At 31.6% G+C, this 260,862-nt stretch overlaps 2 protein-coding genes and 1 long non-coding RNA gene across 6 annotated transcripts; all 3 read left to right on the forward strand.

Moving 5' to 3' along the window:
- Nucleotides 1-11,935: 11,935 nt before the first annotated feature.
- On the forward strand, nt 11,936-187,133 carry LOC126738315 (LIM domain only protein 3-like). 3 transcript variants are annotated; one of them, XM_050443583.1, is made up of 5 exons: nt 37,404-37,685; nt 82,030-82,088; nt 158,299-158,684; nt 182,586-182,727; nt 186,120-187,132. In XM_050443583.1, the coding sequence occupies exons 3-5, from the start codon at nt 158,323-158,325 to the stop codon at nt 186,291-186,293; spliced, it is 678 nt and encodes a 225-aa protein (XP_050299540.1). In that variant the 5' UTR covers nt 37,404-37,685; nt 82,030-82,088; nt 158,299-158,322; the 3' UTR covers nt 186,294-187,132. The 3 variants fall into 3 exon arrangements, with proteins under 3 accessions (XP_050299538.1, XP_050299540.1, XP_050299539.1); XM_050443581.1 differs by lacking the exons at nt 37,404-37,685; nt 82,030-82,088 and adding an exon at nt 11,936-12,050 and having other exon boundaries at nt 186,120-187,133; XM_050443582.1 differs by lacking the exon at nt 82,030-82,088 and having other exon boundaries at nt 37,407-37,685; nt 186,120-187,131.
- Nucleotides 21,316-29,572, forward strand: LOC126738316 (uncharacterized). 2 transcript variants are annotated; one of them, XR_007661297.1, is made up of 3 exons: nt 21,316-21,496; nt 27,430-27,649; nt 28,576-29,572. It is a non-coding gene; the product is annotated as an uncharacterized LOC126738316 (long non-coding RNA). The 2 variants fall into 2 exon arrangements; XR_007661296.1 differs by having other exon boundaries at nt 27,430-29,572.
- A 10,880-nt stretch (nt 187,134-198,013) lies between the features above and the next one.
- LOC126738476 (uncharacterized) lies at nt 198,014-200,936 on the forward strand. The gene is made up of 6 exons (XM_050443839.1): nt 198,014-198,184; nt 198,238-198,267; nt 198,329-198,499; nt 198,562-198,808; nt 200,269-200,450; nt 200,624-200,936. The coding sequence occupies exons 1-6, from the start codon at nt 198,090-198,092 to the stop codon at nt 200,853-200,855; spliced, it is 957 nt and encodes a 318-aa protein (XP_050299796.1). The 5' UTR covers nt 198,014-198,089; the 3' UTR covers nt 200,856-200,936.
- The last annotated feature ends 59,926 nt before the right edge of the window (nt 200,937-260,862 follow it).

The following is a 260,862-nucleotide window of genomic DNA, read 5'->3' on the forward strand; positions in this document are numbered from 1 at the left end:
GCGACTATATTATGCACGCGACCTGCGGCTCAAAAATGGGTGTTTTTTGGCAAATAAAAATTCATATCTTTGGCTGTATGAATAGTGAAACGATGAAATTTGGCATGTGGTCTCTCAATATATTGAGCACGATGAAACACGAAACAAAAAATTTTTAGAACCTCCCGGAAGGGGGCGGTACTGCTCTAAAATCAAAATTTCATAAAAAATTGTGTCGAATTTGATTTTGTCGCGAGATCTCAATTTTAACGCTTTCAAATAACTTGAAATTTTTAGGCCTGAAAGTCTATACCGAATTACATATCTGTATACTTTTTGGGCCAGATCCATATACAGGGTGATTTATTATAAGCGATCAAAATTGAGTAAAAAAAAAATTCAAAATGATCCAGAGGCTAAAAGATAATTTTTATAAAAAAAGTTTTTCGGCGAAAAGACTTAGTTTTATGAGAGAAATAACATATTTAGAGGATTTTTTTCAAAAAAAAATTTTTAATGAGTTCTGGCATTTTCAGTTTTTTTGAATTTTCCGCTAAACGGTACTTATTTCGCAAAAAAAGTTTTTATGAAAAAATAGCATCATCTTTTGTCTTTCAAACGCCATATAACCGCAATTTTTGTGAATCATACAGGGCGAGCAATAAATTTTTTTTTCCATAAAGGTCCAAAAAATTGACAAAAAAAAATAACATTTTATTTAATAACTTTTTAAGGGTAGCACTTGGAGATTTGAAACTTTCAACATTTTTAATACTTTTTAAGAGCTTTTTTGTGATATACTCTACAGTCACCTACGTAGAGTAGTTTTTGCTCTACACCTTTTTTTAACTTTGAGGCTTAATACTGGCATACCTATGCAACGTAGAAAGACCATTTTTGCCTTCAGACACGCGGAATTTATCTGGCTATAATCCACTAAATACCGTTTTGTTTCAAATGTCACCATTTTTCAAGAAAATGCAATTTTCCATAAAAAGTCCAAAAAATCGGTCAGCTGAATATTGGTACCCCCCCGGTACCGGCTCTCAAGGTACAATAATTCGTGTGGTCTAGCACCCAACAAGCCCGTCACCCAGGCAATGAAACCTGCGCTTTTCGACCGTTTCCGTTCGAAAATAAGACCCTTTTTATAATCGAAATTTGACTACTAAAACCACCTGGAATCGGTCCAGAATTGATGTTAAACTGTTCCTAAGGCTTTATACTATTTTTCCATGTACAAATCATAAGGTAAAAACCTTTTTTTATACCCTAAAACATCGTCTGAAAATGGTCGATTTTGACGTCTACGGGCGATTTTAATACCGACTTTTACCGCAGTTTTGATGACATCAGTGGCATGATGTCAACGTGGATGTATCGGCTCGGACTTGCTTCTTATTTTTATTGATAAAATGCTTAAATTAGCTCAGAATTTCCCGAAATCGGTATGGAATCATTCTAGAGACTCTGGAGAATCCGATTATGTGCATATCTTTTACCAAGTCGCCTTCCCTTAGCCGTGATGATTCGACAAAGTTTTAAAGTTTTAGAATTTACCGTGTTTTCATGCGACAAAAGGACTCATACATGGCATTTTGGGTGCGGGAGTGTTGGTTTAATGTGGACTATTTATTTATTTTAACACAAAATCTAACTGTGGACTGTGGATCATTGTTATTATTTGAATTGTGAAAAAAACGCAAGCGTTAAAGGTAGGCCTTAATGTAATATGAGCTTCAATGACAACCTAACCTCTACATGTATTATGTAAATAAATAAGACCAAAAAGCAGAAAATATTGAACTTATAAGTTGGAATAAGGTCCAAAATGTGAAAGATTGGCAAATTTCCGCTTAACTAAACGCTGTAAATGTTATATTACACCTTGCATATAAGCATATAATCAGTTTTCACACAAGAGGTGTGTAACCTTGTAAGGAAATTCAAGTACAGTGTCCCTAGTCAAATATGAATAACAAATAGATATCTGTATGGTCTAACAATTAGCGTCCATGCAAGGGTATCTTAATGGTTTTGCTCATGACTGGCAGCAGGCCACTTAGTTTGAATGCTCAGGTCAGCGAGATGGCAGGCTTTAAATATCTAAGAGGATAACCGAAGTAGTTGATAGCATCCAGTTGTGGTACTAATGATGGATAGGAATGCAGATTCTGGCAGCAAGATGTTTCAAGTATTGAGTTGATGATAAGCTGGAAGATGGTGGTGAAAAGAAGCAGAAAAAGCCAGTCTAAAACTGGAGAGACTTTTTATGTTATTGTTGTTCTTTAATATTCAATATTATTTAGGTACCTACCAAAGATAGTTTCTTTACAGAGAAGTATTTATATATTATATAGTTTGGTACTTATTAAACAGCATATTAGTGATTAGGATTACTCCACAAAGAAAAATGTACATGATCATTTTACGAAGAATAAAGAACATATTATATATACAGATTTCCACAGGATACACAAGGTTAAGTGTTGGGTTTCCTTCTATGCTCCCAAACTCTATAATGCTCTCCCTGCTACCATTAAACTGTTACCTACCAAGTTTTTTACTGCAATATAAATTTACTATAAAACAATATCTATTAAAAAAATATTTTTTCTCAATACAAGAGTTTCTAAATGATGATTTCTCATATATGTAATTATAATATAAAACTTTTAGGCTTTAAATCCTTTGATTATTAATAATATTAAGAAGTGTAAAGATATTCTCTGTGACATGTGAGCCTATTTGTGTATATGGCATTAACAAATTATATTTATGTTTAAATTAGGTGTAAGAACAGCTATTTTTGTTAAATCTCTCTTTTCTATCACATAAAGTGATATGTAAGTGTAACATAAGTTCATGAAATAAAGATGATTTTACTTAATTATTTAACTGTGTTCATTATTTATTTTTCCTACCTAAAAGATTGAAATAATATAGCGGGTTGGGTTGGGTTAGAAGGGCAGAAACACCTATAAACTTACTGGGTTTTCATGTAAACATTACAGCTGTGTGGTGTTAGAGTCTGATAATGATGAGTGAACTCATTGAAATACAAACTTGGAATATTTAAGAGAATTGGGTAAGTATTCATGTTCTTTTTCTAATGAAAATAAAATTGTAAAATAGCTAATCTAACAAAAATATTATAAATGATTTAACATATTTATTTGACCGAGAGCATTATGAGAAACCAAAAGATAATTGTAAGTGTGCTACAAAGGTTAGTCCTTGGATTTTTGTTGTCCTCCTTTTCAGCTAGCATACCAATTTGACAACCAGATATGTTTGCTGTTCTGCAAGACATTGTAACTTATTATTGACCTAAGTACATATCTTAAAAGACTTTCTAAATAAATTAAAAACATTGATTTAACAAGATGTATTATAATTAAGCAAAAGAATAAACTAGTTCTTAAGTTAAGTATGTAAGAATATTCAGGTATAAATACTGTCTATGAAATATTTTGGATTAACTGTATGTACAAATTTAAACTGCTCGCCACTTATAAACAGTAGCTCTTAGAAAACTGTCCCAATAGTATCTGCTTTATATGAGAGTAATAATTGTTTGCCTAACAAGTGTAAGTTTTAATTGTATATTTTAAAATGTAAACTATTTATTATAGACATTTTTATGAAAATTAAAGATATGTATAAAATGGATAATAACTGTATGCTAATGACTGCAAAGTAATATAGAGCAAATTTGGTTTATGCCCTAAGGAATGGAATCTTGAATACAACTCAACCTTTATTATAGATCATTTTTCTCTTTAATTATTAAAAGTAAATAACTGTATGACAAAAGTTGATAAAACAATAAACAGGTTATGGAATATAAACATAAAATAAGTTTTATTTTCTACCCAACAATAGGGTTTTTAGCTCCAATTGAAAGATTCTCGTGCCTTTTTGCCTATTCAAGATTTGAAACAAATAAAGTATATATAATTACATATGTATATTTCATTCAAATAACATTAAGTTATATAAATTATAAATGCATCCAACTTCTGGTGAAAAAATCCAGTATTAAGTGAAACTTCATTGAAATATTGCTCCGTTCCACAACAAAAAAGTGGATTGTCTACAGTTTGTGTCACAGTTCAGTTGTTATATTCCTGTTTACTTCTAATTTTTATTTCCTTCCTCATATGATTGCACCTACTCCATCAAACACATTTCATGATCTCTGGGGAATTCTAACATACTTCATGTAACTTATTTATTTCTGGTTGTGTAGTCTAATCAACAGTAAAGACAGGCAGTTCTTCCTGGTTTCCCAATTTCATCAATATGGTAGAATCTCAATGATTTCTTGATGGATGTCCTTAAGTACATGGTCTGAGCCCCATCAAACACATTTCATGAACTCTGCGGAATCCTAACTAACTTCAATTAGCTTATTTATTCCTGGTTGTGTGGTATACTAATCAGTAGTTAAAACATGCAATTCCTCCTAGTTTAAACTAATGGGTCCCACAGCCCTTGAATTGTTGACCAGGATGAAAACAAATCATACTGTGTAATCATTCTAGGTACACAAAAGTTCACACAGGCAAGATATATGTAAACTTGAATGAAATTATGAGATTTTTATCAGTCTTATTTAGCAAAGTCATTCTTTTTTTCATACATATTTCCACAATACAAGCTGAGTATACATATTTATATAAAACTTACAAAATACATATAGGTATGCATCTTCATACACATAAGCTACGTCCGATCGTGTTGAGCGACCGAAATCGAGAACGCAGCATATGCCGGTTGTCAGCAACAACATTATAGTCCGCGCTCCATGTTATTTAATCAATATAATGCCTGTTTCACACGCCTTTACTCAAGCTGCGTATCGGATGCGTTTTGGTAGATCCGTTTACGCTTTGAAAGGGCGACTCTGCCGAGACGTTCAATTTTGATTTTGCTTTATTTACAAATGAGAATATTTTATTTATGTGATTGATTTATTGTTTAAAATATGTATAGACGCCGTTAATAATTATATAAATGCATTATTAGACTTTTCCCCCTATATTTTAGTCTTTTACTTATATAAATTTAATCAATTAATAAATTAACAACTTTCTCAGTCGGTGCTAAAGAAGTGGATCCAATGTTTAAATAATTAGTGGAATGGAAATGAATGGAATGGAATGGAATTGGAAAGGTAAAATCCAATTTAGGTCGTTTTGAGACAACTCATCTTCAAAAATTTTTACATTCCACAGGTCAGGTATTAGAATTTTTTGGGAATAATAACTGATAAGCTCTTAAAAATTTGTTATGAAATCAAGTTGCCCAAAGGCTTTATTGGCAAGTTCATTACTTTTTTGTTGTTCACTATTTCTTTCGTCTGGACTTTCTCTAAGAAGTGGCACTTTTTGTGTTAAATATGCAGGTAAATTTGGAAAAATTTGAGGCACTGCTGAGCAAACTAATCTTGCTTTAACTCTAGTCTTAGCGAGTGTGGCATCAGGTAAAAGATAATCATCTTCACGGATAATATCATTCTGATAAAAATGCTTGGCACACACCACAGAATATTGAGTAGGAGCCCAATTATCTCTAGGTATGGTTTTAGCCGTTTAATTTTAAGTTGTTCATCTTTGGGGAAGCCAAAAACAGAAATACTTGCCTCCCCTGCTTTTAAACTACTTTTGTAATTAGATTTATATCCAGGAACACAGCAGGGACTTGGCATGTTCAAAGGATTCTAATGAAACTTTTTTATGTAATTAACAACTTTTTTGCTATTGATCCGATTGGGATGAAATTTGGTATTTGGAGTTTATTTAGGATGCAATTAGTATACATTGACAGATATTTGACATATGTAACACATAATAACACATTTTATTGACACACAACGCGACTATATAACACATTATGGTTCTTTGAAGCATGATACCCCAACAATTGGTCCTCTCTTGGCAGATAAACGTTAGTCCCCCCGACTGACCAGACCTAAGTACACCTGATAATTTTTGTTTTTTTTTAAGAAATCCTCTAAGACCCATCACTGACAGGACTTAGAGGTTCCAAACTGGTCCCCACGGACCAAAAGTATAGAAGCGAAGCGACTATACTTGTTATAATTACGTTTAGTTTAGGCCGAGACGCGACCTTAATTATTTATATTTTGGAGGTGGATTAAATATACTTTCGTGTGTTAGCTGTTGTAGCCGTAAGATTTTGGTTGTTTGTCGTGGAAGTGTAAATCCAAAGGTTGTCAAACCTTTCTCTTTCCTGATGCTAGTTTGTTATCAATTTATTTTACATTTACATTAAATAATATTTAAGAGTAATCTGGCTATCTTTCTGAAATTAAACCCCAATTATCAGATTTTAGATAAGGATGTAAAAACAACCTAGAGTAATATTACTCATGCTACTAAATAAATATTTAGTATAATTTATATTCAATTTTTCAACACATTATATGTAAAATTTTATTGTTTATGAATAAACTTAAGAAATTGGGAATATGATCCATTAGTAATTATTGAATGTTGATATATAGCTCATGAACTTAGATAAACTTTATTTATTTTAGGTTGTCTTTTTTACTCTGCTTTTTTCATTTTTACTTTTTATCCAAATTCACTTATTCTAAAATTAGGCTCAGTTGACTGCCAAAAGCAGTATGTTGCATTTTTAATACGACTTAAGACGATTTCAATTTCGAATGTATCCTGTACACGCAGCGTAAGATTTTTTGAAATATTTTTATAGTATTCATTATTGAAATATTAGCGGAGTTTGCTTGTTTCAACATAATAGCACTCTGAGTTTGGACTCTTGATTTTTATGGTTGAGTGTTATAACTACTTTATTTTATAACACGTAATGGAGATTACAACAAAAACACTTGTTCTAAATTCTAACCAACGTAATCTAATTATACATAAAATATAAGAAAAAATCCAGGAAAGAAAGCACATTCTTTGCGTATCGGGTGACGAAAAACAGAGAAGTCGAGGGAGAGAGCTTACAGAGACTAACCATAAATGAATACTTCTTAGATAGGAAACTCTCATAAGAGCCAATAGAATACTGAGCGTCGATTGATTGTAAGGCCCTCTGAATGTCGAGAAGTAGTACGAACCGGAAAAGAAAATGGGTTTGCTTGGGACGTCATTTAAAATTTGATTATGGCGCCAAACTATTAAATTGGTTCTAATATACCGTGCGTTTAAAATTAGTGGAAAATTTGTACTTTTGAAAATTATAGTAGGCAGATTAAAAAAGTGATAAATTGAGACTATTTTTGGCCCCATGTTCAATGAAGTCCTCGATTTATAACTTTTTCTATTTGCTACTATAATTTCTGAAAGACCCATCAATTTCCTACTAGATTTGCCACAGACTTAACACAACAGTTTCTTCTTCTCACAATCCATTTCTCACTTTTGTTGTTTACATATGCAAAAAAATTGTATTGCAAAAACTACTTATGTAAATGCAATATCGCCAATGTCTATTCGATTCAATGTTTTTACTGTTTATTTCTCAGTTCTTTAACAGCAATATGATTCACTGTTTTTTTAGAAGTTTTCCTTTATCCCACGTGTTAGTACTAACGAAACCCCTGGAAATATTTTGTACGAAATATGAAAACAGATGAATTTTGTTATGATTTTTTGCAAAATTTCATTAATGAAACTTAATTTTTCGGCGGAAGTAAAAAGAAAGCGTCTGCAAGCTAGAGAACTACCAAAAATGGCCACACTTGATACGATATATGCGATACTTTTTAGTTCGTGTAGTCTCAAGGAGTAAATTTTGCTCTCTTACCGGCATCTGTATATGTCTACTGAAGGAGTAGAAGCTCTTTTAGTATTAGGTAAACCGCCCAAGCTTTCAACGCCCTGAGACTAACTATCGCGGCACACACGCCTTCCTCCTTTGTTGGGAATCCACCACTTATATGTCATTCTGTCAAACTTGACGCTGTGCTTTTAACATTCACGCGACTAAAACTCAATAATCCATCTTTTGAGGTACCTATTTATTTACAGGTTGTGCTAAGTAGCAACACGTTTTAAGCTACATATTAACTGCTTGTGCTGAGTGGAAACAAATTTTATGTATTTGTTTACTAAACATGCGGCAAAAATTTAAGGAATTATTCCTTGGACTATTTTGTCTGTTTATGATTTTGATAGGACAGTTTGTTTTGAAGATATGGAGCGAAAAAGAATTTTGACAATAACAATTATTTATTACCAAAAATTACATGTAATGTTTCTTCATTCACAAGAACTGTTTAAAATGAGTATCCCCCGCTCGGATGCAAAAATCCAATCTTCTCCTCATCGACTTCCGAACTCTTTCAAAAACACCAGGATCGTTTTTGATTGTGTTAAAGCCAGCAATTATCCGATTTCTCAAATCTTTTAGATCTTTCACTGCACTAGTATAAACTAATGACTTTAGGTGTCCCCATAGGAAATAATCCAGAGGGTTTAAGACCGAGGGATCGAGCAAATCATACGTGAGGTCCACGTTGATTAATCCAGTGATTTCCTATGTTATTGTTAAAAATTGTGGAGTCAAAATCAAGTATCTTCAAAAAAAAAGCGTCCTATGAAAGATCGTAAAAGGACAAAATTTCCTTATTAGAATAGTCAAAGAAATAATCCCTTAAATTTTTGTCGCATGTTTAGTAAACACCCTATTAAAGTATATATAGATTATTTAAATATTATAATTTAAATATTATTACGTCTATAGTGTCTCTGTATTAATAGTACATTTTTGATCGGTGAAATATTATATAATGTGACTACGAGTAGCAGCCTAATACCTCTTGTTTATCTAAAAACATTATATCAAAAAGTACTATTTCATTTTCTGTACTTCTTCATAATAAAATCTTTAAATTCTTGTAAAACCTATGACAAATTAGATACTATTAACATATTTTTATTGTTACAGTATACAGGGTGTAACATAAGTAATGACTTTAATTTTAAGAGGTGATTCCTTGTCATTTTTTAATTAAAAAAGTTCATATAAACATGAGTCCGAAGACACTTCGGTTTCGAGATACAGGGCGTTAAACTTTTTTGTTGTTTTGTTAAAAAATTGTTCGATTTCTCATTAATATCTAAAAAACACGCTTAACAAATTTGTTGACATTTTGAAAGTTTGTTAATAACTTGATAAGGTATCCTTTGGCTTATTTGGACGTTGCTTAATTTTTGTGAAAAATAATTAGAACTTGAGTTTTAAATTTCATCAAATTTTTATTAAATCAAATGCTCAAAATAAGAACCACTGACTGACAAGACTTACTTATGTAATCTTCTTTCCATCGATTGTCGCATGCGTTGGAATATTCCTGGAATATTGCGTATGACATTAGAAGAATCCACAATTCTGTTTCTTAAATCATTTTTATCCATAACTGGCGTCTCATAAACAAGCGGTTTCAGATATCCCTAAAAGAACTAGTCCAGAGGATTCAGGACTAGGGATCGTGCTGGCCATAGCTGTCCCGACTAATCCATTGCTGAAGAAAAGTGTTTTTAAGATGGTTTCGAGTGAATTCGTGGTACTTCGTCTAACAGACCTTGCAATGTCTCTTCTAGAAATTGTGTGTAAGTCATCATTCAGCCGAGGAGGAAGAAAATGCAGTAAGATGATCATCAAGTAGGAAAATTGTTAGAATCCACTTTCTTCAATGGCATGAGGATTTTTGTAGTTTCTGATGGCTTCCTGTAAAAAACTTGCCTCATATGTGAATAGAATATTAGACATAAAGTTTGGATTCTGTGCATTTCTTTGAAGAATCCACCGACAAAACTCTAATCGTGCAGGAAAATCTCTTGGCAACAGTATTTGCATCCGTTGAATCTAGTATGGATAAAGTAAATTTGAGTGCAAAACCCTCCAAACACTTTGGTGGCTAAAATCAAACTGTAAAGATAATCTTCGTGTACTACTTTTCGGATCGTCTTCCACTGCTTGCAGAATTGCTTCGTCTTGGTCTATTTTATTCTCGGTAATAATAAGTAATTTTCGGTCTATCAACGCGCACAGAATTAGCAGGTAAATATCCAGTTTCGCACAGTCAGGCATGGCATCCTATGAAAGTCCTTTCTGATGGAAATAATCTATTGGGAAAGCGTTCATAGTAAAGTCGACTTTCATTATATCGATTGCCATCTGCAAGGCCATAGATAAAATGTATTTGAGCCAATTTGACATTATTCATAGTTATAGCACACTAAAACACTTTAAATTAATAGTACCTGGTTGATGGTAAATGTTAGTGTAAAAACATCGGGACATGGTTTTCAATTATTTTCTCTAAACGAAGAGAACATGTAGAAAATTTAAGTTACAAAAATTTCCATTTAGTTGTTTTATTACCAAAAATGTTATTTTTCGGGTCATAATCTAAAAATTCGTAAAATGTTGGATACTCCTAAGAATTACTTGTGTTTTGATTTAGTGTTTACATATATCTGGATTCACATAAACTTTGTTTTAGGTGTCACAAGTTCGAATATTTCGAACTTCATGTTATGAAAATATAAAACATCGGGTATTTTTGTATAAATATTATGTTTATAATTTGTTAACTAATGTGTATTAATATATTTTATCGTATAATAATTATGTTAATGTATAAGATTAAATATAATATCTGGTCCTTAAAAATCGGACGGTTGGTGTTGGATTTTATACTTGACGGTAGCGCATAGACCTAAGGTTGGTGACAGCTAGTCGTCACTAGTATACGTCCACAAGAAATCACCAAAGATTTTCTTTCCTTTCAAAAAAATATTTTTAATAACCTTTTTTCTATAACTATAAACATGTATGTTAAAGAATGTGGAACTCCTTAATAACTCGTAAATGCGCCATTTTTATCAGAAAGTGTCCCAAATAAAATTCTAGATCTCAATCCGATCTACATTAGGGTAATTAGGAAGATAATTTTGCATATAAAGGAGGCCTTACAACAAAATTAGGGACCAAATTAAGTTGCCTTTTTTAAATAGAATGGTATATTTTTTATGCCTTTTCCTTTTCTACCAAAAAATTTAACACAAAATTAAAATATTTAAATTTTGCTTAAAATGTGGATATTAAAGAGATCTATAATTTTTATTTAAAACACTTTTTGATAAAAGGGCGCGTTCACGAATTATTACGACTTTTTAATACAGGGTACGTATCATAAATAAGGTTTGCAGCCGAGTTAGAAGATTCATTTGCTTGTACTACTGAAAAGTTCCATCTAAACGTTTTTTTGAACCTATTCAATTTTTTTTTGAATATCCGAAATACAGATTTAACATTAGTAAAAAGTTGATATTTCCCAGTAATGATATGTCTCTAGAAATATTATGGATCCCATTAGGTGATTGTTTCACTGTTTGTAATAAAAATAGGCTTATAACTCTAGACAAAAATCATAGGCGAAAGATGTCTCCTCCCTTCGGAATCCGCAAAAACCGAGGGTAACCGTTTTTCATGGGCCGAAAAGGAGGTTGTGCATCGCATTCGAATACGAAGGCCTTCTAGATCTGGCTGTGATAGATGGCACGTGCCACCGCAGAGGCTGCGGCTACTGATACCGACAGGTCACGTGGCGAAAAGCGGTGCCACTTTTGGTCCGATCGCTATTTATAATCGGATCTTTTTTATAATTAGGTTTGGGTGTGGCTAGGTAATCGAGCGGACGATGGTTTTTATGAGAGCGTTGGTCAAAAGTTAATATAATATAAAAAACTGCAAAATATTATATTAAAATTGAAACGAAATTTAGCAACACTCTTTTGTGAAACGCGCTTACTCCAGGGATACATTTTTATGTCAGGAACTTACCTTTATCGACAACGTCAAAAACTCTAACCTGACTCGCTTAGACTGTCGTTCAATTGTTTCCAAGGTAAACAACAAAACTAATTAATCTGACCAAAATGTCACGAAACGCGGTCCCTTTAAAAGATCCGTGGAATAAATTAGAAATAGTTTATATGGAGATGGATATTGTTGATGGAGACCAACAATCTCAAGAGAATAAGCACGGTGAAAGCAATCAAGTAAGTATATGAATTCTAGACAATTGAGGGATTTAAATTATCTGAATTCGGGACCTAAATAACCTAAATTCATCTTATTATTATAAGATGACTGTCATTACTAATATCCAATAAATAATTAGATTAACAAAACTTTGCATGTCACAAAATATTTTTCAATACAAAAACTCGTTTTATGAACAACTAGAAGGTACAGCTATGGGTACTTGCCTCTCTCTTTCTAGCAAAGCTCTTCAAGAACCGTGTTAAACAAAAAAATATATTCTAATACTTTCCATGATTTTAGTTAATATAATTTGATGTCTTTGCCTTGTTCGACAAAAACAAATGTAATATTAATAATTTTGTACAACTCAATAACTGTTTTCGACATCTATTAAATTTATACTATACATACTATAACTTCCATTCCTAGATACTCTTGTTATCGAAAATAATAATCAGTTAGAATTTGATATTTACAAAAAAGACACTTTTGGATACATAATTGGTGACTAACCATTGCTTTCAACTCAAAATGGCTAGCATGCATTTCCTTGTACATCGTTTGGTCTCATTTCCTTTAAGTAATAACAGATTTAACAAAGAAAAACCAACAATTTAAACAATTGCTAGGGTCATTGGTTATGACGATGAGATTATTGATAAGCTGATTAAAAGATATAGGTTTAAAATTAAAACTTAAAATCTCTACCATATTCCAAAAAAAATGAAAATAATCAAACTTTCGTTGCAATCTCATATAATCCTATCTTAACAAGAGTCTTTGATGCGGTTTTGAAAGAGCTTTGATAGGGTTTTCTTAGAAAGAATGGTATATCAAAGTTTGACCAAGGTAGGACATCTTTGAGAAAACTCCAAAAAAAAGACCAGTGAAATGTCCAGGATCGATGAGATTAATTAATAAAATAATTAATTAATTATTAAAACGACTGTACTTCTTATCGTACATAGGACAAACCAAAAGATCAATTAATGTCAGATTTAAAGACCATGTAGCTCATGTGAAATATGAAAGGTAAAAAGTCAAAGTCAAGTTTGGCTGAACATGTACTGTATACTGGTCACATTTATGGGATAGACAAATAACTTAAACCAATTAATTTAATAGAAAATTAGATCGATACGAAAATTAAGCAATATTCAAAAATCAAAAAAACATTCTCAACAGGGATAAAAGTCCCAATCCCTCATAGTCAATTGTTTAGTTTAGTTAGTATCTAAGATTTGTTCGGTCAAGCATTATTGCATTTTCGGCTCCATTAATTACATTTTCAGTATATAAGGGCACTTGCAAGTAGTTTAAATTTAGTTTTAATCTTCGTTCGAAGATGCTACCATCGTTAGAGGAACACGGCTCAAGAGTCAAATAAAGACTTTTGGTTGGTGGTAAAACTGTTTCGTAATTTAAGTCTCACACCAAAGCCTCTAACCATAGGACTGTATCATATGCCTGACTTCATTCTGTTACTTTCTAGGTGAAATCCTTGTTTGTGGACTATTTGTAAATAGTCCACGAACAAGTAATTGGGCGACGTACTCCTCAAGGGTTTAAGCCTTATGGGATCTCCCAGTAATAATGTCCAAAGGTAGACGAATCATCACCGAAGATAACTTTTTCCAGGCTTTTTCCAGTAGACTTGTGGAGAGAAGAACGATAGGAAAATAGAAATGGTGCTATACCAGTTTTCTCTGCTTATACTTTACCACTCCAATAGATTTCAAATATGCTATTACGTCATTCAACCATTTCATCAGGCTGGGGAGGGTGTAGGAGGTGTTATTGATTCCCAGCAACTGGACAACTTCTTAGAATATTCGTGGCTCCTTCCTTGGTCTTAACCAAATAGACATATCCAGTTCTGGAATAGTATTCCATATACAGTGGTGCTTTTTAGTTTGGATTAGACTTAATTTCGGGCCAGATTAAATTCATTAATAGCAACAAGAGCCTATCGATTACCGGAGCTACTTGTACAAAAAAGTCCTGCTATCTCTATGATAATTCATTTAAAGAGTGCATCAATAAGAAACTGCATTATTTTTTCTCTGGTCTGGATTCTTGAGCCCTTGCTTCACGGACATAGCTCACACTGTCGGCACTACACACACTTCAATATCTTCCTGACTGTTTAGCCAGTAAAACCGTTCTTTTACTTAATATAACTTTCCATTATGGAAAGAATATTTAACATTTCTCGAGACCTCAGTTCATAAATATCCTAAATACTGAGTCGCTTGAGAGATTATGACACCGAGATTAAAGTCGCTGCATTTTAATCTTCAGGACTATTAAAGCCTATACGGTGGTAAGTAAATATCTCTGGATGTTGTTTCGATTTCGTTTAAAGACATAGTTGACATGTTTAAAAGCGTCGGCGTTCTGGTGATTTTCGCTTTTCCTATATTCTATTGTAAAGTCATTATCTTGTAATCGTTGAAGCCACTTTGTTGTTTCTCCTTCAGGCTTTTTGAACTAAAACAGCTCTTTCAGACAAGCAAGGTCAGTCCTAAGGATAAATCGTCAACCATACAAATATTTGTAGAAATGTTTAATAGCTCTTATAACATTTTACTGAAATAAGCTATCACTTGCTTGCTGTCTTCATATTTTTATGAAAGGACGGCTCCAATTTCAACATTGCTTACACCTGTATCCAAAAAGCTTGTTCAGGAATGGAATACTTTAAAATTGGAGATGTGTGCAGTGCTCTTTCTAGCCCTTGAAATACTTCTTCATAATCTGCTGATCAAGTAAATATTCTGTCCTCCGTGACCTTAAGTAGAGGTTTTGCAAGGTTAGAGAAATTTCTTACAAATCTTCTGTAATAGCTACAAAGGCCCAAAAAGCTTCATAACAGATATTTGCTAAAGTTTAATAGCTGTCTTTCTTTGTTATTTAGTCGTCGATAGTCTACACAAAATCTGGCAGACCCGTCCTTTTTCTTTATTAGTAAAACTAGAGATGTCCAAGCACGCTGGGATGGTTCTATCACTCTTTTTGTCCTCATTTTTTGAACTTGACCTTGTTAAGCTATCGGAATCCTTCATCATGCTGGTTTTATCGCAGCATTATCTCCAGAGTTAATTCAATGCTATAGCAAATCAGTGCTTGACAGGTCATTATCGTGCAAGGAAAACGAATTTTAATTTTCTTCAATAAGACGTCACAATTTACTACACTGGTTCATGGTCAAATTGGCAGAAGATACTTCAAAGAGGCTTTCTAAACATATAGGAATAACCGCTTGAATGACGAATTTTATTAGCATTTTATATGACTGCCGCTACTTCAGATTGGCGTATGCCAATATTCTCTCCTTGTTTTAAGTGTTTATCATATCCTTTCAAGTTTGCCTTTCAAATGTTCATAGTATTTGTACTGTTTTACTAGTGTTTTGTAATTTAAGTTGATTAGTCAAATTTATTTTGGACTCTAGTTACATTTAGTATATTATTTTTACCTGTAGTGTTTAGTTTTTGTCATTTGGACCCCAATTTAGGTCATCAAGGTTATATTATTTAAAATCCTTTTCTTTTAAATTTTCTAGAATTTGTATTCTTGCTTGCTTTGACTATCAGTATTCTCTTGAAATTATTAGTCTCCAGCAAAAACAACGTAGAAAATTCTAAACATTTCATAATTGTTCCGTTATTGTTTATCTTGGAAACAATTTAACGACAGTCAACGCGAGTCTGATTAAAGTTTTAACGTTGTCAATGAAAAATGTGTTCCTGACATTAAAGAGTATTTCTGGAGTAAGTCTGTTCCAGAAAGGAATGCTCCTGGCGTTACAATATTAAAAAAATCATTTATGTTATATATGCTCTAATTTCCAAATTTTTAACAAGTCGAAACAATTGCTAAATAAGTTAGTAATCGTATTTTGTTAAAACGCAATAAGTCAGAAGTATTAAGAAAATCATGAATAAACTATAATTTAAGTTAAATCGAGATAATAGGTATAAGTAATGAAGTTAACTAACATTAAATAATGGATCCAACTTCATCATATGCCAAAACATTCATCTTCGAGAAGATGTTCATTTTGCAGCACAAAAGCGGAATAACACCGTACACGATGGTCGTGCAGTGTCGGTTTGTGTCTCACTGACAAAAAAATTGCTTTGAAAAATATCATAGTAAATAAGTTGTATGTTTTTAGTTTAAACTCCTTTTTATAGCATTATTTTAATTAAATATATGTTTCAGACATATCTGCATTGTATAATTTTAGTGCTCGGTGGTATCATGGTGATAATTACCACCTACTAATTCCTTTTTCTCCAAATGGAAAAATTATCTGGGTTATTTTTAATGTTTTTGAGATCTTATCACTTCATTTTTTCAGCTTTAAATGAAATAGCTTTAAAATTTAAAAATATGCCTTGAAAGGGTTAAATAAACCATCATAACTTACGTACAGTGACCATAGAATTTTATCATCATGAACGTTAATATTATAAATGGCAGGCGTCAATTTCCTGACTTATGTACGCCAACGAACGAAACGGCTTAATCATCGCAATCTTTAATACTATGAATTGCGACCATCATTTTTAACATTGACGTAAGGCCAAGTATCGCAAACCTCAATATACAATAATTGCTATATTAAAATCTTAGGTTTTCACGCCCTTTTTATGGATGTACCCGTTTAGTTTTTTTTAGTCAGTGAACACCTATGGTGCATACTAATGTGAACTGTTTACATTTGAATGTTTATTTGATTTGAGAATATAGATTGTGACGTCGTGGGTAGAAGTCATTATCAGAATTAAAAGTCATTTAAATAATTTAAATTTAAATATAATTTAATTTGAATTTAATATGATGTAAAATCCTAAGCTTTAGTATCCTAGCATTTTTAACCTTAAAAAATCTATTATAGAAAAAGCAAATAATTAATTTTTCTAGTTCTAAAAGTAATTTCTGGTTTTCTGGATTTCTTAAAGTAATTTAGCAAAAACCATTGTTTAGAATTCTTGAAATATTTATTTAACCTTGTAAAATTGAATATGCGCTTCGACTAGTACTGGTATATTGTGGGACATAAATATTATTACAAATATTTAAAACAAAATTTGGTGCAGGCTTAAGAACTCCACAATCCATTTAGCAAGGTTAGTAGTTTCTTTTTTCCCTCACAAGTGGGATTTTGTTTTATGCTCTTATGAGAACTGAGAAGTGTCCTCGATTGTAACAAAAAAAGTAAGAAGAGGAAACTTCTAATTTGACTCTAAAACTCTCCGTACGAAGTTTCAGATCGGATGAGTTATTTTTTTTTTAAACTAAATTCCTACATTTTTCGTGATGCACAACACTGTAACTTAAAGGTTTGTAATCTATTTTTTAAAAAACAAAAATTAATTTGCCTAATAAAATCGCGATAAAGGGACTTAATTAGAAGTCGATTAATAATGAAAAAAAAACTTATTAAAATATTTTTATTTACGGAGATAAAAACTATTTGAAAATAAAAGCAAAAAAACGAAAATCTACGAAATTAAGAGTTTGAAGTTCCTTGATTAATCCTTCCTTGATTTTCAATACATAATTGAGCTCACCTAATCTACTAGTTGCGACATCGCTACACGCATCGTGTAAGCGAGCATGTAGTTAAATTTCCTCAGAGCCAGCATGTATCCGATTTCTTAATTCTTGTTCATTGTCAGCTTCGGTTGCATACGCCATAGATTTTAGGTGAAAATAAACAAAAATAAAAGTCAAGCGGATTAAGGTCAGGTGATCGGGAAGGCCATCCAACTGGACCATCTCGGCTTATTGATCGTTCGAGCAAATCCTTGGTGGAGCACCACCGTGAAGAAACCACAAAATAAACAAAAACTTCTTAACATTAGACAGCGTTAAGAAGAACTTCTTCAAGAAGCGGTAAGTTATGTCGCACGCATTGTAAATTAAGAGCACTAGTTAGGAAAATATCCAAAATGGAAGGGCCAATACGTATTCCGTTCACAATTCCAGCCTACACATACACTGAACATCGTTGTTGAAAGTGTGTAGCAAAAACTTTGAATGCCATTGCGCGTGAAAATTGCTTCATCCGTAACTAAAATGTTCATGGAAAAATTTGGGTTTAACTGCTGCTGATGTAACAACCACTCCCAAAAGTTTACTCGAGGTGCATTATCCATACAAAGTAAGACGTTTATCAGTTGCACCTGAAATGGATACAGTAATTCATGCCTTAAAATTCGCCAAATTGTGGTTGTGATATTCCAAATTGCCTTGCAATTATTCTAGTGCTTATTTCAGGATCTTTTTTGGTGACATTTAAAATCACTTACTTCAGATTCAAAATTTGCCTAGGTCTAATGGCTCTCCCATATTGCCCTGATCTTAGCCGCAAATTATCAGTTACTCTGCCTAGCTGCCACACGTAAAAAGGTCTCATGCCTCGGATAATACCTACGGGGAAATCTTTGGATATAAAAATAAGCTGCAGCCACTGTGTTTTGTTGCAATTCCTTATAACACGTCGATAAGCCTTCATTTGAAAAACTGTGTGGCATAATTTTAACTTTATTCGCATGAAAAAAAATATGATAAGAACTGATAACAAAGTACTACTACAAATAACAAACATCATTTGGACTTGTTTACTTGTTAAAATACTTATTTACTTGTTAAAAGACTCAAAGAGACCTTATTCCTTGGCTAAACAATAAATTAACCTATCATAAATACCATTTTGTACTACCAAAAGAGTTTCTGGTCAAATGTAATTAGCATATTTAACAATTTCTTCTCTCAATTCTCTAAATTTGTTGCCCTACTAAATTCGTGTTTATAAATGGTCTCTTAGATAGCCCAAGCAATAAAATTAATTTCGGGACAAGCTTGGAGGTCTAGGAGGCCATTTAATATCGCCATACCTACTAACCAAAAAGCTAGGAAAGGTTTTATTAAAAGTTTTTTACCATAACCGCATTATGAGCAGGACTGCCGTCTTGTTAAAAACAAACTGATCTCAGGTTTAAACCTGGGGAGTTTTTTCGCATCAACTCAAAATATTTTTGGGGATATCATCAATAAAAAATGAGCCTATATTGCGGTTACGTATAAAACCAGCATAAACATTCAATTATTTCGAGGATACGATGTTCGCTTTTTTCGGGAACGATATCGGGCAACGGAAAATTGATTTGAGAATATTTAAAACTTCTACTTGATCGTATTGAATCCACATCTAAGGTACTACAAACCATTTTTTCCAGTCGTTTCTGCTCGTACCCATTTAATGAAAGATTCCTGCACTTTAGTGTGGCATTTCTGACAATCTTGATGAAAGGATATCTTAAAATTAAAATTGGTTTTTCACAAGAAGTCGGTCTATTTACAAATTTAAATGAAAACCTCTCCTTATATTGTACTGTCGAATTGCCCCTATAAAAACTATTTAATAATTCAAACTATATCAGAAGAAGTAAAGATAGCCATAATAGGTAAGTTGGGAAGAGAATAATAGCGCTCAAAAATTCATCAGTGCAGTGACACAGAAAAATAAGGCTGATGTTATTGTAATTCTATAAAAATTAAAAACAACAAACACGTAACAAATATATAAGAAAACTTATAATATATAATACGAAAACCGGAGGCGGCGGCTCATCGACAAGACGGAAGTGTTAATACTGCATGACATGCGTGCATCTGACAATGCGTAATGTCCACTTTCCCAACCTGTATATTCATTAAATTTAAATTTTCCCTAAGGGCATAAAATGTTTTGGATTTTTAGTAAAAAAGCTTTTTACTCGAATAAAAATTTAAAATTAGAAAGCCCAACGTAAATATTTTTTTCTAATTTATTAAAATTATTAAAATAAAAAAAGTTTATAAACTAAAGCTGTATTAAATATAAATCCGCAAAATAGAATATCGGTAAATAGAACTATAACAAAACAATATTGTATTAGAAATTTTACAACATGGTAATCCTTACTTCTATTAGATTTCACAGTATTTTAAGGTATTTAACATCTTTTTAAATAGAAATGGCACCGTCAAAATGACCAACATTAAAACTCTTTAATTTATTCTCGATACGTGTTTCGCTAACGATGTTAGATATCTTCGGGAGAAGATTAAACTTTAGTTTACTAAAACTACTTACAAGTGGCCTTATATACTAAAGATATAGGTGATATAACCAATACAGCAAAAAATTCAATAAAGCATGGCCAAACGAATCTTAAACACTAACTAAACTATACAACGGACAATAAGGGATTGGTCCTTTATGCTTGTTATTAACTGGCTTAAGTTGTCTATCCCTACAAAAGGACCAGTATTTAAAACATATTTAGCCAATCTTGACTTAATTCTTCCATATTTCAAATGAACTACATGTTCTTTAAATCTGACATTATTTGATCTTCTGGTTTGCTCTATGTACTTCTTATCACAATTGTTACAAGTAATCTCATAGATCCCGGATTTTTCATTGCTTTTTATTTTATATTTTGAGTTTCCTTAATGATTTCGTAACTTCATCGAACTTTCGTAGACCATTCTTAGAATTAAGACTTTAAAAACGCTATTAAAACCTTTGTCAAGATCGGATTATCTAGTATTGCAATGAAAGTTTATTTATTTTCATATTTTTTAAATGTTTAAGAGTTTTTGATATTAACTATACCCGATATCTTCTAATTAGCTAATCAATAATCCTATCGTCATAACCATTGGCTCTAGCAATTGTTCTAATTGTTGCTTTTTCTTTATTAAAACTATTAAATAAAATCTTTGCTAAAGTCAAGTACATAAATCAAGTCACAAGTACATAGTCAATATACATAAAATCAAGCCCCCAAAAACTAGAAAAGTGAGAGTTATACAATGGCACTTAAACGATAATCCGAGGGTATATTCTGTAAATCATTTAAATTTAAATTGCGCCCATTTTAATTAAAGTTAAAAAGTTTATTTTGAATTGCGCTATCCGTTTTTAATTAGAATTACCATTTTAATGCGAGTTTTACAAGGATATGTGTCGTAGCAAAGGGAGAATGGCCGTTCACGCTATTTAGTGAATTGCTTGGACAGAAATTTTATATTTTATTTGGTTTTCTTACAATTTTATGGGTTGTCTCTACAATACAAATATCAGTTAGTACATTCTACAAAGTCTTGGTTTAGAGCAGTGTAACTAGAAGAGGCTCAGAGACCTTAACTGAAGAGTGTTAGTTTAAATTAAAATATAAAATCAAGAGTGACAAAATTAGTGGTATATTGCAAGGGAAATCTTGTACAAGCCCATAGTATATTTGCTTGCTTTCTATGGACCCACAGTTTAACATGAGAGCCACGAATGGACTCAAGTTGTTTTATCGGCTGCCGTCCAGTGACTGACACTCGTTTGACTGAAACAAACATAAACAAACAAGTCCAAGCCAGGATTCGAACCTGAAACCGCACAACGGTAGATACCTCATCATGGTACTTTTTTCTATAGCCATAAAAAGGTTTATTGCGGAGCTTTTTAGAATTGACGGAAAGATTTTGAAATCTCTATCTTATTATAAGATTGAAATTTTCAGCCATTTTTTTCAGCCAAATTTTCAACATTTTTCAACTCTTAGAACACTGAAAGGCTAGAATTAGTAAACAACAACTTTGTTTAACTTCAACATATGCACAGGAGCAAGGGGGGTGTTTTGTTTGCAAACATATTCATCGATTCTCTTTTGTCAAGTTTACACGCATTTTCAAAAGAGGAAATTTTCAGCTATAATTAACACATATAAAAATGTTTTTTATATTGTTAATTAAACTTATTGATGTTAGTTTTTGGATTAAAAATAAAAAGTAGAAATAGATATACAAGGTATTCATTTGAAAACTTCCCACCACGGAATTATCGAAAACCACTATTTAAAAAAAAAACGCCGAAATACGTCAAAAGGTTTGTCAAGGGGGACATTTTTCTAACCTAAAATTAGTTCACCCCCTTTCACCCATTGCCCCCCAGGGTCATCCCCTTAAAAATTTTAAATGGCAAGGAATATCAAGTAATAGCTTGTTTAAAAGGTCTTTTATTTTGACATTTAATTTTTTTAAATCGGTCGATTCGTTTTCGAGAAAATTAGAAAAATCTTTGTTTATCTTAATTTGTTCAAATAGAAAACAAAAACATGAAAATATCAGTTTTTATTTCAATAAGTGTTCAAAATGTTGCCCGTTTTTGGCCAAACAATGATATAGGCGATGTTTAAATTCCTGACGGACATTTTCAAAAACATGTTGTGGGATATTATGGCAGCTGTCGATGATGCGTTGACGAAGTTCATCCAAACTTTCAGGTTGGGGAGAAAACACAATAGATTTCAAATGATCCCATAGAAAAAAGTCTAACGGCGTTATATCAGGAGATCTAGCAGGCCATTCTATAGGCCCCCTTCGCCCTATCCATTTATCTGGAAACTCGTCGTCTAACCATTGCCGAACGGGAAGGATATAGTGAGGAAGAGCGCCGTCTTGCTGGAAATATATTTTAGTGTCATCAAGTATAGGGTTTTCATCATCATCGATTTGGTTTTCAATGGATTCAGTGATAAGCGGATTGATGGTATTTTCCAACATATCCAAATAGGGTAATTCCAGGATAGATGGCCCAGGTTTTAAAGTGTCATGGTAACATTTCTATATGTTGAATTAGAATCACTGTTCATTTTCTTAACGAATCTTTATTAAGTTTAGAAACATGTATTAATCAATTAAATGCATTAAAAAATAAATCTAATAATTCACAAAAAAAATAAAAATAGTTTACAAAAACCATCTCCCCCACGGTGCTGAGGTGAGATGGCGCAACGAAAAAATAGGTGTTTTGGCCAAAATGTCACTTTGTTTTGCATACAACCACACCACAGTCGTGGCAAAAGTTCAGAAACTTGGAGCAGGAATCGTGAAACCATTTAGAGCAACGCAAGCAATTAACCCAGTTGTCAGATTTTGTGGTTTGGGAATATATTTCGCCACAACCGGTGCAAGCTTAGTCATCGTCGTCCATATCATCTGAAGAGTCATCCAATGTCGATGGCTCTAGATCTTCGTCTGAGGATGAGTCGCTTTTGGCAGCTTTCTCAATTTTCTTTTTGGTCACTTTTGGCTTCTTCAAAATTGGTTTTAATTTACTGGTCTTTATTTCTTTCTGTGTTTTTTTAGACGCTTTGTTCTTTTTTTTTGCCAATTCTTGTCTCTGTAGTTAAAATTTCCGCCAGCTGCTTGCTCCTTTTGCGAACCGAATTAATGTTAGCGGAAACAACTGGAACGGGTGAGATTATATCTAACATTTTTCCAGAGGTACTTTTGACGGGAGTATTTGCATTAGTTTCTGTAACCGATTCATTTTGTTTTTCTGGTACAGAATCATCTTCAGTCTGCCAACTCCAGCAAGGTTGTTGATTATCATCAGATAAAGCTTTGGTAAAACTTTGAGAAATACCATCTGGAATTTTATTTTCACCTGCATCGGGAGCCTCAAGTACGATACTATTTTCAGTCAAATAGGTGTCATCTGGGATAGCAGAAGGATTAAATGGCATAATTTCCGTAGCCTTGAATGTTGAAGTTCCATAATTTACAGTTGCAGACTTGTTCCATCCTTCAGCAAGTAACTTTCCAAATTGTAATCTAGTGAGCTTTCGTCCTGGATTATTTTTAATATATAAACTGCAAGCTAAGTAGTAGTTTAATTTTAACGATCTAAAAAAACATCTATCTAGTGGTTGTAAAAATTGCGTCGTATGACTTGGCAAGCAAAGCAGTATGATGTTGTGTTCAATACAGTATTCTAGCATCTCAACGTTATTGCAGTGTGAAGCATGACCATCAAGCAGTAACAAAACTGTCCCTATCAGCTTTATCGGAACGAACTGATCTTTGAGCCACTGAAAAAATATGTCACTGTTGACATAAGCCGATCTTTCTGACATATAAACCAAGGATCCCGGAGGCATCCCATCCTCGAACTCTTGCTTTTTGTTTTTTCCTTTCATGACGCAGGTTGGGGGAAGAAAAACGCCTTCTGCATTACAACAGGCTATAACCGTAATGGTTTCTCCCTTTTCACTGGAGCTGATACTTGCGATGTTTTTAGATCCTTTCTTAACAATAACATGCCCCGGCCTATTATTGTTGTAAACCCGTCTCATCCATATTGTAGATGTGTCCAGGTTTATTCATAAGATCATTCTCGGTCATAGTATTTTCTAGCAGCTGAAAGTAAGTCCCAACATCTTTTTTGTTCATACCCAAGGATCGATTAATGGAGATCCCTTCTGCTTTTCTCACTGACAGCCTTGAGTTTCTCTACAGAACTAACTGCAGCCACGGATAACCAGCTAATCTCAATTTCTTATTAAAATTATGTTTAATACCCAGCTGTTCGGCCAATCTAAACGCCATACTTCGCACATCAGTTCGAGTAGGAGAAAATCCATTTTTTTGAAGTTTTAGGATATGTGTGGCCAACTTTTTTTCAGCAGGTTCGCCTAACGTGGAGGTGGGTCCAAGAGGACCTTTCTTTATATTGTCTGCCAATTTTCTTCTTCGTAGAGTGGTTGCCGATACCCCAAAATTACGAGCAGCCTCATTAACTCCCATTCTATTTTCATTAACGGCTTGAATGACGTCGGCTAACTGTTGTTCAGTCCAACTAGCCCTGGAACAACTTCCAGTACGCTTGTATTTGGTGGGCATACTGAAAAGAAAAATAAATATTAATGAGCCATCTCACCTCAAAAATAAGTGAACCATCTATCCTCATTGTGAGACTAGAGATGGCGCACCTCAAAAACTAAACACGTTTTTAAATATGCGCTATTTTGAGGTTATATAACAAAACTTAAATGTTTTACTTACTTGACACGATATTGTGAATCAAATTATTGTTAAATTTAAACCTCACTAGCACAAAGAAGGAATTCTGACAAATATTTTTGCACTATACGGATCACGTAAACATTGATATTTAAGTAGACATTTAACCGATAAACATAAACGGTGTGGTGGCATGCCTGATATGAACGGAAGTACCTCAGAGCACAGCCGCTCCCCTTTAACTTTAGCGGCGGCGCTGTAAAACTACTGCGCCATCTCACCTTCTGCGCCATCTATCCTCGAATTACCCAAACGTCTCCATTTAAATTTCCGTTAATAAATAATGGCCCAATCACTTTATTTCCTAAAATGCCTACCCATACATTAATTTTTTGAGGGTACTAGAGGATGCTCTTCTACAAATGCATGAGGATTTTCATTGCTCCAATATCTACAGTTGTGCTTATTAACAAATCCATTTAGATAAAATGTGCATTCATCCCTGAAGCAGATATTCTTTACATGAATAATATTATCATTAATCGCTTCAGTCATTTTTTCACAAAACTTAACTCGCCTATCAAAATCGTCTTGGGTTAACTCTTGCAATATTTTCATTTTGAATGGATGAAATTTATGAAGTTTGGTAACTATGTGAACAGAGCCTAATGAAATACCAGTGGCAGCAACAATTTTGCGTAATGAAGTATTAGGATTTATTCCAAAATGACCCAAAACTTCAACTTGACCGGCTTCATCCAAAATTCGCCGATGATCACGTTTTTTATTTGCAACAGATCCAGTTTCAGTAAACTTAGTAACAAGTTCCAAAACATACCTATGCGTAGTTATCTTCTCCGGATGTCTGGCGTTAAACGTGACGGCAGTTTGCCGAGCACATTGATTTTGGGCACCATAAATTAGAATAGTTTAAATTCTTTCGGTTTGTGTGTAAACCATTTTGGAAGTAAAATCTTCAATTCAACAAATAAATTTTCACTATTCCAAGACTGTCACAAATGTAACTGATGGCAAAATAAATTCTTTATTTTCTTTAGCAACTATAAATAACTAAGCAGGTATAACAATAAATACAGTTCGCCCAGGATATCAGGTTGATTTTAAAAAAAATCAGGTTGTTATTTAGTTTTTTCCACGTCTAATCTTCGGGTTCTTGGTAGTTTCCGTTTTAAATTATAAACGAATTGTAGATTTGGCAAACCCTAACGGGCAACATTTTGAACACTTATTGAAATAAAAACTGATATTTTCATGTTTTTGTTTTCTATCTGAACAAATTAAGATAAACAAAGATTTTTCTAATTTTCTCGAAAACGAATCGACCGATTTAAAAAAATCAAACATCAAAATAAAAGACTTCGAAAGACCTTTTAAACAAGCTATTACTCGATACCCCTTGCCATTTAAAATTTTTAAGGTGATGACCCTGGGGGGGCAGAGGGTGAAAGGGGGTGGAGTAATTTTAGGTTAGAAAGTTGTCCCCCTTGACAAAACTTTTGACGTATTTTGGCGTTTTTTTTTAAACAGTGGTTTTCGATAAATCCGTGGTGGGAAGTTTTCAAATGAACACCCTTGTATGTTATTCTAAAAGAAAAAGTAACTAATTCAAAGCAAAAAAAATATTAACATTCTTATTCCTAAAACCACTTAGGAATAAGAATGTTAATACTAAAAAATTTGAAATGGCAACACCGCAGGCAAAAGCTGATATCGTCTTGCGAAATGTCATCTTGACAAACGGCTTTGTGTTTACATTCGGCATTTGTGAAATTCTGTTTTTTTGCTTTAGTTTTTGGTTGAAAAAAAGACGCATTTGAGTGAACTGTTACGATGGTAAAAACTTGTGCTGTTTGTGCCGCACCATGGGAATAAGGCGATTTAAGCTGATCTTTTCACAAGTAAATACCGATATTGACATAACATCATATCAAGAGCCAACCGTCGTCATAAACGTAGAATAATAAAAACTGTTTTTTGCCATTTCTACATAAGCATTTGACATTATAGCATCAGAGATGTTGCAAGCAAACAAACTGCCCATAGTTCCACGGCAATGCTAATTCTAGCTTTCAATGTTCCAAGTTGTTGCTTATTTCAATTTGCTTATTTATAAAAAAGGTTTGGTAGCAAAAGATAGTTTTAATTGTACTTTTAAAACTTGACTCCTCCTTTAGATAAACAATGAACTGTTACTGCCTTAAACTATTATGTTTTAGGAATTTAAAAAATTTTATGCAAATAAAGTTAAGTAGTATATAAATTTTAGCAATTGGGTTAATTCTAATTGTATCTCAAAAAAAGTATTATTTCTAAAAAATAAATCAATAATATTTGCAGCTTAAAAAAAAAGCTTTGTAAACGATCCGTCTTAACAATGAATCTTTGAATAATCATTATTTACGCCTAAAATTCCTAGCTTTTTAGCCAAAAAGAACAAAATATAATAAATAATTAGCGTAATTAAACTCAGTGGACTAACTTTTCCAATTTATTCCGTTTTAAACTTTCCAGAATTATGAGATGCACTTGGCCGAGCAACCGCACCTAAGCGGCAAGGGCGTCCAAATTTAATGAAAACGGAAATATGTACGCCGTTTATATGGCAAAAGGTAACCGATAATAATTAAGACGAAAGTGCCTGTGGGGACAATATGGTAATATTTTATTATTACTGCAGAAAGTCTATATTTACTTATTTATTAAAAGTATTAGTAAAGGAAATGTAGTAAAGGTATGCAGGTATTAAACATATAGCTTATTTTATTATCGCTTTAACTAAAACTTAGTTTTCCCAGCTTTTCAAATCTAAGTATAATCAGAGCTTTTGTCCTTTTCCCTCTTCGTTGCTTGGTGTTGATGTCCAGCTGTAGAACTTTCTTTCAAGCTTGTTTTTGACTATTGCTTTGAAAATTCATCCTGCAATATCGCAGAATATTTTAATTTGTTTTTTCATTTTTAATTTGTTCTTCACTGATAATTTAGCAGATTTCTCGTTTCCGTCGTGGCTTTGATGGTACCTATTTAGTTTGTTAAACTGAATAGTTGCTTCTAGGATAATTATACAGTCTCTCATTAGCTGTGAATTAACATGGTGTAAATGGATTGCAAATTCTTCGTTTCAGTGTGCCGAGAAGCGAGGCTGTAGACAGGGTTACTAAACGCTTCTTTTATGCTTTAAAATGAAGCTTATTTTATTAAATATTTTTTATTAAGTGTGTGCGATAATTTTTGTAATTTAAGGCTATTTTCTACATGATAAACATATAGGTCTCTGCTGAGAAGGTATCATACATAAACAATTTCTAACAAGTATGTACTTTACAAAAAAATTCTCTGCATAACCTATTTCTAAAAAGAGCATCTTTGCAGTACAACTGATCTTATTTTGGATCCGTATTATTATAATGTTTCCTTTAAAATCCAGCCTATTTTTGGAAAATTTATAACAGATTATTTTAAACTATAATTTAGGCACTTACATTTACTCTTTAAAGCGACAAATTTGGGCATTAGATTTTGTTCATCTTATATGTCTTTACATAAACTGTTTGTGAATTACTTGTACGTGTTTCGATCTTGGTTTTTCTTCAATTTCTTAAAATCTTTTCTTGGAGTTCTATAGTGCTTATATTGCGTTTTTATTTCATCTACTTCTAGTTCAATATCCTTAAGAAAACACTAAACGAGAATTCTACATCAATCAAAAATTTACCAATCACATTAAACCTAGCACTGGCTATAAAGTGACAGCGCAAGTACTGGAATAATTGACGCATATCGGTAATAAACAATTTTATTTCCATGACAAATATCATTGTTTCCTAATTTGAATAGAATTTCGATGCCAAATGTTTAAAACTATAAATAAACAAAATTACATTATCTTTTCTTCAACACTAACCAAATCCGGATTAACCCGAATATCAGGGTGTGGATTTAGCCACCAGTCATCGTGGGAACTCTGTTCATATTAAAAATCAGGGTGATTTTGCCACGGACCCCTGTATTATGCGCTACTCGCCACTCCATTGAAAGAACGTTACGGGGTGTTGCGTCGATCTTTTTTATATAATAGCTTAGAAATTGCCTTTTAATCTAATTAGTCGCGGACAGTGAGTGAAGCCATGGCTGCATCTACCATGTCTGATTAACATATGAATTATGGTTAAGTAACGATTTATTATCTCGGACTTGGTGAATAAGGGCCCGCTTATATCTGATGTGCTGCCGTGAGAATCTATGATTAATTTTATACATTATACCATTATGCTGGATGTAAAAAAGCTGTTTTTTTTTTGGTCCTTATAAAATTTTAAATATAAGAATTTGACCCAGATCCTAAAATTCGATAATATTGTTACGATATTGTAAACACTGAGAGACTACCTGATTTTTCGTTCTATTCCGGAATGACACAAGTGGTACACCGCAAGACGTCTCGAAGGTTAGCGAGAATGTTCTGGAATAGCGTTCTGCCGAGTATATAAGAAGCCGCATCGCCAATAATAGTCAGTTCAGTGGACTAAAATTCGAAATATTGACACGAGATTTAAATCAGATATAAATAGTTGTAAATAAATACATTGATCATAAATATGTCAAGTAGTAGTAAGTGATCGTTTTTCGTAGTGTGTAAATAAATTATTTTACTATTTTTGAATGTTTTAATTCAGTTCTAATGCCTGATGTGAGTGGCCACATCTGGGGTCCTTATTTCAGAAATAAATCTCGGTTCTGCAATTTTTTTTTTTACGTAGGATAGGGGTATTAGCCTATGTAAAAATAATTTAAAAAATTTTTAGCATCTATTTTAACATGAATCATAAAAAAAAATTCTTATCATTCATTAATATTCACCTCTGTTCTCATCAAGCTCCTCATTCATATCACATTGTTCCATCAACTGTTGTACTTGAAGCCCACTCAAAAGCTGCTGCAAAACTGTTGGAAACTGAGAGGTATTACCCTCGGTATTACCTAAAAATAATATTAAAAAGTCTTTAGTATAAAAATGAATAGGTGTGGGCTGTGATTTGGACATCAGTCAACTGGACAAAATAAATAATAGTGGACTAAAATAAATCGGTGTAAAGTGTAAAAATGCTAAACTTATTGGATTTAAAAGTTGCTGGGCTGAAAAGGGAGCTGGAGGACAGGGACTGTGATATAACAGGAAATACAAAAAAGAAAAGAAAGACTTACGAGAGTGGTTTCATAACGCATTATTTAGGGACCGGACAATTTTGTTTTTGCTGGTGCCAACGATATAAGTGAAATATTCCAGGGCTTAAAAAAACAATTCCTGGCAAACGCTTTGAAGCTGGAAGAAAGTTGAAAAAAGGAATTGCTTGAAAACTCTGCGATATTAAGAGAGTACTATGCCATATTCGAAAAAAAAATTTTAGAAAATAATGCTAATTTTAAAAGTGAGCTTGGAGAAAAGCTAAGAGATAATTCTCTCAGATTGAAAGAAAATATTTTAGTGAACAAGAAATAATTAAAGGAAGAAATTCTGAAAACTTTCATTGGAAAAGCTGATTTTAACTTTAATGGAGGAAAGAATTCAAGAATTTGAAAACAAAATTGCAAAGACCAACACTATAAGACCAAGAGGATACAGGAGAAATATTAATAAAAAAGAGTTACTCTTAGGTCAGTGACCGTAGTTGTGGTCGGTAGAGTCATACACATATTTAATGTTACAATTTATTTAAGAAAAAACTAATACAGTTACCATAGTTCGCTGCAGAGTCTTATAGCAGCTTGTAGATGCGGTTGGACGTTGGATAAAATACGAAGTAAAACGAAATGTTGACAAAAAAAAGATGAAGGAAAAGAAGTAGAAAAAACCCTTTGAGAAAAACTGTTAAGAGTTTCTACCATAGTATATTATAAAAAGAAACTTAAAATCAGGAGGGAAAAAATACAATCATCACGCCATTATGATAGTTACTTAAAATATAACATCTTATTTTAAACAATTTACATTAAAATGAATTTCCTTAGTAGTCTGCACCGGTGTTTGACAGCAGTGGCTTTAGTAAAACCATCTTAAGGTCGTCGAGAGCCCCCGACACCTTCTGTGAGGGACGACAATGACAATAAAAAAACTATATGTTATGCAAAAAAAAAGGCTGACAAAAGAACACTTACCTCTGGTATAGTTGCCTAATAAACCCCGCAATTCGGTTATCCCCAGGACTTTAAAGATACACAAGAAGCAACAGAATAAAAGTCCTGTAGAAATGTGATGAGCCGCGAGCCCTCAAAATTCCCAAAATCGGGTTACAAAAATGTCGAGGCACTGAACCATCGCCAACCAGAGTACAGGTGAGTCCTGTCATGCGGCACAAGTATGCTTGACACTTACCCCTGGCATAGCTGCCTAATAAATCCCGGAAGGCGGTTATCCACAGGACTTTAAGAAGCAACAAAATAAAAGTCCTGTGGAAATGTGGTGAGCAGTGAGCCTCAAAAATTGTCGAGGCACTGAACCACCGGCAACCAGAAGAAAAGTGAGTCCTGTCATGCGGTCTAAAAAATGCCAATGTTAAACATTATGAAAGATTCCAGTCATGTCTTACTTACAGAAATGTCAAAATAAAGCCGCATTCACAATGACTCGAGATAAACTGTTGCTAAAACAACGGAATATAACACTGCGATAAATGAAATAGAATACAAGGTAAATTAAGTTGCAGTCAATCAACACCTATACTATAAGGAATATAAACCAATGAAATAATGAAGTTAAATATCTCAATACTGATTTAGAATTAGATAATTCACATAATAACAATATTTAGAATTAAAATAATTAAGTTATATAAGTAGCTTTTCAGCCACATAGGGGACCGTTAAAGCCGGAGTTGCTTAGTTTGCTTAACAAAATTGCATGATTGATGCGGTCAAAAGCTTTATTGAAGTCCATATACACTGCATGTACATGATAACCCTCCTCAAAAGACTGGATAACACAGTCAGTAAAAGTGAGGACATTCAGCTCAGTAGACTGCCCTGATATAAAACCAAATTGTCTGTTATTAATTACAACACCAAGATGACGCACCAAAAAACCATTAACAATTCTCTCAAAAACTTTGGGATAGCACTAAGGATACTTATTGGTCTATAATTCTTGACCTGATTGCTGTCACTAGACTTTAAGATGGGCGTCAGCAAGCATGATTTCCAAAAGTCAGGGAAAACACCTGTCTTTAGGGATAAATTGGATAATATGAACAAAGGTCTTGAGATAATAAAGCTGCAATACTTTAAGAAGATAGGAGGAAACCCATCGGGGCCAGGACCCTTGCAAGCATCCAATGTACTTAGCTCAAAATAAACTTCAGAGATTGTTATGCTTAACTTAGAAATATTTAAATAATTTGTATCTTGATTTACAGATACTGAATCGTTCCAGTTAGGTGGTGCATTTCAGAAAAATACTTAGAGAACAGATTGCCTATATCAATGCCACAAGAGCATTTACTGTTTTGGTAAAATATCTCTTGAGGGACTGCACTGTCGCCTTTCTTATTGTTTACAAATTTCCAAAAATTTCGTAGATTATTCCTAAGAGATTGCTCTGTAAGAAATACATATTCACCATAGCAGTGTTCTTTTAAAATTTTACATCTTGATCGTAGAACCGAAAAAGCACGATAATCGGCATCCAGTTGTGAGTTCAAAAATCTCTTGTGTGCCCTCTTCTTTGCAACTACTCTAACTCTTTCAACTCTAGTGAAAATCAATATGGAAATTTTTTAACGGAATATTTCTTCAAAGGAACAAAGCAGTCAATACATAATTTTATAGAATACATTTAATATATCCTTCAACGCTAAATTCGTTAACAGTGTATCCCAGTAAAACTGCGATAGGAAATCCCAAAATGGTATCCCAGTCGACCGAATGAAAGTCCCTATAGGAACTACAGCCAGTCAGTTCACTTGAATTTCTGTTAATACCACACTCCACACGATAGTACACTGGAGGGTGAGCAATGCAAAATTTGCCATGAAAATTTATTCTATTATTTTTTATCTATCGATAATTTTATTGGCTACACCCCAAATGCCGCAACTTCTTAATTTTTTTAAAAGTATTGAGTGGTTACCGTGTCAAATGTTTTTGTTAGGTCTACAAATATACCTAAAATTGGTTTATTTGCATCCAATGCCTTATACAGTTCCGTTAGCTTAATAATGGCATCATCGGCTCACGTCTTCTTCCGAAACCCATATTGGTTTAAGGATAAGATCTTATTTTTTTTTTAAGTTATTTACTCTTTATTTTAAAATCATTTCAATTATCTTGGATACATTCGAAATAAGGGAAACTGGTCTAAAACTATTTACATCATCCAAAAACCCCGATTTATGAAGTAGTATAATAGTGCCCATTTTTCGAACATCCGGAAAAACACCTGACTATAATAATAAATCAGTTTATTTACAATAAAGAAAAAAATATTACAAAATGATTCATTTCAATTTACCAGTAAATAAACAATAATCACAGAAGTAGTAGTATACTACTTGTACGTGATCACTTATTACACCTATATATAATAATAACAATAATAAAACGTAGATAAAAATAGAGAATAATAATAACAATTTGTTCCCGGACTTAGGTCGTAGCTACAAGTAATTTAGATTTTGACGAGTTCAGTATTAAATGTTTTTTTTTTAGGATTTGGGTCATATTTGTATATGTCTTGTTCAGTGTTTTTTTTTTTTTTTTGTAATAATTCAATTTCCGAGATCTGCAATTTCTTAGTTTAGTTATCCTCTGTATTATTTATTAAATTATTTGATAAATTAATATTTTTGGAGAACAAAGTTGAAGATTTGTGAAATGTAATGCTTACTGTATCACTGACCAATAGTTTTTTTACTTCGGGGTACTAATGCATTCTGATTCTGAGCTCGAGTTGCATAAGAATGAACTAAATTTTCAATAGAGATGTCTCCTTTATGTAGGTTCATTAGCAATTTCTGCACATATAATTGCCGCAAATCAAATATGAAAGTATTAGCAAAAAGTTGATTGGAAGGAAACAGTTTATTTTTATCATATATAATTTTTGTTATCCATTTTTGGACAACTTCAAGAGAACGCATATGACAGTTTCTTATTCCACCCTATCCGCTAAGTCCATAGGTTAAGTGTGATTGTACTAAAGCAAAATATAATGTTTTCAAGTGTTCTAAATCTAAAAATTCTTTAAATAGTTTAAATTAAAATAATAAACTTCTTATTTTATTTGTCTCTTCAAATGCGTGTATATCCCATTTTAAGTGTCTGTCTATTGTTACGCCCATATTTCATTACTTCTGCTTCTGGTACTAAAATGTCTGTGTCTAACTTAAGTGGTCCCATTTTCGGCAAATGGCTTGCATAAGATGTAAATGTTGAGTATTTTGTTTTATATTTAAATACAGTTTGTCTATTTGAAGCCAATTCACAATGTTTGATTAACCTAATTACACATTGCTCTTTAAATTATTTTAGCTGCTCATTATTTGATTGTTGCATACATTTTTTAAAAATATAATTTTTATTATTTATTGCCTTAAATAATAAAAATCATTAAATATAAGAACTAATTAAAACCATTAAATATTAAAACTATTAAATATTTTACAACTCAACATAAGAAGTTTAAAACATATTTTTGATGAAATCCTTTTATTTATAGAAAATTTTGACCTTTCATATTATTGTGATATTTTGGTTTTTACAGAGACTTTTAATATTGAAAATACCAATTGCTATCATATTCCTAGTTACAACCTATTTTACAATGAAGGTAATTATAATATAAACTATGGTGTTGTAGTATACATAAGATCTAATATTGAGATTACTTTTTTAACACATAAATTGCCACTTTCTGGAGCGACTCTCAGCCGATTTGTTTTTTCCATTGACCGTATTACTTTTGGTCTCACTGCGGTTTATAAACTGCCCCTAATTCCAATAAATTCTTTTATTGGTGATTTAGAAAACTTCTTATCAATAAATGCAAGGGAATATTGTGAAATTTTTACTGAGGATATTGACTTAAATTTATTAATTATAAACGATAGGAAAAAAGCAATCGTATATAGGTACATCAATAAATCCTTTTGGGTTATAACAATTTATTGGTATTCCAATTAGGGTGACAAATGAGACCGAAACTTGCATTGACCATTTTTTTGCAAAATTTAAGAGTAACCTATCGGCTAAGTCATTTATCCTAAATACATACATAACAGATCACTTTCCGATCATGCTACAAATTGACTCGCAAGTGAGGCAAATTCAAAACACACAAAAAATACGCATCAAATAATAGTTTGTGACAAATTCCTTAATTTTAGACAATAACATAATATAACATTTTAGAAATTACGTGAACGATCTAATAAAAAAACCAAATTTGAATATTATAGGAACCAAATTTTGCAAGATAGTAAAAATATTTAAAAAATCTATCAAATCATAAAGGATGCGACAAACACAAAAACAGACAGGAAGATGGAAGCAAGCATAGTGAACGCCAATGGTAAGAAAATTACATCAAATAATGACATAGCCAACTATTGCAATAATTTCTTAATAAATATTGGAAATAAAATGAAAAATAAATAAAGCCACCGAAGAAAGACATTGTTATTACCGACATCCTAGAACCATCGAATAATTCAATATATTTAACACCGGTAAACACAGATGAAATAATTAATCATATTTCGACATTAAAAAGTAGTGGTATCAGTACAGCACATGCTATATATAAAGTAACATCAGAAGTCCCTAAAAACCTAAACAACGGTAAAAAATGCATAGCGGTTTTTATTGATCTTGGTAAGGCCTTTGATACTGTTTCTCACAATATACTTTTAGATATGTTAGAGCATTATGGGGTTAGAGGTCTAGCAGAAAAGGTACTCCAAAGTTACTTTGAAGAGATAGAACAATTCGTCAAACTAAATGGTACCCTCAGCGATCCAGAGATAATAAACATAGGTGTGCCACAAGCTACAATACTGGGACCAATTCTATTTGTTATATTGTATACATAAACTTTTTGCTTAAACTGAAAATGTCTGGTCAAATAGTCAGCTTTGCAGGTGACATGACGTTAATATTTAAAGGCAATACATGGGAAGAAGTAAAAAATACTTTGCGCGCGGGTTTTGGGCAGGTAAGAGATTGGTTATGTACCCAGAAACTCACGATTAACATGGGAAAAACAAATTATATAGCTTTTTTCTTATGTAATAAGAGCAGACCACTTTTTACTAGTATCACTGTTAACACTACAAAAAACGAAGTAATCACAGAAACAAACAAAACAAAATATCTTGGAATTATAATTGACCAATACTTAAAATAGAGTGATCATATTTATTATCTTTGTGGTAAATTCCGAAACCTGATACAAAAATTTTACGTTCTTCGAGAAATACTGGGCAACAAATTGTGTTTGCTTGTTTATAAATAGTATTTATAAACAAGCAAACTTTAGTGGAGTCTCTCCTTTCTTATTGCATAATAGTATGGGGTGGTACTTAGAAGTCTACTCTTTAACCGTTAAAAGTTGTCCAAAATTGCATTCTTAAAGTAATTTATAAGAAAAATAGACTTTACTCAATTGAACTACCGTACAACTCTAATATTAGCGATATAAATCATCTTTATATAGAAAAAGTATGTTCTTTTGTACATAGTACTGATATAAAAAAAACAAATCACGCATTCCCAAGGTACCAGGAGTAATATGCATAACAATTTTACTTTGCCACAGAATCTTCTAAAATTATTCATTTAAAGAACTTTAAGAAAGAGCTGAAATCCAAACATAGTAAAGATAAACAAATTTCTTTAATAGTATATTTTTATATAGGCATACACAAGTATTAACTTTACTTAGGTGCTTATTTTGTACTTTAATAAGAATTTATGTAACGAAATTTTTGGATTATAAATAAAATGAAATGAAAATGAAATTACTTCTAATATAAACTAATTTTGCTTGATAGTAAACTTTGTGTGCTACTTGAGATCTTCTAATTAAATTTAACTAATTGATTTCAATGGTTGGCTATATTTGATCTTGATCATACCAAATGTAGTCAAATAACTCTTGCACCTAAACTCGCATATTTAATGAGTACCAATTGATGTCCTGAATACCTAAAATCGCACAAAACACCCATTTAGCATTAATACCACCAGAGAGGGAAAAAGCACTCGAGCTGTCAGAAATCATGGAAAATACAAAGCTATTCCAATTAGATGGATCGGCCGTTGTCAATCAAAACCGTTTCTCTCGCTTATTAGTCGTTTGACATGGAGTGAGCGGCTCTCCTCTATTACCCCCTTCGAATGGCCATCCCACATTCGCCTCCCTCTCCCTCTTTTGAGAGGCATTTAGACACCCTGCGCTCCCGAATTCGGAAAAGCTCAACCTCGCGAAACGTTGTTGGCACTAGCGAGCGCCGAAGAGCGCATTCTGTGAGCGGCTGTCCGCTGTGAAGGTTCTCCGTTGTCAGTTGTACGCGAAAAGCTCTGCTACTGGAAATTATCGCGCTGTTTTAGACGAGCGTTTAGTATATTTGGGATAAGTTGTATTTCTTGATTGTTGTGGTGCGTTTGACTTGATGTGTTTGGACTTTTCGCTGGTTGATTAGTTTCGCGCAAAATTTCTTGTTTAATTCATCATATTGCGTTGTGACCGACTTAAGACGAACAGCCTTAAAATTAAAGCGGTAAGTTATGAGCTTAGAAATTATTTAATTTGCCAAACGTTCGTTAAATTTCAGAATTTTACATAGCGTATAACTAAAATTACAAAACACTAATAAGAAATATATTGTTACGTGATTTTCTTAGTATTTCAGAAATTAGTTTTTATTTGTTTACAGCGTAAACAAAAACAAATTTGTTAATTCTAACTATGATGTTCTTAAATAACTAAATTCAATTATAAACAATAAAAACAGGGTAAGTGAAAGACTTAATTAACTCTCTTTATACATGTATATAAAAGATAATTTCCTGATTAAAAAAGTAAATTAAGATTTATTTAGATTCCTTAATTTGTACAGGTAATATTTGCTAGTTATAATAATAGTACTAATTTTAACATTTTCGCGCCATGTTTTCTTCAATTTGATTGGTGGGTCTAATAGCAAGTCGATTCACTAAAAGATTAACAGACATAAACTATATATTTTTTTTTAAGATTTCAAAACATTTAAAGATTTTTTGAAATTTAAATATTAAAGAAGTGGGCGAAGTTTGAATATCAATATTGTGAAGTTTATTATTTGTAAGATATTAGAATAATAGTTATTAATTTTTAAATGATAAATTCCCAGTTTTCTTTTAAGTTTTTCAAATATATTACTATCTTTAGAATTATAGAAAAAGTGTTTTAAAGAATTTTGGACTTGAACTCTTTTTAACATCAAAGTTTCAATGTATTTTTTTCCTATTCGAAAATTTAAATTTCTAAAAGATACTTTATAATTTTTAAATTCACTGTTTATATTTATATAATATTTAAACAATGGCACTATTTAAAATGTGAAATTATTTTTTATTCTTAAAAATTAATTAAATATTTTTTTTTTAATTATTTAAAAAAAAACTGTACAAGAATCAACAAGTAGTATCTTGCGATTCTTAAGTTCCTGACAACAATTTTTGTGTCCCTAAGTTTTATTATGTTGATAAATTTTTTATATTATCAACTTTACTTTTTTTAATAAAATTTATCTTTTAAATAAACCATGCTATTTATTACATTGAATAGATCGCAATTTTATCGCTCATGGCTCGCGTTATGTGAAAAGTTTCATTCATATACATTTAAAACTCAATGAGTTACACAATAAATTATTTATATTAAATATTTAAAAAAACTTAATTTAATTAATTCTATACATATATTGTTTTAATATATATTTATTCAACATTTAAATGGGTCTAAAGCTCAATAGATCTGTTATGTCATTTTTATGACTACTGTTCTTAGTTATAGCTGCAGCAATATCGAAAATTTAACTCATCGACATTTAAAATTCAATGAGTCACACAATAAATTTTTTATAATATTTAATATTAAAAAAATAGCATATTTTAATTATGTTTTTTTCGAATCACATATATGGAATGATCCGTAGCTAATGGATAATAAATAAAGAAATCCAATAAAAAAATTATATAGGATTTTGCTGATAGGATTATAAAAGATTAATTTTTAATACAAATATAATTAAATGCAAAAACAAATAAATTATAAAAAGTAAAATTCCTATAGAAACCTGAACAATTTTACCAACTTAACATTTTTTTTACATACTTTATATGCAGGTTTTTAAATAAATAAATAATATATAAGTAAATAATAAAATAAACAAGTTCTGTCAATCACCTCCGCACCTTCAGCTAATCTCACTTTAATATGTCAAATGGAACCCCCATTGTGTAGTACATCATCATTTTTTTAAATAGACATTAGAATGTCTATTTAAAAAAATTGAATCGGTTGACGTATAAGCAAATAGTAAGCAAAAATGTGTAGTTATAAAAGACATTTTATTAACTTAAACTTAACACACCATTTTAAACAGCAAACAATTTTCTATATTACTTTGTCAAAAAAAAATATGCAAGAAGTTGCATATTGTGGTTTGTTTTAAAATGATAGCACATATATCAAAGACATATAGATACTTTATAGTAAACCAATTAGTATCTCAGAAAACGCTTAAGAATCTGCGTACCGATTTTGTGTCCTAAGTTTTGCGAATGCGAACATGTCTACTGTAAAGATGATAAATATCAAAGATACTAATAATTAGTTGCTAAGGTCTAAAACATTTAGGAAATTCGGTCGATTACAATATCATATTAGTTGAAACAAAAAAGAAACTCTTCCAATGCAATCCAAACCAACAGGTTATAATATATATTTCACCCATTTTTTTGTTATTATCTTCTGTTAAGTTGGTATAATATAATTTTATTATGTTTATGACTAGGTATACCTGCCTAGTGCACGCTGATTTGTTGTAGACATTTATGTTATTTAAACTTACCAGGTGAATTTATCATCAAGATCTAAAGCTTTTCTTCAACTTAAACAAGATGCAAAATAACTGACCAACTGCACTTGCATAAAAAAGTCTAATATTTATCATTATTTTTTAGTATATTTTGCATTATTTTTTTATATAAAGAGCCTCTCTTATCGAGTCATCTGCATAACTTCAGCTGTAACCGTCTGTTTTTTTTAACTCCATAAACTGTTTAATCATACCGAGAATCTATTTTTCTGCCATAGGATATAATTAGCCTTCTTCAGCTAAGATAATAAAAGTAATAAAAGGTAAACTCTTTTCCCTATTAAATCTTTAATTAAACTACGAAAACATCTCTGTCTCCTTTTCTCGTAAATGACAATAATTAAGTAGTTTATTCGAGTCTTGAAAAATAATTAACGTTTTTCTTACTAGAGCCTTGCTGACTAACTGGCATTACTGCAAATACGCAGAAATAGAGATGTTGACGGAACGACATTATGTCGATCCGTTGCATTTATGGAATAATACTTTTACCTTTTTTTAATTATTAAAAATATACTCTTATTCAGTAAGTTAATAGATTTCAAATAATATACAGGGGTTATAAATGGTTGGAAATTTGGTAACCATTAACTATGAAAGATAAAAAGCAAAAATTTACGAAATCGCAATAGTCACTTGCAAGACCCTGTATACATGAATATAGTCTGGCAGTATTTTAATTTTTGAATATTTTTTTTTGTATCTGGATAACTATGTCGATCCGAATTTCCAATAAGCCTTTCATATTTGGTGCGCTTTCTGTACTTTCTAATGGTATTTTCCAAATACCAATTATTATATTTTTAATTAAATTTGGTTCTATTGATCCAACCAAATGTCCTTTAAATTTGAATTTAAATACAAACATTTATAGTAATATGTTTTCGTATACGGTGTGCTTTTAAACTATGAATCTGGCCTTTAACCTGACGACTATTAATTTGCCATTCTTCCCTGGCCCTAGGACAAAAACAATAACGGTGAACGGAACTTTTAAAAAAGCACTTCTTATTCATACCTTTTCAGTATTACAAATACGTCCTTATTCTATCATTTATATTTATTGTATAAAACGGATAGCAATACTTACATACATCGATATACATTGAACAGCTCTACTTAGTATAGTCTGGAATTTTGTTCATTACGTTTTACCGTGAAACTAACTTGTAAACCGATACTAATTAGCGAATCTGAAGTTACAAGACTTTATATCACTGCGCCACATTCAAGCTTACACAAAGTTTCAGCTTCCAATTATGAAACTCTTATTCCAATGACAGTTGTTCCTTTAACATTTTCAATGATAGATTATTTTTAGTTAGCTCGTGTGAAAAAAGTATTCAATTATTAAAGCTATCAACTGAGCCACGAAATAATTTTGAAATTTACTTGGTGAACTTTACCAGTGTATTTTGGGCTCGGCCTTAATTTGCCGCTTGACTTCGTCGGCTCTTTATTTCCTTAAAAGAAGAGAGGCCGATTGAATGAAAAAGCCTTAAATCGATTTCTTGTTTATTCGCGCTGCGCCCCACGTTTTGCCGGAGTAACATCAAACGGTTTTATTCTTCAATAGCCAATTTAACGTTTAATTTCTTGATTTGATATCTAAATGGGTAATTTGAATGGTGTTTGGGTTGGGATCATTTAATTTAACAAACACTTAGGTTAATCAATTAGACTATTTGGGCTTTAAATGCGAAATCGAATTACGTGGTGGTCATAGTATTTGGGCTCAAACGAACATTTAAATCTTATATTAAATACTTTATTTGGAAAAACAAATATTACAAACAAGTTTATTATTTTTGAATGTTATATGGTCCTGTTATCAGGTTCTATAAATTCTGACCAAACCGATTTAGGCTTGAAAAATTTATGAACTGAAATGCAACTTGGGATATCTGGAGGACCACAATAAGTAAATATGCAAGATAACTCTAATGCCAAATATTGAAGGGACTTTGCTAGCAATCGAAAACATAATACTGCTTATACATAATTACATATTCAACCATGACGTTATCTATTGGTATATTAAAGGGTATTTCATTATAAGGTCGTATTCCGTAGATGAAATAAAGCAAAAAAGCTCCTTTGTTATTAGTCTCAGTTGTCGTCAGTATTAACCTTTTTAAAAAAGCTATATGTAAGATATAGCTAAATCAGAGGATATAGTGAGAGGATATAGCTAGTCAGATCTCAGAATAGGGCGGATCAGTCTCTGTTATAGCCTTTGTTCCCGTAAAATGTATATCATACACATAATAACTAGAGTAACTTCGACCTAAGCCTAATAACAAAAATCAGTGAAACTAGTATCGAAATTTTACGAAGATCACCACTAAAAAAGATAACAATTTCTTCTATATTTTAACAAGAATTTTATCGAAGACATCGGCATCTAACGACATCTAATTTTTCTTAAGAAGGTAGAATGTACCTTAAAAGGAATATCTCAGACATGCTAATAGAGTCTAAAGGAAATCCTAAGCAAACGATTGAAACACAAGTTGCAAAAATAACAAAAGGTTCTTGTTTTGATTAGTTCTTATATCGCCTCAGATTACGTTTTAGATGATCCTTTTTTTTTGGTTTCCACTGCATTAAGGTTTTCGTCCTTTCGTGAATAAAGAGTATTGCTATTATGTACGTACTGCTTATGCCATACCAGTATTTGATTTGATTTTATTTCTTTTTAAACTTATTCGAAGAATCCTCTTATCTTCTTATTCAATATTGCTTGCAATATATTAATCATTAAATTGCTTTTTGGAAGTCTTTGAAATTAATTTTACTATATTTTTATTATATGCCTTTTGATTGACCTATATGTTTTCTTTAACTGCTACTATTTAAAGATTAATTAGAGATCAAGGATAGAGAACGCCAATTAGAGTTCTATAGATCTTGCAAGAACTGTTGCCAATTAATTAAACGTTATTTGAAAGGTACATGAAGCAAAATAAAAACCTTATTCATGCATTAAAGGAAATCTGATCAAAGCGTACAGAACAGTGATTCTCTAGTGCTATAATAATGTAATAACTCACTTCTGTTTATAATTATTTTAAGCTACTAAGTAGCAGAAATAGAAAATAATAAAAAAACCTTGTCAAGTCTCCCCAGAGGAAAAGCCTTGTATACTTTCTTCCAATTTTCTGTTCCTTTTATTTTTTAATTAAAAAAGGGATAAAAGCAATAAGGGTTTCCTCAAATCATGCCCTATTATTAGATTTAACGCTGCCCTTAGTTAATTTAACGCATGACTTGCTGGTCGTCCCTTTAATCACTCATTGTACTATGGTCTAATTAAAGAATAATTTGGTTGGAGTAACATTTTTATTAGCAGTTGTTAGAATCTTATAGTATTTTATGTAATATGTTTTAAAAGGATAAAATTGTCAAATTCACCTATTATACTCCAAAAAAACACATTTTTGAAACAGCTTTTTTTTAAATATAATAATTGTAATAAACCACTGTTATTAATCCTCCAAATATTACAGAAATTGATAATTACATATCTTATATTTACTATATATAATTACTATATATAATGTATATAGTAATTATATATATAATATTTTGAATTTTAATTTATTTATATTAAATACTTTTTAAGTTGCTCGGTATAGAGTTAAATATGTTGATGCAATTGTACTACATAAGAGATTTTTGAATATTTCAGTTATTTGGTATAGTGAAACGATGTTTATATCTAATATTTCTACCAGAAGCTGCTGTGCGGGACAAAAATTTGGAATTTAAGATTTGGGAGACATAAAGAGTTTTAAGAAGCTTGTGAATAAAACTAGATATAAACTTTTATTTTATGACAACCTCTATTAATTACAGTTAGAATTATTATTTTAATATTTCTGAAAGTAAGATATATTGTAAATATATATCCTTTAAAGAAAAAAGTTAGTTTAACACAAGCTTCCTGTTTATGCAGGTATAATTTATAATTATATAATTTATATAATTTAAATCTTCATTGAATTATACAGCCTTTTTGTTATCATACCATGGATAATAATTACCTCATCAAAAAATTTTAATTTAATAGTAAATTGGAGTTATTATGCTAATGAAATCTCGGTTTTCAGTCAGGAAAATTGCTGTATATATATTTCTTGGCAGATTGTATTCTATAATATCAGATTTCAGACCTCTGTATAATTAAATTTAAATAGATTATATTTTTAGTATTAAAATTTTTAATAACGGAAGTTACTCATACAAGATAACTGGTATTTTAACATTAACTGTATCATAGCTTAATTATACTACCTCGCATTTCTAATAAAAATAATTAAGCGTGTATTTTAAAAAGTACATGTAGTGTCAATTTCAATTGAGAGTCGCTTGTTTTTATGCATTGACGCGCAGTTAATCCAGATGAGTTAATTATTTTTAGTTCATTTAATCTCTTGTTACTGAAGTTAGTAACAAGAGATTAAAGTCCACAAACTTTAATCAGAAAAATATTTGGAGAAAAAATGCATAATTAATGACAGAGTAATACAGAGTATAACTCTTTAGTTAATATCAAAGAAAAAGTTATATGTATATCACGGAATAGACCTTATAAAATTAAAGGAACTTTGAGACTTTGAGTAGAGGGAATAAGGAGCTAGGATTTTATCATTGTACTAAATTCATAAAATATCAGCAGAATTGGTAATCAAAAACAATATGAATTTATAGCTTTGGGTTCTATTTTTTCTTAGATTCAAAGATTTTTCATCATTTCACAGATTTTTCTTAGACTGAAAATGAAAAAGGCAAAATTTAGAAATAAATGTAAAGATAGGCGCCAGGAGAAAGAAATTAAGAAATTCTTAGATGCTACCAAGACAATTGGTAGCATCTAAATATAATAAACATTTTTTTATTTGTCAATTTATTCGATGTTAATTGGTCACTTTTACTTCACTACTTAAGTTCCTCTAAAATATAGGCAAAATTTATAGAATAGTTGCCGCCTTGAGCTGGTTGACGCGTGTCTTGCTTAATTATAATGGGAATATTCATAAACGCCGTCGCGCCAACTATACTAAACCGAATGGGGGTAAAATTTAATTAAAATGGCTTGTTACTTTAGCAGAAATACGTTAGCTGCTGGCTCGGCTTGCTGCCTGCCTGCCATAAGTGAAGTTGTATGTTTCAGGGTGTGTATAATTTATTAAAAAAGTAATTATGTACCGTCGCGGAGCAGCGATGTGTGGTATTCATAATCGAAATTTTCATTTCGCTAATTGAGCCCACAAGGTTGGAAGAAATTTAATTTATTAGACGTACGGTTATTTATTTAAGTTTCATTATGTATATAAGACTATTATGTTGGCATCCAATATAGGCATAGGTTCAATTTTCTTCTCTTGAAGATATACCTTACAGGATTACATAATCTTTTATTAAAATTAAGTGGCCCACCCAGTACAGTTCTGCAGCAACGAATCACGTAATTGGGTGCAAAACTTTTTTCCTGTCGGAGCCTAATTATTCAGTAGCAGATTTTCTACTCTCCCATTTTCCGTTATGGTTACTAACGATACTAATTAAGTAGTTTATTCCTGCCTAGAAAATAATTCTAGTTTTTTTCTTTTACGGCGATGAAAATACGCTGAAGACGGCCATAACATTAGCTCATTATCCGCTTAAAAGTTGCCTTGTTGTAAACCAATACTAATTAGCTTAAGGAGCTTACTCAAATTGGATCAATTGGGGAGTTTTTAAATTACGGAGAGAAGGAACTTCTTGATTAAGAAGTTCTTTCTTGCTTCGGTTTATTTAAAGTAAATATGCTTTCTGTTTTTTTTTTCATTCTTCAATTGTAATTTTATATATTTAACAATGAGGGTGTATGAAAATGTGTCCCAGTGATCTTAAGTCATCTAGGAAAATTGTATTTAAAGTTATTAAAAATGCATTTTATTAACATTTACAAGCTCATTAGCTTGATATTTTTAAAAACTGTAGAAATTATGACTACCAACTGATCATAAATTAAAATTATTTATTCAATTTCACAGACATGATTAGTATTACAGATGATTTTGACGATGTTGCGTTAGGTGCTGTCATCTGGATAGCAAGAAATGGCACTTGCCAATCATAGGGTTGCAAGGCTTTCTCCTTTAATCAGAAGTTTGAAATTGTGACAATCAATGAAGTCTATATGATTTCACGGACTATAAACTTATCTATCTAAGAAACCCATCTTCCTTATTGAATTGATAACTTGATACAGATATATCACCATAATAGAATGGAAACTCACAAGAATGGTATCGTCGTCAAAAAATAAAAAAAAATATACTTAATAAGCTACAATCATTCTACAGAGAAAATATACACGGTGTTTATTTGAAAACTTCCCACCACGGCTTTATAGCAAACCACTGTTTAAAAAAAAACGCCGAAATACGTCAAAAGGTTTGTCAAGAGGGACAACTTTTTAACCTAAAATTACTTTATCCCCTTTCACCCTCTGCCCCCAGGGTCATCCCCTTAAAAATTTTAAACGGCAAGGGTTATCGAGTAATAACTTGTTTAAAAGGTCTTTCAAAGTCTTTTATTTTGACGTTTGATTTTTTTAAATCGGTCGATTCGTTTTTGAGAAAATTAGAAAAATCTTTGTTTATCTTAATTTGTTCAGATAGAAAACAAAAACAAGAAAATATCAGTTTTTATTTCAATAAGTATTCAAAATGTTGTCCGTTAGAGTTTGCCAAATCTATAATTCGTTTATAATTTAAAACGGAAACTACCAACATAAACAGCAATTCCGAAGATTAGACGTGGAAAAATCTAAATAACAACCTGATTTTTTTTCCGCATTCTTTTCATCAACACAGATATACTGGGCGAACTATATTTATTGTTATACCTGCTTAGTTATTTATAGTTGCTAAGGAAAATAAATAATTTATTTTGCCGTTAGTTACATTTGTTACAGTCTTGGAATAGTGAAAATTTATTTGTTGAATTGAAGAATTTACTTCCAAAATGGTTTACACACTAGCCGAAAGAGTGGAAATTATTCTAATTTATGGTGCCCAAAATCAATGTGCTCGGCAAACTGCCGTCACGTTTAACGCCAGACATCCGGAGAAGAAAACTTCGCATACACTATCGGACAAAAGTAGAGCAACACTTCCAGAAATATTTGCAAATACCGATTTTAAAATTATAAATGCATGATAATGTATACAAATCCACTAAGTTTTAAAACTACAAAGTAGGCTATGATTATCAATGTCAACAAAAATTTTCGCAATCAAAACAAAAGATTTTATTTTGACGTTTAAGTTTAAATGCTTCATAGTAACGCGTCAAAAGTAAAGCAACATTCAAACAATTTGTTCAAAAGAAGGGTTTTAGCAAAAGTAAATGGATAAAATAGTTGTGTAAGGTGATTTTTATGTTTTTTTTTAACATTTCTGTATAAGATTAATCATGCCGAGAGGAATTCCAATTTCAAAAGGCTTGAAGCAAAGAGTTGTGAATGGATTCATGGAAGGTAACAAACAAGTCGATATTTCAAGACAGTTTGAGTTACCCCGGTACGCTGTGTCCAAAATAATATCATAGTATAATGAGAGGGGACATTTAGAGAAGTTGCCAAAATTGGGAAGGCCAAGGAAAACATCAGTAATGACTGACAGACGCATCAAAAGGATTTCCCAAAATAAACCTTGGAATTCCGCACCTCGAATTAGTGCCGAAATTCCAGAAATTACGGTTGGTATACGAACAGTACAAAGAAGGTTAGCGGAGGTTGTTTAGACTTTGCGTCTAAAGTTATTTAGTAGGCGTCCAGCTAAAAAGCCGTTAGTTTCAATAAGAAATAGAGCAGCAAGGTTGGCATTTGCACGCCGGCATTTAAACTGGACCGTCAATGACTAGAAAAAAGTTCTATTCAGTGATGAAACGCGCTACAAAATAGTCAATTCTGATGGAATGAGGCGTGTGAGGCGACCAATCAATACAAGGTTTAATCCTAAATTCGTAACACCTACAATTAAGCATGGTAAAGGTAGTGTATTTTTATGTGGTTGTTTTTCATGGAATGGGGTACGCCCTATGCACTTTATTAATGATACGATGGACCGATTTGTTTATAGGCATGCAGAATGTTATGCTTCCTTATGCAGAATGGGAAATGCCATTGCGTTTTATTTTTCAACAGGACAACGATCCCAAACATTGTTCACAAGTTGTTCAGCAGTGGTTTCGGGAAAATAATGTTCGTGTTTTACAGTGGCCAGCACAATCCCCAGAACTTAACCCCATTGAGAATCTCTGGGAAGAAGTAGAACGTCGTATTCGTACCCAAATGTTTCCAAATAAGCAATCCTTAATAAATAAAATTAGTGAAAAGTCTTCCCGAAAATGTCATTCAACAGAAGTTGATTGCTTCAATGCCGCGCCGTTGTCAGCAAGTAATTAATAATAATGGATATTCTATCAATTACTAATGTATTACTTTCAATTGTTTTTGTTGTTAAATGTGTTAAATATTTTTTGTTGAACTAAAGTAAAATAAAATACTGTTAAATACAATTTGTTGCTCTACTTTTGTCGCCCCCATTCTTATCAATTTTTATAATCATTAATATTTACCGTTTTTAAAATAATTAAAAGTACACCAAAATATACTGAAATATTACTTTCAGTGTAAGGATAGCGTGACATTAAGCTTAGCGAAAAATCACAACCCAATAATTTTTTTTATTTAAACATGAATAAAATTGAACTTTGTTGCTCTACTTTTGTCCGATAGTGTAGGTATGATTTGGACCTTGTTACTAAGTTTACTGAAACTGGATCTGTTGGAAATAAAAAACGTGATCATCGGCGAATTTTGGATGAAGCTGCTCAAGTTTTGTGTCATTTTGGAATAAATCCTAATACTTCATTACGTAAAATTGTTGCTGCCACTGGTATTTTATTAGGCTCTGTTTACACAGTTACCAAACTTCATAAATTTCATCCATTCAAAATAAAAATATTGCAAGGGTTAGCCGAAGACGATTTCGATAGGCGAGTTGAGTTTTGTGAGAAAATGCCTGACGCTATTAATAATACTATTCATGTAAAGAATATCTGCTTCAGCAATGAATGCACATTTTATCTAAATGAATTTGTTAATAAGCATAACTGTAGATATTGGAGCAATGAAAATCCTCATGCATTTGTAGAAGGGCATACCCAGTACCCTCAAAAAATTCATGTATGGGAGGGCATTTTAGGAAATAAAGTGATTGAGCCATTATTTATTAAAGGAAATTTAAATGGAGACATTTATATGGATATGCTGGAAAATACCATCAATCCGCTTATCACTGAATCCATTGAAAACCAAATCGATGATGATGGAAAATCTATACTTAATAAGGCTGAAATATATTTCCAGCAAGACGGCGCTCCTCCTCACTATGTTCTTCCCGTTCGGCAATGGCTAGACGATAAGTTTCCAGATAAATGGATAGGGCGAAGGGGGCCTATAGAATGGCCTGCTAGATCTCCTGATATAACGCCGTTAGACTTTTTTCTATGGGGTCATTTGAAATTTATTGTGTTTACTCCCCAACCTAAAAGTTTGGATGAACTTCGTCAACGCATCATCGACAGCTGCCATGATATCCTACAACATGTTTTTGAAAATGTCCGTCAGGAATTTGAACATCGCCTATATCATTGTTTAGCCAAAAACGGGCAACATTTTGAACACTTATTGAAATAAAAACTGATATTTTCATGTTTTTGTTTTCTATCTGAACAAATTAAGAGAAACAAAGATTTTTCTAATTTTCTCGAAAACGAATCGACCGATTTAAAAAAATCAAACGTCAAAATAAAAAACTTCGAAAGACCTTTTAAACAAGCTATTACTCGATACTCTTTGCCATTTAAAATTTTTAAGGGGATGGCCCTGGGGGGCAGAGGGTGAAGTAATTTTAGGTTAGAAAGTTGTCTCCCTTGACAAACCTTTTGACGTATTTCGGCGTTTTTTTTAAGCAGTGGTTTTCGATAAATCCGTGGTGGGAAGTTTTCAAATGAACACCCTGTATAATAACAGGTGCAATTGGAGATTGTATCTTCGTGCAGATCACTACGCTTTCTTTGTGGATACAAAGGAATACATATATTTTTAATATAAAAGAATTAAAAAGAGTAAGAAAGAGCTATATTTCTGTAAAGCTGATCTAGAATTTCCTGTAAGTTTTAGTCGTCACCACACATCATTTATTTTGGTCACGGGTTAAATAACCAGCTTGAACCTGACAAATAATGTAATTAGCAAGCGACAAAATAGTTGGGACTGTTAAAAATTAGAAGTTTTGACAGGTGTCTAAAATAAATTATGTGATCTTGTGGCGACTATATCAACAGACTTCTCAACGTTCTCGAACTGACCTCATTATTAGTAATGAGTAGCGCTTTTAAGATTGGTATTGCCAAAATTAATTCTCTCAAACATCTGGTGTATACTAGATTTACAAATTTAGTAATCTGATTACAAGGTTTCGAAGAATATATGAAGGTAGACAACCGATTTCTACACAAATGTATTCGTAATTTTCCGGTTGAAATTGTAAAGGAACATCTTAATGTATAGAAAATAGGAACAAATTAAATGAGAATTTAAACTGATTAAAGAGAGTGATTTTGAACGAGGTACTGGGCTCATTTAGTTTATCTATGAGAAAAATTAAGTGACATCCTTAACTTTGATAATCTTCTACCGTGTACGTACATATAAATAAGTAATAGAAGAAGTTTCTCATGTGGAAAAAATAAATAAATAAGAATTAACGAAAGCACTTAAGCTAAGAAGTTGATATCAGATCCTTGTCTCTGAGGCATGATTTGAGAAGTTAAAGAAAAATAGTATGTTATTATGAATGAAACATTGTGTGATCTATTATAAATAAGTATAATCCATCAATTCTGAAAGGTTTTGTTTGAAACAGATTTTTTAGTACAAATTAACCAAATCTTAAAGGATAAATCGGCTAAATAAAAGGCAAGAAAGTCAAGACCGTGGCACATCTAAGTTTTACACGAAACATGTAGTTTTCATGGGAAGTTAATCAGCGTAACACAGCGTCGGAACTGAACTTCACACGGACAGCGACGGACGGCTAGAACGAAACGGTCGGTGATATATATACATGAAAAGTAAATTGTATTACGTTTCCCAATCTATTTGAGAGCTGAGCCCGAGGGGTAAGCGGGCAGCCAAGGCGGGAGGAATCCTGTTCCATATACTCCATACTTTACGAAACAAAGCAATCTCATCAGGCTATACAATCGTACATTATATGACGTATTATTAGCGCATTACACTATTGGAGAAGTGATTCAATTATTGGAATGGCACCCTTTGCGGCAACAGAAACTACGTTCAAACATCGCTACAAACTCTGGCTAGATTGCGGAAAAAGATTACGGCGAAAATCCTTATTTCCTAAGTGCAAAGCCATGAAATAGTGACAATTTTGGAATCTGATTAAATTTAGTTCCTGAGATTTTGGCTTTCGTGCATCAGGTAAGTTGGCATTGGAGTACTTTTAATTACTCTTTTTAAGTACTTTTAAAAATATGGTTTAACAACCAAAAAAAGATCTTAAAAAATAGTGTTTTTGTCTAATTAGATTGGCCTCACTCAACAAATGTATGTTAAAAGAAATATCTAAATGATTATCTACCATATCATTATCTTACAAAACAGATAATGATATGGTAAGAAAAATATAAATAAAGCACTTTTTCTTCTTCATATACTTTTCTTTACATGTCAAGGCAGAAATAAAGCTCAACAGTATTAAAAAAAAATAATATCAATCCGTAGTTCCTGGAAATAGAAAAAGGTAAAGTATAAACTCTAAAAGTTTTGGTAAAAACCTAATTGTCGAAATCTTACAATAATTGTTAAATGGTGTAAAGTATTAATATAAAAATTTGTGTATTAAGGTTTTCGAAGATGAAAAAATAGGTTTGGTATTAGTTTAATTCTAATTCCGAGAGGACCCTTGCTACAAATTAGATTTTTGCGCCTAGTAAAATTCCTGTTAAAATTATTTTCTATGGAAAAAACTATTTTGAGCAAAAAACCCATACATACTAAAATAATTAATAATTCTTAAAAATTCTGTACACAGATTGGCGAATGGATCACTAAACATATAAAGTTCCTAACAAGTGAGATGTTGCAATGTCGTCGCCGCGACAGTACGCTGGTGTTCCAAGTTCGAGCTTAATTATTTTAAATTTTATTTTAGTAAGCGTCTGACGTTAGTGGGGATTGTATCTCTTGCAGCAAAATTTTAAAAAAATATTACGCAATATTGGTATATTTTTCTAATGCAGGAATTACATTTGTAAACTCCACAGAGATTCGTAATTGCAATTTTTTTATGCTGTGGATTGCATATTAAAAATTAAAGCATTGTTCTTAATTAAGTCAAATATAAACTTTATAAAAATAGAAAACATTATTACAAAAAATATTTAAACATTATTAAAAAAATAAAAAATAAAACTCTAAATATTAAACCTAAGAAAAAATTCTTAAAGTAAAATGCTCACAAAGACCTCCATTTTCAGCTAAACAACAGGTTAGCCTATTGTAGAAGCTGCTTCTTACTTCCAAAAGAGTTTCAGGTAAAATGGAATTGGCAGATTCAACAATTTTGTTTCCTAACTCCTTTAAATTCGTTGGCCTACTATTAGGATGTTTATAAATAGTCTCCTTAAGATAATCCGAATAAAAGTCATTTGGTAATAAATTGGGAGATCTTGGAGGCCATTTAATATTGCCAGTACCACTAATAAGGCAGTTGGGGAAAGTATTTGTTAACATTTATTTTACTCTAACTGCATTATGAACAGGACAGCCATCTTGTTGAAAGTAGATTGATCCTTAGTCTATATGAGGAGGAGGTTGTTATTGGGAGGAGTTAAACAGCAGGAAGAGCTTGGTTTTGTAGCAACTCAAGGTATTTTTTGGCGTTCAAAGTACCATCAATGAAAAATGACCAATAATATAGACTCCCAAAATACCAGCCCAAACAACAACTTTTGAGGATACTAAGTACGGAACTGAAAGCTTCTGTACTCGTTTTCTTCAGAGTAATAACGAACAATGGAAGGATTGTGTTTACCATGCAATGAAAAAGGACTCATCCGAAAATAAAATATTTTTGAAGAAATTTTCATTTTCATTTGCTTTTTTCATCATGGTTTCCCAAAATGCCAATCTTCGGTACTGATCTTCAGAAAACACCTTCTGAGTTTCGGAATATTTAAGACATTTGTATCCATGTTTTTTCCAAATACTCATTACAGTTTTATGGTGCATACCTAGTCCCTCTCCAACTTTCCAATTTCTGCTCGATCTTATTGAATCCAAAACTAAATCACTACAAACCATTTTTATTCATCTTTTAATAGGTGGTTCTTGATGTGACAATTTCTACATTCTTGGAGGCAAAAAGATGTCTCAACATTTCACACGACATTTAATTTAGTTTATTAATAATATATTAGTTCATTAATTATAGTTTTAACACAAGGAATAAATCCCATGAATACTAAGAATAAATCCCTGCATTGTACTGCCGAATTGTCTCCATAAAACCATTTAATTAATTGAACTTTTTTTCGGGAAGAGGTATAAACAGCCATAATGATAAATATTCAAAAAAATTTAAATAGCGCCAAAAATACCACATCAGACGCTCAGAATCGATCGCGCCGCTTATCAACCAGAAAAAGTAAGCGAGAAGCGGTATTGTCATTTATAATGCATATGTTTAGTCTTTTATTCGCTAACCTGTATATATGCAGGTTAAGGAGCTGTTTATGACGCATGACGTTCATGAAGGCAACTGTATGAAAGTTTCAGGCATTTCTAAAATATTTTTTAATGTAGGCTTTACATACAATCCAAAAATCCAACAAATCCTAAAATGTTTATTATAGTGTGTATTGAAAAATGAAAATATACGATAATACAATTAAAACTCTTTCTGGTGAAATGGAATGGAATAAAATTCGTATTTTTAAATGATCTTTTTAAGATAATCCCAAAAATAAAAGTATATATGGGACAAATCTGGAGATCAAGGAGGTCATTTAATATTCCCAGTGCCACTAAATATGAAACGTATTTGTTAAACATACCTCTACCATAATGGCATTATGACCAGGACAGCTGTCTTTTTCAAAATGGCCGGTCCCAGATCTGAATCAGGGAGGGTTTGAATGACATGAATAACTTGGTATTGCAGCAACTTAAAACATTTTTGAGCGTTAAAAGTATTATCGATAAATTTTGGCCCTATAATATAATCGGCCAGAATACCAGCCCAACATTCAACTTTTGGTGGTACTGAGTATGGAATTGAAAAATTGTGTGCTCATTTTCTCGAGACCATTATTAAACAATGGAAGAATTGTGTTTCCTGTGTAATGGAAAAGAAGATTTATCTGAAATTAGAATATTTCATAAAAAGATTCATTTTCGTTTGCTTTTCCATCCTGATTTTACAAAAACCCATTCGTCGCCACTTTGAGAAAAAACTGAGTTTTGGATTATTTGAAGCATTTGTACCCATGTTTTTTTCACATACTGATAACAGTTCATGGTTCATAACAGTCCATACCTATTAGGTTCCTGAACCTAACGCAAAATGATGTCTCAAAATTGGAAACTACATTTAAAATTATTTTTTTCGCAAGGAATCAGTCTTTTTTCAAATGTAATTGAAAACAAATCCTTACATTATTGCTGCCGAATTGCTTTCATAAAATAATTTAATAATTTGAGCTCTTTCGGAGAGAGTACAAACAGCCATAACAGGTCGAGCAAAAATAATAGCTCTTTAATATTCGACTGTGAAGCACGCTGATACTATTACTGTTATTCGCTAAAAAATATAAACAGCAAATACCTATCACTTGACTGGAGGTGACCGCTCACTCACGATGAGAGGAAGCGGTGTTGCCATTATTTTGGATAATGCATAATTTTTAATTCTCCAACCTGTATATTAGTATGTAGAAGAATTCAATTTACTAAAAGTATATAACAAATCAATGTATACTATAACATGTTAATATAGTACCTATTTAATATGTTAAAAGAGCTCTCCGTTTACCCCCATAAATTTTCATAGCCTATTATTAAATGGCGTCTTATATCAAGGGTCAAGTATTTTGGGAATTTTTAATAGTATATAGTACTTAAAACTCATATTTTGAATTGTACATTAAAACGATATAGGTATACAAAGATGAAATGAAAGTGGTGATAAGTAAGTAAGTAAATATAAGAGAAAATCTTAAAAATTGTTATTGTACATAGCAAATAGGTTTATTGTAATAAAAAAAAACTATCTAAAATCTTTATAACTGACCTTCAAATGAAAGAATGACTTGGTTAATTAAAAATAATATTACTTTTTAATGATTTTCGATCTTTTATTAGATTTACTTTACAGAAATTCATGGTCCTAATTATAAAGAATAACTACTTACTATATACTTTATATTAAATTAATTATTTTTTTTTAAATTAGATGTCTTGACAAAATTTAATCGAAAAGAGGTTAATTTTATGATTAAGTAAAGTAAATAAAAACATCACTTAAGGGTTGCAGGCAAAACATAGTCACACTTTTTCCTTCTAAAGTGCCCTAATCAAGAGATTCTTTATATAGAAGAATCAATATTTCAATAATAAATTAATTTTTTAACACTCACACAATATTTTCTTCTAATAATCACGATCATTATCTCATAATTTATACGGACATAAACCGGCTATTTTACAATATGCCCAACCCATAAATTTTTATATTAATTACTACTTCTTATTGCTATATTAATAATTTATTATAATTAAGGAATGTTGCAAAAAATATTTTCAATCTTAACGCAGGAGGCGTGACCAAATAAAGGATTATGATCGTACCTATGTAGGACAGGTTGTAAACTTTACTTATATATACTTAGTTGCTCTGTGCTTGGTAAATGTTATTAAATTTATTGGTTTTTGTAATTTGTTGACATCCTTTGGTACATATCTGCAAAAAAATTGTTCTGTTTTCTTAAGGTCTTATTTATCTTCTAAATATACAATGGTGATTCGATAATAAACTAACTTTGTAAGTGCTAAAAACATCTTAAACACAGCTGCTTAGGCCCAGCGGGTCGCCTTAAAAGATAAACAGGAATATTTAAATTGAACAAATAAGAAAAGAACAGGGTCCAAGGCAGTCTGCGGTCAATTCCTTTTTCAAACAATTCTTGTAACTGATTGACAATATCAAAAAGTAGGGTTCGAGTGCTCTTTGAGTATTTTTAGGGAAACGCCTAATCATCCTGAGTAAACAATATCCGATATACCATATTTCCTTAACATTTGGTTTAACAAGGCGATTGTCGGTTTACGCTTTTAGTTGTTATTCAATTTGTTCATCTGGCATTTGTCAAGACTTTAGCAAATCATATATTATGAGGATAAGGTTTTATCATTATTTTCTTAAATAAGGACATTGTTATTATGGAGCCGTACGAACCAAAAGTATTTAAGTGCAGTCATGTTTGTTTGGGGAATCAATGTTAAAATTAATTGATTATTGTCAAATCTGCAAAAATATTTTATAAAGGGTGGATAAAATACTTGTTTTTGATAAGGTTCAACAAATTCTTTTAATTGCTGGATTTTTGAAATAAAGTCGCTAGAGCCCTTTGGTTCAATTTTTTTATGGAAAAAAAATCTGATCAATAAAAAACTTCATCTTATTTCAACGGAAAGAAATATAGAAAACGTTAGTTATCTTCAAGGTCAGAGTAGAGATCAATATCTTTATTATTTTCTTCTTGAAAAAGGGGTGGTATATTGGTGGAATAAAAGGCAAAAGCAAGGATAAGATTCTCCCACTTAGCATAAGTGGGAGTTTTCTACAGATAAATTTGGTCTTCCGGCTTTAAGTAACGAATACTTTTCAGAATGGAAGACACAGAAATTTGGATTTCTCGTGATATGAATCGGTTTTCAATATCTTATTTTGGATTACTTTATATATTACTTACTTATTTTGGATTCTTATTTGGATAAATCATTTTGTTCTATGTTGAATCCTTATAACTTTTTGAAAGTTTTTATTATTAAATATTTCCAATGTTCTGGAATAAAAATGTTTAATGACCGTTTTTTTTTGCTTCTTCGATTTGAGCAACAGAAGGGTCGCATTCCATATGGAATGTCCTGGCTCAAAAAACTTATGGTGTACAATTTTCAATGAAGTACTTTGAATCAAAAACATAAACAATTTGGCAATGTTCTTATTTTTAGTTTTGGCCACCACATTGGTCACTGTAGCAAATCAGTTCTTCGGCAGTTGGTGGCAAATCTTGTATATAATAAAAAAACGATGTGAAGCAATGACTAGTTAAGTAATAACATAACCTTAATAAGACATGACAAATTGTTATTCCAAACTTAAATAAAATATATTCCACTATAAATTATAATAAGATTATAGACGCAGATAATATACTTTATATGTTGAAACTAGTGGAGTTGGAAGCATTTTCTGCAAATCAAAGCATACTACTCGAACTTTTTCTGGATTTTGTCTAATTTCTTCGAATCTTGTAAAATTTCGACCTTTTTTTGATGGATTTCTAATTCAGTGTTACTTTTGGTTTTAGCTTCTAAATCAACTAAAGTTTTTATTAAAGTATCAAAAAGAGATTTATGAAATTTTCATTTAAATTCTGTAAAGAAAATTTTTCTGTAATACGATTCTTTAACAGGAATCTTACTTCTATTTTTGAGTTCTTCTATTCTTCATTTATTGCACTTGATGTTTAAAACATCAAGTGCATTTTTCAAATATTTAAATCCTCTGGAAAATAACTTGTATTATTGTTCTGACTCCTCGAATAATGGCTCTTATAGCGAAGAAACATTTTTATATGGCCTCTTACATCATTTCTAATCTTTGGATTAAATTTATTTGATAATAAAGGATTTTCATTTGTCTGATTCGGTAATATCTTCAGAAGATTTTTTTTGGCACACAATTTGGAGTCTTCTATTGAATATATCAAATGTTCGAAGAAAATACTTTTTGCAGACTCTAAAACTCATGAGACGTAATACTATGGCAAATTTTTTATGTAAAACTGCCCCACTATTATGTCGCTTTAGATTTGCTTTACTCACACAAGATGTTAAATATTGCATTTGAAAATCATACGTTTGTATTTCATAAGACTCAGTAAAGGAATTCACTCTCTGTGCTTCAGAAATTTTGTTACACTCATATCTGCAATTATGGTCATTTAGTTTTAGCTCTTTTATCTTAATTTTATTTTCTTTACTAATTTAATACTTTTTACCACTTAATCTAGCCCACTTTCTTTCCTGTTTCTTATATTTACCCATGTTCTTCTTTTTTTTTCATGCTTTTTGAAGTCCCTGTAATCAAAGCCAAACACTAAAATTACTATTTTTTCTTAGCACAAAAAATAGTAATTCAGTCATAAACACTACTAGTAGAAGGCATATTTTCCATCCCACTATTTTCAGATTCAATGCTCTGTAGACCATCTGATGGGTAGTATTTACCATCCTCATCTGTTTCAAAGGAGTCGGTTTCACTATTATCTAAATCTAAGTTATAGCTTACTCTATGGCTTATTCCCTCTAAACCGTCTAAAATATTTTGTTAGGTTAGGTTTTAATTTAAACTAAAAAATTTTAATAATTATACTATTAATCTCGATTTAATGTTATTTTATAATTCGATATTTACCTGGAATAATGCTTTTTCTTGTGGTCATGCCGAAACACTAGAAAGTTATTATTACACTTCAAAAATAACGAATAACAACGAGATACACTAACAATAAGCGGTTTAAAGAATAAAAACATTTATCGTGGCATAAGGGTCTAAGTGTGCTTGGATCATTTTGCCTATCGCACTGCAGCACTATGTTAACCTGTTTTTTTAGAGCTCAAGAGAACGGTGCAGAATGTTCAAAAATGAATTGGATTTTTTATTAGTAGGAAACTTTTAGTTTTAACTATGGATATCTGCACTTAAATCATTTTTGCAAATGACACGTAGACCCTTTTGGTATATACTTCTTCATTTAAAATAGCAAACAAAATTACTAATTATCCATATGGAATAAAAGATGTAATAAAAGATTTTTTTTTTGTAATACTTTAGTATAACACTTTTTTTTTTTTTATAAAAGGTAAAAAACACGAAATCTACAGCATCACAAATACATTTAATAAAATAACGAAGGTTACATGTTTCGCTCGACTAGAGCATCATCAGACCTAAACAATAATTAAAATTATGTAACCCGAAAAAAGGAGAATTCAACAAAAACTTACCATAACATACACAAATATTAGGTGTATAATACACTCATTGTACATACTCTGCATGAACTACTGTGAATTGATACGCAGTTTTAGGATATGATTGAAATAGCCCCAATCATACATGAAAATTCAAAAGAGTTGCTGATAAAGGAAGCGGTTAATTGATAAAGGTGGACAGAAGTTATAGAGGTTTCCGTACATATACAGTTTTAGACTTACTCCTTGGATTCTGGATCCTCTCCCTAATCAACACTAAACACTTTTCTATAACTATTTTTTAAAATAATTTACAAAAAGGAAGGAATTTTGTCCCAAATCATAATTTTTGTTATGCAATGTAACATTTAGGTCCTGAAGCATATTTTGCGTTTTTGATTAATAAAAAAGTCAAACTGAGTGAAATATAGTTAATATGTTATCCCGTATATTCTAATGGATTGGTTTTGTTCAAATATTGAAGACTATCAAATTGATAAAAGTACTGCTCGATACTCCATTTGTTAGTTTTTTCAAAAACTTAAATATTATATGTATATTTGATTTCACTTAGGAAACTATCTATCAGCCTATACTACAGGTTAATAAAGAATATCCTTAAACAATTAAAATAATAGTATTCATATCGAACTTAGATAATAAGTAGTGTTAAAATAAGCAGTTTTTTCGTGCTATCATATCATTGTAAATTTGGTACTATTTTTCTGCCTGGGTATATGCAGTTGCTTCTAGCAGTTGGAATTAAATATCGAAACTAAGTTAAACATAATTAATTCCAAGCTTGTGAAGCTCTACGATTCTCTAGACAAATTTAGCCAATCTGTTCGAAGTAATAAAAAGGCAATTAAGAATGTTACTGAACGCATGGGCATTATGGAGCAGAATTTTAAGAGAAATTTTGTTTTTCTGAATGGGCGTAGCCTGATCAGTGTAGAAATCTTGATCTCCGAGTCATTCTACCTATATCGACTGCACCCTAAGAGATTTGGATTATATTTGTGTTTAATATTTATATTTGAGTATTGAAATTTTTCAAAAAATTCCTTTCCTGTCCAATCAAATGTTCCATCCAATCCATGTTTTTTTCCCTCTGTATTAAAAACGCTTTAAGCGATTTAAATGAATTTTGTAGGTTTTAAAGGATAGGTGGTGAGGCAACTTTTTGAGGAATTGCAAGTAATTTGACTTGTCCAGGGACGAACTTCCAGCAGATGCACTGTACAGCAGATGTTAAAATTTTTATAAAAAAACAGGTTTAAAAAAAATATTTTTTTTCTGAATATTTTGTTTATTTCTAACAAAACACAGCTCTTGCATTTTGCCGTCCGACATACCGTTTTGGTCAAAAAAAAAATCCATACCAGAGTTCTTTATTTTATTATTTTTATTTTATTAGTTTTTTTTTATTTCGCAAATATTGAAGGCAGTTTTTCATGGTAATTTCCATAAAATAAATAATAATAATATGGCTGTCCAGCGCGTTTCCCTCGTACTGTAAGGGCTTTCTTAGATCAGAACTACAACAACAGGTGGATTGGTAGATGTGGTCCAGTCCCTTGGCCAGCAAGGTCACCTGACCTGACACCTCTAGACTTTTTTGTCTGGGGCGCCATGGAATAGCTAATCTACGCAACACCTGTAACCAACAGAGAAGATTTAGTTGCTAGAGTTGTGGTGGCTGCGGACTTTCTAAGAAACGATCCAGGGGTCTTTGCTCGCGTACATCTTGGGTCAACAGATGCAGAAAATGTGTGAAAATTCATGGAGGACACTTGGAACATTTGGTTTGAATTCTTTGAATTGTTTTTTATTGTTTATTGCTTACATTGTTCTTTTTTAGTTGCTTTTTTATTTAAATTGTTTATTGTTTAGCTAAATTATTTATTTTTTATTGTAATATTAAAATTTTCGTTGTGACAAAAAAGCTTTGAAGGATGCTTGTAGGGATTTTATTTTTTTTCACGAAAATAGTACGTTAAAGCGCAAAAATGCAAGAGATTTGTTTTATTAAAAATTAACAAAATATTTCGAAAAGAATTTTTTTTTCAAAAAAACAGTGTTTTTTTTTAATAAAAAAATTAACAAACATATGCTGCAACAACGACCCTGGATAGGTCAAATTATCTACAATTTTTCAAAAAGTTCTCTCCCCATCATCATTTTTAACCTAAAAGTTTTATGCAAATCAGTATAAGCGTTTTTAATACAAGGGAAAAAAATCAAGAAAAATCTTTTTTTTTTTAAATTTCAACACCCTTTATTATGGAAACGGCGCTCTTTCTTCCGACCATCGGTATCCTATTTCAAGCTACTTCTTTATGGCTCCTGTATAGACTCTAGCATTTTTGACCATTTGAAAGAGGACACTCTGTATAATACTACATTATTATAGCATATTCAAGAAGTACAAGAAAAAAATTAAAAGTGTCAACTCGATAACTTATAAAGAGGTTAAAGTTCAGAATTCTTCATTAGTTCAAAGAGAAATTTATAACTGTTTAAACGTGTTTTTTAAGATTTCGTTAATAAACATATTTTTGATTTATAATTTTTTAGCTATTAGATAATTAAAGGCGCTTCAAATCTTATATAGTTTCAAGTAGTCGTAATTCTAAATAAAATTTAAAGAAATGTAGACAAAAACAAAACAAAAAATTTAAATTAATCATCAGTGTGAAAGACTTACTAAAAAAATTATATAAATAGAAAAAAATTACTAAACCCACTAACGACTGATAGAAACTGTAAGCATAATAATTTTTTCCTATTTTATATGGCATTTGTAGAAATCATAGAAGAAGAATAATTATAAAATGTTCTTGTCAAATTTCCACTTTATAAAAAAGTAATATAAATTTAGCTTTGTCTCAAATGTTATAGTACTTATAGTACTAGAAACTATCCTAGTCGAAAAACTTAATAAAATAAGAACCTTAGTCAGCAACAGTAAAGTAAATTTTCGATAAAAGTAATTTATCTGAGAGGGCCTGTTTTGTGTTGTCTGAGTTCCCAAAGAGCTCCGATCGACGCCTTAACTTATACGCTACGTTTTCCAATTTACTTAAAAGGACCCCCGGCCACTTCGTAAGCCCGATTCTTTACAAAATCGACACTTATAACTGCCGAATTATTATACTTTATCGCGTTAATGTTTTCCAAGTTATAGAGCCATAAGCGAAATTAAAAACTACCCAGATCTTGTGCTGTTCGTGATGCTATTAATAATATTTAGCAGTTAGTAGAGCCTTCGGCTTCGCGCTTATATTATTTGAAAAGTAATCGGAGATAAAAGTAATTGGAGATGAAAAAGAAAATTAATTTGTAATAATATACATCTTCTTTTAAAATTCTCCATCGCATCTCAAAGATTTTAAAACTTACTGGACTACCGTAATAATTGCAGGTCGTTTTTAATTATTACAAAACTCTTAAGTGTCATCACATTAGCATAAAAAAGTGCTGGAAATAAGACTTATTATTACAACAAAGACGTTGCAATCAAATACTGTTATTTAACAATCATATCTAGTTAATTTTTCCTTTTCTCCTCAAAGGGATAAGTCAAAAGGCTTCTTATTCAGTGAGTACAAAATATGTTGTGTAATTTAGTTAATTATGGCTAATTAAAAAATACTAATTGCTGCTCATACATTAATTTTTTCAGGATACTTTTCATTTTGCTATATTGTTTACCATTTAAAATAATGTATGCCGCTATGACCTACCAAAGTTTAAGTTGTTGATAGAATGTCTTTTACTACGGCGCGTTTTTGGTTACTCTTCGGTTATACGTCAACCGATTTTGTTTTTTCGATTTGGTTAGATAGGAGATTGTATGCCCTTTAAGATCATGTATCACACTTAGGAGAGACCTTTGAAATACAAAAGGTCACGGTCAATAAAATATCCATTATTCCCAGACATTTTTGGTCATTATTCGCTGGTATGTCATCTGATTTTATGTTTTTTGCACTGTTGAATAGATATTTTGATGCTGCTTACAATGATGTGTCACACGACGGAGGGATTTCCATTTGACATATCAAAATCAAGTTAGCTGGAGGTGAGGAGGTGATTGACAGAACTTTGTCTAATATAAAAAACGCTCTCCTGTATATTGACGTTTTTTTTTTTAAAAAGGTGTTAAAAATGGTTTGTTTTGAAATGAAAGCACTGTATGTAAGGTTTTGATTTATCTATAATCAGCGTCTGGGAAATGATTAACCAGGGATATATGGTATTGGTTAATTAAAAGTAATACCTGACACTCAAATTTCATAGATTTTTATACAAAAGAGTTTATGGTCTATAGTATCGAATTTTTCTTTTCAAAAGGTCATTGAATAAACCAATAGCATCGACCTTTTATTAAAATTTAATATAAATAGTTTTAAAGCAATTACAGATACCCGTACCAGTTAGCGTACCTTAAAATCACTGTTATCACAAGGATGTCTGCGTAACAGAGTAGACAAATTGAATGTTGAATCTAATCTGTACATAAACAAATCTAAGATTATCAACATGTGATTTAGATTGATTTTATCTTTTATTTTTAAATATTGCAGCACATTTAATTTCCTTTATAAGGTTGGGAAGTTCTTACTTCATGGCATTTTCATGGTTTTGTCTACATTCAATACTCACAACAAAATAAGAGCTTCCTATAACTCTCTCCAGCATATTAAATTTATTATCAAATATATTAAAAATTAACAAGTTATTCCTTCCTCCTCTCTTCTTAGGTAATTTTTAAATTTTAAATTTTTTATTTCCAAAAAATAAGTTAAGTAAATAGTCTTAATATAATGTTTTTTAATTCTTTTTATTTTTTATTATAAAAGATTTGGTTGATTATTTTCAATAATAATAGAATTTCGAAACTTAAATATTTTTAAACTTAAATACTTAATTAGCTTCAAAATGTTAATATCAATTTATTATATAACATGGAAACCTCTAGAAAGTAGAATAATAATTTATTTATTATTTAGATGCATTTGTTAATTGGAAACTGCGTCGAATAGTAAATAGGAAATATCTGTTTATTATAACCAAAATTGTAAAATTATATTTAAAAAAAAATTGGTAAGAACCAAATATTCTAAAAAGACCCAGATGAAATTTTTTTTTTGAAGGTTTTTAATATATTTGATTATAAATTGAGAAAAAAATTACGTTCCTGAAATAAATAACCTGATAAAAATGTATATATATATATATATATATATATATATATATATATATATATATATATATTTAATATTGTTGCTGATGCTGAGTAGAAGTACTTTTGGACATGAGGATTCAAAGTAAAATAAATAATAAATTATTACTTTAATTATAGTTTTATAATTTTTCTAATAAAGTTCAGAATTCTCAGCTATAAACAGTTTATCCAAAAATATGTATTTTTAACGACAAATACTTCGTTCAAATTAATCGACCGAATAAAGAACTTAATATACATGATTTTATTATTACATGTTATGTATACATGTTATATGTTATATCTATTTTATTAATATTTTAAAACAGGTCCTACACCCATGTAAAATCGACTCGATATCGAATGAAACATTATACATAAGAAAAAAAAATGTCCGAAATAGATTTGAGTAAAACACCCCGCTTTCTCACATGGGAATGAAATAACAATTTCCCCAATTTTATTTGATACACAATCCGAATTAAATTGAATTTAAAAACGACACACGCAGAGCCATAAACAAATTCAATTAAAAGGTTATTCTATATGGTCGAAGGACCCCTCGAACTTTTTGCCTAGTCAGGTTTGACGAAAGAAAGAATATTGGGTACGTTTATTTTATGTTAAACCGAGAGGGGTTGTTTTTACTATAAAATGCAGGACCGTAAATTGCGACAATTGTTAGAAAATAAGTGTATTGAAATTTTTAAAACGGTTTTTGTACGATATGAAATGTAAGGTTCAGCTGCATAATATTCTGCATTTCTGCCTTTTTTGGGCATATTTATGGTCTGAAGGTATGTTTAAAATATTGATTTTGAATAATTTGCCGCAGTATAAACAGTGATGTATGCGTATTTTCGATCTTTATTTTGTTTGTTCTAAATGTTAATTTATTATTTATTTGAACGGTTTTAATATAATTATTTCCTATATATTAAAAGCAATATTTAATATCTTGTAAGTAACTTTAATTATTTCCGTTTTCTATCCAGAACTGTCCACCTATTATCCGGAAAGTTACAGTTATATGTATTGAGAAGTTTATTAAATTTTTTCAAAGGACTTCCAGATATTGGGAAGTTTATTAAATTTTTTCATGTAACTTTTAGTTCTGAGGAATGTGTGCGAATAGAATTTTTTTACCTCGATATCAAATTGCAAAATATTCTTCAAATATTAAGTTCGAATGGTGTGTTTTGCAGTTTTTTACTCCCTGGAAATCCTATTTATTGTTATACAGAAAAGGTTGTTTTTTATCGACATCGATATTGTATGTTGCTTACAAAGGAAAAATACGCTTATTGAAGTGGCTATCTAAAACACGGGGAATTGTATTAAAGAACCTGGAAGACAAGCTGAAAAAAGTAGGACTCAACCAAAACGAAGGGCAGTTTTCCTATCAAAAACCCAAACTATTTTGAAAAAATCTAAATAATAATAAAACTATAGCTAGACATCATATACGCTGAAAAACAACATAATTACTTTTCCGATTGACATAACAACTATTCATAGACAGTTTTAGAAATCAACAATATTGCAGTCAGGTATAACAGCAAAAAAATTTTAATTGATATTACTCTCTATGTTACTGAAGAAGAACCGCGTTAGGAATGACCGATTTGTTGATTAAGGGAGCCTGCTTAACTCCAGAGTATAGAGACATTTATTCGTCGATGTAGACACATTATATCGATCATTCTTTTAAAACCGGTCTTAATGAATCTAATTATTATAAGTTATAACCTATTTTCAAGCTGTAGCTACAACAATTATTAAATTATATTTTTCAAGACGAACATATTTTACAGTGACATGAAGTAATTCATTCATATTGGACTACCCTTTTCTAGATCACGACGAATATTCGGTTAGTGCTGATAAAATAATACGAGCGGATTTTTTTTTTATAAACTTTAACCAGTCCTATTTAGTATAAGTCACAGAAAATGAATAACAAGTTGACTAGACAAGACTACTAACTAATAAAACAAGTAATTTTTTTTGATTTTTTTTTAATTTACATAAAGCATCTACACTTTTATTTATTAAGTCACGGATTAATATAATTGGTTCTATATATCAATTACTGCTCAATTCTAAATTGTCGTTGTTTATTTAAGAATTGCATTTACGTAAATTCTCTATTGATGATTGAAAAATACTATTGTTTTGAGTTTTTTTTTTATAAGAGTAAAGTTAAGAAATACATTTTTATTAATCTTAAGCATTTTTTTCTAATAGACACAAGAAATATTTTTTTTACTTATTTAGACTTTGAATCAAAATATTTTAGTTTATTGGTTACGCGAGGGACATGATTTATCCATTTAAGTTAAGAATGACAAAAAATCATCTAACTAAAATCAGTCATTGGGTGATAATATGGTCCTAGGCTGCCTTTAGGATATATGTTTATGCAGGTTGGGGAGTTAAAGATTACGTATTGAACGGCTGCATCCAGTCATCTAATAAGTATTTGCGGCCTGTTGCAGGAAAACTAACCATGGACCATAAAACTGTTATGTATAGTAAAAACTTTTTGGAAAAAACATAGGTACAAATGTTTCAACTACTCCCAAACTTAGGAGATATTTCTCGACGACCAGCGACGAAGAACGGAATCCTGTGAAACCATGATGGTAAAAGAAAATTAATTTTTTTTTACGAGATCTTTTATTTTCAGGTGAAAAATCTTTTTCATTGCATGAGAAACATATTTATTCCTTCTGTTGTTTGATTTTGATCAGAAGTTTTTAATTTCGCACTCAAAATTGAATGTTTGGGCTGGCATTATGCCATTTTATAGGGTTATTTTATAATAATAGTTCTTTAAACGCCCAAAAATCCCTCCTGATTTAGACTTGGGACCTGCCTATTTTCAATAAGAGAGCTGTTTTGCTCATAATGCGGTTATGCTAAAAGAATTGTTAACAAATACTTTTCTTATTTTCTTATTAGTTGTTTTGGCGATAAAGAGATGTTGTAAAAAAAAAGTTAAATGTGCCAATTCTATTTCACCACAAATTCTTTTGGAGGTACAGAATGACTTTTATGATTAAGTTTATTTTTAAGAACTTTAATTTATTATTGTTTAAATTTTTATATGCTTTTATTTAAATTTTTATGTTTTTATTAGCCTGCATTAGAAAAATATTTTAGAAACGCCTGAACTTTGGTGTAATATTTTGCGTAAATTTAAGTGCAAGTTTTATAGTTAGTCTTATGAAAGTTAACCGTTTTACTAGCGTTGTACTGAACAACAACGACGCAGGAGGCGAGTAGCAGAGAGCACGAAATGCATGGGTGTGCGTTGCCATATTTTGATGGATTCTCCAACCTGTATAAGCTTGTGGTTTTAATAACATGCTTTGATTATATACCTTAAATATTTACACTCGAGTTATGAGAACTCTCTTTGTTGTTGTATAAATTAGCAATAAAAATCCCTATTTTAGTTAATAATGGACATGACATGAAACAAATAAATACACTTTTTAAAATATGATGTACCTATTGCATATTGCTATAAGCATTTGGGGTTGAGTTAAATAAACTTCCTAATTCATAATTGCGTTGTGACTGGAAAGTTTCATATTATAATTAAACATTTTCAGTAAAAGTGGTCACCTAATAATCGGGATCTGTTGTGATTTTCATAAAAAATCAAAGATTTTCTTGGATTTAAGAATAATTTAAATAAAAAATTCTCACCTGTTAAAGAGTCCTATTTAAATCCATTGGCAAGATCTTCAAAATTTGACACAAGCCAGGATTCTGACTTGTAATAATTTTACATATTTATAGAGTGAATCTCCGATCCATTATACATTTTTATCATGTTTTCAGCTATTAATTAATAAATCAATATTTTTACAATCTTGTGTCAATAATTTAATTAAAAGAAAACGATCAATAAAAAAATAATACATTTCTTAATAATTTATTTTACAAATATTTAAATTCAAAATACTTAAATTGGTTCCCCTTTAAGAAAATTAAATTTTTTTTTAGAATAATTTAAGAAGATGCTGTACAAGGATTTAAAGGACAGCGAAAGTGGATACTTTATACCATTTACTTTATACGAAATCACATAAACATCTACCAATAAAATTTTAAAATATTATGGGTTTGTCCACCATAAGTATGGAACATAAGCCCACTTGTTCAGTATTTTGCCCCTCTGTAATGAGGTATTACAGAAGTAAGCACGCAGTAATTGGGGAATTGAATCCATCCAGTCGAGTCGCTAGAAATAGAACGTCGGTTTAAATGCGAATAATGGCAGGCTAACGGGTAATTGCGAACTTTTGTTCGTGTCTAGTTAGTTAGACAACTACTGTGCCGTAGTGCATTTGTCATACATGCGATTTTTGCGAGTCCGACGGTTACCTTACGATACTATTATTTCATTTTATTGCCGATTAGAAGGACCAAATGGCTTTTAATAATGATGTCGAAAATCTGCTATTTTTTATTTACTATAGATGGTTTATTCAGCATTTTATCTTTAATTCTGTTCTATATTTAATTTAACTTGATTAAAATTACTAGATCCTAACTTGTTTTTCGCAAGCATTCTTATGGGTCCTATTTTGAAATGACTCCAGTTTCGCTAGATTCTCAAATCCAATTCAAATCTATCAGAAGAAGACGATGGAGTTTCTGGGTATTGAGTTTTTTGACGCAAAGAAACATTAAACTCAATCAATTCAATGAAAAATACTGCACATAAACAAAAACGGACAAATAATATTTATTAGAAGAATAAAGCATATCAAAAAATATGTATTGAAAGTCGTATTTATTATTATTATTTATATCATCAAATAAGAAATGTTTTTGTCGGTTTGTTAATTTTCTAATGTTCTTGAAATAAGGGATGATAGTAGATTAATAAATATTAAAAAATTACCACTACTCTACCATAGTATAATCTTGCTTGTTGCTGTACATGGTTATATGTCATGTTTTATATTTGCAACTATACTTCAAACATTATCAAATAATATAATATTTTTTTAAAATATTTGTTACCATATTAACGTACTGGTAGGACTGATAATCTCCAAACTGAGACGTAAAAAAAAATCAATATCCACATTCGGCATCTACTCAAAGACGTATTTGAGTCAGTATTTGCCTCAAAGTCGCCGTAAATTTTTTTTCAAATTAGTAGTACTCATTTTATTTAGTTTTGCAGTGGCATGCATGTTTTTTCTTTATCAAGTACTGGTGCTAGCATTATTATGAATGAAAACCTTTTCAGTTATAACTGAATCTAGTTAAATATATACAGTGTTAGAAATGGCATAGAGTTAGTTACTTTGAAATCTAGTAATTAAATATTCTTTACATCTCAGATTGCGTAGTAATAGAGTGATAGATGCTATTTACATTCTTTCTCTAACATAAAAAAACAAATATTTAATTTGTATTGATTGTATTCACATTGTAGTGATTTTGAGCTAAAACTTAATACTTGTAAAATACTTACAAACTCAAAACAACTGCAAATATACTATAATTAATCATATGCTTGCCTACGTCGAATTCTGCAAAGGATCCTTTTTCGCAATCATAGTAAATTTAACCTTTTGTGAAAAAAAAATTGGGGGAAATAGTAGTATGCAAAATTTCAAAGAAGTTATGAAGCAAGTCTTATATTGAAACATCGATTATCCCAAATAAAAAGTTAGGGTAAACACGCGTTAATCACTTACTTTTTCTAATACAATATAGAGTAGATATTTCACAGGTATAAAAGAGAAACACCGATTGTGACACAATAAAATTGAAATTGGCAATATATACAATATACAGGGTGGCCATTTGAAAACGAAACAGAGCCTATTTTGGGTCCCTCAGAACAGTTGCGAAAAAATCCTCGGACCCGTCAATTTTTGATTCAAGGGGGAACCATTTTTTGCTAGTTTTGCCCCTGAGGGCAAAGCCCTAGCGGGGGTGACAAGGGCCCCCAAAATTTTAAATGGAACGGGGGGTCGAGTGATACCTTATTTTGAAGGTATTTTTATGTGGATTATAACTCTAAAGTTTTAAATCGTTACTATTTGCCTAGTCGATACAAGGGCTAATAAAAGTTACAAAAACATGTCAGCATTTTTTATGAAAAAAAAATGCTTGTAAATTTAGCAGTTAAATAAATACAAAAAAATGTGTTCTCCTACATTGTGAACCGTACTTTCTGTTGTTTTTTTTTAATGCCCGTAGGTATCTATGCCAATTCTGCAAGGGAACTTTTGGTTATTGTTGAGACTGTTATTATAGCAACATTTTGAAGTTTAATAGTAGTTGTCAATTACTACTGGCAGATCATAGTGTGTCAAAAAAATGGCTCTTTAAAGTTAGTTAGTTACAACATTGAGTGTGATAATGGTTTATCCACTTGCTGAAAGAGTTGAAATAATTTCTCTTTTCTTTGCGAACAATGAAAATGCTAATAGAACTGCCCAGCTCTTTAATACACTACAACACCCTTATCGACAGGTTGGGTGCAAGTACATTTTGGAATTGGTTCAAAAATTTAGGGAAACTGGATCTGTGGCTAATAAAAAGCGCGAAATGGATAATCCAGTGCTAAATGAAGCTTCAGAAGTAGCTATTTTAGGCCATTTTATGCAAGATCCTACACTGAGCACAAGGAAGTTATCCACCGTGTCTGGTATTAAGAGAAGCAGCATTCAGAAGATATTAAAAAAAAACAAGTTTTATCCGTACAAAATGCATCTCGTACAAGAACTAAACGAAGACGATTTTGATAGGCGAGTACAATTTTGTGAAACTATATCTGAACAAGCCGCCAATGAGCCACACTTTCTATTTAATGTATGTTTTTTTGACGAATGCTCCTTTTTCCTAAACGGTACTGTGAATCGTCACAACAATCGCTATTGAGCTGATTCAAATCCCAGAATATTTCGTGAGGTGCATACACAACATCCTGAAAAATTAAATGTTTGGGCTGGCATTTTTGGTAAACATATCGTAGGCCCCTTTTTTTTACCTGGCAATTTTACAGGAGAGATGTACCTGGAGTTATTAGAAAATACAATTCATCCAGCATTAGTGGAGATACTAGAAAATAACAACGAGTACTTGGAAAATCGTCTAGTATTTCAGCAAGATGGGGCGCCACCCCACTATGCTGCAAGGTTTCGTCAATATTTGGACCAAACGTTTTTAGGACAATGGATTGGAAGAAGAGGAGCTATTGAATGGCGTCCTCGTTCCCCGGACTTAAGCCCGTTAGATTTTTTTCATGGGGCCATTTAAAAACTAAAATTTATGCTAGTCAGCCAACATCGCTAGACCATTTGCGACAAAGAATAATTGATGAATGTCGTCAAATCACCCCAGAAATTTTGCAAAATGTACGGGAAAGATTTGAACAAAACCTGTATTATTGTATGGAAGTCGAAGGCCAACATTTTGAACATTTACTTGATTGATTTTATCTTTAAGCCCTTTATTTAAAATTATACTTTTTAAATTTTTTTTGTAACTTTTATTAGCCCCTGTATCGACTAGGCAAATAGTAACGATTTAAAACTTAAGGGTTATAATCCACATAAAAATACCTTCAAAATAAGGTCACTCGACCCCCCGTTCCATTTAAAATTTTGGGAGCCCTTGTCACTCCCGCTAGGGCTTTGCCCTCAGGGGGGCGAAACTAGCAAAAAAATGTTTCCCCCTTGATTCAAAAATTGACGGGTCCGAGGATTTTTTCGCAAATATTCTGAGGGAGCCAAAATAGGCTCTGTTTCGTTTTCAAATGGTCACCCTGTATAACAAACATAATAAAAAACTTGGATTATTACAATAACTCTTTTACTTACTGTGGTAAAGGAATTCTGATGCCATGCCACCGCAACTTGATTTGTAATTTTAGTAAAACTTGTCTGGTTTTACTAGTTAAGAGGAGGTAGTTAAATGCACAAAAAAAACAATACTACATAACAAATATTTATATATAAGCTTATTGCAATATAAAAGGATAGAAAACTTAAATATGACATATGAGATAAGGTATAAAAATTGTAGATGTAATGTATGTATGTATGTATATATATATATAAAAAAAATTAAAAAGTGACAACGTAGGGATAGTTTGACCTTACGAACCTTACCGATAAGTTTTGACTTAAATTTTTCAATTTTAAAACTGATGATCACTGGAAGTTAATGAGTAAATAACGGCAAAACTGGTATTGAAAGACTTGCGTTATTTTTTATTTTATTTTTAAAAACGAAAATAACCTTTCCTCATTGTTAGTTAATCAAAGCTCTTTTAGGAAAAACACAGGTTGCCACATCCAATAAATGTTTTTCGGCAAGATTATTAATTAAACGTGTTATCATGTTAAAATTATTTCAGCGATAAAATATTTATTATAAGGATCTTTGAAATTACGTGAACAAGGAAAATAAACAGTTTCAGCAGTCGAGATTTGTGTTTTTACAATATTCTAATATATGCTGCGATACGGGAAGTTCTCTAAGAAAATTGTTATTGCTATTGTAGACCATTGAATCTTTATGAGAACAGTTTCTCACAATACTTAAATCACTGAAATCCAATCTTTTAATAATACGAATCTTAAATGATTAAAAACTGTGGTGATCTAAATGTTGTTGAACATCTTTTTTATAAACTAGATCTTTATATGCTTGTAAGCATAATCTCTCGTCTAAAAAATGTGAAGCATAATCCTAAAACTCACTAAATAATGTGAAAGTGACATGTACAGAAAAAATATATGATAGAGAAACCAATGGCTAATTTTCTTATTTCAGAGAATCACCCAAACCCAAAACGCTATCATTTACCCAGTTCTCACGGACGAAAACCATACCCACCCCCCAGACAGATTTATAGCCCAAACAAACATAATTTTCCTTAGATTTGCTAGTCTTTGAATCGTAGTACTATTTATACCCGAACACATATTTTTTCCATTCGCATCTTATGTTGAATTGCTAAGAGTGACTTTGTAAACATATGTTAAGTTCTTAGATATGGGTATTTTTAAGCTGTTGAATTTATGAGATTTATATAAGTTTGAAAAAACGTAATAGTAATATCTTGTAAATGATGAATTTATTCAAGATAATTATAATAGAGTCTTGTAAATAACTAGTTGATTTTCACCTTTAATTACGTTTAAGTTATTTTTACACCCAGAAAAACTTTGCTTAAGGTTAAAAAAAAATTCGATTATCCCAATCAAAAACTTAGGGTAGATAGGCGCTAATCACATAATCTGATTTATGTAAGGAAAGTGTCCTAATTAGAGCTAACAGAATATATAAATGGATTATTATAATCGAATAAATCTATTGTAGGTATCAAATAGATTGATAACCATTAACAAAAACTTTGATTTGAGTAATCGGATGGTTCGTTTACCATAATAAATCACTTTAATAGCCATTATATAAAAAGCTATAACCATTAACAAATAGTTTGATTGTGGAAAACAAACAGTTCATTTGCTACAATAAAAAACTTAGAATATTACAAGACTCTTCGATTGTCGAATGGATGTGCCACCATAACTAAATAATTTATAAATAAAAAATATAAAAATTTTACCTACCTACTTACCTTTATACTTTAATATTATATGTAAGTAATTTTTTTTTAATAAATTTATAAACGTATTTCACTGAATAGATTTTAAGAATTGAGTGCAAATCATTTTATATTAGATATAACAATATCAAAACTGTTCTGGATTTAGTTAAAAAATTTCATAAAAAACAACGAAATTAGGTTATTACCCCTATATATTACCGTAAGATTTATTAACAATGGCTATTTGTTTAGTGAAGGGTAGGATTTGTTAAATGTTTAAAAAAAACAATAATACGTAACAAGTATAAAAGTTGACTGAAACTAATAAATTATTAGTTACTTTTTGGGAATCTTTTAAATTTGATTGTTTGTAGACTGATATGAATTGGCGGTAAGTATATTTCTAATGTTGCAGTACTTTTTACTTAGTTTGCCTCTTGTATCTACCTTCTTTATTTTTTCCATTTAATACATAAAAATTCTTAAAAAAGGAAAAAAAACTTTTATGAGGGACATAAATTATCTTAGCATAGTCAACCCTTAAGGCCAAAAACAAGAGATGCAAGATTAGTAGGCCGAGTGGCAATTTGTACTCAACATAGAAATGATACAACTCTTTAAACTATAGTGAATTTTACACCTAACGCTCCAAACGCTCCCACCTTGGCTGTGAATTTAAAACCAGAAAAGTGAGTAAAAGCTTTTATTTAAAAAAATATACGACAACCTAATTTAATTATAAAATCTTATAAAATTATTATAGAAAATAATATATTACAGAAATAGTCTAGCTGCTTACGTACCTTAGCTTCGAAAGCTTATAAATAAGATTCAAAGCTCCACGATTTCGAAATTTCTTTAGAGGAATTCATATTTTATTTCCTTAAAAGTTTCGGATGAAAATCGGCAACCTCAACTTGTCTCGAGTTCAAAGGACATTTCCTCTTCCACAAACCTCCTACTATATATAATTTATTATTATAGTATGAAATTATAATATCCTATAAGCTATGATGTTATTATACTTATGACATTACTATTAAGTATGTTGGCATAGAACGCAAACTTATATTTGCAGAAACAAAATCCTGCAGAGTAAGCACGGGACTGTAGGACTATTACCCCTTCTGCCTACCCATTGTCCACCGGTGGTGCGACTTTTTTAAATTTGTTAGCCGCCCTTAGGAGTTTTCCCAATGGACGACTAACTGTGATTACGTAAGGTAGTCACGCTAAATATTCTATACTGACAACACTGCATAGGTGCATGGGATGCGCAGAACATTTGTGGTAACAATTTAAAGCATTTGTTTTATAGTTCCAATCGAAGTACTAGGCAACGATAATTGTTTACTTCTTTTGTTATAATCAAATGCCTTTATTCGTTCATATTTTATTACCCCAATAGAATAACTTCGGTAACAGTAAACGAAATAAACTCGAAAGTACTTGATTGCACCGTTGTGTTGACAATAATTTATCATTTTCGTTACCTTAATCTGGCTGAGCAGATTGGTCTAATCCAAAAATTTTGTTGTCATAAAAGAACATGTCCAATCGGAAACTTCGATTAGACAATTTTTCTGGGTGTATATTCTTATTTTAGGAGAAAAATAAATATCTTAAGCAGGATTTATTCATATGAAAAAAATAACTTTCTTGTAATTACACTATTATTACTCTAACTTACGTAGATAAAAAGGATAAACCAAAGTCAATTTTTATATATTTTAACAGTTATTCAACTAATAATAATAATACAAATTTTAAATAATTATAAGAGGCTAATAGATTTAAACCCCACATTTCTCTAAATCCAGTAAATATAATTAATAATTTTGTAATTGAACGACTAAGATTTATTTCATGCGTTTCAGAACTATGGGATCAAACTTCTAGGGGTTGTTCAGTGCAACAGTAGAATCCATTTAAGTATAGAAACCCATGTCCGGAAATGTGTCACTAAGCCACTACGGCCCTAAGACGCGTTTAAATTTAGAAAAAATATTAATTACCTAAATAGGATCTGATCATTTATTTTTACCTATTGTATATGATACCATCACAACAATTGTTCAAAATGTCTTCCTCCAACCTCAATACACCGATTTACAAATACAACGCCGCACATGATTTCGGTCTACTACACTAAAAATTTGATCCTCGTTTTGAATGATTTCAAATGCTGCTGTTATTCATCCAATTAAGTCTAGCTCTGATTCTACTGGAGTTTCGTAGACTAAAGACTTTATATGTCCCCACAAGAAAAAATCGAGCGACGTTAAATCAAGTGACCTAGGAGGCCAAGAAACTGCTCCACCTCTGGCAATCCAACGGTGCCCAAACTGCTGAGCCAAATACTCGCGTAATTGTACAGCAAAGTGAGCCGGCGCGGCGCTTCATCATGCTGAAAGCACATTTGCTGTCTAACATTTAGTGGAACATTTTCAAGGAGTTCTGGGAGAACTTCCTCCAAGAAACGCAGATAAATAGGTCCTGTTAACCGTTCCGGTAGAAGGTATGGTCCAATTAAATAATCATCAACAATGCCTGCCCATACGTTGACAGACCAATGATTCTGATGTTTTCTTGGAAAAATTGCATAAGGATTTTCTTCGTCCCAAACATGGCTATTCCTACTATTAAGAATACCGTTTCTTGTGAAAGAGGCTTCATCGGTCCACAAAACATATCGTAAAAAATTTGGTTGTGCAATGATGTGATCCAAAAGCCATCGACAAAATTTAACTCTAGGATGATAATCGGTTGCAGTCATACCTTGAACTTTCTGGAAGTGGTAAGGATAAAGTTGTTGCTCGTGTAGTACCCGCCAGACAGAAGCGTTACTCGTATTCATATTCTTAGCGACGTCACGTGTGCTATTTGATGGTTCATCGGCAACTCGCTGAAGCACCTCTTCTTCAAATTCGACCGTTCTTACGGTTCGAGCAACACCAGTATCATGAATCTTGGTCTTAAACATGCCTGTCTCAGCGAGCCGCCGATGAACCGCAATAAACTTTTTGTATCCAGGATGCTGTCGTTCGGGATAACGTTCATGATACAACCGCGATGCTGCTCGTGCGTTGCAGTTTGTTGCTCCGTATACCAAATGCATATCGGCCTATTCTTGATTGATAAAGTTTTCCATTAGCAATAAATGTTCAAAAATTGTAAGCTATAAAATTTTTAAACATGACATTGAGAATTGACATTGATAAAGTTGATTTTAAACAATTGTTGTTGTGGTATCATGTACAAAAGGTAAAAATAAATGCAGCAGATCCTATTTAGGTAATTAATGTTTTTTATAAATTTTAAGGCGTCTTAGGGCCGTAGTGGCGTAGTGACGCATTTCCGGACATGGGTTCCTATACTCAAATGGATTCTTCTGTTGCACTGAACAACCCCCAGAAGTTTGATCCCATAGTTCTGAAACACCCTGTATAGATTCAACACTATTAACCAAAAACCAGAGACTGCACTTGCTCAAAAATTAGTATAAGTAATCATTTCTCATAAACAATTAACCCAATAAAAATTATTTTACCGCGACCCGATGAACAATTATTTAGTATACAGTTATTTAATCTTTATCTCTATAGTTATTAATTTATAGTTATTTATATCATTAGTTATTATAGTAATTACTGTAGATCAAACTACTAAAGACATTATAAGAAATTTTTGTATACGAACCTAAGCCTAAAACTTAATATATTCATAATGATTACGAGTATTACGGAATAATATGGTCAATTTATCTTTAAATAATTATTAAGCGTAGGGAGGCTGTAACATTTTAACGTGTTAAAATATATAGTCTTTGTCTGTAGACTTGACGTACAGACCTGAATTAAACCCTTTCGTTGGCATCAGCAAAATGTAAAAAGCATTTTTAAACACACTGCGTTTCGGTCTGTCCCGTAATTATAGCATCAAATTACTAATTACCTTAATGGGCTCCTGGTAAATAATACAAGGGAGCGTAATAGCATACGGCCTACACTAATTCTCACTTTAATATAAATGTCCCTATCATATGTTTTAGTGCCTTGTAGCCAGGGCAGAAATAGGAGAATTTTTAGCTATTGCATTACAATTTTTATATTTAGTTATTTGTTTTATTTCTTGAGAACCCTATTACCAAAACGTCGCTAAATAAATTTGTGTAAAATGTGTAGAGTTAAATTTTGAATATATGCATTATATTTATTTTTATAAATATACATTATTTTTATAAAATTATTAGTTCTTCATATTATTAATTAAATGAACTAATTTTAATGAATATTTCATTATCTCAAGAACATGTTTCAAAATTAGTAATTTGAATTTTCCGATTAGCAGCCTTTGTTAATCCCTTTTCTTTACTTATCAATGTAATATCTCTATTAGCACCATTTGAATAAAATTGCTCAAAATTTCTTCAAAGCTATCTTTTTATCTGAATGTCAATCCTTTTTCATCAATCAGCAAGAAACTAAAACCTTTCTTTATACTAAAATAGCAGCACTGCGTTTTCATCATTATGTTATTTTAAGTCCCTATTAACAGTAGCTTCTTCTTCTTTGTAATTTCACTTGAACTAAAATATTTACTACCAGGTAAAATATTTAATATCGTGAAAAGTCACAGCTTTGGGAAGAATATAATTCGTTAAAACAATTTGTATAAAAAAATAAAAAGTTTGTATCTGGTCCTTCTAAGACTTTCATTCTAATTCTTCATTTGTTTGCATCTACTCTTATTATTATCCACTTTAATAATTTTATATATTATTTTTGAATTCTTTTTTGATTGCTAACTACGACAACCTCGTTGAGATTTTTGACTAGATTGCGCCTTTCAGAGCGTTAGTTAAAGTTATCGACATTTTTTGCAATTCCAATGACCATTCATAGTTTCATTTAATAATTATACAATATTTTATTCACACTCTTATTAGCAGTAATGCAAAAGTATTACACATCTCAATTAAGTCTTCTTTAGATATAAGAAAATAAAATCTTCATTTAATAAAATATATGAATGTTGAATTATATAATATTAAAATGTCTTTAATGTAGTTTTTGGAAAGAGCACACAAGATGACAGTTTGATACAAAATTGGATATCATAGCATTTTAAATCGTAAACTGAATCCTTTAATCTACCAGTTTGTTCACATCATATATAAATATAATAAAATAGTTTTAATTGTATTGTGTCCTGTACCAATACAGTAAGTATTAATTATAGTAAACCAATTTACCAAACACCACATCTAAATAATTATTATCACATAAAAATATCCTTCAATTAACATTTTTGTCTAGTTAATTGGCGTATCACTTAACGAGAATGGCACTGGCAACAGCACGTAGGAGTAAATATTCCGATTTCGACTTAATAAATTATCGCTACTGCCTTCGCTGCAACAGCTGCCTAATTAGACAAGCAGGATATAAATGTTTTAATATGTATCTTACTAATGAGTAATGAAATTAAAATTAAATAGACTGGTGTTAATAAGATTTGTATGAACTTTTCTAATGAGGAAGAATACTACAACTAGAACTAGAGTGATCAATCTAAATACTTATATGATAATTTATTTGTAAGAATAACTTAGAACATTGACTGCCTAGGATAAGACTACCTAGCGGCAAGCCATAGGCGAGGTGTTTGAGTTTACCATCTCTCAGATAATGATGTCAAATCGACTTTCCAACTTTTCATACAATATATATATTTTTTAATCCACTGAATATATATTTTTAATGTATTGTATTTTGCATCAGATAAAAAATGTGCTCTTAAAATTTTCTAACCAATAATACATACTTTGAGACTAATCAACAAATTTTTCGAAATAAAAAAAGATTCTTAACAAAAAAGTTAGTGAAAAGAAAAGCAACTTGGCAACGTAAAATGCATATATATTTACAATGCAAGTATCTGATGTTGCCACTTTGTAATTTTTTCCTAAATATTTTTGGATATGTGTGAAGCCAGCGTGCGATCAATATCAAAATCGAGAACGCAGCAAATGCCTTTTGCTAGCAATCTATTTATAGTCCACGCCCGCTGTTATTTAATCGATATAACGCCCGTATCTCCTGAAATTCACAAGAAATTTTAATAATTTTTTGTCCAGATATTAACAATTAATATTTAAATCGATTTATGCTGGTTATAATTTTTTTTGTAAACATTAATTGAATAGTCTAATGTTAAAGAAGTGAAAAAAGCCTCCCGAAGGATTTGATTTAAACTTTTTTTGATAATAATCAATAAATATCTAAACGGATTTGAGATGGTTGCAAACTTCGACAAACAAAAGTTTTTTGGTAATAAAATTATTGAATTGTTATATGTTAAGAAATATGAAGAGCTATTATTCCTAACGGCTAAAAGAAAAAGTTTTATCCATATCCTTTAGCAGTTAAAGCCGTTTATATTTTTTAACATCTAACACAATAATTTCTAAGTAAAAAACCTTTCGTTTGTAGAGGTTTGTAACCGCCATAAACCGATTTAGTTACTTATTGTTAATATCTAGACAAAAACTTATTAAAACTCCTTGGAAATTCCAGGAGATACGGGCATTAAATTAATTAGATAACAGTGGACGCGGACTATAAATATGTTACTAGTGAAAGACATATGCTGTATTCCCGATTTTGGTAGCTGGGTATGGATCGGACATCACCTTCATTTTTGCACACATTATTTTTGCGGCATTTACTGATTCTAGTAGGCGAAAAATTCGCTAGATTATAATAATATACTCAATTACACATTTTAATAATATTTAAAAATTATTTCTTTATATTGAGAAAGCTTAATTTTAGTATCCAATACTCAATAGATACTAGGCAAATATGTCGTCTTTTGACACCTTACACGCATGTGAAATGTGAAAGGAATGATTTGAATTTTCTTTTTCCCAATGTATGTGACTTACTTCAGACTTGTTCATCATTTTTCAGCGAAAAGGGAGTTTTTAGTTAATTATTAGTGAAAAAACCCTCTAAAAACACTCAAAATATTTTAATACTAATGCTGTATGAAACGTGCACCATCCAAACACCAAACTATCCAAGTTTAAAATATTAATTATTATTATCGATTAGTGTAAATATAGTATCAAATAGTTTTCATTATTAAACGAATGTAACTCTTTCTTTTACTTTATAATAAAGAATGCAATTAACTTTCTGGTAATTATAATAATTTAATATATTACTTTATTTTCTTCTGTTAAAATTGCGTAGTCACTGGTTACATGGAATACTAAGCATGTTTTTGAACAAAATATCCCCTCTGTCCCCTGTGTAGATGTTGCTCTCAATCAAAAGCAGCCAATATTTACTCTATCCACTTATGTGATAGAAGCTTAACTATTGTTTTGCAGTTACATCCATTCTAGCTCATATTAAGTGGGCTGAGTCTAATTCAAATAGTTAATTCTAAATTAAAAATAAATTTTCTGCACTACTATACAAAATATCTAAAATAATTTTGTAAAAACTACTTAATAGTAGTAATTCAAGAGATCCATATTTAATAACCACAGAACGTAAAGTAAAAAAAATTAATCAAAAATAAAGGACATAGGTATGAATATGCATTCTGCTATCCCAATATGGGTAAAATATTGATAAAACCTACAGCTTAATGGTTTTTATGTATTTTTCGAATACCTTTCATAAACTTGATATTTTTATATAATAATTGTTTTTCTTTTTCTTTTCAGGTATGTGGCTGAACTAAATTCGAAATATCTTTATTTCTCACTACTTTAGTTTAATAGGGGTAAGTGTTAATACGACTTATTAAAGTTTCACGTAATAAATGTTTCAGTTATATACATTTTTGCTGTTTTTATTTATTTATTTATTTAAAAGACGTGGCTAACATATCAAATAAGCTGTGATTAAATTTTTCTGAATAGAGTGAATGGAATCATTTGTATGTTCAATTTTATCTTAGAATTACTACTGCTAACACCTCCCAGGTGTTTAAGCAAGGATTATTTATAGGATAGGATTATTTTGAACGCTTTATTATTAGATTATTGGCTATTGTAGACTAAGACATAAGGGCATATGATGAAAATTATTCATTTTTATATTAATCCTTAATGGTACATATAAATCTAGGTAATCAGCATTTCAAACGTATTGTGATTATTATATTTTGTGTTTTTTTTCTCGACGAGAAGGAAGAAAAACGAGAAAAGTGTCGAATTAAAAAAAACCTTTTAACCTTTTGCAGTACCATTATCAACGCATTTTGGTTTAATCATATCTCTTTGATTCTGATAGTACTTCATAATGGGCGTTCCCAATGAAATCTCGAGCCTGGCTCTGACCATAGCATCGTTATATAGCATCAATAACCAGGTAAAAGTCGGCATTGTTTCAAATACAAGCATTTACATTGAAAACCTAGAGGTTGATGGCACCGTTGACTTGGACCATAGTATTCGAGCTTGGTATTATTTCCTCCCGCGTCTATAGAAATCCCTTTTCACTAGCCTTTAAAATTTTTTTTCTCAATCGATAGTGGTAACTTCCTTCTGACAATTATTATTTTTGATGTTTATGTGTAATTTTATATGGTATTTCTTATTTTCTCGTCTGTTAATTATAATAAGCTGCATTTTATTTCGTTCTAATTAAAATAGACCTACAACATAAAGTATCTTTTGTAATTCATGTCATAACTTTAAAATATTTTTAAGGTCCTTTAATTAATTAAACTATAATACTAATAACAAAAACAATCTTCAGTACCTTATTATTTAAAATCAATGACGCATAAGTAATTTTATGATGAAACAAAAACCATACACACATGTATGTAATGAGGGCGATAACTCAATTAGTTATTAAAGTAATGCACGTAATAAAATTCTACTAATTGGGTTTTATAGTGAGTAAACAATATCTAAACTAGTTAATTAATTATCTATATGAGAACGAAGCCAGCGCAAGCGAGAAGAGAGAAGGCCCATTATATTTGGCCTCGTCTTCAGTAAATAAGATCACTGGTAGTACTCCCTGTTCCTGCTCCGAACCACACATTTCCAAGCTAAGCAAAAAAAAAATTTTTGTTGCTCTCCGCTCCCGTCCCCGAATATCCCATAACCAAGTCTCATTCTTTGTTTGTGTGCCGAACCGTATAAACGTTAATCGTTGGTGATAAAAATTGCTTATTCTACGTTTTTTATTTTTGTTATTTTTAACTTCTAAGTATCTAATATGCCTAAGCATCATGAAGTGCATACGAGAGATTCGAGAACCTCTTTACGAGAGGAAGTGCGCGTAATGCGAAAACAATTACGAAAATTAGAAAAGTTAGCGGAATCCACCCAAGGTGTCAGTGATACCAGGCGGTCATCGCGTTCTCGCAGGAGATCAAGAAGTCGAATTGTGCCGCGTCATCGGTATCGTAAGATAAGGCGGCTTTCGAGTTCCAGTGAGAGTGTTAGTGTTAGTTCAAATGAGGTCACAAAATCCACAAGTGACCTTGAATCAAATGAGGAAAATGATACTACAGTTGGGAGCAGTAAGTAATAAACATTTATTTGGGCCGAATTTTATAGCGACTAGGACGTTATCTTGCTTCACATGGGTGACATTGAAATATTATTTTTTGATGGTGTTTGCATTTGTTTATTTTAATTTCCTGACCGACTCGACTGTGAATAAGATTGTATTATGTCTTATGCAGCAATTAGTTCTTTTGTTTTTAAATACATTTGGCTGCTTAATAAAAACATGTTAAGTACATCATTGATGTTAGATATATACATACCGGAAACTAGAAAGAAAAGTTTGTTTATTTATTTATTTTTGAGGTTTGGTGAAGACCTCTGGATTAAATAAACTGTTTGGTGAACACAGTAATAATAGTATTAGATAATAATGTATAGTTGGCAACACATATATATATGACCTGTGGGTTGACGTCATTTTTTTTTATGCACATGGGTATAATCAATTCTGCATGTTGGGTGAACACAGCGGATAAAATAATCAAACTGTTTGGTGAACACAGTTTCAATACACCCAGAATTGCAAAACGATTTAATTTAGGCAACTGGGTTAGCACAGCACATGGTTAATCTGTTTGATGAACACAGTTTTAACAAATCACACTGTTTGGTGAATACAGTGATCTAACTGAAAGTTAGATGTACATGCTACGAGCTACATTTAATTTAGGCAACTGGGTTAGCACAGTACATGGTTAATCTGTTTGGTGAACACAGTTTTAACAAATCACACTGTTTGGTGAATACAGTGATCTAACTGAAAGTTAGATGTACATGCTACGAGCTACATTTAATTTAGGTAACTGGGTTAGCACAGCACATGGTTTATCTGTTTGGTGAACACAGTTTTAACAAATCACACTGTTTGGTGAATACAGTGATCTAACTGAAGGTTAGATGTACATGCTACGAGCTACATTTGTGCCTCAATCTTTTTTAATTTATATATTTATATAAATATAGAAAGTACACTTTTTTGGGCCTGTTTGTTTATAAGGTAATATCTTTGCTGCAGTTGAACCGGAACAAATCTAGAATCAATTTCTAGCAAGGTTTCGGGTCAATCCCTTTTTGGTTCTAATGTGCCGAATAATACAAACAAATTTGGGCCTCCATTACATAGGGAGATGGCAGAGACATGGTCAAGTATAATTAATAATGGAATTAAACAGGAAGAACGAAAAAATTTAATTTCTAAATACGGGCTTCCGGAAAATATACCTCGTTTATTGGTACCCAAGTTAAATGAAGTTGTTTTAAAAGCATCTTCAGAGTCAGTCTTATGCCGAGACTCTCGATTAGTCGATCTGCAAACTCAGATAGCTGCGAGTATTTCAGCTGTTGGAGAAGTCATAACAAAGATGTTAGTAGAAAAGGAAGGGGAGGGAAGTAAGGAATATTTACAACCCCTTTGTGATGCAGGTCGCTTATTAACGCATGTTTTGAATATGGAAACCAATTCTCGAAAACAACTAGTTTCTTACCAGTTAGACAAAAATATAAAGGATACGTTGATTTCCTCTCCATTAGACGAATGGTTTTTTGGTACGGAACTAGATAAACGAGTAGAGATATCCAGACAATTGGAAAAGTCAGCTAGAACTATCAAGATTATAGAAATTAACTTTATCAAAAAGGGTGTAGCAAACACAAAATATTTAAACTCCAGGAGTCTGCCTCGAGAAGTGCGAGTACAAGGGAGAGGTCAAGGCAGACGACAGCAATATCAAAGTCGGATTCCCAGTTTCTCGAGGAATGCACCTTTCAGGAATCAAATGAATCAGGACCGCAGTACAGAAGATCGGGCCCGTCACCAAGGTAGGACAGGGCGGTATACCATCGTTAGTGACAGAGGTTAGTAAGACGGCAGGCAGACTAAAACAATTTTATAGTAAATGGACTGAAATTACTGGTGACTGAATTTATTTTAGAATGTATTAAAGGGTTTAAGATACCATTTATCAAAATACCTAATCAAGTTATAGCTCCCCGGGCCCCCAAGTGGTCGAAAAGTGAAATTAAAGATCAGTTGATCAATTTCTGGAGATGGGTGCATTAAGCAGGGTAAATCCCTGCAAAGGCCAAAATTTTTATCAAATATCTTTTTAACCCAAAAATCAAACGGCTCTTTTAGGTTAATTTTAAATCTAAAATCCCTAAATAGATACGTTAGGGCCGAGCATTTTAAAATTGAAGACCATAATATACCGTAATAAGGCTTATCAGTGGAAATGATTTTTTGGTAACTTTAGATTTAAAGGATGCCTATACCCCTTATACCTATCCATAATTCACATAAAATTTTTTTTAGGATTTGAATTTGAGAATCAAGTCTATGAATATAACTGTCTTCCTTTTGGTTTAAACTGCGCTCCTTTTCCTTTTACAAAATTAATGAAACCTTAATAAACCTTAGTTGGTAGGTACCTTAAGATATAGGGGTTGGTTATCAATAATATTTCTTGACGACATATGGCTGATAGGAAAAACACGCGCAGAATACCATGAAAATTTGCGAAAAACAGTTATATTTTTAGAATCGTTAAGTTTTATAATAAGACTAAAGTATTATGATTCCATCACAGACATGTAAATATTTGGGGTTTGTGTATGATTCTGTAAAAATGTCTGTCTCTCTTCCGGCAGAAAAGAGGGAAAAAATTATTGGACTTAAGAATTTGTCTTACGTAAATCGTGTAAAATAGGGGATTTTGCTCGATTTATAGGCACCTTAACATCTGCGTGTCCTGCAGTTTCTTATGGTTGGCTTTACACCAAATCCTTCGAACGTAAAAAATTTTTTAGCCCTTGAAAATTCAATGGGAAATTTTGGTGCAAAGATGTTACTTTCACCAAGATTATCTATGGATTTTCAATAGTGGCTATCTAAGGTTAAAAACGCAGAAAAGTCAATAAAACCTCTTAAGTTTTGTATCGAAATTTTTTCAGATGCATTCCTGGCCGGGTGGGGAATATCTTGTGGGGGTAAAAGATCCCATGGACTTTGAAACTTGCAAGAAAGAGAATTTCATATTAACTTCCTAGAACTTTTATCAGCTTTTTTCGGACTTAAATGCTTTGCAACCAACCTTAAGAACTGCAATATTTTATGCCGTATTGTTAATACTACCGCCATAGGATATATTAATCGAATGGGTAGTGTAAAGCATCCAAAGCTCAATGCCCGGGAAATTTGGCGTTGGTGCGGAGCCCGTAATATAATTATTTTTGCTTCTTATATTAAATCTAAGGAGAATCATGAGGCGGACGAGGAGTCTAGAAAACTTGACATAGAAACTGAATGGGAAATAAATTATTTCGCCTTTGAAAAAACAAAAATGTTTTTCCCAATTCTCGAGGTCGACTTATTTGCGTCAAGAAATAATAAGAAATGCAATAAATTTGTCTGGTGGAGAAGAGATCCAGAAGCGTGGGGAGTTGATGCCTTTACTTTGAACTGGGCAGATTTTTATTTTTATGCATTTCCGTCCTTTCCGTTAATTTTACGAGTTCTTCAAAAAATTATTGCCTGCAATCGTTCTAAATTTTATTAGAACTCTCTAAAACGACAGTATTGACTTAAAAGTTTTAACACAAAAGCTTGCCACATTACTTGCCCTAGCGATGGGCCAGAGGGTGCAAACCTTGGCGAATATTGAGATCGAAAATATTATTGAATCAAGTAATATGATCAATATTAAAATTCCTAAGCGGGTGAAAACTTCGGGTCCAAACAGAACCCAACCCCGTTTTAGTATTACCATTTTTTCCAGAGAATCCCAGAGTATGCGTAGCCTCAACTATTAAGTTTTATTTAGAACAAACTCATAACTTACGAAACTCTTTCTTCAATCAGAAATCTTTTTATGGCATTTAAAAAACCCTATCGAAATGCCACTACACAATTCATAAGTAGATGGATCAAGAGTATGCTCGACAAGAGTGGCTTAGATACTTCTTTATTTAAAGCGCATAGTACTAGACACGCTACGACATCGGGAAGCGCTCGAAAAGGTGTAAGTATGGATGTAATCAGGCTATCGGCAAGGTGGACAGAGAGGTCTAAAACGTTTGCTAATTTTTATAATTGACCATTAAGAGTAGAAAATAATTTCGCAACAACTATTTTAAGCAGTCAGTAGTTATTGTATTATCCATTTAAAATGGGTTAAGGTTCTATTTTACGTGGTTATTTTATGAGGTTAAGGTGTTATTTTGTATTATTAGGTACATCATATTATATGTATAATTTTATCTGCACCCGACAACGGTTAATTTCTTTTTTATTATTTTTTGTTAGGAATAAAAGGTTATAATTCTTTTAGTATTATGGTGTATCAATTTATTGTTGCCGATTTCTTTAAACATCTACCAGTGATCTTATTTACTGAAGACGAGGCCAAATATAATTAAAAGATCAAACGAACTTACCTGGAAGTGAAGTTCGATCTTAATTATATGTAGGCCTCGTCGAAGTAAATAAGTCCCCCCCAGCCCAAGTATTCCCGAGTGCAACAATAAAGCTTTGAAGAAATGAGACTTGGTTATGGGATATTCGGGGACGGGAGCGGAGAGCAACAAAAATTTTTTTTTTGCTTAGCTTGGAAATGTGTGGTTCGGAGCAGGAACAGGGAGTACTACCAGTGATCTTATTTACTTCGACGAGGCCTACATATAATTAAGATCGAACTTCACTTCCAGGTAAGTTCGTTTGATCTTTTAATTATTATTTACTCCAATTAGCGTAATCTGAGAGGTCAGCACATCTCAGATAACTTTGCCTCGCCGAAGGTATTATATAGATTTTAATGAAATTTATCCGTTTTTTTTCGTCTGAATATCAAAAGGGTCCCATGGAAGGAATTTAAATAAAAAAATTAATGAAAACATTATAATTTTCTTTAGTAGGAATAAATGACGAACTTTTTACAGTCAGATGATTTAAGAAAAGGCACAATCACACTATATATGTATAAAAGATATTCATTGCAGAGCTTGCTGAATACGGTCCTTTATTAACCGAGAGTACTCCGGGCTTGGAACCCATAAAAGCAGTGATAACGACCTATTCAAAAAAGATTGTTCGGATTCTATCCTACCGGCTAATGATCCGATCCCAGTTAATGGACATCTTTATATGTTTTTTTATTAAGATTCTGAATACAGCAGGTTCACGATTTTGAAGTTTTTGTTTCGAATGTTAAACAAGCGGTGAGGTTGCTATAAAAAGTTTTATTTGAAGGAATAATGTTATTGAGATGCTATGCTCACAAGTAAACACGTTTAGAAGCGTTAGAGTTTAAAATAATTCAGAAATATAGTTGTTAGTTCTGTGTAAAGATTATTGTTTCTGTTTTTTTAAAATTTTTTTTTAAAGAAATATTATATTCAGATAGCACCACTTATCTAAAAGGACGAGAATTTAAACGTGAACTCTGCCCTGTATATCGTAGATTGAATCCCATATAATTATAAATCCAAGATACTACAGTGACCGCCTAAAGTTCCGCATAAATTCGATAAAAATTAGAGACATGATTTTTTGAGAAAACGCTCGGACCCGTCGATTTTTATTTTAAGTTGCGAATTATTTCACATTCATTTTTGTATACAGGGTGGAACAAAAAAAAAGATATAACGTCATCGGTCATTTTTTTAAATGGAATGCTAAATTTTTTATTGCATTTATGAAATATAGACAAAATTCCAAGCAAGTTTCGTATAACACACCTTATCTCAAAACTCAACTGTTTCAGAAATATTTACATTTAACCAACAAGAAAGCAAGTAAGTACTGCCTCTTATGGTAATCTAAGTACGTCTATTTACAAATTAAGATAAAATGGAGGATATAATGTTATAAACTGTGAAAACTCTTATTAATGTATCAAGTGTTCAAACTGATCTATATTTACTTCTTGGCAGAAAACAAGACGGTTTACAAACTTATGTAAAACACTATCAATTATTCCGGGTGATATACGTCTAATTTTATATCTAATTCTATTTTTCAAATCTTCTACGTTGTTTGACTTCTCAATATAAATTTTACTTTTCAGGTACCCCCATAGAAAATATTCGCAGGGATTTAGGTCTGGTGACCTGGCCGGCCACTTTATTGGCCCTCTTCGTCCTATCCATCTTCCTGGAAACAGTGTATCCAAGTAATTACGGACATCTCCAAAGAAATGTGGCGGTGCGCCGTCTTGCTGAAACCACAAATTATCTGTCGGGACAGCAGGGTCTTGTTCGTCTAGGTATAGGGCAGCCAAAGCAGGGATAAGATCTTCTTGAAAAAAATTCAAATAGCGTTATCTTGTTAAGTTTTCTTCGAAAAAGTATGGCCCTATTACTTAATTTTCCACGATACCAGCCCAAACATTAATAGATTTACGGTACTGTGTATAAGCCTTAGTTGCCCAGTGTTGATTTGACACTGACCAGTACCGACAATTTTGCCGATTTACGACACCGTTTAAACAAAAAGTTGCTTCATCCGAAAACAAAACTCGTAACAAAAACTGACGGTTATTATTGCAAATGTTCATCATTTGCTCGCAAAATTGGTTTCTTCGATCAGGATCGTCCTCATTTAATTCGTGTATTAGTCTAATTTTATAGGAGTGGTATTCATTTGCTTTTAAGATGCGTCTTACTGATGTTTCGGCTATATTAGTATTAACTGAAGTTTGTGAAGTTACATTGTTTGGATTTTCTTCGACGGAGAGCAAAACGTTTAATTTTGTTTCTTCAGAAATTTTTGGATAACCTGATCTTGGCAAATCCCTAACATGACCTGAAGTTATGAATTTGTGCTCTATTCTACTAACTGACTGAGAAATAGGATGGTTTGGGTATTTGGCATTAAACAGTTCACGTACTTCTTTTTGCGTGCGCACTCGATCCCTGTACCCTAGCATCATCAAAATTTCAATTCGTTGGGTTTCCGTTAAATTAGCCATAATTTATTCTGATAAAAATTATTAATTTTCGAACTGATAGTGACATTCGAAAATGGAGATTCTTTTCAAGTGCAACCATGGAAATAGAAACAACTGGCAGTGTTTATAACATTATTTTTATCTTCGATTTTACCTTAATTTGTAAATAGACGTACTTATTTGTTTTCTTGTTATTTAAATGTAAATATTTCGGAAACAGTTGAGTTTTGAGATAAAGTGTGTTATAAGCTTGCTTGAAATTTTGCCTATATTTCATAAATGCAATAAAAAATATAGCATTTCATTTAAAAATATGACCGATGACGTCATATCTTTTTTTTTTGTTCCACTCTGTATACAAAAATTTATGTGAAATAATGCGCAGCTTAAAATAAAATTCGACGGGTCCAAGCGTTGTCTCAAAAAATCATGTCTCTAATTTTTATCGAATTTATGCAGAACTTTAGGCGGTCACTGTATATATAATGTATAGTGTTTCGATATCTATATGATTCTCCAATATTAATAGTGTATATTTAATTGTCAAAAAAATTATTTTTTTTTAATAAAAGCTCTGAAAACTTATTAAACACGAAGGAAATTTTTTCGAAAACATTTTCTAAAAAGTTACAAAATGGTATTAAAAAGCAGCTTAAAACACAACGCCAACAGGAAAATGCGAAATAAGAAATATTTATTTATATTTAATTATGTTAAATTTATAACATTTACACAATCTTTAAATAACTTTAATTGATTATACAATTTATATTTTTTTATAAATTTAATTTAATGTACTACTTTTATAAGCCTAAGGTTTTAAAAAATAGTGTAACTGGACATTAGTAAGTAAGTTTAACATTTCTTAAGCATAAACGAAACGCTAACACATTTTAGATGCTTATAATAACAATTCATAATATCCTAATATCTTAGGAATAATATAAGTTATTAAAGTTATAATTAAAATAATTTTAAAACTCTAAAAGAAACCCTCTGTCTCCATCAATCTTTGTGGATTTAAGATTTTGCATTCTTTTAAATAAATTTGATTTGAAAAGTATTGAAAGTAAAAGACGTATTATAGGATCTAATTGAAAACGATCTTTAGTACTACGTAGAAAAGTGTTATGATATGAAAAAACCTCACAATAACGTATCAGCCTCTCATGAAATACCCTACATGTTAGAACTTTGTCAGATAAATATTTGGGTACTTGTAGTACTCCACTTACAAAAGAAAAAAAAATAATACAGTAGATTCATATGAATCATACGAATCCTAGTTGCAACGTTCATTGCATTTCTATGGTTATCCAAAGTTTTAACATTCCTTTTTAAAGCTGGATAAAACTGAGTTACTTAACGTATTATTTAGATTACCAGAATTTTGTATTCAATTTTTATTCTATCCAAAAACCATCAGCTAGTATGCTTGAGTCTCATTAATTCAGGTGCTTTTAGCAGATTTTGATATTAGGAAAATTAACATGAAAATTAATTTTACGGCAAGACTCCAATATTTTCTCAAAACAGAAAATAATAAATTTGCGCCAAAATATGAAAGTCAGTGTGAAAGAAAAAATAATCGATCCAGAGCATACTATTCAGAGTAAGACCGTTTTTTTTTTCTTGTAAAACTAGGTTTAGCACTACCAAGAATAATCTTATGAGTACAAAACATAAAGTAATATTCAAAAAACGACAACGCTGTCTAATTCACTCACACACAACTGAATAATTCAAGCATTTTTTTTCAATTTTAAACGACATCTAAGGTGTACTATAATAAAGGAGTATAAAACAAGTTTGCTTACTTTAATCCCAAGCTGACAAAAAATAATTGATGACTCTATATGTATGGTTGATATAATATACAAATGGTTGTTGCACTGTAATAATGTCGAAAAACAATTTTTATCACAAAAAATTGAAAGCTGGTTACATACTATCTTAAAGAGGGTGGAATGCATACTTATTGGTTCAAATTCAGAAAATTGAGAGTTATTAAATTAGATACAGATAGGGTTTGCAAACGTAATTTTTGATAAAAAAACCACACACAAAGGGTATTTATGTAAAATTCAAAAATGTAATAATATATGTTATTTTATTTAAAATTCCAAAGTTGACACCCATTACCGATACAACCGAAAGTGCCACCATCTTAAAAATATATTAGCCAAGTTCCCTCTTCTACTTTAGTATACTGTGAAATTTTAATAAAGGTTTTTCTATAGGTTTATGGTTAACTAACTACTAAAGGTTAACTATAGTTATCCCACAGGTGATGCGGTTCTTGAAGATTTATCCTGTATACATCTTTTTTATTACACTTGCTTTTTTTAAATGTTTTCTTAGCTTTCTTATAAGGAATATAATATTTTATTACTAACAATTTTTAACAAAATTAAATTTGATTTCTGATTGATTGATAAATTGAAACTTATTCTCTTTGCATTGTAATTGCATTGAGTCTCTCTGTGTAATGTAATTTATTATTACAGTTACAGTTAGTACATTTTTTAAATATTCCTTTTTTTAAACCTATTTTGGAGAAGAAAGAAACACTAGCATATAAGCCCATTACTCAATAAATAATCCTAATGGCCTCGTTGTGGAATGGTCTTTAAAGAAAAGTTTTTAGTTTTATAAAAGAAAATTGTATTTTTTTTAATATGCGCGCTATATGTATAACGCTATATTCATTAACTAGGTACTAAATTGATCTCCGCTCATGGATTACTACAAAATTCTAGGAAATTTATATTTTATTACTCTTTACCTATTCATGGTATGGTGCATGCATTTTCCATGTTTTTAAGTCTGATTATGTTTAATACATCTTTCGAATTTTAATGTCTCAGATATACTTTTACAATAATTTAAACATATGGTTTTAATATTAGATAAAGTATTAATTTAAATATTATTGGGAACTAACTAACTTTCTACCGATATTTCTCAAGTGTACGTTATATTATCTGAGTGATTACTTAAAAAAAAGTCTAGTATTATTTAAGAAATATTTGATATACTACTTTAAATAATAATTATGATTAGTATATCTGATATTGTAACTTTTGCAGGATATTCACCGATATAGTATGTATTAAAATTATGTATGTACATATATATGAATAATCTTGAATTATATATTATATTGAAGGATTATTTTTACATTTCTCTAAAAAAACTTTTAAGGAATTCTTATTTTTTATCCTCATTTTTATTCTTTTAATTCTTAATTTTCTTGGTATATTTTATTTCCACATTATCGTGAATCTCTACCTATTTACTGCAAACTCCTACTAAATTAATTTTTAAATTAATGTGTAGGAATTTCCTAGAAAATCTTTACTTTCTTAAACTTTTAAAGCTTCCAAACTTTTTAAATCTTTTATAGAAGTGCAGAAAACCTCTTAAAAATAAATTTTTATTTTACAACTTTTAACCGAATTTTTTAATACAGGGTGTTCATTTAAAAACTGACACATTTTAACTGCTTATAAGTCGAGAACGAAAAATGACAACAATGTGCGGTTTTCACAGAACTTCATCAATATTTTTAAAGTTTTTTTTGACAGTATTGCCAAGTTTCAAAATTTACTTGAAATAGGAGGAAAAAAAATTATGATTTTCAAAGGCCGATTTCTCAAAAATTTTAAATGTAACACCCTGTACTTTTTAATTTCACATTAAAGCCTGTTAAATCCCCTTTCCGAAAATGTATAAATTGTCTTAAATTCATTATTTTTTTTTATAATTAAGTTTAAACCCTACAAAATTCAAACTTTCCAAAAAATAGAAAATCGCGCCCTTAAAAAAAGATATTTAATGTGCAAAACACTACTAGATCTTTTTAGAAATGAGCCGGATACCAATTTAATAATGTCTGATGAGGCAACATTTCAGTGGTCGAGTAAATAAGCATAACTGCCGAATTTGGGGAAATGAAAATCCTCGAGTGTATAACAAATTTGAAAGAGATTCTCCTAAGCTGAACGTTTGGTGTGCAGTATCGAAATTTAAAATTTATGGGACATTTTTTTAAGAAGCAACAGTGAATGGAAACAATTACACCGATATGTTCGAAACATTTTTTTATCCTCAACTTCAGCAGGATGGAATTTTAGACACGGTCTACTTCCAGCAAGACGGTGCACCACCACACTTCTCCAGGGCCGCAAGGGATTCCTTAGATATTACTTTTGGAAACAGATGGATAGGGCGAGCAGGTCCAATCGAGTGGGCACCTTATTCTCCCGATCTAACCATTCCAGATTCTTGTATATGGGGATATGTAAAAGACGTTGCTACAATCGAACCCCAAGAAATTTGGATGAACTGCGCAACAACATAGTAAACGTTTTTAACCAAATTACACCGCGAATGCTACAAAACGCCTTCGGCAACTTATTTCTCCGTCTACATTTGTGTTCCGAGCAAAATGGGGGTCATATTCAGCAGCTAATTTATTAGTTATAAATTAAAATTAATTTCTTCAATTGTTTGTTGTTAAAATTGTTATAAATAGTTGTAATTTAATACATAGAATAAATACTTTTATAGACATGGCAATAGCGCAAATTATTTAATTATGATCATGCTAAAGCGAGGTATAGCATAGGCAATTACCAGAAAATGTTCGCCAATCGACAATCACCGAATATGTATTCTAGGAAAATTTTCAAAAAAGTGTCATTTACTAAAATTAGCTCTGTAAAAAAAAAATAAATTTAAGACAATTTATATATTTTCGGAAAGGGGATTTAACAGGCTTTAATGTGAAATTAAAAAGTACAGGGTGTTACATTTAAAATTTTTGAGAAATCGGCCTTTGAAAATCTTCAATTTTTTCCTCCTATCTCAGGTAAATTTTGAAACTTGGCAACACTGTCAAAAAAAACTTTAAAAATATTGATGAAGTTCTGTGAAAACCGCACATTGTTGTCATTTTTCGTTCTCGACTTATAAGCAGTTAAAATGTGTCAGTTTATAAATGGACACCCTGTATTATTATATAATAACGTAAGTTTCAATTTATTTATGTACGTACCTGTATCAATATTATTATCATAATGAGTTATCTCATTTGTGTTAATTCGGAGTCCATTCATTTAAATGTGTGACTTAATCATTGTTGTTAACATGGTATACTAATTTAGAGATCTACTAAAATATAGCCATTTAAATAAATGCCTAAGTAAAATATGTTGTAAAACCTAAAATGCTATAAGTACTCTTCATTGTTTTATATCATTTTACTATGTAATATAGTAAATAACTACCGATGGTCTATTTCCGTCTAATTGTGTTACTAATTCATTTTGTCTAGTATTAAAAAATACGTGTTTTTGGTCATGTAGTTCCTTAACCATATGTTTAATTTGCCATACATTATAGCCCTGTTCTAATTAAATTATTATTAATGTTTTTGAAAGGTCAAAAAAATATAAAAACACTTTTTCCTTAAAAGTAAAAAAAGGTGCATGAACACGTTGTTTCTAATCTCCTAAGTGTTGTTTTCCGGGCAAAAACGGACCATAATAAACATGCGAGATTTATTTAATTTGGAAACCAGACCCCGGCCCAACTCTAAATAATAAGAATTGGCCATTTACGATATTAGAAATAAGAATAAGACGACAACGACGGGGCAATAAGAAAATGGACTTGGCTGATGTAGTCATCAATACTGAGTCCTTTCTATCAGTAGATACTATACGGTTATCTTTAATACACTTAGAGGACTCAAATATATCAGGGAATTTTAGCCATTATACAAATTGTAGATCAAAATCGGGTGAACTACTTTGATTATTAAAAACATTAAAATAATATTACCAAATTTCGAAATGATATTTAGCAATTTAAGGATTATTACGAAGTTGTATTTCAGTGGCTTGTTCAAACTTTCAATTAAAAGCATGAGTTTTATTCCAAAAAATGCTTAGTGAAACTTTTAAGATTACTAAAAAATATATCAAATATATATGTATAAGCTATTGAAATAAAAAGGGATACATAAATAAGCAAGATATTTAAATAGTTCTTATGCCCTTAGATATATAAAATCTAGATATAACTTATGTAGGTAAATAAAAAAAAACTTTTTAAGTCCTAAAAGGTACCAATTAAGACAAATTATACTAAATTCCTAAATAATTATTTAATTGATCTTTTAAATGAAAAAAGTATGATAGGCACATATTTTTCATCCTTATTCGATGTAACTAACCTGGGACTAGCTGGTATATAGTTTTCTTTTCCCAATTTCTGGTTTTGCAATTCCAATATGGTCTTTAACACGTCAATAAAAAAATGATGTTACTTATGAATAAAGTTCTTTTAGAATTAAATGAGCATGCTAATATTTTTTTGCTGCTGCAAGCTTTTTCGAAATTTAGAACCAAAAACATGATAAAAAATTATTTAAAGGAATATAATTATATTACAATGCAATTCAATAATAAGATTTTAATATTTACACAGATTATAGAAATTGCCTGGCTTATTTACTTTCGAAATCTTAATGTACGTAAAATCGTTAAGATTTAACATTAAGATCGTAATGTAGATACGATCCAAAGCCAATGTTATCGAGAATTTTTTTAAATGTACCGGTATAGTGTTATGAGAATACAAAAAGTACTAAATTAAATACATTTTGTAACACTACAGTAATTCTGTAACATTTTGTAACAGAACAGATTTGAAGAAATAATAATGCCTACTTTTATTTAATTTTTTGATTTAAAACTACATTTGTTGATTCTCATTGATAGTTTTTTCCCAACACTTTTTGCCATTAAAAGGGAGCTACATGTTTCTAGAATTATTCTGCTTTGTGTTTTATTAGGTTAAGCTGTGAAAATGTCCATTCAGTGGCTGCACTGTTGTGCGGTAAAGATAAAATATTGATTTAAACAGCAATTAAATGTTTTGGAAAATTGGCTTATTAGCTGAATTTTTTAAAGTATTAAACTCAAGCCAAAATTCTATAAAATCTAGGTCTTTTAATGTGTTTTTTAAAATCACGGTCAAGCTAGACATTTTCATAGCTTCAATAGAAATGGCTTCTATGATACCATTTTCCAATTAGGGAAATTCATTAATTACATTAATTAAAGAAGACACGTGAATCATATTTGTGGTTTTTGTTCTACCACAAGCCAATGATTTAATAATTTTAGAATCCGCCACCGTTAATACTAACAATTTTGGAACGTGATTTATAAGAACCTGGGACATACCTGTAAATTTTTTTTCATATCTTTATTCATATAAGGCTGTGGCTGGCTTTTATTTGTTACAAATTACAAATTTATTCATTATTATATATTTTATCATATATTCAAAGGGTATTCGTAAAGTAAACTTATATTTAAATACTGGCATTTCAGAACAGTTTTATTCCTGTGGCGCCATCAAATGGTTCATTACAAAGCTATAGCAGCATTTGTTTTGGTTGTCCGTGCATGTAAACAGCAATCTCCGCGACAATCGCTGATTTTGCCACTTGTGAAATGCGTTCTGTCATAGGATTCTTAGGTGCAAAAAGAACGTCAGATGCTGAAGAACATTGAAAGTTATGCCTAGTTCCTTGATTTAAAGTTCTGAGTGTAGGAAAACTTAGAAAACTTAGAAACTTAGAGCGAAGTGATAGGCCTAGTATTCTGACCGATGATATCGTTTCGCAAATGGACCAAAAACTGCGATGTGATCCTAACTTATAAATGAAAAACGCTAACAAAATACAAATAAGATCAATAATACACGTAAAAATGGCTCAGAAAATTGCAAACGATAAAAAACAAAACGATAAACTCTTAGAAAGAAATACGTCGAAAACACCTGTGAATCCCAACCCGACCACGATTTTAACGAGTCTTGAACAAAAACCCCCTCAAATCTCAGAGGCTGTGATATGGATTGCATAATACAAACTCTATTAATTACATAATACTTATGTTGCTTATTATTGTTATCGGATTAGCCCTAATTTTTTTGTCAAATCTATTGAAAATTTACCATCTACATATACGAGTATATCTTTATTATATTTTAAAAACGTCTGAATAATGGTAAAATTATATTTTGATATAAATATTACTTGTGTCAAATTTGTACCAACGGTACTACAATAGATTGGCAATGCCGTCTAAAGACCCACAACATAATTTTTTTTTTTAATTTTCGCACAAGTGAAATTTTCATCCGCCATAGACACGCAAACCTATTATAACATAAAATAATATGTTGAAATATTATCTACAGTGTTTGTCTAATGCTGGTTTGTGCATTGAGTCAACGAAGTAGCAAAGTAAGGACTTTCATTAATTTATTTTCGTTGTGATTTTAGGTTTCTTATCATGGAACTGTGTAGCAGTTGCGATAAAGTAATAAAATCAGGAGCAATTTCCGTTAAATGCAGCTTGTGTCGTTCTTGGTTTCACAAAGGCTGCTCTAATCTTTCCAAAGCCGAATTTAGGAAAATCTATGCGACTTTTAAAAAGAAGAAGAGCCATGAGTGGAAGTGTAGTTCTTGTAGTACGGTTACCAACAGACGGTTGTCGAGTATTGATGTTCGTAATGATAATGAAAGCTCTAGTTCTATAAAGACTGTTCAGTAAAATGTAGGAACGGGCGATGTAATATCGCTACCTGAGATTTTGTCTAAAAAAATGCTTCGATTGGTGATCTGTAGCATTATTGAACTACATAAACTTATTGTTTTTCAGCAATCCACAATTAATAAACTCGTAGAGTAATTACAAAAACTTCAAAGTATAAAATGATAGAAATGATAAATCATAGAAATGAGCGCAAAGATAATATTATGATGTTTAATGTTCAGGAAAGTTATTCTCATGATATAAGTAATAGAATTAATCATGATAGTGAATTCGTACATGATGTTCTATTTAATAAGTTGGGAATAGATCATATTGAGCCCTTTAAGGTCTATAAAATTGGACGTCGTGCAGCCAATAATAGGCCTATAAAAGTGTGCTTTAATAAGACTGAGATTTTATAAAAATCGTTGAGAAAGAAGAGAATGGAAGAGAAAAGAAATTAGGTGGTCGCAATATAGTAATTAAAATGAATCCAACCAAATTACAATGTGATGAAATTCGAGAAGTTTGGCAAAAAGAAAGGAACAAGGTAAAGATGTGATAGTTAGATTTACCAATGGGGTTTCATCAATCTCTTGGAGAATTGTACGAGGTCCAAAAAACGATTAAGTAATTCATTGGTAATTATTATTTTAACGTTTGAGGTATGAGATCTAAGCTAAAGCATTTAAAGCAACCAATATCTGCATGCAGTTATTATGCAATTTCGTTCGCTGGAACATGGTTGTTTTTGAACATTTAGTCATCTGAATTGGAGTTTACAGCATATGAAGTATTTAGATGTGATTGAAGTGCCCTTACAATTGCTAAGAAAGATGGTTTACTTGCAGTGGGAGAGGAGTTAAAACCCTGAATAATTAAATACTCTTGTTCATCGTTAGAGCAAGTTTTTGTTTCTGTACAACTTAATCTTAGAAATATTGTTTTTGGTATAGTTTACCTGTCGCCAAAATGTGATATGGGTCAATACAGTGCTTTCTGTGATACGAGTGTGCTTTCGAGATTTTTGAGGCCCATCCAAATTGCTTATTTACTATTGCAGGAGACTTCAACCTACCTGGCCGCTGGTTTAATGAAAATCAAAATTTTAAAGTTACCTTTTCGGATGGGTGTTCGAATGTCGCACCAGCTTCACTGGTTGGACAAAGTTTTTGATTTTAAAAATGCTGATTTTGTATCGTTAAACAATTTCCTTGCATCTATCGACTGGTCCTTTATAAACAACACTTCTGATATAAATATTTCCCTAAATAAGTTTTATGACCTTTTGTATGAAGGAATCAGCTATTTTGTGCCTAAATTTAAGTCTATTATACTGGTAGCTTTCCTGTATGGCTTCCAAAAGAGTTAAGAAGCTTAGTTTTACGTAGGAAACTTGCTCATAAGAAGTTTAAAGAGTCTCAATTACAACGTGATTACTGGTTTTGTTACCGCGATTATATTTTTTGAAGCGAGAATAATCTATTGTTAAATCCTAGGTTATTCTGGAAATATGTAAGTAATGTGAAAAAGTCAAATACTATTCCTAAACATATGTTTTTGTATGATGAAACTAGTGATGAGGGTGAGGATACAGTTAATTTATTTGCCAAATATCTGCCAAACGTATTTTCTGATAAAGTATTTGAAATACCTGAATATTACTTTACAGGGATTGTAGATCAATTTGATGTCAAACTTTTAGATCTTCTATATCTAGTAGAGGTTTCTGATGAGATTCTTGGCTTACAGCGCAAGACTTCTGCGGGATCGGATGGCATACCCAGCTTACTACTTCATGAATGCGTATGTATTGTGTCGAAGCGTATGTGCACTTTATTCAATCTGTCTTTAAAGTCGGGAATATTTCCTTCTTCTTGGAAGAATTCGTAAAATACGCCGATATTTAAGTCTGATAATACTAGTGATGTCAGTAAATATCGATGAGTTTGCATACAGTCAACCTTGCCTAAACTTTTGGATAAAGTAAAAAAGCAATTGTCATGGCAATGTAAAAAACCTCATTATTAACAATCAACATGGTTTTCAAAATGGTCGTTCCACTGTTACTAACTTAATATGTTATGAAGATTTTGTTTAATGCTTTTGGTAAGGGTTCACAAGTTGTTACTTATACGCATTTTTCGAATGCGTTTGACATTTTAATCATGCGATTCTATTGGCAAAGCTCCAAGCTTTGGGTTTTGGATCAAATCTTATTTATTGGCTAAGGGTCTATCTTTTGGGTAGATCGCAATGTATACGGCTGAATAACTTCTTATCTAGCAACTTTTCTGTGCCATCTGGCGTTCCTTAGGGGTCGCATGTGGGTCCGTTGCTTTTTATAATTTTTGATAATAATATAGGATTATTTGCAAGAAATTGTGAATTTTTATTATTTGCTGACGATTTAAAATGGTTTTTGTCTATTGATTCAAATGTTTAATGTCAATTAATACAGGATGACTTGCATAATCTTTGTGAATAATACAAACTTAATGGTTTAGATTTTAATGTTCCGAAGTGTTATTTCAAACTTTTGGAAGGATTTGCAATCTTACATTGTTTGATTATACTATAGGTTCCACTATTTTAAAAGGGTTAGCAGAAATTAGGGATCTCGGAGTAATTTTCGATTCTAAGTTGACATTTGTGTCTCATACTGAAATGATGGGTCAGAAAGCGTATAGCAATCTAGGATTTATAACTAGATGCAGTCAAGACTTTTCATGCTCTGTCTATAAAGTTCTGTATTGTTCATTAATACATTCTAGTTTGGAGTATGCTAGTTCTGTATGGTCTATATTTTATGAATCGCTTATTAAAAATATTGAGAAAGTTTAAAATAAATTCTTAAGAAATTGTTTTTTTAAACTTAAGGTTCCATTAGCTAATGGTCATATTATTTACAAATCGATCATGTCAGTGCTCTTTGGACTTACTTGAGTTAAGGCGTAATAATTTAGACTTGTGTTTTATTTTTAAATTAATATCTGGCAGTCATGCCAGTAATTATCTTTTTAAGAGGCTGAATTTTCGGGCGCAAAAATTGACTAGACTTAGAAAACTCTTCTATGTAGATTTTGATAGTAGTTCTTATGGATAGCACAATCCTATTACTAGAATGTAACGTTCTTTTGATAGGTATAGTCTTGACTTGCACGTTTCTTTTAGCAGTTTTATGAGTTCTCTCAAATTCATTAGTGACTGGTGACTTTAACATGTTTCTTTAAATTAATTTGTAACACTGATTTATGTCTTCCTATTATCTAGCTTAAGTTAAATACTAGTATGTTTTGTGTTATTTTATTTTTGTAAAATTGGTGGATAGCGTTAATAAATAAATAAATACAGTTACCTTCTTTACCATCCAACGAGGAAAACTATTTGTGGTTTATAAATTTGGACTTATAAAGTTACCAATTCTTATATTATTTCATGTACATCGGAAATAAGTGAATACTCAGCATTTCAAAAGTTTTTTTTTTATTTAGGCCTTAGTTTTTAAAATATTTTTGCAACTCTTTCCGTAGAGTATTATTCTATACTATAATTTTCTGATTACACATTTGTTCCTAAATATATCCTTGAAATACCAAAATATCGATACCCATTGATAACGTGCCAAGAGAGTTGTACTCTTCATATATATTCCTCATATTATTAATGTGGTTTAATTGTGCTGCTATCCAGAAAGTTCTGTGGGTTTAAAAAATTATGCAGTCGTTGTTGTTTGCAGGTTGTTAGTAATCTATGAGGGAAACTGAAAAATGCAAATATGTTTACTGACCTGTAGCACCTCAATGTAATATAATAATATAACTTATAGGCGGTGTTTTTATTTTAATATATTTTATAGATAAAATATTTTTTTAACATTATAAATATATTGTGCAATCTTTTAAGACAAAACTTAAAAATAAGTTAAAAAAATCTTAAATATAGAATTTAAAATGGATTTGCTCTAGGATTATAAAAATAATTGAAATAATAATATTGCGAAAAGAACATATTACTGTTAAATAACATATAAAATATATGAACATTTACATTTGCATACATAACTAAATTAAAAACGCCGAGTTCTTGCTTTGTCAAAGTCTTATTTCAAACCACTAAATCAACTACTGTTATCATTTGAAGTGATCATCTTCAATCCTAACTGTTTTATTTATGCATGCAAATCTATTTCGTGGCCGCATTATAATTTCATCGACCTGTTTAATGACTTTTTACTTGGCTTCTCGCCAATCCTTTAAACTTGTTCGGAACTTTTGATATTCTTAGTTTTACCCTGCCCGGACTAACAATTTAGCAACCATTTATCGACCGGACTAATACAACGACGTCACCGTCGCGAGGTTTTATGCGCACTTTTCGGCCGGTTCACGCTGGGCAAAAAAGAAAAAATATTGCGTCAGTTGGCTGGATGATTTGTCAGGGACCATACGTTCTCCGTGCCCAGTCAAAACACAAAACGTGGTTTATTTTTTATGTATTTATATATTTAAATTAATATTAAGTAGTAAGTCATTCCCTTCAATATATTATGGCTTTGTGTGTTTATAAAACTGCGTTTTATTAAAAGGGAATATGAAAAACCACAAGTGAAAATACAGTCCACTAAGATTCCAAAAGGGGGAGCAATCCCCCACATTTTTTGGCCTTCGAACCGAGATAGAGTGAATTTGCGAATTGGTGAAGCTATTTTAATTGGCAGAAGCAAGTGGGTAAGTCCTGTTTATCACATCCTTTGCTTAAGTGGATTCGAAGTTGCTAATAAAGTTACTTTATTTTGTGTGTTGTAAATTGGTTTTAGTCTATTTTGTGTTTTTAAAATGGAGGAAAAACAAAAGTTTATTAAGAGTAGAAGTTCCTTTAAGGGGCAGTTAACTATTTTTAAAAAGGTTTTTGAGGGGTTTCAGGGTAAAACCTCCTTAAGTGATGTTGAACTAAGTGAGGTACAAGAAAGGCTGACTAAATTAGATATTCTTTACGATAAGTTTGAAAATGTTCAAAATGAGTTAGAGATGCTGGCTGAAGACATAGACGTAGAGCTAAAAGAAAGATCCATGTTTGAGGATGGATATTTTGCGTTAAAATCTCAAGCTAAAGTTATGTTAAAAGGTTTTACACTCGAAGTGGATGATTCTTCTAGTTTAAATGGTAGTGGTAGTCACAGGAGCAGTCACAGATCTAATAACAGTCACCGGTCAATGTCAGCTGATTTAAGGGGGGTTAAATTACCTGTAATAACATTGCCTAAGTTCTCGGGGGACTACAAAGCTTGGCTAGAGTTTCGTGATATTTTTAGTAGTCTTATACACGAAAATGAAACTTTAACATTAATTCAGAAGTTTCACTACCTACGTGCATCACTGGAGGGCGTTGCAGCACAAGTTATAAGTTCTTTAGATTTTTGTAGCACTAATTACAGCATAGCTTGGACAACTTTGTGCGACAGGTTTAATAACAACAAATTACTTGTTCATTTGCATTTAAAATCTTTATTTGATCTTGAACCGATAAATAAAGAGTCCGCAGAGAAAATACGGTTTTTAATTGACAGCGTGTCAAAAAGTTTAAATGCTTTAACCGCGTTAAAACAAGAAACAGAGCACTGGGGTACTTTAATTATGTACTTGGTTAGTACTAAGCTAGATCCAATAACAGATCGTGAGTGGGAAGAATTTAAGGGCTCTAAAGATGAAATTCTTTCGTGGGAAGATTTAAAGGGTTTTTTGAAGTCGCGTGCTGATTTATTAGAGACTTTGGAGCGAAAAGGGGGTCTAGAAGTACACAATAAAAAGGATTCGTCTAAGTTTCAGGAAAAAAGAAGGTACGGTCCTGGATCTAAAACTTTTCATGCTAATGAGGTAAAGTGTGTTTCTTGTAAGGGTAACCATTCGATTCTAAATTGCTCTGACTTCTTAAAGATGTCAGTAAATGACCGTGTTGACAAGGTAAAGCAATTAAGGTTGTGTATAAACTGTTTGAAAGGTGGGCATTACAGTAGATTTTGTCGGTTTAATGCGTGTAATAAGTGTAAATTAAAGCATAATATATTATTACATTTTGACACTCCAAAGGCTGCGGAGCCAGAGGTTAGTGCAGACCAACACCAGCAGCAGGTGTCGCTTTCTTCTTTTAATTCTGATGTGCATGTGCTTTTGTCTACAGTTTTATTGGAAATTCAGGATATTAATGGATCTTGGCATGTTGCTCGTGCACTTCTCGATTGTGGGAGTCAGTCAAACTTTATCTCTTTAGAGTTGTGTGAAAGATTGAAAATAAATAAAGAGGACATACACATCACTGTAGGAGGGTTAGGCCAGTCTTCTTCTAGGGTAAAATATAGGTGCAATGTAAGTGTTCAGTCTTTACACAATGGTTTTAGTACGAATTTGAATTGTTTAGTGTTGCCTGAGATAACTGGGTATATACCGAGTGTAAAGCTTGATGTCAGTAGTCTGGATATTCCAAAGAACATTACTTTAGCTGATCCTTCATATCATAGACCTGGAAAAGTCGATTTATTAATTGGGAATGAGTTATTTTATCAGTTGCTTTGTATTGGACAAGTAAATTTGGGTTCTAACAAGCCTATTTTGCAGAAAACTAGGTTTGGGTGGGTGATTTCAGGTCCTATAGTGGGCTTAAGTAAAAATCCCGAAGTGTTTTGCAATTTTAGTATGAATTCTTCCCAATCGAGTGTTGAGTTTGATTTACAGAGGTTCTGGGAGGTAGAGCACGATTTTTCGAGTGTTAAAAGGGTGTGGTCAGAGGAGGAGAGCGCTTGTGAGGCTCACTTTAAAGAAACATTCCAAAGGGACATCGATGGGCGTTTTATTGTTTCAATGCCTTTAAAAGGTCCAATAGATAGCTTGGGTGATTCGTGGGAAAGGGCACGCCATCGATTCCTATCTTTGGAGCGTAAGTTGCAGTCAAATGCTGATTTTAAGAGAATGTACCAGGGTTTTATGGATGAATATAGGGACCTGGGTCATATGAGTGAAGTTGTCTTAGAAGATGTGAATAAGTTTGCTTATTACATGCCACACCATGGTGTAATGAAGAAAGAGAGTTTGACAACAAAATTGCGAGTTGTTTTTGACTGTAGTATGCAAACTTCAACTGGTGTATCACTTAATGACTTACAGATGGTAGGGCCTGTAATTCAACCCGATTTGATCAGCATTTTATTAAGATTTAGGGAGTTTCAGTTTGTTGTATCTGCAGACGTAGCTAAAATGTATAGGCAGGTTTTGATAGCTCCCAACCAACGTAATCTGCAGAGAATTCTTTGGCGCGACTCGACCTCAGATCCTATTAAAATCTACAATTTGAACACCGTGACTTATGGCCAGGCATCGGCCAGTTATTTGGCAGTGCGGTGTATATCTCAGCTTGCTGATGACTGTGAAGCGGAAAGCCCAGGTGTATCTAAAGTAATCAGGAATTCATTCTACGTGGATGATTACCTCTGTTCTTTTGCTTCAGTAGAAGAAGCTATAGCTATGTCCAAGGCAGTTTCTGCAGTATTGGAAACTGGAAAGTTTCAGCTGCGAAAATGGATGTCTAATGACAAGGAAATTTTGAGTGGTATGAGTCACGATGATAAAGAGTTTAATGTGATAGAATTTGGTGAGAACGAAAACGCAAAAACCTTGGGTTTAACTTGGTCATGTGCGTCAGACTATTTGACTTATACCATAGGGAAATATGACATATGTAATAAGGTTTCTAAGAGGACAATTTTGTCTAGTATCGCTCAGGTTTTTGACCCGCTAGGGCTGCTATCACCGTGTGTGATCATTGTTAAAATTTTAATTCAAAAGCTGTGGCTGGAAAAGTTGTCGTGGGATGAAGCGTTGCCATCAAATCTCCATAATGTATGGTTGAAGTTTCGTATGGAGTTATACAGTATAAATGATCTTAAAATTCCGCGACACGCGTCGTGTCCAAAGGCTCTAGTGGTAGAATTGCATGGATTTTCTGACGCAAGCGACGATGCCTATGGGGGTGCTATTTATTTGCGCACTATAGATAGTGAGGGTACTATTACTGTGAGGCTTTTGTGCGCCAAAAGTAAAGTGAGTCCTTTAAAGCGATTAACAACGCCGCGCTTAGAAATTTGTGGAGCTCTAGTGTTAGCGCGTTTACTGGACAAAGTTTTGAAGTCATTAAATATGAAAATAAATAGATGTGTTCTCTGGACTGATTCAACGATAGTGATAGGGTGGCTTAGAACTTCTCCAAACATGCTTCAAACCTTTATTAGTAGCAGGGTGTCAGAAATTCAATCGTTGACTGCTAACCAGGAATGGAGGCATATTTCATCCAAACTTAATCCAGCGGATGTCTTATCACGCGGTGTTTCTCCAAAGCAAATCTTAAATTTGGATTTATGGTGGAATGGTCCACAATTTTTGGGAGGAGATGAAGATACTTGGCCCCAGTCTATCGTTAAGCCGGAAAATCTACCTGACTTGCGCACAAAAAAGAAAATTTTTTCTCTCATGTCTATTGAGTTTGATGAGTATATTTTTAGTAAGTTTTCTAGCTACAGTAAATTGGTTCGAGTGACGGCTTGGGTGTTGAGATTTCGTCAAAATTGTGTGGCTGAGAAAAACGGATATAATCTTCTTAAGGGTTCTCTTTCTACAAAGGAAATTAACAACGCAATATCATGCTTAGTGAGGGCTTCTCAAAAATTAAGTTTTTCTGAGGAATATAGTTGTTTAGAACAGGGAATACCTCTTGAGAACAAGAGCCGCCTTTTGTCTTTAAATCCTTTTCTAGACGGAAAAGGACTTTTACGGGTAGGAGGTCGACTGCGACATGCAGATTTTAGCTTTAACAAAAGACATCCCATGTTAATTTCTCCTAAGCATCCAATTGCCAAATTGATTTGTGATTACGAACACAAAAGGTTGATGCATGCCGGACCTCAATTATTGCTAGCATCAATAAGGAATAAGTATTGGCCAGTGTCAGGAAGAAATTTGGTAAGGGCTACAGTTAAAAAATGTCTAAGGTGTTGCCGGTTTAGCCCTCAAGCCATAAGGCCTATCATGGGTGATCTTCCTGCTGATAGATTAAATTCTCGAAGTGTTTTTGAAATTGTCGGTGTCGATTACATGGGACCTCTTCATATTAAAGATAAAAAAGGTCGAGGTGCTAAGATGTCCAAGTGCTATGTTAGTGTTTTTGTGTGCTTTTTAACTAAGGCACTGCACTTGGAAGTTGTAACCGATCTTACTAGCGATGCATTTTTATTAACGTTTAGACGATTCGTGGCTCGCCGCGGCAAACCTAGTCAGGTTTTTTCGGATAATGGTCTAAACTTTGTAGGTGCCAACCGAGAACTGAAAGAGTTGGGTTATTTTTTAAGGGAAAATGAGAAAAGGTTGGGTGATATGTTTGCGCAAGAAGGAGTGCAATGGCATTTTATACCAGCCCAATCCCCTCACTTTGGAGGATTATGGGAGGCGGGTGTAAAATCCACAAAGCATCATTTAAGGAGGGTTGCGGGAAATGCGAATTTGACATTTGAGGAAATGACAACTTTATTAGCTCAGATCGAGTCCATCTTAAACTCCCGTCCCCTTACCCCTCTCTCACCCGATCCAAACGATTATTGTCCTTTGACTCCCGCCCACTTTTTGATTGGGAAGAGCCTAGAGGAGCTGCCAGATCCAGAAGTTCTCCATATTCCTGAATCCCGGTTGACAGCCTTTCAACGGATCCAGCAGATGAAACAACACTTCTGGTCCAGGTGGAGTAAAGAATACGTCAGCGAACTTCAGCAACGTGTTAAGTGGAAGCAGACGCAGTCAGATGTGCAGCTGGGCGGTTTGGTGCTAGTCAAGGAGGATAATACTCCTGCGTTGAGGTGGCGTCTGGGGCGAATCGTTCGAGTATTTCCTGGTGCTGACAAGGTGAACCGAGTCGCGGAAATCAAAACTTCAAATGGAACTATTAAACGTTCTTTTGCTAAGATATGTCCGTTGCCCGTAGAAACTCAAAGTGACTAATTCAGTTTAGTGGGGTTGAACACAGTGCAGTGCTTCAAGGTGGGGGGCATGTTCGGAACTTTTGATATTCTTAGTTTTACCCTGCCCGGACTAACAATTTAGCAACCATTTATCGACCGGACTAATACAACGACGTCACCGTCGCGAGGTTTTATGCGCACTTTTCGGCCGGTTCACGCTGGGCAAAAAAGAAAAAATATTGCGTCAGTTGGCTGGATGATTTGTCAGGGACCATACGTTCTCCGTGCCCAGTCAAAACACAAAACGTGGTTTATTTTTTATGTATTTATATATTTAAATTAATATTAAGTAGTAAGTCATTCCCTTCAATATATTATGGCTTTGTGTGTTTATAAAACTGCGTTTTATTAAAAGGGAATATGAAAAACCACAAGTGAAAATACAGTCCACTAAGATTCCAAAAGGGGGAGCAATCCCCCACAAAACTCATTCTGTTTATTTTCCAATTAAATTCCTTCTATGGTTACTCCTTTTATAACCGAAAACTGTTCATCACAATGCATGTTAACAAGTATATTGATCGAAATTTTGAAATTATCTCTTCTATCACGAGCAATCAAGGCCTATATCCAATTAAGTGAAGACGTCGCCTCGCCTCGCCCTTCGAGCGTCTTGAATAATTTATAATAACAACTTTCGCACCTTAACCTGTTGTGACAACCCACCTAAGGATGTGACGTGAACGTTATTAACGTCTTTAAGTGCTTTGCTAAATTTTAATTACGGTAAACATCATAAGAGAACTTCAGACATTAATTAGAGTTGGCATTTAAAAATCATTAGCTGTTTTTTTGAAACTAAATTAACCACCAGTTTAAACTCCAGAGCGAGATCGCAACAGCCGCTTAAGAGAAGGTCAAAATGAGCCCCAGTAACATTCCAGCATCCCTAAGCACCAGTTTATATTGCATCGCTGGTCAGCAGGAGCGGCAGCATCGTTGCTTTGAACGTTTATGTGTATAAGCGGCGAGTGCGAGTAGTCGTGTTTACTAATAAAACATATCGTAATTAAGCGTTGCTAATTTGCTAATAAGCATCACAAATACAGAATTTAATTAACGTCAAGTGGGGCATAGAGAGAGATAGAATTACGGTTGGCAAGAGAGATATAGTGCTTAAATTAAGCTTTGCGGCAGAAATGATAGCTATATACTCTATGTGTTGTATGTGATTTTTATTGCATTAGGGTATAATTAAATTTAGATGTAAACCATATAATATAAGAACTGTGAAGCAGGAAAAACATATGAGCAAATACTATAATATCCAATGCCTTACAAATAAGATTTGTGAGATTGAGGTGATTATAGATAATATATTGAAAATAAATACACTTAATAACATGGTATATCGTATTATTTCAACTTATAATATTAAAGCTGACATAAACAGAATAAAGAGATAGAAACATTTAGGATAAATGGAAAATAAATGATGAGGTCCCAGTTGGAGAAGCATTAATTATTGTTGTAAAATATGTAGTTCAATTTTATTAAAGCTAAGGTACCAGCACTAGCCTTAAAATAATTGTATATTATAAAAATTATTATCCTAAAATACATTACAAATACCTTAGTATTTTTGTACGTTAGCCACAGTATAAGGCTGCTAAATGGAATTATATGGAATACAGAAGGTTTTATTTTTTCATTATATTTATTCTAGTGTTTAGGCATATATTTGTATAGAAAATAGCCGGATGATAACAGAAATATATATTTCGTATGAAAAACTGAAGAATAAGGTTATTCTAAAAAGATTAAATAAGCAATTTGATACTTCTTGTTAGTGTTGGTGCGGGCAGGTCTTAACAACTTCTATATAGTCTTTTAGAAAATTATTGTATGTTGATTACTCTTACTTTTGTAGAAACTAGCTTGTTCTTGCTTTTTAAAATTTTTGATTCGATAATGCTATTAGTTCCTTAAAAAAGTATTTCAGTTCTTATAATTTGCTCATATACCTTAAGAAAATATAAACGGTTTATTCCCTAATTAAAATACAATTTTTTTTTAATAAAAGTAATAAGAACTGAAAACATTTTTATAATATTTATGTAATTTGAGAATTCAAAAATAAAATTTATTAAAAATAAACCCATTTACAGTGGTAAAAAAATTATAAGACAAATAATATTTTACTAGAATAGACACGAAAACAATTTTCTATATATGGAAAATGTAATTATATTACAAAATAATGTACGTTTTAAAATTATTAATATTTAATATAACTTTCCCACAAAATCTCTAAACACAATATAAATCTAGTCTTTATATCGTGTTTAGATTTTTTTAATATAGTATAATTATTTTTTAATTCTTTAAATAAAACTATGTTTAATATATTACGGATTATTTACTTAATGTAATTTAAAAATTAATAACCAATTAGGAGAAATTTTGCTACGTTATTCAAATTCACATGGTGTTTTTGTCAAGTTTACTTTGACACTATTGTTTTTTTGCAACTAATTTTTTATATCGAATAAATAATAAGGAATGGGCATAAATATGTTTTTTTTAAGGTTATCTCTATATTTCACTTATTTAACTTATTAAATACTTTTTAGAATGATTTTAATAAGACCTAAAATGCTGCTACCTTAAGATCTTATCAAAATTACTGTTTATTTCTTGGTGCTGCTTCCAGTGTATAAAAAAATATACAATTTATTATTTATCATATTAAAATATTTAATTTTTTATAGAAATTGGTTTAGTAATAGAGAATATAAGAGTCGGGCGAAAGATGTGATTAGATGTCTCTTTTATTTTGTAAATAAAAAATAAACCAACAAGAAACTATGATACATCATTATTTACAGAGAATCTTATATTTATTATATTCTGGAAAGTATTGAATACGATGTGGATACCAGTACATCAATATTACCAGTGTTTTTTTATGAATTTTCGGGGAACATTCACCTGTGTTTTTATTTATTTAATATTTTTTAAAGCTCTTCAATTATCAATAACAAATATTTAGCATATTATATCTCTTAAAAGAACATTTGCCATAACTCTTGCAATGTGCCATTCGATTATATGAATATCATCTGACGGCAGCTCTTCGACTGGTAGGCTTATGGATTTTGTGAAGCTACATTTAAATTAAAAACTAAGGATATTAATTAAATGAAGAAAATTACTTTTAATGTAGCAGTTAAAGAGGATGCCATCAAGATTATAAATATATTAATAAGTTAATTAATAATATCCTATCATCAACTTTAAATTACGATTATGTGTAATTTATTTTGGTCTATATCAGAAAAAATTTAAATTAATTTCTGAATTGTTTTTTTTTTCGGTTATATTAATAAATGTCCAGAATTTTTAATATGCACTTTAAAAACTATCAAATTACGCAGCTTTGTCATTTAACCGATCTTAAATAATTTACGCTTCACGGAATTCCAATGGTAACCTTTAAATTTTGAACACTGTCTATCACATATTGGTGGAAATATAAAACATTTACACATTCATTTATCAAAACTAACCAGATATTAAAAATTACTTTTAAATTATATGACATGTAGTATCAAATTACATTTTAGGAACCTTTTTAAAATTGAATATATTTCTTCAAGGAACATTTTGCATATTATTCCATCATTGGTTTTACCATATTTTTTTATGTTTATTGCATTATTTTTATTATTTTTTTTAAAATACTCAAATAGGTTTGTCGAATTGTAAGGAATCCAATGTTAGATTGCTTATAATCATACTAGTGAATTGTATAACAAAGAAATCAATAATACATCATTGCTATATATACAGTTAACATGCTCATTTATCCATAAGAATAAAAATCTGCACTCACGTTTAAAACACAACCACAACGCAAGACAGATATCTAACAATTCACTTGCTCTACTTGTTACAAATAATCGAACAATTCACCTTAAGTTTCTTAGTTATGATGTAGCCCCGAAACTTGTTGTCAATTATCATAAGATCAATAAATAACTTAAAAGTGTTTAACAAAAGATCTAGAATATATGAAGGGTACAGGTTAAAAAGGGGGAATGTCAAAAATCGTTGATTTTCAGGGAATCAATTTTTAATTTTAAAACCCAATAACTTATTATTTTATTACTTTGTATTAAATGTATTAATGGATTTAGTTTGTTATGTCTATTTGGGATTGCAATTGAGAAAATATTAATGAAATTCCATTTAAAAACATTTTTAGAGCAAAAAAGAAGAAGAAAGTACAGATTGTAACGAACAAGAAGAGGGAATATTACATATTTTCACTGTAGTTTTGTGGTGTCATCAGTTTTTTTATACACAAGCAATTCTAAAGCAAAACAACAAATGTTAATTCGAATTTCTTATTTAATTGGGAAAGATACAGAAAAAAATTCATTACACTTTTTTTTGGGCACGAAGCTTTGTCTTTGACATTTCTGGTATGTTTTAATGTAGAAAAATATTTTCTAGCGGCTGGATTGCGACAGAGTTTCATTAAGCACTGCAGGTCATTGTACTTGGCTAGTGTTATTAGCAGTAGTCCTGCAAATAGATAAAACATCCTTAACATTGGAAAATAATATTATGTGTATAGTTAGGTACCTTTGTATAATTGGCCTGGTAATTCGAACAAATTGTTTGGTAAAATATTGAAAAATTTTTTCTTCGGTTCAATCAAAACAGCCGATTCCCACATACCATTCCAAGTTGATCGATGGTAGACAACCCTGGGATGATCTTTAACGACTTTTAGTTCACGTATGGCCTGGATCTTCATTGGACACTTATTTTTGTAAAGTGTAGAAAAATGTGTAGTCCAGCATTTAAAAAAATCGAAAGTGATTTCCCTAAGATCAAAAAGATTTGGTTTAACTCGTGCAGCTCTGAAAACTTCAGCCCATTCATTTGGAAGTCACACGCGACTTTTGCTGAACTAGTCCAAAATCCTTGTCGCATTCCATAAATGAATGTCCTCTAATGGGAAAACTGATCTTAATTTCATCAAACCTTTTTCGCACATGCACTAAGTGATGGAGGTAACGGATAACTGTGTAATTCTTACTCTGTCCCCCACATGAGTCGCAAAATATATCGAGGACTCAAATACTACTAGGTAGAAAGTTGTAAACAAAATGATGCAACACCGAACATACATCGTCAGAGCCTTTTCGACCGTTTGTTTCAGGATAAGTATAGAAAATACTTTGACTAGTCGACAAAATATGAATATTAAAAGAGAATACTGAGAGATAAGTGTCTCTTATAATAAACATCATTTGTGCTGATGTTGGGCATTGGCAGATTTTTAGCAAAATCCATGCATATTGCTTCTTTGTTCTCATTTACCCGACTACATAATTTTGCAGCCTTTTTTCTTGAATAAAATACTTTAGTTTTATGCTTGTGAAGTAGATTTTCCTGTTGGAGGATAGTGATTTTATCATCTAGTTGTTTTTTTTCACATTCTTCATTTTGGTTTCTACCAATCATTTTTAAAGATTTCTGGAGAATTTTAAGCTTTTTTTTTGGTTATACCATGTAAGGAAAGAAAAGCCTTAAAACAAACTGGTACTTCTGTTGTCTCACCATCCAAAGAGATTCTGACACGATAAGCAAATGAACTCTCATGTAATCTTGCGACCTCTTCTGAGTTACGTGGACGTCGCTTGTGTACAGGACAGACACTAATAAGTCCACACAAATAGATGTTTTGCTCATCCACGGATTTTAATAAATTAAACTTACTTATTATCTTTTGTCTTGCACTAAGTGGAACTTTATCAAAACACTTGAGACGTTTACATTGGCAGTCGCTTCCTGTCACGTGGCTTTGTAGGTTAAGTTTTTTAGAAACATCGGTTAGTCTTCCGTAAATTTTTCTCTTTTTTCCCTGAACTGGCATAACAACAAAGTCTTCACTGTCACTGCCACTTGGATTCATTTTATACTGTTTATTAGCACTACAATATTAAAATACGACTTGTCACTTATATTTCCACAAGTTTGATGAACAATTAATAAACACCAGAACCGGTAAACACAATCAGAAAATAAAAGTAACTGCAGTTAAGAGAGCCTTCTGACAGTTCCTGAATAACGTGCATTTGTGACGTTCCCCCTTCTTAGCATGTCGCGCGGACTCTCCTCCTTTTTAGCCAGTACAGCTTAATTTAAATTGTCGATATCTGGCGACTCTTCCCTTTTTTCGCCTGTATAGTGTTACTAGGTGATACTTCTGTCTATTAAAAGTTGAACGGACTGAACAGTTCAAAATGAGCAAAAAGTGACGTTCCCCCTTTTTAGCCTGGACCCTTCATATATCAACGCACACTTCAAGGAATTCCTTTGTTCAGGTACTTTCTTAATAATTGTCTTCTTTAAAGAATATTGTTTTAGTTTGTTAGTGTGTTTAATATGTCGGGTATCTGTCAAATCAGGACAGAAAATAAATACACTATTGCTGTTTCAAATATATACCTCAAGAGTATATATATACAGGTTCATAAGGTATCCAGGTAATCCACAAATATTTTTTGGCCTATAGGAATTGTAAACTGACTAAATTATTTTCTGTAAACATGTATATTTTTTGAATAAATTTGAATTATAGGATTGTAAGACAAAAAATGATGGTCACTCTGTATGTTATATTTATTATAAATCTAATGGTAAATAAATAATCTTAACGGTAAATAAAACTTGATCATTAAAAAATGGGTAAAATAAAAAAACCGAGTTTAAATTTCCTGTAAATTTTCTTCCATATTGGCATTCAACGGCGACACGGCATTCAACTTTTGATTACTGGAATTAGGGTGCAAACGTACACTATAAAGAAAAAGCGAAAACCCCGTTTTAATTTTGGACGAAATTGTATTCAATTTCCTGCCCGGATGATAGTCAATTTAAAGTAGGAACCCCGCGTAAATCACTTTTCGGCCATACTTGGAAAACTTTAGCCTTAACTTGTATAATAGCTGATAAATCTTTGTTTCAATTATTACTTTTTCGTATAATTTTCGCACAGTCGTTTTGGCGGATATTAAAATCATGATTTGAGTTTTCAATTTGAAATATTATTTCGTAAAAAAAATTTAACTTAATTAATAAAAAGAAAAATTTTTTTGGCATTTTCTATCTTGATAACTCTTAAAATGATTTAAGTTGATTATTGTTAGTTGTTACTGTCACAATATAAATAAATTGATTTATAAATATTCTTATATTACCAGAAATTTTAAATAAACTTCGTGGGTGCTGCTATATTTATAAGAATAATATTTTATTAATATAAAAGATGTTACTTTGCTAGAAAAAAAAAATAACATTTTACATAGACATCATACGATTATTTGTAACCTGAACATGTCTAGTGCACCAGTCGATGTATTCCAAAACAGTTTAAAAAAAACACATTATTGATGCCTATACATTTGATCTCATCTAATTGTAGAAGAAATAGATGAAACACAGTTCTTTTAGTATATAATTTTTTTTGAGTATATAATTTTAGGCGATTGGCATTGTACCAAGTTTGCATTGAACTAATATCGAGGACTTTGAAAGCTGTGTAAGAAATAAATCTGACAGCTGATGAAATTGACATATTTATTTCATGTATATTAACAAAAAAAAATCCGTCTCAACTCATTTAAATATAGCAGAAAAGCAAAAACATTAAGATAAAGTATAATTTTAAATGAAATCTGTCAATAAGCAGCTAACTATATTAGTGTTGAACACATCAAATTGCAGAACCGGGAAACTTTTGCTTATAATCTGTGATAAAGGTATTCTATCATGTATCTAATTCTATTGTGAATAGCTCGCTCTTTACTGAAATTTTGGTAAAACTATACTAGTCAACTAAGATATTGTATATACCTAACATCAACGGAAACATATTGCATGGCATCAAAGATTATATTAACTAAAATTTAAAAAAAATCAATATTTACTTAAGAACTTTTTAAAATCATAACCAACATAATCATTGAATGATGAATCGAGAACATTGCTTAAGGATTGGAGAGGAAGATATGGAGGAGACATAGTTGGAAAAGGTGTAGGGTAATGCTTTATAAGATGATGTAATCAGTTCGTTGTCATTTTCAATATACACCTTGTTATGCTCAATAAATTGGTTCCATGTAGAGTTCACCAACTTGGACGCTTGTGAGGATGCTATATCGGTAAAGTGAATACCCAATAATATTTAATAACAATAAAGCAAAGTTTATCTGTTTTAATGTTTTAGACTCTTATCAATTTTGAGGCGATAGTGAATATTTTAAATAAGCCACAAAATCTCTTAAATTATGTGGAAACATGCCGTTCTAATAATAAAGTTCTAAAAGCATTAGTTATAGAAATACATTAATATTTGTTGAAAAGTAACATAATAAAATAAAAAGCCTACAGCTTAAAATTCACTATTACAATAATAAATACTTATACATAAAACTTATATATTATAACTACTTATAATCTTTTTTATCCAATAAAATTTTGTCATTTTAAAGGTCCTTTCCAAGTCTGCTATTAAACAGAAACCTTAGGCAAATATACATACTAAAGGATAGATTCAAGGAGGTACCTTTATATTTACTGTTTACATAGACCATAGTCGCTTATGCTTTGAGTTAGTTTGCCACATAGTATGTTAATATATTCTGTCCAATCGATTACTATCTAAAGTCCAAAAAATCTGATCCCATTGTTATAATCATGGCAAACAATATAAAAAAAGCACAAATTGTATCTTTTTCATATTAGGTACCAACCTAAAAAATCAAGACCAAGATTAAACTGCTGAAGTGCACTCATTCAAACCAACACCAATGTTGCATCATTAGCATACCTAATGCTGCCAATAGTTCATTTTACTAAAATGTTGATGAAGAATAGAAAGAAGAAAGGACCCAGCATAGTATCCTAGTGTAATCCAGTTTTAACATAGGCTCGCTTCGTTCAGTTGATAGGGATCTAATATGTCTTTGATCATATCTCGAGAGATTTATTGAAATTTTGCCTCTTCTCTTTGCCAATCCCTTGCCTTCTAGCAAAAGAACTCTAGTTTATCTGCTAAGAAGTCTCTATTAACCCAGTTAGAATAGCAGTCATTGCTGTGAAAATACCCATAAATACGTTCCATTTATAAAAGTATTGTTTTATTTTAAATTAAGGTTGAAATTGCATTAGTAGCTGATTTTTTTTTAAACTTAATTATTAAAATTAACTGCTGCCCCAAAAGTATATTTTGTATTCTGGTTTTTAACCGTATAAGCTACTAATTTAATATCGTGGGTTGTTATGGCTCTAAAAAAATTGTCAGTACCTGCGGGTTTTTCGATATTATTCCTCAAAAGGGTTTGAGCATGTACACTTACTGTATCTAGTATTTTATCGGCCGATTTGTGACAGTTGTGCCTAAATTAGTAGTTCTTAAGTTCTTTGGTTCTATGCACTCTTTGTATTTCTAACTGTTTCAGGACTGGTAATATCCCACGCAGTTTTAAAATAATTATCTGATAGATTAAGCTTTTTATAATTGTGAGCTTGTTTTACATTCATAAATACATTGTTTGATTTTTCTCCCTTGAATATTTTTTCCATTCAAATGGAAAGAAAAGTGTTATTTATAATTCCTTTTACAATACTTCTTAGCCAATTGTCCATATGTGCATTCGTTAGCGTTTTCCTTGAGGTGAAACTAATATAATAGTAAACGATAGTATGATGAAATTATACGGGGTGTCCCAAAAGTATGGACACGTCCAAAAATCTTGGGAAATATCGGCGCTAGAAAAAATCTTTCAATACAAAAGTTTTGGGGAATCAATCGGTGCATCTGATGGTGACCTTAAACTTGACCTCGAGCTTGACCTTCAACGTTATTCGAAGGCAAATCGATTTTTTTAAATGGGAACCCCTATTTTTGACACTGGATTCTGAAAGAGCGGACAATTTTACGTCCGGGTATGAAGTTGAAGTAATCCCGAGAGGTCAAATAGAGGTCGTACTAAGTATATACGTATAAGGCCATACCCAATATCCCCAAAAAATTAATGTTTGGGCAGGAATTGGGAATGAAATAATCGGGCCATTTTTTTGGAAGAAAAACTGGCGAAATTTATTTAAAATTTTTAGAAAATGCAATATACCCTTTCATCATCCAATCTATGGAAAATCAAGTAGATCAACATGGTGCTATATTATTGAATGAAAATAATATACATTTTCAGCAGGATGGAGCTCCCGCGAACTACACTTTGGTAGTTCGAGAGTGGCTTGATACAAATTTTCGAGAAAACTGGATTGGCAGACGTGGTGCAATCGAATGGCCTGCGCGGTCTCCGGACTTAACCCCACTAGACTTTTTTCTTTGGGGCTACTTAAAAAGCAAAGTTTATAAAACCCCACCTGAGAGTATTGAGAATTTAAAAAATAGAATATTTCAAGAATGCAGAGAAATTAGCGGGCAGACCCTTGCCAATGTTCGTAAGGAGTTTGAAAATAGGCTTTTTTATTGTCTTGCTGATAACGGCGCGCATTTTGAACATTTAATAAAATAAATTTGTTAAACTAATTAAATTTGTTTTTCTACCCTACCGATTTACACTTTAATTGCTTCTCGGTCAATCAGTTTTTTTTTACAACCTTTGATAGCATAATGAATGCCCTTTAAAATAATGTATCACACCATGGGGTAGCCATTTGACATACCAAACTTTGGCGTAAATAAAATATTCATTATCTCTATTTAATTTGACGTGTTTTTTTTTTTTTTTTTTTTTAAGAAAGTTGTTAAGGGTGGGTCGTTTTGAAATGAAAGCACTGTATATGTTCACATTTATATATGTATATAGATAGTAATTATTATTATTATTTATTGAAGATAAGTTACACTATTTATTTTTATCCACAGACACGTGTAGCATATCGGTGTACAAGGATACTTTTTACCAAACATGCAAATATTGTTTTCTATCATATTAAATCTAATTTTATTAATTCCTCGACTGTAGATTGCTTTTTTAAAGATATTTTTTTGATACAATAAAGAAATCGATCTATAGTTTTCTTAAAACTGTTTTTTTGGTAAAACCTTTTTTTGGTATTTTTATGAAATTGGCCAATCTTAATTTTAATGTAAAGAAAACAGTGTTGATATTATTTTGTTAATATTATGAGATAAATTTAAATATTTATTAACTAAACTACATATATATTTACCTATTTTATTATTTTTATTGGCACTTCAACTATATCTGCTAAAAAAATTATTCAATAAACAGTAACAGTAATAAACAGTAAACAGTAATTATGTGCAAGTGTTCTGCAATAGTTTGGCTTAAATACTATGTAGTGTTTTACTTACATTGGTAGAAGTCCGTGATATATCGACAAAAAAATCATTTATAGGTTAATCGGGAGACCTAGGCCATAATTTATTCATGCTTTTTTTGCGAATAAAGCGATCAGTGTAAAAAACTTATTGTAAAAAGTTGCTAACCATGTTTGTATTTTGAGATACTACATTTCGTGTAAATTGATTTTTCACCGCTTAAGATTAAAAATAATTTGTTCTTTCAAAATATTAAAATTCTTCTCTTTATTCAGTTTATGAATACAAAAAGGACCGATTATTGAGTTTTCTAAATTCCCTGCCCATATGTTATCTTTTGAAGGTTCTGAGTGTTAATTCTAATATTTAAATGTTTACTTTCTAATGAGTCCCAAGACAATGAAATTGTTATGTCGAATGTCCAGGGAAAAAGATGAAGAACGTTTCATATCTGTTCGCATGCTCCATTATTTCTTCATATACTATCAGCTTCCATATGTCCTTCAAACGACTTTAGACATCTTCTTAATCACGATTGAAATCATTAAACCGTTGAAGTGTTCTTGCCATCATCAGACTCTAAAATATATTACAAACAGTTTAAAAACATTTACGAAAATTTGTTTCTGATAGATAGTAAAAATTGTAAAAAACTTACAGAGTTACTTAAAAATTATGAACAATAGCAAATAATACTTGAATGGTACATTGCACGACGTGATAATAAAAAATAAAATTACAACAACGACGAGACTGCTTTTTTATAATGTTTATATTCTGGCAAAAAAGTTCTCTTTATTATATAACTAAATCTTTGAGATCGTCGGGAAAAGTGATTCAAGCGGCTGCGCGAACAATTCACTTGAAAACACCAGATTCTTAATATTGCTGCCTTAGAAATACTAAAATTTCTTATATATAAGCACCTGAACAAATTAGGTATGAATATATATATGTATATACTTGAAAATATGCATTTACAAATATTATGCACATTAGTGAAAAATAAAACGACGAACTAAATAAAACTAAAACTGCCAGATCGATCTGAAATTTAAATAGGTTAAAGACCACACACTAAATAAGCTAATCCACGAATTTCATTCAGTTATAATAAAAATTATCGATTTTAAAAAAATATGATATTGCTAAAAAAAAATGTGTTTTTTTGTGATCACTTGTGGTGGACACTGCTATTTTTGGTTTCTTATTTTATTTTGGACCAAAATCCAACACGCTATCAAAAAATTTACTAAGTGGGTCGCAAAAACAAATTTTCAGCGCATTAACTTACCACAGCTCAGCCCACCCAACCAGTATTATAATAGCTTAAATAAGTGCCTGAAACAGTAGCAGCCACATTTAATTACAAAAAGTAGTACGTAATTTATTACATTATGCATATTTTATTTATTATGATATTATGATATTCATATCCTTCGTGGAACGTATCATTTGCACATATTATGCCGTAAGTGTTACGCGGTATGCGAGCCTCTTAAGACCGATGAATCCGCATACTGTGTGTATAATTACCATAAAAAAAGTCGTGGAAAGCGGACTTAAGTAATTACATTTATAATTAATATTTTTTTAATGGGATTTTGTGCAAAAAAGGGAAGCGAATGATGAAGGTCTGTCGTTAAGTTGAAAAGTAATAATGTGTATTTTTGTATTAAAATTAATTGCATTTCCTAATATTAAAGTTTTTCCAAGCATTAATTGTTTAAGTATATATATATATTATATAATTAAAATTCTATTATTTTCTTTTGGATATTTATTCAAAATTTCATTTGTCGTTTGTTTTGATTATTTATCCTCAGGTATCAATTTTTTTCGAAATTTATAATTCTCATAACTAGTACATGCACTACTCGGTTTTCAATTATATTTGTAGTCATGTGTTATACGTTGTGAGACGGTAACTGTGTATTTTCATGTTTTAGTCCAATAATATATTGTTGAAAACTAACAAAACTAACCACATTTTTCATATTTACTACATATAGAAAAACAGGAGTGGCCTCAAAACTAACCCTTAAAGTATTTCACTTATTTTCTTTGGCTAATACTCCAATTTAACTAAAGCCAAATTATTGAAATGCAATGTGACGTAAAAAAAAACCATAAACTTAATTGATTGAATTGAAGTTGAAAGAATCTCATAAACATAAACGGGTGAGCTCTCCTTTACCCTCATTTGCTCTTATATCGTTTGTTATAATAAGCAACTTATTGTCCTAACATTTCGAAACATTGATTAAAAAATAGTTGAAATAGAAAACTATTTTTCAATCATCTTGTCAAACGCCCGATTGAGAGTTCAGAATTTTATTATACAAGGTGTTTCATTAAACCTGGATAGGAGCTGTATCTCGGAAACTATTAATCTGATATAATTAATTTATTTTGACATCATAAAAACGTTTAAAAGAAAATGTTGAAAATTATTCATGTAAAAAGATCAAATATTATTATTACATGAATTTCTTATGAATACATGCAGGGTGTTTCACTAAGCCTGGGTCGCAGATGTATCTCGGAAACTGACAATCTGACAGCATTGGATTTTTTTTTGACAATTTAAAAGTTACTAAGAGAAAATGCTGAGAATTATTTTTAAGTTCGAAATTTGGCCGTAGTTAAAGGGTCAATATTTTAATTTCAATTTTCTTCGGAGAATGTTAGCTTAAGGTACCTTTTTTTAACTTAATTGAAAACCTTGGAATCATTTTGATCAAAAACTTATTAGCGTACCAACTTTTATAAAGTAGTTTTGAAAGGCTCATCCAATTTTGTTTAATTTGAACTTTTTAAAAGTTGAAATGTAAGTACCTTTAAATCGAGTCAGTAGTAGTATGTCAAAGTTTTTAGTAAAATTGGTAGAAGGCCTCATTTAAAGTCAAAACTTGAATGGTATGGTTTTATTTTGATAGCAGAATCGGAAAGTAGATTAAATTTACCAGGAAAAACTGCAAAACGCGGATATCTATTTTACTTTTCAAGTTACTACCGAAATAAGAATTTTTATGAGGCCTAATACGGGTATGTCACTTGAATAATTATTGGGTTTCTTTTATTTGAAATGATATAAATCATTCCTAGTTTTCTAATTATGTTAGAAAAAGGTATTTTAAGCTGACATTTTCCGGAGAAAATTATAATTGAATTCTTAATTACGCCCTCTAGTGGCCAAATTTCGAACTTAAAAATAATTCTCAATATTTGCTCTTAGTAACTTTTAAAATTTAAAAAAAATTTCAAAGAACTGACAATCTGTCAGATTGTCAGTTCCCGAGATAGATCTGCGACCCAGGCTTAGTGAAACACCTATATGTATTGAAATTACTATATGTATTCATAATAAATTCAAGTAATAATAATATTTGATCTTTTTACTTCATGAATTGCCTCAAATGGATTAAACTAAAATATCAATGCGTTTGTAATACATTTTAAAGACATTAGTTCTGCGGTATGTGATTTTTATTTTCTATTTTCTAGAATCATATTATTTATTTAAATAATAGAATATGTATTTCAAGTTAAATAAATAACTTAACTTATCCAATTAAGTTTTGTTTACCCCATCCAATTTAAGTTCTTTTAAACTGGGCAATAAATTTCGAGATTTTCCGAACGCTTCTGAAATTAATACTCGGTGATTTAAGGTCCAGGTGTTTTTATAATCGGCATTAAGTGCTTACGTATGGGATGGTTCTCCTTTTCTGTAAACGAGCTTTAAATTCCATATCCGCTTTTAACATTTTTAACTAATGGCTATTTAAGTGCTCAGACAGTGGTGTGGACCTGCGTGCGAACAAATTCAAATTCAAATACAACGTTTTATTGTCCAACAGGAAACAAATCCTAATAATAAGAAAATTATTGAAATATCGACTGATTATACAATAAATTCAGTGATGCAACAAATAACAATATCAAACTCATTAACTGGTACAATATAAAACTAATAGTGGGTGTTACCTTAAATACTTAAACAACTAACAATCTAATTATATCTGAGATAACAGATTTGAAATGACTTAAAGTCATGCCAAACATATCAACATTAATCCTTAGCTGATCATCATTGAACCAACTGCTATGTCCCCATAACCAATGTTCTACGTCATGGGCTCTTTTTTGGTCAAATTGGTGCCATAAGTGTCAAGATAAAATACATCTTCTTCTTATATGGATGTAGGGAATAGCAAAGTTCAAAGCTGTTAGGAGATCTGAAGCATCAATTTGATTGTTACATATTTTAAATAAAAACATAAAACTCGCACAAACAGCAGATTACTAAAAAGATCTGCATCAAACCGTGAAAGCAATAACTGCTGACTAAAATCCTTCTTATTAAAACTTTAAATTACCTTCTTAGATTATACACCATCCGACTTAAAACTAATATATTTGTAAAATTTTCTTTGAACTGATTCCAGCTTGTGAATATGCACTGCATAATTAGGAAGCCATACTAGAGAGCAAATAGTTCTGTTGATCTTACAATGAAGCCTAGGGTCTTTCAAGAAGATCTTATAATGGTATCTATATGAGTAAAAGTTAAAGGTAATGATTTTGTAGGTCACGAACAGAGTCACAGTTTGGGAGTGTGGTATCATTTATTACATAATAATAAGTCAATCTCATCTTTGAGCAATGAAATTGACATCTTCTTACATTTCTGAAAATTAAGAGGGAGTCTGTTAATTTCACACCTATGAATGGTGTGAAATTAACAGACTCTATCAAGATCAGCCTGAAACTGCACGCAGTCAAGACGACCCTTAACAAGAAGAAAAATCTTCATATCATCCACAAATAGTAGAAACTCACTGACAGTACATCGTGGAAATGTCTATTGATAAAAATCAAAAACAAAAATCGAACAAGATTGCTCCTCTGGAGGGGCACCACTTAAGGCAATATGAAACAATAGATGATCTAAATCCATTAAGGTTCACAAATTACGGTCTATCTACTAGGTACGAAATAAAAAAAATTATTAAATGTTCATGAAAACCCATTTTATAAAGCTTTTTCGAAAGAACTCCCTGGTCCAATCTATCGAAGGCGTTAGCAAAATCTGTGTAGATTACATCAAGTTGGTATTTGCAGTTTAGAGCCTCATATGCGTTACGCAGAAATGATGTTTAATTAGTGACTGTTAATCTACACTAAAAAAAACCATACTGATTGTTGCTTAATTTGATGAAACAGATTGCTATAAATGCAGGTCTTAAAGACTTTAGAAAAGTTGTACAAAAAAGAAATTGGGCAATAGTTCTCCACCATATTTCTGTCTCCTGACTTAAAGACGGCAAATTTTTGCTTGTTTCCAAATGTTGGAAGACGTGCTTGTACGTAGTGACAAATCGAAAAGTATACACAGAGGTTCAGCGAAAGCAGAAGCACAATTATGTAGGAGAAAAGAGGGAACGCTATCAAACCCTGCAGTCTCTTTATTTTTTAGTTTTTTTAAGGATGATAATATATCCACATGACTTAATTCATAGATATGAATATTTTAAGAAGCAGATGGCTAAAATCACCATATGGAGTGGAGCTGTTAAAGACGCTACCAAAGAAATTTGCAAAAGCATTTACAATTTGCAGGGGAGTAGATAGACAATTGTTATTGTAGTTCAAAATATTGGGCATTCTAGATGTGTTTCTTGCTTGTTGTACAAAACTCTATACGCTACATCAATATACGACTTTATGGATGCTCGCAAGGTCTTATAAGCATTATAGACAGCTAATGATTTAGTTCTTTTCCATCTACCATGCACCCTATATTTCTCCTGAGAGCTGCCACAATTTGGCCAGTATACCAGCTGAGATTGTGATACTTACTCATTCAATGTCTATAACGAGAACATTGTTGGGTCGTCTTCATATCTCTAAAATGTGTGTGTAAATACAAAGTTCTTCTTATATATTAGTTATCTTAATGACCTGTATTGTATTTAACAATGGTAATTTAAGTTTCCTGATGAAATAACCATCATTAGTAGAAGACGTATAAGAAAACCGCTATGAATGACTGTATGTCTTATGAATAAATTTAAGGGATTAGGTTAGCTGCATTTTATTACTTATTCTCACAAAATAATAAAATGGGTTAAGAAATGAGTACTTTAAAGGAGAGAATTAGCTTCAGCATCAGTTTTGGGCAATAAATTAAGCATATATAATAAAAAAGCATACACTATCCTTGCGATACATATTTAAGCTGTAGGTGCCCTATTTTTCATGAAAAAATAAATAGGAAAAATAACAAGTGTTTAATACATAAAATAACATTTAGAGTAACAATTTTGATTAGTGTATTTTTGGAGTAAGTCCTTTAAGCTTCATTTACGCAAGTATTTTTAAAATATAACCTGTTTTTTTTTAACCATCCGCATCGCACAGATGTTGACATACCATTAATGACCCATAAAAATACTTTTTTTACATGAAACAAAAAATACATAAGCCTAAACTCACAAACGATTAGGAGTACAAGACAGGATGCGACAAATAGAAATAAATTCACTTAACACCTCTTCGACCCGTCATTTTAAATTTGTGAGCGGTTTCAGTCGTCATAACAGGAAATAAGGGGTGTTTCGATAATTACTTTGACAGAAAGATAGGATGGGATATCACTTAAATAATGAGCTGATAATTTTGGGATATTTTTAGGATTTCCAGGGGTATATCAAACATTTGTTGTATTTTTTTCCATCGATAGAAAAGTATTCTTTAACCGACGCGATTGTTAAATTTACGAAGAGTTAAATAAAATTGGCATAAAACTGCTATAATCTTACCATTTAAATAAAGAAAAAAAAAAGAAATTTTCAAATCTTATATGCGCACTTATTACACTGAGAAAAAATTTAGACTAATTCATATGCTTAAAACAATTAAGAAGTAATATTTGTCATAATATTTTTTATCATTTAATTTAATTTAAATGCAGTACTTTATAAATAAATTGTATTGCTTGAAGTATAATAGATTTTTTATTACCTTCGAAGCCAAGAGCTTTTTTTCATTATATGGCAAAATTGCTTATATAGAAAGATTACTAAGGTATTTTCATATTTTGCTATAAGGATTAGAAGAAAATATAGATTAATTTATTATAAGTAGGTTCTGAATTATTTTAATGTTTCTTTGTTTAATTGAATTATTTCTCTAAGGAATGAAGTTAATATATTATTAAAATTAATCGAACAATAATGTTGTTTATTTAACTTGGAAAATACATTTACGTAACTTTGATTCCTTCACAAATATTTAAATAGTCCAATTCTGTCATTATTGTCACACATATGCAATGCATGGTGTTAGAGTTTAGATATATAAAATATGGCAAATATTATGGTAGTGTAAATTTGTTTTTATTAGCCTACAAATTTTTGTATAAATAAATTTATTATATAATAATACAAAACATCCCAAAATTTATGTCTAAATTCATTTAGAATTCAGGGGTGTGTTCGAAAAAAAAACGCTCGGACCCGTCGATTTTTATTTCAAGTTGCGCATTTTTGTACGTGAAGCTTGTATATACAGAGTTGCTTAAAAAAAAACTACGAACATCAACTTCATTTTTTCAAATGAAAGCACCTTTTTTTATTTCATCTTTGAATTTCGCGTGGCATTCTACGTATGTTTCATGCATCATGTCCTATACCTAAAGTCAACAGTTATCGAAAAAAAGACGATTCATGTAACAAATAAAAAAAAAACAAAAATTAAGTTAAATGTTCAAATGGTTGCCATTCACGGCTTGACAATATCCCAGGCGATCAATAAAGTCTCGTTGCACATTTTCAATCATTTCCGGAGTTATGGCGCGCACTTCTCTGCGAATTCTCTCTTTCAAGTCGTCTAAATTATTTGGTCTACAAATCCCTACAAAAGAAAGTCCATTGGTGTTAGATCAGGCGACCTAGCAGGCCATTTGATGGGTCCTCTCCTTCCTATCTACCGATTGGGAAAGGTTTCATTCAAAAATGTACGCACAGTGGCAGCATAGTGCAGCATAGCGCCATCTTGCTGGAAAATTAGTTCTTCGTCAGGATAGTCTGGGTTCAATGGATTTGGAAATAAAGCTAGTAATGCTGGAACTAATTCAAATTGGAGAAAATCGAGATACACTTGTTATACAAGTTTGTTCAAAGAAAAAGGGACCTATTACTCTTCCGCGCACTATCCAACATCACACATTTAGTTTTTGAGGGTACTGGGTGTTTACCTCCATCATTCAATGCGGATTTTCTGTTGCCCAATATCGACAATTTTGTCTGTTTACACTACCATTTAAACAGAACGTGGCTTCATCGGAAAAAATAATATTTGTTACTAAATTATTATTTAGATTGCACATGTTTTGTAAACGTTCACAAAACTCATTTCGCCTATCGAAATCGTCATCAAATAACTCTTGCACAGGAATAACTTTGTAGGGGTGATATTTGTGCTTTTTAACTATTCGGTGAACTATAGATTTCGCCATGTGTAAATTTGCCCCAATCTGCGACAGAGGGGTGCATGGATTTTTTTTTCAAAGAAAGCAAAACGTCAAGTTGTTCGTTTTCATCTCGAGCAGGACGACCAGATTTCGGCAGATCTCTAACATGACCGAATTCTCTAAATTTATCCTCTATTCTACTCACCACCTTTTGTCATATCGGAGGACGATCAGGATGGATTTCATCGAATAATTGAGCAGCTTTTTTTTGAGTACGTTTTGAAAATTAAACCCAACCATGCACAGAATTTCAATTTTTTCTCGTTCCATTAACTTTACCATTGTGAAAACCGCAAATTGGCTCGTACATTTCACACTTGACAATATCTGTTTGGCGTACAACTGTCATACAGTTTCTATGAAAATACAGCAGCCAACAATAAAAAACACGAATGAATGGAATTTTGCTCTGTATAAAAATTCTCAGAGATAAGGTGACTCGTAAGGTGAACTTATTACAATACTTGATACAAGTTGTCAAACTTTTTTAAAAATCGGGTTTTTCTAAATATCTTCATAAGCTTTTAGTCGATTTTATTCAAATTTAAAAAAAATATATTTTTGGATCTACCCTTAAACTTTTATTTCAATAATAAAAATTTAATAATAAATAACACCAAACTTATAATAATTGCTGAAAATGCCCTCCTTCAACCTCAATGCAAACATTAGCTCGTCTTAACATTGATTGCCGAACTCGTTGAAATATTCCCGGCATATGTCTTATCTAATCACATGAATCCCATATCCGTTGGGTTAATTCCTCTTCAGTGTTGATTGGATTTGTAAACGAGGGACTTCAAATACTCCCAAAGAAAAAAAATCTAACGGATTTAAATCCGGTGACCTGCGCGCCCGTTTCAGTTTTCTCCAAAAGTTGCATCCAAAAATTGGCGAGATACTATACTGAAGTGAGGTGGAGCCCCATCATGCATGAGCCATATTGCTCCTCTTATTTCCAGCGGGACATTTTCTAATAGTCCAGGTAAAATAAATTCCAAAAAATTACGATATTCTTGGCCATTTAATCTCGGGGGTAAAAAACGAGGTCCAATGAGATAATCATCTACAATACCAACCCAACATTCACGGAAAACTGTTGCTGAAAATTAACTTCAGTAACCGCATGGGGATTTTCTTTAACCCAGATATGTTCATAAATGAAATTCGGGAAAAACACGCTTCATCAGTAAATAATATATGGGATAGAAATCTTGGAAACGCTACCTATTATTGCAAAAGCCAAGTACAATAAATAACTCGTTGGAGAAAATCGGCAGATAATAACGCTTGAACCCGCTGTATGTAGCAAGGATACAGTTGATATTCTCTTAAAATCTGCCATACAGTAGAGTAAGAACTATTTAATTGTTTTGCAATTTTGCGTGTACTTGTATCGGGGGGATACGCTCACCTTCATGTAAAACCGCTTCCTCAATCTGCACTGTTCTTACTGTGGCAGGTCTCCCAATTACAGCAGCCAACCTTTGAAATGTGCCTGATTCGCACAGCCTTTGATGTATTCTCACAAATGTTTATCTATATTTTTTATATTTGGTATAATGCGATGAGGGTATCTTTCTTGATAAATGTGTTTGTAATGTATTTCTGTGTTTGTAAATTGAAGCATTTACCAATATTAGTAAAGTTATTAGCTTATTACTCTTCGAAACAGTTCGAATAATTGCAATCTTTAAGTATGTACTCACTGTTTTAAGTAAGTTATGTCAAAGTCAGATTCGTTTGAATAGCAATTGTTTTTCCTTCCATGGCACTTTTAATTTTTGTTACTTTTAAATCATTGCTGTTATAAATTATTACGTTATGCGATTATTTTATGTTAACTTGTCTTATCGAAATTAGTTTTAATCAGTGCGAAAACATTTAAGCGATGACTTTTGTCTAATTTTTATTTCTTAATTAGTTTGGTGGTTCTAATATTTTATTATGTTATTTTCCCGGGGACATGCAATAAAGTACTTTTAATTTTTTATCTCGCAAACAAAGAGAGATCTGTAAGAAACTCAAGAGACCAAAAAGTTTTATTTTTAGCTGATTAATTCCAAACAAATAAAAATATTGAAAAAAAGTGTGGGACGCCACTGAACATTAAAATTTTAATCTAACTGGGGCTAAATTAGCCTCTTAATGCGCTTAATATCATTGTTGAATTTGAACAAAACGACTAAAAGCTTTTTAAGATATTTAGGAAAAACCGATTTAAAAAAAAGTTTAACACCCTGTATCTTGGAAATAAAGCATTTCTCGAACTATGTTTATGTGAACTTTTAATCTTAAAATTACTCATAGAATCATCTTCTGGAATTTGACCAAGTACTTAAATAACACGCTTTATAATAAAAGAAAATAAATTTTATATATAAAATTCTTTGATTATTTAATTTTCATGAAAAAATTGAATATTTGATAATTGATATTGATAATTTCGTACCGACTATCACTATTTTTGTTTACAAAAAATTCTATTCTGCAATCACATTAAGAATAAAAAAGTTTTATCGAACTTATTATACATATAAAAAAAGACAAGCCTCAAGGAATTAAATTTATCGTAGGAGTTTTCTATACTCTCATGCTTTTTATTTTTATTATTTCTTATCTCACATAATATCTCAAATAATATTATAGTAATAATATTAATTATTTTAATAATGACAACCCTGTGTCGAACGTGGAGCCGAAATCTTTATACTGTGTATAACAGAAAAACTAAATATCTCGTATTTGCGGCTGAGGAAAATTTTAAGGAACGTTTTTCGTATCATTATTTCGTATATTATGCGACTATCCAGAAGTTTAAGTGCGCTAAAAGAAGTCTAGTAGTAAGCACTCATGTTTGTTCCAAAAAATTAAGGCCGAAAGATAAGAAAAAGGTAATAATATAGGTCTAAGGATTAAACATTCAATTTTAAACTTAAAGTAAATTGGATTTCTCCATTTGATAGAGGATAAAAAACTTAATTTAACAAAGTGCTATTTATTGTTAATTTCCGCTTCGTTTAGGTTAAAAAAAATTGGAAAATAATATTTGGGAAAACTTTTGTAAATATTATATATGTTAGTGTAAATTTGCTTTAATTTAAACAAATTTATATTTTTTGATTAAGGAAATTAAGACTCAATAATTGGGCTTTGATCTCTTTCAAATGGTAAAAGCTGAAATTGAAAATGCGACGTTATTTTATAAAATAATTATTTCAATACTTTATTTAAATAATATTTTTTACTCGCTGATCACTTTTGAATAATAAAATTTTTACTAAAAAGCTTGCTTTGCCTTAAATACATAACTTTTTATAAATATACCCTTCATATATAATAAGTCTGTCATTTAATTAGAAGAGTCATTCTAATACAAAGAAGACGATTATACTGCAAAGAAAATAAAAATAAATTACCGCAGGCGCGCATACAAAAATCTTATTTAGACTGCTGTACTCGGGTAACATTTTCCACTAACATCGGCTTTATAAATTTATAAACCAGTCCAATTAACTCGTGCTTAATAAGCGTTGTAAAAGGCTATACACTGCGTTGTTAATGTTTAATTATCAATTATTTCCCGACTATCACGAAGTCAGTTTCTATTTCAGGGGTCTCCTTATAAAGGCATTCGGCGATACGGGCGGGCTTTAGCTCTTTGAGTGTGCTCGTACGTTTTGCCGTCCCGAATTGTCTCTTTTATGGGACAGTCTTAACATATTTAAATAGGCTGAATATTAGTGCATAATGTTAAGCGAATACTGTATTTATAAATACATGCGTAAAATAAACAATTTAAATTATAAAGTAGGCACCAGATTTTCACACCATACACAAGCTTTCAGGAAGATCATTAATTAAATTTGAGTTAGTTATACTGTAACGTAGTCAGCGTACTCATCGGACCATATTTTGGTTGGCTCAAAATCCATGTTTTCGTTTCGCTGAAGGCGAGAGCGTTCATCTTCGGATACGGAGCGATTAGTTCACGGTTTTAACTCATTAACTTCAAAGGGAATCTTTTGTTGTTTTACACATTTGGATCTTTATGATTTTCATATGCTTTTGGGGTTGGGAATTGGGTTCATTGAATAATTCTTTTAATCGGTTTAATGCGAGCACACTAATCAATAGAGAGGATATAGAAATATTTTTTCAATAAGCCCTTTATCATGAAAATACTTCATATAAATTGTAATAGTAAATGAAACATGGATTATCCCAATCGGAAATTTCTGGTAAACAGGCGTCAATTACATAATTTGTCATAATGAAAATGGTTAATAATTGTTATAAAATAATTTGTTAGAGATTTTATTCGCAGTCAATAGAAATTTTTTGTTATACAATACCTATAGGTAAATAGATATATTAAATGGCTAAAATATTTTGTATATGTATACTATCTATTAAGGAAAACGTGGACTGTGGCGATCAGATAGTTAATAATAAAAACTTTAATTGTAGCAATCGAACACTTCTGCTACCATAACTAGTTGGATTAGTTTACGTGTTTGATGGAGGTAGTTAGATGCACAAAAAATAACAATATAATACAAGCATACATGTATAACTTGTTGCAATAAACATGGACAGAGGATTATATTAAAAAAAGGAAAAAGGTACAAAATATGTAGATATAATTTATATATATATTAAACTCTCGAGCTATATAGATACAGAAGAATATTTTATAACTTAACAATTATGAGTAATACAAATCAATGCTTGATTAATTATTTAAATTATCGCTTAAATAATCAAATAAGAATTGTTTATGAAAAACAATGTTGATTCAATCGAACAATTCTGCTACCATAACTAGTTGGATTAGTTTACGTGTTTGATGGAGGTAGTTAGATGCACAAAAAATAACAATATAATACAAGTATACATGTATAACTTGTTGCAATAAACATGGACAGAGGATTATATTAAAAAAAGGAAAAGGGTACAAAATATGTAGATATAATTTATATATATATTAAACTCTCGAGCTATATAGATACAGAAGAATATTTTATAACTTAACAATTATGAGTAATACAAATCAATGCTTGATTAATTATTTAAATTATCGCTTAAATAATCAAATAAGAATTGTTCATGAAAAACAATGTTGATTCAAACTTGGCCCAAATTTAACACCAGAAACGTGATACAAAATATGTTTTAATTAAAGAAATTTATTTATATGAGAAAAGGTTTCAGTAATAAGATATTAAAATTACACCTATTATGGATATAGCTTAGCTAACTTACCTTCGAAATCCTAAATATACGATTCAAAGCCCCACGATGTAAACATTTTTTTATAATTCTCCTTTTTATTTTCTCACCAAGAAACTGTCTACCCAGCATAAATATACAAAACTCGCATAATATTTTATATCTTGATATATTTCCTACCTTTACCTCTTCTAGTACCCAGCCTTGCCAGAATTTCTACTTTTTCATAGCATGGGTCGACACGCCAAAGCTTCCTTACTAGCAGTACACAGATTATTTGTGATATCAATTTAGAACAGTGATTCTATAAAGCAAAACTGCAAAACGGTTTTATTCTTAAGTCAGTATATCGTGCGCCTGATCATTCTAATGATACGCTTAATTCATTTTGATCAGACTCAATACCATCGAGAGTTATCATAAATCCTTATTCATTGACATGATGAGCAGCAATGGAGTATACCCCATCAATAATCTGATTACGCGGCTAGAGTCCGGTTCCGTAATTGATTATATTTTTACTAATCATGGTCAATATAATAAATCTATACCTTTAATTACGGGATTTTCAGATCATCTTGTTTTATCTTTAAAATGAAACTTAACCACAAATCACAAAATAGAACACACAATACAACAAACAAAATGGAAAAAATGAGCCAATTAAAATCAAACAAGAAACTATTTTATAACTACCTTTCTTGTCAGACTTTCAATAGTATATTCAGTATCCATGATTTCAGTTCTCCATATTTTACAAATTTGATCAGACTGCTTTTCAAACATCTTTCCCAGAAATAATCAAACCGAAAAGGAAATCTTCAAAAAGTTAGATAACTCCTGAAATATGAAACATATCTAGCAAACTAAAAAATCTACACTGGCTGTACCGAATTAGTAAGAATCCAATTGTTAGAATTCGATATAATGAACTTAACAAAAATTATAAAACTTAAAAAAAAAATACAAAACAGGATCACAATAACAAATTTCTTCAAAATTCACCAAATATAGTCAGAGACGTCTGGAAGATTATAAATTTAGGCATTCAGAAGCCATCCAACATTCACGAATTACATCCCCTAGATGTGAAGAACACTTTAATTCAAACGCTCCAACACATTTAACAGGCACTTCCTGTCTGTTAATGCTAGTGAAGATAAGGCCCAAGTGAATATACAGGCTTTAACTCAAGTTGTAATTACACTTTTTGTTCTAAACCCTGTGACGGGAAGTGAGGAATTCTGTAGGATTCTTCTACAATGCAGGAACATTTTAAGTGGAGCGGATGAAATCCCCTGCTTTGTCGTAAGATACGTGGCAGACATATTGTCATTAATTTGAATAGTTCATTTGAGCATGGCAAATTTCCCAACCTACTAAAGACCGCCAAAGTCATCCTAATTTTTAAAAAAGGAGACAAGTATAATCCAAATAATTAGCATCCCATCTCAAACATATCGGTTTTCTTGAAAATATTCGAAAAATGTATGTTTGCTCGTCTGAAACAATACGTTTCAAAATATAATTAACTTTCAGATTGTCAACATGGGTTCTTAAAAGGAAAATCTACACTCTTTGAAAGCGTAAATCATATTTATTACCAGCTTGATATAATAATAATAATATAAATACAAAGAAAAAACCCACCAGTATGTATTATGTCAGTCTGTAACAGTAAAGAGAAAATGAAGGTAATGTTTCAGCTACCCTTAGGAGAAGGAGCTGCTAGGACCTTGGATATTTAAATTATAATTTAGAAAAAAAATCGTAAACTGCATTATAAACCGTATAAATAGCATGTATACCTTACATCTATAACTAATCGAAAAAAAAAAAACTAAATTACCCGAATTTAGTAAATAGGAGGCAGGAGAGGAAAAACGAACGGGACAGGTATATTAACTATATTTTTGTTTTGAACTCTGATAGTAGAAAAAATATCCATACATACAAAAATTTATATTTTCAAACGCGCGTCAGGTACAATTATGCACGGAATGCTGACACAAAAGAGAGCAAAACCAGGATATGACACGGTTTACTGTTGGGATTTATTACGATCTATCCAAGGCCTTCGATCTTGTCAACAAGAGCCTTCTAGATCATAAACTTAAATATTTTGGCATTTGGGTGGCCTGATTTGAATTGTATTATATCGTATGTATCTAATAGGTGGCAATTTGTTCAAGTTACATCCAAATCAGAATCGATTCTTAATTACAAATTCAGGTCAAAAATCTAAAATGATCCATACGGAGTTCCACAAGGTGGAATGCTCTCACCTTTACTGTTATTTTATTTTGCAATGATTTAAGCGATTATCTAGAACAATTGAACCATGATAGAATTTATCAATTTGCGGACGACACCTCACTAATAATTTCCCACTTGCCTGAGATTAAACTTACAGAGATTGCGAATAGTGACTCATCTAAATTTTCCATGGTAAATAATAAAAAGTAAGTACTCTATCACTTTTTAAATTTAAAAGAATCTTTTATCCGGTATTCGTAAATTTACAAAAAAGAAGAATTTATTAAAATTGTTCTTAGAAAAATCTTTTTCAAACTAAAATAAAAATCTTACAACTCTCAATGCATGCTTATAATTGAGCCCAAAGTTCATTAAAGCAGACAAAAAATTTATAATCAAAGTTAAACATGCCAATTATTAAGTAAAGGGCGGCGGCAAAGAGGAAAGGGCAGATCAAAAGGACGATTAGGTTGCAATCAACGCTTCCAATTAAGCCTTGCCTTGCTCCCGGGGCCAGCCAGCATCGACTGCCAAATCAATCAAAAAACTAATTGAAACCTTGATATGATCCTCATAGTCCCGATTTTTTGTACAGGGAAGGACTTTATATTGCAAAGTTATACTTGTAAGTACTTAAAATAATTTTTAACTGGCATGAACAACGTCACGGGATTTATTTCGGGTTTAAATTCATGAAATAATAGTCGATGCTGAAAATTACGTTTGAATTTAAGGTAATATAGATTCAACAGGAGCTGTAATTTAAATAAGTTGACTATATAGGTTTCGTATTCAAAGACTTAATTCACTTAATAATTATTTTTAAGTAGACGTTGGAACTTGTTGGGTTGCCTTCACATCAATTATAGGATTCTGGAACCTAATTAAAGGTATGCGGAAAAATAAGAAGAGGCATGGTTTAATTTTGTCTTCAATGTAATTAATGAATGAAGTCTAAGAACAACTTTACATGCCTAAAAGTTGATAAGGATTAAGAAATAATCTTGAGAAAATCTTTACCGATCAATTCTATTTGTAAAATTTGACTACATCATAATTGATTACAATTCATTTAGTTACATCTAATTGAAACTAAAATATTTAAAGCAAATTGATTGAATACAAACGTAAAATTGGCATTTTATGTACAAAATAAGTTAATGGTACATGCTGTTAAAAAATTTAATTTATTCTCGATCCCTTTTTCTTATTTCTATCGATCTGGTAAATAAATTATCTAGCCCACTTTAATGATGAGAATTAGGCAGAATATTTTGAACACTACATGTAAAAAACTATTTAAAAAAATTATACTCAGCAGAAAAAGATTGTAATAATATTTTTTTAATCGGCTTCTATAGTTCCTGGAATCTTCTAATGTATAATACAAAAAAAGGGTTTACTATAGAAACAAACCTCATTTCCATTTCAAAATACAAAATCTACCAAAAATTCTTCAGACCAAATTTAACCGATTAAATTAAATTTACTTTAGTACAAAATAACTTAGTTTGAAATATTTGATTATTTTTAAAATATATTTTTTTAATTGTAATTTACAAAATAATTATATCAGTTTTTAAAATTTGGTACATTGGCCGAGCTTTATGAGGCAAAAACGCATGTCACAATAATAAATAACACCAGTTCATGGATGTAGAATCTGTGTTTTTTAATAACTGCTTATTTCACCTTTTTGCGCTCACTACAAATTCTTTAGACCAAACTTATATAAATATAAAGTAGATTAGTTTGCTTGATTAGTTGCAGCTTAGTTCTCAGAATTGTTAAAAAAATACTTTACTTATCGTAATAAAAACATTATCGTTCTCCAGTCAATGTATGTACTTATAGAATTAAAAGAAACCCTATAAAAGTCGATTCCACCCCTGTGCCGTAATTCGCAAGAATTTTATCCTTATTGGATTTTAAGGATACGTATAGCTCGGCTTTCCCGTTTTCACTCATTTCCTCTTTCTTTTCCCCGCAATTGATAACCTTCATTCTATGTTTTGTTTCATTAATAATTTCCCGAATTCAATTTACTGTTTGACTTCATGTGACCCGATGAATTCTATCGTTCTATTCTATTATTGGTTCTTTCTCCACAATTTTTCTTCAATTTTCCAAATCTGCCGTATTGTTTTATTGTTTTGAAGTAATTACTTTAGATTAAGGATAAAGGAGAGCCTTCATAATAACATTGTTTATACCGGCGCAAGTTGATTTTTCGGCTGTTTTCGTTCTTTATAATCTTTAAATTTATTTTTTTTACCCGCGTGTGCCAGAAATAATATTATTGAGTCGGTCGAATGAAAGATTAAATAAAGATAAATATAGCTTTTATTTTTCAAATAAATCTTCTTTCGTTTCTTGCAATGATAATATAATTAGAAAATTTTAATCAAATACAGTGAAATATCGATTACCGATGCCGAAAATACTATTTTAAAAATAATAAATAACAGCTTTTTAAAAACTATATTATCTTTATGCTAAGTGTATGGTAATAAATTGCATCTTGAAATTCAAATATTGTTAGAAAAACAAAGAACTTATTAATTTCTTCTTAGTTTCTTCATTAGTAATAATTGTCAATGTTTTAGCTGTAGTTTCTATTTGCCAAAAATGAAATTTTGGCAAATAAATAGTCAACTTTTTTTGTATCTTGTGTTCTTCCGTTAAATACTATTTTAATCTGGTTTAAGTCTTAAAAATTAATTCCTGCATTTACTTCTGACCTTCTGTCAAAATAAAAAATCCTTAAAAATTATTATTGAAGGTATGGAGAGCAGCGAATGTGGTCTTTATTCCCAAATAGGCTTAAAGGCTCATCAGTCTAACGTCTTTTTTCACAAAAGGCTTAGGCTGGATGAAGGGCAAACATTTAACTGAGCTATTTCTCAAGGCAAACCCATTCCACAGAAATTAACATGCGTAAACCAAAGGACGGTCTACTGAAACTGTTTTACATGCTACAAGTAAAAACTAGAGAGGGCCACCAATAATTTCGCCTTCGGTAAGGCGAAAACCAAGGAGATCTGCGAGGCCTTATAGGCCAGAAACATACTAACTTCATTGGTCGGTAGAGTCGGATTAGCGCTACGAGAGACGTCTGTCTTCCCAATTATGGTAGATTAGCGGGCCGAGATTGGGTTAGGTAGTAGGTTTCCGCAAGGAAGTTTTCTATCATTAAGGTCCTTTTTTTGTGTAGCGATGCTTTTACGCAGACTGGCTACAAAGTTAAAACGCATAGTCAGTACTGTGGGTCTCCGTTTGCTCATGCAAGACCAATACCCACTAAACACCGCTTTTGCCCTTCTATTATGGTGATACTAGGTACTGTCTTGACGTAGACTTAAGATCTGGTACTACCGGGCCTGTCTGTTTCTCAAAGTCGGTCTTTTCAGTCATAATTTCTTTTACGTACGTTTGAACTGTTGTCCACAGATCCTTTGACATGAACATTTTATTTACAATATTATCCGGGTTAATTTTTCCTATTATATTAGTAAGTTATTGCCTCTTCCCTTCCCATTTTGAGCAACCGAAGATGGTGTGTTCTGCTTCGTCGTTGTTATCGCAGTAAAAGCACTTCGAGCTGCCACTTCTTTTAATTCTGTGAAGGTAAGAACAGAAAGTGCCATATTCTGTGAAACACTGCGTGGTTTAGTATTTCAGCCTACCCCATTTTGTTTCTATCCAGATCTTTAGATTTTTAATAAGGCGGTAAGTCCATCATCCCTTGGTTGAGAGATTCCATTCCTCCTACCACTTAATAATGCTTTGTTGTCTTGCCATATTTTTTGTAATTACGTGACATTTACCGTTTGAGAGTTAACTGCCCTTTTCCACGCGACGAGTTGCAGGGATGGACGCGATGCGAGGAGTATAATAGCGTCCTCGCTACTGTGCAATATACACTGCATGTTCTCAGTGCCATCCGCCTTTGTTACCATTGTGGTGGACAGATGTTTTTGAACTTTGTGGCGACTGCCCAAATTGGGTCTCCATATAATATGATGCATTGAGTCGTCATTGCTAATGTCCGCCTTTTCAGCGCTGCCGTTTCTCCTAAATTTACCATATAAAATTGCTGTATACCATCTAGAATTGCTAACTTTAAATGTTTTCTTATAGGCCTTTTTAGGTGCTTTCCAAAGATTAGGGTCCAATCCGGTGTATCCGAGGTATTTGACCTTTGGTTTAAGAGTAATGTCAACATATGCTAAGTTAAAACGTATGTTCCTTTGAGGTTGGTGACAGAGTAGGATAGCCTCTGTCTTTTCCGGAGTATTTTGTAGCTTATTTCTGTCATTTCTGTTGATTTGATAATATATTGTTGGTTCTGATATGAATACCGCTAGGTCGTCAGCATAACATACCAAATTGCTATTTTCATCTCTATTTCTTTACAATAATTTTCTTTTAAATAAGATTTTTGTAGACTATGGCTATCGAATCGATTACGACATATTGGCCTATATTGACGGGCTTTATCGTTTTGGTTTTTCCAAGAGAACTAGCTTGGCCCTCTTCCAGGCCTTTCAGTTCCTGATCCTGCTGCATGTTTCTCCATTTGATATGACTAAGCTCCTAAGGCAGTTTGAGCAGGAAGAGTTCTACGCGTAAGCCTATGCAGACGAGGGACTGGTTACAGACAAATATATTAAGGTAGTGTGTGATTGCATGCAGAGCCCGTGCACGTTCTTCCAAAGTCAACATAGGCCTCCGTCCATCCTAATAAAATAGAGCTTATTTTTTTCACAAAAAGAAGAAATCTTGCAGTTCCAAGGCCGCAATTACTGTACCAAAAATTTGTATGTACAAATCAAAAAAGAGCGTAAGCGTCAGGTGTGTGCCTAACAAGCTAACTTGAAATAAATCTGTCACCGTGGCAGTCCACAAAGGAACTTCCATTTTGTAGTAAGTTCAAAGGGTGGTAGGAAATGTGGTTCATACCACAATTGGTTTGAACCTCACTAAATTTTATGTGGTTTTGCCCAATATAATTTACTGGATATATACTGCTGTGACCAGACTTAAGACTCAGACCAGTAATATACGGCTCGGTGGTCTGGTGGACGGACAAGATTGCTTAAAAACTGGCTAAACTACAACGGCTGGCCGGTCTTGGTATTACAAGTGCGCTGAGAACCACGCCATTTGCACCGCTGAAAATTCTTCTGGGCTTGCCGGATATCTCACGGTGGATTCAAAGGAAGGCCGTGGCATCCTATATAAAGATGAAGGATAGCGCTATATGGCAACACCAAACCGGTGTAGCAGGGCATAAATTCATCACCAAAATGGTAGAGAAAGAAATGCGAATTCTGCTGCCTCTCAATGCAAAGCCAGAGGACACTGTATGGCTAGAAGGTTTCTTTAAGGTTGACATAGTAAGCAGTAAGGAATGGCCTATTATAAAAGCTTCGTCTCGAATCAACTTACAGAGATAAGATTGGCCCACAGAGGGTAGTCTGGTGCTGGAGTGTATCGTGGACGCCAATCAATGACAAGTTTTCTCTCTTCAAAGATATTCGACGGGTTATAAGTGAAGCTGTTTGATTGTATTGAATTCCAGAATTCAGCGAAGTGAACAGCAATAAGCGGGCGGGAGAGTTTGCCATGCTCGGTTCATCTCTCTCTACTCGACTAAGTAAAAGACACAGTCCTCATATCCTGTACAACTTGGCGGAATAAGGAGAGCAGTTGCCAGGCCAAAGAGCTGCCATCAAATCTAACTGCAGCTAGGATAACGTGAACCCCCAGCTCAGAGGAATTTATGCAGACTTGACAAAAGTTCTAACGGATCACTGTCTACACAGCTGACATGTTCATAGCTTAGGCGTTGCACCGAGTCCGCTGTGCCCTAGTTGTGGGGTGGCGAAGGAAATAGAATATCATTTTAGAGGAGAATGCGTATAGGATAGGCTAGGATCAGGAGAGAAACCATGGGTTTCACCTTTCTGCCACGACAGAAACTAAAGAACCTTAACTGAGAGCCTGCTCTCCTTCATTAGGAGAACGGGTTGCCTACTTAGAGAATCAGATAGGGTGCAATAATGACGGAGTTTCGAGGGTTGGCGGAAAGGGACTCTGGCTTACTTGCTAATATTTCTGATCTTTGGCAATTATCTAAGTTTGCATATAATCAATGGTCACTAATCTTCTTTAGTAACCATTGTCCATTTTCCTAGCCTAAGTGATATAAAACATTATTTTGATCACCTTCACCTTGAGGTCAAGCCACCCTGTCTACAATAATAACTTAAGTTAAAAATTTGTTTGACGAAAGAATATTATATTATTCACTAAAATAAAATAGACCTGCTTATCAATAATTATATTTCAATATGTTAAAATCTTAACAATAATCTTCTACTTGTTTCTTTATTAAAGAAATTTTAGTGTTTTCATAAAAGGATTATGAAAGCTTATTTTTTTCTTTTCAATTCTTCCTGTAGTAACAATTAATCGTTTATTAAGAAACTTTTTGAAATAAATTGTTAATTGAAATTTAAGAAATTTCATTAGAAAATTTGGAAAAAGCATTTATTTTTTAACTCTTATATTCTCTTTGTTTTTTTTTCTGTTGCATTTAATTTATTTGACGCTGCAATTAAATGTATAAGGCAAAAATATTGAAACTTATTTGGTATTACTGATTAATTTCTTATTTCTGCTTTATTTGATTATAATTTGAGAGAAAATAACGATACCATTTTTATTTAGGCATTTTTAGTTTATGATCTTTTCAGTTTTAGTCAACTACTGTTCTGATATTAAATATGGTCTATTATTTTTTAATATTTTTTTTTATTTTGCCCTCCTAAAATCTTTTTTTTCTTGTCATATATAAATTTTATCTCTGTGTGATAGAAACTTTTTGACTTTTGTAGTATTTTATCCAGGAAATTTTAAGATTCTTTCAACTTAAAAATTAATGCTTTTTCTAGAGGGTTGACCAAATTTTTTCATTACTTTTAAGTCTGTAAAATTTTCTTATTTTTCGAAAATTACTTAATGCTTTATGCCTTCTAAACCTGATGAAGTGGGTTCTAACAATGGTTTCTACATTTTACATATTTCAATTATTTTTAAGAGATATAGACTTTAATATCTACTATATAATCTGACTAATAGTTTAAAATACTTTACAAGGATACTGGAACTTATTATATTAAAATATCACTCATTATAAGATACAACCTATGTATTTTATTAATTTTTTAACGTTTTATATTCAAGAATTTTAGAGGAGACAGAAAGAAAATTGTAATTGCCTTTTTATTGGAATCGGCCAATTTATTAAATATTGAATTGAATAGAGCCAATATTACCAAATATCGGCGTAAACATCGCCGTATTTCATTTGCCTTTAAGGAATAATATTTTTCATAAAGCACGAAGTTAATAAAAGAAGTTTTCCTCGAAAAGGACCGGCATACGCAAAGAAATAAATAGTATATGGGATGTTCAGTAGCGGCGACGTAGCAAAATAAAAGAATAAGAAAATATGTTGCACTTATTAATTAATTAATGAATTATTAAAAAAAAAACATGGATAAGTTGAGATCTTCAGCATATCTATCTAAGTTATTCTAGGCACGCATATGCCTTTAGAAAAATAATCTAAAAAAGTTACAAACACCTAAGGTTTGACCTCCAAGAATTATGTATTGGTTGGTTAAATATGTATTTTTATTTTATTCTATATTAAGTATCAAAAAATTTGATATTACTTTTCTTGTTGATCCCAAAATTTGCCTAGACATGCGAGTAATTAATTTTTCTTTCTAATATGTATTAATAAATAATGGATATTGAGCATTGAGTAATGCAAAGTTAAAAACAGTGTAGTTATAATCAGATTTGCAAGAAAGAAAAATCTACTAACTAACAGGAATAAACCAGAGCTGAGAATATTATTGCTGCGATAAAATTAAAAGTATGTACATATTTACTAATCCACACATTTAGAAAATATTTGAAAAATAGTCTTTAGTACTATACGGAATTTATTTTCTTATTATTAAAGTTGCCAATTTAAAATAAGATTTTGGAAATACGTTGTGATACATTAGTCCTGCTCATGTTTTATAGTACTACGCATCCTTGTTAAACTTCACATTTCTGAACCTATAAATAAAAGCGGCGAACACATAATTTCTTAGAGCTAATATGTTTAAAATTAAATTATTTTAACTTAACATTGTTAAAGAAAATTATGAACATTTTATCTAAGTATAATTTTATAAAATTCAATAAATAAAAAAAAATGTCTGAAATAATGGCGTTATCCTGTAATGTTGTGGGTGCCTTCGATTATAAAATCATTTTCCAGCTTGGCATATACAAATAACCGTGAAAAATCCGAAGGCAAAACATAATATCAAAACCCATTATAGCACGTCAATGGCAGGGAGTCCTGCATGTATCGGCCGAGCGAATACCTTGTAGAGTTTAATAAAAACGTCAGAGGAAAAGCAACTGGCAAGGCAGTCCGAGGGAATATGGGGTATTAGAACGACATGGACCGCTTTCCACTTACATTTCTCTCTACTCTAATATAATATTAATACGCAGATAACATAAAAGGGGACCCTCTGTATTTTTTCTTCTTTATTCAAATATTTGGTGCAAAAAAACAGATTGATATATTAATGGTTTGATAAATATTTAGGGTATTTTGGTTAATCGAAACAAAAAAAAACTTCTTATTAAACTCATATCCTCCTTCCAGATGCGTTATCAGTATCTTTATCGTTATTGTTAGTATTGAATTTCTAATAACTACTTTATTTTATAAGGGGTTCGTTTTATTGATTTTCTTCCAGCGGCGAATAAATGAAATATTTCAATTCTTTAATTTTACTGTCATTTTGCAAAACTACATCGAGGAAGGGAATTTTAGCTTTTTTAATTGCTCCCAATTTTTCTTTGGGGTTAAAGGGGGTAACTTTAAAATTTTAATTATATCCTAAGTAAGAAAGATTCGGGTATTAAGCGCTTAACGATTTTAAGAGACATAATTTTTTTAGGATTTTGTTGCTCATAAGTTTGTATATCAGTAAAAAGCAATTCAACCAAAAGACAGGACTTTTTTACTCTTACAAGCTAAAGCTGACCAAAAACAACTGTAATTAATAAAAAAGGTAATGGAGGAATGATTCGGCATCAATTAAAAAAACATATGGATCAATACCCTAGCATTTTTATAGAAATAGCACAAGAAGTTTAAAAAGTGGAGATCTAAAGATGCCAATTGAAAGCTTCTTTTTACCGTACCCTGGTATTAATGAATTAAGCTTTTTAATTATTTGCGAAAAGGTCTACACTGTAAGTCGTTGTTATTTCTTCTGTCGCTCATTTACTTTTTACTGCTGCCGGAGCCTTTTATTATGTATTCAAGTTTTTTTAATAAGGAAAGCGGCCCGATAACCAGCGCAGATAAGGGTAACTGCAACGCACTGCTCGAATGTATCCAAAGAATAACCCCGTTAATTAAGTTTGTCACTTAACTGGCGAACGGCGGGGCCGGCGAATTTAGGTTTTTAATTATTTTTGTTCAGCATTTCCTCAGTTAGTTCATTATATAAAATTTAATTAAGTTTCCCTTACTCGCTCCTAATTTAACGCTACTAATCAAGTATAAAGTTTTTCGTTTCACTTTTTCACTTTTGCGCGCTATTTCTTTTTTAATTGGTCAATCAGCGGCGTAACGGAAATATATGTATTTAAAAAGAAATATTCATCAAATATTAAAAGGCATCCTTTGTACTTTTTATTTATGTTTGTTTGTTTCAAATTTACTTATTATTTGCGATTCTTAAACATTTTTTATTATATAATTTTACAATTTTTTATATTTATATTTCTCAATAGGTTAGATCTCAATAGACAATAATATTTAGCTAAATATAAACATTCTGAATTCCTAGTTTGGACGTTTAAAGAAGGAAGGATTATTTAAGTGTAAATTTAAGTATGTACAGGGAGTCTAATATAAAACAGTCTACCCTAAAAATCTTGAAAAATCAAGTGTAACCAAAAATTGAAGCTGAACACGTCAATTTACTATTTGACTTTTCTGACATTTATTGACGGGAATTGCATTTCTCTGACATCATTTTCTCTTACGTCGTTTTTAAATGGAAATAGGAGTCGAATGAAACATTGAATTAAAGGCAATTTTATTTTTTTTAAAATAATATCTCTTAAATATAGTATCTCTAGAAATATGACCAAATGTGAATAAAAAAATAAACCTTTTTTTCAATTAAAAAAAAATAAAAAATTTCCTACGCCTATTTTATTAAATATTGAAAATGCTCTGCGTTGGCCTTTATGCAAAAACACAATTCTATTTCGAAAATCTTCAAGGGAGTCAGGCATTGTGGCAAAGAATTTGGTTTTTAGATGAACCCCATAAAAAAATCCAGCGAACGACCCACGTCGTTCAAAAAATGACGAACGGTAGCTGCATAGTGTGGTGGTGCCCCATCTTGTTGAAATATCAGTTTATTTTCTAGAAGACTATCATCTTCTTTAAGTATTCGGGGATTTATGCCTTCCCTCAGAAGTTCCAAGTAATTTTCAGCATCTAGATTTGTATTAGTAAAGAAAGGTCCAACAATATGATCTCCCAGGACACCAGCCTATACATTAAGTTTTTGAGATCGATACATATGTGTTCCTCGAAATAAATGAGGTCTAGTATCGCACCAGTATCGACAGACACCATGCAAATAAAAGGAGCATGTGTTGAAGATTGAACATAAGAACAGACATTGTACAGCAAATTACTCACAAAATTATACACGATGATCAAAATCATCTTCCTTTAGTTCGTATACTAGTTTGATCTAGTTTGATTTTGTACGATAATTGTGTAATTTTAAAATGTTATGATCCAATACTGCAATTTTTACCACTTCATTTCTCACTGGATGCTAAACAGAAAAATCAAAACTAAACCACTTTTGATTTTTCTGTCTTGCGCTGATCCTGTTTCTTGAAACTTCTTCATTAAATCGATTACATAAGAATGATTTAACTTTTTATCCGGATTTACCATTAAAAGCACATGCTGCTGCCCTAGCAGACTTATTGTGTTGATAATAAAGACCCTCCAACTCATTTTTTCTTGCAGCATATAAACCATTGTTATTAATACTATCAATATCACCAGGACTAGATTAAACAAATACTTTGTGCTACTGTTATTATTGCTCACTTCAACAAAACATCGATACCAAAGTAAAAACAACTAAACAAAGCGTCGAAATATGCAGGTATTTACTGCATATTTTGAAGTTTTTGTCAAAATAACTTAAATTTTTGGAATGTTTTTTTTTTCCATAGTGATATTACCCTGATAATTATAAAAAAGAAAATTTATGCAGGTAACAAAATTGCAAGATTTAAACTTTTGAAGAATGCAGCCTCGTTTATTCATATTTCTGGAGAACGAATTGATAAAAATAAAAATAGGGCTATGTAGAGCATAAAATTATCGTTAATTCAACGTATCAGTCGACTCCTAGTCCCTTTTAAAAATATTGTCATGGGGGATCTGGGGACGCAATTTCTGTCAATAAATATCCCCTTCATGTAACGTGTTTGGCCGTTTTTGGCTAAACAATTTGTTTTTCAAGATTTTCAGGGTTTTTTCTCAGACACGCAATTCATGAGTTATTCTAGGACACAAGTTAATAAAACAATAAGGAATTCGTTCATCGTTAGTTCCATATAACTATTTTCAATCCTTAGAATAAAACTACGGTAATTATTCATTCTTGTATTTTATACATCAGTTCTGAATTATAATATCGGAACATATAACATTAATTGAAATGAAAATTTCGTTTTTCCCAAATATCTCCGGAAGAGATGAAGTAACTAGCAAAATCCTTAAAAAATCATAAGATTTTAGACCTGGGGAGATTAATGGGCTACCCGTAGTAAGTCGTATTAAAAAATTTACATATATCAGAGATTTGCAAGATAATAAATAGCCCTACATATTTTTTAAGGTACAAGTTAAGATATCTGAGTAGAGACAATTAAAAAACGATTTATTATGCAAATATTTACTTAGTGCTCCGATTTTAAAAGTTAAAAAAAGTAGTACGTGTAATGTAACAGTAAGTTTAAGGTCTTAAATATTCTCTCCTTACTCTGACAGAACTGTCCATCTGCAATTACTTATTGTTTTGATTTAAAAATAAACAATATTTTGCACATTTTGAAATCAGAAACTACTTTAATACTAGAACTAGATTTTAAGCTATTCTAGATAAATTTTCGTGATTTTCATATCTTAGTCTGCAATCTTGCATTTTATTTTAATGTTATTTTAATTTGCAGTTCTTGTATTATAAAATATAATTATTTTCAACTGTTTTCAGGCTTTTTTTTACATTTTTCATTAACTAGACTTTTATTTTTCAATTTTTACTTCGCATCAATCGTAGTCATGGCTTTCCCCTCTAAATTCACACTAAAATCATCACTGGTGGAAGATTTAAGGGTTTTTGACACCTTTGCAAGACCTCTTTTCTTAAAGCCAGGTCTATTTAGTATATAGGGTGTTTCAGAACTATGGGATCAAACTTCTAGGGGTTGTTCAGTGCAACAGTAGAATCCATTTGAGTATACCTATGTCCGGAAATGTGTCACTACGCCAATACGGCCCTAAGACGCGTTTAAATTTAGAAAAAATATTAATTACCTAAATAGGATCTAATGCATTTATTTTTACCTTTTGTATACGATACCATCACAATAATTTTTCAAAATGTCTTCCTCCAACCTCAATACACCGATTTAAACGCCGCACATGATTTCGGCCGACTGCACTAAAAATTTGATCTTCGTTTTGAATGATTTCAAATGCTGCTGTTATTCGTCCAATTAAGTCTAGCTCTGATTCTACTGGAGTCTCGTAGACTAACATGTCCCCACAAGAAAGAATCGAGCGACGTTAAATCGGGTGTCCTAGGAGGCCAAGAAACTGCTCCACCTCTGGCAATCCAACGGTGCCCAAACCGCTGAGCCAAATAAGCTAGCATACTTGTACAGCAAAGTGAGCCGGCGCTCCATCATGCTGAAACCACATTTGCTGTCTAACGTTTAGTGGAACATTTTCAAGGAGTTCTGGGAGAACTTCCTCCAAGAAATGCAGATAAATAGGTCCTGTTAATCGTTCCGGTAAAAGGTATGGCCCAATTAAATAATCAACAATGCCTGCTCATACGTTGACAGACCAACGATTCTGATGTTTTCTTGGAAAAATTGCATAAGGATTTTCTTCGTCCCAAACATGGCTATTCCTACTATTAAAAATACCGTCTCTTGTGAAAGAGGCTTCATCGGTCCACAAAACATATCGTAAAAAATTTGATTATGTAATGATGTGATCCAGAAGCCATCGACAAAATTGAACTTTAGGATGATAATCGGCTGCAGTCATACCTTGATTTTTCTGGAAGTGGTAAGGATGGAGTTGTTGTTCGTGTAGTACCCGGCAGACAGAGGCGTTACTCGTATTCATATTCTTAGCGATGTCACGTGTGCTATTTGATGGTTCATCGGCAACTCGCTGAAGCACCTCTTCTTCAAATTCGACCGTTCTTACGGTTCGAGCAACACCAGTATCATGCATCTTGGTTTTAAACATGGCTGTCTCAGCGAGCGGCCGATGAACCGCAATAAACTTTTTGTATCCAGAATGCTGTTGTTCGGGATAACGTTCATGATACAACCGCGATGCTGCTCGTGTTTTGCAGTTTGTTGCTCCGTATGCCAAATGCATATCCGCCAATTCTTGATTGGTTTTCCATTTGCAATAAATGTTTAAAAATTGTAAGCTATAAAATTTTTAAACATGATATTGATAAGCGTTGATTTTAAACAATTGTTGTTATGGTATCATGTACAAAAGGTTAAAATAAATGCAGCAGATCCTATTTAGGTAACTAATGTTTTTTATAAATTTTAACGCGTCTAAGGGCCGTAGTGGCGTAGTGACGCATTTCCGGACATGGGTTCCTATACTCAAATGGATTCTTCTGTTGCACTGAACAACCCCCAGAAGTTTGATCCCATAGTTCTGAAATACCCTGTATGCATCAGTAATCTCTAAGATACTTAGTAATATCAGAATTTAGCATTTCTACAGTAGTACTTTGTAGAAACTCGCAAAAGTAATATTTACTTAATGTATTTTTTAAAGTTACTCTAAGATATTCTTCCAGTTTTTACAGTAGAAAGTTGCTTGACACTTAATGCTAGATTTATTAAAGTAATGTTCTAAATGATTACTTTCATGAGAATTTATTAACTATCCAGAACAAAACAGGTTGCACTTAAATTTGCATATTTGAATTTTAGCTCATCCTAAGTCATCCCTTTAGTCAGATCATCTATGTAATATATGAAAATAGTGTTCACTACCATCTTCATGTTCCGTAAATGTTAAATTGCATGTTTTTAGCCCGTAGTAATTATACATGTTTATTAAGTCTTACAAATAGTTTTTTAAGCACTGCTTAGCTGAACTGCTAAAAAAATTAATTACCGTTGAAAGCTACTTTTCAATTTTGTATGATAAAATTATTATATTATGAATTTTAATCATTTCCTATACAAGGAGTCCCACAATCAACGTCACAGGCTGTAACTTTTTTAATTTAAAATATAGATTTTTTTAAGAAAATGTATTTTTAATAGTTATAAGACCACTACCCAAAATAAGCATATAATTTTTTATTGAAATTGAATTAATACTTTTACTAGCATTCCAAGCATTAGAAGAAATAATGGTAGTGCTATTTGGAAAGAAGAATTGGGGCGGTTTTTAGGGGATGAATTTATCGGGGGTAGTTTTTTTAAGTAATTTTTGGGTAGTGGTCCTATAACTATTAAAAATACATTTAATTGCTTACCTTAAATTGTTAATAATAATTAAAAATAAAAAAGTTATAGTCTGTGGTGTTGATTGTGGGACACCCTGCATATACAAGTAAAAGTAAAACGATGACAAACATTTTACCCATTTCCAGACTTAGATTTTATTGACTTGGCTATTCCTGGTAATTATTAGTGTTACGATGGACTAAAACGTATATATGAAATTTTTTATCAAGAAAAATATGAAATGAAAATGTAATATAAAAGAAATGTTCTTCTCTATTAAAAATTCTTGGAATTGCTAGTAATTGCTGTCCCATGAAATTTGACCAGCTACAAAAAAACTCAGTTTATTTATTTAGTAATGATAAATTATTTTTAATTTAATATAAGAACTCGGAACTCCTCTGATTGTAAGTGCTTAAAGCGTCTCATGCGAAATGATCCGGGAGTTAATAAAAATTAATTAAAAAACATTAATTAGAAAACTGGCGACTCGGCCGTATAATGACTACGAAAACAAGTTAATATAAAAGTCCGTTAATAAAAGGACCAAGCGATGCGACATTTACAATTTTTATCAGTTGAAATTCAGCGCACGTAAAATGAGCTTGGACTAAATGAATAGACCTCGGTACCTAAGTATGAGACAGTGGCGTTTCTAAAATTAATTGATTAATAAAAACTAAACTGCTATAATATAAATTTAAGATATTCAAGAGGTAAGTAAAGATCTAGATTGAGGCTTCTTATATACAGAGTGGTATAGCGAAAATTTTCTTAAAAATTACAAAAGGCTTACACCTTACATAAATTTATATTATTAAACCCTAGGGAGCAGTAATAACTACTCTTAAAAATTTAAATAGAGATGATACCTCTTTTTAGAGTTCCTTTTATGCTGATTGTAACGATCAAATTTCAAATGTTACGCTAAATACTTTAATATGACAACTTGTTAAAATTTTAAATAAATAATAGTTTTTTAAAAACTAAACACGCTTTTATTGCTTATCGAACTAAAAAGTAGAAAATAATTTTCAATCACAAAGAGTTTTTATTACCGTAGTAAAAGGTCAGACAATTAATCATAATTAATTACTCCAAATAAAAATCATAATGAAATTTAAGCTATTAAAAAAATAATTCAACTCAAAGTAAAAAGCCTGGGTGCATTTTATCACAATGAATTCAGGCCCATTAACACCGTACCTGTCTATGAGAAGCTCCTTGAGGTTTGTGTAAAAGAGCAAATTTTTTGATTTTTGTAACCAAAATTCAATAATCGTTTCCAATAAATCGGGTTTCCGTGAGAATCACTCTTCTGACTCTGTGGTTGTCGATATTTGTGACAATTTTTTCAGAGCCATTGACAGTGATAACTATGTTTTAGCCATATTTTTAGATTTTAGAAGAGCTTTTAAAACTATTGATAGGAATATTTTAATTTAAAAATTATAAATATTAGGAATTAAGGGTAGAGTCTTAAACTGGTTTAAATCTTATCTATGTAACAGTTCAACGTTTAAGCATGTTAGTTGTCTGTCTGGTGTTCTTGATGTTATGTTTGGAGTACCGCAAGGCACAGTGTTAGGTCCATGTTTTATTTACACTATATATTAATGACATGATAAAAGTAGTCAAAAAATGTAAAATCGTATTATTTGCAGATGATACCATGATTTACACAGTTGCTAAAAATCTTAATGAACTGGTATCTAATATAAATACTGATCTTACTAACTTATTTAGCTGGCTCTGCGACAATAAACTAGGTTTAAATACCAATAAATCAAAATTCTGTGTGTTAAACAGAAAATCAAGATTAAGCCGGGTAGACATTGACGCTATGGACATTATTGTAGATTGTAGATTGTAGAAGGAAATAAAATACTTAGGGACTATTTTGGACGCAAGCCTAAACTTTCATGCGCATGCTAATTTCAAGTTTCCAAAAAATCTATCAATGCACACCAAACTAATGCTTTATAATACCATTGCTCTTCCCCATCTGCAATTATTCCACATTATTATTTAATTTACTTCATCATATAATAAAACAGTTTGAAATAATACAATATAGAGCTATGAGACTGATTCTTAAATGTAATCGTTATACCCCAGTTGTGTCTATGTGAAACGCCCTAGGTATGTTGTCTATGAACCAAAGAATTATGTTTAATGTTTATCTGTTTATTTTTAAATTAAAATATTGTCTGCTAATACTAGACTATATCTGTAATAAATTAACAATGTTTAGTGATGTTCACAATTATCATACTCGTAACCGAACAGATTTCCTAGTTGACAGATGTAATACAACTCAATTGCTCAGTCAATATTATATATGGGCTTAATAGAATTCAATAGGTTACCGGCTAGTCTTAAATCCTGTGATAGTTTAAAAGGCTCTTGAGAAAATTTGTTCTAGAGATTTAGTATTTGTCTTTTTTATCTTTATTCTGTGTTGAATTCTATATTCTGTGTTATATAATTATACGTTTTGTTTTATAGGTTTACATTATTTTATGTCATTGTAAGTTTTATATATTATTTATTTTACCTTAATTTTATTGTGCGTTTGTGTTCTGATTTTATTAAATTTTAACTCATTTTATGTTTTAAAATTTTTTATGTTTTAAAACTTATGTTTTATTATTTATTTACGTTTAGCTTAAGATTTTATTTGTATTATTTTATTTTTACATTGTATATGTTTGTTTTTCTTACCTTTTTTTTATATTCCCACTTATATGTAAAAGCATAATCTTAAACATATTTATTTGCCAACGCTATTTGTACCTTATACCAGCACTATTATTGTAATATTATCCTTATTTTGTGGTTTTGTTTTGGTTTATTAGTATTTAATATTGTATTGAATGCAATACTATGTATTTTATTTTTATGTAGCAGATTTTGCTAAATAAAGAACAATTGTCATATTTAATATATCGAGCACCCCATGCTTTTTACTTCGATTTGAATTATTCTGTTATAATAATAACTTAAATTTTATTATGATTTTTATTTAAGTTAATTAATTATGATTGGCCGACTTTCTAATGCTGTAATAATAACTCTTTGTAATTAAAAATTATTTTCTACGTTTTAGTGCGATTAGCAATAAAATCGTGTTTTTTTAGTTTTTTTTTAACTTATTATTTTAAAAGCATCCTATATGACCTAGATAATTTCAGAGGCGGCGGTATGTTTAAACTTTTCATACTCTTATTATTGAAATCGATAAAATGAATTTTAACTAAAAAGTATGCCAATTTGATATACAGAAAATACAACGAATTTACCGTACAATTAAGCAAAATTCTGCTGGCCGTGAGGCCGTCCATGCAGCTATAGATAGACCCATTTAAATGTGATTGATCCCATATTGTTTTTGAACGTTAACCAAACTTGTGTGTCAGTGTAAATAAAAAAATAATTTATTTATCCTAACAGTCCTAATAAGGATAACGGTAAAAAAACTTTCCAGAAACCAGTGAAAATTAAGCTCAAAGATTCCTTTACATACATACGGTTATAGATATAACCCGAGCTAATAAAAGCTTGTTAAAAATGTCTTTTTTCCTATGTATGACTACCCCTGTTGTTACTAAGAGCTCGAGATTTGTTTGACATACTTTTAATTAAATTGTCAATATCGTTTTGCCCAATTTATACCCTTTGCTATTATATACCGTTCATCAACTCTTCGCTTGCTTGGAACACTATTTAACACAGTTTTGTTGATTTAAATAGAAACGTCTTTTAAATAGAAAATTGCCCCTAATAATACCTGAATATTGTGATGCTCAAAGAAGTTCCTAGTGGTTTTTGTAACATACAGACGTGCATTGTCATGCACAGATACAAAATTTTTACCCAATACGTTTGACGTAAAGATTATTTTCATATAACCTATTCCTAATTGATTAGGCAGTAACATTAGTACTATGAACATTTTAAAGCTCACTTCTAAGATGGTTGGCGGTAATTACCTCGTTTTAAAATATAATAAACCTTTCCTGTATAGGTTCTGTTGCTTTTATTGGACCAATATTTCTCTCACCATATCGTTGTCGCTGACATTTATATTATCCTATATCATACCAACAGCTTGTAGCAGTCTTTTACGCAGGAGTCTTTTACGATCAATATATTCCCTTTACATAATGACTATTTGTCACACACGATTAAAACAAATTCTATATATAAAGGCGAAACTTTGTAGCCTGAACACACTCTGGAAAGTTAAAGAAGAAAAATACAGACCTAATTTTTTAACTCATATATGTTAACTTCTTTCTAACTTCGACTTCCAAACTCAAAAATTTCTTAACTCCCATCACTTACTTCGTTTACTTCCACTTATTCCGCTTTGTTCGGTCTTTCGTTCCTCCTTTTTCGCTTATTTATTCTAGATTAAACTCATTCAATTTATCATCTAATTATCTGTATCTATTTTCTCTCCCTTTTCGAGGCAGACAGATTGATTAAATCGGATTAATTGTTAATTTTCTATTATTGGTTCTTTCCGCTTTGATTGTGATTTATCGAGCTTGGTGGATAAATAAGAACATATTTTATTTTCAAATAATCCTGTCTTAATATTAAAATATTTAAGAGATTTATAAATTTAAGGCTTCTGTAAATAAAGTTGAACAATAAAAACTGGGTAAATTAGCTGAAAGATCCTATCGTATTCGAGTTTCTCTCGCCTTATTTCTGTTTAATTTAAAGCGAGCCCGCGCAAAAAATCAACTTCTTTTAGGCTTTATTTTCTCGAATACTGTAGTAAAACAAAGGATACTTTTCAAGTTTTTAATTAAAGTAAATGACTATTTCGCTTTATTACCTCAAAAATTAAAATTTCTTTTTGTGTATTTTTCGTTTATTAGCCGTTTCCCTGTCCCTCTCTCCCTACGTTATAAAGTTAATTATGTTTTCGCTTATACAATAAAAAAGTTAATTTTTGCCTTCGAGCACAAATAAATGTTATTTTGGCGGGTAATTAAATTTTTTTAAGTTGACTTTAGAATTTTTAATTAGGTTTACAAGTAGATCCCCTTTCTCGATTACAATATAAAATAGATCCGTGTTTAAAAAAATTATTTGATATTAAATTCACCTGAATTGAAACAAAGCTGTACATTTATGAATTCATGTTGAGTTGAAAGACTGCTAGAATCTCAGATGCTTAATACTATTATGGCCAAAGTTCTAGTCAGTTTTAATTCGCTTTCTCAACTTTTCAGTTCTAATACTATAATGTGTACTACGTAACAACCATTTTATTACTTTTATATTTACAGTTAAACTTTTTTGCAAACTTTTCAGCACCTACCAAAAATCTGGTCAATTATTATACCTTAAAATCAAATAAAAGAAAAATATACCTAAATGATGTAAACGTTAATCACTTATTATTTTCAGTAGCAAAAAAAAATTAAAATCTAGAGACCGTCTAAAAAACATTTATTTCATGCCCACTAATTTTTTTATATTTTGATACATTCTTTTGTAAGTTTGCAATCGAGCGGTAAATCATTTGATCTTATTTCCTTACAATAAAAATAGATTGGATTTATTAATCAGTCACTACTTTTATTCCAGCACTTTATACTTATCCCTACAAAAAAACGCCAGCTAAATTATAGTCTGGTGATCTAGCTGGCCAATTATGTTGGCTTTGGCATCCAAACTACCAATTAGCAAGTTATTTATTGAGAATATTTGAAACATCTATTCCAAAATGTCCAGCTGCCCCATCGTATTCATATTCAAGTATAATCCTTATATGTTTACTCCGTCTAAAAGGCCAGATTGACTATTCTGAATACAGGCTAAATACACAACAGCCCGTAGGCATTAAAGAAAAACACATAATAAATAAACTTTTTTTAGGCAATGCTAGACAATTACTAAAATCGTTGAGAGCTACCCATGGAGGTTTTAGTTTGTCAATATATAAGAGTTTCTAGAATAAAGAACTCCCTGCCTTGTAAATTGGGCTGCACCAGTAAATAATAACCTAAGAAGAGTTCTTCAATAATTTATTATCCAAATAGTACATGCCAGTCTTGGGCAAATGGTGCCTTTTATTAAAACTTTGTACCTTTTGCATATAGAAAATTAAGATATATATTTTTGATTGTTTTTTCGTTTTCTATACTCCTAACGGCGGTACCGATAATTGGGTGGAAATTGACCTAGTGGTAGTGAGATCTCTCCTAACCAAGATATTTGCACTTACTCCTTCAAAATGATTAACTTCCTCGCAGTACTTATATTAAAGGTTGCGGTAAAAATTTGGGACTTGGAATCTTCTCTCTAATGATTATGAAAATATTATTTTTACACGGTGCTTTAACAATTAAACATCTATTTAAAATACAAGGCCCACTTCATGTATTGTTTTATGTATTTTTTTAAGATAATACATTTTATTGGGTTGTATGTATCTTATGGTAAGTCCCTAGCAGTTTGCCAATGTTTGCTTCTTTTTCATAATTTCATTTTCTATTTCATTCAAATAAATTGCAAAAGTAACAAAATGATTTTCATTCCAGATAAAGAGTCGGCCTAACGGCCCCATGATGACGATGGACGTGTCGAAGACCGACACAGTAAAAACGGCCAATCAGAGCACGCCCCAAGAATGCGCAGGTTGCTGCAAGCCAATCACAGAGCGTTATCTACTGAAAGCACTAGACCTGTACTGGCACGAGGACTGTCTAAAGTGCGGATGCTGTGATTGTAGATTAGGCGAAGTAGGCTCCACTCTTTACACTAAAGCAAACTTAATTTTGTGCAAAAGGGACTACTTGAGGTTGTTTGGAAATACCGGCTACTGTGCGGCGTGTAGTAAAGTGATACCTGCTTTCGAGATGGTCATGAGGGCCAGGAGTAATGTGTATCATTTGGAGTGCTTCGCTTGTCAACAGTGTAATCACAGGTCAGTATGCCTAACTTATGCATTATTTGTTAATTAATTTTAGTTAATAGTTATATAGTACATTTCTGCTTGCATTACAATCATTAGGATCACAACTTCTTCTAATAGTTTTCGGGTTTAACAGGAAGTGACACTAACTATCATATTTTAAATGAGATACTTGGTTTATTATTACGTATTTCGATAGAAAAAAATATTCTAAAATTAATGATACTGTATTTGCTACTTTTTGTTTTATACTCATAGGAAAAATAATTTTTTTAAATTTTAAAATAGGGCACTATAAATGCGTTGAAGTTTTAATTTTTAATCAAGTAATCATGGAAAAATAGTTTTAATGGCATTTTATGACTTAAATCTTTTACACGTCTATTTAAAATGTCCAAACCATTCTTTTTGGAATTTGCTTTATTTTTTTAAATGGCACATTATTAGGAGCATTTACTTTTGAAATGTGGTTTCTTTTTTCCAGTAACTTAATGCGATTATTTTTTAAATCGGTTTATAAATAAACCCATAAGTCACATAAATAAACGTCACAAAAATATAACGTCATTTTACGGATACGCATGTCTCTAGCGGATGGACTAAAAGTTAAGGATAGGCCTGATAGTCTCACGTATCATGGATTCAGGCTGAGCTTCTAAACAAATATATAAAAAAAAACAAAATCTTAAATTTTTATTTGTAAAAAAACAGTATAAAACCTTTATTTTATTTGTTAAATAATTGTTGATATGGAATTTCTAATAATGATATCTATTTAAGCTTAACTCAGGAATATTAGTTGAATAGAAGTCCATATTTTGTAGGAGAATGCGTATATAAAGATTACAAATAGGGGAAGTCTTTATCTCCAAGAAAAATGCATGTAGGACACTTAGGTATTATGCATTTCGGCTGTGTAAACAGCCATCATCAGATACTAAAATAAAATAAAATACAGGTATAGTTTAGTTCAGAGATCTATTAGAATCTTTGATGTGCCGCGAATAGTCCGTGTGCCGGTGTTGCTTGTTATGTTACGTGACATGCATGTTTAAATCACAAAATTTTATATGAAAAGAGTCATAAAGTAATATTCTAAGCAATATTTAATCATTCCAATAAATAAATAAATGTTTTAAGCATTTATTTCAGAATTTATACATTTGATTCGTAAAATTTGACTACATGCGCCCACGTACTATTTTGTTAGACGTCTCACCCTGGTCACAGCCACTCAAGCGTGAAAAGTTGCACAGGTCCGGCCTTAAAATGTATTTGTATTTAAAATTTTATTATTCGGAATTCTTGGGTTTAGTTTTATTAAGTTTGAAATTGAAGATAGTACATAGCAAGGTAATATTTAATTTAACTATAAGATTTAAGTACGTAAAATGAGTTTAACCAAAAATTTTAATTTAATAAGTTTAGTTTTTAGTGCCATCAGTGGGGTGTTTATAACAAGTGATGAGAGAATATTGACATTTATTTTTACTTGGTGGTGATTATTAATGGGGATTTTGGCTGCCATAAAGATCTCTTTAAAAATACGACGAAAGTAATACAAAAACAGACCAAAAATTTATTTGGGTACGGCCCCGTAATCTTCAAAATCAGTGGGATAGAGAGAGATACAAAATCACTTGCACAACCTGAAGTAGGAATCGCCAGAACGCAGGTGTTTTATCTTTGTTTAATAGACTGGCTAAAAAGAGGTGACTGTCTGTGAGTGCTGGAAGTGTTTAAAATATTTTATAAGATGCTTGGATTTTAGTCCGCGGTCAATTTTTTGATATTATTTTCTTGTGATAATATTTTCTTTCTAAAAATGGAAATTTTCGAAAGAAAAATAAAAAATAATATAAAATATGGGGTTTTACATATATTTAAAATGATTTCATAGATAAACGATTTAAAATTTTGCCATTTAAACATGTATATCATGCGACAATAAATACGACATAGGCGCACGGACTAGTTACTGCGGCATCTGCGACACATCAAAGATTCTAATAGATCTCTGAACTGGACTTTAATGCAGGACAATTTTAAAAAAGAGCTTATTCGCTATAACAATAGATTTAGAACTTACCTGGTAAGTTCTTAGTAAGTTCTGGTAAGTTCTGGATAAAGACTTCCCCTATTTGTAATCTCAGGAATATTATACTGGGTGTTGAATGAATGAATGAATAAATCATCGCTTTATTGTCAAAAAATTTTACAATTTGTAGACAAAGCTGATAACTAAAGTAAAACACAAAAACAAACAAAACACACAAAAATAAAATAAAACTAATAAAAAAAATATACAAACTTACACAAATCAATAATTGAATGTGGTCAAAAGTATGAATAAATAAACAAATTAACAAAACACTACATAGCTACTAGCTACATGAAACAGTACATATAAAAATAATAAATCAGTCTGTGTGTGTGAAGTTAAATTAAATATTAAAAAAATTGTTTACCGAGTAAAAGGCTCTCTCCAGTAGGAATGATTTTAATGCCTTACGGAAAGTAGGAAAAGATGTGATGGACTTGATGTTCAATGGCAAATGATTGTGCATTTTTTTGCTTTGTACAATATACAGTTTTTTAGCAATTCTGAATGTGAAGTAGGCCGATATAAATCATACTCCGCGTTTCTGAGATGATAATTATGGGATGGCTTATCTGAATTTGATGAAACGTGCTTGCGAATTAGACAAACGGACTTATATATAAGTAGTGACGGCAAAGTTAGGATATTATTTTTTTTTAAGAAATCCTGTTAATGAGCTCTATAATTAGGTCTAAGTGTATAACGCAAAGCTCTCTTTTGAAGTCTGAAAATTTTGTCAAATTGAGTGACACTACACACACCCCAAAAAGGAAGGGCGTAACGAAGGTGATTCAAAGAGGGAAAAATACACTGTTATAGAGGTTGAGAGGCTAAGCTCCTTGGAAATTGATCTTAGCGCAAAACAAGCGGAGCTTAACTTTCTTGTTAAAGGGTTAATGTGCATGTCCCATTTTAACGACTTGTCAACATTAAGCCCCAAAAATGTCACTGAGTCGACTTCGTCAATGGTTGCGTTATCCAGTACAAAAGATTGCAAATTATTTTTATAGGACAAAAATTTAGATTTGGAGATGTTAAGGCAAAGAAGATTAGAGTCGCACCATGCTTTGATAGAAGTTAAGTCACTTGATATGATTTTATGAAGTTCGGCAATATCCGGATTGCTCCAGGTAAAACTAGTATCATCCGCGAATAGGCAGGTTCTTCCTTTAATATTCAGACTAGCGATATCATTGATAAATATGAGAAACAAAATAGGGCCAAGCACTAAACCTTGATGCACTCCACATTCTATTGGCTTGCAAGAAGACATCGTAGTATCAATCCTCACAAACTGACTCCCGTTAGAGTCAGTCTTGAGATATGACTTAAATCATTCCAGGGGCATACCTCTAAACCCGTAGTGTTGCAACTTTTTTATTAAGATGTCATGGTATACGCAATCAAAAGCTTTGGAAAAATCACAGAAGATTGTTGCCGTAGGATGTTGGTTGTTTAAGCTACAGTATACATTATTAAAAAGGGAAAACATAGCATCATTTGTGAATTTGTTATTTAAAAATCCAAATTGTTGTATAGTGAGTATTTTAAATTTCAGTAGAAATGATAGGAACTTTTTTTTCACTAATCTTTCAATAATTTTTGATAGTGTGGGAAGAAGAGCAATTGGGCGATAGTTGGAAGACTGATCTTTATTTCCTCCTTTATGTAGAGGGATTATTATTGCCTTCTTAAAGCAGTTGGAAAAACCTCTTTTTTGAAAAGACAGGTTGATTAAATTTGTAAGATGATTCAATGTACACTCTGGCAGGTTTAGAAACATATTCAACGTGAGTCCATCGGTTCCAGAAGAGTTCTTATTTTTGATTTCCCTAATCGTACTGCGACGCTCAGGTAATAATGTGTAAAAACTGTTAAGTTTTCATTTAATTTTCATTTAGTTTATTTAGTTCATATTAATTCATGTTCTTTTATCACTCGGTATTTTTCTTTAGTTAAATTTAATGCCTTTGGTTGACTCACCTTGTTAAGGAAGTATTTCATTTGTTTAAATAATTTATTTTTTTTTCTTGAATGTCAACTCCTCGCTTTGAGGCCTTAAACAGTGCGCGATTCATTCGAGCTCTAAGCGTCAAACAGTTTAGAGTCGCGACTCAACACCGAAAAATCGCTAGCGTGAAAGTGTAGATAATTCGCAAATCTCGGCCACCGATAATAGAAGGTAAGGTCTCACAACAGCGTTTTCCAAGTTTTTAGTTAATTTCATTAAGTGTTTACAGTCCACTAAATTACTTTTTTTTCCTTTTTTTTCATCGTGAGTTAACTAACTTTTTAATTTTATTTTTTTATTTGAACTCAGCGCAATTAATCAACAATTCTTGCGCAGTAAATTCTCATCTGCACTAGAAAGATAAGAAAGTGGATCGTGGGTAGGAGCTATGGTACTCATTAGATTTTTCGCTACATTTACAAAATAATTGTTGGGGTTCTCAGGAGAGGTAGAGATAGTATTGGACTTAGAGGGTTTATTTCTCAGATTATTAACAATCGACCATAATTCTTTAGCGACATTACCAGACTTTGCCAGTCTCCTGTTATAGTAAATGTCTTTTGCCGCTTTTAGAGTCCTTTGATAAACTTTTTTATATAGTTTTACATAGTCATGAAGGAAAGCGCTGTCCGAACATTTTCCAAGATTGAATAATGAATGCATGTTCTTAGCAGATGTAGGTAAGCCTTGGGTTTATGTTTTTTCAGTTTGAGAGGCCTTAAAGGAAAGGATTTGTGAGACAGATTAGATAGCGTTTTTATAAATCTAGAGAATTCTGAATCAACACCAGAAGAGTGGACATTCCAGTCAGTTGTTAGGCACAGGTGCTTAAAATTTAGAAAATTTCGATCTGAGAAAATACGGCCTAATTTGCGGCGAACATTTTTAGTTTTTGATATTATGGAAAAGTTTGTTAACACTGCTTCATGGTCTGAAAAGCCTGAGTTTAGGACAGTACAGTCAACGAAATCCGGATCAAAGGAAGATACGACATAGTCTATTGTACTCGAGCTGATTTTATTTATTCTGGTTGGTGATTTAATGTGCATAATTAAGCCAAAAGCCAATGTGCATACTCAAGCAAGCTTAGTAATTTTTTAAAGAATATATTTACATCCGCGTCAGGTATTCTATATATACAAATTACATGGAGATTATATTTATTACTATAGATAATGAAAAATTCAAATAGTTTTTCAGTTATTAAATTATCGAACTTGGTTACTACTGAAAAGTCGTTGCTTTTAGACATTATCAAAGTACCTCCGTGAGATACATTTGTTCTGTTCAGGAACTCTTTTGACAAACTTTACAGGGTGATTCTCTAAGAAAAAATAAGAAATTTTATATGAATGTATGTTCTAAGGATCTTACTTTTGGATCTACAGACTGTTAAAACTTTAAAAAAGAAGTTTTTTTTTAAGTAACTTTACTACTAACGTAGATCTTTTTTTATTTGCAGATATGTTTTATGCATCAGAGGGCATTTTTCGACATACACGAAAAAAATTTTTACTAGTGTCGTGCATAAAGGGCTTATTATAAATAGTTTTAAATAAAAAAAAGTACACCACTCAATTTTTCTAAAGCAAATTTAATATTTTAAATTCTTGTTTAGTTTTAAGCAAATTTGTATTCGCGAGTTTTTTTATTTATATAACATTTCCTACTTTTTCCTAGATTTCCCTGTGCATGATATTCCATTATTACACTATAAAATATTATGTACGAAAAGTTTATCGTATGCTACACAGTAGCATAAACAAGATAGCGGGAAATAGCATTAAATATTTGAGGTGTAGTAATCGAGTTTAAATCTGTAAATCCCGTGTCAATTTTTTTAAATGTTGCAATTTTATCCCTTTTGTAAACAGAATAGTATGTGATATACGTGTATTCTACAGTTAAATAATTATGCCTTGAACATTTACGGTTAATAATTATATCAAAACCAAAAATTTACTAGAAAATCGTTAAATAAACATATATTTAATGATAATAATATAAGATGTGTTGATCTCTTATTTAAGTATTCATATCAGTTCTAACAGTTTAAGATGGCTAAGATTTTGACATCAGCATTGAATCTTTAACTTTTAAATCAGTGGTATTTCAATTTATCCATCCGGCATTTAGATAAAGTTAGCCCACTTACTCATAAGACCTTAATAAGTATATTTGTTAAGTAGAAGTAAAATATTATTTAAATCCACAATTAAAAAAACACTTTTCTAAAAAATGTGATTTAATCAATTCAACAAAAAGAGTCAAGGGATAAAATATCTAAGAAAGAGAAGTCCAATAGCAATTGCCATTCTTTTATCATGTAAATTTCGAATCGATTTGTTGCGTAATGCAGCTACTCTTACTTGCATATTGATATATTGGCATATTGATTTGGGTAAAAATTATTCCTTAATCAAGAAGACAAACATTATTTATTCTATACTTCTTACACTTTATTAAACATTAATTAAATAAATTTGGCGAATTTAATACATTAATAGACAGATATCCTAATAACAATATAATGTCTTATTAATAATTTCCATTAATAATATCGCAAATTATGATATTAGAATATGATTTCCTATGTATATACAGTAACTAAGAAAATTCCAAATTCTCTCCTATAGTAGTAAGTAATAAAAAAATTAAATAGAAAACAATATTTTCTTCCATTTGCTATATTTCTACCTTAGTCCCAAGTATTACAAATGATATGTAGTACTATTTTGATGATTTTCGTATGTAAGTAGGCAATTTGTATACAAAAAAACATAGTTTTTTGCAATAAAATTAATTTATGCAATAAGAAAAATAAATCTCGATATATAAGTATATAAAATAATGAATGGCATACAATTTTTTTATATTTAGGTGCTTCAAGGTCAAAGATCTATATATGATCTTCTTTATAGAGATCCCCTTATTATAAAGTATTTGGAGCCTTATTGTTTATTATGCTCTTATTGATAACATTTTTTTCAAGGTTATTTAAATTAAGTTACTTTAATGAAATTTTAAAAATGATATAAAAGTGTGACGCGGTCAAGCACGAACATGCCAGATTAGTTTTGTTACGTGTTTAAAAACTATTATGAATAAATAATATCTATATGACTTAAACATCTGCTGTTTCTAAATGAATCGCATAAACTCTACCTGCATATTAACAGAATAAAAGTTGAAAACGGATAGGTAAATGTCTTGGCAAATGTCCCCTTCCGAAGTAATGTTTTTAAATTAAAATACATTGTCCAGACTGGAAAACGAGCGCTACTAACTGTCCACTGTCCTTGCCATCTCTCTCTTTCTATCCTTTACTGTGTTGCGTTCAGCATGCCCCTTGAAATATTGCTGCGGCCGCCAGCCATGCAAAATAATCTACTTTTATTGTTTGCAATTATTAATATATTTAACTGCATTACAACCCGTCCGTCCATACGATATATTGTCATATATATAATTGCACTTTTTGTTCCCGATGCGTGTTTTATTAGACCATTGTGCCTTTTATATTAGATTTTGTTTTTGTTTTTGTGCCGGACGTTCGTTGTCCGTTTTTCGGTTAATTTGCCTATAAAATTATCAGCGCAGCAGAATTCTTTATTTTAGTCGAAATGGATACGCGGTGAACAATGCGAATTCGATACGGTCAATCTATATTAATCTGTTTCCAATAACACTCTATTGTTTTTTGCCATTCAGTGAAGTAATGAGACTGTTCAATTGGAAAATAATTATGAAAATTGTTTTGTGCGTGCATGGGCGATCGTATCAGAATTTTCAGTGGTTTTTGATTTCATCAAGTAACAAAGAACATTTTTCTATAGATTGTTAATTTATATTCACGATAAAAATATTTTAAAAACTATATATAATATACCAATTTACGGTCTTTTGATCTGAAAACCTATTACAACACAACTTTTTTTTAAATTTCCAACTGCTAGTTAATCAATAAAAATGTCCAGATAGGAACTATAACTTTACTTAGCATATTAAGTGGTGTAATGTTATATTAAAACCGTGTTTCTTTGATCTTGTTAGACCAAAGTACCAAACTACTATCATCGATATTGGTATCAAGTGGCTCCACACATCTAACACAATTTTTGAGGCTTCTTCATACATTTAGTTTACTTCAACATGTCAATAACCGACTCGGTTTTGTATATATAATAATACTTTTAGTCTACTTGACTTTATTATATTTCACTTTTAACATGATATTACCTAAAAAGAAATGAAATATCTAAGGTATAGAAACTATAATATTATTGTCAGCAATCCTTTCTTTAAACAAGAAGCTTCTCAGTTACTATGGGAAATCTTATATTACACAAATAACATTTATATTAAAATAGATATTTTTAATATTAAAATCAAAAATCTAATTAATTAATAAGCAATTCAAAAAATTACCAGATAAGCCTTATACTCCATGGATCACCAGTAACATTAAATTAAGAGATAAAGCTCATAAGAGATATTTAAAGAATAAAACAGAAAATTGTATGAATTACTACCGTAATTTAAGAAGTTTTACTAAACATGCAATTATCCATGAAAAAATGCTTACTTTAAAAGTTTATCCTTAAGACCTCATTTATTTTTACCAGAATAATATTAACATTAACGTTATTAATAATGACCTTAGTCTTAGAATATTGGATGAATTAATTCTAGTAAAACTAATGAGTTTAATCGGTACCAACTCTGTTGGACAAGATGATCTTTCTATAAGAGATTTAACCTCCATTTTGCAAAAAACACTTATAAGCTATAATCAAGCCACTAGCTAAAGTTTCCGATCCTAAGGAGCTTAATGATTTAAGGTCTATTAGTATTCTACCGTTTTTTTCCAAAATCTTGAAAAGGCATATTTATAATCAGATAATAGAATTTTGTGACTCTCATATCATTCCAAGCTGTCAGTCCGGTTTTCGTAAACAGTTTAGTATAATTACTTGTTTTGTAAAGCTTATTAATGATATAAGACATAATGAAGAGAAGAAACTAACAACTTGCCTGTGTCTTTTAGACTTTAGTAATGCATTTGATACCCTTAATCATAAGATGTTATGGTTTTTATGCTATTTTGGTTTTTCAGAAAATTCACTAATTAAATTTATTAAAGCCTTATCTTTCTGATCGATTCCACTGTGTTGTAATTCAAAATCTACCACAAGGCTCTATTCTACGACATTTATTATTTTCCTTGTATGTATCTGATATGGAAACAAAATTGACTTATACGAAACTTCAGCAGTATGCTGATGATTCACAGATGTATAGACCGTTTTGTCTCAATTCCTTATCTCTTTCCCGAACACCAATAATTATCTGGATAAAATTTCTAAATATGCTGAAAATCAACATCTAAAACTGCAAATTCAACTCAAAGTAGCAAGGAATAACTATACTCTAAAAATCCGAAAACCAAATATAGCAGAAGTGGATGAAGCCAAAAACTTAGGACTAATTGTTAATAGCAGCTTAAGCTTCTTACCCCATATAAATTAATAATTGAGCATTGCTTCTCTGCGTCTAAAGGGTCTGCATAATCTAAAGCGTCACATTCCAGCCAAAACTAAATACTTTTTTATAATACATTAATACATTCTTTGTTTGACTATTACGATGTAGTTTATAATAATGCGACTAGTAGTGCGAACTAGTAGTGCAATTTTTAATTCTATCCAAAAACTGCAAAATTCCTGTATGACGTTTTCTTATGGAATCTCATACACAAGTCTTTTTCTTAAACTTCACTTTTATCTAAATATGGAAAATAGGCGAAAATATCATTTATAGTTTCATTTATCCCATAATCAAAGCTGGGCAACCACCATATCTAAAAAAGTTATTTAATATTTGTGATCGCACCCACAATACTAAATACTTTAATTGCTATAGATTAGACCAACATCGTACAGCGGCGTATCAGCTATCTTTCAGCTTTGGTGTTATTTAAATGTGGAAACATTTACCTTTCTTTTGCAAAAAATTACTCTTTTTATAAATTAAAAAAATATATTAAATGATTTCTTCAAGAATTTCAATCAACGTGTAATATGCATTTATAGTTCCTTGATATAAATATACTAGTATTAGATTTTTGTTTTTCAAATAAATAATAAAAGAAGTACAATTTTCATTGTGTGCGTTGTTAATATCTCTGTTTTGTCAATGATTGTAGGTAATTAAATTTAATTTAGTTTAACTTGAATTATATATCCTGAATTAGTAATATATACATTAGTTTTTTTTGCTTCTTCCTGCGCCTTTTTCTTTAATTAAATAATCAAAAATATATATTTTTTGAATTTGGATCTTATTTTGTTGGTCTATGCTTGAATGGCAGCATAGTCGAGAAAGGTCGGATCTACAAGACTCTAACTTTGTTACTGTCCTTCGTTTAACAAAAAAAAATTACTCGAAAATATAATTAAAAGATACTTGCATATAGGATTAACGAAATTTCTGTATTTTACGTTTTTTGATATTCCATCACGCTTAGGGCGTAGAGCGCTCCATATACGTAAATACCTACTTGCGCACTCGCACAAATTGTGGTAACGTTATTACATTATCCTTTATTAAACTTACTCTTTGTTCCTACGTATTTTTACAAAAACCATTATTGACTTTCGGTGCATCAATATGGGCATATTCTTATTCGACATTGATGCTTATGGTATTAGGCACTTTAATTCGCAAAAGTTTCTTAGCTATTTCATTTACCGAAAACCTCCTTTTACCAAAAAGTTAAGATTTACTGCATATCGCAATGCATTACATGTAAAAGTGGCTATTTATTAACATATTTTCATGTAGTTTTTGCTGATCAGTCAATGCTACTAACCGAGTTTTTATATTAAGTTTCAATAAAATATTGCTCGCCCCTCTACTACTCTTGAAATTCCTCTGATAAAAATGCAGACAGAGTTTTTGTACGTAATATATACAGAACCATAAAATACAAAACTAGAAATATAACATAAACACATTAATTAGAGATTTAAATAGAGGCCTTACAGGAAATAAATTAAATAGTTTCAGGAGATTAAATCTGCAAAAAACACAAAGAAGCACATTCTGCGCAATAAAATTATGCTCTTGGTTAGTTAGTCATTTTAGTTACAACCGATGACAAATAAACCCTGCATTTTAAGTAACAATAATACGGGTAAGCGATAGTCGTAATTTGCAAATCCTCTAGATCGAAAAAAATTTGGATTTAAATTTGTAACCTGGATATACACTTAAAAAAGCTTTATTTATGAAAAACTTATTTATTTAATACATCTTCTAATGTATTCAAGTATTATATCATGTAAATCTTTTACTACCTTGAAGAAAATGATCCACATAAATGCCATTAAATATGATTTTTATAAAACCATTGACAGATTTATGTTTAATCTATTCTTATCGAAAATTTTATGATCGCTTATTAATTTTCATAATTTTTTTTAATTAAATTTGCATTGAAAGTGTATTTAAAACAATTTTTCTTTAAGCTGTTTAAAAAAAATAACTCTAAATCAAATTTTGTAAATTTTGGTGCAAATAAATTAACCATTTAAAATAATCCAATGTAGTTTGAACATTCGCGAGGGTTAGTTTGTATATAATTTTTAATTAACAGAAACCGATGATTTAGAGAGCGTTTACGGCCATTCGTTCGCGTTCATTGCAACAAAAACAAATGACGATATAATCCGTGCAGCGCCGGGTTGCATGATGAAGGGCTTCCAATATGCAATTACTCAATACCTATTTTCCTCTACTGCTCCCTTATTACCTCCAATTGACCTATAGTGATTTGAATAGTGGAGTTTTTGCCTTATTTTCGTGATTTTAAAATTAGTGAGGTTCATTTGGATCCCAAAACTAAAAAAAATAAGTAAAATATTTATTTATATCAAGTTTAATGATTAAATCTTTACCAACTCAATAAAATGTCACTTTAATAAGGAATACTTTAGTTGTTAATCTTCCAATATTAATACAATTAAGTTTGAAAAAGTTTTTGAAAAAATGGTGTAGTGCAAGTGAATGTAAAAGCCAAAGCATCAAATTTATCGTCAAAAGTAATCAAAAAGCAGATCAGCTGAATATTGGTCGAATACCTTACAGTTTAATATTCAATTTAGATAATATACTATTTGCGTCAATCATATAGCCAAACTCAAGTAATATTTACAGAACAGCGATATTCAAAGCAACTTTAAAAGATATGCGTGATTTTCCAGACACGGTATTATTTCTAATATAAAGGGACCTACAAAACATGTCATTATCTTGCCAGTCATTATTTCGACTTTAAAATTTATGAAAAATTAATAACAAGAGAGTTTCGGAAAAACGAACAAATAAAGGAATTGAACGAAGATGAGGCCAATTATTTATCCATTGTCGCTGAAAACGAGATGTGACTGGTAACTGGATCTCGGCTGCCTTTTGGCAAACTTGCTATCAAAACAAAACAAAACCAACCGTAATAATTAATAAATGAATTTAGAAACTAATTGTAATCAATTTCCCGTATTTAGGCATCCAGAAAAAAATATTATTTTTTTTCCTATAGTACTTTCGTCGAAATTTACAGCCCCTATAGGATACCTACAAAAAATCATGTTTCATTAAGTACATTTTAAAATATTTAAATGTAAAATTTCATAAAAATTCAGTATGATAATTAGTAAATAAACCTGGTAGAGACATTCGGATAATTGGATTAATAGGATAATTTTGCTTTCCAAAGACGGATTACCTCTAAAAAATTCCTACCATATTATACTCCTTGTATATTAAATTAACATGGTTAAAATAAACGGTGAGAAAAAGTAATTTTTATTTAACTAGGTTTGTATTAAAAAATTATTTCTGTCATAGCACAGTATCTCTAAAACGTTTCAAGCTATGGCATGAATTTTTAAAATGATAAGTAGGTAAAGGTAAACCCGTAGTTTCAGTTAAAAAAAATGCAAACGAGTACTTGACTTGACTCCCCTGTATATTCTGATCCCATATTAAAAAGTTTTATTTACTGACATAAAATTGAGTCAAAATTAAAAATTAATTCGATCGGAAATGTATGTAAGATTTGAAATAAATTTGATAATGTGTATGTATTTAGTGCAAAGACAAATTTAAAAATATTTATACATGGCTCCATTTTAAGGAGTTCATAGTCTGAGACGCGTGATACGAACACCATTGCCACAGCATAAAGAAACCAGCAGTCTCACTCCGCTCGAAAATGTAAGCGAACTTATAGCATCCTTAGCCATGCCGCAGCCATGTTCTCCGGATGCCGAGCTCACTGTTTATCGAACTGTGTTCATAGGTGTATCGCCTAGTTCAGCTCCGTACTTAGTGACTATTTTAATAGCATTTTTACAAAGCGTAGCGTTTTTTATAAAAACTTTTGTATTAAAAGAGGGGTATGTCAAAAATTATTAATGAAGCAAAATAATTGACTTTGCCAAAGTTTTTAATAGCTGCAAATTTGGCTGTATGGCTTAAATAACATAATTAAGCATCAATTAAAGTTGCAGCAATGTAATTTTTTTTTTTTTGATTTTTAAGGACATTATTTATATTTCTGCCATTTTAACAGTGTTGCTATATTTAAAAGAGTTGCAAAATTGTATACTTTTACTTTAGTTGGTACTTAATAATATAACAAAAATTCGCAGATGTTAGAATTGTTTTGAATTGTTGCCAACTATTTATCTATATTTATTGGCCTAAGAGTTTCTATTTGTTTTGAAATATTACTTTATTTGTATAATTAGTTATCCTTAAACTACTATGTAGTCAGATGTTAATCTAAAAGCGTTACTATACAGGGTGTTAATTAAGTATGTACCATAAATTATTTAACAGGCGATTGTTTGAGTAATTTTAAGACAAAAAGTTCATATGAACATAGGTCCGCAAGTTCTCTGGCGGTGTTATTTATAACATTAAGGAGCTAATTTACCCCTAATATGATTAAATTTATTAGGTTCAGTGTAATCTCGAACGGGACCTGAAGAAATATTTGTGGCAAAAAAATTGGGGCACCTGAATTTTGTGCCATTTTTAATATGTTATTTGATTTACTCAAATACAAATACAACTTTTTCGTATCTCGCTTATTTTTCGAGAAAAAAAAAGTCCACTTAATTGCATATCCCTGGATCACACAAGGAATTTGGGGAAAAGTTTAATTTGGAATTTATTATTAACTAAGCAAGATACGAAAAAAATTTAAGAGACAAAAAAGTTTTGTTTGTATAATCCACAGAACATAATAAAAATTGCGCAAAAGTCAGTGGCATATATTTTAGTTGTTGTTAAATTTTAACACCCTGTATATTGAGAACGAAGAATTTCTGGACATATGTTTATATGAACTTTTTGTTTTAAAATTACTCAAAGAATGGTCTCTAAATTTATGGTACATACCTAATTAACTTTCTGCATGTTTTCTTCTATATCGTCGTTGTTATAGATGTAGAAATGCGATGTTTATTTTTGTTTAAATATTTTGTTAATGTATGAACTTTATTTATATTAAAAAATCAATATTTGTACTATGTAGGTATTTTTATTTTACAAGATAATAACATCTAAAAAAATGTTTAAGTCCGGCTCTAGCCAAGGCAAAAGCCGCGTGGACCGTAGCGAGTGTCAGCGGCATCCCTACCATAAGCAAAAATGCCTCGCCTGCGTTAGTACACATGCACCGAACTCGCTTATTCAAGTCAATGTATTTTTATTGAAGTGCGACTGCTGGTTTCTTTATGCTGTGCCATTGCAGTTTGGTCTATCCTCTGTTGAAGGAGAAGCCGATCTCTTCCTTAGCTTATCATCCCGCCCAACGAATCAGTTAAAATGACAACGTCGCCAAGGGATCCCTTGATCTCCTTTGGAAATGGGTAGGATGCGCCTAGAATTCTGTTACGTATTGACAAGAGAACAGAGCAATCGCTCCGTCGTCTGATCTTCATGCTTACATGCCATACATAAAGGTTTCCTGCTTAAAAATATTAAATGACATTGTTTATTTAAAATGTCTGTTATAAAATGTAGTTTCCCTTTAGTCGGATAATCACCGTTTTATCAATAATGTTGCTACTGATTAATTATTCTGCCTCTAGGCATATCCTATATATTTCTGTTTGAAAGACACTTAGAATAGTACTTAATTAACATTGTATTAATTTTGAGGTCTTTGGAGTTTACTCCACAGCCCGAATCTGTATTAGTTTTGGAATCGTTCGAATAGATATTAATAATACTGACCATCCGAGTTAAACCAATATCATTCGTTTAGCGAGTATGTACAAATCCTTAGAACATTAAAAGGCTAGAATTAGCATTGCCTTGGAACTATGGGCAGTTTGTTTGCTGGCAACATCTCTCAGCCAATGGTGCCAAATACTTATGTAGAAATGGTAAAAAAACACACTAATATCATAAAATTTTAGAGTTATACCTATTTTGACAGCCGCAAAACAATACTATTTCTCTTTAATAAAATATGAATAATTTTTTTTTCATCAAATGTACTCTATTAAGAAGTCAACATTCAAGGTTAAGTGAATGTAAATAACGTATATTAGAGAAAAAGGCAACAACATCGCAACACCGCTCGATCGCATTGTTGATTCCACTGACACAAGTAATCTTTACCAGTGACGTCAAAAAATATTTATTTTTAATAGATTATGCTTTAAATTATAAATATTTTTACCGTTTATAAACTCCTACGTACTTCATTAGAGTAAAGGTACTTATCTAATAAAAAGGATTTTTATAGAAATTAAATATTTCATAAGTATTAAAGATTTCTTAATAAGGTTTTATTATTCTACGTATGACGACAGTTGTCGCTTGATCTGATGTTATGACAATATCGGTATTTACTTGTGAAAAGATCAGCTAAAATCTTCTTTTTCCCATGGTGCAGCACACACGCCACAAGTTTTTATTATCGTAACAGTTCACAAAAACACTGAGATGACTCCACCTTTTTCCTTTTTCAACCAAAAACGAAAGAACAAACACATACTCCTTCACAAATTTGGAATGTTGATTTTGCGCTTAGAATAACATATATCTATTTCTACTTTTTAGTTTCAATCCAAAATCTAACATCAATATATAGTTGACATTTTTTATTTGAAAATGTGTGTGACAACAGAGAATCGATGAATATGTTTGTACACAAAATAGCAAAATAGCCCCCTTAGCCATGTGCACATGTTGAACCCCTAACAAAGTTCTTGTTTACTATTTCTAGCCTTTCAATGTTCTAAATACAACCATTATGTTGGTTGTATAAAATGTGTTGAAAGCAAAGACTGGCTAGGCAAGGTCAACTTAAACCTTTAGTATAGGAAGCAAGTTTTTTCTGAAAAGCTTCTTGCAGGAGGCGAGCTCTTTGCAGGCTTGTCGCACACTTATGTTCATTCTAGAAGTGCGAAAGCGCATCATTATGAGTAGGGCGACCGCGTTGACGTTATGTCTGATGCCCCTGACTTATATGCATGTGGGACAGGTATAGCTTAACTCCCAAAACCCTGGTAAGTGTGTCTCTAATTGCTTCTGTTATGTTGAGGCAAGCTATTCGTTGAGCATGGTCTAGTTTTTGACGGATTGTGGCATTTTTTGCTACTTTGTGGGCTCAGACACTACCGCCATACCTTAGTATAGTTATGTTTGCGCAGGTTATGTAGATCCACATAGATGCCTTGGGGTCTTATCCATTATGCGCCTATACTGTTTTTAAAAAATATATACTTTCTGTAATCTCTTTGTAATTCGAGAGCTTTAATTTAGTTTGTTATCTAGGATTATTTAGAGCTACTTTACTTCCAATGAATGACTCCGTGGGGTGTCTGATAGTTTGAGTCCTATAGGAAATTTAATTTTCTTCTTTTTAGTGAATAACAGCATCATAGCAGCATAGTCAGTCTTTTTGGGGTTTCTGTACACCATTTCTCTATAATTTGAAAAGCCGCGGACTAAGTTGTCTGTAAAGGTTGATTTGTGGTGATGATGTTCAGGCTGGTGTTCAGGCAATGATGGACGACCCTCCTCACCATTCGCCTAATTTTGAAGTCCTTCACGTGATATATATGATTCTTCTAGAAAGCACGTTGAAAATCTACCCGATCAGTGTCTTGTGTATTTCTAGTTTTTAGAGAACGATTTATTAAACATTTTTATTCCTAATTTCTCTCACAATCTTTTGATTTTTTAACCTCTGTTTGTTTGGACAAAAAAAATTAAAAACCCACTCGGTATCAAACCAATCCGATGACACAGTTAGAGCCAACTCGGAAAAATCTACATTTTCGCGACATTGTAAATGCTGGCGGGGAGTAGAAATAGCAGCCGTCTCAATCGAGTGTTGTCTTTTAAAGGACTTTATAAGCCATCGGGGAAATCATTCCGGCGGAGACTATTTGAATTGTGATAGATATATGTATATACGTCGCCGTATATGTGGCCTATTCTCAGCGTACCCATTTCCTGATTGTCCTGCGACGTCCCGCCAGTGATTTTCTTGCTTTATTTCGAATATTCCTGCAGCTTGGAAGGTGAACGTCAAGGAGCGAGACCGGTGTGCACTCATATCTTTTTCGGACAGTGTAAGATTAAATTTTTACGTCTTGTCTATCCGTGCTTTAAAAAGATATTGGTGTCATTTTCATTGCTTAAAAGGACTTTTATATTTTGGTATAAAACTATTTTATTTTAAGCTGAAACTTTAAATATATTTGGTCATCAAAAGATAACATGTGACTACTTATAGTAATAAATAATTAATTATTAATTTCTAATAAAATTGTAAAAGTCACAAATGAAAATAAAACAAAAATATTTTTGTTACCAATTTGCCTAATCTTTTCCCATCATCTATCGCCTAACTATAGTTAAGTAAGGTTAAAAACCACTACATCTATGACATAGCATTTATTAGCTATAAACAGCTGATGCCACATAATATTAGCAGTACCAACTATGAACTTATGATTATATGGATAGGATGTTCAGGGTTCTAATATAGTCAATAGATTAGCCACATCGTTTTTAATATTGCATAAGGGTTGGATAAACTTTTAAAATATTGAAAGGCTAGAATTAGCATGCCGTGGAACTATGGGAAGTTTGTTAGCTTGCAACATCATTGATGCAATAATGCTAAATGCTCATGTAGAAATGGAAAAAATTGCAAAAAGAAATATCAAGCATTTAAAAAATATTAATATTAAATGAATGTAGATAAAGTATATAAGAGAAAAGGGAAACATCGCACCGTCGCTCGATCGCATTATTGATGTCACCGACACAAGGGATCTTTACCAGTGAGGTCGTTCAAAAATATTTTTTGAATAATTAAATATTAATTTATGTATAATTTTGATATAATAATTCATGTTTTAAGATAGACATTTGAAAAATCTTGCAAATTTTTGGTAATACCGATTTCATCAAGATTAGGCATGAGGTAAGAAGCACACATAAATATCATACAATTGCCGGTGAAATATTTAAAAGCGCATACTTAAATTGGTTATGTGGAAAGAGCTTAGGCCCCCTTGGAACTTTGTTATAACACAGATAATTCTGACAACTTAACAATCGGTCAAATAAAGTATTTTTTTTAAGGAGGAGGGGTAATTGTAAATTTGTGTCGTAAATCGAGGTTATGGGCATCATGTCTGAATTACATTTTTTAAAAAGTAATTGGGTAATTTTTTAGAAATATTTTTGGTAAATAAAATTAAACTGTGAAGTGATTTCCTTTCCTTCATGTCCAAATACTTAACCTTGCGAAGCTTTGCAGTAACAGATCTATCGTACTACCTAACGCATAAGTTGTATTTGCCTCAAATCCCTTTCCAATAAGCATGGATGCGATAGTGCTAAGATGCTACAAAGAGTGTTCCTCAATTGAGTTGTGAATTCAAATTTCTGAATTCAGTAGTTGCTGTAATTGAAAAATAATCATTAATTAGGAAATAAAATTAATAATTGATCTGATCTCTGATCTACATCAAGCATCAACCCCAAATTTATTGCAGTCGCAAAACACTTAAGTGTTTTATTATCTATACTAACACACATCAATTCTTGACTACTTTGCTTACCTTGTACACGACTAAAAAGAAGTTTCTTGAAAACTAGATTGCTCTGGATATGAAATCGTTTAACAGTCAGCTCGAATTAACCAATTTGATATCCTCTAAATTATCTTTGACTGCGTTGGCAATATACTTAAATATCTAAGTTCTTTGGCTTCGCTTGGGGAGGAAACTTTCGGAACTGTAATTAGATACGAGCCCCTCCATGAATTTATAAGAGTGTTAGTCTTTATGCAGACGTTAACTAAATGGACTATGAGATCGTACAGGATAATACGTGGATAGCAGTATAATAATATGGACACGCCAATCCCAGCCGTTCCTATGGCTTCTGTTTTAATAATAAGAGGAGCAGAATGTACCTGCTCCATAGTTGTCAATAAAAACTATAACACGCCAATGTCCTGTTTTCTGTTTTGCAAATAGAAATGTATGTCTATGGATGATGATTCTGATGATTCCTTCCCCCTCTCCTTCCGGGTACTACTAAAGTATTAATTTATTTCATCCGCAGTAGCCAAAACTTTCCCAGACAGAAATAGAACTTTTTGAATAGACGCTAAACTCCCTCAAAAGTTTTTAGTTGATCTAGATTGAGAAAATTTTTAGATTAAAATATATGCATGAAACTCGCATAGGAATATTGTTTTAGGTGTTAATTCATTTAAGACATTATGTCTCCTAGGGTAACAATTAATTTAAGTTTTTTTAAACGATTAACACTAAACTCAGCGATTTTGAATTCGGATTAGCTCGCCAATGTTTTAGAGCAGACATCTGGTTCTTGCTATCATATATGACTCTGCATCCATAATTCATCACTGAATCACCAATGATCATGACTGTTATATTAGTAAGCAGTGACAGGTGGACACATACAAAACTATTAACCTTCTAACTTTCAGAGAGTACAAAATAAGAACTATTATTTACTGTCAACGGGGCGCATGGCAATTACGGAATACCTTCTTGATGTGTATAAACAAGACCTGACCACCCGCGCTTGTTAGGCACTTTCTGGCACAGATATTTGGGATTGAGATACCAAATATCACAGCAGTAACAGACCTGTAGAAGATAGTACTGGAAGTCAAGTATTAAGCTGAGTAAAATAAATTAATCATACTATGAACAATAAGCCTATCACAAGCAGGTGCACTCGGGATGAAAAGCTGGACAAGCCACAAGAAAAAAAAATCAATGATCTTTATCTCTTTACTCTATTTTATGAGATCAGTAAAGCCTTTAATTCGGACCTTCAAACAATTTAAAATCACATTTTTCCAATTTTTTTTAATACAAGATGGCTTTCAAAATTCAAGAAAATGATTTATTAAGCATTTTTATTTATAATTTATCATTTTTTTGGAAATAAATTAGATTTTTATTTAAAAATTTGCATTGGACGCTATAGAGCTTTAATTGCCTTGCTATTAAAAAATCCGTACTAGTTTTTCAAAGTCGTATTTTATAATCGTATAATAACATCACTACGATCCAACGAACAATTGGACAGTTTGATAGAACCCTTCTGCCAAACAAACGTTATCAATTTAAGTTGTCGTCAAAATGACGAAACATTACGCCCCATTAAACTGAGAGAATACAGTGATATAACTAGATATAATACTCGCATTCTGGCGGACAATGCGCTTTCATATATTTCCGTTTATTATCCCACGAATTTCGCGTTTATAACTGGCATTCGCAACGTCAAAATCTGCACATCGCGATAGGATAGGGCCACCGGCTATTGTTTGCTTGATTGTCGAATTTATGTTTGTACAAATTAAATCTGGGATGCAGCGGCAGCCGGCAGGACGCTATCTGCCCTATCTGGACGGTAACAAAAGTTGACAATGGCTCGTAATTTGGGGATGTATTATTGTTAACCGGCCGGTGAAAATAATTTCAAAAGATAACCGCAAAATATCGCCGTAGGTGGAGGACAGTTAATTAATTTGGATGGAAAACTAGACCCGTGTTAATATTAATATTTAAATTTGATGCGGAACTGTAAACAATGTTTTTTTGTCAACGATAATAAAATGGTTAACGTAAATATACAAATAGAAGAATACTAGAGACTTTAGAAAAATTTATTCGTAAATTTTTAAGCAGTTTAAGTCATTATAATTTGGAGTTGTGGCAGGTAAGATGCAGGAGTTCGACAGATATCCAAATTAAATTATGTTTTCCAAATTGAATTACTAAAAAAAGAACAGTGAAGTATGACAGTTGACGACATTAAAAAAATCAATTAAAGGCGACCTGGGGCCGTATTTTTAAAACCATACGAGAATCTTTGAATGCGAACATGAAATGCGAAATGAGCGGCAAAATTCGCACACGAATTAAAAAGTGCGTTTTTGAACAGCATTTGAAATTTCATTCGCATACGAACATAAAATGTAGTGGCAACGTAGCAAAATCGAGTGCTATTGGAGGCCATGTCAAACGGGATGAAGACGATAAAGATTTTTAAACCTAACCTAAAATTTAAGTTTAAAAACGTCAGGAAATTTTGAGGTTTTTTTCATGGCGTTTCTAGGGTTTTTTCGAATTGACTTTTTTGTCAAGTTGGATTCAAAGAATAAAAAATATTGCGATTTTATCTCGAGTGAGCAAAAGAAGGAACTAATTTCATTTATGGCAGAGCACCCGGAATTAAAGTCGGGCAAATTCACCCAAGATTTTTCAGCTAAAACTGCACAAGCCTTGTGACTAAAAGTAGCAAGCACATAAGAGCACATCAATTCCATCGTAATAGGCTTGCTTAATCTATATAATTTAATAAATTGAGCATCTCAATACATTTCAAATGGGTCAAGAAACGAAGAGTAAATCCTATTCGGGTCGAAAAAAGTCTTTTGGCATAAGAGAGCTGATAAGTCTGCCACAAAACTATTTTACGATGACGCTCGGCTAATACCAGCTCCGAAGATAAATTAATTCTATATTATTACAAATAATTTATTTGCTGGAAAAAATTATATTTCTAAATAGGCCCAATATGCATGTATGAGAAAAAAACACACTTTGTTTTCTCGCCGTCGCCGGTATGTAAGTTTATTCAGGATAATAAAGAGAAAGCAATACATTTAGAAGGAAATACTGCTAAATTTAAATGATTTACGAATTATTGTATTGAATATATATGTTGTGACATGCAAAGTTTCGTTAATTTAATTATTTTTCGGATTTAATAAACTATTATTCTCCAAAATTTCAATCAGCTATTCGAAAGTTTCTAGTAGAGGAATGCTTGAAAACAAGGAAGATACATTAATAGAAACAAGTATTTTAAGTAAAGATGAAATTAGAACCAGCTAACAACATTTAACAAGCTACATGCATACGAAAGATTAGCAATATTAAAAAATCAATAAATCATTCTTAATAGTCTAGTAAATCTCTTATAGTCAGTTATATAGTTTAGTATCTAACCTTTATTTAACCATGCTTTCATGTTTACTTCGCTGTTACATTATTAAGATGTAACTACTATTAGATGCTATGTAACATCTTTAAAATATAATGCTACTTGTGACTATTTTTAGTTTAGTTTTAATCTTGTTCCGATGCCAACGTCGTTAATGAAATACCTAAGCTTTGCTTAGTTGTAAAACTCTGAGAAGAAACACCAAAAACTGAGAAGAAATACTTGCGCGGCCTTAATTAAGCACAGTCTGTAATTAAAGTCCCTAAAAATTAAACACATAAATCCCTCTGACATTTTATTTGTGAATGAAAATTACTTTTGATTTGCAAGAGAACCCTAATTTTATAGAGGAAAACTACATTAAAAAAAAATAAGTTGTCTAAAAGAACTACAGACCACTTATAAAAATATACCCGAGTTCTGAAACAGTGCGTCAGTCTTCCATATAGCGTAAAAAAGGGGTTAAAATTTTTTAACCTCTTAACATTTTTTGGGACGTGATAGCGCATGTCTCAAAAATATTTTGAAATATACACAGTGCTTCAAAAAAGTGTAGCGATATGAGCGGCATTTTTTCAATATGCTTTTATTTAATTTTTAGGACCAACTTAGGCTACATACTATATGCGTTAAATATGGCTACTTTGTCATGCGCAGTTGGACTGCAATAACTTTTTTTACAAAAAAAATTAACTAGTCACTACATCATTCAATATCTCTTGACACCCGAAATGTTAATTTAATGTCAATATTAGGTTAAATTCGGATTCTAGAAAAATGGAGGATTGCTTTGATTTAAATGGTTTCTCTTTGCCATATACAGGGTATTCGTAGGTATCATTTAAATTTTCGGAATTTCAAGGAATCATTTCTTGCTTTTTTTTAATGGAACACCCTGTATATTTTTAATGAGTTTAATGAAGATATATTAAAAGAACATTTTTTATTATGTAAACATATTAGCTGTCTTTAGTTGTTCTTAAAATATCCCTGATAGTAATTAACCAATGTATAGTTCATTTCTATTTCATTTAAACATTATAGCTTTAATAAAATGTTGGACTTAACTTAAGTTGTTAGCGAGAAATTAGAAAAACGATCAGGTTTTTCAAAATTTAGGCTTCATTATAAACCATATACTCCGAATTTTATTTATTGTTAATCTTACTTTATCCTTAGTAAAATGATATTTTCATTTCAGATTCTGCGTGGGCGACAGATTTTATTTATGCGAGAACAAGATTTTATGCGAATACGACTACGAGGAACGGCTTGTCTTTGCAAATATGGCTTATAATCCTCCACCACTATCTCATTTGAAGCGGCAAACGTCTATACCGCCGGTACGTAAGTGTTTTAATTTATTATTTTTCACTTTAGGAAAAATGTACAAAAATATACTTTTAATAGAATTTGATTTTTACAAAGCTTTTATGTTATTTTCCTTTCCATATTTCCGATAAAAAATTGTTATTTTTCTGAAAAAGCTTAGTTTTGATTAGGCGATAATGGCGTTAGACGTAAATGAAGAATATAACAAATAGAAATGTTGTGATATTTTTGACTAATTTTGTGAGTGAAGAATAAGAGAATTCAACTTCTTAAGATTCCATGAGAAAACCTGATAGAGGAATCAGCAAATCAATTTGCAAATAAATCTATGATATTATTTTTCAAAAAGGACAAAAATCATGTAAAAAGTAAGATGCAAATAACTATGTAGGAGAATCAGTTAACCAGTTCAAACTGTGCACGTAATTTAGGTCTTCTGATGGATACTGATCTACGTTTTTGAGACCATCTTAATTTGAATATTAAGAAAGCATATGGTTTCCTAAGGTTGCTCTACCCACATCGACACTTTTGTGACATAGTTTATGGGCCATGTATAGATCAGAATGACCCACTCCGAATTCAATCAAAAAAGTTCAGAAATCTTATTTGCGATTCATTTATGGTATTAAAAAGGAATTATCAATATCTCATAAACTAAAGGATGCTAAATGGTTAAGCATGAAGGATAGAAGATACCTAAACTCTCTGATATTTTATCACAAAGTTATTATCACCAAAATACTGCCTTACCTTTTAAATAGAATTGGGTATAGGACAAATGTGCACAACATAAATGTAAGGTTTAGAAATTTATTAACTCCACCAGAACATACCACCGCACCGCAATATTTCAAAGGAGTTTTTCTTATAATGTCTTTCGCTTATACAATATACTTTCGCCTCATCTTAAAAGCCTTACTGTTTTTATTTTTCTCTATTTTTTTTTTCTCCTATATTTTTTTTTTCGGAAAATTTGTTTTAATTCTTTATTTTTTTGTTGCTATTGTTTATTTTATTGTTCGTGTCGTTGTACCAGTAAAACAAAAAATGTGATTAATTACTTAAAAGGCACTACTTTTCAACTATTATAATTTGTTAGGTTTTTGTTTGTTATATCTCTTTTTGAATAATTTATTGTTCCCTACACATCTTACATCTACAGGGTGTTCATTTGAAAACTTCCCACCGATTTATCGAAAACCACTGTGTAAAAAAAAATGCCGAAATACTTCAAAAGGTTTGTCAAGGGGAACAACTTTCTAACCTAAAATTACTTCATCCTTTGCCCTCCAGGGTCATCCCCTTAAAAATTTTAAATGGCAAAGGGTATCGAGTAATAGCTTGTTTAAAAGGTCTTTCGAAGTAATTTATTTTGACGTTTGATTCTTTTAAATCGGTCGATTCGTTTTTGAGAAAATTAGAAAAATCTTTGTTTATCTTAATTTGTTCAGATAGAAAACAAAAACATGAAAATATCAGTTTTTATTTCAATAAGTGTTCAAAATGTTGCCCGTTTTTGGCCAAACAATGATATAGGCGATGTTCAAATTCCTGACGGACATTTTCAAACACATGTTGTGGGATATCATGGCAGCTGTCGATGATACGTTGACGAAGTTCATCCAAACTTTCAGGTTGGGGAGTAAACACAATAGATTTCAAATGACCCCATAGAAAAAAGTCTAACGGCGTTATATCAGGAGATCTAGCAGACCATTCTATAGGCCCCCTTCGCCCTATCCATTTATCTGGAAACTCGTCGTCTGAAATATATTTCCTCCTCACTATGTTCTTCCCGTTCAGGAATTCTCAACTTTTTATTTATATGAGCTAGGAAACTTAAGATACTATCAATAATCAGTTCAAAATTTTTGTTATCATTCACTACTGGTATATTTGTATTTTTAATTTTAACAGTTTCCTTCCAGTATGCTGCTGAAGTTTCGTATAAGTCAATTTTGTTTCCAAATCAGCCATATACAAGGAAAATAAAAATGCAATTTATCAAAAAGATAAAACTTTAATAATGTAATTCTCGGAAAAAATAAAATAGTACAATTTTGTACTATAAAATAACATTCTACCAAAGTCCAGAACACATAGCATAAGCAAGTCGTTAGTTTCTTACCTTTATCACGCTTCTTAATAAAATATTTGTACTGAACTATTTAAGAAAACCGGACTAACTGCTTTCAATGATATTATGAGAATCACAAAATTCTAATATTTGATTATAAATATCTTGTTTCCAAAATTTTGGAAACAATCGAGAAAATACCAATAGACCCAGAGTCGGCAACTTTAGCTACTGGCTTGATTCCATATACTTTTTTCCACAAGCCAGAAACTGTATTTTCCTAAATACACGTATTTACAGTATTTAAAAGCAGTATTTTGCAAAAAGGTGAAGATTAATTTAAATCTCTTAATTTAAATCTCTAGAAAGATCATCTTCAACAGAATTGCTACTTTTTAAATTTATAGTTTTACTAAAGTTAATTCATCCATTAATCTAAAACTGAGAATAATGTTATTAATGTTAGAGTCCTTATTATTCTAGCAAAAATTAATAAGGCCATTTGAAGTGCCTTCAGGTAACTTATTGCAATGAGCAAAGCAATCATTAAGTATTATAGCAATATTTGAATTAGGGAAATTTCAGCATTTAAAAATTATCCTATATTTCTAATAAACTTCTAAAGTACTAACCATCTCAAAAAACCACCAACTACCAGCCACAAAATGAGAGCAAAGCCGTAGAAAAACTATAAGAATATTTATTATTTTTTGATTTTCATAATGTAATGTTTATAAAAACTATGTACAGGAAGTACCTTTTATCAGTAGCCTATACCTTTTTTTAGAACCTTTTTACAGGGTATTTAAGAAAAAGTAAGTGTACAGCGTTTCAGCTATGTGTACAACGTTCAGTAGCGGTTAAGCGATTTTCAGCATGTACAGTTGAATAGCAATAATGCTTGTAGTTTTTTAGTATGTTTAATGCATACTAAAAAACTATCAAATAATACGTAATAATATGTTTAGCTTTTCAAATTCGATTGGGATGGCCCCATTATTTACAGACAGAATTTGTTTCTATTGTGACATAATGCGCAACTAGGCACAATGCAGCACAACAAAGGATAAAAAAAAGATTGCGTGCAATAATCTAATAATTAATTGGAAAATTTTCTATATATCTTATATGACTTTTTTCTAACACGAAAAAAAATAGCGACAGACTGCAGGATTGTTTTTGCACCAATAAATAAATTTTTTAAACTTAATAGAAAGCCTATTACACATTTTAGTACATCTACTAGAACATTTTTATTTTTGAATTATGTTAATTTTTTACAATTTAAATGCTAAATTTTTATAGTACTTTTTTGTATTCTAGACCCCACTACCAAACCACATGATGAACGGCCATAGGCCACCTCTGCCTGCCACCAGCGGAGATATGAACAATAACATGTCTTCATCAGGCCAGCCTGCAGCGAACGGTAGCCAACCCTTTGCAGGCGCGACTCACATAAAAAATGGGACGATGAGCTTAGGCACCCCTAGCTGAAAATAGGAGAAACACCTTTGACTGTGATCAAAAAAAATCTGATTCTGCCTGCGTAATTCTTGTATGCATGTTTAACTATGTTTTGAAGAATGGTTGCTGTATTAAGAATATGATTTGGTTTGTAGATATACTTTTGTTTGTTTAGCATTGTTCATTAAAAATAAATAAGATGTTTTGTTTTTGTATGTAAATATAGCTTAGTTTTTTCACGCTAAATGACTGTATACATATTGTTTTTTTTTGTAAATAAAGCTGCTCACAGTAGAGTGTACACAGTTATGGATAAAATTATAAATGAATGCTCTTAATGTGCAATATTAAATAAATTTATATATATATATATTTAATTAATGTATTAAATAAATTTAAAAAAACTTAATGTAAATACGTTTAAAGATATTCTCTTTATTTTTTACGTATAATTTAATTAGCTCTGATATCTGTTCTTTAAAAAATATATGATCTCAACGTTAGGTTATATCCGTTATTAGTATTTTGATTCGAAGGTATTCCAAACTATTGTGGAAATTTGCCTACCAATGCTCCAAAGTTTTTATCATGTTCCATAATACAGAGATTTATCAAACTAATAAGGTTTTGATATGAATCTTGTAGTATGTTACTGATATTGCCTCCGGAATAAAGTTTTTTATTTTAAATTTTCATCTCACTTGTTAATTATTATCCACAGTTTTTGTTGTTGCCATTCGTATTATTAAGTGTTTTTTTATATTGTCAAAAGATATTATTAATAAGTATTTTAGTTTGTATTATTATAGTGTTGGGCATCAGACTAGCTGCTATAGATTAAATTTTAAAAAAAGTGCCAATATAATTTTCTTTTGTACAGTATAAAATTATTATTATTTTTGATTATTATCAATGTATCATCTGCATTCTATGCCAATGATTTTACCAAAGAAATAAAGTCATTAATAGAAAATCTGCAGTGTTGTTTTATTTGAATAACTTAGGACATAAGAAGTCTTAAAGCATTGATCAAGACTAACCCAAAGTATAAATATGTCATAGGCACATCCAAAGGTTTTTTCTTTTTGGAAATATAATAGTTTAACGGACATCCATTAATTTCTTTAAGAAATCCGGCCATAGAACCATTAAATGAAGTTGGCCACTGGACTAGGAATTTGCCAATTTAAAGAGATATATAAGACAGCATATCCAGTAGCCTTCTAAATAAAGCCATTTAATGGATGAGGCAAAATGTCGCAGCCATATGATACAGGGTGTTGAAAAAATTTATTTTGTATAACCAAATAATTGTAAAACAGAAAATGAATGGAGATCTTTCGGACATAACAGAAATACCTTTAAAAAGTCTTAAAGTCATGTTATTTACGACATGAATATCTTAAAGATTTTTTTTGCGATAAGATATATCATTAAGGTGTCAAAAAATATTTATTTAACAATTGATACTTTTCTGTTTATAGGTAGAAAAAAAAATGACAAACATGATTTTCGTCACTTTACTAAATATGTTAGGACATCTTTTTTACGTTTTAATACAAACTTGATATTTACCCATATCATATAACAATAATAAAGGGATATTTACACAAAACAAATAACAAAATACTACTTATAAAATGGATAATACTTTTTTTTAACTCAAATTAAATTTTTAAACTTTACTAAATAGTTAAAACAGCTTAAACTACGAGATATTTAATAAAGAGTATAATTTTATTAGCAGCTCTTCTTATCCACAACTTTATTGCTTTTAGAGCCTCAAAAAAAAACGACAACTTATATTTAGAAAAGCGTCTCCTTATAATTATTTTTGCTTACCAATATGCAAATTTACATTTCGCACAAAATTGTTTTGCTGCAGATTTACTTTAACGTTTATTCATTATAACTAATTTATTTTGAAACTCTTGCACAAAAGGCATAAAGCCTTAGGCCTTATTTTGATAACTTTAAAGACGAAAAATTATCAGATTATATGGACCCTTTGGATAAAAACTTGGATAAACAATATTCCAAATCATATTTACTGCTTTATTGATATTTATTGGATCTCCTAAGTACTTACTGCATAATTCCTTATTATCTTTAGATGTTAGAACTGATATAAAAAAATTCAAGAAACTGGAGTATAATTTTTTGCCAGTCCTTGCCTCAATTCCCTAGTTTGACTTTAATTTCCATTACTAAATATTATGAACTATATTGTTATTATTTTATTTTATGAAGGTTTTTAAATCATCATTTACAAAAAAATAGAAAGGATGTTTTCAAGCATTTATAATATGGATTTTGAATAATAAGTTTCAGGCATATCCATGAAAGCTTTCCCAGTAGAAGTATAAAAATGTATTGGACATATTACTAATAAACGTATTTTTATTAATAAAAGTCACTTTAATGATTATGCCGATAAAAATAAATACATATGCAAACAAATGTGTTTTACTTACCCAGAGAGTCTGATAAAAAGATTGCATTATTTCCATTTCATAATTAAGTTCCGGATGTGTGGAAAGTACATACATATACAAGTTTATTAGTACATGATTTTATATATTTACACTAACACATTTCGAAAATAACTCATATGCGACATCGATAATAAAATATAATTGTAAATACACTAAATGGAATTGTGAAGCTGTCAGCGTCACCTCACAAGCAACTTTACTCGACTCGTCCCTGTGATTGACCAATCAATACGCTCAATAACGCGTTGTTTGATTTTTGGCCAAAGTTGTGAGGTATTTTTGAAAATATCAATCCAAGAGTTTTTTATTTTTGTTTGTTCAATGCTGTTTTTTTAAGGAATAGGAAATTCGTAAATCTATGAAACGTCTTGTATATTCAAGAAACATTTTTCAACCAAAGATGGATATCTTATGTATCTATAAAAATATGAGCCCAATATCCACTCGACTCAAGTAAACTAATTATACTTTTCAAAGCATCTGTTGAAAGGTAATGGAATTCCATTGGGTTGTCCAAAATTATTATCTATAGGATGTCTATTATTAATAAAACCATGAATATTTTTAATTAGTTTGGATCAATATAGGACATCCATTGGAAAACTGGAGTAACAATATACCTTATTAAAAAAAACTATAAAAATTCTTGAATTTGTTCTTGTTGAAGTTCTTATATTAATTTCACTTAATCTAAAATATTTCTCTGCTGGGCTTCGAAATACCCGAACTGATCATAAAACCATCCTCATTAAAATCATTTTACCGGTGGCATTTATTGACAAAAATAAATCGGGTAATCACTGTCTAAGCATATTAATTAAAGACAATAATTTGTTTTTCATAGGAAAATTTTCGATACTTTTTATTCTCGGGAAAAAGCTAAAGTAAATAAAATATATTTTTATAGCATTACTACTGCAAGTGAATTAACTCAGGCCCGAGCGTACTGGTACATTGCCCTATACACATATACATACATGTTCTCCTCCAGTTTTCCCCCCCGCGTGTGGGTCATCCATTACTTTGTTAACATATTGTACTAAAAAAAGAATTATTTTTTTTATATCTTACAACGTAATAAGTCTGGCCATTGATACCATTATTTTCTTTAAATGTTTGGAGTTTTACGATTTTTTAATTTTCTTTTATGTATAAACGGTGGTATTAAAGATCAAACGTGTGAAGTTTCCTGCTTATAATAGTAAAAACAGAAAAAAATATTGATTTTGAAATTAAGTTTTTGGTCACAAAAATTTGGTTGTTTTTAAAGTTATCATATAAATTTATTAAACAAATTACTAACATTAATGATCAAATCCTTTTTTAATATATAAATAGTACCTTGGTCGAAGGACAAGAATCGACTATATACAGGGTGTTCTTTAAACACGTGCTAATATTTAAGTGAGGATTCCTGGACACATTTTAAGAAAAAAGGTTTCTATGAACATATATGTCATAAACGTCTTAACTTTTGAGATACAGGGTGTTAAAGTTTTGAAAAAAAAACAGTTTTTTAATAATAACTTAAACAATATTGTAGACATTTTTCCGAAATTTAATACATGTATTCTATGCATCAAGCTGCATTATTTAATGTGCAAAAAATATTTTCTATGCGAGTGGCGTCCCTACAGGTCTTCTATTGAATATTTTTAATGAAAAAAATACTACGTCTCTGTTTTTTCTTAAAATAAAAATTATTTTTAAAATCCTCAATCACTTCTTAGCAAATTTGATCTATTAGTTTTTTTCGTCCGACATATGGTTTTTGTTAAAAAAAATAAAAACAATTTTACTTCCCTAAAAATCTGATGCGGTGTGAAGATGTTTGTTCGTCGATTGCAAGCAAATTAAAGGATCAGATTTATTATGAGAAGTATGAAAAGGTAAAAAAATTAAATAATTTAAGAAATACTGAAATGTTTTTAACGCGTTTAAAAAGTAAATGGGAGTGAAAAAGTGCCGTAACGCATCTTTATTTAACGCAAATAAAATCGCCTATGCATGTTTCTTATTGCTCGTTGGCAATGGGCAATGAGCTGTGATTTTAAATGTCAAATTTTTCTTTTTCTAGTTATGCAATATCAATTGGCAATTAGTTCAGAAATATCTACCTAATTTTACTTTGAAAATAAGAGGGTTCTAAGTGCAAAAAACGAGTTTTATTTATTTTTATAAAACTAAGGTTAAATGAACGGCTCAAATGTATTTTATCTTAATTACACTGGTAACGAAAATTTTTGAAAATGGCCACCTTCACTAAGTAGGCATGCTTCCGCTCGTCTACGCATGGAATTACGTACACGTACAAATATTCCCGGCGTATTTCGTATAGTTTCACACGAGGCAACTATTCGGTCTCTTAAATCTTCTAGAGTATTTACGGAAGTTTTATAAACTAGAGTTTTAAGGTGCCCCCATAAAAAGAAATCTAAGCTAGTAAGATTGGAGGATCTTGCTGGCTATTGTTGTGGTCCTCCGCGACCGATCCATCGATTCAGATAAACGGTATTTAAATGGTTTCGGACAATTAAACTAAAATGAACAGGGGCACCATCGAGCATGTACCATATTCGATTTCTTAACAGAAGTGGCACATCTTTAAGAAACCCAGGCAGTTCTTCTTCGAGAAACTGTAAATATGACCGACCATTAAGGCGCTCTGGTAGAAAAAATGGGCCTATTAGGTAATCATCAATAATTCCTGCCCAAACATTATCCGAAAATTGGTGTTGAAAATGGGTTTCCGTTATGGCAAGGAGGTTTTCTTCTGCCCACAAATGATTGTTGTGAAAATGTTGAATAGCGTTCCGAAAAAAATTTGCTTCGTCTGTGAACAAACTCTGTGACTCGGAGTATAATATTCCTGAGAAACCACTGACAGAAGTTCACTCGCTGTGGAAAATCTCCGGGAAGTAATGCCTGTACTCTTAAAATATGGTACGAATATAATAAAAAATCAAGCAAAATGCGCCAAACAATTTGATGACAAATATGCAGAGTTCTAGCGATCTTCCTCGTACTCATCTCAGGGTTTCTGCGAATGCTTGTAGCACCGCGTTCTTAATTTCAGGGGTTCTGACAGTTCGAGGTCTACCTTTCGGAGTACTTTTCTTGAAACAACCAGTTTCCCTAAGTCCTTTCTTAAATTTTTTAACTTTCTATACTTCTTGTAATAAATCTGATCTCTTTATTTGCTTGCAAGCGACGAACAAACATTTTCACACCGCATCAGATTTTTTGGAAAGTAAAATTGTTTTTATTTTTTTAAGCAAAAACCATACGTTGGGCGAAAAAAAACTAAGAGATCAAATTTGCTAAGAAGTGATTGAGGATTTTAAAAATAATTTCTATTTAAAAAAAAAGCAGTAGCGTTGTAATTTTTTGACTAAAAATATTCAATAGAATACCTGTAGGGACGCCACTGGAATAGATTTTTTTTGCACACCAAAAAATGCGTCTTAATGCAGAGAATACATGTACCAAATTTTATAAAAATGTCTACAATATTGTTTACGTTATTATAAAAATAATTTTTTTTGAAAATTTTAACGCCCTGTATCTCAAAAGTTAAGAGCTTTAGAACATATGTTCATAGGAACTTTTTTTCTTAAAATGTGTCCAGGAATCACCCTCTTAAATATTAGCACGATTTTAAGGAACACCCTGTATCTGGACAGAGTTAAGACCTAGTCAAAAAATTTCTCTTTAAAATAATTTTTCTTTAAAATTACTGAAAAAGAAGCGACGTCTATCATTAGGAATTTAAGGAACAGCTCAGTTTTCAAAACAAAGAAATTTTTCTCTTGAAGAATAATCTATCAACTCTCAAAAAAAAATTATGAACTACGAAGAAACTTTGCAGTCAAAACCTCAGAATATTTGACCTTCTACTGGAAGATATATGCTAAAAAAATTAAATTTATTTAAAAATAAACTAAAAGTAAATGTAAATAATTTTGCAGAGTTACAAATATAGTAGTATGTACCAAACTCTCAGAGTATTGCTTTATTGTCTCTCCGATTAACTACGTATTCAACTATGAAAAACAGAATAATTTTGAAAGTTGCACTCTACCATCACTCATCACACATGTACATTAACGAGAATTTTAATATCTGATGCCACGTTTTAAATCGTGAAAAAAAGCTTTAAATACTTTGAGTGACAAAAATATGCGGGTATACGTGGGTTTGAAATTAATTTTAGAAAATTCGGTTTAATCCAAAAATGTTTTAAACCTTTTTGAATTTAATTTTTTGTGCTTTTATACTATGAAGTAATAAATATTCTTCAAAAAAAACGCAATCAGTATTAATTGCAGACGTTATATTAGATCATAATATTATTTACTTAATATTTGATACAAGAGAGACAGTAAAGAACATAAGCAATTTTGACACTTTGCTTTCATTTCAAAACAAACCACCCTTAATAAATTCTTAAAAAAAAAAGAAAACGCACACGTCAATCTAGATATAGAGAAGAACGTTTTAATTTTTATTTGACAAAGTTCTGTCAATCAGCTCCAGCTAACCCCAGTTTGATATATCAAATAAGAGCCCCCGTCGGGTAATACATCATTGTAAGCAGCATTAAAATGTATATTTAACAGTACCAACCAAATTTAAATCGGTTGACGTATCAGCGAATAGTAAGCTAAAATATCTGATAATAATGAAAATTTTATCGACGTCACACTTTAATACGTCAAATGGCTACCCTATAGTGTGGTATATCATTTGAAAGGGCATACAATTTACCACCCAACAATGTATAAAAAATGTCAGTTTATAGACCTATAAATAGTAAGGGTGTAAAGAGCTGTTTAAAAAATTAAGCAGTTCTCAGAATTTATTTTATTAAATGCTCAAAATATATCTCTTATTCGCGAGACAATAATAAGATCTGTTTTTAAATTCCTCACGAACATTACCAAGTTTTGTCTGCTAATATCTCTACATTCGTGAGTAATTCGATAGTATCCCAATACCATTTTTATCTAATTAGTTTTCCAAAAATTGGACGATTGAAGAATATATTGTATATTCGAGGAAGTCTAAGTAAATTTGTCTAGCGAAATTTTACATTACCAAGTAGGGGTCCTCGTCAATTTGTTGGCACATCAGTTGATAAAATTCAATTGTCCAATTAAAATTGACTTGTCTTAGTAGTTAAATGATTTGAATTTTGTAGGGAAAAAACCTTTTTTTTTAAATTTTGTGTACAGAACCTGTTGAAATATTAGTTAACTCTGCCACTTTGGCGTTAGATAATATTGGATCTATTGCGAATGATCCCAGCACCTTAATTTGACATGCTTCAATAATAACCCTTTCCTCAGTACACTATTTGGATAAACCATTTCACGTTTTTTTTAGTCTGTTTAATGGTCTTCATTATTATTATTTATTTACTTATTTATTTTTAATAAATATTAAACTAAAAAAGTGGTTTTAACACCGTTTACTGCTCCGTCCGACCTATTTACAAGGCTCAAAAGTGTCTTGATCTGTGGGGGCGTGGTCTGTACTTGGGCTCCGACATATACATGGGTTGGGTCGTATATAATATAGATACAGGGTGTTTCGGGAGGAAATGGACGCTATTTTGAGAACATATTTAAAAGGTCAAAATAAGATAAATTAACCCATATGTTTTAATCCGATTCTTAACCGTTTCTGAAATAATCGGCTCTAAAGTTTTTCTTGTAAATTTTCGGAATAATTACGTTCTCTGTATTTCTAAGTCATGTTGCAGGTATTTCGTGATTGTTTGTTAATACCTTTTTTAATTGACTGGTAGTCTTTAGTGATAGTCTGGTAGCTTTAACAAATGCTCAGGAAACAGAAATGTTTCCAAGCGTAAGAATTAATTCTAATTTAGAGGCGGGACTAAATGTGGAAAATGAAGATAATGTTCTGGATATGTTCTGAATATGGCTGAAGATATCTCGGGTGTTAGTAGGCGGCGGATTACAGAAAACTTCGATTAGCATCACGTGTGGACGTTTGGAAGACATTTAGGCTAAACGGTTTTTAGCCTTTCCATATTCAACTAGTTCAACATCTTCAAGAGGGTGATTATGCCTTAAGAGTTCAGTTTTGCGAATGAATCCAACAAAATCGAGGCCTACATAATTACATTTCATTTAGCGATAAAGCTCATTTTATCCGCAATGGAATTAAAAACCGACACAATGAACATCGGTGGTCAGATGAAAACCCTCATACCACCTTTGAACGAAACTTTCAACATCGATTCAGTGTTAACGCGTGGTGTAGAATGCTGAACGACCAATTGTTTGGTCCTTTTGTATTAGATGAGCGTGTTACTGGAGAAGGATATTTACGCTTTTTGGAAGACCATTTAATAGATATGTTGGATGATGTTCCTCTAATTGTTCGACACCGAATGTATTTTCAACACGATGGAGCCCCGCTTCATTTTAGTCGCCAAATGCGTAATTTCTTAGACAAGCATTTTCCTGATCATTGGATTGGCAGAGGAGGACCTCAAGTTTGGCTTCCGAGGTCACCAGACATAAATCCACTGGATTATTGCCTCTGGGGGTGGATGAAACCTCTAGTGTATGAAAAACCAGTAGGAACTGTAGAAGGACTCAACAATCAAATTTTGAATGCATCAAATATTATTAAAAATAATCCCCAAGCAATTAAACGTGCAACACGAGCGCTTAACAAACGTGCTGCAGCTTGCCTTGAAGTTGGTGGAAGTATTTTCAAAAACGTTTTAATTTAGTGGAATTTTGTTTTTTTACTAGTATTTGTTTGTGTTGCTTTTAAGATAGAAAATCTTAAAAACAAAACTTCAGAAGCGATTATTTCAGAAACGGTTGAGAATCGGATTAAAACATATGGGTTAATTTCAATTTTTTTGACCACTGAACATGTTCCCAAAGTATTTCCCTTTCCTGCCGAAACACCCTGTATAATCAGCATAACAATATTTCACACATTTTACGATTCGCATGTTCCGAGCTGCCAAAAACCTGAACCACTTGCATGCGACTCAGAATTATAAAACAAAATAGGCGCTAAGTTCAAATAAAAATAGGCGCTCAAAAGAACATCAAATTAGAAAATCGCTAAGAACAGTTCTTAGACCGGAGATAACTAGTGCAATTTTTTTTAAAAAATTTGCTCCTACTGCAAAAATTTCGCGGGCTGGCTAACCAGATAAGTGACACTGTTGTCCTTGAACGCGATTAAATAGGTCCATAGGGACTAGCTTACGATACAAGGTAGTTCTCTTGATCCGAAATTTCCTCTTATATCTCACTTTATTAATGTTGACAGGAACACGATGCGAACAGCGACAGGAACACGAAATTAGAAATTTTTCTTTTTCTAACAAAGCCTAATGGGGCAACGGTGTCGCAGGCTGGCTTATCAAACAGAGTGACCCTGCTGCCCTTAAAAAGGATAAGAAAGGTCTACGGGCTAGCTGACTATACAAGGTAGCTCTCCTGATGAAACATTTCCGTCTACACCGCTTTTAGCTTAGCTAAAGAATGCTATTTCCATTAGCCTGGGTTCTTTTCATACTTGTGAAAATCCCCGAATCATATCCGTACACATACACCTGAGACTTGGTATTCGATTGGAGCTTTGTACCTGGATACCCGAATTTACTTTTCTGACAAATGGTGGACTGGACTTGGATCCGTATTACCGTTCGACTAAATCTGGCAAGATACTTTTCCGACCGATGTATCTACCTTAGATGCCGATATGTCTCCCCGTGATGCTTAGCTACTTCGTCGATAACATGATCATCGTTACTCCGCTTGTAAAAAAGAGGTTTTTAATAAAGATAAAATTAAATAGAGAAGCCCTATTATCAATCTAACAGTATGAGTTTTATTCCGCTGTGCACTGACCCCTGCAATCACTCATAAGTGGGACATACATTTTAATGGATGAACTGATCACGTGATGTACATCGAATGCCTCAAAGTTTTCCAATTAGCAGTCTATTTCCACACATATCCAAACTCCTGTAAGATCACGCTGCCTTATGATTTAGAAATAACCATTATCACTGGACAAGAATCAACGAACCGACCAATAGATATCACTTAAAATCAGTAATCAGCATAGAGTTGAAGGCATGTGGGAACATCTCGCCCGAACAAGAAACCTAGCTATGCCGATCAGCTCCAGTAGATCAAAAGATCCGATGTTACCAATATTGCAACATTAACTTGACTAATAGGTGTGTGACCGATCTGTTGTTAACCGAACTAAGCCAATAAACTCAAGCGAAGTTACATCTCTAGTTCACGTAATCCAAATAACACTAAACTACGACAGACATTCACTAGATTAAAAAATAAAACGAGCTTGCTTAAAGCTAAATAAAACTTGGGATATTTTTTTCAAAAACTTAAAATAACAAAACATAAAAAGGGAAATTACAAGAATATATTTAATATTGGATTTGGTAGAAAAAGTAATGCACTGAAAAAGTTATTTTAAAGATAAAATATAAAATACATATTATATGTATTTTTGTGATAAGGGGTCCCTAAATAATCTAAAAAATCATAATGAGCAATTTGTTTTCCAAAGACACGCTTTTATTTCGGAGGAGGAAGTAATACAAGCCAACCCTAAATAGTTTATATTATCATATTTTTTTATAAAAATTTTGTTACATCTTCCAGGTAAGTCGATAAAAAAAAAATGAAATACTTCATATCTCGAAGACACAAGTTTTATCAATGAGTGTGTGTCACCCTTTTTTGATAGATGAGATATTATTTATTGTCCAATGACGAATCAAGTTTCTGTATAAGTTTTTTTTTTATTATCTGTTTTATATCTCATCTGTCTTATATTATTTTAGATAAAACTTAGAATGACGCTGCACCAAGAATGCTCTTGTTCATATCCGATCATGCATTAATACTTTAACACGAAAAATTAATAAAATAAGTATAACCTCAAGGCTATTTATTTTTTATGCAACCTGGTGTAAAATAAAATAAAATAAAATACAAGATTGCTTTATTATTCAATTATTATATAGCACAAATTATTTTTGAGAAAATTTACTGTAGTTACAAGTCCTTGTATGTATAAAAAAATGATTGTAAAGTCGGTAGAACTCTTTCATGTCATTAGCACTTTTAAAGTGGAATGTCTAGAAAATCAGCTCAAAGGTGTTAATGTCAAAAGATAATTGATATTACCTAGTGTACCTTTTAAAAATGTAAATTTCAATTTATTGACAATTAATTTAGTAATTTGACGTATATTTTATTATTTTAATTAAAAACCTTCAAAATTCTTGTTTTTGAAAATGTCCGATGAAGAAGCTCCAGAAGGTCAAGAAGGTCAAGAAGGTCAAGAAGGTCAAGAAGGTCAAGGCGAACCAACTCAGCCTGGATTACCAACGTAAGCTTTAAATTATTTTTAATACTGATTTTTTTAAAATTATAATATTTTAGAGATGAAGACGAACCTGCTCCACAAGCTCGGTAACTAAATCTACTTCCTTTATAATAATAAAATGATATATAGTAATTTATAACGTTAAAGGCCAACAACCACAGATCCTTTGAACACGGAGTTTCTTTACTACAGCGCAGTCTTACGAGTTTTTGGACCCACATTATCTAAGGAAGGTGATAGAAGATATATTATTCCTTGGGTGCGTAAATTATTTAGGCCTGAGTATCAAAGTTCGAAACTTAGAGAAAAGAGAAATAGGTATTTATTTTAGACATCTTAAGCATAATTAGTTTGGTTACTATTTGAATTTGTATTTATAGATACTTAGGTTATCTTATTACCTCGCTTCTTTTGGATGAGGCAATAGATATATTTAATGTACTCCCTCCAGAAGGTCCTTTACCTGATCTACATGCAGTACATCCTGCACCCGTAGCAGCTGCTACTTGGGAAACCGACAATATGTGGCAAGATACTTTGCAAAATTTACCAGAAGATTTTAATTTGCTTGATTGTTTTCTTCATGATGACCCAGAACATTGTAAAAAGGATCATCAGTTTGATAAAGTAAGTGCTGTTATACAACTTATATTGGCTGTTACATTTTGCTTTTAACAAAAATTGTGATAACAAAAAAAAGCGATTCAATATTTAAAAAAATAAATAGATTTCTGCATTTTTATGAAACTGATTTTAAGTTTTCAGTTCATTTACTTTTTGCATCAGATCTCGATCAGTGAAAGATCTTGTTATTTATAGTCGAAATATTACTTTTACACTTTATTGTTGCTCAATTTTACACTTGCATAACATAATACTAAAGATAAGACGTTGTTTGTGGTGTAATTCACCATAGCTTCTTATTATGTGGCTAAAAGCAAATCTTTTGTTTGTTTGTAAGCAAATATAATATTGGTAGCTTTATTTATAATGTAAGCACGATAGTATTTCTCAAAAGTTATTAACATTAGTCTTTTTTGAGATTTTTCGCTCGATTAGGAACTCATAGTGATTTTTTTTTAATACTTTTTTTATCTAGTAGTATAGTATGCACAAAAAGACTAGTTGTACTAAGCTGACTCGTTTAGGAGCTTCTACTGCACTTCTACTACTTCTTTTTGCTGCTACTGCATATTACTCAAAGAATTCAAAACAAAGGTTAATCCATTAATCTGTGAAATAATCGAACATGTGGGAAAAATTACAAAACTATTAATTAATCGTAAAGAAGACTTTTCCAGAATTTATCCTTTTAAATCTTTCTTATTTTCTATTTTTTTTTCTTTTAACTTGGCATGATTCTGTTTACGTGTGGTACAGTTTTCTTCCAGTTCTACCGTATTTTCTAGTAATTTAGCTTGCAGAGTAACGTAATGTTCTAGCAATTTAGCTTCCAGACAAATATTTGACCGATATCGGTCACAACAGTAAAAAGAAAGTTGCTCGGATCATCGCCGTCCTCAAGTAATGCGTTACGAAGCCGCTACTGCAAGTCCGCTTTATTTTGCGTCATATTGAAGTCTCTTTCCTCCAGCTTCCTTTTCAGCTTAGCAACTTCACACACTTCGATTCATTTTAGTCTAGTATTATTTATTTTTACAATGTGCAGTTAACTGACCTATAATTCACACCCTACATCCGATATCAATGTAGTGTTTTTCTGTTCGTTAGGTGTGGATTAAAACAATCAAAAACATTCAACTGATTTATTATACACCTATACTACGAAAACACGGTCACTCACGATTACTAGATCACTTGTGTTTATTTAAAACTATTTATGTCTGATTTAAATTTTGCGCCAATATTCCGAACTCTCCTTCACTAAAGTGATAACTGGCAATTTTTGGCGATGCGGCTCCTTATACACTCGGCATAACGGTGTTTCGGAAGATTTTCGCTAACCTTCGAGACGTCGTACGGTATGCTGTGCCATTCCAGAATGATGGAGAATCAGGTCTCTGCTGGTTTTTCATTGCTTACAATATCATTACAAGACCAAAATTATGAAGACGTTTTTACTTTAGATTTTAGATCAGGAGTTTCAGCTGTTTCTTTATATAGCGAAACCCTATGCAGCCATGATTGAAGGTGGTGCAGAGAGAACTCGGGTAGCGGCATGGTTGCAGATTCTATGTTCCATACATGGTAATCTATGTTGTTCTAAAATGAAAGCTATCAGAAACGATTATATGATGGCACTAATAGGGTAAGAACATAATAGGCCAGTCAAAAAGTAAATTAAATTTAAATTCAAAATATTAATATTTGCGTTAAAAATACCACGTTAATAATATAATTTAAGTAAATATAACTAAACACGCTTTAGCCTCACGCTCTCTTCGCGTGTGCGGCATACTGTTTTAATGTAAATATTTTCAGGTATTTACAAGATCTTAGGGCCGTTGGTCCATTTGCAGAATACCCTTCCTGGCAAACATTGAAACCCTTAGCGGAAGCAGCAAAAGCGGCTGCCGAAAATAGTCCTATAACTGACCCAACTGGATGCTATGCAAACGAGTTTCTCGCAGAGCAGCCGATGCCAGATGACGGCGCTTTCTGTTACATCGCGATTAGCGGCGATTTGGTAACTAACAACTTGACTCAGACCTAAAGTTTCAAATCTGTTACGTATAATTAGAAATCCGGTTGGGAATTTGTAATTTTGTGTCAAATAAAGTTTTGTTTGATGATGGTCGCCTCGTTCATGAATTAGGGAATAACATGCTAACGAGGAAAGCAAATGCTTGAAAAACTAAATAATTTACGTATATTTTTAAGATCATTAAGTAGTACTGAGATACATACGGTTTTTACTAAATTTTGTATTTTATTTCGATGTATTTAATTTCCAGTGATTTTTAGAAAAAATAATTTTCAATATGGTATTGACAAAAATTAGACTTTAGCCTTTAATATATTGTTATATTTTTACTAAGCTGAATTCTAAAATTAAAAAGGTGAAATACCCTATGTTTATTAACAAATGAATCACAGGATGATACAAAAGAAGATTCCAGTGAGGCCTGGGCCGTATTTTTGAAACCATTCGACTTTGATTCGCATACGAAATTAGAGGATTTCGCACGAAAAATCGATATTCGTATTTTCGACCGCTTCGTATGCGAACTTTTTCGCATGCGGTGTCTCGAATGGGTATATACCATTCGAATTTCAAAGTTCGTGTGCGATTCTGCCACTTGTCTTGTTTTGATTTTAAACCAGCTTTATTTTGTTTTTTTTTGTGAGTTGGTTAAGTATTTTCGTAGTGTTTTTTTGTTGTTTATTGAAAAAAAAAAAAAAACAATAATCAAATGGCAAGATTAAACAATCTTGTGCAAAGAAACGACGTCACAAAAACGATGCACTGGAAGAGACTGAAACTCTGGCAGATAGAAGGAATAGGATGTACTCTCCATTTCTTGACCCATTTGAAATGTATTCTGATGCTCAATTTATTAAATTATATAGATTAAGCAAGCCTTTTACGATAGAATTGATATATTTTTTATGTGCTCCGGAGACTGTGTAATCTGTCCGCTACTTTTATCCACAAGGTTTGTGCAGTTTTAGCCGATAAATTGTGGGTGAATTTGCCCGACTTTAATTTCGGGTGCTCTTCCATAAATGAAATTAGTACTTTCTTTTTCTCACTCGACACAAAACCGTAATATTTTGTTTATTTTTTGAATTCATTTAAGAAAAAGTCAATTCGCAAAATCCCAAGAAACGCCATGAAAAAACCTCAAAATTCCCTGATGTTTTTAAACTTAAATTTTAGGTTAGGTTAAAAAAATGTTTATCGTCTTCATCCCAGTTGACATGGCCTCCAATAGCACTCGACTTTGCTACGTTGCCACTACATTTCATGGTTGCATGCTACTGAAATTTGGAATGCTGTTCAAAAATGCACTTTTTAATTCGTGTGCGAATTTTGCCGCTCGACTTTGTTCGCATACGAAGATTCTCGCATGGTTTCGAAAATACGACCCCCTGGTGTATCAGGGATGTACGTGACGCTCCTTGCTAAAGAAAGTACTTTGTTTTCATAACCATTTGTGTATAACCGCATGGCGGTGCCACACACTGATTTCGTAATTAATTTTTTGAATAATAACCTCTGTCAAAATAGCTTACTTCTCTCGCCCCGGAGAGTTCCCAAGGTAAAGAAGGATAAAAGAGCAAGGTTTTATGGAAGGAACGATGTGTGATAAACGAGTAAGTGAGTAAGGAAATGTAAGGTAGGTCGTTACTACTGAAGATTAATATTATACTAAGATCGCGTATGAGCGATCTGACTAAATATTATAAGTAAATAAAATAATACTAAATTAGCAATTAAATATTTTAAACATTAAAGAAAAAATTATGGTTACCCAAATGTAGTAACCCCAAAGAATATAATAACTTAAGAACAATTAGTGTTTTTCTAAGGTTTTAGAAGAAATATTTAAGAACTAATGATTATATTGAAAATAATACAATACTCTCAGAAATGCAATTATTATTTCGAAAGGGCCAGAGCTGCTGAACAGCTTTAGCGCACATTGCCGATGACATTTTCAGGTCGACAGGTATAGGACAATTTACGGTTTTAGTCTTTCTGTACTACCCTGAGGATTTTGACACGAGCTATTTTTTACAACTCTATTTATTTAAAACACTATCTATCGGAAAGAAATCAATGTGTGAAAATTAATTGTGTACTATCTAGTTGTCTGGTCTGTCTATCAGACAAATCTATCAAAACAAATTTAAGTCTTAACAAAAAGAGCTGTAGCGTTCACTACTAGGTAGGTAATATCCAGGTATACTATTCTTTTTAAAAAAATAATGTTAATCAGTCGTACAAATATATAAACGACGATTAGACAATTTGAAATCTGCATTTCTTATGCATTACCTTTATTTGAATTTAAATATTGTGAATACAAGTATTTAAGCCAAGTGTCGTACAATCTTTGGTCACAAAAACTCATGTAAAATTAGGATTATTAGTTTAGAGGCCAGAGAAAATCTTCGCTTCATTTTTAATAATCAAATGCAATTTAATGAAAAGTGTATTAAAAAATCCTGTAATAAGGCTGAAATTATTATCCAGTAATCGAAACAATCTTTTACAGGTACTGAAAAAGAATTGTGCTAAGTAGTCTTGTGCTCTCTTTGTTTAAACATAAAATAAATTTATTTAAAAATAAATTCAAAAATAAAATCAAAAAATAAATTTGATAAAACTTCTTAAAAGTTGATTCACAAAATGGGTGGAGTCTCTATGTAAGCGAGGCAAATTTTTTAAATTCTCATTTACGGAACACCGGTTTACCATTAAGAAGAACAAAATTATTATTGCACCTTTATTAACAAGATCAATATTTCATTTAAAGGATTAATAACGCTTCTACTTCATAAAACATGTTTGGTTAAGCAAAATTTCACTTAATATAATTCAAATCTATTTAATTCTATTCCTGATCATATTAAAAGTTTATACAATCAGAAAGATTTAAATTTAGTTTAATTTATAAGAGACCATGGGTTTAAGAACATGATCCCGATGTTTGTTTGCTATTTAAAACTTAATGCACTTACTGCAATGAGAACCAGATTAGTCCAAAAATCTATCGACACTGATTTTTCCTGATCCATCAAAGCTCTATTACTGGTTAACTTCCCAGGCAACCATGATTTACTTTAGCAGCATATTATTATATTTTTATATTCGTGTATATACTTCAAAAAATTTTAAAAAATCTTGTAGTATTCATTGTATTATTAACAAACTTAACAATTAACAAATATTATTATAATTAATCATAAATCATGGGACATAAACACGGAAATGCGGGACATAAAACGGAATTGCACTTCAAATTGAGAATGTAATAGAGCGGGCCGCAGATGCAACAAAATTGAGCACAACAACGATCGCAAATATAAAGAAGTATTTAAATTTTTCCCAGTGAGTTAAAATAATTTTATACCATTATTCACAATTTTTGTTTCTGTTTTTTGTCAAAAGCTCGGTTTTGTTACGTCTACTGCTCGTGCCGAATTCTACTTTTCAAATATGTTTGAAAAGATGTAGATTTGATTTTTGCGGTCTTTTGCTTGGAAAATATATGAGCAGCGTAATCCTGATCTGATTTTATCCCATTCTTCTTTATATTTGCGATCGTTGTTGTGCTCAATTTTGTTGCACCTGCGGCTCGCTGTATCACATTCTCAATTTTAAGTGCAATTCCATTTTGGACTTGTTCCTTTTCCAGTTGAAAAAAGCCAATATATTTAAAATCATCAGCTGCGATTGTTTATTATACCTATTATATCTTTTTTTAGGCATTATCTAACACTTTTCTAAATAACTTTCAAGAACAAGTTGACAAACCAATATTTTTGATTGACAGTGACGGATATTTCACATAACCTAGTATATAAAAGATGAATAATCATCAGACAGCAATTTTTTTTTAAAGTTTGTTGCCGCTGTTTGGAATATGCTAAACAAAGATAAACAAAAATTACGTCATTACAAATGGGTATAATTTCGACTTTAAAGTGCCCTGTTTGTGACGATAAAATAATGTAATTTGCATGACAATAAAAAAAGGACTTGCATTAATGTTTCTAGAATGTCCATTTTGACGCAGGAAAGAATGTAATCACTGGTATCAAATCAGTTTTATTGTTATCAAATGATTCACTCATTAACAAATCAGTTAAAACCATATTTACATTTCTATAGGTAAGTATAGAATTTACTTGCCTTTTACCGACATGGCGTTCTGTGTTGCCAAATTAGATATTTTCTAGCTAAATGCAGTGAATTTAGTTTCAATTTAAGATATTGTGGCGTGTAGTAAAATAGTAAAAATTTTATTCAGCTCTGGAGAGATTAAGTGTATGGACAGAATGAATTATTCCTGCAAAAAAATTACTAATTAGTAATTAAACTCCATAAGTTATCAAGGTTTGAAATTATTGATAATGAAGTGTTGGCAACACTGCGCTTTTTCCGTATCGTCCATCTTAGTTATCGTCACCTGCTCTTTCGTTTGTGGATATCATTCATGATGGCCGCGGCGTCGTAGGTGCACTTGTGTGTTTGGATGAAAATTAGTGTTTTTTGATGTTTATTGCAGTATACACTTATACGGGTTAGTAGGTATAAATAATCTGATACTATTGCTTTATATCTTTCAAAAGATATTTTTCCTATATTGTGATGTTTTATAATCTATTACCACCATACTCTTACAGCATTTCCGTTTGTTAATAGATAGTTACCAGTTTGGTCTTTCTAGTTTTTAGAAATAATGCAGGACCCAATCGTAATAACCTTAATTTGATATTGGTTTATACATTTTATTATGTTTAATATTTATGCTTTGTATTGAATTTGGTACCTTTTGTATAAAAAATAGTTGGAACAAGTATTGTATTTAAATTTGTTAGAGAATTTTGGTTTTATGATTTCTTAGTTTTTTAACATGTCACCGCACTGGTCTTTAATAGCAAAACCTCTACTCATGAAGGTGTCAGTTATCTAACTGTTATTGAAATAACCATTCTATTATCAAGAAGTTAATTCATGTATGAATACTTAAAAAAGGAATAGAAAGTGTTTAGAGAGGTTTTTTGCATTTTCATTTTCAGTACCTTAATTTAAAATTAAAAAACTTCCTAACCTTCCAATTTTTTATCTTTAATTAAAGTTCTCCCGATTTAGTCACATATGAATGAAAACTAAATCATATCATAATGAAAAAGAAAATAGTTATAAATAACATTGTATTTTTCGAACTGCAGTTTTATATTTATAGGAAAAAACTATTACATTTTTATTATAAATGTAAATGACGAGTGAAGTGTAAACAATGAACGAGCAGATATACTTATTTTATCAAATTTGAGAGCTCTGTATAAAAAATTTAGGCTCTCTAGAAACGCAATTAAACATTTAAAAATATATCAGTAGAAGCGTTACTAAAATAGACATCCAATTTACGTACCCTAACTGAAGTTATTTTGGTGGGACTTATCCACGTGATTTTTTTAGTTATTATGTCATTATAGTCATTTGCTCATGTTTTTTTACAGTTTTGAGACGTTATTTGGTTGCCTAGGTTTTTAAATGATTTGTAAGCTCGTTGTGTTACTAGGTGTTCATTATACCATCAGACTTCTTAAATTGTAATCCAAACCAGTAAAAAGAATACACACCCATTCAAGCGCTTGCCAATTCTGATTTTCTTTGGCTTATGTATTATCCTTGCGTAATTTTCCTGAAATACCACTGGAGCTTTAACGAAACGCCTGACTCTGTCCAGGAGCAAAAATAATTTAAAGAAATACTTTATAGTGCCCTAGAAGTAGATTTAAAATAATTAAGTAGAAGTGTTGAAGAGGAACTGGTTATGGACCCAGTGATAGCTTAACAATAAAGGCTATATTGGTCATTGCCTGAGGCAGCAAAATTGAGGACATACTAAGTATGAAAAAAGTATATATAGGATGTCCAACTCAAGATGGATACAAGGCAATATATTGGTTGTTTATTAAGCGATCTCTTTTAGTGTCGGCAGGTTGTATGGCACAAACTACCTCTAGTACCTCCCTCTCCCGTGGATCCGCAAAATTTTTCTGGTAAATTTTTCGTTTATACAAACTAGTAATATCTACCAACATTATAGAGGACGCAGCAGTTGTCATTTGCCAGCAACTTATTTATAGTCCGCGTCTGGTGTTAGTTAATCGATATAATGCCCGTATCTCCTGAAATTTTTAAGGAATTTTATTAATTTCTTGTTACGAACCTCTACAAACGCAAGTTTTTTGGTAAAAATTTTGAGTCGTTAGATGCTAAAAAATATAAACGGCGATGACTCCAAAGGATGACCAAAGGATATGGATAAAACTTTTTTTTACTTTGGAAGCTATAGCCGTTTATATTTTTTTACATCTAACAATTTAATAATTTTTTATCAAAAAGCTTTTGTTTGTAGAGATCTGCAACAATTTCAAATTGGTTTAAATATTTATTATATATCATAAAAAGAAGTTTTAACTTTTTAAGTTTTTTAATAAAATAAAAGTTTTAATCCTTTTAATCCTAAGAGTTTATGAAGTTGTAGCCATTAAATTGTTTTTGTAAGAATTCTTCTTCCTTTTTATTTCGAGCTTGCTTCATTTTAGACGACTGCTCAGGTTCAGTCTAATAGACCTACAATTTAATTTGGGTCCGAACCACGAACCAATTTTTGTAAAGATAAACACAAACAACCATGCCCATGCCAGGATTCGAACCTGACTAAGACCACACGATCGCATCGTGAACATTTGCCCACTAATCTTCTGGGTCGGCTATCTAACAATTCAACAATTTTTTATCAAAAAACTTTCGTTTCCAAGTTTGCAATAATCTGAAATCGATTTAGATATTTATTCAATATTATAGAAAAAAGGTATTTAAATCCCTTGGAAGTTTTGGGAGTTAGAGCCTTTTTCATTTTATCAACGTTTGACTTTTTAAAATTAATTCTCACAAAAAACCTTAGTTTAAAGCTAATAAATACGAATTAAGAAGACGATAATATATCACGGTTCTGTTAAACGTTTACCCATATACTGCCCGCCACAAAACAAAAAATAAGGAAGTGATGCTGCATACAAAATGGTGCTAGCGTCATCTCTTGTGGCAACGGAAATTATTGTTAGTAACTAAACAGTTTGATGTGCCTAATTGGAACAATTAAAACGGTAGAAGACACAATTATAACGGTACAAACGGTACAATTAAAAGGCATGGCCAAGTTAAGGTGAGAAAAATAAATTTTATTATTGAAAATGACAATAACAATCAATACGTTGAAGGTGAAGTGACGTTTTAGCAGGATGGTGCGCTTCCTCAATATGCAATAGCTGTCCGCAGTTATTTTAACAAGAAGTATCCCGGTCGTTGGATTGGACGCAGATGCTCTGTTGAATGAGCCACGCGGTCGCCTGATCTATCACCTAGATTTTTTTGTGTTCAAAATCTATGCTTTCCAACCAGCTTTAATAGAAGAATTTCGAAAGGATATTATTTGAATACCATCAGATAACTTCTGATGCTACGAAATGTGTGACATCGATTTGAACAAAATCTGTATTATTGCATGGAAGTTAACGGTGGCCATTTTCAGCATTTGTTGGACTAGTGTTTATGTATGATTGTTATAAATTAATAGTTTGACAAGGAATTGCAATTATTCTTTAAAAAACCGTATTAGATGTTAAAATAGTCAATAGTTTGAGAACTGCTGAAAAAAAAAACTTTAAACGTATAGCCGTAAAGCGAATTGAAAGTTCTTTCAAACAAGGTTTAACTCGACTCACTATTCTATTTAAAATTTTTGAGGTTAGTTCCCTCCTGGCTAAGGGATGACAGATGGGGATGGTATAATACTCTGAAAAAGTTTTCCCCTGATAACCTAAATTGGCGTGTTCCAGCGTTTCCCTTTGAAAATTTGTACGAGCCCGACATGGCGGCCGTTTTATTTTCGTTAAGCCATTCTGTATATAAAATCGCCTGTTTATAAACTTAAACCAAGTTTTTGCATAAAAAGCTTACCTAGAAAAACTTTTTTTCTGAAAAGAATACTTATCAGAATAGTTTGTGATTGGTTTGTAAACAAATAAAGTTGCTTGACTGCATTGGCTGAGGCATCGTTTGACCAGTTGAGCAGACTGGCATTTTCCAAAAAGGAGGATAATAAAATGGACTCCTCACTAATGTCTACAGTGATCAGAATCTCAGCAGTTTCAGTTCCTGTCACAACTTGCAAATGTTTGTCTTGCAACAAGAAAAGTGTCCGCCTTAACATCAACAGATTTATTGGAGAATAGCTGCTAAGGGAATAAAATCTGTTTAGTAACAACTTGCTATTTTAATGGGGCGGACTAGGGGACTAATAATAGGGAATAAGCTCAGCGGAAGGATTATCAGCGTTATTCAAATTTGTTAGAGACAAGTAATCAGAACAAATTCTATAGCTCCAAGTCTTACTAAAACTTACATTACATATATCATTTCTAGTTTTCTTGTAATGAAGTCTAAAGAAAATTTAAAAAAATGTTTATTAGAACCATTTAAAATATACATATTTATTATGATGTATATTTACAGGAATTTTTTTTTTTAAATTGTGGAAAAGAAAATGAGAGGCCAGATATTTGTAGTATGTATTAATTATGATCAAGTTAAAAATTTTCTATCTGCAAGGTGAAACTTCTGGATTGAAACCAATGGAATTTGATTTTGATATAGACGAACAAATGGCAACACAAAAAAATAACAGTATTAAAATAAGTAACATCTTCTTACTGGAAACCTGCAATTGCTGCAAAACAGTAATTAATTATACTGCGTCCTTAAAACAAACCCAACCCATGCTTACTGCCTATATAAAAAAGCAAACTTAGATGATATGACAAATATGTTCCATCAGCTAATGTCAACAACGTCTGTCAATTTTGACAGAATTGACTTGGGTCAATTTTACACCAAGCGAGATAGCTGACATAATGATTCCCGCCTCACACGACTGGTATACTTGACAAGTACACCAATACTGGTATACTTGGCAAGTATCTCAGCTCAACACACCAATACACAAGCCATGGCGTTCACACGACGTGTGCATTATTTGTTGATGTTGCTGTTAAATGTTGGTGGTAGTTGATGTAGGTGTTATATAAGTGTCGGCCATCATGAATAGAGTTTGTTCTGAAAATGTCATAGCTGCTGCAGCGTTTGTGGTTATGAGTGGGTGTTATTTAAAATTAAAAAAAAAAACAAGTTAAGAAGAGAAGATGGTGGATGGTATCTTTAAATAGAAGTCGAGAAAGGTAAGTAGTTACGTAAAAGGTACCACTTTATTAAAAAAGTTTTATTTAACTGATTTGACTGCCTGACTGTTGTGAGCATATACGAGTACATATACACAGGGTGACAATTTGAAAACTTGAAATGGCCATATCTTAGGAACTAAAATAAAAAAAAAGGCTGAAAACACTTTCTGTAAAATAACCGGGGAACAAAAATAAGCATATTATCTCGTCCCTATCTACGGTACCTTAGACAGGGTGAGATACACCCCTAAAATCTTAAACAGAAAGGGGGTCGAGTGATACATCATATTAAAGGTCTTTCAATTTTCTTTCCAAAAATACCATCAAACTTCAAATCCGTCTTGCCATTCCCAAAAGAACAGCTGTTAAAAATAGCCCATTTTTAATCTTTTAGAGATCATAGAACAAAATCTGTTTAAGATAGAGCAAAATGGATATCACATTCCTATCTTAACTTTTCACGATCTATCTGGTGACGCTAATTGGACAACCTGTCAGTTGCCATTTTTTTTTTAATTGACAGGTTGTCAAATTAGCGTCACCAGATAGATATTAAGAAGTTAAGATAGGTTAAATTAACCTAAAAAAATTCTCCCTCAAAAATAAATTTGACGCGTTTTCTTTCAAATTTTTTAAATTTTATACGGGGGCTGGAAGTTTTCAAATTGACACCCTGTATGTGTATCGTTGCCAGTTAATAATATTATTGCTTTAATTTATTATGTTGCAGATATAGTGCCACAGACATGCTACAGGACCTAAAACAAGAACCTTCAGGCCTATTTCAAAATCTCTATAGAATGTCTTCTATTGATTTTGAATATCTGTTAAATAAAATAGGTCCTCTGATAAAGAAAACTGATACTAATATGAGAAAGGCAATTCCGGTTCAAGAAAGGTTTGCTGTCGCACTTCGATATTTTGCAACTGGCGGGCGATAGTTTCAAAAGTCTGTCTTTTTTATTTAAATTCTCAGCACGAACAGTGTCCGAGTGTGTTTTTGAAGTGTGCGATGCTCTAATTATTGTTCTTAAAGGTCAAATAAAGGTAAGTACTTACATAATATTTTGGAAATATTTTTATTTAAACTTAAGTAAAAATACAGGGAGTTAAAATACATCTAAGATTCAATGTCACAACGGGTAAAATGTTTATATTGTGACATAGGAAATTACATCATTGAAAATTTTATAACTGCTTAAATAGCATGAGTTTTCTCTATATGTATACTAAAAGTTTAATGGTAAATGTGTTGTTGTTATTCACATTGCATAATGTATATTCTCCTATATCCCCGAATAAAAAGGTTTACCCGGTAACTGACTACCCAACTATAAAGGTGAAAATTGCGGTACCGGAATGAAAGTACCAGATTGTCCATTCTGAGATTTAGCAGACTCCATGGTTATAATTGATGGTGATGCAGCTTGATACTGATTTTCGTACTGATTAGGGCTTGGTTGCAAGATGTTCTGCCCTGGAGATGACTGAGAGGTATATGAATTAGCAGGTGATGAATGGTTTACTGCCGAAAAAGGGTACGCATGCTGTTGATTGCCATAGAAAGGATATTGTTCAGGAGTTGTATTATTACAACGAGATAAATTGTGAGATCGCTGATCCATATGTCTCATAGCAGCACGAAATAGCAAATTATCAATCTCATTCATAGCAATCGCTCTTTCAACTTCATCCAACGCTTTTAACTTCTGAGCAACCAACTGCCCAAACAGCGACGTTTGGCTGATTGTTGGCTTTTCGCTACTTTCAGAAGTTTTTAAAATTTTATATGCTTCATCCATACGCTCTTGTACTTTTCTTTTGCGATTTTCTTTATTTGCCGGTGACTTGAATTGTTTTTTTGCGGAATAATTGCTTGGATCTTCCTCTGCATTTGCACTACCAGTATTTGTGGGAATATTGATTTCCGTACCTGCATCCCCAAATACGTCCTGAGAGGCTTCTTCTAAGATTTCATTTTTATCGTCTGCTGTTACATCCAACTCCTAAAAAAAATAATATTTTTTTACGTTTGTTGCAGATGTCAAAACTTCACAAGAATGGAAACAAATAGCAGAACAGTTTGATGCAAAATGGAATTTTCCCCACTGTCTAGGCGCTCTAGACGGAAAACATATAGTAATCCAATCCCCAATAAAAAGTGGATCAGAATACTACAATTACAAAGGCACTTTCAGTGTAGTTTTAATGGCACTGGTTGATGCTAATTATTGTCTCTCATTTGTGGATATTGGATGTCAGGGTCGTATAAGTGACGGTGGTATGTTTCGTATTACTGTTTTATTTAAGAAACTTTTTTTTTTAAAGATTCCTGAAGACGAACCACTGCCTTATTACACAGAAACATATTTTCCGTATCTTTTCGTTGCAGACGATGCCTTTGCTATAGGTCCGCATATATTAAAACCATATAAGGTCTTTATGAAAAAGGAAGTGATCAAAGAATCTTTAATTACCGTCTGTCACGTGCTCGACGCGTTGTTGAGAATGTATTCGGAATAATGGCTTCGGTCTTTCGACTTTTCAGACGACTTATGCTACTTAAATCAGAAAAAGTTTCAAAAATAGCTATGACATGTGTGTTGCTTCACAATTTTTTAAGAAGTAAGGATTCTGCTCCATTATACGTACCGGCTGGTACTTTCGATATAGAGAAAGATGGTCAAATTACACTTGGTACGTGGCGGCAAGATCAGCAAGCCATCTCATCTTTTTTACCACTTCGTAATATAACAAGGAAACCAGGACGTCAAGCAGAGGAAATAAGGAAATCATTTTGTAAATATTTTAAATCTACCGGAAAGGTTCCCTGGCAGGATGATTATTATTAAGTAATACCAATTTATAACTAATATAAATATTCAATTATTAAAATAATCATTCAAATCATACTATACCGTGTGTTCATTTAGTACTCCTTTCTTATTAGTTCGCTCCTCTATTCTCTTTAAAAATAAGCATCTTTTAGTTTCACCCTCTTGCCACCTTCTTCCCAACATAAAAAATATAGTACAAAACATACAAACTCAAATACCAATTTCCATCAGTATAACTTCATAAATGAAAAACTTTCTATATAAAATTTCATCCCCATTACACCCCCTTAATGCACCACTGCACCGCTGACGTAAAAAAAATAAAATTTTTATTTCAAATGAACTGCTTAAATATAAATTTTCTTAAGTATACCATAATATGCCACAATATGCTATTTACAAACACAGATTAGAAGTAGTACAAAACAATTTTTTAAGATATCTTAATTTTAAAGCTACAGGAACCTACAGTCGAAATGTTAGTACATCTTTTCTTCGAAAAGAATATAACTTTTTTTCATTAGAAACTCGTCGTGAACAAAACAATTTTTTTTCTGTTTAAGTTGTTAAATAATATTTTGGATTCACCGAGCATATTATCTAATGTATATCTTAATGTTAATACAAGAAATTTACGTACTCAGAATTTGTTTTTTGTTCAATACTCTAGAACAAATGTAGGTAGAAATGCTCCATTAAATAGAATTGTTAATTCCTATAATATGAAATATGCAAATATTGATATATTTACTTTGTCATTTAATGGATTTAATGTATAGATTTAACGTAATGCAAGGTCTTTGTATGAAGTTTTATAGGATACTAAAACTATATCTTATGCAACTATTTTTAGTTAGTACACTGTATATTGTATATCTTGTAGATATTTGTGGACATCTGTTTGGACCCTGGGTCTGTCGATGTTCCGTTTGTTGATTAAATAAATAAATCTCCCATCACACGCCCTTAATGCACCCCTGACAAAAAAAATTAAAACCGTAATTTTTATTTCAAATGAACTGCTTAAATACAAATTTTCATAAGTATATCTTCATAAATAAAGAACTGTATAAAAACTTTCATCCTAAATTGCACCCCCTTAATGCAGCCCTGACATAAAAAAAATTAAAACTGTATTTTTTTTTTAATGAGCTACTCAGATACCTACCAATTTTTAAGGGGAAGGAAGTGACTACTCAATATACACGCTATGTATTATCAAAACTAATTTAAACTATTTATAACATTTAAATAATAAAACGTAAATAATAAATTTATGCTTACCTCTGTGTTTTGAGTATTTCGAGGTTTACAGATTCCCTGTAAAAAACCAGCCATTTTCTCGTAAGCAAACCAAGTTGGTTTGTAAACTTCATCTGCTTCGCTACCTGTTCCTGATGTAGCTTTAACTTTATTTAATAAAGGACGGAATGTTGACATCAAAGATTCTTTTTTCTGTTTTAGCTCTTTAATTGAACATTCAACACTTATTTTGTCTTGGATTCTTTTCCAACCATCATTAACTGAATTGCGCTTTTTAGGTTCTAATTTACGTACCATATGACGGATTCGTTTTCATATAAATCCAGAAACTCTAATAATACTTCGTTTGACCATTCCATTTTCAAATGTCAAACGAAAAAAAGAACCCAGTTTCTAGACCTACAGACCTACTCCCTAGAACATTAGAATACACACTATTTAGTATGACGAGGCCGAAAGGCACAGGCACACTAGCGAGTGAGCGTAGTGAGCGCAACCACAAGTATAGAAATGCATGGACTGGTCAAGTGTACGAATAATGGTAATCCCTTTAACTGGCGATAATTTTACCGACAAACGGCGGGACTCTGACCAGTACTCACCAGTCACCAATAATTGTACAAGTAAACCACTCACACGACATGGAAAGTATTCGCCAGTGACAAATATTGGCCAAGTATACCAGTCGTGTCGAACAACCTATATACAATAAAAATTAATCGAAATATCAATCAAATCATTCTTAAATTGCTTAAATTAGAACAAACAAGAATTAGAAAGTATCTAATTTTAGATGTAGAATTGACAAAAAATAAGTTGTTAAAAAAGAAAAAATATTCAGGGGCACGTGCAGATTATCAAAGTTAATTGGCCTCATTACATTTATTTAAATTATTACTTAGTCATCAGGCATAACAGAAGAGTCAATAAACTAGTAAAACTTTTAACTCGATGGCAAAAAAAAATTTTTTTTTAATATTTAAGAACTGCTGTTTCATTTCGCAACATGATTTTAATATAAAGTGGTTTTATCTCAAAACAAAGCAATTTAAAAAAAAAAGATTTTGACATACAGGAAAAAAATTAATTTTGAATAAATTCTTGTCAGTCTCCTTGTTGCCTTCCGCTAGCTTCATTTTGGTATGTCGAGTGGCAATCTGACAATAATAGTGAACAGCTCAAATGCCTTTGCCTTTACTAAGTCAACTTTAAAATATACTTGTAACAAGGAACACCTTATACTGAATACTCGACCTACTCTTAGTTGATTGTTTTAATATCGGTAATAGCAACAATTTTTTTTTGATAGTTTTTTTTTAATTAATTTTTGATAATCATATATTTTCTAGCTTCTAAAATATTTTTAAAAATTTCAAAGTAAGTAAATGTAATAAAATTAATAATATGCAGATGAGTGACGTGTAAAATATACTGTAGTAGCATAAGTGATATTCTAAATAGAACATTACTTAGTTTTAAGACCATTATTATTATTTTTTATAATATATAAATTTTTAAAAATTTTTATAGTGTCAAATTTGTAATACTAATATTTGAAATTGATTCCTTTTAGGATTTTTTTTGGTTGTGCATTGTTTTCATTTTTGATGGACCATAACTTTAGCTCAATGTTAGTTGTGATTTTTTATTGAGGTCTTCCAAGTCAATTCGTTTGACAACATTTCTAATAAAAAATATTCTTCTATCATAAATATTGTGTTCTAAAACATAATGAATTGGAATATATTAAATTATCTTATACCTTCTTTTCATATCTCTACTATTATAACAATCCTAATAATTTAACGGAGAACACTTGTGCTCATACATAAAACTTATATATGTACCATCATAAACTTTCCTTGGCAAATAAACTGGAATTATTCCAAAGCAATGTTACAATATGGGACCTTTTCCACTTTCGCGACTATAAGTTTCTCGCTGGGCTCGCTTAAAGTTGGGGAAAATTAACCCCCAGATGGGGATGAAACAGACACACACTAAGCTCCTAATTAGCATCACAGCTATGTAGAGAGACCTTAAATAATGGCCCTGTATTAAGAAACGCTTAAATAATCTGAGAACAGCCAGGTGGGGGCGAATTTATTTCTAAATGCCTCTTAGAAACTTCACCGTCTCCCTTCGTCTCTTTTTAATCCGTGATAAGACAGACTTTCTCACTTTTCCGAGAGATTTACATAAGATTATTTTAAACTGGCGGCCCTTAACTTTAAGAAGAAGGGGTTTCCGAAACTTTTACATATTTAATTGGAGCTCTTCCTCTTATCGTCTTTTATAATTTCTTCGGATACCTCTTTGTTTAAATTATTTAGTAGATTTAATTTCAAAGAAGGTTAATTTGCAGTTATCTTACCTTGATTTGTTGTTTAAAGAAATAAAGAGGTCTGAGATAATATTTTGAAAATGAGAATACTGATCTTGTCTTTGTTTAAAAAGTGCGAAAACTACAAGGACATCATAAAAGCAATACAACTTTTCTTAAGCCAGTGAGCCCTTAATGTCACTTAATGAATTTAAAAATTCCTTATTTAAAGTAGTTGCATCTTTCCAAAGTAGATACCCAGAGACTATGTATACCATATAAATGAATAAAAAACCTCATAGAGATCAGCTAAAAAATAGTACACATTTTAGCTTCAGCATGATTTATATATAGGCAAGAAACACCTTGAAATTCCATTTTAAATCTTTTACCTCTGGATCTTCTAGGCTTACGAACTGATGAAACTAACATCAGAAATACAGAGAAGTAGACTACATAAGAAAACTGTTAATAGGTAATCGCCAAGTAAAGACCGTCAATAACATATATACTGCTATCACAGAGTAAACGTTAAGCTGTAACAGTCTAAAAGATAATTTATTACAAATGACTAATAGTGAAGACTACAATATGAGTCTTTTGGCTTTATCGCATTGCTTACGCAGACAAGAGACTTATAAGAAGTTTATAAAACTAGTTTATACTGTAGCGTTTTTCCATTCGTTAGGTGTAAAATAAAACAATCGAAAATGGTTAACTAAGTTATTTAAACACGATCACTAACGACTACTAAAGTTATTTATTTTTATTGTATTTATTTACAACTATTTAAATCTGGCGATAATATTTCGAATTTTATTTCACTTAATGGACAACTATCGGCGATGCGGCTTTTTATATACTCGGCTGAACGCTGTTTCAGACTATTCTCGCCAACCTCCTAGACGAAGTGTGGTGTGCTACTTGTCATTCCCGAATGGCGGAGAATCATTCGGTTCCTCAGTGTTTATAATATCGTTACAATATACCAGGGAATATTGGAATAAGGAATAATTGAAGATTGTGATCTTCGGTTAATACAAGTAAATGTGTTCTGTTCAAATATCAAGAAGTGCTTTAAGTGCAGTTTTTTTTTAGATAAATAGAAATATTTCACATAGATAAAAAATATCGTAGAACATATCCTGGTGCTTATATAGGAAGAACTAAAACCCAAGATATAAGACTAGAAGTTTTTGGCAAATATCTATGAAGGTGAGAATTACAATTTTTAGACCTCCCAGAGAACTTCTGACATATTTATATTACCCTATTTAAATGTTTATTTTGGTATATATCGTATGGCTTAAAAATAGTCCTGTATTTTCTCTTCTTTAATCTAATTAAAATATGTATAATATTATAACTTTACTTAGGAAAAAAATGAAGTAAAAAATAGCACATCTTGCTGAAACCCTTTTACAATTACCCTCCGGTTTTCTAATTACAGTATTCCACACCACCCTACAATTCGTTTAATTAAACCAAAAGTCAATTTCCCCGACCACCACCGACCCTGCCAGTAGCAGCAGCAGCGTTTGCAATTAATGCAAATACATCGCGCTTGTTACAAAAGCATTCGTCACGCACCCGTGGGTTAGATTAATACGAAACTAAATTCTATATTTTATCTGGACGATTTATCTAGAATTACATTAGAGAACGCAGCCAGTCCAAGGCATTCGATACATCTTACCAATGAGCTTTAAAGCAGAGTAGAAAATTTTATTAAAAACAATGGAATTTGTTAAAAGTGATAAATTCGGAAAATTTTGTCTGTTCTTATACTAATTTCTAAAGAGAATAGTCGAACATATCAAGATTCTGGAAAACAACTTCAAGGACAAGTGAAGTGAGTAAAAATACACAAAATAAAAAAATTAAGGGTAAAGAAACTTGATAAGACCTGTGCAAGGACTGTATACCTAGAAGCAATTATTTTAAAGAATTACATAAGTGAAAAGCGACCATAAAAATAAATATATTATAGAGTGGGTTAATTCTTTCATCTACACACGAATTCTAGCCGTTATTCCCGTTACCGATCCGGAGGGTTTTGCTGTTTCACTTTGGTTGCAGCATAGATTAATCACTGAATACTTGGTACTGGTAATAGAGTTAATATATCATCGAAATTTAGTTTCAAAGATAGAGTGGTTGTAGTTTTAACGAACTCGTTATTTACTATATTACTTGTCTTCGTTAAGTTTTCGGGATGGGATAATGATTTTAATTGTTGATGATCACACATACTTCTTAGTCCTTCAAAATTTACTTGAAAGACTCAGAGTAACATAAAAAGTTATATTAATTATTATGGAGTAATCTTAATCCTATTATTGAATATATCGTCTGCCTAAATGAGCAAATTACAGATTATCGAAAATTATTAAAATAAAAAAAACCTAGAATAAAAAAATTAATAATATAGATTAAATCTTAATAGCGATCATTTAAAAAAAATCGACTATCAGTATCAGTTTGCAGTTCCCTTCTCATCACTATTTGAGCTGGAGACTTTCCTAGGCTTTCTTAGATGGCCGATCAATAAGCCAGCAGGAACAATTTGAAGAAACCTATCCCAGTTTCTTTGATAGCTAGAGACTACTTTGGTCAAATATCAATTAATGGTACTACTAATGTATTCTTCCATTCCATGTGACTGAATATGTTATGCAGTACTCCTAGTTCTTTTGATTTCAAGCGTCTTACTCCATGTTCTGGAAGATTAAAATTCAAAATTTTACCCTTGATTTAAATCAAGTTCACCAAATTACACTAAATCGGTACATTTATTCTTTTACTAAAGCTTCAGCGATAGTCGAGTTTTCCTGGCTTGATAGAGAGTACGCCTCAACCCATTTGCTGAAGAATTTTATTTTAAGAATATGTAGTAGATATATGTTATAGCGGTATAAGAAAAAAAGCATATTTACAATATACGTTAAAAAGTGATCCAAAAAATGCTTGGAAAATTATATGATTGTATATAGCTATAAAAAAATCATTTCTGGATTAAAGTCTAATGCTACAGATTCTGACGAGCTTATTTAAAACTGTTTCAATATAATATTTCACACTTAACTGATATATTAACATTTATTATATAATATAGAATTTTATATGCAAAGCTGTTCAAATTACTCCATCAACTCAATCAGGCTATCGTAAGAACCATAGCACTGTTATATCTGATTATTGACAAAATTATGACTTTCGATAGAATTAATGGTGCTTGTCTTATACTGCTAGATTATATCCAGGCCATTGATACCATATACTACAGCCCGATTCTTTTGAAACTAAGTTTCTGTAGACTAGATTAAAATCCTTTAAATTTTAAGTCTTGTCTGGATAATACAAAGCAAGCGCATAGCTTACAATTCTTTTCTGTCACTAATTTCCCAGGTAAATAATTAATTTACTGCGGCTATTAATGTAAATATTCCGGCGGCCTTATATTAAATCAAAATCTGAAAGTTCTAAATAAAAGTCTTAAAGTCATAGTCTTATTTTCAATAAAGCCAAAACTCAGGTTAAAGTCTTTAGAAATCATAGACGTGATGTATTCATAATCCAGGCTTCCAAATTTTACTTTATGGAACCCCTTCTAAATCCAACTGATTGCTGCAAAAATCTTATAAATAAATGTTGTCTATTGGTAGTAATTTACCCTTTTTGCATCATGCTTTTAATCATAATCAGAAAATTAACAGCGAATTGAAACTTATTTGCATGCATTTAGATTTATTTGACATAGGAACCAAACCTCGCTTATGTGAGTCATTAATTCTTTAACAAAAATTACTGCGATGTAGTTTTCTAACGTTATTTATTTGCAATGAAATTAAGAGAGTTGTATAAAAAAAACTCCAATAACTTATTTATCAAATTTTTACCCTTAACAGTAATCGTTACACTATTCCTAAACACTTAAGAGTCTAATTCTATTTGTAAAAAAGTTACTCATATAATATAGGGCATATAGTTTCTATCCAAACATTAAAAACATATATTTGCATCTCGAATCCCAGCACGTTCGATGATTTATGTATTCTCTTACTCCTACGTATTTTTTTAATAAGATTGTTCCTAGGAAAATTGTTAAATTGTATATATCTTAAATAAAAAAATCTAGATTAATTATTCTTTTCAATGTTGTGGTTGTATAAGATCGTCACGTCACTTTAGATATACAAATTCAAAAAATGTTTAGTTTTTTTCCTGTGTTATTGTATATGAAGCCTTTATTATGAATATTAAAATTACTATTATTACATAGATATATTACCATTATATACCATTATACAACAAAATTAAATGCCTTGAAATTATTTCGAAAAAGTAAAGTTAACAAAAATTTAAAACGCTAAGCAAAACTGACATGCAATATTCGGACTTCAGTCGCTTCCCTTATTTTCTTACTTCACTAGAGTGTTGAATAATATTGCGATTTTAATTTTATTCACTTTACTTTTTTAATTTTTATGTCCTGCGCATATGGTGTATACCAGATTTATCGTATAACCAGAACTAGGCAACCACTCTACATAAAAAAGCTATTTAATACTTTTGATTACTTCTACAATACTAAATATTTTTATCGCTATAGAATAGACCAACAATGTACAGCTGTGTATCAATGATTTTTGAGTTTCTTGCTTTTTCTACATTAGTAAATATTTATTTTAGAATTTAATAATACGTAATAATATGTATTGATATTTTGTTAATAAATTGATCATAAGTGTAATAATAATAAAACATTTATCTTTAAATAAATACTCGATATTTTTGGTTTGTCGATGGTTGTAGAAGAATTTAATTGTGTCCTAAAATAATATTAGACAGACGACTTGTTTTTCGTGTAACTTACATTGGTTAATACTTTATTCATATATATACATATAGAAAAATACTAAATATTTGAGATGCAGCCACAAATAACAGAAAGATACTATTGTCCAGACATAATCTAGTATTATTATGTAGATAATTTAGTTGTTATTCCATGAAATTCAATTTTATTCACAATCTGAATGTGTTTCTTCAAGCGGTTTTAAAAGAGATTTTAAATGTTGATGTTAATACTAGTTAGCGCGAAAGCTTGACTATATCCCAGATATTCAAAATTTTACTCCTTTAGTCGGTAGTAACTAGTCTGTTGCTACTTTTTATTCATTATGAATTATGTAAATGGATATACACATATTTATTGTTTTACACTACGATAAATAAACGTAACTCAGTGTTGAATATCCTCTTTGATTTCAAGCTCGTTGAGTTATACTATGACTCTCGTCGCCCCTATTCGCATTATAATGGGACTAAACCGCGTTGTTATGCGCTGATTTCATTCTGTTATCCGATCGCATTTACCCCTGAAGAGTAAGCCGCTTTGCAGTTTCAATTTTGCTGACAAATATTGGCTGTTGGACTGACAGACTTACGTTTACTACATTAACCTGAAAGGCTCCAGTATATTTATGTAACGTTTAAAAAACATTAAATTCAAGTAATAGAAATTATAATTTATTAAAACACATAAGAACAGTTTAGAGTTGTAACATTACTTAAGAGAAAAAAAGAGTAGTGATTTTTAGAGAATTAATATAAAATATTAAAATATAGGGAGTACAAAATTAGGGAAATTTAATTATAAAAATGAACATAACATAGGCCGCTGATTCCTATCTTCTACACACTATTTTGCTTGTCACTCTCTTTACAGGAAGTAGACTGTTTTGGTTTCACTTTGACATCAAGGTATCTTAATAACTGAATTAAAAATGGTAATAGAGTCAAGATATATAATCAATATTAGGTGCTTAAAGTCCCAACGTGGCAGTTCCTTACTACAGTTCTTTTCATTTCCTCCATTCTGTTCCTCTTTTATTTTTAGGAGCGATTTTATTGTGAGCGGTGAGCAGTTAAATGTTATTGGACTATAATTTTAAACAAATCTGAAACATAAATTCTTGGACAAATAGTATCTAGTACAGAGACTGCTGATTTACGGATTTGTCAGAAAAGGTCTTAAATATTTTAAAGGGGTTGGGGTTGGGGTTGGGTTGGGTTGGGTTTACGCGAAGGTGTAAGTAAGTTGGAACAATTATGGATTGATGATTGAACATTAATGCATACTTAAGTGATTTGAATAGTTGTTTGTCTAATCTACTTCCTCAGTTTCATTGCTTAATATTTGGCTCTAAGTTTATTATTGCTTTATCCTTTAATAGCAGTGGGTTTAAAGCTGCTAAAACGGTTTTCGAGAAATATGGTTTGCACCAAATAAAGAGTCCGCTAAGGTTAACTATATTAATAAATAATTTAGATTGTGTATCTGATGCTTTGGTTTTAAAAATTAACAAAATATCGGATTAATATCTAGTTCAATATGACATAAAGTGTCATAAATAGCAGTGGCGAAGCGCGAACTTTTCTTTCGGGTAGACAAACAATAAAAATTGTTAATTAGAAAAAATGTGTATTCAATATTATTCACTTTAATGAAATAGAGAATGAAAGCGCATGAAATATTAACTCAAAGGGAAAAATATGAAGTGATATAAAAAAGAAAAAAATTATTACTACTAGCATAAAAAGATAGATAGATAAAAATAAATACTACTTACAAATAAAAACACAATTAAAATACAATTGCCAATATCAAACAGTCAATCATAAATAACCCCTAAAATATCCACTAAAAAAATCTTTTCTATACACCCAAAAATAAAAATACTAATTATTAAATTACAATAGCACGCGCCCGCACCAAATGCCAAATGCAGATTCATCAAAAAACAAAACTGAAGATGTATTGCGGCCGACCAGATCAAGCGTGTCCATAAACAATAACCCTCAAGAGCATAATAAAATAGCTGGTCGACTTCGATAGACAAAAGCTCAAATGTCTTTCCCGCGAGTAAATTTTGCATACGTAATAGGCTGAATACTGATGTGGCTAGACCTCTGTCACCTGCTTGATGCGTATATGGTTCGATTAGATGCTTCAAATTTCGGAAGACAAATATCAATGTGTCTTCCTGGGGCTCGTATATATTAATTGAGTGTCAGCCCTGCATTTTTATTTTAATTAGTGCGTCAGGCGGTGCGCGCTTTAGATATTATAGATAGATAGATATTATAGCCATTTAGATACTATTATAATAATAGTAAGGAGAGCGACTACATTCTGTGTTATTTTTTTTTAAATTTGAATTTAACAATTACATGAAATAATTACGTAATAAATTAATGAGAAATAACTGGATAATTTTGGGTAGACAGTGTCTACCTTGTCTACTCGTACGCTTCGCCACTGATAAATAGTTACTACCTATAATGTTTAAAAGATGCAGAAAAGCTTTTAATTTCTACCACTAAAATTTTGAAAACGACATATTTCAGATTAATTGGTACTCTGTTTAAAATTCTGAATGTAAATCGTATCACGTTTTTCTCTAATAATGTAAACAACCTTTTGAATATGCTTGCACCTTCTAAAACCTACCTAGTATCTAAGCCAACTACACATTGAATAACGCCTAATTTGAATTAAGGTACGGACACACTATTACCACGTGTCGTGTTAACACGTGTTATAGAAATATCTATCACGTTATTTTAAATAGAGCTGTACAGTGCTTTTTTTTATCGCAGGTCATAGGGTTTTACGTGTAATATTTTCAACCCCATGTTAGAACCTGTTCTATTTAATTGATAGGATTGAAACTTGGAACAAGTGAAGTTTAGGTTAACAGACTTTAAAAAATCCTATTATTTTGCAAAAAAATTTGCGAGATACCTATTTAAAATACGTTTTTCTGATGAAAAAGTTTGCTTTTTCTGCACCTCGTAACCTTCATTACCTTTACACTTCAAAGCAGGTAGACAAATATCTGACAGTGACACAAAATAATTTTTAAATTGCTCCATTGAAATTGTTCAAAAAATCTTTAAAACGTCGATTTACACTATGGAGGAACGTATTGAGATGGTTTCAAGCTACATTAGAGGAATGTCGGCGCAAGAAGTGGTAGATAATTTTGCCGTGTCTTATCCTAACCATCCCGTCCCATCTAGATCAACTGTACAACGGTTTCATGAAAAATTTATTACGATTGGATGCATCGCCAGTTCTCACTTAAAACGAAAAAGAACCGAAACTGTAGTACACGAAGAATTTAAAATGGAGGTATGCTTGGCCGTTAAAGAAAATCCAACAAATAGTCTTACTCAGTTTGCTGAAGTTACCGAAAAAAGTAGGAGTAGTTGCTATAAGGCAATCAGAAAAGAAAAATACAAATCTTTTAAAGTTAGAAATGTTCAAGAACTCTTGCCTAATGATTATTTTCTTAGAATGCAGTTTTGCGAACAGTGGATGGAACGAATTAACAACGACCCCACAATTGCAAACAAAATACTATTTTCAGACCTAAGTACTTTCTGTACAAATGGTACAGTCAACAAACAAAATACTCGAATATGGGCGCGAGAAAATCCTCACGTCTTCCAAGAAACGCATACCCAAACAAGACAGAAACTTAACGTGTGGGCAGGAATTCTTGGAGATCGAATAATTGGACCATTTTTCATAGAGGGTAGCCTGAATACTGCAAAATATTTAGAATTACTTCAGGTGCAGGTCATTCCCGCATTAGGAAACGCTGTTCAAAATGGCAGGATAATTTTTCAACATGATGGATTCAAGCTCATAGTGCAGCGACTGTTACCGAGTTTTTGAATGCCACGTTCCCAGGTTGAAAATATAACACGTAAAACCCTATGACCGGAGATAAAAAAAATGCACTGTAGATATTGTTATAATGTGTTGTTAAAGAAGAAGATATCTAGAGTAGCCAGATTTTCGTCAGAATGTTATTGCATCAGGTCGTATTTAGGCTGCGTATATGGATGAAAAATTAATTGAAGAAGTAGAAAGTACGTATTTTTGAACGATGTATAAAATAAGGATTATAGAGACCAGTTAAAACGACGAGAAGCTTGGGAGGAAATAAACAAAATTCTTGTATAGTTCTCGTATGGTAAAAGAGTCCAATGCATAGTTTCTTCGGATAAAATCAATAGGCCTTATTTAGCGGATTAAACTAACATCAAAAGATTTCACAGATTCAGTTGATGAAATTTCCAAGAAATTATAAGGCATAATTTCATGTTGAAACCTGTTGAAACCTGTAAATAACATGTTGTCATTATCATTTTATCCACAACTTCTGGGCTAGCTTTAACTGGTTTTCTGAAAATTCTCCATCGCGCTGCTAGGATGCCAAAAGCATTTTCTACAATGCAGCGTGCTCTTGAAAGCCTATAAAAAAATTTATCTGATTCGCCTGCTAGGTTGTTTCTACTAAAAGTTCTCATCAAATAACGTTTCAGAGGAAATGCTTCTTCACTTACTATAACAAATGGACAAAGAGGTCAGGTGGGCGTCACAGGTTATCTGTGGGAAAACCAATTGTGTTGCCTGCGGACCCTTGGCCTAATAGCGATCTTTCAAAAATACCTCCATCACTGTTTCTACCATAATTTCCGACATCTATCCATTTAAATTTGTAATATGAATCGACTAAAGCAAGAAGAATAATGTAGTGAGTGCTTTTGTAATTACAATAAGCAGTTCCGACGTTATTTGGACATTGTATTTGAACATGTTTACCATTTAGGGCACCGAGACAATGTAGGCCACTTTCCTTTAAATTGTCTAGCAATTTGTTTTCAAGGTTTTTGGTCAAGTTGGAGCATGTTTATAGGTTGTATTATGTCCCATATGGCTTGACAACATTCTTTAACAATTTGGCCCATCGTACTGAATCCAATGCGGAACTCAAATCCCATTGATTTGTAAGTTTCGTGTTGCCAAAAATCTAAAAATAAAAAAAAAATTAAATTAATTAATTTTCTAAACATTAATTTTCTGGGGCAAGATTGTAGAGATGCTTGGATAAAGCTAAAAAATGCCTATACCAACGCGTAAAAAAGAAGAAGGACGGCTTGTGGCCAGGCAGCAAAAAAAATTATCAAATGGAAATTTAAGACCAAATGTACTTTTTGTCACTCATGCAACCCAGGACATCGCAAAACAGCTTCCAGTCTCAAAATGAACCGATTGAAAAACCAAACTGAGGAGCTCTAAAAATGAGACTAATGATGATGAAACACAAGAAACTACTTTTTCTCACTCATGCAACCCAGGACATCGCAAAACAGCTTCCAGTCTCAAAATGAACCGATTGAAAAACCAAACTGAGGAGCTCCAAAAATGAGACTAATGATGATGAAACACAAGATGCTAAAAATAGCGATGAAGACCAGGCTCCGAGTACATCTTTAACTTCAGTTTCTATAGTTCCTGAAGTATTAACACAAATCATTTTGATATGCCAAATATTCGAGCAAATACCAGTTTTTTTTTAGAACAGCAATAAGCAAAAAGAGAACTAAGAAGTCAATGACTGACTTAGTCGATTTAATGAAATCTAATAACCGTATTAGAACCCAGAAAATGAGAGCTCTAGAACCACCTGTCGTCCCTGAAGATGATGTCGATTTGTTTTTTTTTGAAGTTTAGCTGAAACAGTGAAGAGACCCCAAAATGAACAAGTTCGTCTCAAAATGGACATAAGTAATTTGGTGTTTGAAGCCGAATTGAGAAACATGTCACCAGTCACATAATCCCAGGTTATAACAGCAACAATGCCGCATCCTTCCCCAGTACTATCATCCTCTGCAAATTCCCACTAAATTGAATCTCAATCTTTTATATAGTCGTCATCATCAGAGCATTATTTCCCCCACATTGACGAATATTTACAACCCATACCCCATTATTTGAAAGATGAAACCAGACTGAAGAAACCACCAATTCCAACCCACAAGAAGAATACAATTTTATTTTATTTATTATTTTCCTATTAAAAGTCTTTCCTCTGGAGATATTGCTTCTCTAAAATTTGTGTTTTGCTTCTTTATTTTAGTTTCTTATAAGTTATAAAGTACGTCAAATTCTTTCTTGATCATCCTTATGTACATTTAACACCTTTTATTGTCAATGGAGATTTCGGGCCACAGAACATGAAATTCACCAAAGCCGTGCCTACGTTGGTTTATTGGACCAGAAACCCAGTACTCTCTGAATTCGATCTGTAGCGCAAATTATGCCACAAGAACGGCTTCTATTAACTCTTCTTTATCCAAGCAATGCATCTCTTCCAGTAGATTCACCATTAGAAAATATATTTGAAAAAGTTGGCAGTGATGCTAACTTTAAACGTGAAATAACTTCGGACGGAATCATTCAACCGCGTAAAGGGTTTTTCCGAGTGTTTCAAATTGCTCCTCCGATTGAAAATGCCGCCGACTATGAGATACGCGGCCATGATACGTTTTGTTAACGCTAAAAGCCTGAAAGCAGCTGACATTCATCGTAACATTTATGGTAGTGCACATACTATTAGTGATGTACTATTAGTGATGAACGAGAAACGAAGTGAATGATTTTCACTCATTAATGATGACTTGGTGCAAAATTAGGAGTAGAGTTCTTGCCTCAACATAAAACAATAAACGTGGCATCTTATTATGAGATCTTAAGAAATTGGCTTTAAATAATTCAAAACAAAAGGCGTGACATGCTGAGAACGAGTCTCATTTTGCTTCTTGATAATGCTCGTTTTCACACAGAAATTGTCCCACAAGATCTCATCCGCTCACTCTGCTGGGAACAAGCTGATGATCAACCATAGAGCCCCGATCTATCCAGTGATTTCCATTTATTCTGGAAATTAAAAGAGCGTCCGAGAGGTTACTGCCACGACGATACTAATAATATCAAAACGATCTCGGTTTTAGCATCCTTCATACATCCAGGAACATGGTTATATATATTTAGAGTGATAATTCTAGAACTATTAAAAAAATTGTTTAGGCTCTTGAAAAGTATTGATTACATATACATGTCGTATAGTGATAAACAGATCAATGGAATATCTGCAGAATGACATAGTTGCTGAGGTGAAAGTTGTTCAATCTTAGAACATTGAAAGACTAGAATTAATAAACAACAACCCTGTTTGAGTTCATAAGTGCACAAGTACAAACACATTCATCGATTCTCTGTTGTCAACTTTACATACGTTTTCAAGAGAAAATTTTCAGCTTTATATCAACGCATATAATAATGTTAATTTAATTTATTAGTGTTAGATTTTAGATTAAAAATAAAAAATAGAGATAGATGATGCTTATTTTAAGCGCAAAAATAATATCTCCAAAGTAAAAAATAATTATTTACATTCTTATTTCTAAGACCACTTATAAAAAATTGTGGTGGCCATGGAATGGCAACACCGCAAGCAAAAACTGATGTCGTCTTGCGAAATGTCATCTTGTCAAACGGCTTTATGTTTACCTTCAGCATTTGTGAAGTTCTGTGTTTTTTCTTTAGTTTTTGTTTGAAAAAGGAAAAAGGTCTCATTTGAGTGTTTTTGTGAACTGTTAAGATGGTCAAAACTTGTGCCATTTGTGCCGCACAAACTGTCCATAGTTCCACGATATAGCCTTTTAATGTTCTAAGGATTCAATCAATGAGTAATTTTTTAAAAGTCATAGTGCTATTAATTTTTTAGCTATTATACTGACAGTCACATAATGGCGGCTAGCGTATCATAAAAAGAAAGAGTTGAAAGAGTTATTATTGAAAAAACGCAACTCCGAGTGGAACTTTTATTAGCGTGGATAGATTATCAAAATATCTATTTACCCAACATCACCAACGGTTTGTGTAATAGCCTCAGTACTTTCAAAAAGGTATGACTTGATCAACTCGAAAGGTGGGTCTGGTTATGCAATGGAAAATAAGTTTATCGGAAATCAACTGATGGTCTCCAATGGCTGATTAAATAAGAAAATTACTTATAATCCTTAATTTTGCTAGTATTATGGTAGAAAAAGATATGATAAATAAAATATGGGCAGAATAGACAAAATATTAAAAGAATAAGAAATTTATTATGCTGGTTGATGCTTTGCCTGCGATTATTGTCGAATCTCTTCGTGATTGTACAACTCGTATAAAAAGTTCTTACTCTAATCGCATTATTTTAAGCTTGCGGGTTGGTTCAGATTTACTCATGGTCCTTAGGGATGTTTATTATATAAAGTCATATTAATATTTTCTTAGATAAGCATTATTTACATTGCACGAATTGCCTATTACTACTTTTTTTACTGTTAAAGATGCTGCATATATCATGGATAGATGTTTATTAAGTTAAAACGTAGCTCTTTGTCAATTTGTTTTTAATGCTTTTGTTATATCCTTACAACAGAAACATTAACAGGAAACTCTGAAAGGAACAAAATTATCCTAACATGGATTTCAGCTAGCCAAAAAAGAAGCCTGATGGCTCCAGAACCAAACAAAGCAAAGCGCTATTGGAAAGGATTACCAGGACGCAACCATGCTAAGGCTTTCATTTAGACGCAACAAGAAAGCTAACAGATATCATAAGGGAACTTCACAGGAAGTACCTAAACGTCCTAATGGAAATGTATACCAGCCACTGCAGACTGCGCCACCACTTGAGTAGGATTGGTTTGGCGAAAATCGCCGAAAGCAGACTATGCATGGAGGAGAACAAAACTGCAGAGCACATCCTATGCAGATGTCCGGCACTAGAGAGAACCAGGCACACCATCTTCGGTACTGCCTTACCTAAGACGTAAGACAGACAAGAATGCTTCTCCCCTGCTAAGTACTTAGCAGGTCATCTAGCTATAAGGTCTGATGATGCTTTGATGATACATGTTTCGCTAATAAAACATGTCACTTGATTAATTAAAAAGACATTTTGAGACTGAGACTTAGAGTTTTCATTTTTTCTCTACCTAAGAGTGAGCCACAATAGATATAGGGTCGCAATGCAGAGGTACACGGTGCCTCACTCACAACAAACCTATATACTAATAATAAAAGCAATAAACTAAATCTTCAAATGCCATTTTTCCCATTTTTGGGTAATAATTACTTTCAATGAAAACACAAGGCTCTAACTTTTTAAAAGATATTTTACAATGTAATAATAAATTTTATAATAAATAGAATTCAGGCCATAAACTTTGCACCATAACTTATTTAAACATTCATATTTATATTTGTATTTTAATCTTATATTTTTAGAAATAAAACTCGAAGATCCGACCAGAGAAAACAATTTAATTAGCTTTTACGTTTCTTGACGTGCATTTTATTATGGCTTGTGTTGTTCCTGGTAACTGGCATCGGGCAATTAAAAAACGAACGCAAAACTCTTAACAATTTTAATTAATACACAGTAAAGTTTCAATGTAACTCTTCAAAGTTGTTTTCCTAGTTGAAATAATACCGAAATTAATTCAAAGGAATTTTCAAGTTTAATATTACCTGCTGCTCGCCTCTTCACCGCCGCTCGGTATATGAAGGGTACTTTGTTAGAGAAATTTCCAGCTTCCAGTAAACTTGAAGCGTGCTTTGTAATGAACAACTAATTAATTAATCCAGTAAAGACCCCCTTATTTATTAAAATATCTACCTTGTTTCATAGAAATTCTTGCCATCATACTAAAGGGTTAGGATACATCTCTCTAATTAAAATTTTTTTGATTTTTTAGATATTTATACTGTATTTGTTTAATAACTTCTTTAAGGTCCCTTACTCTTCATTAATATTTGTGAAAGGAATTAGAGCAAAATATTATAGAATCAAGGATAGCTTATTCTTATGAAAATATAAAGGTATTTAAATTAAGCTATTGGCACAAATTTTGGACTGCTGTGCATTTATTTATTTTAAAAATCACTAGTGTCAATTACATTACAGTTACTATTTATAGTTCTACTTACGTTTTATTCATTTGCTGTAGTTGTGAAATCTTTTCTGTAGGAGATAAAAAGATAGACAAACAAATACTTGAAAGAATTTTAATCTCATAAGGTTTCCGTACACTTACAATCTCAAACAAACTTATAGTTACAAAGTAAAAAAACGATGCTTGCTATATTAATAGCATGAAGTAACCTGACGAAAAGTAGTGCCTGTGTAAAAGCCAAGAGGAGCCAGCATCATTTCCACATCACATACCGTATTTTCTTCATCGTAAAGCCCTAACGTGAGGTACTCTTATTAGTTTAAAAAACTTGATATAAATATAGATTACTAGGAAACTTTTATCGAATTAATGAAGTCAAACCTACAAAAATTTGGTAATTTGGTAGGAGGAGATTTACAGCCCAAGAACTATTAGCAACACCAGTAACATCTTTTGATTCACTGTCAAAAAGTTAAATCTTAGTCATAATACAGATTCTGAAATTCCAAATAATTTGGTTGACTTTCAATTACTTAATAAATATTTTGCAAGCTGTAGCAACTTACTAACTGATACTACATCAAAAAAGCAGACTCTATTTTTTAATAATAGTGTTTTTTCTATATGTTTATATAATGAATTAAATGTTACATAACTTGATGAAAGTAAAAGAAGAGGAATCATTAATAAATGATTTAATTTTATGTTTACCATTTTATGTAAAACTCTGTTGAATATTATTATTTCTAGAAACAAGCTATTATTAAACATATTATTAAAAATATCTATATAGCGACTTATTGGTCTTAGACAGAATATTAGGTAAGCTTTCTATGCCTTTTTATTCGTAATTTCATTATAAATTTATTATAAAAAATGTCTTTTAGCTTGTATTCATTTCAATCTCCATTAGATTACGAGCTTTTATAAGCAGACAGCGTTAGAACGAAGCCGTTGAAAATATTTTATCTTATCATTTAGCCAATAAATTGAAATTTTTTATTTCACGGTCAATACTTTTTTCCTAATATATTATATAAGATCTCAGATTTTAAAGATTTTAAACTTAGAAAAAACCAAACAATGATAAGCAAAATGTTAAACATAAAATTTGGATTAATTTACGTAGTGGTAGTAGCAGTTACCTAAGTTAGTTTATTATATTAAAACGCGGAAACTAGCTTAATTTAGGTTTTCAATTAAACTTATTCTTTTAGAACAATTAAATTTTCTGATTACATCAATATACTAAACTAGAGGGTTATTATTTGAAAAGCATTCAATTGAAAAATGAATCATTGTCAACACCCAATTTAATTTTTTAGTTTTAGAATTTTTTAATAACATTGCTATATTGCAGCTATAAAATGTTAACGACTAAAGTTATTTAATTAACACTAAAGAAGTAGAATGATTCTAGTGATCTAAAACTTCGGTTGTTCTACACTTATATAGAACCAAAAATTATCCAATAGTACATCTAGATGTTGCCACTGTGGATGCTTTAGTGCGACGATCTTACGTCATCACATTGTATCGGTCATTTCCTCAGAATTCTTCCTCTGGCAAATTAGGAATCTGGTAACGCTCTGTAGCAGACTACACAGCGTTGCAATATTATCTCAAGCATCATTGGCACATAATATTTTTACATAAAGAAAAGGAAGTCACCACTGAAGTAGAGAATCCAGAAACAGGACTGTCTCACTGAAGACGGTCTGAACAGCCTATAAGCTTAGGCCATGGTCCACCTAAAGTGGACAAGACGAAGAACAAACAAAACATTTAAGTTATAAGAGGTTTTTACCTTATTGTACCTTAACAAAATTGTAAACACTGAGAAAGCAGCTGATTCTCTGTCCGACTCCGGAATGTCGTACAAATCGTTATACGCCGCAAGACATCTCAAAGGTTAAACGGGACTCTTCCGAAACAACATTCCGCTAAGTATATAAAAAGTTGCATCAACGATAGTAGCCAGTGCCAGTTCAAAGAAGTAAAGTTCGGAGTATTGGCGCGAGATTTAAATAGTTAAAAATAAATACAAAAAAAATATGTCCAGTAGTGGTGAGTGATTATGTTTTCTTAGTAAAGGGCCTTAAAATATAAGTTAACTATTTTTGATTATTTTAAGTCACATCTAACGACAGGAAAAACGCTACAATATTTAATGATCCAGAAGAAAAAATCAATTTATGTCTTTTAGCGAGAATTACGGAAGTCAATGTAAATGTAATCAGGTAATAAATTCTTTCATTAATAGAGGACAGAATTCAAGAAGATCAAAACAAAATTGTAATGTTAGACGCCAATACTATCGATGAGCTGCGCTGTAGAACTTCAGTAGTGGAGAATAAGAACGAAGTTTTTGGCAGTACGGGTTGGTCATCCAGGAAGAAGGCCGCTGCTCTTACATTGGCCTTAAGAGCAGATCCTCCGATCCTGCAAAGAATGTCCCCGGAAGAACAAGAAGTATAGTACCCCCCAGTGAAGCATTTGGAGATGCATTATGATTAATCACACCTGCAGCATGTTTACCAAATGCAGTTAAAATATCGGTGCCAAAAAGTCCGAAGAATTCTTGCAAGAATTTAAAGCCGATACTGCACACTGCAAATTTCTACGAAAAACACCAATAAGAGCCAGTTTCCGAAAAGTGACTTCTGGAGAAGATAACTTTGAGAAATTGATCAAACGAAGGAGAAAGGAGATTACAATATCCTGTAATTGTCAGGACCGAAAGTTATAGCGTTTGAAATGTGGTTAGGTAGGTTACAAAAGAAGACACTGTCCAGAAGGTGCAAATCTGTATTGTTGTGACGAATTCATAATGAGTTATTGATTCTATTGCATATTGAGTCACTTATAGCAAAGCTACTTTTAATTACTTTTGCTATAAATGACGTAATACGCAATAAAATATGTAACTCAGAAGGTGCTAGCTGCCACTCATGCCAATTCGTAAATCTAAAGAAAGTCGATACGAAAGGGCAATCATTGACCTGTATTCAGCAAGAAAAACAAATACAGCTCAGGTCTTCTCGTTGCATCAACATAGCAGCAATGTTTTCGTCGACGCGTATGTGATTGGAACCCTCCGCACTGTACGGCTGGATACAGGTTCAATAAAGACATTCATAACACCCAAAATAATAAAATCTGCAGCTGAGGTTCGGCAATCAAAACGCCGTCTACGAACAGCGACAGGGGATCAAGGAAATGTCTATGGAGAAACAAACAAAACGTTCACCGTACAAATTGTCACATTTGAACATTCTCTGATAGTGGATGATATTAAGGATGAGGTAATCATCGAAACGGACATAGATGTCCATTATGTCCGTTTCGATGATCACCTAATCCTTAATATCACATCCTTAATAAACGACATCTAACGGCTTTGAGTTAAGCTTTAGGTATGGAGTCTTGAAGAAAGACTATGAGTAAGTGGTTTTACATCCTGAGAGATTACAATGTTCGAGGCCTACATCCGAAGGAAACTTTGATACCAAAACGGAGCAAGATTGTTGTGGAGGGCTGCGCTGATAGACGATGAAGTAGTTCGAATCTGTAATGCAGAACAAGGCTGTTGGTCGAGTGATAGCAGTCAAAAAGACCATTGTACGTGCTGAAAGGAGTATTTCCATGTAGTTAATGAATGTCAATCATTTTCCTGTACTGTTTAGGGAAGGCACGGAGTTAGAATACTGTTAGTGGAGTTAGAGAGTACTGTTTAAGAAGGACACTGCTCTGCAGTTTAAGCAATACTTCCACAAGTTGCAGCTATGTACATCATCCGGAGACCTATTTTAAAAGAATTAGAAGAGCTGGTATCGTCGTCGGGCACCGGTCTAAGGCCGGAAAAACCAAGTAGGCTGAGGCATTTGGGAGAGAGTTGGAAAACTACCACTTGTCAAGAGACACATTTTAATAAATAATTGTCTCCTATTGTATAAATTAAAATACTAATAAATACCTATATATTTCTAAATGAGGAAGTCTCTATCTCCAAGAAAATTCTTCAATTTCTTATACATACACATTCTCCTAGAAAATATTCTATTCAACTAATGAATACTCCCTGTAAAAATAAACAGGTGCCCCTGAATTTGTTTTCATTGATGATCGCCCATACGCAGCACAGCCAAAGCGGTTGAGATTCAAGATCATATTTACTTTAATATGCCTGACTTGTAATCTATAGACGGTAGTAAAACCACTGACCAGGCTGACAGAAGAAGAACGAAAATTCCAATGATCTCAATACTGTCAGGAAGCCTTCAGTCACCTAAAAAAAATAACACTTTTTATAATCATCTAAATAACACTAAAACACAAAAAACAAGAAACATAACTAATTCGGAGGTTTATTTGTTGAGCTGTGCAGATTGCAGACGTCAAATTCACACTAAGGTATTAGAAAATTGAAGCCTACATAACCAACATAGAGACTCTGACATTACGAAAAAGAAATTAACTTTTGCTTCGAAAAAGAAATTAACCATCTTCTATGTCTAAAATGTTCTACTACCATATATGAGAATATGAAAGAAAGTATTTCATGAGTAATCTAAATGTAAAAAGTTGGCCTCAAATAATTGGGAATAACAAAAGCCAAGAAAAGTCCGTGCTAAATTATCTGAACGATATTTTTAATTTTGAACCTCACTGTAAAGCTACTGATAACAGAGAGGTACATGGTTCGATTCCTACATTCGATAAATCTTATTTAATTTTTCATATATTATCTATTTAATTGTTTGGCCTCTAAACCTAACTTCATTATGTTATGCTTATATTTATAACTAGTCTCCGTCCTATTTTATTAAATATTAATGTGTACCCTCAACTTGTAACATGTAATGTTGTTTTTCTGTTTTTTTTTTATTAGTGAATACACGATATAAGAAGTTAGTTAATATTTTCTGATTTTAGGATAAATTATGTTTAACTATTTATTATTATTTCTGCTGCAAAAAATCTGATGATTCCTAGTACAGGCGAAACATGTGTAATCCTCTGACCTTGGTAATTTTGGTAAAATTGTGAAGTGCAAGTTGATTCTGCAATAAGCGGAGCAAATTTCGGCGTATAAAGCGAAGTTGCATTTTCTTGAATGGAGCTTCACGTGACTTTCGGAATAAGTTTCGTATTTATGTAATAAAGATTACTAACTTTTCCACCTGACGCTGTGTCCTATTCCTTATATTACACCAAATATATTTCTCATATTCTGACGACAAATAGGCAGATCTAAGTTTACATTTCAATTCTTCCCATGACCTGAGATCACTGCATGAAGACCTATAACAAGGCTGTGTCCAAAAATAAACTTACTGCACAATGCAGCACTTGATTTCAAGATATTCCAAAAGCAAAACTCAACTCCTCTTTATGCTCAATAAAATTGGTAACACTACCAAAACCTACAAGTCCAATTTTCAAAATTTATGTATGATCTCTAAAAGAAATTGTTCGTGAACTGATGCTGATAGTGTTAATTGACATTAAATTAAAATTTAATTTTCAAAACGCACTTCGTATGGTACAACCTTTTAAAATTTCTTGGAGGCGAATGTTGTTGTGAAGATCTTCCGCGCTTAACAGGTTCAATAATACCGACCAGTCCTTGCGCTACAGCCATTCGAAACTGTTTCAGTGATAAGCTTTTACAGTCACATCTTTGTTGGAAAAGAACAAACGCATTCATTACGGTGGCATCGATGAAGTAAAAAAAATTCGATGCCACAATTTATGAGACTTTTATGAGAATTTGAGTGCAGCTATTCCATCTTTTGAAACACGCTAATCGGCAGCTCCACGTAACCTGTCTTTGTCTTCTTTAAGATCGGGAAAATGTTTGATTTTATCCGCTAGTAAATTTCGCTGAAGTTCGACAAAATTAAAATAATTGTCGAAAAAAATTGTATGGTTTTTGTTCACCAATTTTCGAGTGAGAGTCCTGACAACTCTATGACCCAATTTTGTTTCTGTGACTTGATCAACTTAACCAGTATAAATTTCATATTCGCACATGTATCCTGTTGAATCTGCTCGGACTCAAACTTTGTAGCCTCGCTTGATAGGCTTCACTGGCATATACTGGCGGAAGCTACTACGCCCTTTTGAACTTTATCATGCTCTCGTCCACGGCTTGAAACTCTTTAGGATTCATGGACGACATAAATGTTTCTTGAAGCTTAGAAAGTAATGGTCTTACTTTATATATTTTTTTTTGTTCACGTTTCTTTGGTTGAAGTAAATTATTATAGAGGTGAATATTACTTAGCAACCAAGCAAGTATATCTCGACTAATAGCGGAACTAATAAAAGAATCCCTCATTTCCTTATCAGAGGACCAGTAATCTTTGAAACTTGGCAGTTTTTTCAAACCCATTAGGATATTAAAAAAATGTTAATCTCCTTTTCAGGTTTGAAATTTCTTCCTTCACCATATTTCTGAAATGCATATAGGTTCGTCTGAAACACTATATGGGTGATGAAATGTTCTAGAAACAAATGTAATTTGTTTTAAATTTTAATATCAGTCAAAGTTAGTGATTATCAGGCAATACTGGACCAGTTGATTCTGTGAAAGTACCTACCTTACTGTTTGAAATTGTTACAGGATTAATTACGCTTTAGACGGGATCTGGAGAATCCTAACTTTTATTCATTTGGTTAAAATATTTAAAAATGACCTTGTTATAAATCTTTCATTCAAAACTTTATTAAGTACGATACTGCTGACTGAGACACCCACCATAATTACAATTGCCATCAACGTTATCTCCACATTAATTATTTGTTATTATTTACAATACGCTGTGCATGGAGAAGATTTCACGGCAATTGAATTGGTCAACCGGTTTACTAAAGCGGACCAGTGGCGCCGCGTGTCGAATTATTACGATTTGTCCCGTATTTGTACTTTCTACCAGGCACTCTATGGTTTTCTTATTAGTGATCTATGTATGGGTTTTGGTTGGGCCCATAGCGGCTAAACCCATAAAGTAACGAGCGAAGTTCCTCAATCTCCGGTCTTGCGCCGAGACGTCTTTTGGACTGCTACTTAAGCAGTTCCGCGACGCATCTGGGGGATCTTTCCAGCTCCTGCGTCTGTTAAAGGTGAAACGTGCTGTCCGCTGTGACGGAGAGAGATTAATCGTGTCGTGAAATAAATCTAGTATCATCTCTCTCCGCCAGCACATTTTTAGCTAAATTAATACTAGAAACTAAAATTCATTAGTGTTTCTTCATTTTCAATCAAATATTTTTTGAAGCAGGATGGTTCTTAGTGGTTCGATGCCTCTTGAAACTTCGGCTCCTTGAATATGAATTTGTAAACCGCTAGCCATGACCCAGCAGTGATGAGGATTTCGCCCTGAAGCCAAAAAGCAGATAATTTCGCCGCCCCTTAGCCCCGTCAACCCACATCATACCTTAAGCCCTATGTGGTGAGAAATAACCCATCGCGGGCTGTCGCCCCCGACAGAAGAACACCATGGAACTTGACCCGTAAGCTTACTAGTCTTTTTCTTTTCCTCTTTAATTGATCTTAAACATATTCTTTTGATTTCTTTGTCGTATGATTTAACATGAATTTATAATTTTTATCACCTTCTAATTTTAATCTTTAAAACTTAAGTTATATTTATTTTATAATTATGTAAATTAACACAATTCAATGTTATGCTTTATTATGTAATGCTTCCGAAGTAATCACTGACGAATTAAGGTACCTTTAGGTTATAAACTTTAATGCCATCATGTATATTTACTTATCATGTAGATTTTGTTTGCCTTACAACTTTAATAAACACCCTATTTAAATTAAATTAAGGTGTTTTACTACTGAGTGAGTGAGTGTGACTGAGACAACTGACCATACAGAGAACCCACGAAGCCGGCCTGATAGGTTCTTTTTTTATCATTTAAATTTAACAGGGTTTCTGGAACCTATCAGATCTAGGGAGTTGTTCAGAACTTTTAAATCAAGACTGTCGAACAAACTCAATTCCCTAGAAATAGTCCCTGTAAACCGGTTAGTCTTGTCGGACTATTATCTTTGTCATAACAAAATATCGTTAGTCCAATAATCTGGAAGGAAGACGTCGGGTAGTCTGGCGAGCAGAATGTCATCATCGCTGTCCTAGTGTAAATTGTTAGCAGCAACGTCGTTATTTTCGATAATAAGATTCATATTTTCGATGTCAAAAACTTCGTCGTTATTGCTCGGAGCATCGTTATTGCTCGTTATGTCGTTATTGCTCGGAGCAGTGATTCATCATCGCTTGGTATTTCTTCCAGAAGGTCAAAAAAACGATTCAGGTATATATAATATATATTAGAAAATATGATTTACCAAGTCTATTGTAGCACACATGACCTTGGGTAAGGAATGGCAGACGAGAAAACTCACAAAAAAAGTCTCAAAAACTATAAAATGTACACAGAACTATTATATAACCTTAAAAAACTCTATGAACGATCAATTCTGTGTTATAAATGAGAGTAAACACAAGAGTCGATTTAAACCGACCACCGAGATAAGGTTATGCATAGGCAACACAACAAACATCGTGGTCATCATGTGTTACCGGCAGGAAACTACTAGTATGAATATTAGTAGTGTAGTTTTCTTTGATAACCAGTTGTCCTCAAAGGGTTAAAGAACTGACACAATCCACTTATCAAAAGTATTTGTATTTAGTATTTGTTGCCTATTAAATTTCAAATAAACTATCTACTAATATAATATTTTTCAAAATAAAATGTTACCCTGATACCTATAAATCTTTATCATATTTACTGGCTCTAGTTAATTATTATAAATATAAACCGATTTTTAACAATATCAAAACTCCATTATAAAAGACAAACCAATAAAATGAATTTTATGTTCCAATATTGTTTATTACTATATATTCATTCCTTTTATAGTCCCTAATAGGTTGCATTTATATCCATTTATTTTCACATTGATGCAAATCTAAAAATGCAATAAATTTTGATAAAAGTTAATTTAGAAATTTTGTTTGACTAAAATAAACCGAAATAACAACTATGTTAAATTGATTTTATTTAAAGTTTGCTGAAATTTTATTCCCCATTAAACAATATTATATATACTTTTTATTAAATTCTTTTATGTAACAGAAAATTTTTATGTATGTAAAACAAAATTTTTCTGAAAGAAACTCTGATGCGAGTTGTATCAGAACTCTAAAACAATTATTGCGTCTAATCAACATCGAATTTCATTTACCTTAATATGTAAAGCATTTATTAAACTTGTCATAACTTGGACTTTGTTAGAGTTATGGTATTTATTTAAAAGTGCAGATGCTTGAATTTGACAGGCATCATAAGCCTTCTCAAAAGTTTCTAACTATATATAAACGCTTATTCAAGTTAACGTTAGGATGTTGTACTAACGTAGGATCAAATTGTCGGTATGCATGCAGTATACATTGATTATATTTTCTTTGGTTCTTATTGGTTTTCATAATGTGTGCGATATGGATAGCTCTTTCACATTTTAGTTATTATTTCTTTTCATTTATATTTAGCGCAGGCTAGCGCACTACTTTTAAAGGCTAGTAGACTTTACTATTTTTTGTAAAATTTTTTTAGTGCTTTACAGAAAAATACGGCATAGCAAACAACACTTTTTGAACGAGGCTTTGGGCTTTAACTTATTTATTATATTTCCCAAGTTAATAAGAGATATTTCGGAATTAAAAAATAAAATTTTAAACGCTATTACAGAGCAGATATACTCCCATAAATGTTTATAGTGTTACTAAAATAGAACATCACAGTCTACATTTCGAAATTGGTTTAGATACAATTTCGAAATATATAAAGTGTAAACAAAATGCATTTCATTTAACAGTCATGGACGGATACCAAGAAGGCTTCAATAATAAGCATATTGATCATTTTGTGTCAAACGGCTAGGGACAAGTGATAGCGATACATTGTCATAAATCAAAAATAAGTTAGGCGCCACTCAATTTAAATTACAATATCTTTTCATTGTTTGGAGCCACTTGAATTGAGGAACATTAACTCACTATTTAACTGTTTTTAAATACTGAAAAGGTATTTTAAATGGAACAAGACTTTTGTATCAGGTTTCAATCAGGTTCATTATAAACATTCCCAATCAAGTATGAACATAAAATATTTGAGATAACTCTTCTGATTTAAAAATAAGAAACAAATTAAAAATGCCTTGAAACCTTTTTTGTTATTTTTTCTACCGCATAATATATTGTCTCTGGCCAAAGATTAAATAGATTCTGTATTTTAATGTACACTATATATAAAGGGTGTTTTTTTTAGAGGCGGAGAACTTTAAATTAAACACAAAATATTTTATTGATATGAACGAATTTGCTTTTATATTATGATTTCGGGCATGTGACCTCCACGGCTGGCGCGTACGTGGCGTAATCTAGAGGTCCAATTTTCACACACTCTTTCCAGTACTGCAGGCTGTATTTCGGCGTCGTATGTTGGCTTCCAAGTGCTCAAGTGTTTCGGGTTTATCAGCATAGATATGCGACTTAACATAGCCCCAAAGAAAATAATCCAATGGGGTCAAGTCGCACGAACGAGCTAGCCAGTTTACAGGTCCATTCCTTGAAATTATTCGTTGCTCGAATGTCTCTTGCAGTAAATTAATTGTTTGGCACGCTGTATGGCACGTGGCACCGTCCTGCTGAAACCACATTTCTGCAACGCCTGCAACGGCTTCCAATTGAGGCACAAAAAAGTTGGTTATTATGTTTCTGTATCGCTCACCGTTTACTGTAACGTTCTGACCATCAGCATTTCTGAAGACATAAGGACCAATGATTCCACCGGCCCATAAAGCGCACCAAACGGTTAGTTTTTCTGGATGTAACGGTTTTTCGCCAATAGCTCGTGAATTCTCATCCCCTCAAATTCGGAAATTCTGCTTGTTTACATAGTCATTTTACCAAAAGTGTGCTTCATCACTGAACAAAATTTTCATATAAAATCGTGGATCAACAGCAATTTTTCCTTCCGCCCATTCAGCTAATGTACGGCGCAAAAGATGATCCTGGTGTTTCACCTCCTGGACAATTTGAATTTTATATGCTCGCAATCTCGCGAGATCTTTGCACAAAATTTTCCATAAAGTGGATGGACATAAGTTCACTTGTTGAGAACGACGACGAATTGACACATTTGGATCATTATCAACACCAAGCTGCACAGCAGCTATCGCTTGTTGCGTGCGCACTGTACGGCATCTTACGGGATGCGTATTGTCGACTAGAGTACTAAAAGTATTGCGAAAACGATCAACAGTTTCTCGAATTAATCTCTCTGAAGGACGATTATGACCACCATAAAACTCACGTAATGCCCGATGTGTTTCTCGAATAGAACCATGTCTTTCAAAATAAATTTGAACCATTTGGAAAGAAGAAGAAGTTTAAGTAATATATATAAAAATGTATGGATCAGCAGAAAAGTTTTAAATAAATAGTGTTAAGGTAATAAACATTTTAAATAAATAATGGGTAAATATTGATTTTAAATAGAATGTTAATATTATAAGAAAATGATAACTGGCCTTAAATATAATCCGACTGGAACTAGGTAATAACCAAGTGGTCACCTTAAAAAGTGCTCAAAGTGGCCGCCATTTTGTTGGATACAGAGCCTGCAGCGTAATGTTAAATTGTCGTGAATTTTCTGAATAACTTCCCCCCTATCTTTAATTTCGGTATTTGGTCTCGCACGAACTTATCGGATTCGCCGAGTGTGCATATCCGCTAACTTAATGCCACGCAAATTGCAAAGAGGGACATGATAACAAAATAACTAATAGCTTTGACGGTTGCTAGGATATTGTTGACATCAAACGAATCAAAACTTTGTTATAACGTCATCTTCCTGATTAATTAAAATAAGGTAGTTGTTCTGCCGTTGCTTTATTTTGAATGTTATGAAGCGATTTACGTGGATTGAATTGGCAGATATGCATTTAACCCTTGGTGAATCCAGAGGAAATGCTGTATTGGCTCGCGCGATTTATGCTGAACGTTTTCCCAATCAGAGAGAAGATTTTTTCTTAAGGTCGGCAGGAGTCTAGGTAAGAGAGGACAATTACAAGTAAGTACCTACTTAAAAAAAATAAAAACAAAAAAAAGAACCCAGGTATAAGAGTTCGTGCAAGACCTATTCGTGATAATGTTGAGGAGGAAATACTTCATAATATTGAAGAGGAAAAATTACTGATCACCTGAGGATAAGCCAAACGTTGGTTTGGAAAGTTTTGCATGATAACCACCTTTATCCATTTAAAAAACAAAAGGTTCAGCATCTGTTGCCCCAAGACTATGCTAATAGGTTCGCGTTTGCCACTTCAACAAGGGGTTGAACACCCAGACATTCGCCAAGCTATTTTGTTTAGTGACGAATCAACGTTTTGCCGAGAGGTACATTTCAACCCAAGAAACAATCATATCTGGGCTGACGAAACCCTCATGCTAAATTTATCCGTGGCTACCAACAAAAATTCTCTATGAATGTTTGGGCAGGTATGTAGGGGAGAACTTGATTGGTCCGTACATTTTGCCAAGACGTCTCATTGCAGGGAATTCTTTGATTTTTCTTCGAGATGTGCTTCAACATGATGGTTGTCCGGCACACTATGGTCGCGTTGTCAGGCAATATTTGAACCAAAGATATCCTGGACGTTGGATTGGGAGGGGAGGCCCAGTGGCTAGGCCAGCGCGCTCCCCCGATTTAAATCCCTGTGATTTTTATTTGTGGGGTCATTTGGACCAACTTATTTATTCTACACCTGGGCCAGATGAACATGATCTTTTGGCTCGCATTGCAGTAGCTGCAGGCGAAATTAAAGATAGGGGTGAAGTTATTCAGAAAATTCACGACAATTTAACATTACGCTGCAGGCTCTGTATTCAACAAAATGGCGGCCACTTTGAGCACCTTTTAAATTAATTTTTAATTACTATTATTTATTATTTAGTATTTTTTAACGTTATCCAATAATTTTTTTTTCCTTAGTTTTCATTAAAGTTATTTATTTTTAAATTCTGATAAAATGGTGCCTCTTGGGAAAAAGATACAGGATACCTTTTTTTCTGTTAAATAAACCAAGTATTCTTAACATTTTTGATTATCAGTGGCGTACTATGTTTTTTTATTAAAAAAATACTCTAATGTCTATCTGATCTACGCCACTGGTTGAAACTAAAATATTTACTTTTTACATTTAAAGCATCTTTATTAGGTAGTTTTATTGAGAAAATTTGACACCGATATCTTAAACAGTCAAAAAACTAAAAATTAATTTCTTAATTTTTTAAAAAACTTTAACCCCCTGTATTTTGCTTCTGAGGCATTTCCGACTCATAGTGTCTTATATTAAAAATTATATTTGAACGTCCCCTATCATCCCCCAAAAGCATGACCTTCTTATAAAAATCACCCTGTAGTTAATAGGTAAAGTTTTTGATTTGTCCGACACAAGTTCTTCTTCAATAAATGTGCTTGTTTGTGCTATAAACGATATATATTATCGTGAATGATTATGGCTTACGAGTATTACAGTTGGTTGTGTTAAGAATTTAAGGTAATTGTTATTTTTATATTATTGTTAGATTTTTTCCTTTTGTTTTGATTATTTCGGATAAGCCTAATTATCAAACATTGTTTTATTTAACAGGTAACCAATTTCTTCTTATTGGGCAAGTTGTCAGTTAATAAATCAATAAATCAAAAATAAAATCAAATGTATTACGTCAGTAATGATGATTGCAGATTTATGACTACATTCTAATATATAGAAGAAATAGTTTTCATAAAACACCTAGATGACAAAACATCTTTAAGCTATATATAATATTTATTGTTATACGAAAAAAACCTATGTATTTACTTAAATAAAGTTTTTGACGTAAGTGATGGAATTATTTACTTTCATGCGTATGAACAATCCGTGTATGTATAAACCATGAAGTAATTACAGTTCTGGAATAAATTTAATGCATGCACTTTTTGAACGAGTTGCTTCCCAATGTAGACATTTATTTTACAATTTAGAATAATTATAAAAAATGATACTTATATAATCTCTCGATACTGTTTTAGAAAAAAAGCTTCATTTACTTTCCTATTTTAACACTTTATTAACTTACTAAACAGATGGAATATGATTACGAGTCTTCTACACGTATTTTAAAAATAATTATCTAGCTAAAAGCATGTACACGATAAAACCATGTGGTACAGTTTGGGCTTTTTAAACGTAAATATATTTTATCTATATATTACATTTAAAATTTTAACTTAGCCTAATGGCTTGTATTTAAGCACATCACTGAATACCCTAAAATATTTTATAGGAGCCCATGCATAATAAGTAAGTTTAAATTCAGCAGATGTAGCAGAGAACAGCTAAAATACTTATTGCAAATTTAATATATTCAAAGTCTAATTTCAAAGTCTTATACTATATAGGGTATTAAATATAGTGTTCTACATACTAAAATTAAATCATCAGGTATTTACATCTTCTTTTTAAAATCAAAAACTAATTAAATATAAAGTAGCAGTATATTGTTTTTGGATATTTTAAGAAACTAATCAACTTTGTAAGTTACCAACCAATAATTTGGGATAAGTAAAAAATGCTTCAAATAAAAAAAATATATTTATATATTTTTAATAATTATAACTATAAATCTTATATAATTATTAAACACTACCAACTTTTATTATTTAAGAGGTATTTTTAAGATTGTTGCTTAAAAATACCTTGCTACTAATACTGTACTGTAGTGTTTCAAAGTTCCAAAAGGACTTTAATAAATCAACGTTATACCGTTTTAAGGAAAAGATGAATCACTTCAAAAGTAATTTATTGGAAGAATATTTAGTAGACTTATCACACTGCTACCTGTATTTTGAAAGATATTTATCTCTTTCATTTGCTCCAAATCAGTCTTTAAAAGTGGGAAGACATTTTTTGAATACCTTAAGCATTTTCTTATATCACTAGTTTGGGTTCAGAGTCAGATTACTTACAATACATAGGAGATTATTCCATAATTTTAAATTAAATAATGGTCCCAAAAAAAATATATTATTTTCAAATCATTAAATTCTTTCCACCTCTTTCATCCCAATCAACCCTCTATCATTAAAAACTCACTTCTGAAACAAGAAGAAATGAAAATTGTGAAAAATCTTAAATCCAGAAAGCCATCTATATCTAAAGAAACAAAATCTAAAAATTATCACTCTATCCAGATCCCCATGAGGTTCAAATTCCTTAATTTAGCTTTGATCTCGATCTTTATCTAGAGATAAAAACAACTTTCGTGAAGAGAAGTAGATAATCGCAATATACTTACAGTTCAATATTAAGTACTTGGACTTCAAAATACTGCTGCAAGAAACAAATTTAATTAAAATTAACTTTGATAGTGACCCTGAATTATTCTATAATCCACCCATAAACTTTAAAGAACTAGAATTTGCAATAAAATATAGTAAGCAATGCTCAGCTAGTCCAGATGAAATTTTATTTCTAGTGATTGCAAATTTCTCCAGTGAAGTATACAAATCATTGAAATATTATAATTAAATCTCGTCCACAAACTCTTTTCTTTATTTATGATGACTTAAAAAAATTAACCTAAATAAATTTGGTTTTCGCAAGAAAGAATCTACTTTTGATCATCTTATAGGTTTTACTGTAGATTTATATGAAAACTCTATACAGGAAAATCACTTGTTGCTGCCTTCTTTGAATTAGTTTATCCTGCATTCCATTCTACATTAAAATATAATATTATTAGGATTCTTTTTCCTTGGGAAATAATTCTTAAAAATAATAAAAAGACTGCCCTGCTGATATAATCTAACACAAATGTTAGCGAACACAAAATGGGAAAATTGCATAAAAGTGCCTCATAAAAATATACATAGTATGTTTGTATATTTATGTATATACATATACATAAATATTTTATATGTCTGCGAGAAAATCATATATGTATAAATCCAATAAATTCAATACAAAGTCTTAGAACGCAGCTACAATAAACTATCATTCATTCTACTTGCAGCAGTCGTACGAGACGGTCGTGTTTTCGGTCGTTGGCTCTGTTAGTATTGAATGTTTGTTTTGTTTTGATTTGACCGCGTGTTTTAAAAAAAAACTTTTTTGTTTAAAAATTACAACGGTGTGTTTTTCGCTATACATACGCTTCCTGATAAATTCTAGTTCCAATTATACTGTTTACGTTCCGCTAGTATAAACTTCTCCGGTGTAACTTAACGTGACCTTGTATAGCTACCAATGACTTTTTCGATATTTATTGAACTTTTAATATTGAACATTAACTGCTGTGCGTGCTTTTTAAATAAAAAGCATTTCCCGCTAACTATTTAGTTCCCGTGTAACTCTGTCTATTGAACTATTTTTGAGTTTTTCCTGTATAAACATCTACCGTCCACTTGAGAATAATGGCTGAATTCAAGTGTGATTCCTGCCAAAAAATCGTCTCGGATAAGGAGAAATACAAACTTCATTGCAGTGGGGAATGCCGCCGTAATTTCTGTATGGGCTGCACAGGTCTGGACAAGGTAACTACAAAGGTCCTTCATCAGCAAAAATACAACAACATTAGATTTTTCTGCAGTGCTTGCGATTCACCAACATTAAAATATCTTCATGATAAAGTTTCGCAGCTGCAAAACTCTCCTGTCTAAAGAAGAATAATGACCTTTTTCCACTGTTCTCAGAGATTTTACGACATTTTAAATTCTCAAACAGGAAAAACAGGAAACAGGAAATTTTCAACCTGTCATCAATTCTTTTAGAAAATCATGGTGAGACCGTAAAGGTACAGGTCCATGATTCTTCCAATGAAGAGTTAAAAAGTGAAGTAGAGAATCTGAGGAAAGATGCTAAACAAATGGCTTGCACCATAGAACAATTAGCTAAAGAAAATATCTAATGTTAAAAGTTACCAACCTGTAACTAAAAGGACAATAGCCTGCCAGACTGATCATACAGAAAAACCAGACCCGGAGGTTCCGATGTCACCGAAGGACAACACAATGAACAAAGATGAATGACATGACGTGGTTGTATCAAATATCTCACCTCCGTATACCGGAAATTAGCTTGCACACTTCATCAAAGAAAAACTGGGAACGACGGACTTTATCCGATGTTTCTCAATACTAAAAACTAAGGATATTTGCATATTCCGACTTCAAAATTGGTGTGCAGAACTTAAATCACTTAAAGCGGCTGAAGGATATTAGTATGTGGCTACCGGGCACTCTCATAAATTCATGTTTGGAAATCTCTAAAGCGCCAGTCTAATATAAAATCTAAGTCTAATAATAAATAGTACCACCTCGCCCAAATCTAAGCCTTCCCAGTCTAAGTCTAAGCCTCACTCTCCAGACAGCCATAACCTGCCACATCGCTCAGTTCCATCAACATCTGCTACAATATCCAGAAAGGTTCAATCTTTGAAAATTAGTTCTGATAGGGAGACCATTGCTGCCTCTAAATCCCTTGCAACAGAATTATTAGAGGTTGATTTTGTCATAATAATTCAGTGGCGAATAGAGCAGCAAATATAGACCCGTTGACTTCACCAATAGTGCGACTATCAAGAGACTCAGATGCGATTGATGGTCGCTATTTATTGGCCAGACTGAGAGACCCTTCTATCTTAAAACCTCTTAGGCTATTCTTTGCCTATCTGCATGATCAACCCTCCAGTGTGTGTTTTGAAGGACATACCAACACCAGCATCCGATTGGCACTTGCATCAGAGTGACTTCCTGGTGACGTGGACTCTTTGCGGAGGCTCTATTTTCGGTACCATGATGCCTATGGTATTGGTCCAACTGAAGCAGATCTGTCGTCCTTCAGGTCCTTCTTCTCATCAGAAAAGATGCTACGCCTTCAAAAAATCAGAGAGAGTCATAGCAATTATTATTCTGGTGGATCTCCCGCCAGGAATAAAATTTTTTAAATGACTTGACGCGAACATAGGATCAAGCACCCTCTGAAATACTGGACAATGGCAAGCTTAGTATTTTCTCTCTAAATATTCAGTCCTTAAGACATAAAACTAATGATTTATTTCTTTTACTAGAAGAGCTTCATTTTTCAGAAATCGTGGCCATAACTGAACATTGGTTTCATGTTGGTGAGCCTGTGATGGTGGATAATTACACTACAGTTGCCAGATTTGATAGAACAAATCTAACTCATGGAGGTACTGTGATATTATCTACTAGCAACGACTTTTCAATGGTAACCAAGTTCGATCATTTCATTTCTGGAAAAATATTTGAAGTTTCCATTGTCTACAATAATAATTTTGATCTTTACGTTGTTTGTATTTACAGAACACCTGATGCTGAAGTAAATGTTTTTTCCAAAAATTACTAAGCTTGCTTGAGTCTCTGCCGTTAAAAAGCAAACTCATTTTATGTGGCGACCTAAACATTAATTTTTCCAGTGTGTATGCTGCTCAAGAATCTCTCCAGTCCATTTTCGACTCTTTTGGCCTAATCATGCACATTAAATCACCTACCAGAATAACTAAAACCAGCTCTAGTACAATAGATTATGTCGTATCTTCCTTTGAGCCAGATTTCGTCGATTGTACTGTCTTAAGCTCAGGTTTCTCAGACCATGAAGCAGTGTTAACAAAGTTTTCCATAACTAAATCTAAAAGTAAAAATATTCCACGCAAATTAGGCCGTATTTTCTCGGATAAAAATTTTTTACATTTTAGGCACCTTTGTCAATCAACTGACTGGAATATTCTCTCTGACGACGTTGATTCAGAATTCTCTAGATTTGTAAAAACGCTATCTAGTGTTTCTCACAAATCCTTTCCTTTGAGACCTCTTAAAAAGAAGCAACATAACCCCTGGTCTACCCAAGGCTTGCGTACATCTGCTAAGAACATGCGCTTATTATCTCATCTTAAGAAATTTTCAGATAGCGCTTTTTTTCATGAATACGTAAGACTTTAGAAAAAGATTTTTCAGAGAACTTTAAAAGCTATATACTATATAGAACTTTAAAAGATATTTACTATAATAGGAGACTGGCTAAATCTAAAAATGTGGCTTAGGAAACATGGTCGATTGTTAATGCTTTGAGAAATAATCCTTCTTTGTCGAATACTAACTCCACTTCATCTGAGAACCTTAATGATTATTTTGTAAATGTGGCAAATAATTTAATGAGTACTATAATTCCTTCCTATGATCCACTTCCATATCTTCTCATTGCAAATGAGAATTTCCACAGTTTTTTCTTTACGCCCGTAGTGTTACCAGAGCTTTGCAGTTCAATTAGGGAAATCAAACACAAAGGCTCTTCTGGAATTGATGGACTTACTCTCAAAATGTTTTCAAATCTGCCCGAATGTACATTATGTCATCTTATTACTCTAATTAATCAGTCTTTTCAAAAAGGTGTTTTTCCTAACTGCCTTAAGTTGGCGATAATAATTCCACTACATAAAGGAGGAGACAAAGATCAGTCTTCCAATTATCGCCATATCGCTTTTCTTCCCACACTTTCAAAAATTATTGAAAGATTGGTTAAAAAAAGACTTCTATCATTTTTGCTAAAATATAAAATACTTACTTCCCATCACTTTGGATTTTTAAATAACAAATGCACAAATGATGCTATGTTTTCTCTTTTTAATAATGAATACTCTAGCTTAAACAACCAACACCCTACAGCAACAATTTTCTGTGATTTTTATAAAGCCTTTGATTGTGTTTAAAAAAGTTGCAATATTACGGGTTCAGAGGAGCGCCTTTTGAATGGCTTAAGTCGTATCTCAATAACAGAAGTCAAGCTGTGAGAATTGATTCGACTATGTCTTCTTACAAGCCAATGCAAAGTGGAGTGCCTCAAGGTTCCGGCCTTGGCCCTATTTTGTTTCTTATCTTCATCAAGGACATTGCTAATCTAAATATTGACGGTGAAACTAGTTTTATCTGGGGTAATCCGGATATTTCTACACTTCATAGAACCGTATCAAGTGATTTAACTACTATCAAATCATGGTGCAACTCTAATCTCCTTTGTCTCAACATTTCCAAAACTAAAATGTTGTCCTATAAAAATACCTTGCAATCTTTTGTACTTGGTAACGCAACAATTGACGAAGTTGATTCTGTAAAGTTTTTAGGGCTAACTGTTGACAACTCGTTAAAATGGGATACACATATTGACTCTTTATTAAGAAAATTAGGTTCCGCTTGTTTTGCGTTAAGATCAATTTCTAAGGAGCTTATCCTGTCTACTTCTAGAACAGTTTATTTTGCCCTTTTTGAATCGCACCTTCGATACGCCCTTCCATTCTGGGGTACATGTAGTGCAACTCAATTTGATCGTATTTTTAGACTACAAAAGAGAGCTTTGCCTTATACACTAGGACTTAAAAACAGAAGTCATTGCCAGCATTTCTTCAAAAAATTTCAAATATTAACTCTTCCATCTTTATTCATATTTGAGTCCGTTTGTCTAATACGCAAACACGGTTCAGCATCTGATAGGCCTTCCCATAGTTATCCACTTAGAAACACGGAACATGATCTATACCTGCCTACCCCGCATTCAGAGTTGGTCAAAAGTTCCATATTATATAATGCAAAAAAATGCACAATCATCTGCCATTGGAAATTAAATCCGTCACATCTTTTTTTGCATTTCGTAAAGCATTAAAAGCATTCTTACTGGAGAGAGCTTTTTACACAGTTAACGATTTTTGTTGTAATCTTGTAATCATTGATTCGAAATTTCGCACTAGCTGATTATCTATTTTTACTACCTGTACATGTTTAGGTATACTGTGTGTGTAGGTATTTTAGGATTTTTTATAATTTTTTACTTTTTTAAACATTTTTTACATTTTTTTTTTTTTGGGACATTGTATATATATTAAATTGTATATTTTATAATAATGTTGGTTTTTTATTCGTGTCTAGGTCCATTCTTAGCAATACAGATGAAATAAATCGACCCGATTAATATGTAAGCACTGATTTAATTCACAAATAAATTCGGCGGTAGATATTGTACAAAACCTTGAACTGGACAGTTCTGTTTACAACTTAATTTAGGTGCAAAACGGCGCAAACAAACTAATTTTAAGAGCAACCCCGTCTGGATTCACTTAAAATACTCTTTAAGAAAAACAAACCCCGTCTGGGTTCGCGTTTTCACGTCTTTTCCGGCTTTTCATCGTTTTTTACGTCGTGTCGTCGTACTCGTTTCTTAAACGATTATTTATAGACCGGCCCCAGATTCGAGACTAACTCAACTTCCTCTTTTCTCTTTTCTTTCGGCCGCGCCCGTCTAATCGCGCGCATGAGCCTTTTCGTCAGAACTGTGGCGCTGTTGATTTAACAGTGTTGTCGCGTTGTAAATATTAAGTCAAATATGCCAAACCAAATTATGATTGCACTTAAAACTAAAAGAAACATTTAAACTAAAAATAAATGATACCCACAATAATATTTTTGACTACTTACAATTTCTAAATTGTATTAATCTGTATATATTGTAGATATTCTATTCTATTTATTTATTTATTTATTTTTTAAATTTTGTTTTGTTTTTCTTTTCTTTAATTGTGTTTTGTTTGCATTTTTGGATCTCTTTTGTTTTACGGCTTTGTCTACAAATTGTAACAATTTCTTGACAATAAAGCATTGATTGATTAAAAATCACCTTTGTTGACATTAGATGCACATCACTACTTTTAAAATATTCAACTACATTATGGTGCGATTTAAAGAGTTTTTTCAATTACAAAATCCAAAATATTCACATTCACTCGAAGAAACTAAATTTTATATTATTAAAATCAACTAAATTCTATAATATAAAACTCCTTGAACTAATCCTTTATCCCAACTATAACTATCTACTATGGAGACACATTAATGTAGATATAAATATTAATATGACTAAATTTGAAAGTTTATTTGGAAAACATTGGGAATAAATACATCCAAGTTTATTTAAAAAAGACTGTTGTTTTATGCTTTTTAAGACTGTTAGTTACTTCATTATTTTATTTTAAAAAGTCCTTATTTATAAATGATCATTCCTGTTGTTAATAACAGCTAAACATATGTTTTATATGCTCTAGTTAAATTGTTAAGATTGTTTTGCTAATTTTTTAGCCATTGTTCTTGCATCGAGTTCAGCAACTCTTTCATTCTCTGAAACACTATTCCTTGATCAACAACATTTTAACACCCTTTTCTGTTTTTCTTTTCCCTAATATGGTCGATAAGAACTCAAAAGAATACAGGTACTGAATTTTCCTGAAGAATTACTTAATAGGATAAACGTAATAAGATAAGTTCTACGGAATATCCAATAAATAATAATTTATCTTGAAAAAAATTTTTTCGTTTAAAAATAAGACTGCTTTTCCTTGCCCCTATGCCATTTTGTTATGTGTATCGCCGACCATTTTTTTATTTATTTTTAGCTGAATTATTCTAATGAGCAATTTCAACCAAAGTCTGTTAAATGCAGATCACTAAAAAACATTAATCTAAGATCATTTTTTCACAATCTTTTAATATTTTGTGTTTTTGGGAAAATATTTTTTGCAAAAAACACATTGACAAAAAACTAAACTATTAAAAATACGCCCCAATTAAGTATTTTCGGACAAATAATAAATACAAATTCCAGAGATAACTGGCGAAATTAAATTTCTGAAGAACTAAGCAATGCTATAGGACAGTATGAAAACGTAACAACCCGCAGATTACTGGAATTACACCACTTTAAGAAATGTTAAGTAAGCTATCATGTATTATTTGTTTGTGAACTATAAGTAGTTGAGGCAGCAGATAGATGTAAATAAAATTGATTAATATATTAAAAGTAAAGCCGTTAGCGATCATCAAATTAACTTAATTTCGGTTCTACTACATTGTCTTTATATTATTACTCATATTATCAATACTTCCTTAAAGCTTACTTGTTACTTTTTGCACTATTTGAAATATATTTACGTAATTTATTTGCCTAAAGTCAATAAAGCCTATAGATAAGAGTCACCTTCGTTTTCTAAGCATTCTTTCTGCATTTTCTTGGAAAATGTAATTAAGAAGCAAATTAAGACCCTTATTGTTAGATTCCAAGATTTATGTTGTATAAAATCAAATACATTCAGTAGAAACCAATATCTTGTTTATAACATCAATATTACCATATCAATATAAAATGCATATCAATGTTACAATATAAGAAAAACATGCCTTAAAATAATTTTTGAAATCAATGAAAATATTAATTTAAGTAGGCTGTAATGGAGTCATATCCATTGTATACACTAAGATATGCATTAAAATTAAATTGTTTAAAAAATATACAATATCTTATTAACAATATCGTATACGTTTTTCTATTTTTCTCATTCTAGGAAGTATTCGTTTTTACTTTTTTCTTTAAGTCAAGTACATTATTTATTAGAGACTGAGAAGTGTCTTTTTTTCTATTTATGTAAACTGTTTTTGTCCTGACGGTTCATTTTTATATCTTCTAATATTGTTTCCAAATGACATAATTTTTCGGTTTCACGAATATATGTTTTTCTCGAAAATATGGATCAAATAAATACAAAAAAAGAAATTCTTACATTGGTCTTCAGCACTTAAACAAACCTTATCAAGTATGTTTTCAAGCTTCCAATTCCAAAACGTATGCAAATTCAAAACAAAAGAACTATTAATTGAAATCGTACTTAGCATATTTGAAATAAATATATATGATGAATTAAATGAAACAATTTTGGGATTTACATTATCGATCATCCGATATCTCTTCAAAATTTAGGTTGAATACAAAAAGGTAAAGAGATATATCAGTTCTTTGTCGATTTTGTTATTCCATATTAATTTCTTGTTATTGGTCTATCAAGTTGGGGCTGAATAACTGTGCTTGCTTTAGTTTTAATAGAACTTCACTCATTAAATTTTGGCAAGTACTTAATTAATTTTATATTATGAAGCATAATTTTTGGTTAAGCAACAATAGAAACAAGATATTCTATGCTTTAATATTTTAGTTCCGCTGACCATAGCAGTTTTTAATATTTATATTTAAATTTATAAAATTGACTCCAACATAGTCTCCATTTAATCAAAGAGAACCTATGAAGTTTTTATGTGATCAGAAAACTCCATCCAGTTAATTGTCCCTTTGACATGTCCAGGTTTCTCCAGAATTGTTCGCCCTAAAAATCCATTTAGGACCGTTAAATATTAAAATACCTCATTTCTTTTTTATTTTAACCATATTCCCTACTCAGGCTGAATTGAAAAGTAAAGTACAAGAATATTAGCTTACATTTGTGTAGAAACAGCAAAGATATTTTAAGAAAATTAGTCAAAATAATTCTAATAATTTAAAATACATTTTTTTAAAATAAATCTTTATTCGATTCGAAGTAATAAAAAAATCACAGTCAAAAATAGATACTTTATAAGTGAACCAATTACTGACGCATTTGCTAAAAAGTTTTTTAGAACCCTGAATTTTCAATTGAAAAGTCAAAATCTAATTATTCAATTCAAATTCAAAATGGTTTATTTGTCAAAATTTACAGTTTTATAGGTTAATAAAAATTACAAGGAAAAAAAAATTACATTGACAAATAGGACTATTCTCTCGATTATAAAACCTTTAAATTTTTTTAACTCAGCCCAAACTAACTCAAATGGGTTTAGATCTGGATGATATGGTGGTAATCGTGACATGACCTTTTGCGTTAAAGAGTTTATCTATTTCATGAAATTTATATTTTGGTTTGCGAAGCTTTATTAAAATACATAATTGGGGATTTAACATAGATTCATCATATATGCAATTCCTCTAAGTCATTTTCAATTTCCGCTTTCCTTTACAAAATTGTTAGTACTTTTTTAGTTTCTTAAATTTGAAATCAGATTCCTCGTGACTATTTTTATAATTTTTGTAGTTTATGACATGATAGTCGCCACTTGTAATATATATCATCTATATCACTCTTACATATGCGTTAGGAGGAATATTGACTTCTCCAGTCACTGCTTCAGTTTCCATAAAATTTAATAAATTGCTAAATATTTTACGACTTAAACCGATTAATAATTTATTTGTTATTTTATTTTCAAAAGACATTTAAAATTAACAAGTTTCAAAAATGCACAATAGCACTCGGCTATAATATTGCGATGTAAACCAACAGGCCTCTACAACCGCAGCTCTTTAAATGAACTGCGGTATTCGTCAAAGGGTTTTGCTACTGCGCATCTAAATTTCATCGGCCTCTTGGATATGGTTGAGTAGTACTTTTTGCAGGTGGTATAGATAAAGCAGTTGCTCTTGAAAAATTCTATTTTCTGTACATTTTAAAACTTGAAATTCTCGAGCTACATTTATTACTACATTTTCTTTAAGTTCAGCTGTATGTACAGTTCTGTGTTCTTTCACAAGTCGGGTCTTTTCTTACAAACTCGTTATTGCAGTGTTGCCAAAACTGACAAACAAGTAAGTCTGGTTGACAGTCTAATTCTCTGTCATTACCCATTCAGTATTTATGATACCATTAATGCCGAAAAAGAAATTTTAATTTGGATATCCTTTTCTGTTTTGATTCTCGGTGATTCAGGTGTCTTTAAATGCATCGAGTACCGCTTTGTTTCAACATCGTATTGAAAAGTCCACGTGTTGTCACAAGTAATAATGTTTTCAATCAGTACGGTATTTTTTTCTAACCTTTCAAGAAAATTTGAGCAGATCTGTTGTATGTGTAATTCCTTGCGTGAAATTATTCTAACCTTTTCTTTATTAGCGTTTACAGCTTAGACAATCATCGGAATGATCAATCGACCATCTGTACGCATCATTTTGTTGATTATGATCACTGTTTACAGAGTTGAAACAGCGACAGGGCGACCTGGGGGCGGGTCATCTTCAGCGCGCTCTCGGCCTTCACTGAACTACATGAATAGAGAAGATTTCTAGCTATCCAAGGCACTACTCGTTTATTCTCTTTCCTCTAGGGCGCTCTCTAGGAGCGCAGTCTAGTTATTTAATAGCCATACCCTGTATTATTGTTGCCTAGATAAATGACGCTATCAAATACTGACATAGTTAATTATTTATTTTATTGTATATTTCATCTTGTAGCTATATAATTAAGTTTGTACTAGTAATGTCTATCTAGGGCTAAAATTAATTAATTATGTTCATGTGAAAATGATTTCAACAAAAGAAATTGATTTACGAAACCGCCCTTATTTAATGATTAATGCAATAATGCAACATATTATTATATTAAAACTTTGGTAAGCTGATTTTAAGCACTTTTAAACACCAATTTCGTGGATCCCTTATAAATGTCGAGATGTTTCCCACGGAAAAAGAGAAGAATATAAGGGGGTTGGTCGCAGCCATCAACTCTGCTCGACTTTATAGCCGGTGCCTTTTCATGGAAATAACTGTCATCTGTTTTAGCGATAAGATCGTAATTGAATTCATCTGACAGCCGATTTGCACATAGCCGGCTCTCCGCCACTCTGCGTGTGTTGTATCCTATTATTTTGGATATAGCCAGAAATATGGCGATGTGATTTCACCCTCCTGTTGTTTACCTTGGGTTGAAGAGAATGAGTTTTTACTATAGGGTGGTTTCGAGATTATCTAAATAAAGAGTTTCGGTTTCGTAAATATAATCGTAGGTATATAATGACATTATTATAGCCACTGTTTATAATTTAAAAAGAGTTTTACTTTCAAATAATAGTTCTTTTTAAAAATAAGGTCACTTTTATTAAACATTTATATAACTAGTAAATTTTTGTCAATATAAGGCATATTTATAATAAAAACAGATTTGAATAAAGTGTTCTTTAAAATTAAGGGCAATCAATTATTAAACTACTAAGTGTATTAATTATTCATGAAATGCACAATTAATAAACAATCCCAAAATTGCGTAATACTAACCTACTCCAAAAAAATACAGTATTTTAAATATTGCTGTGCAGCATAGCATATCCCACAATGCTTTTAACAGTGTAAACTTTGTTATTTCTAGAGATAGAGATAAAAAAAAGCTCCAATTGCGTGTTTTTATGTTCCCATACCAGTTATTTTTCCATAAGTTCCCATAACATAATTTTTGTAAAATTAACAATTGATGCATTATATGCATGTGCCGAAATGCAAAATACATTAGTCTAAAGATGTTTTGCATTTTATTGTGGGGAGTTCTATAACCTTGCCTAATCATTAAATTTATAGTTATAAAAAATGGGTAGCTTTTTGAGCGTGGATTAGGCAGGTGTAGTTTTGAAAATAATTTGAAATATATTGTGTCTCTCATGAAAAATTCTATACGAAATTTTTTTTTTATTTTCAGAAATGTAAAAATTATACGATGTTAAATGAATTTTGGGACATTCTTTATATTCCATATAACCGTTGATTGAGAGTATGAAGAATATATTATTATTTCAACGAAATAACCTAATATCTCAGTGGAGTGGCCCGTTCATATACACGTTTCTGTCCCGATTTTCAATATTCGGGTGATACTGTTTTACACTAGAAGATCTGACTTCTAAATGCGGATTTATCCGCAACTCTTATAGAGTAGAATGAGTTTTAAAAACTGCCAATTTTCTCTGATTTGCTTAGTTTATTTGTGTTATTCTTAGGGTAATAAAAACAAGATATATAATTCCTAGAGTTATTCTATTTAATATAACTTAAATGAACAGAACGATTTGCTTTGTTTGTAATTATTAAAACATTTAATGTGCAAATCCGATTCTGCAGTCCATTTCCGAATACTATACACATTTTTGTATTTTACACCTTAATATAATTTTAGTTCAGCTCAGTATAGTATAAGGAGGAAACTTCTTCCTTATAGTATACCTATCGGAGCAATTAGACGCAAAAAAAATATCAAATTAAAGACTTTGACCATAACAATAAGTAAGCAGGTATTCAATCATTTTTATATTGCAGACTTACTCGTCGTAATTATCTAAATTTTTCTACTGCTCTTTCTTCGCTTAGGCTTGACCTGTTTTGATTTTATCGATATATTTGACACTAGAAAGAATACAGAGAAAGTTATTATAAAAAGAAAAGTCAAAAAAGCCGGAAAACAACAAAATTGCGAACAACTGCTATTCTCTTCATTTTAACAGGATCTGAAATCATCTCGGTAATTAGTCCAAGTTGCTAACTTAAAGGGACAAAATCTTATTCTTAATTAGCATGAGTGTACCTTATTCTATTTAAACCATTTGTTTGTGCTATTTTGCTAGCTACTGTAATATACGTATGTAATCATTTTTTTATATTTTCTGGAAAATGCGAAATCCTGGTGGATACGTAAAATAAGTTGCACCTGCTTAAACGATTTAGAGATATGTCACATCACAAAATAGTTTTACCATTAAAGAAAACTCTTTATTTTACTCTCGATATTTGTGCGCCAATGAGGTTGATATCTTCAGCAGAAGATTAAAAAATTAAAAGTTTTTCCAAAAGTGCCGAGTAGTGAAATAAACATTTTTGGTCAGGGGTATAATATGATTTAGGTGTTACATCAAAGTTCATCCAACCACAAAACACACTAATTTAAACCATATATACAGATATATGATTAAGATTAGGATCTGAGAAGGTTGTAAGCAGCTCCAGGGTAAGAAAATGCTCAAAAGTAAGTCTTCGGAATCGGTACTTTAGAAATAAAAAAATCTATAATCAAGTGCTGCCTTTGAGCTAAGACATTTAGAATGAACATAAACCACCCATATAATAAATAAGACATGCGTCCTATCTATTAGCTTGTACAAATACGTATTACCTTTAACGAAGTTGGTTCAGCAGTTAAAATATAATTTAAAATGCAACCTCGTCATGCCATAGAACGACCTAAAGACGGTAAAAAATGTCCGTATAAATGTCCAAAATTAATTTTAAAAGAAGTGCGTCTGTAGCCTTACAAGTATTGGTTGACAAAACTATGCTTCATAGGCTTACGTCATTTTCCACATATCAGTGGTAAGAAGCCCACAAAAATTCTATTCTACACTATTTTTAATTTTTTTTTACTTGAAAAAACCGAAATTTTAAAAGATTGCCCGCAGGGTGTAAATCCTATCTCTTTCTAAAAAGTGGTAGGTTTTTGTCTCGATAAGACATGACAGCTATGTAACATGTTCCTAACAACCAAGGAAAACAAACTAACAAAATAAAAAATAGGTGATGTGAATAAGAATAGGTGATGCTTCAATTCAAAAAGTAACATATGTAAAATATAGAA

The sequence above is a fragment of the Anthonomus grandis genome, chromosome 7, assembly GCF_022605725.1.
Source record: "Anthonomus grandis grandis chromosome 7, icAntGran1.3, whole genome shotgun sequence".
In the NCBI taxonomy this organism is placed as follows: Eukaryota; Metazoa; Arthropoda; class Insecta; order Coleoptera; family Curculionidae; genus Anthonomus; species Anthonomus grandis.

Excerpts from the sequence above, each read along its gene's own strand:
- LOC126738315 (XM_050443581.1), top strand. The coding sequence starts at position 11,985 with ATGGAGATGGATATTGTTGATGGAGACCAACAATCTCAAGAGAATAAG. Across the intron at positions 12,051-158,298 it reads AGCACGGTGAAAGCAATCAA|ATAAAGAGTCGGCCTAACGG; the intron begins GTAAGTATATGA and ends TTTTCATTCCAG. Across the intron at positions 182,728-186,119 it reads GGCAAACGTCTATACCGCCG|ACCCCACTACCAAACCACAT; the intron begins GTACGTAAGTGT and ends TTTGTATTCTAG.
- LOC126738476 (XM_050443839.1), top strand. The coding sequence starts at position 198,090 with ATGTCCGATGAAGAAGCTCCAGAAGGTCAAGAAGGTCAAGAAGGTCAA. Across the intron at positions 198,185-198,237 it reads ACTCAGCCTGGATTACCAAC|AGATGAAGACGAACCTGCTC; the intron begins GTAAGCTTTAAA and ends ATAATATTTTAG. Across the intron at positions 198,500-198,561 it reads CTTAGAGAAAAGAGAAATAG|ATACTTAGGTTATCTTATTA; the intron begins GTATTTATTTTA and ends TTGTATTTATAG.